This window comes from Struthio camelus, chromosome 3, assembly GCF_040807025.1.
Source record: "Struthio camelus isolate bStrCam1 chromosome 3, bStrCam1.hap1, whole genome shotgun sequence".
Taxonomy (NCBI): domain Eukaryota; kingdom Metazoa; phylum Chordata; class Aves; order Struthioniformes; family Struthionidae; genus Struthio; species Struthio camelus.
Window position 1 is genome coordinate 145,827,358 of NC_090944.1, and position 285,961 is coordinate 146,113,318.

The 285,961-nt window shown below is 44.0% G+C and overlaps 5 protein-coding genes across 13 annotated transcripts in view; 3 read left to right on the top strand and 2 right to left on the bottom strand.

Annotated features, from left to right (window-relative positions):
- The first annotated feature begins 269 nt into the window (after positions 1-269).
- On the top strand, positions 270-72,347 carry KIZ (kizuna centrosomal protein). Of its 8 annotated transcripts, none has more exons than XM_068940783.1 (14): positions 272-440; positions 6,648-6,710; positions 8,851-9,007; positions 14,549-14,638; positions 22,618-23,245; positions 27,839-28,106; positions 36,089-36,223; positions 37,845-38,009; positions 39,713-39,863; positions 46,698-46,863; positions 47,870-47,935; positions 61,205-61,304; positions 69,678-69,721; positions 72,035-72,204. In XM_068940783.1, exons 1-14 carry the CDS (start codon positions 340-342, stop codon positions 72,136-72,138), a joined length of 2,238 nt encoding a protein of 745 aa, XP_068796884.1. In that variant the 5' UTR covers positions 272-339; the 3' UTR covers positions 72,139-72,204. The 8 variants fall into 8 exon arrangements, 7 of the variants coding, with proteins under 7 accessions (XP_068796886.1, XP_068796884.1, XP_068796885.1 ...); XM_068940784.1 differs by having other exon boundaries at positions 8,851-9,003; positions 14,548-14,638; XM_068940788.1 differs by having other exon boundaries at positions 439-653.
- A 10,264-nt stretch (positions 72,348-82,611) lies between these two features.
- On the top strand, positions 82,612-144,069 carry XRN2 (5'-3' exoribonuclease 2). The gene is made up of 30 exons (XM_068940782.1): positions 82,612-83,148; positions 90,599-90,726; positions 90,807-90,918; positions 92,253-92,364; positions 93,503-93,561; positions 93,641-93,730; positions 94,879-94,951; positions 95,042-95,092; positions 95,479-95,636; positions 96,041-96,115; positions 96,220-96,353; positions 96,445-96,502; positions 96,601-96,708; positions 98,469-98,513; positions 99,749-99,880; positions 102,083-102,198; positions 105,673-105,808; positions 109,326-109,433; positions 109,513-109,602; positions 110,150-110,222; positions 114,616-114,699; positions 116,660-116,757; positions 116,848-116,927; positions 118,889-118,945; positions 121,817-121,885; positions 121,984-122,118; positions 123,519-123,646; positions 132,394-132,454; positions 138,114-138,255; positions 143,239-144,069. The coding sequence occupies exons 1-30, from the start codon at positions 83,074-83,076 to the stop codon at positions 143,299-143,301; spliced, it is 2,850 nt and encodes a 949-aa protein (XP_068796883.1). The 5' UTR covers positions 82,612-83,073; the 3' UTR covers positions 143,302-144,069.
- A 3,407-nt stretch (positions 144,070-147,476) lies between these two features.
- NKX2-4 (NK2 homeobox 4) lies at positions 147,477-148,639 on the bottom strand. Its single transcript, XM_068936534.1, has 2 exons — positions 148,267-148,639; positions 147,477-148,144 (listed from the first exon to the last, which is right to left on the bottom strand). Exons 1-2 carry the CDS (start codon positions 148,637-148,639, stop codon positions 147,477-147,479), a joined length of 1,041 nt encoding a protein of 346 aa, XP_068792635.1.
- Positions 148,640-196,350: 47,711 nt separating this feature from the next.
- NKX2-2 (NK2 homeobox 2) lies at positions 196,351-207,355 on the bottom strand. The gene is made up of 3 exons (XM_068936535.1): positions 207,149-207,355; positions 197,544-198,331; positions 196,351-197,023 (listed from the first exon to the last, which is right to left on the bottom strand). The coding sequence occupies exons 2-3, from the start codon at positions 197,800-197,802 to the stop codon at positions 196,464-196,466; spliced, it is 819 nt and encodes a 272-aa protein (XP_068792636.1). The 5' UTR covers positions 197,803-198,331; positions 207,149-207,355; the 3' UTR covers positions 196,351-196,463.
- Positions 207,356-280,958: 73,603 nt separating this feature from the next.
- The window catches only part of PAX1 (paired box 1), a 9,100-nt gene continuing 4,097 nt past the window's right edge, over positions 280,959-285,961 (top strand). Inside the window, exons 1-4 of one of the 2 annotated variants that reach the window (XM_068936537.1) lie at positions 280,959-281,081; positions 282,149-282,778; positions 284,193-284,335; positions 284,813-285,032. In XM_068936537.1, coding sequence (XP_068792638.1) covers positions 281,078-281,081; positions 282,149-282,778; positions 284,193-284,335; positions 284,813-285,032 — 997 coding nt within the window. In that variant the 5' untranslated portion in view covers positions 280,959-281,077. The remainder of the gene's footprint in view (positions 281,082-282,148; positions 282,779-284,192; positions 284,336-284,812; positions 285,033-285,961) is intronic. The other variant, XM_068936536.1, reaches the window with a different exon arrangement.

Sequence of the window (285,961 nt, forward strand, 5' to 3'; positions counted from 1 at the left end):
GAACAGGGCCCAGCCCTCTGGAGGACCAGCCTGGAGACTGGACGGCGAACGGCAGCCATTTTAACAGCTGCAATAATAATCAAATTAACACATTTGACGAAATTATATCCAACGAACCGATTAAGACCTAATCTAAACGCTTATAGGCCGCCCGCAGGCCCCTGCTGTCCCCGCCCTGCGCGGCCCGGGCGGCGCCCCCCCCCCCCCCCGCGGGAGCCCCGCCCCCCCGCGTCTCCACGGCAACGCCCGCTCGCGGCCGGCGGGCGGGAGGCGCGCGGCGGCGGCGGCGCGGGGCATGGCGGGAGGCGTCGCTTAGGCCACCGGGGTAAACAGGGCGGCATGAGCGGGGCCCGCCCGCCGCGGGCGGCTTTGGCGGTGGCCTCGGCCCCCAGCCTCGGCCCCCCCGGGCTGGACGGGCTTCTGCGGCGCCTGCGCGACAGGTGAGGAGGCGGCGGCGGGTCGGCAGGCCGCGCTGCCCGGGAGGTGCCCTCGGTGGCGGCGGGCGGCGAGGGGCCGGGCCCGTGAGCGGCCTCGTCCCGTGACGGGTGTCCTGGTGTCGCGGCTCGTCCGCTGCCCCCTCACGGGGCCCACGCCCGCCCGCGGAGGCGAGTCGCCGTGTCTGAGCTCTGCCCGCCCGGGGGGCCGCAGCAGCGGTACGCGCTGTGAAGGGGCGGGAGGCGCGCTGCTGCCGGCCTGTGCCGGCAGTTCAGCACCCCTGAAGTTTTCACCTCAGGGGAGAGTTAAATCGGATTCACGACCCGCTTGTAGTGCGTGACAATCTGTGCGTTTTGTTTTGTCTCTCTTTTAAAGAGAACGATTTTCTCCCAGCTCCCCAACGCTGTCTCAAGCAGCGGGCTTCTTCCCCTTTCTTCTGCCTTCTGATAATCTTTCAGCCAGTTGCATGTTTTGGGAGGGGGATGAGGCGATGCTTCTGCCTAGCTTATCAGTAGCACTGCACTGTTATGTTTTTCACCGTTTCAGTCTTACCGTGCCTGTATTAGCATATTGTGTGAATCCGAAAAGTTAACGCGCTGTCGCCGATCGTCGGAGATGTTGTCTTGAAGCAGTTTTGGTACTGTTTACAAAACTATTTTGCTCTTTTAAACAAGCAAATAGCGGCGCCACTGATGTTTTGGAGATGGCTGTATGATGAATGCGCATGTACAAATGGTTTCTCCTACAGATGTAAAAAAAAAAAAAAAAGTGATTTCTAGGTGGTTTCAGTTTGTGTGTGCTTCAATGGGATCTGATTTTCAGGAAGAAAGCAAGTATACTTGATGATGCAAGGCTTTCTTAAGGTGCTTTGGACTGAAATATTTCAAAGAATTTGTTGTTTTCTTTGAAGTTGTATACGCTTAATGATGATCTCAATTTGTTACTTGCTAGAACAACCACAGTAATTGGTGTCAATTAGCACTTTTTTTTCCTGCCCAGAGGAAGTCTCTTGAGATCATTCATGGTATAATGTTATGAGGTTGCTTTTTAAGCTGTGCCTGTTTTCTGGCTAATACAGTAGTGCTTTTTTTTTTTTTTTTTTGCCCACTGAATGCACAAAATTCCTACTCTAGTAATGCCATGCCCCTCAGAACCTAAACCTTGCATCTAGATAGGGTTTTGGACAAAGTGCTGCATGTATCCTAGATCCTGGATGGGAAAGGCACTTTATCTAAATTGTCGTATTAGGAAATTAAGGGGGAGAGCAGACTGAAGTCTTGAAGTGGTCTAGACTGCAGGTTGCTTTGAACTATTTGTGTGCAGGTATTGCTCCTGTTAGGAGTAGACATGCACGCTTTCCTCTAAAGGAAAGGGTTTATGAGTTTTAGCCCACGCTTCATCTGTAACATTATAATGGATCAGTGTGTCCTAAATTCTAAACCATTTATTAATTAAAACACTTTGACTTACTTTACAGAGTAATCTTATTAAAGTCAGAGAGTCTTCTGGCAGCACTAAAACTTAAGGATAGATTTACAAACTATGCGGTTCCAGTACAACTGTAAGTGTACAAGCTCATGTACAAAACAAACTACTGACTCCTATGAGAAGCATCTCTGAAAGTGGAGTTGGACCCTATATTATGAAATCTCTGGAAAAAGAGCAATGGAAGGAAAGTTTTGTTTTTTCACCATTTCTTTTTCAGTCATTTGATGATTAAAAATCTAATGTAATTTAATCTCTTATTTTTGCCCTGAACAGTAGAAAAGCTATTACTTCAAATATAAATGTAAAAAGTTCTAATATTGGCTGGCAAAAACACTATAGTACTTTAAAAAACAACAAACAAAAAACCAAAGAAACCCAGGCATTACAAGTAACTTTCTAATAGATAATGCCTTTTATCTGTTTCATGTGGAATTAACCTACTTACCTTTTTTCTCTCCCGTATGTTGTTTTTGATTGATTGCTATTATCTAACAAGTAGCTACAATGTAAAACTTTCAGAAGAGCCAAAGTGAGTTAGGCTCCTAAAGCACCTTTCAGAAATCATATGTATTTAGAAGCTATTTTTGTTTGTTTTTAAGTAGAACATAGTTTATTTGAAGTAACTTAGTGTTTGGCTAGTTCCCACTTACAGGTGATTGTATATATCATTTTTCAGTGAGTTACCTTGGCTGCCCTGTGGTTGATTCAGTTGATGGCATTTTATAAATAAAAATACTGGTTTGACCGTGTTCTAAGCTCTAGGTCTAAACTGATCTGGAAAGTGGGACTCTGGCACCTAAATGCTGTAAAAAACCAAACCTTTTCAATTTGTTAACTCTTATTAGTTGAAGTATTTCATCATTCATAAACAGGATGTTAACATTCTTAATTTCATTCTGATTAAGAAGAACAAATAGCATTGCACTTTCATTTAAGGCAATTAGAGGAGTTTTTTGAGCATTTAAAGATGCAAATGCGCGTTCTAGAAGTTGTTTTGAAATCTGTCCTAAATTCCCCAGGGACTAAATGCGTGCACTGTATTGCAAACATCTCGCTGGATTGTGAAGTACGTACTTAGATGCCAAAATACTTTTGAGGAACTCCCTGCTAGTGTGGAACTTATGGATAATGTTTTTAAGAGTCTTTTAGTCTTACTTTCTGATTTCACGAATACAATGTTTTGTTTCAATTAGCAAATATTTATGCCTGAAAACTTTAGCGGCAACCGATAATTTATGATCTATGCTCTTAACTAGCAAATAAGGATCTTGCAGGATAAAATGTTTTTAGGATTCTATGCACTCATTATCCCAGAATTTTGGTGTAAAGATGAAGGGGGAATAACCATGAACCAGCTATTTAGTCTGTTTTCTTGGCATTGCTCTGGAAGGGAAAAGTGGGAAGGATCATTCCTTTCACATAACAACATATCTTGGTGGTATTATTGGCTCTGTGCCGCTTGCTCTGGATATTTCTCCACTCCCTGCTATCCAGACAGTGGATTGTCTACTTTTAGAGGATTGTCACCACCTGGTGTAACTTAAATCGGCTTTTAGAGATTGCTGGAGGACAGAGGATATAGAGTACAAGGGTGTTGTGTCACTTTTGCTTCCTCCACAGCTTGTATCTGCCCTTTTTTAAATTTGGCCCAAGAGCATGTGCAATTACTTCTTAAAGTTGTGATAATAAATTGAATTTCTCTACCTGGCACACTTGTGCTGTCCGTGCTTTAAAAAAATGAAAGAAAGCATGTATTTGTACTTGATGGTGTTGACGAAGAGTAGTACTCGCACCAGACTGGAAGTTGCATGCTGCTTTTGCAAGAGTGTGAAAGCCTGCCTTTGGGAATGGTGCTGCAGAGGCAGTTGCCTCTTCAGAGTTTCTCAGACAAAGCGATGCCTTTTATCTAAACAATTTTTATGTGAAATAAAAAACCTTTTGTTAAATCACTGGAGCATTTCGGTTTTTGCAAGTCCCACTTTAGAAATTCTACGTTGATCTAATTCCACGTTGCCTGTTTTAAGACGTGAAGTACCCGACAGCTGTTTCATTCCTGATTGCAGTCCTGCTTTCAGCTCTCAATTTTGCCTGAGCAAACAATGAGACACTACTACAGAAGCTATCTATGCAAGAGCTCGAATGTGATGGAGGAAGCTGCTGCTTGGTTATGTCCCTCAGCTGACTCTTGGGGAACAAGAAGAGAGCTCTTGTGAATTTTTCTTTTGCACTTGTTCTCATAAATCTTTTCTTTAAATATGTACGTTCTGAAATGCTTGAGGAATTAGCCACCAGATACTAAGCTTATGATCAACAAACATGGAGTGCCTTAAGACTTGTGCCAAGACATAACTGTATCTTAAATGTAGCATATTACATGCTAGACTTTATTGACTATGTTCTATCTCTTACATTTTATCTCTTACTCCTTGTACTTTATCTAATCTAGATATAAAAATTATTGCATATATAGGTCTCCATACACAGGTCAGCAGTATCTGTTTTGTGCAAAATTATGGAGAATAAGGTTTTGGATGTCTAATAAGTTAAATGGGGCAGAGAGTTTACCTTCCATGTTTTATACAGAATTTATCATGTTGTGATTACTCAGCACTTAATCTTCAATGATTGCTGGTGAGGACAGCAATGTTTTTGAGAGGTGTGGGTGGTAAAGTCAATAATTTATGTAGCTAAGTGCTGTACTCAACACTGTGACTAGCTTTGCGATTAGCTTTGCTTTTCAAACAGTGAGGCCAGATGCTTCGTGCTAAGGGTGATTTGCAGTAAACATGTAGGAATATTGAGAAGTGCTGAATAGAAAATGTAAATCACATAGGAGTATCACTTTTAGACATATTTGCTGGTATCAGTTGTATGTTTCTAGAAGAGTCGTGGACAGGTCTATTCTCATTCATGCAGAGCAGCAGAGCAGCTGGCTAAGAAAGTTTTTGAGAATAGCGCTTCTTTAGGAGTTAAGTGGTGAAATAGTGATGTGGCCTCGTTGCTTTTTTTGGGGTCCGTACTACCTCTTTTCCTCTCTGAGAAAGTTACCGTGTGTTGTTCTGAAGAAAACTTCCTACTCACCTGGTTGGGAAACCGGTTGTTTGTTTTATCTTTGCATGTCTGTGTGCGTTTTTGTGCTGTGTCCACTTATGTTAGTGGACTCAGTGCTGTAATTGGTTAGTAATTTTTGTCTTTTCAGCCAAAGTCTTATATAATGCATACTAGCATGCTTTGAGTGGCCTCTGTCGGTGTTCTAGACCAGTAAGTTAGATGCAGCTTAGTGTTCAACAGTGGATTTAATATTTGGTGTCGAAAAATGACCATAAAAATAACATTTCTTGCTGTTATGGAAAAATTGCATTGTGTCCAAGTGTTCCATTGTTCTGTATGTACTTATCTCAACAGGGTATGATGACAGTAGTACTGTTGTTCTTACGTTATGTTCTTACATATCCTTGAAGCACAAAGGAACTAAGGCCTGGTATCAGAAGTATTCAGGCATCTTAGTCCTGCTGGTTTAAATGGGAGGTGAGGGATCAAATATCACTACAGATCAATGCCAGAGATTAGAGAGAGCTTGTAGCTGAACAGGGAATTTAATTCTGCCCTCAAATCCCAAACTAACGTTCTCTTTCTCTATAGACTGAAGATTCAGAGTTGCTTGAAAATGAGCCATTTGGATCCTTAAAAAGTTAACTATACTATCTTTGCCTCTTAAAAGTTTATAACTGTCTATTTGCCTCATTTTAACATGCTGCAAAACTGCATGAACAGAGAAAAGTTGCAGGCTGAGACACCTTTATTTTTTAGTTAAAAAAGGAAGTGTCCATATAATGGAGTGGCCAAAAAAAATTCCTCTGCTGCAGCAAGCATAACTTCTGCCATACATACTAAGAAACTCTGCCAGAAGTTTGCAAGTAAACAAGACGATATCTTGCTTGCCTTCAAGTCATTGCTTGGACAGAGCTGCATTGCGAAACACCATAGGCTTTGTGTTAACTATTTTAGGTATCTGTAATGATGGTACTCAAATGTTGAGTGGCCCTTATCTGATGGTTTTTGTACTATTTTATCTTCAGCCTCAAGAACACTTAACTTTTGTATTCAGGTGCTATCTAAGTATCTGCCAGAACTTACTAAAGGCTACCTAACACTAGCGTACCTCTAGGTGTTCTTAAGTTTAAAGCATGAGAATGAGATATGTACTCCAAATTATGACATGAATAACTTGTAAAAAAAAAAAAAAAAAAAAATTTCCTGGATTGAAAGTGGTCTGGTCTGTGACTTGGGGGCAGGGGGGAAGAAACTCGTAAACTGCCAGTGTCTCGGTGTTTAGAGCACTTCCTGGGGCTGCTGGAGAAGGGACTTGAAACGGGAACTTAAGTTGAGCAGAAATACAGACTTCTTGGCTATGCTGGTGAGTCTTTGTGTGGGTTTATACATGTTCATGTATCTTTCCCTTTGTTCCTCTTCATTTAGAATAACCTAGCTCTTGTTCCAATGAGGAACAAAAGAAGATGTAAAAACCTAGAGGGTTTTTTGTGAAACTGTTTTTCTGATAAGCTCAGCTGATGGATCAGTTTGTAAGAGTGCCAGTTTGTAGCAAAAATGTGCTGTGTGTTCTAAAAAGATTTTTTTTGCTGTGTAAAATGTTTTATTTCTTGCACTTTGAAATAAATTATTCCATAATTTTATCTTACTGTGTGTTATTTGTTTTTCTCCAGTGAAACCAAAAGGCTGGAATTAGAAAGAGAACTGATTGACTACAGAAAATCTGATGCATACGCGTAAGACTACTTAAACTTCATATGGATTATTTTATTTTAGTTGCAAAGATTTAGGTATCATGCGATGATTTTAGAATGGTATCTTGACAATTTTTGTAACAGTAATTTTATATTCACATCTAAAGTATAGTGTGAGGTTCTTGCCTCTAAGCTATTGGTGAAGTAACTTCAGTAGTAATCTAACTCCCTTACTCGATAATAATACTGAAATGTTGTCTTAGTAACGACTAATATGTTATTTGTAACATATAGTTATGTATGCATAGTGTTGCACATAGTTTTGTGCAACGTTTACAAAATTGTTGTAGAATAGTTCGTGCTAGGAAGTCCTAGAGTCTTAGGAAGTTTAAAAGTCTTAAAATCCTAGAGGATGTTCTAGGTTCTGGTTCTGCTCCCTGGATTGTTTCTGCATTATTTGTTTAATGTAAAGTGCAAATACAGTCTACCCTAAAATAGAGGACTGAAATCAAGATTCCCACCCCAGCTTTGTAGTTTAGCTGGTTGTTCAGAGAGATTCCTGTGTTTGCATTCTTGGGTCCTCTGGATATTATTGTGTGTATAACATGCACCAGGTTATAAGCACTGCTGCTGTTAGCTTTATTGCGATAGAGCAAACCAGTTGAAACTGCAGCCAATTTAACGTGTCCCAAATTACACGTTAAATGTAACTCAGTATGGCTGCCTTCTTTGAGACAAGCACGAAAAAGTTTCTCCTTTCTTCCTCCTTTTTTGTACTTGAACTTGGAAATTTATGCCCCTAAATGGTTAAGGAAGAAGGGGAGCAGATTCCAGACCTGTTTTTCCAGCAGGCCTGCTAGCATCAAAACATTCTAACTTTCCTACATCCTGTGGTAGATCTGAGCTCTTCAGGCTGTAGAAGACCTGAACCATAAAGCTGTAGTTTTTAAAAGAAAATGATAATAATGTGAGCCTTTCATAGTGTGTGGGTTTTTTTTGTTTTTTTTTTGTTTTTTTTTTTTTGAAACAATGGTTGCAGAAGCCTGTATTCAGGAGGAGGATCTGGACTGTAATTTCTACATGGATGAAAGTTTCTTAGACCAGGAAAGGCATCTTGGTTCTAGAGAAGAAGAGAATTTTTAGCCTATTTTAGACATTCTTGTTTAGTGTTCCTTTCCTCAAATGTAGCTTGTAAAGTTCATCGAAGTGACTCTTGTTTACTTCAAGAGACTGAGGAGCTAGGTCCTATGATGATCAAATCCCCTAGAAACTCCTTTTCTTAATCAGGGCTGTTATATTAGAAAATGAACACGTATATTTAAGGAAAAAATGTCTGAACAGGTGGGTAAATGTACACACGTACTGTTTTTTCTATTTGATCTATTTTAATCTAACATGTTTTGAGCTGGAATTTTTCTGAAAAAATTGGCAGCTTGAGGGATTTAGTTTGCAATTTGGCAGCTGATTTAAGCTGACCTGCAGACAGATTGAGAACAAAAGAGATGATCCTGTGTGCCACTGGTTCACATCTTTCCTGTGTTGGCACTGATACTTGTGTGGCTGCCCCATAACAAGATAAGAGAATTGATTTGGCTGGAAACAAATCAATTTTTTTGCATGGGTGAGAATTAGTTTAGGTGTACTTTCAGCTGGATCACTCTTGGCCTGACTTGCCACGTGGCCACATAACAGATAGTTTTGGCATAAAAAAAGAAAGATAGGCTTTGAGTGAGATGCCCCTTTTGGTGGCAGCATAGATTTAGGTTGGCTTAAAGCAGCTGTGAAATCATAGCTTTAGTGTCACAGCTTGTGTGTCTTACAGAATACTGTTTTTCCTAAATACAGTTTTCATTTTGAATTAATGCAATATATATGTCTAAAGCACAACTCATTTTAAAAACACGATTTCAGGAATTTGTTAGTATACTTATCCTTTTGAACACCAAAAATCATGTTTAAACCTTAAGCTGTATGGCAGTAGCGTCCTGTGAGTTGTATGATGTAGCCTTTGGCAGTTGTGCGAGAGATAGGCGTCTACTCGTTTTCAGTGTGTGTGTGTTGAGAGAGGGGGGGAGAATCCTACATAAGGGTTAGGATATATATGTCTGAAAAAAAATGATTGCAATATACATACATTTGTTTTAATTTTATGCTCTTTAAATACAATTTTTTTCCCCTGTAGGGTGAAACTAAAGTACACGAAGCTGAAAAAATACTTGAAAGAAATAGATGAACGGCAAAAAAAGGCTCTTCTGCGAAACCAGACATTTTTAAGGGAATTCAACCAATTTGAAGCTCATATGAAAACTTCAAGTTCAGAGATAATTCAGAAGATGGAAGTAATTTTTTTTTAAAGACTTAATACAATAGTGCTTATTGCTATTACAGTGGTTGCTAAATTGGTTTTGCCCATGTGTTATGCACATCATGTCTTGATCGTATGTTTTGGAGTGCTTAAAGGCTTAGTGCTTAGGAGTTTGAAACAAACCCCAGCTCTGTTAGGAAGTGACCTAATAGATCCAGCTGTAACTGCAAAGGTAGTAACATTTCACAGAGCTCTACATTTGGTCTACAGTAGAATGCAATGTGCCTTTGTCTCCCTTGGAAGAAAGGGAGAACTGAGATACAATCCAGTTCCATAGATTTTTTTTATCATGTGTTTGCAGTTATTGTGGTAAGATGATAAAACAGCAGTAGCTAAGTTAGGACAATAAGAAGATTCAAGTTGTAATATCTTCATAAATGCTTCTCACTAAAATATAATTTTATGAATCTCTTATTTAAGAAATCCTAATATGTTTCACAGAAGTAGTTTCAGGATGTTTTTTTTAATTTTGCTGGCACGAGTACCGTAAGTGATCATAGTTCGTGTTGCCTCGGCCTTATTGTCACTGTCTCCATCAACAAAGAAGGAAGTGTAAGAGTTGGGTAACTCCAGTTCAAACACAATAATTTGTGTTAACAATCTGGACTGAAGCAGAACTAAAATGAAGTCACAGTCAGTTCTGTCACTAAACTGTTATCTGGCAATGCTTCAACAAAGGTAGCAGAGAAAACTACTCTTCCTCCAGTGTATATCACTCAGGTCTTTGCTCTTGGTAATATTTTTTGTGCAGGTACATATACCTCCAGAGTTGATCCAAGTTTTAAACTTTCCTGCTGGGCTGGTAGAGTAAAGCCCAAGCAATGTTTCATCACCTTGTGTGCTTTAAACCTGATGCGGTAGAAATGTGTTAATATCAAATGGCCGTTTTGAATGGAACCAATCCCTAGTGGAATGCATACTTCTGCTTTCTTCTTTGTAATGCCTTTGGTATCAGAGAAGATAGCAAACATATTTCTTTTGCTTTCTTCACTCAGCCTTGACTGCTGTTGTCTCAAAGGCCTACATTTGCCAAAGGGAACTTATTAGTGATTTTGCTGAATGTTATCAATTTGAGAACGTCTACTGGGATGAAATATTATTATTAAAGAGTCTATTAAACTATACATGGTTTTACATCTATTAAACTAATACATGTCTATTTTTAACTTCAAATGACTAATTTGTTAAAAATTACTGTAACAGGTAGAAAACACAAATGGTCATTTCTTTTTAAAAGAAAGATTAAAACTATATTCTTGAGGACAGTGACCTTTCAACAGTTACATTAACCACCTCTGCTATTAATGTTGTGCCTGTTAGTTTCAGTTGTTCTGGTCAACAGTTCTGATTGTAGAAACAGTTATCAAGAAGTCAACTAAGTTCTGAAGTGTTTTCCTTTCAGAGGGCTGTATTTGTCTCCCAATAAGTCCCTGCTGTAATCTGTCTCCACATGATGGCTAGAAATGAAGTAAGGGGGAAACCTTTGCATCTCCCTTATGCAGTGAATCTACCTGGAGCTTTTAGAATAGTGTAGTAACAAAAAAGTTTGCAGAAGTAAAGCCAGCATTTATAGTAATTTTTTTTTTTTACGCATTGAGATAAAAAGGTCAGCTACTGCTAGGCCTGAATTGCCATGATTTTTTTCATGCTTAAGTAAAATTTGATTATTTCTCTTTGCTTGCTTATCTTTCAGCTTCTCTCATTTGCAAATGTGAATAGATTTTTTTTTGCTTCTCTTGTTTAAGTCTGTTAGGGTGACTGGCTTCAGGCCTTTCTTTATGGTTTTGTATCAGTAATACTACTTATAGGTTGAATGCTTACATTTGTGTTGTTTTTTTAATAATTTGCACAGAAATAAGAAGAAATTCTTCTACAATAGTAAAGAGCTTTCTGCATATCTTTTGTCTTAAATGTTTGACTCAAACTTGATCAGGATCCATATTTAAGGTTTTATGATTAGAAAATATTCTTTCTAGTATAACTCATGACTGAAGTACTTTCAATTCAATAGGCTACTGCAAGAAGTAGTCCTGCTTTGAGGATTTTGAACCATATTATTAATAGCGTGTTGTCTCCCTAGTCGCTGAAGAACAACGTGGGGTGCTGCAAAGTGATACAGGCTGGTACTGAACTCAGATTTTAAAAAATTAATTTTGTGATATCTGTTCATGCCATAAATATATGAAGTCAGAATTTGGGGAGGCAAAAAGTCAGTTTTTTACTGGGAGGGAGAAGTGTTTATCTGCTTTCTAAGAGAAGTAGCATTCTTCCCTCATTTCCTCCAGCCAAGTGTTTTGAGAGAAGGAAACAAATTAGTCGAGGCATCTTAAGCCCCTACTATGTAATTCTGATGCAATACTTATATTTTTTATATGGTTGTCTAGAGTTCAGCTGTGGTTCTTAATTCTCTGAAATGCAGTTTGAATTAAAACAACATTATCTGAGTATACCATTTTCTCCCTTTCCTATTCTGTTAAGGGATATGTACAGCTTGATTTGAGATAGAAACACTTTGATCGTTTTAAAAGGAGGTGTCTAAAATGCCTATGTTCAGGTTCCAGAAAAGTGTAAACATGTAGCAGCATCCTTGGGTGATAATAATACAGGACTGAAAGAAAGGTGCGAGGGACTGAGGCTGTAGATTGGGGGCAGGAGGTGCTCAGATACAGCAGGTCTGTGAAGGGAAATATATAAGCCTTTCTGAAGAAAGGCAAGAGGAGGAAAGAATCAGACTGCAGCATGGACAGAGGGAAGGGGAAAAGTGCAACATGGTGTAGAAGTTTTCCCCCCCAAAAAAAAAAAAAGCCTTTCTTTAAAATATTTTTGGAAACTTTTCTCAAAACATGCTGTGGAAACACTGTACTAGGAGGCATTATTAGCTAAATCCAAAGTAGGGATGTAGAAGTTGCAATATGCTTTTCTTTTTCCTTTTTTTCTCTCTAGTGTCAGTTTTGGCTTTCACTAGCTGCATCAGAGTAAAGGGCAAGAAAGCCTTTGTATGCCGTTCTTAAGTTAGGAAAGTTTACTCCCTGTCAGTAGATAAGTGTATGACCTGAAATGTGAACGTTTGCATCCCTTCTAAAAATCTTTTAAATTCTTATAAGTCTATTCATATTAATGTTAACTGTGTGTCTAGTCTTTTTTCAGTCCTCAGAAAGCTTGCAACAATATAATTTGGCAACAAGTCCTATGGAGTAATATTGTTTTTAAAATTAGTTCTTTGATTTCATTGAAAGTCCCCTTCTTTTTGTGTTAGTAAGAGGAATGACTAGCTGGTTCCAAACTACTCTCCCCATGCTAGTCATAACTTAAAATATATTAACCCTGACTTCCTTTATTCATCTTAAAGTAAATAGCCCCAATCTTTTCTTTTCTCCGGTCATACGGGAGTTTTTATGCCTGTAATAATTCTTAACGCCTCTTCTGGAATGCCTCTGTGTCATTTTTGAGATGGAGAGATGAGAACTGCTCACGTTGATTAACACTCCCCTTGAAACACCAATATGTTTGCACTTAAATTTCCTGTTTGGAAGATTGCGTTTGTGTTGTCATTGACTTCAGTTTATAGAGTGGCTTATTGGGGGGGGGGGGGGGGGGAGAAGGAGGGGGGAGAGTGTGCCCTAATAGCTGATCTACCTGTGTACTGAATCTTTCAGAAGTAAGAAAACTCTTTAAAAAAAAAAATCGTAATTCGTTTCCACTCTAATAGCTCAATCAGCTGGCTAGCATCCCATGGCTACGTACCCATCTTGAATTCCTTTCCCAGCTAGTGACTGGTAATTTAAGCCTGTCGGGTCTGATGACTTTTGTAGAATATCTTTTCCTTGCTTTTTTTGCATGGTGCTACCAGCTATTTTTATGGGAGCTTGCTGGATTTGAATGCTTTGTGTGAGCACCTGTGGCTTGCCTGCTTTGCACGATGGGAAGTGTGACAAGGCAACCCAGGAGCTAGAAGAGGGCCAGGCAAGACTTGAGCCTAAGATTCTAGGTGTTCTCCAGTCTGGTTTTTAATTCAGCTTAGTAATGGGTAGTGTAGAGTCCTTTCTGGGGTGGGGTGAATTCTCTTTGTGTGTGCGTGTATGTGTTTTTTTCCTCCCTTTTTAAAAGGGAAGGGGTATGTTGTGATATTAGATTTTTTTTCCCTTGGTGTTTTTAGGGATTTGCTGGAGCAACCTTAATGCATACCAGTTCGACCTTCCCTCTAAGCTAGATTGTCATAGTGTATTTGTATGAGACACGACTGTGCCATGGTTGATCTGCATGTAGTATTTTCCTTCATTACTTCCATTTTGATGTTTCTTTGCCATCCATTTTATTTTTAGTGGGTTAGACTAATTTTTTCTGAGCTGTTGAACAAAGCACAGATTACAAACCCTTCGTGTGACACTTATGAAAAGCCCACTTGTCATGGATTACACGAGAATTATAAACCATGTAATCATTTCCTTTATCACGAAAGTAGACAAATCATTACTATTTTCTCCATTTTTGTTAGAGAGAATACCTTTCAGGAGTGTTTATTATAACTGTGTGCAGAATTTATTCCATAGCTGTAGGTGACAAAACTTTTCTGTTGTTTCTGAACCATTCACTTTTTTCATGTGTTTGTATCTGCAGTTTGTTCAGTAATTGTTGGGAACGTAAGTAAAATCACATAACTATGTAATATTCCCAAAAGCTTAAATCTGAACTTGTTTTGAGGGCCTGTAAAATTCTTGTGTGGCTGGTTTTTGTTTCTGTTACCTGGAAAATAGCAGACTTTCTTGAGTGCGCTATTGGATTGAAGTGCAGAGCTCATCAAGTTAATTGTTTTAAAGGCTCCTTTTGATGCCTATTACAGAATAGGTATTGAAGTGCATTCATTCAGGACCAGTATAACTTGTTATTGGGGTTTGCAATTACTAACAAACAGGATTAATTATAGGTACTATATGTGCTTGGCTTTTAAGCAGTAGTCCTACTATGAATGCATTACGTTCAGTCAATTAAACAATGTAGTGGAGGTGAAGACGTTTTATGCAGTTGTTTGTTAGTAACACTAGAGCAAGTTGCCTTTCATGCTGTGTTGCTCTTTATAACATCTGCCATATATTTTTCTGTAGAATAGCTCACTGGGTTTTAAGATGATGAGTGTAAAATAAAAACAAATTCTAAAGCTCACTTCATCATAAGCAGTTGAGTCGTTGGGAACAGCAAAAATAATTTGGCATTGCAAAAAGGAATTGTGTTTAAATAAATCTGAGTCAACAAGTTCTTACTACTCTGCAGGCTTCCAAATTAGGTGAATGAATGAATATATATTTTAAAAGCTGCAGAAAGTTGCACGCAAGCCATGTAGTTTGTTCAGGGAAACAGAAAAATAAGGAGAAATGGGGTCTCTGGCTTTTTAAGTGTAGACAAAGTGAAAACTGGTGCTTGGCGTGACATTTGGAAGTGCACAACTTGCACAGTAATATTTGCTGATTTGTGTTTGTTCTGGCCTTCGATTTTATATAATGGATTTGTTCATATTTAGGTACAGTATGGAAGAGAAATTAAAAGTGTATTATCGCTTCAAGGGAGTAGCTTGCCAGCACGAGGTGACGAAGACGACTGCAGTAAGCAGGTAATGCAAAATAAGTGAGGGAAAAATACATGGTTTCTTACACTGAGGTGCTTCCCTCTGAGGTACTCTGTTAAGAGCAAAATGTTAAGTAAAGTCTTTAGATGGGGAGTTTTTATTGTGGCAGTTGTACTGTATTGTTTAGATACCTGAGGGAAGTAGAATAACCTGGATTAAACAGTGCAATTCTTTCAAAGAACTAGAATTAAAAAGAGGTGAGAACTCTATAAATGTTTATAGTCATCTTTATTGGGTTTTTTATTTTTGTGCTGAATAATGTAAAAATGGTATTGGCCTAGGAGAAAATAGTCTTGATGAATGATATCTTAAAAAAATGCAGCAGTTGATTCATATGTTGTATTTATAATTTTGTGTGTTTTGACCTTTTCCTCAGAAGAAGCAAAAGAGATCGCATATCTAAGTAACAGACAAAGACTGACAAGGAATACTTAAATATATTCTGCTATATATCTGCAGTAATGCAGGCTTCTAATCCCTCCTCCTATCTCCATATAAATGATACAGTTCAAGACCATAGCTGTTTTCTTCACTAAAAGCAGTAAAGCTCTTTTAGATGAAACGTCTGAAAACATCTTGTAATAACTTGGAGCATGCTGGCAAGAGTAGTCACTTGTGACTATGTGTGAAACCCCCTCAGCTAGTCGATATTGTAATAAGCAAAAATGGTAGCATCACTCCATTATTCAGAAAAGCCAACAGCATGCTTGTCCCTTAGGCTACAGCATTCATTAAGAAAAGCTTACTGGGCTGAAAGCTGGAAACAGATGATAACGGGATATGATTTTCATATTTAATGCATTCCTTGGAAGAGTATGTGTGCTGCAGATTGATAGAAGAATCAACTGCTACTTTACTAAAAGACTTTCTAGTTTGCCCTATAGCTACCGATGGAAATCATTCAGCCAAGAAATTAACTTTTTCTCCTTTTACCTGCTTTATATATCTGCTAAGCAGGCTGCCTGGCTGCCAGTAAATGTTATTATGCAGTTAAATGTTTGGTATTTAAGACTCTTATCAGAAAAGAAACAGAGGCCACACTATTTTGTTTTTATAGTAGGAGGAAGGTTTTCGTTTTTCTTTCTTCAGTGCATTAGCAGTAGTTAATCTGAGTTTATAGGAAGTTTTTTCCCCCATAGATTAAAAAGTTAAAAACCATGAATTTAGAGCATTCTTTAAACTGTAATATACAAAGCAATGAACCTTAGCAACCTTGACCTGTATAACCAGGCCTTCAGCAATTTGTGTGAATTTAAAACATAATTCACCTATGCGAAAAGGTGAATTTAGTTTTGAGTACTGGATTCTTTAATTAAAAGCAGTTTGTGCGGGAGATACAGTTTTTAGCCTACAGAAAAGTTGGTTTCTACATAAATGCTTGACATTAAAGGCTCACAGTGTGACTTAGATTTAAAAAAAGGTTAAAACATTTTGGACAATACAAGAACTTGTTATGCAACTAAATGTGTCACTTTATATTAAATTATAATTACTATTTGATTGGGAAGTGTTTCCTCTTCTGTCCCCTTCCTCCTCGTTATCTTCCTTAAAGACAAAGGTACTATACTAAATTGTGTATCCTCTTGCCTTATGCTAGGGAGTATAAGCTGGGTATGTTAATGCAGCTTAAAAACAAATTCTGCTTGGGATACGTGATATCATTTTGACTGAAATAAGTCCATTCTGAAAAAGTAACTGGAGAATTTAAACTGCTATCCTGGTGAATAGCCTATCAGTGTTTATATCCTGTATCTTGGATCTTGTTTTGTAACTGAAGTTCTTTTAGTTTCATCTTGTGAATTTCCCAGCCAACTTCATCTCACTTGAAAGCTGCTTAAGTTAAAAATAGAAGATTTTGTTCTTTAATGTGATAGTGAACAAGCAGTAGTGAGCATAGGCTATTAGCAGAACAGAATATATATATATATATATAAGCAGAAAGAAGGACCCATGGACTGAGCCTGGTTGCCCATCAGTGTGATCCTACTTGACTGGTCAATCCGTGGAGCTGTAGAAATCTTACACAGGAGATCTACATGAGAGTCAACAATCTTCAGTGGGTGGCTTGGAGCAGTAACAGCAAGGGAGCTACGCTGTGGCATCGTAGAGTGGCACTAAATCTGTGTTGGGATTTCCCTTTTACCAGTTGTTTCTTCATTCCTTGTACAAAGTCCAGTTGCTACTCTTTAGAAGAGAAAAAGAAATGAAATAGTGTATCCAGGGTACAAATTATCATAGCTTGTAACTATTTTAATTTAACAGTACTGTTATGATGGTTGCTTCTAGGCTAGTTAGGATGCCAGTGATCATGTGATAATGTTGTCAGTGATGCTTGATCCTACATTCATCTCTAGTTTCCGTAAGACTTTTTCCTGGCTTATTTTAAGACACAGGTCAGGTCAGTGTTTTTCAAAACCTTATTTTTGAGAAGGATTGTGAAAGATTTTGTTACAATTAAATTAGTGTATAGATTTGTCTCAATTTTGTAATTTTAAGCAAATGAATTTTGCTGTTGGGGGAAGAAGGTAAACGTCCGCTGTGGAAGCAGCTGCATAGGAGTTTCATACTGTAATATATACAGTCAACCTGGTACAGTCTCTTAAAATGGTGTTTGAGAACCCTTAAAGCATAAAGGGAAAGAGGATAAACAGTGGGTAGTAGATTCATTTAGATACAGATAATTCAGAATATATAATCTAGTTTGTATGCCTTTGGAGATGAGGAAAAGCATTCCAGACCTTATATTTGGTGATTTGTCTCCCTTTTAATGAAGAAGTTTACCTCGTTTCTCTGTATATCCATTAGATCGATATGCAATTGCCTGAGTTGTGTTAAGTTATCGACAACTTAACGGTTGTATTAAACATACTCAGACTTCTCCCACGGTATCTGGAAGGTGTTATTCTTTGGAAATCTATGCTGATCTCTTCATGCTGTGTTTTCTGGGGTTTTTTTGTTTTGTTTTTTAATAATTTTGCTATTAATAAAATAAATGAGATAAAGCTCTTCACTAGACATCAGAGGATTTATTTGTTGTGAAGTCTGATACCAGGATGATAAGAGAGTTCCTGTATCTAAGTCAAGCTGCGAATTTCTAAGTGGGCAGGCTTCCCCAGTGCGTCTTACCTTCAGGTTGGACAGAAGCTCTAGAGCAGAGCTTAGTTACGTTTTGACAAGTCCATGTCTGCTCAAAAGGCCATTAGACAAAGAATTGTCCGTCACCTAGGGTAAACCACTTACTCTGGTTGGTTTGTTTTTCCTGCAGTTCAGACTGAAATAACAAATATCAGATGGGAATGAGGAAGAATGAAAGGAATTTGGTTTTCTACTAAGTGTCCCCTGACAGCAGTTACTGAAGGTTTTAAGAGAGAACTTCTGTCATTTAAGAGTGGGTGGTCATTGACTATAGAGATCTCCTCTTCTGGAAAGAGAGGAATCCTCCATCTTTGGTGGAGTGTGGAAGGAAGCTGTTAAAGGACTTTGATCCTTTCTACAAGCTTTGAGGAAACTGAAGGAGAGGAAAAATGTAAACATAGTTTTCTCTTTCCTTTGCTTGTGTTCTTTATGCTAGCTAAAGTAAAATAATTTGGAAACCATGATGGAATCTCTTGTAGTTTGCATCAAACGTTGTTCCTAGCAAAGCGGGCTATTCACCAAGGATGCCAACAGAGAAAGTCCCTTTGCAAGGAACTTACTGGTGATATTGGTGTCTCTAACTGTCAGCAGTGGGTTTAGAGGGATAGGAGTAGATGGGCAGTGGAGCTCACTGTTATGAAAAGGCAATGAATGGAATGTGTTCCAAAGAAATATTCAGCTTGCAAAAGCCCAGAAATGTTTAAAAATCATATGCGTCCATGCCTTCTGAAACCCAGTAGCAAGCTAATAAGTATTCAGAAGGGGAGAAGTTTGAGGGCTGTGGGCAAATTAAAATATAAGACCCAATTCTTTGTTTAGATGGTCTTCAATTTTCAGTCTTTGAGAATGAAGTATAAATTGATTGTCTTCCATACTATAATTTAGTTTTTCCTTTTAAACAGTGGCTTGAAAGATTGTGGAGTGGAAGGTTGGAGAGAAGCATTTGTTCCTTTAAAGTCGTCATTGTAGGATTCATTATCAAGCCCGAGTACTCCGTTAGAAAATGTATTTCTCTAAGGATAGTTGTAAGTCAATCTGAAGTATGCTTCCTTGTACTGCTGAAAATATTCTAGCCATAATATCTGGGTGGTCTAGAAACGATGTTGAAAATTCCTTTTTGATAGCACTTACAGAATGAGCTCATTGTTTGCATTGCCCAGCAGCCTCTGTTACATTTTATTGCTGTCAGACTCTAGTTAGATGCTTGGTATCAATTACCATGTAATATCTGGAAGTCAGAGAAGTAAGTTGTTCGTACTTAGTCTGAAGTGTCAGGATGGAGGAGGTACTCTGAAAGAGCCTTTCTATATCTGTCTCTTCATGGAGAGCGAAGTATAAACTTACAGACATAGATCTGGCCCACGTACTTCTTCAAACTTTCAGGAGTTATTATATTAATGATTTTTTTCTTCTCCTCTACATCAACGCTATCACATAGAAACTAGCCACATTCAGCTTGCTAACTGTCTCTCTGACCACTGAAGCTTTTTTATAAACTACTCTTGCGGGCCCTGGCACTTTTTCACCTGATAAATGTGCCAGGCAGTGCTCCCAGTGGAAAAAGCACTAGCATAATGAGCGTTTTAAAGAGTACTCTGGAGTTCCAGAGGAGTGCCGGTTAGAGGCTATATATAGAACTTCATTTGCTTATTGCTGCAGTGACAGTGACTCCAAGGCTCTGGAGTCTCACTGGAGCTCCAATGCTCCTTTGTAGTTCTTTGCAAAGATTTGGTCTCCTAGAGGTGCTCTGTGGTGCTCAGTGTTTGGTAAGTGCTGTCACAAGAATGTCCTGTGGTTGGGACACCAAGCTTCTTACTGTAAATGTCCAGCTATGCTGGAGCTTTGATTCTGCGTGCCACAGGCTAGTTCAAAAAGCTGCTGGATTGAGCCCTCAAGACTCCTCACTAGCAAGCCCCTAAGGGATCCAGTGAGCAGGTGCTTTGAGAATTTAAATCTTTGGCGTTTTTTGCCTCATATGAATTGGCTATAAAATATCAGGGAAGAGGACTTCATATGTGTTCAAATTATTCCAGTACTAACTGACTCTGCAGTAAGGCAGATGTTTCTCTACAATGCCAAACTTCAGAGTGTGCATGCGGAGTTCTGCTCTGATTGTCAGCTTAGTGCTGAGTTAATTGATCCTGAGCCTCTGTACAGGTGTCTGTTCCCATCAACATTGACAAGTAAGTGCATAAAATCTCTGAACAGTGAACAATCTCTTGTACTGGAGACAAAGGTGCAAAATAAAGGTTAGAACCATTTTTATAGAGATACTCACCATCCCTATGCTTGTAAAATGCTGTTGTGAATGTCTACTGCTTCTAGAAGATCATGGTTCTCCTTGGAAAGGACTTGAGCGTCAAGCTTTTGAAGCCCAGTGTGATGATAGCTGTATTCTATAAGTTAGAACAGAGGTCCCATATTGAAGAGATCTTTCTTGACTGAAATACCTGTATACTTTGGGATTCTGAAACCTTTGTGCAATAAAGTCTGGTTCTTCAAAGCATTTTCTTAAAATCCTTTGATTTTGGACTTGTGCCATGTCTATTAGGGACATTGGGAATAGGGTACCTCTCGAGAACGCTTGTGAGTGGTAAAGCCCCTTTCTCTGAGAAAAGAGGGTGTCATCAGGTAAGAATAAAGCCTTACAAATTTGTCTGTAAGAGACAAATTTTTAGCTCAGCTTCACTTTCAGCTGTCATACATTCTGTTCACCTTTTTTGGTAAGGATGAAACCTCATGATTTCAAAGCCTGTGGACATGCAGAGAATATGAATCAAGGTGTCAGCAAAGACTACAGAGTGAATGTGGGAGTCATCTGTTCTCTAGATAATCAGAAAAACTAAATGTTGTTCATCTACCTCCTTACTGTAATACTGCATATTAATACCTACCCAGGGTTCATATCCCGCACAGCTGGACTTCTTGTTGCCGTCTTTCCAGGAAACGTTCATTGGAAATTAATGCTCTTCAGCCATCTGTAACAGAAATTTTGGCGGGGGCCTGTTTTCAGGTGGTTGATCTGGCACGATGTTAGTCTACTGCCAGGGAGACTAGACCCTTTATATAAGTTCTGATGGAAGGGATTTTTTTCTTGTCTTTGTTCTCGTTAAAGTAGTTCACAATATCTTTTGAATTATTATTATTTGTTAGTGGAGGAGCAAGTGGGGATCTCCCACATGTTCTTCCCATTCCACAACCAAAAAGAGGATTTTATATGCCTAAGGATATCTTGTGCAGAGATTTCACTCCCAGGTGGAATGACATGAAATCCAGTAATCAGTAACTTTGTTCACTGTTTTAGGTCGATCGTGTACATCTATCTGTGTTTTTACTGGCTTTCTTGGTAGTTAAAAACTGTACGTAGACCAAACTTATCTGTTGTATACTTACTCCTAGAATGCGAAAGTGAAGAAGAGAACTTTTTTGCAGTCAAAAAGGGGCTTGTTAGAGGTGTATCTTCTGCTATAACCCTGCAGAGCGGCTTGTTGTACCTGACTGAATTGCGTTTGTTCTGGAATACTAAACCCAAGAGTTGCTAAATACATGTAAAAGCAGCAAATCTGAGACCCAAAAAGTAATAAGGAGGAACCAAAGAGTAATGATGATGGAATAAACTGTGAACTTAATTTGAGTAACAAACTTTGACTTTTCCTTAAAGTAACTTAATGGCTTTTTTTGCTCTGCTCCTTGTTATAAGGAGTTTGAGCTTTTTGATTTAAAAAATGGTCAGAGACTAGACGCGATGCCTTTGTTTCTTTAAGGTTAGACTTGGCAGCTGACTTCATATGGTAGAAAGAGGTCAATCAACGGCAAAAGAGATGTTCAGGTGAAATTAAACCGTTATGCTGGAGCTAAAAAGTTACTGTAAGTCACGCTTAGTGTAATAATGGTGTTATGAGAACTAATTTTGGCTTTGCATTAACTGACAGTGATTTTCTTATTAGTAGTCGCCTCTCCTCAATTGTTCTTAAGTGTACAAGCAGAAGAAAGCAAATATTAAAGCCTGGATTTTGGAGGTTGACTGGTTATGTTGTTGGAACTATTTTTAATGCAAGTTCAATAAATACAGTTTTTGAAGGAAAGTGTCATTTAAAACGTTTCTACTTGGTGCCCAAAGTAGTCTTTTGAAAAATATAATTTCATCTACTGATAGGTTTTTAGCTCAGGAGTTGTTCTGGCTGTGTAGTGTGATTTAACAGACACTAGAGAAAAGAACAGAAGGAAGACAATGAATAAAGTGGTTTTGCCTCATTCCTACTTGCTTTGTTGACATGCTGGGAGCAAAGCTTGATATGTAGAGAAGTCATGACAGATAAATGTTTCAACCTCTGGAAGGATCCTTATCATCTTGTTACCTTCCAAAGAAGACCTGTCTCTGCCGTGTTGCATGCCAAGGAACTTCTCTTGCTAGTGCTGATTGGAGAAGGCCGCCTCTTCCATGCGGACGCTAGTACTGACAATGGCTGTGGGTGCCTTTAAGTAGCGGAGAATATGCCGATACCCTGGGCAAGTCAAGTATCTTGTGGTATTGGTTGTTGCTGTGGTAGTGGTGTCCTGTTTTTAGAGGAGAAATAGGATGTCTTGTTTGTTATGTCTCACTGTTGGTGTTATCACTGGATCAGACGCAGGTGAGAAATTTACTTGAAAGCATGAGTTTGTACAAGAAAGATAATGGACAAAAGATCTTTTGTAAGAAGCAAAAAAATACTGAAGAAAATATTTGAATTATATAACAATTTGTCTTCAGACACCAACATGTAATCTAGAAATTCCATTTGCGACACCTTTATTTATTGAAAACCATCTTCAACCTGTATTTTTTTCAGGTGCCGCTGGTTGCAAGACAGGCAGGAATTAACACTGGGACAGCCATGTCAAGAGGATTGTATCATCCAGCAACAATCTTCATGGGCCGCCAAATGTCAGCCATCTCAAGCACTGAAGATTTCAGTACACAGCAGAAATCTTTCCAGCCCATAAAGAGCTTTTCAATTTCTGACCCACATTCATGCAGACAGGCAGCACAGAGCAGTAATATGACAGACAGCTATGTAGTACAAACTAATAGTGATATGCAGTGCTTAAATAAGCCTGACAAAATAGATGTGGAGACAGATCTCCAGATGGGTGAGAAAATGCCACTCACATCCAGCATGTCATCTGAGAATGGAAGGACTCACTGCTTAGCAATAGAAAGCAATGCAAATAATGGCCGGATTAATTTAGCAGAGAGCAAAAAATCTGCTAAACTCAGCTCTCCGTTGCATGAAAGATTAAATCCAGAGAACAGAACCACTGATTTCAAAAGTACCAGTTCTAGCAGACCAGTAAAGGAAGTAGTGACATCTGAGCACTTTGTAGCAAATGAAGAAAGATCTGAACAGCCAGTCTCCTTGGTATCTACTTCTGAACTAATTATTTCTGAGAAAGAACATCTACAAGAAAGTTTACCAGGTATGACAGAGTGTGTGTCTGCAATGGCTTTGTTGTCTCTAATCATTCATCGGGTTTAGAATGCGTGTGTACCATCTGCAGAGTTATTTGCTCTGTCGTGATGCTTGAGAAAAGGGTGTCTGTCTGCCAGAGTGGTTTTTGGAGGAGTGATATAGAAAGACTTTATAGATGTGTTGAGCTGTGCAGGAGGTGTTGTGTTTCTGTGGACAGGGCACTGAGTCAAGAGAGACAGATTCTGTTCTTACCTGGCAGTATTAGCAAATCGCTGTCCCTCTGTTCCCTTTTTCTTCCTTTGTGTTGTTACTGTTTAGCATGCAAGCTCTTTTGGTTTTGGGGCACTGATCTTGCTCGACATTTCAATAACATGAAGTAAATTGCATGAGTTTGCATTGCAGTGAATAGCTGGGAATGCTGAGGTGAGGTCAGTGCAACTCCAAAGCTTGGAGCTGTTACTACTGGTTGTGGCAATGCTGCAGTTCTCTATCTGTTTCACATCAGGCCGCTTAGCAGTGGACGACGTAGAAACGCTCCTTTATTCCTTTTCTTTAAATCCTTGCATAAAACCTTTTCCCCCTGACTTTGCATGATTTGTGCGTGTGGCTGTAAAGGATCTGTTTCCTGTGTTATGCTGGTGGATCCCAGAACAGTTGAAGTTAGATGGTCTCCAGAGGTCCCTTCCAGTCCAACCCCCTTACTCAAGCAGGGTCACCTGGAGCAGGCTGCCCAGGTCACTGTCCAGATAGCTTTTGAATCTCTCCAGGGATGGAGCCTCCACAAGCTCTGTGGGCAACCTGTTCCAGTGCTCAGTCACCCTCACAGTAAAGAAGTTTTTCCTGTTTTGGATTATAGTCTGTTGCAGATGTTTTGGATTATAGTCTGTTAGCTGTACACCCTCAACAGGGTGAAAAATGTGCTGGTTTAACTAGTTGAAGTGCAAGCCGTAGAAGTATGCGTCATGTACCTGGGGATGAAATTGGTACTTGGATGTGATCTAGCCTAAATAGGAATCTCTTTGCTTGCCAGTGTTGGTACCACAAAGCAAAATTTTTCATAAAAATAGATGGGGAATCACATGGGCAACTTCAGCTGCTCAGTGTAGCTGTGAGCTGGTGTAGTGTTGGTGGGAAGGCCTCACCCTTCCCTTCTGCTGTCCAAGGTCCTGGGGAACATCTGGGACAGTGAACACGAGCCACTGCAATGTGCCTGCTGCTGCATCTTTGGAGGGAATCACATTTGGTAGATACCACCAGAGAACTGTTGATCTTTCTTCAAACTAGATACCTTTCTTGTGTAAGGGACAAGAATTGGAATAGGAGGAGGCATGGTAATACTCCTCCTGAACAGACAAGACACAAACCCATGGCTGCCAGGTTTTTATTTTCCTATTCCTGTGGTATTGTGGTTGCAGCACAGTGGTGCTCCTGTTTTCTTTCTCCTCGCTTTATGACTTGGCTTCCTCCCAGGTCATTCATCTAGATACGCAAAGGCTTGTTGGGGGACAAATCTGCTCAGATTTATTTAGCTCCTCACCTGGGGTATTCAGAGGATATACAGTTCTGTGTTTCTGCTCTGCTGAGGGCACTTTTCTCGTCTTTGGCAGGCAAAATGGTGGTTGAGTCTCTTCAGCTCCGTTTCTCAGGATCTTGTATTCTTTTTATTCTTTACCATGAGTAGACAAAATGAAGGAAGAAGAGAAAGCGAACAGGGGACGTGCAAAGAAATAATTTAAAGTGAGTAGCTGTAGCTGGGCTATCTATTCCACTTTGTTCAGAAGCGCTAGGCCTTCTGCAGTCTCTCACAGTGCCTCCTACTAGGCTACTTGAAGCAATAGTTCATAGCCTGGCTGCCTGCTCAAGATAGATCTCAATGTATATAGGAAAGGGATTCTCTCCGAGATCACTCTCCTGCTGGGGTGCTCTTACTGAGCTGGCTGTTTCTTCTTTCAAATGTATCTTGCTAGGTCTGATGTGCTTGCTTATCTGTTGAAGGCAAACTGCTCAGATCTACAGTTGCTCTCTTTTTGTCCGATGTAAGGTTTAGCCAAGCCTAATGGAAGACCTGAATTGGAGTCTAATTCAAGCTCCTCTGTTAGAAAGTGAAGGTGATTTGACTGCTGTGCCCACAGTTGTCTTAAAATGAGGCTCAAACTAATTCAAGAGGCTTAATTTTCACTTACCTCTCTGGGAAAATGTTTGTGTTTTCTATTTTGCATTAATTTCCTTCTCTTTCAAAAGCTTGGGCCAAATAGCTCAACCATTTCTGAAAAATGAGATTTGGAAAAATAGATTAAGAATCATTTTTTTCACATACTTAGCCAAATTAACTACTGGTTTGATTATTGTTCTCCAATTTGTTCCTTGCCTTGCTAAGAAGTCAGATGCAGTTACTCCTAGCCAAGGTGTTCTACTACTAGGACAAAATATGGTACTTCCTCTTGAAGGCTAGATCCCCAATTTTTTTTTCCCCTCCTTACCATTTTGGCAAAACATATTCTGTCCTGTTTTAGTAGCTTGGTTACTAATTTTCACAGTAAGCTAAGACTTGTTTTTAAAGTCCTGGTGACAAAGACCTGTCACTAAGTAACAGTTTATTCCTTTTTAAACATCTTTCAGAAATATTATCCCCTGCCTCTTTCAGTAAATATAGCAATTTTCAGGTTAAACTAGTTTTCCAAGCCATGTAACGGTTGCTAAAATTGAGCTTTTTTGTAATGGAAACTGGTGGCGACCCTAATGATGTAGGCTGTCCTGTAATGATCGTGGTTTTCTTCATAGGCAGAAGCTGGCATCCCTATCAGATGATCTTCTGTACTACTTTTTTTTTCCTGGCATCCTTTTTTGAGACTTTTTCCATTCCTTTTTCTTTCTCCAGGGATTTTATTTGCCTCTCATTTTCTTTCATCTGATGTATTTGCCACATCTCCTTTGTAATGAAAGACTGTCCTTATTTGAGCTGGAACAAGACCAGGCCAGCCTGGCTTGGCTTTTGGGCTTTGCAGTGCAGCTTTAGCAGACTGCTGGTTCTTTTGCTCCCAAAAGGAAAGTCTTAGGTGGTCAGTATCATGTTTGGAAAAGGAATACTCATTTAATGCTTGAAATGTAATGTCTCTGCCTTTAGAGAAACCACGCATTTAGGCTCAAACTTAAAATAAGCTTTTTGTCAAACAGCACAGTAATCACCTCAGATTGCCTGGGGGACTTTTTATATCATTCTGCTGCCAAACCCATGTTACAAAGTTAAAAGGCTAATGTAATACAGGTTTGAATTTGTGGATGGGATTGTCTTGTTCCAACTTTCATAAGTTTGACCTTTCATGCTGCAAATTATGGGGAGACGATTAAGAAGTTTGGCTCTGCTTTATGTACCACAATTGAGCATACACTATGCTTTAAGCTGCAACTGGCTATGCAGTGCGTAGAGGTTTTCAGCAGACTTTCATATTGTTTTTTTGCCACTGTTTGGAGAAGGTAACACAAAACATAGGAAGGAAGGAATCTTATTTCTCTCAGAAAAACCCAGCAAGCAAACAGCATCTTCTCCCCACCCCCTCCAAACTGGAGTACAAAACTATATTCCTCCCCTTTTTCGTGTCCTGGAAAAGAATGACATTTGTTGCATGGATTAAATTCATGAGTCTGGAGTCGAGGCTAAAATGTAAGATCCTGGCATCATCTACTGTTTATCATAAGTCTTAAGTAATTCAGTTTCAAATAAAACTCTGACTGGAGACAGTCAGAAATGATGGGTACTGTAGCATTAGCTCGTGTGTGAATGCTGATTATTTTAAACCTGTAGTGAATTTTGGGGAAAACTGGGAATTTTTGTGACAATACGAATATATTACAGCAATGTGTGGTTGGCTGGTTTTTGTTTTGTTTTTGCATTCTGGAAACAGATAAGGAAATAGTATTTATTTGGTCTTTTAGAAGTGTAATTCAACCTTATGTCCTCTGTCTTTAGAGAAGGTAATTAACATATGGAGTTTAAAGAACTACAGATGTGTATTGCTTCTGTAAAGTTTAAAGAAATTGTATGACAGCGCGTTCAGATGCATTTTCCCCGCATCCCCCAGCATGCTTTTTCAAGTTTTTCTGGTTCCTTGTTTTCTCAGAGACAGTGTAGTGAAGAGGTGGTCTTCACGCTAATGCTTGTTTTTTGAATAGTACAGGGTCTCCTCTCTCCTGCCCCTTGAATTGCGGACCGAAGAGCTAAGAGCATAAAATCAGACCTATAGGTTCGTTGAACTCCCCCTTGTGAGAAAAGCGTAGAAGAACACGTGGACGTGGGGAGGGAAAGCTGGTGAAGTGGTAGAGGAACACGCTAGCAATGAAAAGATGAGGCAGAATGCCCTTCTTGTAGACTTGTGCCCTGTGGCATCTATCCTTGCTGTGTTGGAGTATTGTTGGAAGGAGATTTGGGCTGCATAGAAAACTTAAAGTGAATGAAGAGTAGATGAATGTTCATTCATTAAATTATAAGTGAAATAGGTGAATATACAAAATCGATCTTTGTTTAATTCTGTACAGTACAATGCATTTCTTGTCATGAGCCTGTTAATGTTTTGAAATACTTTTTTTTTTTTTTTTTTTTTAGAACCAGAACATCACGTGAATAACTGTACTTCTAAACAAACGAGTTCAGATAGCAGCAGTGACCTCACAGTTTCTGTGACCGAAGAGGATGACGTGATAAATGCCACTGAACCACAGCAGAGTCTAGAAGACATATATAGCAAGATGGCATTAAAAGCAGTAAGCTCAGAACAAGAAAGAGACACCCGTTCTGTAGAACGTTTTTCTTTGCAATCATCAAATCTTTGTACGGCAGAGGAAGAGCCCTCAGTTAGCTCTGCACCAGAAGGGTATGTCATTACACCTTTTCCTACTGCTGTTATTCATTTGTTAATATATACCCTGAAGGCTGATATATGATGCTAGAACTCACATACAGATGGGCAAATTTCTTAGGCTTTACAGAAATCCTTTAGTGTGGGCCTGGTTTTTGGCTTAGTCTAAGACGTGTGCAATAATGTTATTCATCTGTCTGGTCTTTTCTTTGTGCCCCCCTCCTCCCTCTTAAATAATATGTTCATTAATTTCAATAAAGAACTAGAGATAACATTCCTACCCTCTTTTGAGGATGAGGAAAGACAAATGTGTGCTCCCACTAAGGGGAAAAGCTGTAGAATGAACTCGGGTTATTTCTTCCAGTTGAGCTCCTGTTAGTCGTTAGCATGCACACGTTGGCCAGAGAGTGCAAGTCAGACTTGGAACTTGCCCCTGTATTGACTGCATCTTGCCCTGTTGGCTAGTGGAAAAATTGGTGGGTGCAGCTAATACCACAGCGAAGGTACGGGAACGTATAGCCCAAATCAATGGGAAAGTTTTTAGTATCTTGCTATGTATGTGTTAGTGATTAAATGACTTCAAATAACTCATTCAATTCAGACATGGACAAGTTAAATGTGTTTGTTAAAATGTAATAAATATATTCTTTATATATAAGCAAATTTTATTTTAACATATGTGTTTAACAGTACCTATAATTTACTAAACAGCATACTTTGGTTAAAATTTCCAGCTGGTTAAAGTTTCTAAACATTTCGTTTAGAATAGCTGAGAGAGAGAATGAGAAAAGCATAACCCAGAGATGTGTGGTTTGTTATCTGGAACTGTATTAAGCTGTTTTTTCTATACAACATCAACTGCAGTATCAGAATCCTATTGTAATATTAATCATAGCTAGATTTTTGTCCTTGCAGTGTCTTTATAAAGTAGGGAAGCATGTTCCACATCCCAGTGAGGCGATATCCATTATTAGGATTATCCAAGAGTAAGGTGTTTGGCTCAAGTCATACAGGAAGGTTGTTTTACTTCCTAGCTCTGATAAAACAGATCAATTCAAACTGGTATCGCTTGTTCCTGTGTCTGTTGTTTAAATGCTTCCATTGTCTTGTGCCACATAAAAATGCTCAATTAGGAAGAAGAATTTCTTTGTGCAGTGGACTTAAGACTGCAGGATTGCTATCCTGCAAGTACGTCACTGATCGAGTCTCCGCTTATGCTTCTTGCTGCTTTTGTTGTAGGAGTATCTCTTCATCATTTTTCTCCCGCTGCTTCTCTATCTCCTAGTTCTTCTGAAAGTCTGTTTGCTGCCACTGGTTCCTGTTGCAGTGTTTCATGTCCATGTTCCCTTTTATCCTTGCTGTCCCACCACTACCTTACTTTCCTCCCCATCCCAATTTTAATTTTAACCTACAGTGATTTTGTTGCTGCTGTCCTTTTTCTGCCCGTTCTCCCTCAGCGGCACATTATGTTTTCCTACCTCTATTTTTTCTTCTCTTACTTTCCTCCATACCTTTTCCCCCGTTGGCCACCCTTTCTCCTGTCCACAATCACAACAATATTATTGAGGAAAAGCCTTTTTTGCATATGTGTGCGCGCTCTCTCTCATGTGCGCATTTGCACCCCCTCTCTTTTGCTTTTGCTCTCTGCTTGTATTCCAGCTGGTGCTACTGTCAGTTGGGCTTTTTCTTTCCTTCATTTTGGAACTCTTCATACGCAAAATATTCCTAGCTGAAGTCGTAAGATATATACAGGAGTTGTTAACAGGCATATGAGCTAAACAAGGAATGGTGGCTGTAAGTTGGGGAGAGATCATGCATGAAAGAAAATAGGTTTTTTATCTAGGGAGAGAATGATGAAAGTTCTCTTGCCAGTCTTTTCTGTTTTGGTTGTTTGCAGCCTTTTTGTTTAACACATCTGTACTTCTTATTCATGTTCAGGTCTTATTAGATACTGATTTCAATATTAGCTTGCATTATAATGGATGACAATTGAGGGAGGAAAAAACTAACGGCCATCAAAATACACTTCTGAAACTTTGCAATTTCACATTTGCAAACCTATGTATCAGACTGCTTAATGGAAACATCATCTAATTTGCATCTAAATAGCTTTTACGGAGTTTTTCTTTTGTGTAACACCTGTTAATCATAACGCTTTGTAGGAAAGTTGCATAGAGTGCTTGCCTTTGCTAGAGAAGTCATAGCTGAGTGATGGTAACTTAACCTTTTGTTCTGTCCCTATAGATGTTAGTGATGTCCAGTTGTTCATAAACTGATGAAAATATTGTGCTATGTTCTTGAAGCCCAGCTAAATTATAAGAAAGGCTTTGCTGTTTGCATTATCTCTGGAATATGACTAAAACAGAATGTGAATGTTTGCTCTCATATTATGTCAAGCTGAATACCTTAGTTTCTCAAGGCCATAAAAGTGTGTTCTCTGCTGTTACGTGTGTCTGCAGAAAAGAGATGAAATTTAATTTGTTTTACCTGAAAATTAAAATCCAGATAACTTTCAAAAATTGCAGGTATGAAAGATCTTGTGAAGTGGTAAGTGGTCTTTCTGTGGTTAAATTTATAACCAAGCTTTTTAAGTGCATCTTCCCAAAAAGTGCTTGAAATTCAAATCTATGTGTTTGGATTTTGTAAAATAATTCATAAGTTGAAAATGTTAGGGGAAATTTTCAAGTGATATATGCACTCAGTTACATAAATTACACAACCCTTAAAAATGCTTTTTTTTGATCTGAATGTATAATATCACAGTTCTTCTATTGAAATCCTTCCAGACAGTCCATGTGTTTTGCTATTAAGAAACTTCTTTGCCAGAGAAAGTGAGGAAATTATGCACAACCATTAGTATTTGTTTTCTTAAATTGAAATATCTGCAGCGTGGACTCTTTCAATGTAGCTGTTCATTCTTAAGCAGTGCATTGCTATGGCATCAGTACTAAGTCCCCTTCGTTGCCTTTCTTCTTTGGTCCATTTGTGTACTTTTGGTCCAGTATTTGAAATTAGGAAGAGTGACGGAGTAGAAAGGAGCTCCCATGTGCAGACAATTTTGAGATCATAACTCACTCGACAAAAAGCAAAAACAAAATCCTTGTTGCATGTCAGGAAGCCACAAGTTTGGTTTGTGGAGAAAGATTTATCTTTCCTACCTACCTTCAGAGACATAATTGTAACAAGTGCCCCCCGCCCCCAATAAGCTTATGTCATATTTTTACATCTAAGTGATTATCTCTCTTCAGCCTAGTTTCAAACTGATATTTCCAGCTAGCAACATGATTGGTACTAACGTGATGATACTACTAGGCTATTAACCAAAGAAAAGTGATGTTGCTGTGAAGGCTTGTTCAGTATCAGGCTTGAAACTTGCTTACAGTTAATAGTGGAACTGGGTAATTTTGGTATCTTAGTAACTAAAAATGATAACTTTGACCAAATGATTTGCATGTTTCTGAGCACTGCTGGGTGGATCTGTTGAATAGTGGTTGTACATATGTCTCTTAAAACTTGTACCATAAACTGAACATGTAGGGGAGCCCTGGCTAGAGGTGCTGTGGTTTTGCTGCATCTGTTCAGTTCCTAAACTCTGCGGAAAGGCATCAGCAGGTGTATTGGTTAACTGTTGGGTGTTTTTTTTTTTTTGGGGGGGGGGGGGTTTGCCTTGTTCCTTAGGAATGGTGCTATAACGACACCTGATTTCAATTCACCTCAGGTGAACAGCTTGCTGATAACTTCTGGTCTTCAATTACTTGTTACAGATTTGAACTGGCAAACTAGGGGTGAAAGGCTCCATGTCCTTTTACCATTCTTTAGAGTATCCAGCCCTTTATTTAAGGGCTTAAGAAGGGGAGGGGGAAAGGGTCTCTGCGAATTAGTGCACAGAAAGATGATGACTATTTTAAGGCCTGTGTTGAAGGGGTGGAAAAAGGCAGAGCTTATGCCTGTGCTGCTTCAGCTGCATTGAAGAGGACTTAGCACAGATGGATTGTGCATTACAAAATGTAACACATAATTCAAGCTGTCAGCTTAATCAGACTGTTTCCAGGAAGCAACCTGTAAAAGAGAAGGACCTCTTGTTTGCTGACCTCTGATCCGTAGCCTGCTGCAGATTGTCATACATTTTGTTTTTCTTTATGTTGGTGTCCCTTCCTTCCCCTTCTTTTTTTATTATTGTATCCCCCTCAAGTGGCACCCTGGAAGGACCACCCAGAGGGAGTAAAACAATAGGAAATGAGTTAGCCACTAAAATACAGGTTTTGTAAGACTTCAGCAAAAGAAAAAGCACTGTTTAACTGCATATGTGATCTCCCTGGTATCGTCTTGTTTACTGAATGTCGAAGAACCTCGACTAAATGCACAACAGTTCAGACTTAATTGTTCACAGTTGTCAAACAATCTAATAGAAAGCAAAGCTTTGGATGTATTTTAGCATAATTACGAAACTAACGTGTGAACAGCCTCCTGAGGGCATATAATCAATGTTTAAAGATTGACTGTATAAATATGTCAGCTTCGACAACAAAAATCTTCATATGTCTGTTGGACTCCTTGAGAGCCTGTAGCCCAGCTGTGACACTGCTTCATGGAGTCCTTCTGTGGAAAGTCCTCAACAAAGCAGGCAGTCTGAAATCAAAATCTGAATAGCTACTTACACCTCTGTAAAAGGATTAGCCATACTTTATTGTTTCAAAGTTTAAGTCCTAATTTGCATCATTATAGTGGTGCAGCTTCATCAGAATCCGTCTTAGGTCCCAGTTATGTCTCTGTACCTGTAGGTGGTCACTAGATTTATTCTGATCCTGGAGGTAAAGGAATTAAACTACTCAGTGCAGGAGCAATGTGAATGCATTATTTCAAGTCCTAATTGATTTTGGACAGTTTAAATGCTATTAGAAATTATTACTGTATATACTACCCATAGTTGCATGATATTCCGTAACGGGAAGAGAATGTCTCTTGAGCCGTGTGATTTGAACGTCTATTACTTCATGAATTTGCGGTTTACGTACAGGCAAGGAAATTGCGGGGCGCTGGTCTGGATTTTGATCTCACTTCTGTGAAGGTCAGTTATACTCCTGCCTGGCGTTTCAGTTCAAGCCTGTTCAAATTAATCTATTGTCTGAGCATGTGAAACTTTCTAAATATCCTCATTCTAGTCTGTTTTTATAAACAGTTCTTTTTATGATTGCTTTATCTGAATAGCAATAGCAATTTTTGTAACTCTTAAACTTTATATACAAGATTGTAGACTCGTACCTGCAGTATTCCATTAGGACAGGGTGACTAGGTGAGGATTTAAACAACCAAGGACACTTTGTCCAGCACACGTGTTTTATGGGCAATTACAGTATCAAAGGGACAGCTAGAACTCCATACAGCTAAAAGTAGATACTGAATGAGAAGGAAAAAAAAATCTCTTTTTAGAGGCTCAAGTTCTGACTATTTGTGGCAGACCAGCTGAAGAACAAATGAGAAGTTACCGTCACAGAAGTCAAGAATGAAAGAAGAAGAGATCTTTTAATCAGATAGTTGACTTTGTGGGAGGTGGGGGGGAGAGAGGCAGGAGAAGGTGAACTTGGAGAAAGAGTGGTTTAATTGATCGTTCAGGAACTCTACTTTTTTGCCAAAGTTCAGAAACTCATAACGTGATGTGCTCTGAAAATGTGAGATTCCTGCAGGAAATGCAAGGAAGAAATGACTTATATTCTTTAGAAGTCTGAGAAAAATAACACTTAATGGAGTTTTAAGAAAACTAAGAAAATATTCCCCAACATGAAATAATAGATTTCCAGCCTTGTTTGCTCGTGTGCTTTTTATGATGCATTCAAAACAAATTGTTGCAAAAATAAAACTAAATCTTGGTCTTTCTTCCACTGCTTGCAACGTTTTAAAACGATTTCTTGATTTTTGTGGTGTCATTTCTGTATTAAACGTTTTCCTGAGGCATTTATTATATTTAGAGGTATTCTGTTTGACATTGAAATATAAGCATTTTCCTGTAGTTATAGAGAAAAGGCTGGGTATGTAAGGACTGACTGACTTGTTGTCTTTTTTCAAACAGTTTTGAATGAGGAGAAAGTGCAGAAAAGACTTCAGTCTAATGGGGGGAAAAAAATCTGTTTTTTAAATCAGGATTTGAGACTGTCCTTAGCAAAGCTGAAGCTTGACATGGCTATTTAATAAGCTGTAGAGCACAGTTTTGATTTGAACTGAGGAACCAATTTGATTTGTCAACTGACGCTTGAAAATTTTTACCGAGTAAAACGTATACCTGCCTTTCCATGCTCCTCATTGAGTAGTTTTGCCATTTTTAACTCATGGTCATTCTCTCCTCTACTTTAAATAGAGCAAGCCTCTGCTCAACGAAGACAGAGCCCGTGGGGCAAAACCACCTGATGAGCTTAGAACATCAAGAAAGTGTTCATAAAACCAAAAAGGAGTAAATGCAGCAGTGGGATTTTTGGTAGTGCTTAGCTTCATCTTAGCCCTGATGCACCAAAGCCAGAGGCAACTGGAAAATCTACTCCATGCCTGCAAGATTCAGTGTGTGTGTTGGGAGCAGTCCTCGTGCTAAGCGTGAGACTTGTGTCATTGGCTCGCATCTTGAGCTCCCTCCTCTTCTTCCTGCTTGCAGTGTGGAGCGCGGTCTCTTCCTTCCGCAAAACTTGGGTGCGGAGGGCTGGCCTGATCTTTGCTGTGCTGACCAGCTGCATGTGGCAGAGGACGTGCAGTGGCAAGCTTCAGCTGGGGGTCACGCATTCCTAGGCTGCAGTCAAGGTCCCTTGTAGCCTGCCTTCTCCCCTGTCCTATTAAGAGGATAAATGAGCATCTTAATTAGCACTCGAGAGAAGGAACTGAATTCTGAAAAATTCCTTTTCTAGCATGTTTTCCCAGACTTCTCGCAGTCTGTGCTAGACATGTGAATGTTTCTTCAGCCAAACAGTCTCCTCTTCCTTTGTCAGATTCTCTTTTCACACCAGAAACAGAAACACTACGTCGGATGGTAAAAAAAAAGATTATTTAACTGTTATCCTCTTTACTACAATTTTCTTGTGCTATCTCCTTTCCTTATTTTCCCCCGTACACCTAGTGTATTTCCTTACTTTGTAGGCTCCTAGACGCTTTGCTGCTGCTCCTTATCAGTCTGTCTGTCTGTATGGAGGTTTATTTGGCTCAGGGTTTCCTGTGTGAAGATCCCTCTGGGGGACTTCAGAGAACATTATAAAAAGATGAATCGGGTCTAATGAGATTTGCCCTTGAAATGTGAGTGTGCTCACATACCTTGTGCCCATAGCACATGGATCCTTTGTAGACCTCTCTGTGGTCAACAATGACGATTACTCATTGATATTATGTTATTAGGCTTTATAGATTTTTGAGTGGTGACTTTGCATACTGAGGTGTTAGTATTGACTCTCGCTATATATCACCAAGTTGTCAAAATCGGGACCAATAGTGTATTTAGCATTGACGGGAGCATGAAAGAACTCGTACAGTAAGAAAGAACACCATTTTTCTTCGAAGATGGTCATCCTAGCACATGCTGTTTCTTTTGAAACAAGTAAGCTCGAGTATACAAAGAGGGACTGTGAACAGAAATGTGAAAGGAATTGTTAGAGGTCTGGAACTTTTTCTTATTTATACAGAGCTCCAGCAACGTGTGTGTGTGTGTGTAGGTGTTTTGGTGTGGTTTTTCTTCTTCTCCCTTCTCGACACTGTCTGTATACGTGGTATACAGAAATGGTTGTATTGTCTTTTAAAGTTACTTACGGAGTTCTCCATATCTCTCTCCTTCTCTTCCTCTGTGGTCACACGTTTTCATTCCAGAATTTGCTGCCTTTGTCAGGTGTTTTAGCTCTTTTGTAAAACACTTCTGTGGGAATGTAAGAGCAAAAATGAGGCTATGTATTTTTGTAGCTTGTGTGTTGGAAATGTGTTTAAAATACCTGTAATAACTTAATCTTTAAATACTGCTTATGATCTATCTGCAGGGATTGTTTGACGTTTGAAGGATTCTCTCATTTACTGCAGTTTGTGGAAGACTTGATTGAGATAGCAAGCCCCAAAGGCATGGCGTTATACCAGAGCGGAAGCACAAGTGCCGCAAAGATGAAACAGCTGATAAGGTTAATGTCCCTTTCCTCTGAGCGGGGTCTGAGTTGCTGTTCCGAGTTAGATGGTAGAAATTAGAGAAGACTATAGTGTTTCCTATTCCTTAGTCCCACCTCATTTATTTTTGTTTGCTTGCTGTCGTACATCTAGCTGTAATGTTTATAATAATTTCATTGTTGATTACTTACAAGGCTTTAATTTAATTCAGGTGAGTAATGACTTAGCTGTTGTTACCTGGCAGCTGTTCAGTAGCCTTTTGAGATGTGAACTAGTCGTTGTCACTCTTTTGGTGACAAATGGCTTGTGCAGAGAGCATGTGAGCTCCTGCAAATAAACATTTGCAGTTGCTAAGAAGCCTCCCTCCCCTTCCACTCTTTTAATGTCATCAGAGAGCTGAAATATAGCACTTAAAACTGCGTACTCAAATTATTTCACCAAATACCCTTTCTTAACTTTATCACCTTTTGCAGCCTTGCTCCACAGACCTCTTAGGTGAAGTAAATACTTACTTCCAAGTGTGAGTTTGTCTCCTTAAAGAGGCTAATAATGCTGGTACCGAGGTAAAGAATAATAACCAGAAAAATAATTTCCTCTTTGAGTTAAGAGTAAAAAGGATCACCAAAACCCATATATTAACAAAAATGAAGTCACATAACCCTAGCAGACGTTCCACGCCACTGTGCTTTTACTTATAAGAACTGAATGGCTTTCTAATTTTATTTAAAATTATCAGCCTCTGTAAACTAGCATTCTCAGAAAGATATGTAATTGTTAAAGGTTTTCTAGGAGATGATGGAAAGAGGGTTTCCAATAGACTTGGCCTGTATAGCCTGCCATTAGATATGGTTTCCTGCAACATAATTGCTTTGACTCTAGCTTATTCAGGGCTGCCCAAACAAGAAATAGTTTCATCACAACGGCTCCCTTAATGGATGTATGCAGGTTCCTCTTGCTTTTACACCTAAGTTTAATATTATGCATGTGAACAAGCTCCCGGATGGTAATCAGATTACTTTTCTGTCCTGTTGAACACATTTTCATGGTTCTCTGTGCAAAGTTGGTCTTTTGCTTCTTGTCATGGTATATGGCTATCAAGTCTCATCTCCTAAATGAAATGCATGTGAATGTTTCCCCTCTAGAAATAGGTGATCCATGCTTTCAATGTAACATTTACTGCAGCTAGACCTTGCAGAGCTGTTCACTGACAAGAATAATTAGTGACTGCTTTTAAGGGGTGGGGGGAAGCTGTTGCTTTTTCCTTGAGATAGATCCAAACTGTCTTTTCAGGCAATTAATATGCTCTTGTTAGGTTTCTTTCACTAGGAGGGAGACCTTTTTCAGGTCTATGATTCACTGGTTTTCTGATTCACTGTCAAAAAGCAAAAGTTTAAAATTAAATTCATTATTTTCTAAGCAATGTGTTTTTAACATCACTGTTTTGTATTATGCCTTTTCAAAAGACTTAGCTATGGATGTTTTTCTGTCTAGGTTGTTCTGCTGGTTATTCTGTAAGCCAAAAGAAGTATTACAGTCTGTATCCAAACCTATTCTAGCTATCTCTCTGGGCTTTAAATAAACATTTCATGTAGCACCTGCTTTATTTTTTAGCTTTTGTAATCATGCTTTATTTTTTAGCTTTTGTAATCGTGCTGGCAATTTGAAAGAAGACGACCTTGAAACATGTGAAGCAGTTGTCCTTCATCAGCTTCAGAGTTTATTACAGAGCATACTGAATGGATGCCTCTTACCTGAGAAAACACTCAACGTTGAAGGTAGAGCTATGGGAGAAAAGCAAATCAGGTATTGTAAATGCAGAACTTAATATATTGTATGATTAGCATTCTTTACCGTCCAAATTTGACTCTCTCACGAGGAGAAAGCATAACCTAGATCGTGTTTCTGACTGATATCAAAAGCAAAGATTTCTGAGGAGTGATCTTCTCATGTCTCAGTATCAGCTATGTGGTTCTAAATGAAAAGAGTAAGCAAATTTTTAGTGGTCAGTTGTCTAAATCATGTTGAGTAAGCTCTTCTCTTTAAAAACTGGTATATCAATTTATTTTTTAGGTGTTAATTATAAAACTTTTTCACTTTATCATATGCATCATTTAGTGAAAGGTGATGACTGAAAGCTATCTGTGTGAGAGACATGGGGTAAAATCTTGTCTCAAACAGTATCAGAAGTGTGCGTTAAATGTCTGGTTTGCTAAGCATTTAGTACATTACAAACATTTAATGTACTTCATGTATGTCTGCTTATGCAGGAAAGCAAATAGGATGACTTTACAGGAAAGAAGTAGCTTTTGAGTTGCCTAATTGGTATTAGATTTTTATTCTACCAGGCAGAACTCAGCCTTGGTTTCCAGTGTCTCGCTCTGAGTTTGTTGCATACCTCATCCTAGCCTCCTTTGATAAGGAGGGAAAAATAGACCTCTTAGCCAGTAATGTTTATTTTCAGTGTGAGTGCTGGAAACATGAGGATGTGTAATGTAGTTTTGAGAGATGAATTTTTTTTTCTGTGAAGCAGAAGATGCATATATCCTTCAAAAACAATAAACCACAGTTATTCAAATACTTTTTCTTTCCTGTATGTATGCTACAAGGACAAAGGAGAATTGGTTTTTAGGTCTTTTAATGAAGTAATTAAAACAATTTCTGTTCTCTCTCTCTCTCTCTCTCTCTCTCTCTCTCTCTCTCTCTCTCTCTCTCTCTCTCTCTCTCTCTCTTTTTTTTTTTTTTTTAATTTAGGTTCTGTCTAAAGCTTCATCCATGCTACAGGCTCAGAAGTGCTCAAGTGTTAGCAGGATCAGGACACTTGTTAGCACTGAAGAATCATCTATTTAACTATGTCTGGTTTTCCTTTAGAGGCAGATTATTTCTCTGAGCACTAATATGTTATTGTAGAATTTCCTAAATGGTTTTTTAGGGAAGGACACTTGCAGAGTTAATTGAAACTCATTCTTCTGCAGCTTGTGAAATTTCATTGGAGCAAGCAGAAAAGCAAACATCTTTGACAAATGCAACTGGAGTATCACACTTTTGTTCAAAATTCATGAACTAATTTTTGAGAAAAATGACTGTGGAAATGGGTCTCTAGCAGAGTGCTTAATAAAATAAGTGAGGCTTTCCTAAGGATAAGTCTAGGAGCTGCAGGAGAAGAAGCAGTTTAATACCACCTGACACTAAATCTCATGATTAATCCAGGAGACCTTAGGACATTTGATTACCTGTGTTGTTACTGTTGTCCCCCCTCCTTCCCAGCTTTTCAAAATTTGTGGGAGTGAAAAGTGTTTTCTTGTGGTTTTGCTTTTAAAAACGTCAAAAGTGCAAAATGGAACACTGAATTAATGGAAAAAGGTTGCATATTTTCCTACAAAACATTGAACTACTTTGTCTAGCTCTGGTCAAGTAAATGAGTAGTATGGGATGTGTATGAATAATATAGGATTTGGTAAATCTTGTTTACATGTGTTATCTCAATAGTACTTATTTTTGTTCTTCAGGTCAGACCAGCAATTGGATCTTGCCAAGTTATGGGCTTGTTTGAGCAAGCATGCCTTGTTCTTGAAAAAGCACCATGTTTTGCTCACAGAAGAAGTGGCAAAGATGTTCGACACCTTGCTGATTTCAGAAAAAAATGTGCAAGATGCTCAGGTTAGCACTTATTTGTCCATCTGTTTTGCTTATTATTTGTCAACTTCTCTATGCGAGCCTGTGCTGCGGTGACAAACTGTTCTGAGAGAGCAGAAGAACATTAAAAATCGACCTTTTTAGTATAAAGAACGACTAGACTTAATCTGCAGCTCCTGTCAGATCCCTTGTACTGATTCTTGTGATCACTGGTCCCTGTGTTCTCGCTTCCTCTTTCCTTTTTTCCGCTTCTGCAGTGATAAATCCCTTATTTCTACGTTTTTTTGTTATGAGAGAAACTTGGATGCTTACTAAATATAAAGCAGAGCAAAAACTGTGCTTAGGTAGGTCCCAAGAGATTTCCAGCTGTAACAACATTGCACAGAAAAACCCGGTAGTCTGAGTTGAATGAGTCTTTAAACCACTTGCAGGTTTATAAAGTTGAAAGGGCTCCCTGAAGTCTGTTTGGGAATATGTTGGCTACAGTAGAGGTTCTAGAGCAATGTTGCAATGTTCGCTGTCAGCAAAACTGAATAGGTGGGTAGCCACGTTGCATTTGTTTCAGTTTCTGAAGGCTCTACAGAGGAACTCGTGTGCAGAATGCACTATATGAGAAAGGTCCAACTACAGAGTTGTAAAATCTTGGGGTTTTATTTGTTTAGTTGAAGATCAAGACCTAACTTTTCAGATACAACCAAAGACTAATCTTTGCTTTATTTGAAAATGTTGTTTGCTTATTTGTACTTTAAGATTTGAGTTACATAAACGCCACCTTCTGTGAAGATGTCCCCTGACTACAGGGGCGATGGTCGTTTTAATTTGCTGTGGCTAGCTGAAGGTGGAGCAGTTTGGCTTTTCATGGTGTCTGAAGTTCTTTCAGAATCCAAGAAGACAAAGATGGTACTTCAAAGAGACAAAGCAAGTTTGTCTTGGTTTGCTCTTCCACTAGCACAGTACTGGAGGAATACATGGGGGTTGTAGAGCACAGAAGAACAGATGTTTTTCTCTTGAAGTCAGGGTTGTAAGTCATCAGCCACAACAGTAACTTCCATCTCATCCGCTTGCTTTAGCGTGGCAGTTGGATGTGTTATGTTTATGTCAGTACCGTTGGGATAAGAAAGCCAAGTAAGCTACAGTGTCTGCCAGAAAGACAGTGACCCATTGACAGGCGTTTCTGCCTAGCTCTGTTGCATCTAGATCTGAGGCAAGAAGGTGTTCAAATATAGGTGAGGGAAGCGAACGTCTGCAAAGCTAGGCATTAGCTGCTGTGGGGAAGCTCTTTGGAAAAAGTCATTTTAGTACCTATTTGTGGGCCTGTTTTTGTTTTTTTTTATTATTATTAAAGGTCTATCTGGGGCTTACAAAGACTTCAGTGAAATAAACTAGCTTTGCTTCTTTTAGATACAGAACCGAGGGTCAGGAAAATAGAAATAGTCATACTGCTCGAGTCACAGTTTGTATTTTGTTTTTTATATACATGTGTGTAAGTATTTATAGCCTTTGGCTCCATTTCTAGCTTATGAACATCTCTCTTAAGGAATGTTATTTTTAATCAGAAATAAAATAGTTCTTCAGAATCATTCTGATTAAATGACAATTTAAATGAGCTTGGTAAACATTAAATGTCCTAGCCTACTGTTCATACTTAAACTTAATTAAGCGCAAGTGAAACACTCGGGAAGCTTACAATGGAGAACCTGAAAGGCTCCATTTTTGCAAAGAAAATTCCTATAATTTAGTAATGTCTCATTACAAAGGCATGTAACGCGTTTAGATCTTAGCAGTAATACAGGTTGGATTTCTTTCAGCACGCTCAGCGAATCTAGTCAGTAAATGCAAACTTCTTTCCCTGTCTGGGGTATAGCTTTATCAACAAAGGAATTGTAAAGTGATATAATGATCGGTCAAACTTCCCCAGGCTTAACTGCTTTTACGTTTTCACAAAAAGAACTCATCAATTTACAACCAAGGGCCCTTTTTTTTTTTTTCCCCTCCCCTCCAGAATGCTTCTTGCAGTGATTATTGTATCAAAAGCGTAATGGAATCAACAGAACCTACTTAACTCTTGTCACAGAGAATAAATACCCTCTGACAATATGGAGTGTTCTGGCAAACATTACTGTACTGGCTTATTACAGGCAGAGGAAAATGAAGAGATCACTAAAACAAGTGTTTCTCAGGGTAGAACATTCTCCTGCTATTAATTAAATAGTTCACATGCTTTTTCTTTCGTTGTCTTGCTCTTTTTATTTTGGAAGAGAAATCCTAATTCCTCAGAAAAATAAGGTACTTAAGGACCGAGTGTGGCACTGAAGAATCAAGTAACACTGAAGTGCATGACTAGAAATTGTTATTTTTTCAGGATCTCTATCTCGCTTAGTGTGCTGTCTGATCAGAGAGGCATCAGTCAACACGGATGTGTGTATTTATAATTCTACTGTAAGAAAAATATAATATGTAAATCGATGATACCTAGAGACTAAATTGCACTGTTCAAATTGGCCCTGTGCTAGTAATAGTATCTGAAACTTGTATTTGATACTTTTATCTGAAGGACCTAATGACAAGCAGTTATCATTCATTAATCAGTCCTCAAGGCAATTAGAAAATGGGTAGGAAGAGAATATAAATTTTTCATGCGTCTCGAAATACATACACACATGCACATCCGCCCCACTTTATCCCATGAAGAAAAAACCCTCCTGAAGGCCTTAAAGAGCTTATCTGTTTTCCACCCTTCAAACCATTTATATATTTAAATAAGTGCACACATTTGCTATGGTGCAAATTTATCACAAGGCTGATATCATCTGTCTTTCTCTATGACTTAATAGCTTTTTATAGTGAATGATCTATTTTTTTCTTTTGAAAAATAGAATAATGTTTAATGTACTAAATATGTAGAGAATTTTACAAATAGCATGCTTATTCTTTTTAAACTTTAATTTATAAGGTCATAAACTAACTTCAAAAAAAGAAAAGAAAAAAAGAGTTGGCAGTTTGATAGACCAACTAGTGCCCTGACCTCTTTTGCTACAAATCCAGAGTAAATAGCTTTGTACAGTGGCTAAACTGAATGCAAGATGAATTGCATCTTTCCGGGTTCCCAGCAAGGCTGTCTGGTCCGGAACAGTTACTCTATCACTCTGTCGGAAATCTCAGGTTGGGGCTCCCACATTCATTTTGCATGTTAGATGTACAGTTGATCCTCTAGCTTTAGGTTTTAGCACTATGCAACAGATCGTCGGTGCTTGCACTTGTTGTTAAGGCTGCTTCTTGCTTGTTGGCAAGTACAGGGCATGTGTATGACTCTGAACAATGCAGAGGCTGTAATTAAAGGTTTCCTTTTAGTCGCTAGTACTAGTGCTTAAGTTTTATGTACACTTCTTGTCTGCTGATCACAAAGCACTTTGCAAAAGAAGGTGTGATCCCCATTATCTTCATTGTACAGGCTCAAACAAGAGTTCAAATGGCTGGTCTCCTCTGGGATAGAATTTGAGTTGCAGACTCCTAAGTAGAATTTAGGTCTTCTGCCACCAGTTTGGTGGACTTGGCTGCTTCCTAGGTAATGTATGGGATAGATCCTGGCAAAGAAGAAATTTGTAATTTCTTCACTGGCTCTGCAATGAGACTTACTAAGTCTTTGAATCAATCCACAGATAAAAAGATGGCCTGCCCTTCTCTTTGTGAAATCTCTTCTAGAGGCTATTACAGAGGTTAAATAGACTAAACTCTTTGCTGAGATTTTTTTTTTCTTCTCACTGTCTGTAGTTTGAAAAAAGTTGTATGCGTGCATATGCGTGTGTGTGTGTGTGTGTGTGTATATATATATATATATATAAAAGCATACCACCAGACCAAATATATTTGCAGAACTTACTTTTCCTCTAATTTTTAATAAGAAATTAAAAACAGTAGTTTGCACTGCTTTAATATATTTTTAGTTTTAATAACGTTTGAAAGAAATAATGAAAATGTAATACTTTAGTAAACTGTATACTTTCAATTATAGCCAAGGTAACTTCTTTTTCTGCATGTGGATAAATAATTTGTATTCAGAGCTTAAAACAGTAGGTCAAATAAAAGATCCAAACAAGGAATGTATCTCTGTGCAAGTGATGGATAAATACTGTGCATAAAATTATAATTGTATATGAAACCTTTTACAAAGTTAATGAAAGCTCAATAACAAGTGCTTTATGGGTCAATATGTGCAGTAATAATCTGTTTATTACTGTATGCTATTGTGGCTCATATACATGCATTTAATACTTATATTATCTATTAAACAGAATTTGTTCGCTTAAATCTTCCCCCAGGTGCATTCCATACTCTGCAACGTCTTATTTCCAAGCAGGCTGCACAGCACAGTAGCAGTATAAAATATATAATGTGCATGTGCAGAAACAGTTGCTTTAACGTAAGGATTTATATAATATGATTGTGAATATATGAACAACCTGTACCTAAGGATCTTAAATATTTAAGATCCTAAAGTTTGAATTTCAAGTCCATGTTGGTGACTTGTTTCTCTGAGGGCTTAAAAATCTGCTAAGTACTGCATTGCACAATGATGTTTCACAGCCTTGCGACACAGCTAAAATGGACAAGATCGTACAGACCCTGACTGCCCTGGTGGAGTTTGACCTAACGGGAAAACTTGCCCTGACTACACAAACAGACCTAACAAGCTAATGGAGGCTCTCCCTCGCGTAACCAGCTAGGTCCCATCAATGCTTGCGATCTTAGGAGTGTTTGGTGCTGACCAGCAAGGGCTGACTTCTCATTCAGCATCTTCAGGAGCATCTTCAGCTTCTTATTCTGGGTTGTTGTGCTACTTTTCCCTAGGTAACCTGGGTTGTGTTGCCGTAGTCTCCCTTTCTCTGCTACTGGTGCAGTCTGTTTATCTACCTGCCTCTCCTGTCCTGTTCTCATACCACTTCGTTATGTCTGTCTTGTCCTATTCTCTTCTGTCTTACAGTCAACTTTTTCTTCTCTCATGGATCTCGCCCTTTTCATTATCCATCTTAAGAAAACAGGGCATTATTCTTGTGGATGGGGAACAGTAATAGGGAGCTGACTACACGGAGGGTCTTAATACGCTGCCAAAACGGAAGTGTAGTATAATCTTTTAGCTGTGAGAGCTATGGACTTGAGTGTCTTACTCAGCTGACTTGTCCTTCTGTAAGAATAAGACCAATGTGGCTTATACAGCATGTTAGCAGTCTTCTCGCCCTGATGTAGATGTTGAAATGCTCTGGAACTGGTTTGGTCCCTGTTACTCTGAATGTCAAACCTTGGTTCTCTTAGTAAGAACCTGTTTTGCTGAAGGTACGTCAAGAAGCCTTTTTATGGTATTAAAGTTTACACTTACTGCTTGTATGTATTGAGGGTGGTTCATGTCTGTTTAGATGTTAAATGATACTGCAAATAGGCGAATGAATTAATTTTGATATGGGAAAATTTGCACTAAGGTAAAGTGCTAAATGGAAATGAATTTGCACTGAGTTAAACTGCTGAATGGGAATTAATTTCTTAAATGAGAAAGATTTCCCAACCCAATCTGCAATTTAAGCCTTTTTTCATTAAAAAGGGAAACTCAGAATAGCCATTTTCAGATGAAATAGCTGATTGCTCTTGTTTTTGTATGACGACTCCCCATACGTAAGGTTAATTTAAAAAAATAGTCCATGACACTTATTTGCTTAAGACTCAGAAGTTGCTATTCTGGGCTCCTGGATAAATGTGCGATTAGTGAAGAGGGGAGAGAAGTGAAAGAATATTTTTTTCCTGTAGATCTGAAATGTTTTTACTTGAAGACATTCCATTCTCTTGGGTAAATAGAAATAATGTCACGAAAACTGGGATTATTTCTGAGGTGTTAAGTCAGCCTTCAGGGGCAGGGACTATTTGATGAACAATTAGATAATTATAACATAAATCTAGTAGATTTTAAAGAATCAAGTCCACATTTTTATTACAAAATAAAGATAAGAACATTATACAAATTAGATAGGAAAGATGCCAAAAAAGCCTTTCCTGCTGTTGATGGAATAATAAATACCAGAAAATGCTTTCTACTGTTCTCAAAAATGAAGCTTTATGAAGCAGCACACGGCATTTGCAACACGCATAGATGATAACCTTAAAGTGCTTACTTTATCTTAAGCCTGCTTTTAACTCAGCCATATTTATGCTATGTTCAACTCCCTATAAAAACATTGGCTTTCATCTTTTTTTGGAGTTTAAAAATATGCTTAATTATGGAGGTCTGAATAGTGCTGCTGCAGACATCAGCGTGCATAGACAGGAGAGGATAAACTTTATGAATGTGCAATAATAATACAGATTAAAATCTGAATTGAGTCTGACAGAAGCGAGCTTTGGATCGTACTCCTTGACTTCAGATATATTGACGTAGGTGTTGTTTTAAATCCTAACTATTGCAAACAGTGTGGATTAACTTGCCTTATGCTAGTGTGCCTGAAATGGAGAAGAAAAGATATGTGTGTGTGTGTGTGTATTTTTTTTTGTCTGTTGCTGTTGCAGCCTAGATAATACACCCTTATATTTTGTAGATTGTGAATATCTGATGAGCAGAATACTGAGAATTTCTGGAAAACGTGGTGATTAAAACAATTAAAGCTTGTATTACTTCAAGGCAAAATGTAATTCCTAAGCTAACACTGGTTTAACTCAGAGGTAATTTAATTTCTAACAAAAACACCCTGGAAACAGATTACACTGTAAAGTGTAGATTAGCTTAAATGTATGTTGGAAAACATTGCTGCTCGAGAATAAGAATAATGGGGCTGCAGTGGTGTGTGTGTGTGTGTTTTTTTTTTTTTAATGCTGTAGGCTCTACCGTTGTTGAGAGAGGTCCTTCCAGAAGAGTGTGAAGATAGGTCATCTATTCAAAGTAATGAATCATCTTACAGCTTGCCATCAATTCTAAATGACAGAGGTGAAATAAAGCAGTCAAAACACGCTCACTGGCTTGACAGCGTTGGTACAAGGGAACAAGGTAACAAATGTTAAAAGGTCTGTCTATGCGCTCAAAGTTATTGTCATTCCATGTTGCACGATATAAACGTGTCCCTATCAAAACCTACAGGAAGCTGTATTATAGCTACTGGTAAAATAATATGTATTTTTCATGAACTTTGGGTGATACTCTTAAATATCTCGGCAGTAATCATTCTTGTTACTTCATTAAAATGAATGGTACCTATTGTGACTCTCTTTCTGTAGTAGGAAAGCGAGCACTGGGGCAATTTGTAGGTCCATCTTTAGTATATATATTTTAAAAAGTCTACTATTTAGAAGTCATATGATGTATTAGTTAAATTTTATTTTAAACCCAGACTGCAGAATAAATATTTAAAAATAGTAGGATTTATGCTAAGGAAGGTAGGCATTTCAGTTTCCAAGCTTAAAAGGTGAATATTTGTGGAAAATCTACTTCATTTCTTTCGAGGAGGAAGTAATATATGAGCCCACTGCAATAACTAGGAGATGGTAACTTGCGCTGTGTGCTCTCAGAACATTCCTTACATCAAAGTCTAAAAGGGGCAGGCAGTTAGGTTTCAAGGCTCTTTACCCAGAAAATGTAAACAAATTGATTTAGGCCTCCTAAATTCCTGCTACTTTTATCCATGGAGGAGATGGAGACTTTGATTTAAACTAATTTTCTGTGGTTGGTATGAGATATACTATTGCTGTCGGGCTGCTGGACAAGATTGCAGAGTTACTGTTGGTTGTTTGTTTCTTAAATCCCATCGGGTCTTAAATTATTTAAGACTTTTGGGTAGCTTGTCCTTTTCTCTGGAAGCTACAGAGAGACACAGTAGCATCATAGACGAGAAAGTTCACAGTAGGCTCCTCTTTTAAGAACCATAATGGATAGCTTAGATCAATAAACAAGAGATAACAAAAGTGAAAAATTAAAGGGAGTAGGGCTTAAAAGAAAACAAACCAGTCTGATCGTTGCGACTTTGAAATGGGTTTCATTATTGTGTGTTCACACACAGAAGTCACAAGCTGGTGTGAAGATGAGAGCAAGGAAGAAAGCGTGGTAGAAAAGATTCCTATTGCAGGTAAAAGTAATGGCTGCATATTAACCCCAAATACAGTATTCAACTTTATAATATAATCAAAACATTGCATTTTAGTCGTTTGGAAGCACTAATAGTGAGTAAACTCAGCTACTACATACTGAGCACAAAGATTAAACATTAAATCATAAAGTACACGCTTATGTTAACATAAACCAAGATGGAAAATAACTGCCTGTTTAATTCCTTGTAATCATGTTATACGTTTAAACCATGTGAATATCCTGTCATTTAGCCTTTCAGGTCTTAGTATCAGTGTTACAAAGGTCAGTCTCCATGGGGAAGATCCAGTAATTATATGGCAAACTACAGATGTTTCTGATTTGATTCTTTTCTTTTCAGTAGTAATTGAATGTGTATCATTAGAATAAGCGCAGAAAAAATTGTGCTAGACAGGAAGCTGTGCTTTTGCCTCTGTTACAAAAGCAGTCTGATAGTATAAAATTTCTAGCAATAAGGTTTTATCAGGACTTGTTAAGGTCTTCCTGTAGCAGATGTATTATACTTGTTTAGAATCCTGAATTATCACTGCTTTTTAGTTCTAAAGTATCAGTAACACATTAGTATTCAGGACAGAACTCTTTGCGAGAAGTCTCAATTTGCTATCGCTTTATTTTGTAAAGTGGTGGGCTGCTTCATTATAAATTTTCATCTTTGGCTAAATATTTATACAGGTGTATACTCTGACAAAGAAAAGGTGCTAGGGCATCTGTTTGTATAACACATGTTTGTTTTCTGCTTTTTTTATGGCTTAAAAATCATGTGTCTTTCTGAGAGCAAGCCATGTTTCTATAGAGGTTTTCCTCTGCTGCCTTTTGAGCCTGATTTGCAGCTGAAATATAACAATGTGCTGCTGCTTAACAAATAAAACTTGAGATTTTTGAGAGTAGAATGCTTTTTTATTTTTGTATTTCTTAAAATGCCCGTCAGTCAAGCATGATGATTTTTTTTAAAGATGGATTGCATTGATTTTTTTTTCAGATGAATTAAAAAAGCACACACGCTACAAGCCATTTAAATCTTTTAAATGAAATGAAACACACTTCTCGTAGAATATTAATCAAAAAGTGTATGGAACTTGATTGTTTTGATAGTTTGTAATTTAAGATGGGACTGCAGTTTGAGTTCCATAAACGGATGGCGCTAACAGCTAGAACAATGTAAGAAATGCTGGCTTTCTCCAAGTAATGGCATCGTTACTTCTGCAGGGGGAAGGGAGGGATTTCAACCCCTTGGGTTTCAGAGACTCAGTAGCTGGCACTGTTGGCTTGTGCCCCTCCTGCCCCCCCATAATTTGATGACGTGCCTGTACTGTTTTTAGTTATGAAGCCTAGCATTTTGTACAAATTTGTCAGGGAGTTGTCTATTGCTATCTTTCCTGCTGGGGACCTAGGTCACGTGTGTAACTGGTTCCTGTGTAAAGGAACAGTTAGAGCTTTAGCGGTAGCCACGGCTAGGACAGAGACCAAGCCGTGGTGGACGTATCCCGTCCTTATTGCCACAATTCCTCTCTTACGGAATGGCAACACAAAGAGTAATACTTCCTATTTTGTAAAAATGCTGAGGAACTCCTCTAGTCTAAATACTGGAAGATTACTTAATTTTAAAATCAGTTCTTTCTGAGCTCTGCTGTATTTATTACTTTTGTTGCAGCATGTTTTCAGTAGCTAGCATTCTCATTGTCTCTAAGAGTGAGACTTTTCATATCTCACTTGAAAGCAAAGTTACTTCTTTCAGATGCTATTCATCTTCAAACCACGATCTTCTCCAGGCTGGTTGTTCTCTTTTGGCTTCTCAGTCTTCTAGCCTGTCACTTTTTTCTTTTTGCTCATCATTATGTGCTATAGATTGTAGCCGTGGAGCACTGAAATTGTTCAGTGCCTAAAATAGAGGCAGTATTTCTGTGTGTTGCCTTTGGGGCTCAAATGCCTTCTTTGAGGGTTTTGGGGGGGGGGGAGAGGGGAAGAGGTTGTTTTTGATGAATTGATTTTTGATGTTAGTTCTATACATGACTATTTGGCTGTACAATTTTTGCTAAGCTTAATGGATATAAATTTTTTCAGTACTCACTGAATTCTTTAAGGGCCTCTTTGCAATAAAGCTTTGATTTGAAACATTGGAAGCCTTGAGGCTTTGTGGGGTTTTATGGGCTTTATTTTGGGATTTGGGTGGACTTTCCTTTTAGGTCTGTGATGAAACTTTAGGAATGCTTCTGTAGTGTTCTGGTTTATTTTTCTTATATTTCTATTAAAGAAAAAAATAACAAATATTTCTATATCTCTAATATTCTGTAAATATTCTGAAGGTCTTTGTGTATTGCCTGTAGGAGGAAGAGGAAGCTTTTTGGCTTTCGGAATGTCGATATGGTTTAAAAAAAAAGTGAGTGGGTTCATGGCGTTAAGAGTTGTAGCTAGCATGGTGTTGGATGTCACTTAGAAATGTTTTTGTTGGGTAACTTAAATGACTTATTCAGGAATCTGCTTGGAATTATTCTAGATAGAGGCTTAGATTGAACTATCTGCTGAGCTGTTGAATCCCAACTTCATGATAGCACCTACTGACCTGTTACCATGATTGCTCAAACATCCACATCAAAATTGCAGTCTCTGCAGTGTCTTAATGCTTCTTTACCTCTTGCATGACAGCTGACGCTGGCAATAATGTTGACCTCTGATTTATCTCATGACTCATCCCGGTGGAAGTGGCAAAAGCAGAAGTCGCCAAAGAGACGCAGCTTCATCCTGTTCGTCCCAAAAGCTCTTCTCTTCAGATGTTTCAGAGCTGTAGGCCTCGGATGCATCCCTTCAGAACATTAAATTTAAAGAAGAATTTAGGAAACGTACAGGAATTCTCTCAGTAATATGAGTGCCATTAGAGATCTTAGTCTCAACAGTCAGATTTATCAATGCAGGCGGCACGTGTTTCAGGGCTTGATTGTGTTGGACAATGACACTGACTCATTCCACAGCTGTAGTTAATCCAAACAATGCTGAGTCATCAAATAGGGAAAGAGTGTTCCTGAAGATGAGTGCCCTTGTTCTTAACTGTCAAATTGACTGCTAACTAGGATTGGGAATCCTCCTTAAACAAGATTGCTGTGACCTTCTGTCTTTGAGCTTGGTATATTGATTTTGAAGATCTTGTGTCTCTTTATTTTGTTACTACTTATCTGAAAAGTAGGTGGTTTTTTGTTGTGTTTTTCTTTTTTTTTTTTTTCCCTGAGAACATATTCAGCTTTGTGTCTCACTTTTTTTCCATTCCAGAATGTAGCCAGAGCAACAGTAATAACAGATAGACTACTTGATGCTGGGATTTGTGGCGTAAGTGTTACTCTTCAGTAGTTACTGTTAGTCTTACTTGACTGAAGGGCAGCTGCAGTTAAGGAAGAGGCCCTTGACCTGTCCTGGTGTTTGATACAAGTATCTCTTGATATGCATATTAGTCATGAGCTACTTCCCTTATCTTCAAGTCATCTTGGAAGTAGCAAAAAATCTGGAGAAAGCTTGAGGAACTTCCATTCTCTTTAGGGAAACTAGAAGTTGTTTGTAAAAAGTTCTGTTTTTTTCTCTGATTCTTGATGCAGGAGCACCTTCCCTTCCTAAAAGGATAGGCAATACCCATGCCACAAAGGTTACAGGGTGTGGCAGGTGAGTTGGAGGTAATGGGTGCTTGTTTATCAGCAGCAAAAACCAAAGGATGTTAACCCTTGCTTCTGAAAGCTCTGAAAAAATGTTTTGCTATCTCCAAAGCAATCAGGTCACGTTACACTTCTGTTAATATTCCAAAGCTTCCATTACAGAAGAAAGCTTCGAGCTTTCTGTCTTGATGACCCTAGCTGTGCTAAGCGTTGTCTCCTTAACTTTCTTCCTTTCCTGCCCGGGATGGGGGAGGGAATCTCTTGACAGCTACTTATCAAACTGCAATACGACCTTGAAGCCTAACCGGTTTTGGGGTTTTGGTGTTTAGAAAGGTGGGTATACCTGGCATTAGTTAGAAGGTGAGCAATTCCCCTTCTTATCTGTGGCAGTGGAATTGAGCTTTTCAAGTCTATTGTCAAATGGGGGAGGGAGAATGTAGCTTAGAGACTAAAGATGAGTCCTAGGTCCTAAGAGCCGTGCCCTAAGATTGTAGAAGGCCACGTTGTGTTAATTGACTTCAAAAGGGTTATACTTTGTATACAGTACTACTTTTAGGCTAAGTAAGAATATCAGAGAAGAGATTTTATTAACAGATCAGATTGTCTTGATAGCAATCTTGGTTTATACCAGGGGTTATGTAAGGTTAGAAGAGACTATGTGGACTCATTCTGGTTTTCTTCCTGGATGCCTTCTGATTTTTTTTTTTTTTTAATCTTGGAAAGACAGGCAGAATAAACTGTTTGACTCTTTTGCTGTTCATGAGGTAGGTGAATAATTGGAGTTATAAACAGATGTTATCATTTTATAATTGGTTTTGCTGGATAACTGCTTGGTTTTGCTGGGTTTTGCTGTCTCTTAAGTAGGAACGGCTGATTATTGAAGGGGCAGGTTTGTTAAAACTTTAACAAAATAGAATCTCTCTTTACCCTTTGCTTGTGTCTTTGACTTGAACAGATGCTAAAGCTATAAAGCATTTGAATAGAAGTGGCATCCTGAGTAGAGGCTCATCAGGCTTCACTTTCACAGCTTCCAGAATATCACATTCCATCTACTTTCCAGATCTCTAATGTAGAGATAAGCAGGAAAAAAAAAAACTCTTAAGAAGAAAGAAAATTAGTCCTTCTTTATATATCATAAAGAAACATGAAAGGGTACAAATCCAATTCTATTTTCCTTTTTAGATCCCCTTTAATGAGCCAATAACCCTGCCAACGTTTTTCCCACACCCACACATACTTCCTGGTGAGGTCCTCCTTTGCACTTGAAGTTAAAAGGTTCTTGAGGTTCCACTTGGAGTGGACTAATAAAGGCATTAATAGATCTACCCAACTTTTTGCTTCATTTGATATCAATCCATTAGAAAGTGCTGTTATGGAAAAGTTCACCTGTAAATGGCTGATAGCTGTTGTGATCTGACAGAACTACAATGGGAAAGTTTAATATTGCATATTTTATTTAAATTTGAATAATTTAGATTACATACTCCTGCAGGTGATACTCTGTTGCTCAACTTTAAGTTTGAGAAAGAGCTCTAAGTGTTTCATAGTTATGACTTATGGCTGAGAATTCTTGTTCGGTCTTCTAACTGAGGCAGCAGCTTTTGAAAGTATTCTCACTAGATTACTTTCAAATACTACTGCTTCGGTATTTCCCAGTTTGACCGGTCATCGGAAGTTTCTCCTCCTGAGAGAACAGCATTACGTGTTGGTCTCTTGTAAGTATTTTATCTTTTTTTCTTATCTCTCCTTTAAAAAAAAAAAAAAAGGGTATTTGTTGGGTATTGACCAACTTCTGAATATTGCTTATGGTGGTATTCTGTTCAGGTTTTAATTTTGAGACTTTTTTCATCTCTTTGCTCTCCAAAGAGCACATCCTTCCATCAGATTTGCAGCTAGCATCTCTCCTTTCTCTGTATGTGAGTTTTATTTTATAGTAAGAGAAATCAGTGCTTATAAAAGGCTGTCTAAGTGCTATCACTTAAAGCTCTGGTCACATGATAGAGGTGTGCATAGTTGCTGTTTGTGTTCCGGCAGTGCCATGGTAGCTAATTCCCCGTACTGTTTTAATCCTTGATAGCTCTTTGAAGATTATCAGCAAGTGCGGTAATTAGTATTATTGTGGTAGGGGAGGTTATTCAGATTTAAAGTTCTGCTGGGCAGGGGCTATTGTTGGTTTTTATTTTGGTTCAATACCTAGAAGTATGGGAACCCACACCTAACAGGACTCTTGAATGCTATACAATGTAAATATTGCCAAGGTAACAGTAAAAACACAGGGCTTGCAGGTTCAGTTGAGCCTGATAATATTCCATTCAGAGTGTTATTAACTTTGAAGAATAGCAACAGTTGAACAATCCAAGCTGCTAACTATCTTATTGTTGATAAAAGTACACAGAAAAAGCAAAGTTGCTTTGTGGGTAGATTCTTATTTGGATACCAGAGAAGGATGCAGATAAATATTTCAGTTGAGTTTGCAGAGACACTGGTATCTTTTTCCCTCCAACCTGACCTTTTGTTTGCATATGAATTATTTACTGTTATCAGAAATAATGAACGATAGCAATTTATAGCTCCTAGGTGTCATTTTATCATCAAGAGGTAAGGGCTGGTGGATGCTGCTTTCTTCCTAAAATCCAAGATGTGTTACCAAAGACAGACATAGTCTACGTTTCTCTTTTCAGGCTTACAAATTGCATCTTTAAAAATCTCCCTTATTAGTTAGAAGTTTGGCCTTACTGCTTCAGGAGGCTACTCAGAATCCACGTCTCCAGTGGTGGAAAATGTCTTCTAATTTTCAATCTTTCTTGTTTTGTCTGTATCTCTTCTTGTGTTAGTGTTGTTTTTATCAACATTGTCCTTCTGTATAGTTCTTTCTCTTTCAGATACTTATGTATATACAGTGCTAAGTTTATCCAGACCATTTCTGTTACTTTGAAAATGGAGTTCAGGAAAAAATATTTTGTGTTGATGTTTTAAATATACTACAGGTGTCTCTTTTTTTTTTTTTGAGATGCTGTAATATCCTGCAGCAGAAGCTTGAACTTTAGAGAATGTCCCTTGTGCAAGGCATGAGATTTTTGGAAAGAAGAGTGTTATAGACTGATGATGACAGAGCAACAAAGGTCAAATTTGAGGAGGCAGACTGAAAGGAAAAAGAAGAGACTGTAGCTGCTGGAGCACAAACTGCTCTGCTCTCTGGAGCAGAACCCTGCGTTCTCCTGTTTCACCGCTTCTCTGCCTTATGCTACAAAATACTCTCGTTTCTCTCTCGGTAGAGCAGGACCTACTACTTCTATTTCTTAAGAGATCTTTGACCTATGAAATGTTTGGGCTGTACGTGAGCTCTGTGATTAATGCAGAGCTATTTCTGTTTACCCAGTCTGTATTTTAAAAAAGAGCAGCCTTCTAAAATATTCACACCTTTTCCATTTACAGACATGCTGAGTCAAACACTTAGAGAATGTTTGTAGAAACACAATTTGGTGTCTGGCTATTTATTCCCTGGGACTCTAATTGCAGTCAAGGTTTTTATGTGCAATAGATATATAAATGTTTTTGATGTTTAGAAAGTGTGGAATTTTTCTATCTCTGAGAAAGATAATTAATGATTTAAATGTTGCAAGTATGAGGCCAAGAGCTTTCTTATAATTTTCTGCAAATGAAGAGATATCACATCACTTTTATAGTCAAACAACTCAGTGATAAAATTAATAGACAATGGAACCTAAGCCATAGAGAACACATGGAGAATAAATCTTTCCAGTTTGTTACTGGTACAGTATGTTCTGGGGCAAAGATCATTTTAACTGCTCAACAGAACAAAATAATTATGATTCATTTTGTCAGTGGGATTTTTCTTTTTTTCCTGGAATTGGTGGTTAATGAAGAAAACTAAACCTATTTTGTTCAGAACATTGTTAAAGCTGATGTTAAGTCTGCATGGGTCAAAGCAGCTTTCACAATTATTTCAAAGTTGAAAATGTGGAGGGTTTTTAATTAATTTTTGGTATCTCAGATCCTTTGCTAATTCTAAATGGAGGGAACAATACATAGGAAGAAAGATGAGAGGAGGGCTATGTCATCTGTGACAGAAGTTTCCATCCTGCTGTAATATTGTTTGAACAACCAGATTAAGAACTTTACTTTTCATTATTAGCAACCTAATTTGAATTTAAAGATCGAGTTTTATCAAGCTTTTTTAGCTGTGTCTCAGCAGTGTGTGTAGGCCATTCAGACTAAGTTAGTACTCTTGTAAAATACCATATTTTTAAGTGTGGAGCTGTGAAGTTCCAAAATATGTCTTTGAAACTAACTGAAAGAAATCTTTTAAGCTATGCTTTTTCCGAAGAACTTGAGCCTCTCTGTTTTTGGGCATGCTACGAACTAAATATTTGAGATACCATGTTAACAGACATCCAAGTTTACATGAAAATGTATTAGAATTTGTGGGCAAATGCCACCTAGTAGTATGAAATACGTTTTTGAACGTTCAGATGAAGGCTGGGTAATTGACTTAGGCTAAAATGTGGTCACCTAGGCCTTCCAGTATAGAGCAGAGCAGCATCAGAACGGCAAGTTATGAACCTAAATAGCTTCTAAGGTGGCTAACGAAAATAAGGCGTGAGGTTGTCGAGAGGACAAGGGATGGCTGGTTTCAGGTTGCTGGAATGTGAGATCAGGGTTTTCAGAAGACACTTTTGCATTTTGCTCACCTTTCTCTCTTCCCAGAATTAATGATCGATATATCACTAGGGTACTGCCTTTTTAAAAAAAAAAAAAAAAAAAAAAAAAAACAGCTTAGAAAAGAGAATATCAAAATAAACTTCATTTCTCATTGCTAGTTTGTTACAGCTGCTAAGTAGTGCCAAAAAGCAAACCTCTCATCACTGAGCTTAGCTAAATCCAGGGGATTTAGCTGATATTCCTGACTTTGGTGTTAGGCTGTATATAGAGGCAACTGTTGCAATGCCTTAGAAGATAAATTGTACTATCAACACAAACTCACAGCAGCAGCTTTCTGAGCTCAAACTGGAAGAGAGAGGTGTTTATAGCGAGCTTATGCATGGCTAAGGAGGTACAAGACAGCAGTCAAACTACTGCTTTCAAGCAGAGCTGTCACAGACAGAATTCTGTGTCCCTTAGCTTCTGCTTTTGCATGTGATTGTTTTATGCTGGAGTTATATCTGTGGGGTGGACAATAGTTTTAACCTAGTGTTTCAGCTGGCATGTTGTTGTGCTCTAAACCAATCTTCTTTTCACCTTTTCTCCACTTGCTATCTCTTTTGCTAAGCTATCATTTTCTGTTCTGTACTCGGGAGAAAACGTTTGTTTAAACACAGTATGTATCTTACCTTCCCAAGCTTAGGGGAGTAAATATGCACTTGGTCTTTATACTATAGTGAGCTAGATGTTTCTAGCAAAAAAAAAAAAAAAAAAAAAAAAAAAAAGAGGGGGGAATCCCCACCCCCCCCAGACAAAAAGGTGCCTTTTTGAACTTAGTAGTTTATCTGTGGACTTGAATGTGATCTGTTTTATGAAGGAACGTATTTTAATTTACCTAACGGTTCTGTGGGACAACGTTCTAGCAGAAATGGAGAACAGTACTTGAGGATTTTCTCCCCTAATACTGTAGCATATCTTCTATTTTCTGCCCTGTATGTTGCACAGATTGCTTGTGTTTTGTCACAATGGTGAAGTATTGCAGTACAAGAAATTTGGGTTATTTTTGTTGTAAGTACTGTATGGATGTAATTAAGACTGTTCTTTTCCACTAACTGATAGTATGGACGTATTGTTAAAGGCATGTGGGTTCAACAAGTGAGTGGGGTAAAATGAGGTAAGAGCAAGATGATTGTTCAGCGTACGAAGAAGCAAGTCACGGCACATCAACTACTTACTCATTGTCAAATGTTTCATAGGCATCACAGTCCAAATTAATTGTCAAGGAAGACTTTAAAGCAAGGTAAGCTGGTGGATTTAAGAGTTCTTAGAAGGAGCTCTCATTTATGTAGGGAATGTAGTAAGTAAGTACAAAGATGCTTGAAGGAAATGATTGGACTAATTGGCACGGAAGTCTGGTATAACTAAGGCAGAAGCGTGGATTGATAGCCTAGTATTGGATTATAATTGACAGGTAGGGCAAAGCTGGGCTGTGAAGGGTCTTAAAGGTGAAGAACAAGTAGTTTCTGTTACTGTTTGATGGAAGGATGGGGACCCAGTAAAAGCACAAAAAGCATGAGTGAATGGTCTTTTGAGGCTGCTCTGTGTGCAGAAGCAGTAAGAAAAGCTGCAAGACGATAATGGCCTGGCTTGAGTTACAGTAGGCATGGCGGAGAATTGCATTTCTGAAGTGCCAGCTGGAAAGGAGTGGCTGGTATGTTTGGACCAACAATAGGCTCCATGTTACTGCCCTGAATGACAGGAAGAGTAACGGAGAAAATTTGGGAAGAGGACTAACAGAGAAGGCTTGAACAAGAAAAGAACAGGGCTTCGTTTTTGACCCTCTGGAGTTCTCATCAAGGAGATCAGTGAGGAAGAAGGACAGCTAGGAGGAAAGCACATCCAAGTGAAGAAGCATGTCTGAATTGCTTGTGCACACATGGCATTTGCATGAGTTTGTAGATGCACTTCAGTTGCAGAAGTCATAATAAAATGAGCTGCAAAAGTCATAATAAAATGAGCTACAGGTGGACATTCTGTGGGAACATCCCATGTCAAAGGAGGAAACAAGCAAAGGGCTCGCCAAGTGAGATTTGGAGGGACCAAGACAGCTAGCAGAGGATGTCTCTTCCTCCTTCCTTTAGGAGGAGGAAAAAGTCGGGGGAAGGATAAAGGATAGGGAGAGATCTTATCTCCCCTAGAGAGATACAAACACTGCAGATTTGTTACACATCTGTCTTCTTTATGGCTTTAAAATGCTTTCAAACATACCTAGATGTTCATCTTCCTTTTGGAGATTACTAAGGCAGTCTTAGCTAAAGGATCTTATCCTCAGCAAGCTAAATGTAGGCTCCCTATTCAGGGTGCTGTTCCCAGGCTTTGCCTGAAATGGAAGCGTTTGAAAAGCACATGTTGGATTCAATTACTTAACAGGGTTCTAACACCCTCTGAAATTATTAATTTTTCTGGAAATTTTTCTACTTGTTGTAGCTGGAAAGGAGGAAAAAAAACCCTTTTCAGTTCATTAACAGAATGTAACTAAGTGGGCATGTCCCTGTGCATTTGCAGGGCCTGAAATGGGAAAGGTGATTAGACTGGCATGTCTTGTTTGGCTGCCGTTTGCTTCACATTCTTCTTGACGTGAGACGGATGCCGTTAGCGTGTCAGAGCCCTGCATGTGGAATGGGGAGCCAAGTCTGAGGAGCACGCGTAACTGCGTTTTGAATTTTTGCATGGTCTACTGCCAGTGGTGTTTTGTTAGCTAGGCAGAACTCTCTCTGCACAAGACCTTCTTGAGCTGAAGAGGCATGCTCTCTTGAAATAAAACTCTGCTCTTTACCAAGACAAGAAGTAAGCATATAATCTCCACTGCATTGTGCAATGTTCTTTGAAATGGCACCTTAGGAGCCCTGGAAAATATACTTATGTTAAGTGTTTTAAAGTTGAAGTGGAGATTTCTTAATATGCCTTATACAAAAGTAGTACTTTGGAGTTCTGACTTGATTAGATTGAATTAACTTTTTTTTTTATTTACTTTCTCATTCAATGTAATGTACGAGTAAGCATGAACATAATTCTTTTTTTACGGTCACTGGTTTCCCCATATCCCATATCCTTCAGTCTGCGATTCTGAGCTACTTTCAGTCTTGCCTCCAGGAAGTCCTCCTTTGATCTGCAGGTCTCTGCTTCTCTGCATGTGTACATCACAGGCAAGTTTTCTGTTGCTTGTCTTGGGTTTTGCCATTCTTTTGAAAGTGGACAGACTGTTCCACAAAGCGGCATGCTGCCGCCACTGGAAATCCTGTGCTTTAGCTCTTATCTGTGTAAGTTTGTTGTTGTTGTTGTTGTTGTTTTTGTTTGACCTTTTTGTTGGAAGTGCCTGACACGCCAAGCAGAATTTGTGCATCTGAAACGTAAGAAGAGAATGGTGTGTATCTGCTGAAATTGATTGGTAAAGTGCATGTTGAGATATAAAGTAGAAGTGTCCAAGATGTATAAAAACACTGAATTGTTTTGGGTTAGAATGAAGTTGGTAGAAATTAGGGCTTGTTTATAATTTCAGTCATATCTAAAGCTTTTTTTTAATGTCCTGATTCTAATCTGCAGTGCAAACTAGCCTTTTAAAGTGGATGCATTTGTACTTTAAAAACATGTTCTGTTTGGAAATTAGTACAAATACGAGCAATTGTGCAATTCCAGGGAATGAATTTAATTTTTTTCAATCAATCTGTACAGAAGTGAGATATATAGGGGGGGAGGGGGAAGAAACAAAGCCGAGATAAAAGATTTTGAAATATTTGGGTGTTTCCATAGGTGTTTCAAAAGCAACTCAGTCTGAAAGGAAGTGGTTGAAAATGATATTGATGTATCAAATTATATCGAGAAGTATAACACTCCAAGAATAAGCTAAATTTAAGGGGAAGAACAAAAATTTTCTAATTAACAAAAGTAAATGAACTTGGGAATTTAAAAAAAAAAAAAACCTCAATCAAGTTTTGCTTGAAGCTGACTGAAGTTGACACGTGATGCAATACAACTCTTAACAGAACCTCAATGTTTGCTCTTTTTGCTAAAATGAGGTAAAACCAAAACTTTACTCTTCAGAAGACATGATCAGATTACTCTAAATGATTTCGAGGGCATCTTGTTTTCTGTGTGTTTAACTCATTTTCACCAAATCGTGCACAAAAAAAATCTTGACATGTATACTGTAATTGCTTGAGGTTTGTTCCTCCCTGGACTCCATCATCAAAGTCCCCACCAAGAGCATGGCCATTACGTGCATCTCCTGGAGAATCACAGTACTGTGTTGCTTGCTAGTGACTGGAGACTGGTTTGGGCAGCCGTTGTTTAGAAATAGCATAAAAATAAAGCTGACTGGAAAAGAGCTAAAATCCAAACATGTAGGTACTTCCCCCCCTAGCTTGGCAAAGGTTAAATCTGATGGGGAGCCCCTTTTGCTTAAAGGTGAAGTGGGGCAAATGGGTTTTAAGAGTTCCCTACAGCCACGGGGTTGTGGCTTCTGGGCCAAAACCGAGGACTTCTCTTGTTTGTCTGGTCCAACCAGCTTCTGCCTCCTCCTAGGAGGAGCGCCTGGGCCAAGCAGTATATGCCAAGCCTCCTAGTTTGTTTAAAAAATGCCGGTAGGTACCTCCAAGAGGAAAACACAGTTAAACACACAAACAAAAAACCTGTGTGCTTTCTAAAATACTCTCTTAGATTGCACTGAGTGTTTGTGACAGAGGATGTATTTTATTGTTCAGTCTGCCAGAATACTGTCAAAATAACCCCTCACTGAACAGTTGCTCTGTAATGTGTTTCACTATGCGTTTGCAGGGATAGGAAATGCTTTTTTTTTATTTGTTTGTTTTCACTTAAAGAAATCAGTGGAAATAAGTATTTAAGGCTAAAGCTGTATTGTTTGAATATTTATATTTCATATTTTTACTTAACAGAGCGGAATATTGGTGATAATAGTTCTAAACCAAAGAAAAGGCAAGAAATGAGTTCAGAAGCTAGTACTTCATCTAATGAAGGAAGTCGTCCCAGCTCAAGGTAAATTTGTTAAAACACTGCATTGCTTTAATAGAATGAGAAATGCCAATAGAAAGTGACTGAAACTCTGAATACTTTTTTTACTTCATCTACGGTTAAGGTTCATATTTATGTTTATCTAATATAGCAACTTAAACTTTTGTACACCTTAGAAAATATTTGCACCAAAGCCAAGTATTGTTTTGCAGCTGTTGTTTTCTCATTTTAAGACTCAATTGACATCTCAGTGAACCACAAATTAGCGTGTACAGCTGCTCTCAGTAGGGCTACTTAGAGACCAGACAATAGAAGTTGTCAGGAAAAGGGCAGACATAAAATGTAAAGTCTTGAAGAAATAAAGTGGTGGGTTTCTTCTCAATACATCTGAGCTATAAACTAGCCATAACTGTATGCATGTTTTTCATGTTCTAGTTTTTGTAAAACATTAGATACTGGGGTATTTATAGCATGTTGTCTATCCTTCTGTCAAATCGAGTATGTTTAATTAATGGCTTTACATTTACCTAAAGGGTGTCGCTTATCCTTTAAAACTTTTTTTTTTTTTTTAAAACAACTGCAGCACTTCCTTTTGGGTCTTTGAGAAATGTTATGTTACGTGTTCCTTGTATTTTTCATTGGCGTGTAGCAGTAATCAAACGGTAGTGGTCAAGAAGCAGTGGAAAATAGGATATAATACAGCCATCGCATGAAATATTAGCTTGGCTTTAGATTCTTATCTGCACGCCTATTAAAACATCACAGTAAGTGGGTTCTGCTGTTATGTGCTGCCCTGTCTGACAACTGCCATTAATGGCATTCAGGAAAATACTTTAAAGTATTTCTGACAAAAATTTACTTCTCTCTGCTTACAGGACATGAATATTTGTCTGTAATTTGTATTGCTATTGACAAAGTTAGTTTTGATATGGTAGACGATTCCAATTTTATAAGAGATCCGAACGGTTTCATTCTATATTTTGTCTTAAAATTGGGTATCTTTTTCTTTCATCAAGGACAGTGAATAAAGACAAGCCTTAATAAAATATTGATGAATGGCATGCATGCTTTTGTTTAGGACCAATTCTTACAGTCTCTAGGATTTACACTTTTTAAAATTTTTCTAGAACTTTGTTTTCAGAGAATGATGTTCTAATAATACCTAATGTTATCAAATGCAAGAGTGCTCTTATAGTTGAATTTTTAAATGTTAATACATTTTAGTCAGTTCCTGTTGTCCTGGACTTGGGTGAGAGAGGGATTGGGCCCTTGGCAGTGATTCTATAAGCAAATTTAAGTGTCTGAGTAAAATATGTATAATTACACATGAGCTATTTGGGGAAAAAAAAAATCTCTAAGCTTGGATTTTATTGATTAGATGCTGCCCTGCTTGCTAATAATGTTTGGCAGCTTACGTGTTTTTTTAGACGCAGTTCTTACGACATGCAATTTTTGGTCTTCATTGGTCTTTTCAAATTCATATTCTCACTAGATTTTAAAATCATTCCTTCTGCCTTGTAATTTCACGCCTCTCAGCTCTTGGAAGCAAGCACGCTTCCTGCTTTGATACATGGTGATGCTACTTAAAAACAACAACAAAAAAAACTTTTAACGTGGCTTAAAGCTATTTTCCTAAATGACTCAGAAATAATGCAATCTTTTAAGCATGAAGTTCATTAATAACACTTGCATTTGGACACTTGACATCAGCTTTACAAAGAGACAAAGTAGCAAAAGCAGTATAGAAGGATGAGAAATAGAAAACGCAGGTGGCTGCTTATTTGTGGTCAGGACGCAATGAAATTTCTTAGACGCTTACATTTAAGGATTCCACTTACTGCAGTCACTTCTTGTGCTTTATTGCTTTTACAAGTGGTCTCGAAACCCACTACTTGAGAATAAACATAACTGTGTAGTACTGCTGTGGTACTTTTTATAAATTCTTCTTTGCTCCGTTTTGTCACTGAGCTGATGAGTGACCTCGAAAAAGACCCTGCTGGACCTAAATAAAAAAAATGGCTTCCTCTGATGTCCTAGAGACAATAATTATGATGTGCCAGTTAAATCCCTCAGCTGTAGTTTGGGCTTTACTTTAAAGCAGAGGCTTGGGCGCAAAAATGCATTTATAGCTCTTTGTCCGGCACCTCATTATGTGTGGGCCTGATTCATTAAGTAATTGGTTTGCAGTTGTTTACATGAGTATTAAGGCTTTCTATTCAGCAGCCTTTGAGAGATACATTGTGCAAATGTTGCATGTTATGAATGCAGAATGAGGGGCAGAGGACCAGTCCTATTGGCTAAACACTGCACTCTGTTGAAAAGCAAGAGAAAGAGATTGGGTGCTGCTTTGCATAGCAATGACTTTCTTAATAAGCTTTACAGATTAATACACACAAGCTATAAAAGATGCAAAGAGATACTCTTAGCACATTTATACATGCTCATTTCACTATTATGGTACTGGAGATGGGAAGAATTGAGTTCTTTCATATTCAGTTTTTCAGTGCATGTCTTCAGTGCATGAGACTTAATAGAATCTGATGTTTATTGTATTATAAATCATGGGGAAGTAGGCAGATCTGCAACAGTTTATTATTAAAGATTCTTTCAATGTAAATCTTTTTCTGCTATTGTATTTCCTACAGCAAAATCATTTTGTGGTTGAGTGGGGATGAAAGGCATAATGTACGAAGGAGTGAGTCTTAATAGGAAGCTGCTCTCTGAGTAAAGACCACTTGTTCCCTTTTGTTCAGAGGTGCATGCCAGAGCTTCCTCTTCTCCAGCTAATATTGTCCTGGTCTACCTTAGGTATAAAACTATTTTTATTTTCCTAGACTAGTTTACTTTACCAAGGGAATACTTAAACTCCTGGAGATGTAATTTTAGTTTGAAGCGGTTAACATTTTGCAAAAGACAAGAGCATGTTAAATTATATGATTGGTTGGGGGAAAAGGTATCATAAGTCAGGGCTGAATCTCTCTAAAAGAGTAGGCAGAACACGATGTGTGTGGCATTTTGTAGTCCTGTAGCAATAGACTCAGCCAGTGGAGGTCACTAGCTTTCTAGATAATTCTGTATTTTTGAGGCAAGCAATTTATTTTTCTTTGACTTGTTTGCTCTGTCTCACTTCAGAATAATCTGAAGATTAGAGATGTATTATAGGCTGAGAACCAAATAAAAATTTTAATTTGTCAGGACATAAACATTGCATAAAGTATTTCAAACTTTGATTAATCTGTGTTCTGGAAGTAATCCGTTCCGGTCTCTGAAGACTGTTTTTTACTCAAAAGCTGCCTTTAACAAATACAGATTTAATGATATGTAAATAAAAGCTTGCGGATTATAATTCATCCTCTTAATTATTCTCAGAGGAACTATTTAATAGTAAACTGGCTATACCTAACAGGGTGCTTTCCTTGCTATGTCATGATGTAAATAAGCAGGTTGGCCATCAGGGGGCACTCAGACTTTGCTAAACTAAAAGTGCTCAAATGTATTCTTGCATCTTCCACCTTGTAACATTGATACCTCTTAAACATAGACAAGTGTTGTTTTTTTTTTTTTTTTTAATTGTGAGAAAAGTGCCTATTTTGTTTGGAGCTTTAACAAGAGATGCTAAATGTTAGGGTGCGCAAATACTCAGGGTATGAATTTACTGGGCACTTGAAGTTAAATAATGATTTAGAGCAATGAAAGTGAAGGGAATTCAGAGTATTCGTTCTAGATCATGTATTTCCAGAATCCCTAGAGATGCATGCATAAATGAGTCCATATCTGCTTGTTTTATAATTCTGCAGTACTTTTGTCAAACCACTTCTTTAAGAACGTAGGGGTGCTTTTCTGACCTTACAAACACGATGCATCTGTTTTGATGTCTTTTATTTACTCTATCAAATGATAGTTGAAAATTACTGACAAGCTGCAGGGCATGCAGCTATAAGCAGCAATACTCTTTGTTCTGCTGCCTGTTAACTACGGTCATCCTGGAGAGGTGAAGTTTTGTTTCGTCTTGTTTTTTTTTAAAAAAACAATTATAATAATAAAAACAGGCTTATGCCAGCTCTGTGGCACGGCTGAGAGTTGTTTTCATACTGTTTCAATGGGCAGTGATCATGGAGCTACCCCTAAGCGCGAAGGCTAAAATTCGTGGCCTTGTAGCCCGTCAGGAGCAATGATGAAGTCTGTGATACAGAAAGTCTCCTCTATCTTTTGGTTTTGTCTCTGGAATAGAAATATGTGCAGGTTTGGCTTTTTAGAGGAAGCGATACTTTCAGGCGATGTCCTCTTCAAAATTTTGAAATGCATACTTTGCCTTTATGGTAAAGATGAAGTAGAGGTGGTATTATTTTATTTTTGCAGCTCTACCCTGTGCTCTTCCTACCTACTTTTATCTTGGGATCTGTGGTACGGCAGGAATTTCAGTCTTTGTATATCAGCTTCTCTAGTCAAGAATATTTTTATTTCCAGGTGGTACCTAAAAAATTGCTTTTAAGTAGTTTTCTTTTTATTACAGATCTTTGCATGCTAAAATAAGTGATCATATTTGCAGTATAAGTACTTAGCAGTAAAGTAATAATATTAAATTTAACTAAAATCGATGAGAAGTGAGACTCGTGTTATAAATGGAGCAATCCCCAAGTTTTGACCTCTCTTGAGTTCATTTTTCTTACTTTTTGAGAAATGATGCCATGATGAAGAGGTTTTTTTTTTTTTTTTTTTTTTTTACTGAATTTACAGGGTGGGGAATACTTACAGGATGCTGCTTTGTAACAAACTATCAGCAGAAAATAATAGCCCAGGTGCCGTCAGGCTTCCACAATAATTTGCGGGAAAGCACATTATCACCTAGGGGTATGTCAAACCGAGCTGTTGTCACTACAGAGGCATTGGCATGAAGTGGCATGGCTTGCTTATTACCGAAAGGCTTTCAGATATTTTTGAAAACTTTTTTTTTTTTTTTTTAAAGAAGCTGCAGTTTTGCCTTTGCGCCTACAGTTAGGGAGCAACTTCCTCACTGCTTTGACTGGGGGTTACTAGGAACTGCCTGGTGAAAATGAAATCTTCTGTTTTTCTGCGTTGTGCTGCCTCAACGACGCTTTTGCAAGATAGAGGCGCACAGACTTCAAGCTCTTTGACAAGATTAGCCAGTACACTTCGCGGTGCACTTCAGTATTAGAGTATCAGCGTTCTTGACGCTTCCATGCTTTTTTGTTAGTTTGCTTGCTTTTCTGATAAAATATGTTTTTTGGTTTTGTTTTCACTTGACAATAAAGACAGAAGTTCAACAAGTTCTTTAGCAAAAAGATATCCATGGTGAAGTAAACATTTTCTGTTTTTCTGTGAGCCACCTCTTTTAACTTGGCTTTTTTTTGCCTAGTATTTACCTCTTAATATGAATTTTCTTTATAGAGGAAAATATTTTCTGGGAGCTTATTCATTTCTTATTGTTGCAGTGTCTCGAACAGAAAAAGCCTGTTTCATCAGAGTAAAGGAGAGATTAAAAGGCCCTTTGAAGTTAAACTGGTTTGGGTTTTTTCTTTGTTAGAGCCTGGGTTCAGTTTGTAATTATTTTAGGGAAGAAGCCAGTGTATAAATGGATATCGAAGGGTCAGTAAGGGGGATTAGTCAAGGCAGTGAAACTTGTGTTACTTCATCTGTACTCCTAAAATACCTCCCCGGAGGTTTGTGTGGTTATTGTGTACTCGGACGATAGCCTGCATGATTGAATTTGTTGATTTCGGAATATGAACCTTCTGCAGTGTAGAGGGCTCTTTTGCATCTCATCAGCCTTGACTAACACTTCAGATGTAACTTAATTTTATCCAGTGTTACAAAGCTGTCTGGCAGTATTTTCCAGACGTGGTTTGGCAGAGTTGCTATTTCTGTTCTGGCCTGTCTCTGATTTCCTAGTTCCATTTTGCCAGCTCTCCCCAGGCCTTTCTCTCCATGCCAAAGCTTTCATACCAAGCCTTTTCTGATACCCGTTTCAGTGTGTCTTATTCTTTGGTGGCTGTGCTGTCGCATTAATGCTCATCTCTGGATTTGCAGTACTGCAGCTCTGTGCTATTTTGCTTGTGAATTCTGCTCTTCGCTATGGCAGAGTAGCCCTGGGAGAATGACCCCAACAAATGGATGTTATTTGGGAGCGTATAAACCTTCACTTTCCCCTCTCCTCTCACCATTGACTGTTTTTTTCCTCATGGGAGGTTAGAGGGGAAGCTGGGAAGGTTTTTAGGCCTCCTTGTGGTCCTTGTCTCCCACCACCTCTCCGCAAGGCCCTTGGCTTTCATCCGGATCCGACAGTGCTTTGCATTGTGCGAGGGGGCCAAGCGCCCGCGTGGCCACCTGAGCTCCGGGGCAGTCTACCGCTGTCCTCCTTGTGCTCCGAGTTGTGCATGGTACCTCTCGGGCACAACAGAGACTCTGGGTCCAAATGATCAACACTCTTGCATTTTATTTGGGTTTGAAGCAAGGAGAAAAGTGGAGCAAAAAGCCACTTTGAGGGACCCTCTACCATGGTTGAATAAAGAAACTCTGTGCACCTTTCTTCTTGATAATGGAAGATGAAGCAGCAGGCAGTGTAAACAGTAGCTATCAGCTGACTGATCTTGCTTTCCTGAAATACTTCAAGATAAAATGGTTGTTGTGCAGTCTGTCACAGAAGTCACCTCTCGATATGCAGCTCAGAAACAAGTGGTTTCTCACTTCACACCACAGGGGAAAAAATGATGCTGCAGCCAGAGTTGCATCCTCTTAAGCCCATTTTATGGGCTAAGTCTAGGCTATGTGGGGAATGCTGAGGGTCGTGAAATCTGACCAAGGCGAGCAAGGTGTTCAGCATTTTGCAGGGCTCAACCTGGAGGCTCTGACTTAACAGGATTTTCAGCAAGTATTTTGAGTAAATGGGATTTGAGCGTGTGCTAGAAGGTGAAGCGCAATGCGGTGTAGGATTTCTCTCTTTGAATAAAACTGAAGGGGATTTGGATGGCTTGATAAGAAAATGCCAGATAACTTTTACACGTGTTAGTCTTCAAATGTTTATGTTAAGAATACATAATTATTTATCTGTATCACATTGTTAATAGTTAACTAGTACTGTTAATTGTTACTAGTGCTTAACTCTCAGTTTAGTATCTTGGCTGAACTTTGGCTGTGATGTTTAATATTTTATTTCTGGGAATTTTTGTCCATCTGTGAAGATGGAGATTGTGTGGCGGTGGCATTCCCAGCTTGAAGAAAAGGAAATGATAGAAACAGTATGATACCTTTGTCTTGAGAGGAAAAGTTCCTGCAGCAGGGGTAGCTGTAACGTACTGACACTTTCTCCAGCTTTAAGTTTAGCTTTCCGGCTGTAAATGACGAGTTCTTACGAACACAGTGGTGTAAGACAAGCTGTGAATCATCTCCGTATTTTCTCCTCTCCTTCGTAAATGCCTCTGTGATATAGTTAGAAAATTTGTGATTCCCTGCTTTGCACCATCATGTATTAGCTGCCGTGTCTCTAAATGAAATGCAGCCCTTAATCATATGAAATTTTGGACAGCCCATTGAGTTCTATTTTGACTGTGGCAAAGATTTCAAATTGCAAGTTGACATTTGCCTGTATTTTGCTAGTTCGCACAGTAGTATCACAAATATCTCCTATTTGATCTTCCTTATTAAAATCAGCTGAAGCTTTATTTCTAGAGCTTATTGCAGGATTGTTAATATAACAGTTAATTCTCCTACATCGTTGCCCCTATGTGATTATTTCACAGCGCCAACACAATACACATGCTACACACAAAAGATCAAAATGATTCCAGCTTGTTTGAGAGATTCAAAAGGGTCTGTGATGCTCTAGACACAAGAGCAGTCATTTAACAGAACAGAATTGCAACTGCATATACATCAAGGTAGATCAAAGGCAGCTGGGAGGCTGCACATTTACATAGGGACATGGATGATGCTGTGGGAACCCAGGAGCTAAGTTGTAGGAGTGCACTGGCAGGAATGGAAATAAGGAAGTTCAGTGAGCACCGGTGGTGGAGGGGAATGTTATTTTTATTTGTTCAGGGGGTTTTTCTTTACTTTCTTGGCAGATTTCAAAGGGTGCAAAAGATGCATGAAGCTCCAATCCTTTGTAACCTTACTTCACTACCCGTGTAAATTGGCACTGTTCGTGAAGTCATTCTAGCTGACACTGCCTGAACCTCTGGACTAATGTCCCTGTTGCTTAGAAAACACAAAAGTGAAAAAGACCCTCAAGGAGAGTAGTTATTAAAAAAACCCAAAAATGCCATTACTAAACTTTAGTGCTTTTTTAAAACCATGAGATGACTTTAAAAAAAAAAAAAAGTGAATTCTTTTAATGTTGTGACATTCCGCTGAACATTTTTCACTTCTCCTATTTTGCAGAACTGAAAGCAGGAGGGGAACGGTAGCTGCTATACAATCCAAAGGTGAGACATAAAGGTTTCGCTATGTAAAGCTGATGTCTAAGTGTAACTTATGTTGTAGATCATCTCTGAGAAGAATGTTATAAAACTGAATAAAATAGGAGTGTAAAGAGATGGGAAAGCCTGGACCTCCTATGTCTCGACACAGGAGCAGCCCAAAAGGTGATGATTCGGAACCAGAGATGACTTGATTTATAGCACATGTTTTGGGAGGAGTAGTGAGCTTTGTGCTTCAGAGTTTAAATCAAATAGTAGTGAATGAGTAGTAGGAGAAAACCTAGTGAAGGATGAATCTGAAGGTTTTTTTTTTTTTTTAATCTTACCTCTGAAATATGGGAAGCAGAAGTAGGTGTGGGCAGGAGCAAAGTGTTTGCATGGTTACACTAGGTAGGCACATAAAGGGATCTGCATATATACGTATGCATGTGTCTGGAACACATTTTTTTAAATGAGCACGCAGGGCCTTCTATTTAGTTAATGCTTGGGCCGTGCATGCTTTAATTCTCCTCTGCACTTACTTTCATTAAGCACCATAATGTCCAGTGGTGTCTGAAGTTACCTCTTATCGAGCCTCCTGTAAGTGAAGTGAGCACTGGGACCAAGGAATTTTCTGCCGGGAGCTCAGCTTTAGCAACTCTCTAGACCTGAATGGTACTGAACATACTTTAGAAGTTTGAAATCTGAGCTGACTTAAGGATGATGACTTAATGATGGCTGCTTTGATGCCATTTGAAAGGCCTCTGTCACATCACTAGCCCCTTGATTTCTTCAGCAGGGAGTTTGCTCTTTTGGAGCCTTTCGGCATGTTCGTTCCCTTTCAGCGTGTTCAGGCTGGGAACTAGCCAAGGGTGCAGTTTGCCGCTCTGGCCGGCAGAGCGGGGCAGAGCTCAGACCTGCGTCCCAGGGATGCCTGACAAAGGATGCAACTGCTGCTTTTGTAGATAAGATATTTATATAGCTTTTGTCATCAAAAGCACTAAATACATGAATGGTGTTTCAGTCGAATGTGAGCTGAAATTTCTATGTGAGGTAAGATAGCTTTCCTTTCTCCTGCTGTCTGAATCCCTGTTTCCAGTCTTATGCCTCATTCAGGCATCGTGGCTGTTAGTGCTAACTTTGGACAAACGACAACCCTCTGAAAATGGTTAGAAACAGGCAGAAAGTACAGCTGTGGAAGTAACTATATAGGCTTGACTTTCTCTAGCTTGTACCATTTTCCACAGTGGGTCAAGAGGGAGGAGGATGCGTTCGTGGATCTGCAGAGGGGCTTCTTCGTGGCAGGGAGAGGGAGAAGCGTGCGTTAAGGCAGCGTCCCGCTGCCCTTCCCCATTACTCCTGCTGGGGAGCTGCCAGTCCAGGCTCTGCCTTCCAAAGCGGAAAGGAGCATTTAAGCGTGTGAATGCCTCTCCTGCTTGTGCTGCCGCTTTCCTGAGCTCTCAAATGTTTCTGTTGCTGTCGCAGGCGTTGTTTTCAATCCAAACATAGTCTTAATAATGCTGAGCCTAGCTCTGCCACTTCTCAGCAGCACTCCCAGGCAGTCCTCCTGGGGTGAAGCCACATCTTTTGTGGGACGGAAAAGGAACGTCCTGTTAAATCAAAGGAAAAGGGAAAACCAGCAGTTACTGGATAGTTGAGCAGGCAACCTTTACACCTGAACGATTTCACCGGGCCTTCATCTCGAAGAGCGCTGCATATCGTCACGTTCCTCATTTTTCCTCGCAGGTCAAATTAGTTTGCATTTGGAGGGATCTCTCGGGCGTTCAAAATTAAAAGGCAGTTCTGTTCATTTCAGTGAAATTGCTCATTAATTACCCGAGTTGTTTGTTACAACCACGCAATTCTCTTAAATCAGTTCTGCCTGTATTTGATCCTGTCACAAAGTGGTCATTTGTCAATTGTGACGTCACTGCCACTTTTTTGCCAACTCTGTGATGTCATAGTCTGACTGTGACTTCACCTCAGGGTCAAGTAGAGGGAGAAAGTGGAACATAATAGACAAAGCTGTAATTCAGGCAGCAGATGGTCAAGTAAATTGTTTGGAGTGGAAATGTTCTGTCAAACTACCTTGAGAAACAATGAAGTGAGACTTTTAAATGAATGCGCCGTTTCTCCACAAACAATTCAATTAAGAGGCCAAGAGCTGTTGACAACACATATTGGAAATGTACACCTATGTCTTGCACATTTTTAAATACTCATGTTCTCTAGCTTGAAGCCAGGTTGTCCAGGTACCACGAAAGAGCTGTAAAATGATAATGTCTGTGCAGTGATATAAACATAAAGAAGATTTTGATAAATTTTTTTCTTCACCTTCAGCTTTCTGGGGCGAATCTGATGACAGCAACTCTGAGATTGAGGCTGCTCTGCGTCCACAGACTCACAATACAGAAGCAGATGAATTCGATGACTTCTATGATTAAGATGTCACTGCTTGCTTTTGGGGGAAAAATAAACAATATTGTTTTGCACAAGTTGAGAGTGCTTTTGTTTCTATAGTACAGCTCATTTTATTTTGTGTTTAGATTTTTCTTGGACTATAAATATTAGTCAATACTACACAGAGCCTCCTTGTACATCTGCTTTCTCTTAACTGCCGAGTTCTCCTTATCTGAAGGAAATCCTGCCCAGTAAGACTAATTTGTGTGGTTGGTTTTGTTTTGTTTTTTTTCCCCCTTGTGGAATAAATGAAGGTGCATCCTTAGATGTCCACCTGCTCCGAGATGCTTATTTAGTGCTAGTCTCCGAGCATTATCATCGCAGAGGGCGTCTTTGGAACAACCTCTTTTGCAGAGTGGAAGCTGGGTCGGTCCATGTTGTATCCCGTTTCTGTCTCTTACTGGGGCTCAGAGCCGATGAGCATCTTTGGCACAGTGCCAGCAGCAAAGGCCACATCTGTGTAACAGGTAGGAGAGACGAACAGGGTGTTGCAACTGAGGTGTCAGTCAATAATGATCTGGAAGTGATACCCTGGGCTCAAAGTCCAAAAAGGCTTGTCAGTTTGGCAGCTTGAGACTTGCACTGAAAGTGCTCCCAGCCACTGGAAGCCCTAGGTGGTGCTGCTGCACTGTGATGGTCGTCTTTTGGGCAGCGACAGCATTATGTTGGATGTGTTTATTTCTCTCTGAATGTTTCTTGTGAACCATAAGCTCCGATCAAATTCAAACGAAGAGCCACGAGAGATGTTGACAACCACCACTGAGAAATGATAATTGAAACATCATGGTCACAGAAAAATAATAGTTTTAAGGCTAATGGACACCCAGTTTACAAAGGCTTTGCGTTTCGTGATTGCGTATTGCAGTATGTAAGGTGCGGCCTTTCACTGAAGCTGCGTCTACAAGTGGAGATGTTCCTAGCTGCTTCCTGGGACTGCTCTAAGAGAATTTCAGGCTCTTGGGCTTTTCAGCAGTTGGGCCACCAGCAGGCTCACTCTTTACCTTATTTCCTTATTTGCTTATTTCCTTATTACCTTATTTGCTTATTTCTGCAAAACTAGTAAGAATTTCATTTGCTTGTGATTTTTCTCTTATTAACTTCAGTTATAATAGCCAATGATTTAAAAGTTCATGGAGATGCTGTGTTAATCACATTAAGCCTTGCTTTCCCCAAGGAAGCATCATGACACTGACAAACTATAATATACAAGGGATTTTGTACTCGTACTAAATTTACAAAGTTATTTCCAGGAATGCCTTCTAAAGACCACTAAATTATAAGTGAAGTTGAAGGAAGAAGAGTGTAAAGCGTGTGCAGCAAATGCAAAGAACGGAACGGACGATAGCCTGGAGGAGCAAGGAGAAAAGAGGGGAGTGTTGAAGCAAGGGAAAGCCAGCAGCTGATGTGGCAGCCTGCTCAGTAAGTCATCCGTGGGACCTGGGCTAAGCACTTGGTGCCCTGCTGGGTTCTGATATCTGCCTGCAGGCAAGTGAGGGGAGAAGACGGGATGCACTTGTATCTCCTTCACTGAAATCCTACCCAAAAGTCAGTCTAGCTCGTGTGTTCGTCTGGAAACCATGCAAGACTTGCTGCTTGTTTCAAGTGGTAGACTGTTTCTTAAGTCAGGAGCTGGAAATAAAGCCTCAGACTTAAGCTTACTCAGCTTGCTCACAGCTTATTTTCTAGAGCTGCTCTTTTCTAGGGCTATGCCAGCCCAGACATAAAGGGCGTTCACACTATCTGCTTTAGGCTACTAACTACTCTGCTTCAGGTGCTCCCATACCATTGCTGGAGGCTTCCTCACTGCAGCAGCTGTACAGGGAGTTAGGGCCCAATTTGGGGAATGACCTTGTGTGCCTGTGCTACCAAATAACTCGGGGTGCTGGGCTGGTCCCTCAGTGCTATGCTGTGAGAGCACCGCTCTGGCAGGTGATGCTGGGACTTTACAACGCAGTGTATTGTAATGCAGCCCTCCCGTGATTGCAGGCACTTGGAACCGCAAAAAACGTGCGCTCATGAATAACCAGCACAAGGAAACAGCAGGAATCGCAGAGGTGACCTGGACTGCTCTGCATCGCTTGGCCAAGGAGTCTTGTAAATGTTTTTCTGTAGAGGGGTTAAGCATGGCAGTAGATCCCCATGCTGAGCACAAATCACACTGAGTAAATACAGTGTATGGGCCCAGATTCGAGGTCAGAAATAACTGGGATGTCAGGTTGCTGCAGTTTCTCCCAATGGCATGTTGAGAAGCTCTACACTCAGCAAGCAAGCTGCTCTCTCTTCTCCAAGCAGTTCATCCAGTGGCTGCATCTCAGTGGTAGATGTTTTAGGTGAGACGTTCAGAGCTGCTTTGTATTGTCCTCATGCTGCACAGTGAAGCAGAACTCACTACAAGTCTAGCAGAAATGAATGGTAATACGCCTTGCAGAACGGCTGAGCTACCTGGTTGGGAGAGTCTCAGGAGCAAGGACTGCCTGTTGCATACTCTTCCATCTTTTATCTGTCATCTCCAGGGACTGATCTTGGGTAAAACTTCCACCTACAGTAAAAATGAATAGGCTTCAGTTTGTAGGAGTTCATGAAAAAGCACCTTGGTTTTTTTTTTTTTTTGGAGGGGGGGGAACAAAAGCCATTTTGCCACCTGCCCAGACTAAATTGTTATAAAAGTGTAAATAGTTCTCTTTTTGCATTCATTTGCTTAATCCCATCTTTGAACCTATCAGTAGCTGTTTAACAGCGTGATCTAGGTGAATATTCCTTCTCTGGGGTGTAAACTGCTGAGGAGAAGATGCTGAGAGGCTCTAGCCAGGCAAGGGTGACTGTCTCCTATACCCTTCCTGAAACAGCTGCTAGCAGTGGCTAATGGGAACGAGGTGTTAGGCTAGATGGATCTTTGATCTTCTGTAGTGCGTTTTCTTTAAATAGTTTAATAATTGACTTGACTTCACAAAATGGATATCTCTCAACTGCTTCTATAAATTGTTCTAGTGGTTATTACTACCCTGTTAAAACTGTACTTCATTTCTTCTATGAATTTGTTGAGCTTTAGTTTTAACCAATGGATCTTGTTATACCTTCCCTCCTGCCCCCCAAATATAGCCAGAGATGGTCTCGAGGCAGCTGGATCTTGAAGCCCCGAGCTGACTCTTACCCTCCTCTCGGGCAATCCACTTCAGGGGAGTTTTGTCAGCCTGCTGCTCCAAGGCTCATGCTCTGCAGCTTGACTCAGGCTTGCTTGAACTTTTGTAGCTTGGCAGTCTCCTCTGAGCAGCAGGGAGGAAGAGAGTCCCCATCACTCACAAGGGCCTTCTTCCTCTTCAGGTCTGACCGAGCCCTCAAATCTCTTGAGGTTTTAGCTACAACTCCCCTCTCCAGCAAAGCAAGAAGGTGGGGGGGAGGATGAAGACAATTGTGATTCCTTGCTGCTGGCAATCAAAATCTTTCTTTGACTCTCTCTGTGCTTTCCAAGAAAACCGTATTTGGGTGGTAATCCTTAGTGGCCGAATCAGCCATGTGTCTCTGTTTTGCTGGAAACTTCCTAGACCACAGCTGTGATACCACCTCTGACCAGCTTGGCTGCTGCTTTCGTTGCAGAATGAATGCAAAGACCATCTTCTTCTGCCACTTATACGTATTCTAATATCTTGACTACAGAGCAAAATGTGGTTTTGAAAAAAGAAAGCGAGCAGTCTGGGTATGCATACATATGCTGCTCGGGGCAAGCTGGCATGTTTGATCTGTATCTTATTCTGCAACAGATCAATAAAAAGAAATGCATAAAATGTACATTTCTAATTCAGCACGTTTTGGAATAGAACAGCATTTACATGTGGCGATCCTCCGTGATTTTCTGCTTTTGCTTGCTTTGTAATATCCATGCTGGCACTGCTGTATGGACATCACAGTAATTGGATGAATCTAGGAGCTTCATGCATTTTTAATTTTCTTCTTTTAATTCCTTTTATCTAAAATTAAGTTCATTAAACATGAGATTTTCTTTCGAAGGGAGAAACCGGGGGACATATTAAAAAAAAATCTATTCATAATTACAATAATTTCAAAAGCAAAAACGGCACCCCAATTAAACTCTGCTGCAGAGCAGTACTGCATCTTTGAATATAGGCACCAATCTTTGGGTCTAGTCCATCAAAACCAATTGTAAAATGGGAACAAATATTCTATTTAACAAAATGAGTTTGTAGTCCAAGACAAGCTTGAGAATATGAAATAAAGGCTCCCAGAAGGCTTGAAAATGAGAAGGGAAGGAACTCTTACTATAGTTGTCTGTTGGCTTGCTTAATGCCATAGCTTTGGAGTTTGGCATGGGCAAGGGTGAAGTGGTGCCCTTGTGCTGCAGATCAGCACTTGGAAAATCAGCTGCTAATAAAGAGGAAGTTTATGACCAGGGCTGATGTAATGCAAGACAGCTGGACTCAACAACTGCATGGATCCCAGCCAGGGGCAGGAGTCCGGCAGAGCCGGCTGCGCTGTTTCTCCAGCAGGCTGGGCAGGGACACAGTCCTTGCTGCGGGGACACCCGGCTGAGTGCCTCGATGCTTCATCGCAGGTGTGAACATCCTCCTCCCCTGTGCCAGCAGTTTCTGTGCCCGTTAGACCACAGGCTAGTTTGGAATAAGGCTCCTGCCATCCCTCCTGTCATGGAGGGACATGGGCTTTCTAGCTGATGCAACCTCTGCCCCAAAACAGCAAAGATCACCCTGCCCCTCTCAATTTTTTACCTTAAAAAACCATACCTTTACACATATACTAAAAAAAAAAAAAAAAAAAAGGCTGGTCATCTATTCCTTGTTCCAGCTAGGAAATGTGTTTACATGCTCTAGTTGTTCCTGGGTCTTGCTACTGTTGAAGTAAATCTGGGCTGAGTAAGAGTGTGGTTAAAAGTCTGAGGATGAAAGAGGAGGGCAAGCAGTGAAAGCCCAGCCATCGCTGTAGTGAAGCGGTTGGGGCTGCACAGACTGACAGGGAGAAATGCATGATCAGCTCTTGCTGGGACATGAAAAGATGCTGCTAGGGGTTTTTAAATGCGGTTCTAATGCTGCAGCGACCCCATTATGGACAAAAGTGAGCAGTGGAGATCACCTGCTTTGCGACAAAAATACCTTTCCTTCCTCTCCAAAGAGAATTAGCCTTAAGGCTGCTGGAGAGGGATTGCAAAGCAGGGCAGGGACAGAGTAGGAACAATCGAGCAGCTTGCAGTCCAGGCCTGGATGGGGGAGATGGGAGGCTAGGGCCAGTTTAGTCAGCCTTATGCCTGAGCGGTGGCAGAGAGGAGGAAAACAGCAGTCCTCGCTGTGTGGCTACTGCTGGTTAAAGCAGCCCTGCTCTAAAGCTTTGCCTGGCGGGGCTCTTCCCTCCCGCAAGCAGCCAGAACGGAGCAGGTCTGGCCAGGATGTGCAGCCTTCATTGGGACTCCCTCTTGCCCCACCACCAAGAAAGAGGTGCCAGGTTGCATTTCTGTGCTGAGAGAAGCAGGCTTGGAAAGGGGATGCAGGTCCCTCGGGTACCTCTGTTGATACCTAATTATAATTCGCTTCTGCCAGAAGAAAAATGGATTCCCTCTGCTGTTGGTGTGGATGGATTGGTACTGCAGTTCCTTTCTCCAGACATGTCATATTTTTCTATAGAAGAAAATGTCATATGCTACAAAGACAGCAAGGAAAGCTTTTGACTATAACATTTGCATGTGCTAATATGCTCCCAGGAGCATCCTGTGCCATTTCAACGCTTTCTAGCCCAATGTATTGTTTCTGCCTGGTTCCTCCCAGAGTCTCCTGGCCTGGATTGAATTAAGGTCCACCTTTGACTTTGTGCTGAGATGTGAGGAGCTTATGAACTTGCCCAATCAGGTATGTAACCACAAAGACGGATTCTCTCATCATCTCATCTCAAGAGTGATGTGTCTCATCAGTCTCTCCTGCTACAGTCGGCATGAAAGTCTTCAGTTTTCACTTGCCCTCGTTTCTCCGCTTTGAGCGTGTCTAGGCCATCAGCTAAGCACAGACCCAGCTGGCTCAGTCTGCATCCCATGCTGTAAACATCCAACCTTGCACTCAATCACACCCAGCACTGCTGGTCCTACTGATCCTGTGGGGGTTGCATCCGAATCTGCACTCATCGCCTTGTGATGCAGACACAACTATGCTGGCCACCAAGGGAACTGAGGCACAACAGAGCCTGGAGTGGAAATACTCCTTGAATGGGGATGAGGTGTGGAAAACCCGGGCATAACCTTCCCTTTGGCCATGGAAAGCTGCCCACCACCACCTTGAGGTTGATACAGAGGACGGTGAGGCTGAGATTCTTCCACGGGGGAGTTTCCACCCACAGGGTCAGGAAAAGAAAGCAGAAGGATGCCTAGGCCAGGACAGGAGAGAGTGTCAGAGGGTAGTGACGCTGGCGGTTCCTTAAGGGACAGGGAGTCAAGTGTATTAACACAGCTGGCAAGGCAGAAGCCTCGCTGGCCAGAGCCCAGCCCCACCGCCCCTAAGCAAGGAGAGCAGAGCAGGCCCAGAGACGGCAGCCAGGTTCAACCAAGAGTCCAGCGTAGCAGGCAAGTTCATGGTCATGAGGTAGGTTTGCGGTCAAGCTGAGAAACCAATCTGCAGGTAAGGGTCAGATCTCGTCATGGTAACCTGGGTAAGACGTAGTCCAGTGATTGCTGGGCACAATTCACAGGACACAAATTCAAGCATTTGCTCTGAATCAGGGTCTGAGACAAACCTATCTCGGAAACGTCTGATGTGCCAGGTGAGTACCATCAGGATTTCGAGAAAGGGGTGTTACCTCTTCTGCTGCATGTTTCCCTTTTTCTAGCTATTAATCCCACTTAGGGATGCTGATCAGATCAGGCCTCACAGCTGAGATGGTTAGGACAGAGGCCAATAGCCCGCGAACCACATCATGGCTTGGGCATCCTTTGGAGATCCTCAGAACTGTTTCAGTCTCCTCAGCCCTGGGTTAGGTGACCTCAGAAGTCCACCAGTGCCTATAGAAATCCACTCGCCCTAAGAGTATTTAGACATCTTCAGGATCTATGATTCAGCCCTCTTAGCAGCATGCTGGAAGCTTTAGCTTCCTTTGTGAACTGTAGGCTTAGTGCCACCCAGGGGAACTAGCAGTATGAATGTCTGAACCCATCATACTAGGGTTGGTGCCTGGTTCATTCTGCCTTGCTGTCTTTTTCTGGTCACCCTTAAGCTGTGGTAATTCTGTCTTAAGCTGTGGTAATGTGAAGGCCCTAGCCAACCGCTAAACGTAAGCTCACCAAATCGTTGTGCCACAGACAGACTGGCTAAATGATTTTCAGTGAATGTCAGACACAAGTTCACGCGGAAGAAGTCTCTCTGGCATCCTGCACTGCTAAGTCACATTGTATCAAATCCACAGTGCCTCTGTAGTTTTAAGCTCCTTCTGAGTGATTCTGGATTCTTGATGTCAGTCCACTCTAAATCTCTTTGCACGATTCAAGGCGCCCATCGCTAGTCTGTGGCGCTTTCCATTCCCTCAGTCCAGCTCAGCCATAGACACAGAACTCATGACAGATGGCTTTGGGAGTTTCAGCTGAGGCAATATCTCTCTTTTGGTATTTAAGTGATAGCTGAGTTCCTCCAGAGTATTATTTATTGTACTCTTCTTGTGCACAGACTCATTAGATGCGAAACATTCTGCCAGTCAACTCTGTTTTGCTCCTTCACGGCTGTCATACCAGCAGCCCAAAGATGATGACAGATGACGCTGATGGACAGTAGGATTGTAATCAATAAGCCTTAACAGATTTAAAGCAGTATATTTCTGTTGTGAATATGCAATGGCTTGGCGCTTCATTCTTTGTTGCGTGTCATATACACACACCACCTCTGGCAGAGCTGTACAGAGTGAAGGCCAAACTTCAGTTCACACCCCTGTAAGTATGCTCACAAAAACAAGTTAGCACGTGGGTGCTGACAAAAAGCCTAGGTCAGCACAGTTATACAGAGAGCTGAAATAGACCCTCTGCATGGGCACTTCACAGACTTTCAGAGGTAAAACGAGTCTACAATGATTTTTATAGGGTAGTGTCTGCCTGAATTGAAGAAATTTGGGAAAAGTATCCATTTAGGAATGCAAAGAGCATGTGTGGGCACATAAATATACAGCACGCTGGTTGAACTAGAAACTTTGCAGGTCCTGTACAGATGTGTTTCTCTAAGAGTTGATGTTTTGAGAAGGGCCAGTATGGCATTTCCTTGTAAACTGGCTCATTTTGACCCATGTGTGTACATGCGTCAGGGTTTTATTACCTGTTTCATGCAGTATTTGACAGGTCAAACTGAAAATAGTTGGCGAAGGCCACGAAACGTGAAAGGAAAATATTGCTGCTGGGCAGTAGCTCACTTCTCAGCCAGGGAGAGCACTCTGCTCTTCCCAAGTCCATGCTAGCGGGGAGCTGTTGTCTTGCTCTGGCAGAAGTCTTTTTGTGTGAGACGAAGCTCCTGTTCCTGCTGTGCTGAGCAGGCAGCTGGAGCTGGGGAGCCAGGACCTGCAGCTTAGCAGAGCTGGGCAGCGGGTCCTGTGCAGGCACTGACTCTGAGATCCTGCAGAGATGAGCACGATACACAATGGCTATAGTTGTATTCAGGAGTCCTCAGGGCAGCGGAGAATTGCTGCTTCCTACGGCCACTTAACAGAAAGCCGAAATGCAGCAGGCAGTTCACTATCTGCAGTAGCATCTGAATTCAGAACAGCAGGAGCCTGTGTCATCCTGCTGAGACGGGCTCTTACTCCTGGGAGAGGCAAAGCTCTGCTAAGGCATAGGTAAAGGCACGTGCTGGGCCTTTCATTGACATCCTCTGGTCTTGAAGCACAGAGTACTGGTATTTTCCTAGCTCTTTAACTACCAGCTAACGAGATGAGAATTCTGAAGTGGCAAACTGTAACATGCAGGTTGTCAGCAACAGAAACGTGCTTTTTAGCCTCATTCTACTGGGGGTGAATTCGTTCTTTGTTGCCAGGAAATGTACTCTGTACCCAGTCCAGCACACCTGCAGTTCACTGCACAGGCATTGATGACAAACATGGTCCTCTCTGTTTTTTTAAGAAAGCACTAAGACAATGTTTGGACATCCCATCTCCTCTCTAAATGGGATGCTAGGCAGAAACTGTTACAGTTGTTTGTCAAAGGGTTATTTTTCTCTAGTCGTCGTCTTCCACTGCTGGTTTTTTTGCAAAAGAAAAGCCTCCATGTTTTATCGTTCACTGGTGCACAAATGCACATCTGGCACAACAGCAGTCCTCTCACTCAGCTGCCTCTGGGTTGCATCTCTCATTCTTTGAAAGTTATGCTTCAATCTAGCAAGCACCAAGTACATTCCTTCACTGAGGATTCCAGGTCACAAATTTCTGTAGCATGAGCTTTGCTTAAGGATATTTGCAAGGGCTATCTGTTTTTTGCAGTAAAGTATAGATTGACTTTTCAAGAAAAGGCTTGTATTAAATATTTCTAGAGCTTGTTTACGCAAGTAATTATAAGATAAGATGATCACATTTCATTTGCATTTGCTAGTGCTGCTGTCTTCTGTTTTTTTTAGTATTATCAGAAAGACAAGTGATCGCCCATCAATACAAACAAAATGTTAATACTAAGCTGTCTCACTAAATACTAAATTCCAGAAGGAAAAGCACTACAATAGCCAACTTCAATCAGGGAACGTTTTGTAAGGAACAGATAAAGGACAATCTTTACCCGATACAACAGATGTAACGCCGATATAAATTTCCCCAGCAACTTTGTTCGAGTCACAGATTTTATAAGAGGAGCGACAATAGAGAACGGCTTAACAGCCAAGAGAGACTAAAAATAATGAGAAATAAAATACTCGGTTAATTTGTTCAATGATGAATTAGCAAGGTGGTCCTTGCCTCCCCAAATCAGTGGGGTTGACCCAATAAGCACTGCGGAGATTTTGTTATTTTTGTTAATGATTCCCCCTCCTCCTTTTTCATATCCTCGCCAATGTCACTGCCCTAATGAAGTTGGCATATAGTCACAGGACACAGCAGAGCACAGAATCTTACTCACGTTAATCCCATTTAATAGCTGAAGATTTAATTCCATTTCAGCATCATCAGATGGCTAACCTAATGGGATTTGCTTATGCTAGGGGCCGAGTGATGTGACAGGATTTCTTTCTGCTGCTTCTTGTGACTGTCACAAATTGCAGCAAGCAATTTTACAGTGTGTGCTTCTGTTAACATCGCCTCAGCTCCTCTCTGCTCTCCCACCCTTCCGTGAACACGGTCACGCTTCTGAACTGCTGCTGCCGCTTCCTCAGCCACCGCAAGAGGCAACATTTCTCCGCCTCAGTTCTGAAAGAAGAAGAAGAAAAAAAAAAACCTTACAAAACCTTACGTTTTGATCTTACGCCCTTACTGTGGAGGCACTGCGTCCGCTGAACCGCGCAGCAGCGCGACGCAAAGGGCTCTGAGAAGCCAGCCTAGCGCCTGAACCGCCCCACGGCGGCCCTCGCCCGCCTCAGGCCTCCCCTCTCCCGCCCGCCCGAGGCAGCCGGCCTGCGCGGGGCCTCGAGGGCTCCCAGCCGCCCGCCTAGAGGCCCCGACCCGCGCCCAGCCCAACGGCAGGCAGCGAGTTAGGCCCCGAGCGCCCTCTGCAGCGCTGCCGCCATGACGGCCACCCGCCTGCGCGCTGCGTCCGCCCGGCTTCAACATGGCGGCCCGGCCCGCGCCTCACGTGACCGCTCTGTCCCAGCGTGCCCCGCGCTGCCCCCTGCTCCCGGAAGTGCTCCCCCCCCGCGGCGCCCGGGCTCGTCGCTTTCTGCGGCCGCTGCCGCCCTCGCTCCTTCTCCCCTTCCCCCCTTCCCCGGTGCTGCCGCTTCCCTCGCCCCCTCCCCTTTCCCGGAGCTATGGGAGTCCCGGCTTTCTTCCGCTGGCTCAGCCGCAAGTACCCGTCCATCATCGTCAACTGCGTGGAGGAGAAGGTGAGGCTCGGGCTGCCTCGGGCCTGCTCCTCCCGGGACGGGGACGGGAGGGGGGCGCGAACCCCTTAACGGCCGCCGGGGGCGGAGGGGGGGGGCACGAACCCCCTAACGGCCGCAGTGGTGGGGGGGCGTTGCCTGGGGCAAAAGTTTAGGTTTTATAAAAGCCTTTGGTAAAACTGAGGGCGGGCAGGGGAACTTGCTGCGTGGAGCCGCGTGCCTTGCAAGTCCCTGTCTGTCACTGCCGTTTCTTGCAAGTTAAAAGGCGAAGCCAGCTCTGGGATTTTTTCAAAATAAAAGTGAAGCTGTCCGTCTTGAAGAGTAAGACAATGCATGTAAATAGTGAAAAACAACCTGTGCGCGTATAACGTGAGGCTACAAAATGAAGAATAGCTGTATCCCTTCCAAGGATTGCTCTCCTTTTAACCAAACCTTTCTAAACTTCAGCTTGAAATGATCTACTGAGAAAAATTATGTGTATATACACATATATGTGTGTGTGTGTATGTATATGTGTGTAGAATATAAAGTATGAAGTCATGTTTGGTTCACTTCTAGAAGACTTCTAATCTTACTGTTTATCTAGAGAAGCAAAAAGTGATATTGGGAAGATTAAAATAGAGTGCTTGAGGGGGGAGTGGGGGTTTTTTGTTCCTATTTGTTGAAATGGTGTTTTTTTGTTGGTGTTTTTATTTTTCAGGAAAAAAACCTGTTTTATTTCAAATGGGACTGTAGAAGGATCTTACCCCACCAAAGAGTGGGAAGATGAGATCTTGCTCAAAATTTAGAATCAAGTTCTTCCAGCTTTTGTTTTTCAGGTGGGGAAGGAGAGAAGGGGAAACACTTGTTCTGTGTGATTTGTTTAAAAACCAAAATGCTAGAGAGTTCTTGATTTGTAATCTTTCCCTCTTCTCAAATGACATTCATTCTGCAGAGCCCGTACGCTTTCGCTTTCTGCTGAAGGCAGATGCTGTAGGTTCTGCTCCGCTATTGGAAGTGCGATTCCAGCGTCGCTTAAAGCTGACCAAAGTGAGAGCTGCGGCTGAGAGGGCTCACTCCCTTTCATCCTCTACAGCAGTTGATGCAGCCATGGCATCAGCTGGATTTGAGAACTAAAAAAACATGCTGTTTACAAGCAGATCGATTTCATGCTTGTGGCGTGGTCATATGAAAGCTAGCGCCAACTCACGAGAGAGGGCAGGAGCAGGGCATTCAAGAGGATGGGACTGCCCTTAATAGCTGTGCAGATTTTATATAGGAGCAAAGTGATAGCTTCGTGTATCTATGGTCTGAGAAATTTTGTCAGGCTCTTTTTCTCATAGCATTTGAATACTTCACAACTGTATCATTTTCAGGTATTAGTAATTCTTTTTGTCAGTCTTTTCTCTCACATATTCGTCTTTTTGCAGCTTCCTGTCCTTTTCTTTGATTTTTTTTCCTTGTGTGTGTACAAGTCACAACAGCACCCAAGAATCGCTCTGTTAAAACAAGCCAATAATTATATTCCTTAACCTTCAGCAGCTTCAGGTTTATTCTCTCATTTCTGGTATTTTTTAGTGTAGGAGAAATATATCTTCCCCAAACTGGAAGTTGGTTTTCCAAGGGCGTCCTTTAAAATCCAGCTCTTTGTAGGAAAAGAAACTGCTTTTTGATGAAGAATTAGTCCCAGCCTAGCTGCTAGACTCTGGAGATGGCCCCCCACTAATCCATAACTTGTAGTATGTAAGGTTTATTGATCGCTATAAGCTGGCCTGTGTGTAGTAGGACACTGAAAGCGTTGGCTTTTTTGTTCACCCGATGGTTCGTCTTTGTCTTCTCCCTTGCACCTGCATGGAGGTGTGTATGGTTTTTTTGGAGCCCTTTCTGGGAAATAACAGAGTTGAGAATTAATCTTTTTTTGATAAGCTAGTTTTCAGGTAGACTGGTTCTTTTCTTTGCTTCACTTTGCAGTCACTCCAGTGCTTATGCCATCATAAGAGGTGTGGTAGGAGTTGGAAGCTGGTGGGGAAGATGCAAGGGGATCTCGCCTTTCAGGGAGAGCACAAACTTGCATTTGATTTGAATAGCCACGTCATGTCAGCTTTACAGCACAGCAAATATATGGCAAGTTATTCTTTTCAGAGCTAACTTTGCCATAATTTTTCTGGGTAGGCAAACTCTTGGGTCAGTGTTTCCCAAACTGTTTTTCCTGTATACTTTTCCAAGTGATTTCTATCATTCATCTTTTGTCAGGCTGTATTAGCTAGGTGCTGCTCTTGTTTGTAATGCTTTTTTTGAAACTTCATGTCCTTACTGAGCATCTGCTGTGACCTGTGCCTTTTCCATATGTGCTGTCCCTCCCTGGGAGAGTTTTGCTCCACATCTGGGAAATAGTGCACTGTGAAGAAGATAGAAACGTGGAGAAAAGGTAGAGAAGATACAAGAAAGAAGAATAAAATGATTGAACTGTGTATTGACAGTTTTTGACTTGTCTTTTTGTCTAAGCAAGTTTTTAATGTGTGTGGATGGTAGAGCTTTAGATCAGTGTTAGCATTCAGTTGTTTTTACAGGCCACACAATTTTCAGGATATTTTCCTGTTTCAGATTCAGGTAGTAAAATGCAGTGATACACTTGGATCAGTCAGATGTTGTAGCTCTTTCACAATTAAAACTACGATGTTATTCTTTTGTTTATTAACTTTATAGTTTGTGAGAAGAGCAGTTAACCTTGCTCAGCATAATGTATGAAGCTCACTTTACCTGTAGCTGCAAGAAGTGAATTTGTGACTCCAGTGGATGGATGAGGTTTGAGGATTTCTCTGCATGGGATGGTTAGACCAACAAAAAGTGGTTTGTGGGTTTGCAGGTCTGGTTCCCTTCGTAGCTGCTCGCATAAATACTTGCTCTGGAATAAGCTGCTGACAGCTAGCAACGATTGTTCTGATCACTTTGCTGAACTGTTGTTTCTTGTGCCATCTGTTCTGAGAATCTGGGTAACCCTCAGTCCCTAAGTCTCTTAGGGACAGTGTTTTGTGTTCGTTTGCGCTGAGGAAAAGTGGGAGGCAAGGATATTATGTGGAATGGGAGAATGATGCATCTCTACCCGCTCCAATTATTGAGTGTATGACTGTTGGCATGGCATTCGTTCTCTCCGAGCTGGGGCTGTGGATTTTCAGAATACTAACGTGTGAAGGTGTGTGTGCATATCCTACATAGTATCTTCAAGTAGCTGCTTGTTCTCAGATTTCCTAGGGCTTTAAACCAGAGTAGTGCCTCCTCGAGCAGGAACGTTGTTAATTGACTTTTATCCCTTTCCAAAAATGATTTTGCATCTTGTATGTGGGCAACTGATGCCAGGCAATTTACTTTATCCCCTTTTTACCAAAGTAGGGAGCTCACAAAGGTGAGTGGTTTGTTCTTTCACTTACAGTCTGTATCGTAACTAGCTGTGTGGTCAAAGTCTTTCGTTCATCAAATCCCCCTTTTCCTTCATTACATCATTATTCACGTGTGTGCATAAACATCCATTCCAGCAATGAAATTAGACTGTGGAAACAGCCGTTCTGTCTGATATATTTGTGACCGTACTGGCATGGTACCTCATGACTCGGTTCCAGCTAACATCCCATGAGACAAAGTTTAGTTGTGATGTTTTGAAGTGGTGTTCTGCTGATCAAATAGATGCAAATATAGTTTTTGACAAAATAAAATAAATGTGTTGTCACTATATTGTAAACGGTTATTTTGATTTTTTGTCTAACAAGCTTGTCTAGCTGTTTTTGGATAATGCTTTAAAGGTCTGCGTATATAAAAGGAATCACAGCTTCAATAGCAAATATGTTTGCAATCTGTAGCAATTAAGTGGAGTTTTGTCTACGAGCACAGTGCTTACCTTTTCCGTCACGTTTGTAAGCATTTAAGTTTAACTGTATTTAATCAAAGCTACTCTCGTATTTGGGTAAAATAAAGGTATGTACAGTTTTTGTTTTAGTTTGTGACTGTGTGTGTACGTGTGTGTGTGTGTATATGTGTATATATATATATGACCAATTAAGATTGTCATAGTTTTCCTTTTCTATTAATAGAGAACCCTTGTCACTACAAATTCCATTAAACCGAATTAGATTTACCATAACTGAAGTGTCAGATCCTGATATTTTTATCCGTGTAGCTTTGTTCCGACTTTGAGCACACTGTATGGATAAATTGTATTTATTATGATATTTGATATTAAAATCTGTTCACGAATTTGAGAGCTAACAAGGATAGGGAGAAGCTGTGGGTTGCCTTGCTGTGGAGGGACTGAAGCTTCACTTACAACGCAATCAGTTCTGTGTGTATTTTAGGATTGCTTATAAATCTTTCTAATCAGAAATTTTGTATCTCTTGGTAGGTTGCCTCTTTGAAATATTAACAAGTTGATCCTTGTTCTCTTACCTTGCTAGATTATTTCTTTTTCTTAAATCTGATTAATCTTCTTCTTAAGCTGAGTAGGAAGAATAAGAGGAAGATCTTGAAGATAACATGAAATCCAGGAGAGTATTCTTAATCAAATTCATATGAATTGATAAAGCTGCAAGTAAAAAAGTATCAGTTTGAAGATCTCCTTTCAATGGTTTCAAAAGAGGCTGTAGATTAAGAGTGAACAGTTTAGTTATCACGAGAGATATCACTCCAAGATATACTTAAACCTTTTACAAGGCTGTTGCATTGAAAATTTGGTAGGTTTATGAGCATGTAATGGTAAAGTTGCTGACATAGCAGTATGCAGATGAAAACTGAATGGCTTTTGAGTCATCTGAAAGAGATCATACTTATTTTGCTTTACCTTCAAGCCTGAAAATAAGATCTATTAAGAGGGCAATTTTATTTTCCATATCACATAGTTGTAAGCCTCTGATATCTTCTGAGTCCCAGTTAGCTTTGGCAAGAGGTTTGATGAGAGATCAAGCAGAACTCAAGACAACTTTCTTGTCCCATTATCTGATACAAGCCAGAATGAATACTCCTCCTCTTTTTATAATTGAAGGTCTTGGTTGTCCAGAGTAATTTTATAACAGTAAGCTATAGTCCAGCGTTTGCATCTGACAATTGGTTTCTGCTAAAAACAAATGATTTTTGTGTTGTACAAATTCTGAATCAACCTAAATCTTGTGAGTGATCAAGATTTCTTCTCTCAGTATTTGACTAATTTGGATGAATAGTAGAAGGAAGAACGGTGTGTGCATTAGCAGAAATTTTTCATGCATTAAAGAAATGAAGTAGAAGGACTTTTAAAAATAATTTCACAAAATTATGCTAAAAGAATTCCATAACCCTATACCTGTGAAAAATGTGAACAACAACTAGAGATTTGTTTTGGGTTTAGTGGCTTTTCTTTTTCTTTTTTTTTTTTTAAACCCTCTAAGACTGGAATAAGTTCATCTAGTTCTACTACTCTAAGCAGGAAGTTTGTAAGGCAGTTTGTGATCCTGTGCATTTTCCCCCCTCGAGTAAGACAGTTTGAGATGCGTATTAGAGATCTAGGAAATTATCTGGGATTATTTTTATTAGAAGAGTACCTAGTTAGCGAGTCTGCAAATGTAACTTAAGAGATGGTGCTTGATGTGTGCTCATCATCTACTGATAAAATTCTGTTAAATGAGAGAACCAGTGCTATGACATCTTTCCCTACTGTCTCATTTACTTCTGTGTTCGTAGTCTTAGCATAATGTCAATTTTTTTATTTTCACTTTATGCCAAGTTGTTTGAGTATTCTTGAGTCCAAATAGTATGTTATACCCATTTCCGGTCATAATTTCTTTGCAAATGTATTTGACTTTTTCTTGATCAGCTCTTGCTCTCTCACTGATTTTATGGATGCTTAATGCACTGGCTTAATATGATGACTGGTTGTATTCCCTTGCAAAGGAAAGTGGATCGCTCATAATCACTGCGGAAGCGTTGCTAATTGACTTTTGAGGAATCTCAAAAAGGGACAGTGTAGTAAGGAAACAAAATTAAACGTGGTTGCTAAACCACTTTTGTAGAGTGGAGCTGGATCTCGCCAGTGTTTCATAACTGATTGTTTTCCATACTTGAAAGAAGGGGATGAAGGGGATGAATCCGATATTCTGCCATGGGTCCAGTTAGAGAAACTGTTCTCTTCAGCCTGATAGCTACTTTGTGTTGACATAGTAGCACATGTAAAATAATGTGGTATGACATTGTTTTCACAATTAGTAGAGTAATTAAATTCCTTATTACTTCCAGGACGTTCCTCTGGGATTTGTTTTCCCCGTGCTTTTGGGTTCACCTTGTTCAGTTTGTTGTAAGCTTTCAAGAATGTCAGAAAGCTACAAGAACATAGATGACTGCAGGTGGTTTAGGGTGATTATAATTTGTCATCGAGTTTACCGTCTCCACTCTGGCCCAAGCTTCAGGTTTGTTAGGTAACAGCCTGTCAACAGAAAATGTGCTGACATATAGAAAGTGAAGTGTTAAGAGCTGGAAGTCTGCTTATATTGCAGAAGCAGAATGTAAGGGCTAGAATTGATTCAGCCTGTCAAATATATCCACAAACAAACCCAAAATTTGGAGCTAGAGCATTCAGGGGTCTGAGTGTCTCAGTGCATTTGGTAGTCACCAGAAAAAGTGAGACACACACACGTACACACACGTACACACACACCCAAAAAGAAGATTTGCCTGGTGGCATCTGAAGGAATCTCCTTCCTCTGTATAGAGGAAGCTGTATAAAGGAAGCATCCTTTTAGTTCAATCTTATCTTCCTTTGCTCATCATGATCTGCTGATTTATTTTGACTTTTGGAAGTTTGTCAGGTCATCTGCTCTACTCCAGTATCTAATCAGCTATAGATGAATCAATTTTTCTTCCCAGCCCCCAAATTGTTTATGTGACTTGGAGTTAAATATTAAGTATCAGTGAGAAGAGACAGTGGTGCAAGTTTATTTACATCTGTTAATCTGGAGAATTGTTTAAAGTAGATTTTTGAAGCCTCTTGTTTATCATGCTAATGTTCTGTTCTAAACTTGTTCTAAATCTAATCATTTTAGATCATGTTCCAAACTTTAAAGTCCCTTGTTGAGTGTTAAGGGGTCTGTGTGGTCCTGGCAGTAAAAATAGTTCTTTTTTTTTTTTTTTTTTTTTTGGATGCTATGAGGTATGGAAACTCCTTGAAATAGTATTCCTAATACATACCAGTCGACAGAAACTAACTAGCTCTGCTGTAACTCGTTGTAATACCTTCTAGTAATGCTAGTTTATGGACGCATCTTAAAATGAAGCTTAAAATGACTCTTAGTAGTGTAACCATGAATCTGTAGCTAATTATGTTGTGGGTAGATCGTTGCTATCTTCCTACTGCCCTTGGAAAAATCTACTCTTTTGAGTCTATGCGTTAATGCCTCTGTTGGTTATTTATAATGCTTCTATAATCATGTAATAAGACTCTTGTTTTGAACTGTTTTCACAGGCTAAAGAGTGCAATGGTGTCAAGGCCTCAATTGATACCAGCAAACCTAATCCCAATGAGGTGGAGTTTGATAATCTGTATTTGGATATGAATGGTATAATCCACCCTTGTACACATCCAGAAGACAAGTAAGGCAGTTTTTTGTCTTTTTACAAATAGGATTTATTCTGAACACTTCAGATGCTAAATTGAATGCTCTATGTTTTAGGCCAGCACCCAAAAATGAAGATGAAATGATGGTTGCGATTTTTGAGTATATTGACAGGATCTTCAACATTGTAAGACCAAGGCGACTTCTCTACATGGCTATTGATGGAGTAGTAAGTACTGATACGTTTAGTTCCTGGTAATGGCTGTTCATGAAATTAGGTTTTTGATGCCCTCTGCTCTCATGAGGTCCTTTGGGAAATGGTTTTCTCAAATGAAAAACTACAGGTAAAATATACTGTTAATTAAATTTTGATGGCAGTAATTAAAATCATCCATGGGTTTTATTGGTTATATAAGCCAGCTAGTGTACTCTATTGCAGTTTGAATTTCAGTACTGGAAAGCAGAAAACTCATGTAGGACAGTAACTCTCTGAAACTATTTCTTTCATTCTGTGGCTTTAGTAATAATTTATGCAGCAGACTAGGAAAGACCAGAAAACTGGTGCACTTAAAAAACCAAAAAACCTCACAAGCCAAAAAACTCAAAAACCACGCGCGCTTAAAATGGGCAGTGACTTAACTGTGCTGTGAAGTGCTTCAGAGTAGTCTTAAGAAGATATCTGAGCCTGAAAGCGTGTCTTTCTCCTTATCCTATTCCCATCTGCCCCAGGTACATCAGTTGGCCTAACAAAAAAAGGTGAAAAGAGATCATCTTTTCTTAAAAAACGTTGCTTTAATGACATTTTTTTCTCTCCTGATTGCGTAGTCTCCCTGAGAAACATTAAAATGGCCTAACAGACTCTTGGTAGGACTGTTAAGGTTTGGCTGTTTTTCAAGGCTTCTTAGTTTCTCAAAGTTAAGATGAGGATCTATTAAGTAGAATGATTTTTATCTTACTGCAAGTGCAAGAATTTCTAAAATACTTGGGTGTATAGAAGTAATCCAAAGGTATGTTGATATATCCTTTTGAAAACCTCAAGATACATGCCCTAAGTAATAGCTACCTACTGTCTGCTCTACAGCCTTTTTATTTTTAAAAGGGCATGCGTATGTATACAGTATGGATGCAATTGTAGGAGCTTTTTGTTGTAGAAAATACACTGCACTTGCAAGTTTCATTTACGACATATATCTGAGAGGCATTATTTATTTTGCAAGGGAAACTTTGAATCCTTGAGCTTTGTGCATTTTTGAGATATGGATACAGGTGAGCGTTCTGCTGGGTTACCTCACTGAGAAGCCTGAGACGCCTGTTTAGCAATTTGTCCAGAGACTCCCTGCGCAAACATGAAAGCTAGCGAGGACGCAAGGGAGGTACGGCCAGGAAGTGGGAACAGAAATCCCCGTTTCAGTTACGGTATAGACTTATGTCTTGTTAAATGGTTGTATGATCACAGCCTGACCAGTTTTGAAAGACTTGTCTTGGTAACCAAAACTAATTTGCATCTAGACAATTATTCTTAATCTGCTATAGCTGAACCAAGCATTGTGATACCTGTTTTAGGCTCCACGTGCAAAAATGAATCAGCAACGATCAAGAAGATTTCGAGCGTCAAAGGAGGGAATGGAAGCTGCGGAAGAGAAGCAAAAAATAAGACAAGAAATTCTGGCAAAAGGTAGAGTTGTGACCATATTTGACGTTGTTTTCTCAAGTGAGAGAATTACCTTGTTTGTTTTGAACCTTTCAGTAAAGTTTAGAAAAGGATGTCTTGCTCAGTGGATATTTATGCAATACCAGAGGAAAGGAGGATATAGTAAGCCTACAGAAGGATGGATCTGTTTTTTTCCAAAGTTAAGATCTAAGATAAAACAAAATGATCCTTTTTTTTTTTTCCCCCTTATATCTCCTTTCCTGAAATGGGTTTGTGTTGGGTACTCTTAATTACTTCAGAAAAAAATTGAATAGAAGAACAGGGATAAATGTAGCAGTGGGAAGCTAACCAAAACTCTGTGGAAGAAAATACAAATGTGTAGGGCTGCTTGTTTTTTTTTTTTTTTTTTTTTAAGTTGAGGCTCAGAAGTGAGCTTCAGATGAAAATACTGCTAGACAGGTGTAGTGAACTGCAAGTAAGAGTAGCTACTTGATAGTGGAAACTCTTTAAACACAGTGAGGAAACAAAGCCAGTGCAACTTTCTAAGGGTGACAGTGACAAGACTTGAGTGAAAGGAGAATGTATAGCTGAAACATGCTCGTTGGGCTGGAGAAATTAATTCAGGTGACTGTAGGAGGAGTAGTGTTGCAGTCCGAGTGAGAGGGCCATTGTGTAACCTAGTTAGGGATTAAAAAGGCAGGACAGTGTTTTTTGTTTTTGTTTTTAAGCATTTCTTCCTGTAGCATTTCTAGACTACAAAGACCCTTTATGAAGCTTAAAGATGAGAGAAGTTGGTATAGCCCTGTTTGTGAGGCCAGGTGAATAGGTAGTGGAAACATAGGGGAGAATACATAGGAGAATAGTTACTTCCTAATGTATGATCTGATTTAGCAAGCTTAGTTTCTTCCTGAGATCTCTTTTGTGATCTTTTAGCAGAGCAAATGGTGAAATCTCTTCTCTGAAGCAACAGACAACTTTTATACAAATACTGGTTGTCTTATTTTAAGATGTAGATAATATATTAAGATCTCTTTTTTGAAACAAAGTAATTCTCAAAGAAAGGGTTGGTTGTTACCAGGGGAGCCATCTGTGGTTTTGTCATGCAAAAGCCTTTTTAATGTTCAGTATTGGTTTACTGTGTTAAATGTCTTCATTGCTCTAGGTGGCATTCTTCCTCCAGAAGAAGTGAAAGAGAGATTTGACAGCAACTGCATTACTCCAGTAAGTAATCTTGAACTTTAACCAGCAATTGCTAACACCTGAATGATGGTTTAATTTATTTTCTTCTGTCACTTTTTAGGGAACTGAGTTTATGGATAATCTTGCTAAATGTCTCCGCTATTACATTGCTGACCGTTTAAACAGTGATCCAGGTTGGAAAAATTTGACAGTAAGTTTCACCGTTTCATACTGCAGGAAAATTAAGGTGATGTGTTAGGCTGGATTGGGATGTGATTGAAGAGGACAAATTTAACAGATTTGCCGTATCTTCTGGCACTGTGTTGTTATTAGTAATGGACCAACTTGCACATTCTGCTAGGACTTTGAGATATGTTTCATCCTAATAACACCATCTAGCTAGCAGAGCCATTTGTTTGGATTTCATATGAAAAGATTTCTTTTTAAGAGCAATAGCGAGATTTGATATTAGAAGCTATGGTTTGCTATAATGGGAGACAGGGTTTTAAGAACACTTTTCCTCCCTTGAGGGAAAAAGGTCAAGATACATTGTGTATGCATTCTCTTTTCTACTTCTTAACTTTTTGCCAGCTCATGTAGGCTGTATTTTCTCCTTTATTTCTAGTGATGGAGTATGCTAAATGACAGGCAACAAAAGTGATTCATACCAGCTTTCCTGCCTTTCTGCACTTGGAGATTATTTCCTACTGTTCCTTAGCCACTCTGCCACCATCCAGTTTTGTTTGCGATAACCCTGTTGTTTGCGCTGTACAAGAGAGCAAAACTATTCAGCCTTTCCAGATGCAGCTGTCTGTTTATTTTCCATAGGTTGATGTTAAAGTGCTCTAATTAGAGGGCAGTTGGCTCCGCTTAATTCCTTCCATCTGACGTGAGCTTTGTAAACCCTAATGCTCGTCTGGACATCACTGTGGGGAAGTGTATAAAGTTATAATGTGTCACGGTGTCTATGAGTTTAGCGTATGTAGCAGGAAGAGTATGTATCTGCTTTATCTGTTAGGTCTCTGGTTGTATTATGATTGTCTTGACAATTGGTTAGGAAATTTAAAACTCATTAATGATGTCTTGATTATTTTTGTGATGCTTGAGTCAATGTGTCAGCTTGGTCCTAGAATTCTGTCACATAGCTCTTCTACTAATTGATTCACTGCATGAAAAATGAAGGTCTACTCATCGGATCCAAACTCTTGACTGATTTCATTTTGAATCATAATATTTAGCTGAAATTACAAATTAAGAATTCAAGTGTTCATAAGGCAGAATGAATATTCAATATATGAAGTACATATTTTCTACTGTTGTCAGCCTAAATCGCTTATGTAATCTTTAAATGCTTCACAGGTTATTTTGTCTGATGCTAGTGCTCCTGGCGAAGGTGAACATAAAATCATGGATTATATTAGAAGACAAAGAGGTAACATTCAAATACATGTGAACGTTTTATTTTATATTTAAATTATTTTCATGACTTTAAATTGAACAAATGTAATTTTCTTTTGTATAGCTCAACCAAACCATGACCCAAACACTCATCATTGTCTGTGTGGGGCTGATGGTGAGTTCTCCTCTGCTAGCAATATATCTCATGTTCAGTTTTCTTGTGCCGAAAATGTCATGATTCAATTCGACCTTCATGTTTATGATGTCATTTGCATTTGTGGAAATATCCAGTGTATTTGTTAGTTTTTGAAAGCTCTGTCTAATATTTGGGGAAAGATCCAGCGTTGTCCATAGCTGATTTTCCCTTAGTTGTATCTTGGTACCTATCCAGGTACTGGTGGTTTGTTAGAAAAATGATTCGGAATGAGCCTGTGGGTAAGCACATCTTTGTGTTCATACTCGCTTAAGATAGAATGTACTTGTCTTTTTAACTTCTTTTAAAAAAAGAAAGCTTAATAATGTTCATCCTTCATTATTTTTATTTTTTCTTTTGATTGATAGCTGATCTAATTATGCTTGGATTAGCTACACATGAGCCAAATTTCACTATAATTAGGGAAGAGTTTAAACCAAATAAACCCAAGCCATGTAGTCTTTGTAACCAGATGGGTCATGAAGTTAAAGATTGCCAAGGCTTACCCAGAGAAAAACAAGGCAAGGTAAGAATTATCACCATTTGGAGAAATTATTTTGGTTTATGAAATAATTTGTGTCTTTGAGACCCACAAATTATTCTTTCTGTAGTCTTTGGCCAAAGCACAATATGGATTATATTGTTGCAATCACCTGGCCTTTCTATTTTATTAATAAATAAAAACTGTACTTCTGTAGCACAATAATATTATGCCAAACCTGAGATCCTCACTCCTTTTTTCGCTGGTGAGATAAAACTGTCAGTAACTTCACAGATATGCCAAATAGCAAAATACATGCTTGACATAAGTCCTTGAGAAACTATATTTGTATATCTTTTAATTCCTTTCAAAGTAAGCCTTTAAAATTAAGCTGGAGAAACTTTAAGGTCAACCTGGATGTAATGCAACTCTTCTGTTTTATGTTACAGCACGATCAGTTTGCAGACAGTCTTCCTACCTCTGAACAAGAATTTATCTTCATTCGATTGTGTGTTTTGCGAGAGGTATGCAAAAGCAGTTATTACATCTGCTTTGTAAAAGGAATGTTTTTAAACGGTATGCCCAAGGCTTTCCAATGCCCTTTTTCTTTTGTTTGTGTGTGCTGCAGTATTTGGAAAGAGAACTCACTATGGCCAGTTTGCCTTTCACTTTTGATTTTGAGAGAAGCATCGATGACTGGGTCTTTATGTGCTTCTTTGTGGGAAATGACTTTCTTCCTCATCTGCCATCTTTGGAGATCAGGTATATGAGAGAATATGTTTTATTTTCTTGCGAGTGTACGTACGATGTTTTTAAATGAAAAGAATCTAATGCTTTTTTTGTTTGTTTGTAGGGAAGGAGCAATTGATCGCTTGGTTAACATATATAAAAATGTGGTGCACAAAACGGGGGTAAACTTAAAATTTTTTTTGAGTTTTTCTTAAAAATACCTAGGTGTTTACTACAGAAGAGTTTTGTTTTTTCAACTATATTACTTTGCAATTTACAGGGGTACCTCACAGAAAGTGGTTTTGTCAACCTACAGCGAGTCCAGATGATCATGTTAGCTGTCGGAGAAGTCGAAGATAGTATTTTCAAAAAGAGAAAAGATGACGATGTAATTTTCTTTGTTACTTTCTTGGAATTTACTTTTGATCACTTGCATTACCGTTAGACTGTCACACTACCTTAATAGAATAACAACTTTGTATTTTGTTGTTATAGTCTCCAGTGAATTCCTCTATGTTTGAAAATGAATTGAGTGCTCCCAGTTGATTTACTTTCCCTGAGCTGCAGAGCCTGTTTTTCTTGTTATCCCAAGTAACAGCAGGGTGAAAGCTGTATGTGAGTTTTGTTACTGCCTGCAGCTTTTTGAATAGCTGCTATGAAAACTAAACAGGAATTGGTTTGTACCCTGCTGCAATCTGTGGAAGCACTGGCAGCGAGCGGTGGCAGAGTACTAAACATGAATGCGAAATGCGTTCTTGCCTTGCCAGTGCCTCCTGTCTGGAAAGAGTTGTCCACAAACTGTTGTTCTTTTGGTCTGTCTCTGCAATGTGTCTGTGCAGTCTTTTGCAGACACGTGCAAGCTCTGCAGCCTGGGAGACATGCTGGGATTAGAGCGGTACTAAGCCTGTGCTGGTTCTTTCTCTGGAAAGACAGAGGATGCTGACTCTGGCTACACTGATGTAACTGTATGGAGTGTAGCTCATTTTGGAGGGTGGGCAGGACTTGCTTGCATCAGTTCGGAAGAGATGGTCAGACCGTTGTGTATGTTCTGTAGAATTCAAGGTTTGGCATATCTCATCTCTTCTTCCTCTTCCTCTACTCCCCCCACACTCTCCCTCATTCTAAGCATTAAATATTGCATTGTTTAAAATAGTTCTTTGGAGTCTGTTTGAATTGTGGGAGGTATTTTTGTTTGTTTGTTTGTTTTTAAGTAAACGCACTAAAGACAAGTTAGGATAGAGTTTTAAATGTGGTAGTGTTCACTTTGTAAGTAAACTTTAAATTAAATTCTAGTGGGCCTGTCTTTAAAACTATTTGTTTAAAAAAAAAAAAAACCTAGTACTTATTTTGTGAGTTGCTTTATATCTTCTCAGCATCTGAAAAAGATATTGAAAATAACTCTTTACACATTATAGCATTTCTTCTGGTTGAGAAGTTTTTTTTGTTTATCCTAAGTCTTTGTATATGCAGCTTATTCAGTACAGGGGATAAAAACACCTTATGAGCAAAGGAAGAGACTGTATCTAAAAATCCAATCAAAAAATCCTGTACCAGTGCTGCCAAAATATTTTATTTATAACAACTCCAGCCTACATGTCTCTTGAAGTGGAAATGCCAATTTGATGTTCAAGTTTTCAGTGTCCTGGGCCAAGAGTGATAAATATCTTTCTTAGATCCTCATCTTTGCCCGTTTCTGGGACTTTAGTGTTTCTCCTGTTTTTTATTTGTTTATGTTTGTTTGTTTTTGAGCAGTTCCAGTCCAAACAAGGAGCTTGTCTGTGTTATCACTTGCAGCCCTTTGATACTGATACTGGCTAAAATTGCCAGTGGGCTACTACTACTAAAACTCAGATTTTCCATCCATAAGTTCGAAGGCCTGGTTGTTGTGGCAAAACTTAGTAGGGAATATAAGCCGTAACCGGAACTGTGGGGCTTTGAATACACATCTGCCTTTTTTCTGTGATTTGTCCATGTAGAGTTGAAATTTGTATCCCATTTCTGTTGGATTTACAGATACAAGAAGTGGCCTGTGTTTTATTCAGAACAGTACTTAAAAACCTTATTGGTCTTTTTAGCTGGTAGAGGATTGTAATGAAATATTTTTCCAAGAGGCCTGTATCCTTGACTGACTTTTCATTCTGTACTTAGGACAACTTCAAAAGACGGCAAAAAGAAAAAAGAAAAAGAATGAAGGTAAATTCATTGCTTTCACAACGCAAAAAATGCTGTCAGTAATTAAAATATGTAATGTAGCTTTCAGTAAATGTGAGTCAAAGCTGCAGCTGTAGTTGCAGATTTTTGGGGCTGTGCTTAAACAGGTTTTTTCATGGCTTTTTGTAAGCTGGAGCTTTGAATGAAGAAATTGCCTGTTTAAAGGCTTTCTAAACTGGGGAAGGAGGGAGAGAACTGAAGGTGCCTGATGATAACTGTATGTTGTGTCCTTGAAATGTAGACGTATCTGCACTTTCATGATTATTTTGTGGTGCTTTGCCATGCTAACTGTACAGGAGTTGCTCTTCCATGGATTGACCTAAATATTGTCAGCAACTGTATTGTGTTCGGGTTGATGTGCTTAAATGGAGTATTAGCTGAAGGTTTTAAATGTAAATGTGTATACCAGTTTGCATTGTATTGATGTGCTTGTTTAAAGGCATGCCTTTAGAAAAAGCAAATGAGGCTTACCCCACACTATAGTAAGCAAGTCAGTGTTGCCAAATTTCTTGTAAATATAAAAGGGAAATGTTAATTGTTCTGGGAGCACGTTTGTCCTTTCTGACCCATGTTATTTGAATTTTTTAAAATCACATTATTGTAAAGTTGTTGAGGTATAATTTCCTGTGCATGAAACGTTCGGATATTTTAAAAATGGACTCTTGCATGTTCATTTCAGCGTAGCTTTGTTCTTGGCTAGGACGTTTGGGTAAGTGTAGCATCCAAAGTTTTCAAGTTATATGATGTCCCTACTTTTTCAGTGCTATCCGTAGCCTGTGTTTATTTTTTAAATTAGTTATTTCCTGACTATCCCTGTTAGACTGAAAGGGGTTATTCACTTTGGTTATTCACTTTGCTTACAGAGAGTCCTTTTTTCCCCAAAGTTAGTCAAATGGAGTCTCATATCCCCCAAAAACTGCCTTTCAACCCATGAAGAACTTCAGCACGTAATACAATTGTTCTTGTTTTATTTGTTTTTTTTTGGAAAAACTTAATAAATTGTAGGAATATAAGAGTCTCACTTGAAAGTGCTGTCTGATGTCTGGGTAAGATCTTGATCATCATAACTGATTTAGGCTGAGCTGAGTGAGTAATTGATTAAATTATGCTTGTTTTATATTGGGTATATTAAGCTGAAAATTGTGATAGAGCATCGTCACCTACGCTGTGGAGATTACACACCTCTTTCAGTATACTTGTGTGTATTTTTTTTTTAGCGAGATCATCCTTCTTTTATTCCTGGAGGACAGTTTTCCCCTCAAGCTCTAGGAAATCGATCTAGTCCTCAGGCAATCAGCAACCCTAGGCAGACTGCTTTTGAAATGAGAATGCATGACCGGCAGAATTCTGTAAGTAGATGTTTAAAGGTATTTATAAATACAAGGAGAAATAATCATATCCTATGTAACTCTGGGTGCCTTATTGTCTGCCCTGTAAAAGTCTTTTTTTTAACAACAGATATTTAAAAAAAAAAAACTATATTTTTCAAGGAAATAGCTTTAATGACCAATTTTTGTGAGACTACTTGAATAAAATTATGTTCTTTATTTTAGTGTTTGAAATGACATTTCTTGTTAAATAGTTCTGGAGAGGCAAATATATCCAAATCAAAGAAGAAGAATTATATCTAAACTGCCAGTTTTATGAAGGTACAAAATAGGTCCCAATCGCTAGGCCAAAGCTGACACTTCAGTAGTAACAGAGAGATTCCTATTACTAAATGAAAAATACTTGTGGTGAATTTTTGATTCATTCATATAATTCTGGGTAATGCCAGAGCTACCACCCTCTGAATCTGACTTATATTTCCATATCTCTGAATTACTTTTTTTGGAATTACTCTTTGTATTTTGTTTCAATTTTAGCTTGATCAGTGTTAGTCCCAGCTTGTAGTTCAATACAAGCTAGAAAGAAAAGGAAAACTTACTCTCCTGCCCCATGAGGAGATGTGAAGCTGAACGTGCTGCTTTTTTTTCCCCTCTTTGCAACACTTGCAGCAGCAGTGAGGCTGGTAAATAGATATTTGACGCCACACTTGCAGTAACCCAGACTTTGAATCTTTCAAGAAAATCAAGGAGTTAGTCTCTATCTACTGTGTTTTGGAAGGATTATTTGCCCTAGAATGTCACATTTCTCAGCAGGAAGAATATTTTAGTTTTTTCTCCTGTACTTTTGTGTTGAGATCTGTAGAAAACTACCCACAAGTCAGCATTTTTCGTTCTTTAGTGGAGTAGAGCAGATGAGCAGGAATCTGTTTTATCCTGGTGTTGTTTGTGGTTTAGATTGAATGACCACGTGCACATACTCGGGACTTGTTCAGTGCCATAGAACTTATCTAGAAGGTTAAGAAGGTGGCTGTGAACAGTACAGAATAATTTAATTTAGCTACCGTTAACCAGTGCGTCAAAGGAAGCACATGTGCAAAATATGGCACCATTCCCACCTCCATATGCTTTTCCCCGAGCCTTATTTCTCTACTGTATTCCAGCTGGTTCTCGCAATTTCTAGTTTCCTGTTTAATTTCCAATACTTTATTTTAACAGTATTTTTAGACAAAAGTCATACTCTTTAATGATAGTAATCTCTGTTCCAGGTGACTTAAGTGTGTGTGTTTTATATATATCTGTCTGTCTATCTATATATGCATTTATATTTTGGAAAATTGTGATTTGAATATCTGTGTGTTTGGGGAATGCTTTTACTTCCCAAAAGTTTGCCTGTTGACAGGGAGAGGGAAACTTGGAAGAAATTTTTGAAAGGGTATCCAAAAAAAAGACAGAAAATTAGAAATAAATTGAGCGCTCTGTTAGCTTGACTGTTAACTTTCGATAAGAATTATGACAAATGTTTTCTTTTTGTTCGTAAATTTTCATCCAAACAGTGAACAGACTTGAGTAAGGGTTCTTTTCATCATAAAGATGTTATTTTCAGTCTTTTTAAGCCTGAGTAAATACTGAGCAGATTTATCTTAAATCTGCTTTGTAGAAGTGAAAGTGGAAGAAGGGTGGTTTTGATTTTTAGTCTCTGTATGGTCCATACAAAAATACATAATCTTAAAAACAGTTTAAAAGATCAGCTGTGACAAAACCTAGAGTATTTCTCCTGGTTCTGAATTTCAAGCAGCTTTTGTGCAGTGGTCTGCATGGGCAGCACACTTCTGCTGTCGCTGTAAAAAGAAGTCGTAACGTAAGCTCTGGAACTTGAGACAACAGTTGTACTCCAAAGGCTTATTCTGGGATATGTAAATATTTCCGTGTTTTGTCAATTTGTACTATCTTGTCCGTTGTATCTTTTTCTTTCAAAAATGTAATGAATTCTGTCTGTACATCTGAGTGCCTGCCTCTTAATACAAAGACAGGTTTTTCTTTTCCTTTTCTTCTTGACTTGATGTTTCTAGAATTTTGTACTATTTACCTGGAGCTTTGGGGGAACTAGAACTAATGTACATAATTTTTCTTTATCACAAAGTTGTTAATTTTAACTTGAATTTAAAATGCCTAATAAACCCTCTTTTCCCTCCCTCTATTTATGTGCAATAATCATGACCCTAGACAACTTCATCTCCAAATACCAGTCTCACTTCTGATGGCACCCCATCCCCAGCAGGAGGAATTAAGCGAAAAGCTGAAGATAGTGACAGTGAACCTGAGCCAGAGGATAATATCAGGTGAAGCCATTTTTTGTAGCACTTTGTTAGCAAATTGCTGAGATAGATGCAGTCTAATTAATGCCATTTAGCTTAGAGCAGCAGTGCCTTCAGATGCTTTTCTATGATCTTTTTATCCACCAGTAATTAATGTGGAGGGTTAGAATATTCAGTAAATTCCAGTGAGATGTGTAAGCTATAGCTGTTAAATCTAAGTATCTAGATTAGTATGCGTGCGGGTTTACATCCTCCAAGCCACTACTCCCTTTGAGACCAGGCACTAGATTGGCTAGACATTCCCTGTTCAGCTTTGATTATGTGAGCTGAATGCGGCTGTTTCACAGTTGAATTTTTAAGCTATTTAACCCACAGAATTCAGTTATGTTAGCGCGCACAGCGTTACTTATCTTGACTATCATGGTCTTATTTCCTCGATCTTTGCCTTGTAGCAGACCTGGTTTTGGTGGCAAGGAGTTCTTCTTTAAGTTTCTTAGGACAGCTGTTCCGCCGATGATTAAGGGATAGGAATTTGATGGAAATTAATTGAATTGACGTGAATTAACCGCGGGTGTGAGTTTACTGAAAGTTTTAATCAAGATGTAAGAGTTAAGGCCTTAGGAATCTTTATGTCTAGTAACCTGTTTACATTTCTGTCATGATAAAGGCAGCCAGTGGTTTTTTGTTTTCTGTCGAGTGAAGGGACGTAGGCATGGAAAAACAAAAAGGTTATTTATTGTGAAGTATTGATCTCTATTGTCCCGCAGTGTTGTCACAACATGTTTGTTATATTTAGCCCATTAGATCTTCTGGTGTTAAACGTTGTACCTATGATATTTATCTTTTCTAGTGCATGTAGATCCAAATGGAGTGCGTGGAGTGGGTTTTGTTTTATTTTATTTTTTCTTAATCCAGCAAGCAAGAAATTTCTGTCTTAAGGTCAGGATAAATTTTTATGTCGGTTACCATTTGAATTTTAGCTGAGACTCTAAAAGAAGCCTTTAGCAGTTATAGCAACTAGTATGAATGAACCGTGGTGATTTACAAGTTGCTATAGTTCTGACAAGTTTGGTACTGTCAACCAAAAGGGTGGGCTACATTCATCATTTAAGCTCTTCTGTAGATCAGAATACTTGCTTGGCTCTGTTTTTGAGTGAAAAACACTTCATTGTGTTGGGAAGTGGTGAACAGACTTATTTTCTAGGACTTTTTTTTTTTTTTTAAATGTATGACTTGTATCAAGCTATATTTGGATCAGAGTGGAATTTAAAACAAACAGTAATCTGAAAATGATTCTCCTTGAATAAAAACAGCTGCTTAAACGGGCTGGATGCAGAGAAGTTGTTTACCGAAATAAATTTTGCGTTTAGCATGACTTTAAAACTAAGACAAATAGTTCTAGTAAGCGAGCAGACTGTTTTTGTTACCTTTTGGCAAGGTTTTTGAAACTGGTATAAGTGTGCAGCTGCCAGGGAGCTCCTAGAGTCAGATGCTCATAGGCTGTAGATGTTCTTGACACTGTCCCTCAAGACTTTGGAGCAAGTAGCTCTCATCTGTGCTCACCTGGCTGTTTTACTTAAACTCTGAAACCAAGTTTGAGTTGACCTCACAGGTAGGTTGTGTTCTGATTCTGCACATAATTTTAAAAGGTTGTGTCCTTGCTGGCCTGGGACCTTGCATTATGGTTTTTGAATGCGAGAATCCACGCCAAGATACGAACATTTAGAATAAAATTATTTAAAAAACATTACTAAAGGGTTACCTGGTTTGACCAGTTTCTAAATCAGATTTGTAATTTGCTCTGCTCTTTATCCATCTGAATACCAGAATTCACGTGATCTTTGAGATACGTGTGTGTAAAATACATGCAATGTAGTGAATAATAGGTTTAAAAAACAGAGTTTTTTGAGGGAGGCCAGTTTTGAAGAATGACGCCATGGTTGAAGTAAGCTCTAAGCAGAGCTTAATCTTTCTGTTATTTAAAATACCTTTTTAGATAGCAGTTTCTGAGTTGAACTGGAATTTTCCCCAATATGTCCGAGTATGGCTAACAACTTCAAGTTTTAGGCGCGTGTTGGTAACTTCATGCTTGTGGCACACTTGCTCTCTTAGAATTGACATGTCACTTACTGAATGATCAGGAACACGGGGTGCAGAGAGCTGATAAAATATCTGAGAAAGGAAAGTTTTGTAGTCCGTAGGAAACGAATCCTGTTGCTGCCTGTGGCAAGACAACTGTATTCCCCTTGTATATCTATCTCCTCTTTTGGAGGAGCCTGTGGCAAGTGTTTGTTTTACACCTTTATTAGTTGTTGCTTGGCATTTTCAACTGGAGTTTTTTGTCTGTAACTGTTTTCCAGACTTAAGGAATTGACCAAATTTTGTTAAGAACCTGAGCAGTGTTTTTCATGACAGGTTGTTTCATATCTTAAACATTTCAGTCCAGACTGCTAAAGTATTTTTACTGTTAATCTTCACAGCATGTTCTTTCTTGAAATGTGGCATAATATAGCACGTCCTCCACTTTTTGTTTCACCTTTGTGTTGCATTAGAACCACGATATTCATGCGCTTGTCTGCCGGAGATGAGCAGGTAGTTGTTTTTCCCCTGCCCCATCTCTGGACAGACATCGGGGGGAGCTGGGTGAAGTAAGGCATAGATGGTGCCTGAGGTGGTTCTGTTAGACTCTAACGTCCATCTCTGGCACGAAAGGTTGAGGATCCCTTTTTGAAAGGAAACTGCTCTAACGTGAATCAACATGCACTGGATTCCTGAGCTTTCGGATAATTCCGGTGGTAATCATAGCATGCTTGAGCAGCAGTAGACTATAGAAAATGAGCTTCCCCCCCCCCCCCCAATAATTATTTATTTGCTTACTTCTCACTTCAGATAGCACAGAAGCTATCACTGTTCTGCTTGAGAAGAGTGTGAAGAACGGAAGATAGAACGTACTGGGAGAAGAGACTCCCATAAAATGAAGGCTTTGCCAAGGGTAAATTCAATGAAATTCGTCAGGCAAGAAGTGGAGAGCTTATTTTCTTTCTAGTGGTTGGAAGAGTTAGAGAACAAAGTTCAACCATCAGTTTTGGTAGTAGATTTCTGATGAGAAGGATGAAATCGTGGACTTAGGGACAGTACGTTGCTTTGAAAAATCCTGGCACCGGCAGGCACGGATCTGAAAATCTACCTTGTTTCTAAAAAGTATTTGGAAGACGTATTTGGCAGGCTGGCAGCTTTGGAATTTCATTTGGATTTTCTCTTCTGCTGGCCATCAGGTTTTATTCTCTTGCCGCTGAGCGTCAGTTTTCATGCTGTCGTTTAGATCAGTAGAAAGCGATGTAGAAATTGGAATTTAAGTAGCAAGTGACTGATTGCTAGGAGCGTGTTCTTTATGCTGCTTTTATTGTGTTGGGTCCACTTTTTCATTATGTTTTAGTTCAGGAATGTAAATGTGCATATAATTAAACGTATTGACATCTAATTGTATTTTTTATGCAGGTTATGGGAAGCTGGTTGGAAACAACGCTATTATAAAAATAAATTTGATGTTGATGCATCCGATGAGAAATTCCGACGAAAAGTTGTACAGTCCTATGTTGAAGGGCTTTGCTGGGTTCTCAGATACTATTATCAGGTACTTAAAAGTTCTTCTCTGAAACTTCACTTTTCTTTTGTCTGCATCCTGTCTCTTTTCTGTAAATAATCATATTTCATTACTCATTTTTGAAAAGCAGTGGGTTTTTTTTTTTTTGAGGCTGTAAAGTAATATGAGTGGGTGCCCATTCCGTCTGACGCTCGAGATTTGAATGCAGTTTTTATTGCTCACACACAGTAGCAGTGCTTGTTAGTTTATTAAGAACCAGCGCGTATTTTTTCCTTTGCATTACATAGCCATACAAGGGCTGGTGCAATTAATTGCACATGGCTAAATGAGCAAACAAAGGGCAAAGCCTGTGAAATGCTAGTAAGAATTGGAAGGGAACAGAGTTGTCAGTCTCCTCCACAGATTATAATGATGCTCTATGAAGTGCATTGTAATTTAAGTAATCCGTATCTGATGTAAATCTTTTGATAATTGAGATGTCAGACTGGCAAGAGATTAGTTAGACATATTGGGGTTTGTTGCAGTGACAGTTAATAACTATTTTCGTGCTCTGGGAGCAAAGCAAGTTATATTTTGTGTGACCTGGGAATGGACTCTACTCGAGCCGATGAAGTTTAACTGCCTCAGGAGGGCTTTGTAGCTTGAACACAGTGCCATGTTGATAAAACTGCACCCTTTGCAGGTCATAGGTGGCTTACATCTCTCTAACCTGGAGCACAGGCCGTGCATACATCTCACATGCCTGCAAAAAACTACACAGCGTTAGAATTAGCGAGTTTATTTCAACTTTTACTCTTTTTTTTCCCCCCTTGAACCAAAAAGGGGCGTATTCTATTCCCTGCCGCTGCATTAATTCGGCTGAGTTAGGGCTCTGACCTGTGCGTTACGGTGGATGAAAACGTTCGAGCTCAAGGCTCGCGCCAGTCTGTTGCAGAAGCAGGGGACAAGCTGCCCTGGCTGGCTGATCCGCAGGAGAGCTGCGCTAAGCTGAGCTCTGCGCGGCCCTGGGTAGCTCCTCTTACAGAGGAGCGATGTCTCCTGGAGTTAAAATGCAGCCAGCAGACGGCCACCTTTACACATGCAAATTCCTATGATCCTGCATGCAGGCCCACTGAAAGCAAAGCGCTTTCCTGTTGATCATGGCGATGAGTTTTCTAGAGCTCTGTACACCCCCAGATGTCTCTGAAGTACAGAAATGAGCAGAGGCGTCTGCTTGCTGGAAACCTGTCGGAGCAGCCGCCAGCGCGGCCGGCGGTGCAAACGCACTGCAAAAGGCAGTCTGGCTTACAACAGGAGCTGCAGGGTTTAGAGGAGGGAGTATATGGCAAAACTGAGGTTAGATGTTCTGGAGAGAATATTTACAAGGTGACTGAAATATATACTCCTTTGAAGATTGTAAAATTAAGATTTTGTTCAAGGAAGTTTGTGGGTCGAGGGGGTGCGTGCTCATCGCTTTGTGATCAGCGTGCCATGGTCTTGCGCGGATGTCATGGTGCTGTTTTTATAACTGTTTAAGCTGGTTTTGCCTTTGCATATGTGCTGTTGGGAGACTTGAGCCTTTAAGCGCACAGGAGTGGGCAGACCAGCCTCTACCCAGTTTTAAAACAGCATAGGCAAGTCCTTTTGCAACGTTTGCTAGTGTAGCTTGGTGTAAAACCGGTTTAGTTAGAGATGTATGTAGATGACTCCTTGTCCTATTGAGTTGGTGGACGTTTCAGCTGAAGTGACTGCTGCACGCGTGAGTGATAGATGATTACAGTTGCACAGAAAATAAATCAGGGAGGTTGAGAGTAGCTTGAGACTTCAGGCAGCACCGTAGTAGTGCTCTCAAGAAAATTAAGAAGCAGAAAGACCTCAAGGAGCAGTGACTGCGCGAAAGGTATTTCTGGCTTAGTAACGTTTCGAAAGAAAACTTTATAAAAAGTACAGGCAGTCTGTTGTGCCGGTATGGTGCAGCCCTCAAATGACTTTCTGCCTATATGAAAATTGGATTAGGAAGTTGTTGGGCTAAAGGAAGCTTCAAAATAAGGTGGGTTCTGTTTTGGAGTTTTTTCTTTTTTTTTTTTTCCTCTTTATTGTAACAGGAATTGATTTCAGTAACTGCTGCTCATGGTCCGTAGAACTTGCAAAAGAATTAGTTGCATGCTTTTCTACTCGTTTAAAAAGCTTAGGTAGAACATGTTCCATTAAGGGGAACATCTGTTTAAAAAAAAATCCACCTGTTTTTAAAAAAAAATAATAATAATAATAATAACAACCTGAAACCATCTGAAGAACTGCAGCTGATAATTATAGCCTCTATAATTTTATACCGGAAATATCGCTGGAGGACCCTCATTGACATTTACTCAGTCAGAATTGGAAGTCAAAATAGTAGACTTCTGTTTCAAGTGGTACTGCTAAGAAAAATAGCTGGGGCTGCGGAGGGGAAAACTTAACTTAGACCTTTTAGAGCCGCGTTTCCTTTATAACGTGCATTGTGTTCCAATGTGTTTGAGCTGACTTTCGCTTCTTCTTTTTGAGGATTATTTTGCCTCTTTCGAGGGAATGCACTTTATATTTCCCAGGATTAAATGTAGAAGAATAAGAGGGGAAAAGTGAAAGCTTACTCGAAGTGCGTGTAGTGCTTTTTATTGAATAGAAAAATAATTATGAAAGGAATACTTTTCAACCTGCAGAAAATACTGTTCACATTTGTACACCTTGTACAGTGTATCATTTCAGGTTCTCTGGTCCCTCCAATTCACAAATTAGTAGTGGGGTTTGGATTTGCAAAACAAAAGTGCAAATTGTGAGCTGCCAGAAAAGGAGTTCTTCTGTTCCTAGTGAGACCTCTCTAATGGCTTTCTGATTTGCACGTTTCTGCTCTGTTTATACAATCACGGAGAACTTAGAAACTCCTCCTCTGTGTTGCCTGTGTGTATTTCCATGGTCTGAGATGTGCCGGCAGCTCTCCAGAAGCTGAAAATGTATCCAGTTGCTATAAGCTCCTCAACTTAGCCCCAGGGATTGGTTACCCTTATGGAAAGACTGTGATTTCCTGCTGCTTGGCAGGTGCGTGCGCATGTGTGCGTGGGTTTTTTTTTTCCAAGGGGGAGGAAAAAAGCATAAGGTATGTTACAGTGCCCTGAAGTTAAGGTTAAGATGCTGCTCTAAGGTCTTTTGTGTTGTTACGGTGCTAGGTCCTGTCTTTTTGGCTGTCTCCCTTAGTGACTCAAACCTAGCCCATAGCAAGAGTACTTTGGCATAGAAGTCTATCTGCTGTGTTCTGTGCTGCCGAGGAAATGCCCGAGGTCTCCATTCACTGTCCAGTGAACTCACTCGCTCTAATCTGGCTATGAAAAGTTAAGTCCCAACCTGAAGTCCAGAGTACCTTTAGAGGCAAGAGCTCTTTCTTTTCTAATCACGGGGACTTCTCATTCTCCTGGCTGATGCTGGGCAAAGTTTTGTCATCTTTAGTTACTGGGCTACTTGGATTTGGGCTTTTTTTTTTTTTCTTTCGTTCTTCCAATTTGTCTGATTTGTTTCTCTTGTTTTGCTGTCCTAGGGCTGTGCATCCTGGAACTGGTATTACCCTTTTCACTATGCTCCGTTTGCTTCTGACTTTGATGGCATTGCAGATATGCCCTCAGATTTTGAGAAGGGCTCAAAACCGGTATGGTGCCTTTATTTATTTATTTATGCTCTAACAACTTACTAGCGGTGTCCTACATCTGCTTGTTTACTTTCAACAGTTCAAGCCTCTTGAACAACTTATGGGAGTATTTCCAGCTGCAAGTGGAAATTTTCTGCCCCCAACTTGGAGGAAGCTCATGACAGATCCGGTAAGAATCCATGTTTTATTCCTCTATCAGGTTTTGTCATCTTGCAATTGTGTGTACATGACTAGATACTTCTTACTTTAGATGGAAAAATAATGGAGAAGGAGGAGGAAGTTTTTGGTAAATTGCAGAGATTCTTTAAAGTTCTTTAGAAGTGAATTTTTCACTTCAGATGTTTGGATGAGGGAAATTCTTTCCTGACTCTTTTATTAAGTGTAAAAAAAAAAAAAAAAAAAAAAAAGTTTCTACTCTCTTCTAGAAACCCTACAACACTTGTTTGGGGCGCAGAGACTCTAACTCGGTCATCCTGAATTCTTCTGTCCCCCTTAACTTCTTGTTTTGATACTGAGTGATAGGAGTGCCCTAGCATATTACCTGTGTAAATGGTATTTATTAAAAGATAGTTTTTTTTTTTAATCTCTCTCTCTCTCTCTATTAATAAGGATGCAAAGAAGTTTGACTAATAAAACCATGTACAGTACTACATAGCATTCTGAATCAATTTCATAATTGACTTAAATATATTTTTTTATTATTTTGTCAAATGCAGGAATCAAGCATAATTGACTTCTACCCTGAAGACTTTGCTATTGATTTAAACGGGAAGAAATACGCTTGGCAAGGTGAAATTTCAACTTTCTTCTTTTGAATTATAGTATCTGTCCTAAGTCATATCTGTGTGAAAATGGGAGGAAAATGGAAAATGATCGTAGTGAGATAATGTCAAACAAGGTTTATGATTGTATTTGCTTCTGTTACTTTGGGTACAGGGAAAGTACTTTGCCACAGCTATATTTTTCAAAATAAATTTATATGAAGAACAAATTATGATTTGGTAACTGACTTAAGATCAGCCAATGATTAGTAGTAATTTCAGCAGTCACTCTAGATTTGTTAATTTGTCCTGAACTAGATTAATCATTTTTCTATTTTTGTCAGCCTTACTATGTCATTGTCTTTTGTCTTCTTGGAATGTAATTAATGGATCTTATTCAATCAGTGGCTCGTTATTACCTTGTGAAAAATGTTATTGGAGATATCTCTCTATTTGGATGCAGACAAAGAATGAAAAAATAGAGTATTCAGTGCAGTCTTTTCTTTCTTAAGAGAATATTTATTTTAATGACCTGTCAAATTTGAAATCTGGTATTCAGCCAGTAGGGAACTGTAACATCTCTCATATATATTTAAAAACTATTTATTCTTCCCCCTCTTCTTAGCCTGTGTAACTATTTTAGAATGACTAGTTTGTTCTACCTTTATTATTGACTCTTAAAGCTTCTGGCAGTGTTTTTTCTGTAAGACATGGTAATTCCTAATAAAATTAGAGAGAACTTTTGTGCTACTGCCAAAGAATGAGAAGAGAAAACTAGCAAAGTGAAAATACCAGCCTCCAACCTACACATAAAGGGAGAGAGATAGGGCCCCAGATCTGTGCCAGGAGATCCATTCTTCCTCCGTACTTCACTCTAGGGATTAGCGGGCTCCTGCGTAACTTGAGAGAGTTGCATGTTTGAGTACCTGGAGGTACAGACATACAAACTGACTGTTTATACAGAGAAGGACAAGTCTAATGTGGAAGACTGAAGTTCAGCTCCAAATGACCTGTACTTAAGTAGTTAGCATATGTAGATAGAAGAGTTCATCAGTTGGAACTTGCACTCAGTAAGGAAATTTCCTACTATAACAATTGCCTACTGTATAGTAGGCATTGACTGTCAGCTGTGTAATGATGGTTGTTATGACCTATGATGGCACTATGTAAGAGTAATAGTGTGGAAGACCCAGATAGGATGCTGAAGGACAAAAATACCAGAGTTCAACCTGACAAAAAGGTGAAAGCTTGAACAGAGGCAATCCAAAAAGAAGTGGACACCTGGATGGGGGGAAGAAACAAGATAGGATTTTTTTTCAAATTGTCAGCATAATAAATCTTGGGAGCAGGTCAATTGTCTGCTGCTACGAGAGGGAAAAACAAGATGTGGAGAGAGTCACTTAACACAGGTGAATATTGGATATGTGCAGAGACAAACGCTAGAACAGAACAGTTGCCCCAAAAAACACTGATTTTTGGGAAGGCAGTGTATAGGTCAGGACAGCTAATAGGTCAGAGAAGATGCTGTGGAGTTGTCAGAAATACTTCAAGATGGTTGCGTCCGATTATCCTGTGTATTGTGCTCATTTATTTCCCCATCGTAATTTTTTAGGTCTGGTGCAGCACGTTAACAGAAGGTTAGGGACAGTTGGCAAAATAGTATCTTATACTGCTGTAAAATGAAGTGTGTGTTCTGGACTTTTGCCAGACAGGTAGCAGTCCTAAAGGCTACATATATTCTCTTTTTTTAATATTGATTTTTGTCTAAAGAACATTTCAAAACTGCCTGCCAATTTACATTTTAGTGGGATAGGATGGTAACATTGCTGCAGTAGAAAGGTGTTGGGTTTGATTTAGGCTTACACTTTTTAATGCTGTTCAGAAAGATATATTTTAATAGTCAGTTTGCCTATGTTTTGAAAAAGCCACAATTAAACACACTAATATCTTATTCCTAATAGTATTCCAAAAATCAAAGAGAATAGGTTTAAATGTTATGGGGCGTGTTATCTTAGTCCTTTTGCCTTGCCTGAATATCAAGTTTACAATTTAAAGCAGTAATGTTTGAAGTGGCTTCCAAATGACTTTGGTATTCCGTGATTTTACTTTTGTAGTCTTTACTTTGCAATTTAGCGTTAAATGAATCATTGTAAGCTACTTGTTCTGGATTAACATCTGGAATTCTCATGCTGAAGAGGCAGTTGTGAGACATATTTTTCAAGCTGGAAGTACTGGCTGTCTTGATTTAGAAGGATCTGATATACCTGTGCTTTCAAGGAAGTGTTTGAAGATCTTCCTTTTAAAGACACGCTTATGTTTCTGAAAGCTTATTACTGATCCTCTCTGCGTTTGCCTGGGTTTTGAACACTTTCCCAGACTTGTCACCGTTCCAGCTGTGTGTTGTGAAGGTGAACATAAGTCGTTTGTCTTCCAGGGTAGGCTTAGCACTGCTCCCCTCGCAGGTAGTTATGTTCCAGCTGGAGTTTGAACACATCTGAGGTTTGCTGCTGCCTCTGATTAAGCAGGCGTCAGCCTGCGTGGTGATCGCTCTCCCATACTTTGTAAGGAAGAACAGTGCGGCTTTTCCCGCTTGGTGTGCTTGGGGATAGCAGAAGCTCTGCTGCTCCTGGTTCTTTTACATAGGCTGAATGATATTTTGATTCAGCTAAGCTTCTGATGTATTTAACACTTTATCTGTGGCTTGTTCCTAACTGTCTTGGTTAGGAGAGACTACAAGCTTCTGCTTTAATTACATTGAAATAAAAAGTTTAGGGCTGTTCCCCTCACCCTCCACCCCAGCTCCAAGACGGTAGGGGTTTGTTTTAATAAAGTCAAGTAAAGCTTTAATTCAGGAAACAAAAGTATTTCATGAAGACCGAGTTGTAGATAGGGAATATGTTTGTAGAAGGCCAAAGTCTCTGTGACTGTTGTACCTTAGAATTTAATGACAAAAGTGTCCGAGATCTGCCTGCTGATAAAACTGGTACAGACACAAATACACAACTCTGCAAATGCCAGTTAGTAGAAACCCTTTTTTGTCACCTTGGTCAGGAAATGCTCCAGTGGTCACGGTAAGGGAAATCAAATAAAGCTAAAATAGTGACTCCAGATTTTAACATATAATAAACGAGATATTTTATCTTAGGAGTATTTTCATAGCAAATTTATTGGTGCTTTTGGGGAGCTGATAATAAAAGGAAACAAATATTAGAGCACACCAGGGAAGGTGATGTTTTTCGTTTTTATCCAATACGATGAGGAGTGAGCACACACAAATGTCATCAAGTGAGATGTGGTTGCTTAGCAAAGAATTGTGATATTGAGAGGAGCCTCCATGTTGGAGTAAAATTAATAGCTAATATGAATAATCCCTAATGGATAATGCTCAAATCTCCTTGTCACCGAAGCTAGGCAGAGTGGTTTCTTCCATTGTTGTCTCTTAATCAATTAATTTGAATAAAGTAGAACTGAGTTCTAGCAGGAGAGTATCTTTAGCAAATGAGGCAAATGGTGAGTATCTTACTGAGCTCACCTTGTTCCTAAAAGCAGCTATGGTAGTGGTTACTGCTCCTGAGCGTCTACCCAGAGATGTGGGGACGGAAAAAGTAGGTTTAGGAGGAGGAAAAGGGATGAGAGCTCCAAGATGCATGTCTCCTCTCCACCTGTGCTGCTGTGGAACTGCCCCCCACCCAGTCTGCAAGCTGACAACCTTTGAAAACATTATATTTTTTGTGACTTGTTCACAGGTTGTTTCTTGGGTAAAAGAATTTATCGGAGCTTTTCATGCTGGTGTCTTTTCAGGGCTGCCCTATCGTGGGCTTAGGACTAGGTCCCTGTCCCGTGCAGTGGGTTGGGGCTGCCATTTAGGTTTCAGCACTCGAATGCAAGTCGCTTGGCTTGCGGGACCCAGGCTGACTTGGTAGTGTACCACAGTATCTGTATTAAATTGAGGTGTTTGGGCTATTTCAAGGGTGTAACCTTTGCAGGTCCAGCTTGGTTTCAAGAACTTTGTCATGGAATTTAGCTTTGGATACCAATATTTGAGGACACCGTGGGTACTTATATGATGTAATGCTCTGTTTGCACCCACCGTTTTGCAAACTATTGCTGGTTTAAATCATCCAGAAAACAATCTTTTTTTTTTTCCTCCCCCCCCTAAACCCTCACACCATTCTTCCTTTCCCCTTCTCCTCTCTTCTCCCAAACAGAGCAAGAATGCTCAAGCTCATTTACCCGCCTCAACCCACAAAAAAAAAAAAGGCTTTAATTGTTTTGGAGGACCGCATACAAAGTTTAGCTTTGAATTTTGTGTGTAGCAAAGATTATTTATGGTAATTCCATGAGTTAAGTGATTTTTTTGCTATCTTTTGAATCTTTTCACTAGAAGGAGAGCGTGAAAAGTAATGGTTTGTTTTTGCTAGGTGTTGCTTTGTTGCCGTTTGTTGATGAGCGACGTCTTAGAGCTGCCCTGGAAGAAGTCTATCCTGACCTCACTCCTGAAGAAAGTAAGAATTGTGATGCATCATAGTGATTGTGTATTCACTAAGACTTGTTATTACTACTGTGTTTCACGTAGCATTAAACCCTAGATGAACAAGATACAATAGATGTTTGCTTGATTTGATTATGCTAAGCTGCATCCTCTTCTCAATGGATGGTGCTGGTAATTGGAACGATCCTTCATGGGTTTGTTTTTGTAACTTTAACATATTTATTTTAATGAAGTAGGCCTGCATAAGACTTAACCTGAAAACTAGAGCGCAGCTTAATCATATGAAATATTTCCACCGGTCTATACTGCCAAAGTATTTTTTTAGCTGCATATCTTGCAATCGGAAGAGTAAACTCAGTTTCTGAGGTAAGAGTTGACGGCAAAACTTGATAGGCATATAGCCTAGTCTCTGACCAACAGGCAGAGAATACCAGCTTATGGTACAGAAAGTTTTCTGTTAAGCTTGTATAGGCAATTTTACAAGTAACTTTCTACTTGATACCAGTCTAATAGATTGGTTCTTGTAGGTGAAGCTATTTTGGGAGATTTTTTTTCAGCCTGGCTGGGTCTTCAGCATTTAAAAGAGATTAGGGAGGAAAAGAGGAGCCAGTCAAAAACTGCAGATAGTGGTCCGGCTTTGCTGCAACTCGAGCTTCCATCTGGGACCATCTAATTGAACAGAACACAGTGGCTGTGACCAGTGAGGCTGTAGGCCTAGTGAGAGGAAGAGGAGCGAGGTGAAAGCAGGTTTAAGGTATGTAGGACAAGGTACAATGCCACAAGACAGGAGGAAACATAGAGTAATTTTAAAAAGTTGTCAGGGTCAGAATGAGGAATTGTCTTCTGATATCCTTTTTCTTCCCAAAGAATCATTTTTTGCTTGGTCTTGCCGAGATTTTTAAATGTAGGGATTTTATCCTGACTTGGCCAAGTTTTAAGCAGTTTTTCCTTTAAGAAGGAATGGGTTGCATCTCTCTGTCCTTGTGTGAGCCCATATTTATCTTGTTCACCTTGTTTATCTTCTTGGCCAGTCTTCCCGTCTTATGTACCCTGTCTACCACTATAGCATTCGAATGCATCTTGAGTCTCGCCCCTTTTTGAAGGGGAGCAGAGAATTAGAAAAAATTGCAGGAAAGGTATCTGGTTTCTGCTTTATATCACGTCAGCTGTGTTTTCACTACGAGTCCTGACTTGCACAGAAGACCAAAGGTGGTTGTTTGGAATTTGTCAGGTTTGGTTTTCTGTGATTCCTGAACTAGATACTTCTGGTTGAATCTTTTAGGCAAATTTGGAGGAAAAATTACCATGTTTACCCATGTGTTCTGGATTTCTGAGCAGGTGAAATGAAGAAGCATAATCCCATGGTTATACTTGGTATTGTAGAATGAAAGATGTTGCTGCTCTTGGGGGGGAAAAAATCCTGAAGTTAGTCAGCCACCAAAGCTGGCAGCTTGCAAACGTTCGCTTGGCTTTTTGATCCCCTAGATGTTAAGGGGAAGAGCCTAGACTTCACATTCCAGGTCCTAGTGGCTTGTGAAAAAGCACCCTGGGAAGCTGGTTTGTTCTTTCCCTCCACATCTCTGCTACTTCATACTCGGTGCATCCCAACTGCTAGGTAGACAGGCTAATCTTATTTTGAAGCTTTACAAAACCTCTTCTGTAAGCATATAGAACAGAATGAAAATATCTTTTTTTCATTTTCTTCATGTTCATAGGGTACAAAAAATAAATGTATTTGAATAAACAATGGTAATATCTCCCCAAAGAGACTCTCCTTCTGCCAGAAACACGCCACTTCATAGCAAGAGCAAGTCAGCCCCCAAGAGGCGCGCACTGCAGTTTCTCCTAAATCAAACCAAAACTTTCCTCTGGAGGGGAATTGGGGGAGTACTCAACAAAATAGTGCTGATCCGCTGTATTCCTTCATTCTTCTTTGTTCAGAACTCTCATCCTATTCTCTTCATCTCTTCTAGATAGAAGAAATAGCCTTGGCGGTGATGTTCTCTTTGTTGGGAAGCATCATCCACTTTGTGATTTTATTGTGGAGCAATACAAGTCCAAAAATGACGAGGTAGGTTATGTTTGTTCTTAAGAGATTGTGTAGCTGGTGAGAGCGGTGGTCTGGTAATGCACTTAAGCTGAGACGTTATTTTTTCCGTAGCCAGTGGATATTCCACCAGAACTGTGCCATGGAATCCAGGGAAAACTTACGCTGAATGATAATGCAGTTCTTCCAGATCAGTGAGTATGGCTTTCAGTATGGGTTCTTTGATGTTGAAGGATACTTCCTTTGGTTATGTCCACATCTGGACAAAGATCTCTTTGTGCCCACAATGAGGAACCTAGAACTCCTGACAAGGCAGTGCATTTAGTTCTGAGACTAAGCAAGTTTTCCACTAGGATTCAAAGTAGGTGGTGTGTGTGCTATTATCACTATAAGTTTAAAGGAAGAAAAGAAAAGAAAAAAAAAAAAGACTTTGTTCCTATTGTCTGCCTATTTCAGAGCTAGATTTTTAATAAAATAGCGTCAGAAATCTTTAAATTGCTAATAATTGCATTTGATTGCTGATGAATCAGTTTCTTGGAATTGATCGTTTTTGTCTATGAAAGGCTGTTTATGTATTTGGTAATGTTTGATAAGCTTCAGTAAGTAAACAGGGACTATGTACAAAAAGTAGTAGTAATCAGTGTTTTTTTTTAGTGATATCATATTGTTTTGATCTCTGCTTTTGTATGAATGTTAATTTAATCCATTCTGATGTAACTTCCAATAGTGTATGCTGTTAAAATTTAGTATCTGCTTTGTATAAGGCAATTCTAGTTGCATTAAAGAAAAGTGCAGATTAGAGAGATACTTTGCTGTTTTCCATTTAGGCTATAACACTAAATTCAGGAATGTACCTTCCCAGATGTACAAAAAAGTTAATGTTTTTTGCTTTCTGGATAATTCATTTAGTTTGAGAAATTACTGTAGTCTTCACAGTGTTGGTTATGTATTCATTTATTTAACTTTGCTTAGAGACATAAACAGGTGTTCAGTAGCTCGTTTGCGTTAAATGCACAAACGCTCTGATTTTGTTAGGCAATATATCCTAAGTCACACTTACTAAGATAAGTTTCTGTAGTCTTGTCATGGCTTGTGAAGAATATGAGCAAGTCAGAGCTGCTCTTGGGGGTAGCAGTACAGGAAGAAGAAGGCTCTGAAAGTTTGAATAGAAAGCTTTGGGGACTGAGAGGATAGACAAGACTCTTGTTGAATTTTTGTTTTCCTTGTGCTTCTGTGAGTGAGCCTGTTGCTGCAGCTATGAGCTGTTGGCAAATTATTGATGGAATTACCTATCCTAAAGAGAGCGTGAGAAATGGGATATGTTTTTTGCCTAGAGAAGAATCGTTTGCTAGGAATTCCCCGAAGATGAGCAAGCATTTATGTTGCCACTTCAAAGTATGTCTTACTTGGCTGAATTTGATCCAAATCGTTCTGGCAAGCAAGTGTGCAGTTAATGATCTCTGTGCATGGGTACACGTCAGCTGTGTGCAGTAGCATGAACCAAGGAACGTCGTTTCTGACTGATAAGGGCAACCTTCTCTAGCATGTTGTTTGTCTGCTTGAAACGAAGGGGGTATAGTTTCTTGGAGAGGAGAGAGGAAAAAGGGACAAGAAGCAACTGCACATCAGCCTGTTAAGCCTCATTCAGAAAGGAAGCTCTTAAGCACCATATAAATTCCTCTGCTAAATGTTTTTTCCTTTAAAGCCTCTTTTTGTTCCCCCTAACGAAGCAGGTCTGTACATGTCCAAGCTGTCTGTGTGTCTGTCTCTGGTCATCTTCTGCCCTCTTGGAACCTGCTTACTGTTTTAATCACATCTTAGCAATACGGAGAGGTTTCTGAGATAGAAAATAGCTGTGGGTTTTGTAAACAGGTCGCTAGGTAATGGGAAGTGTGTTATATCCTCTGTTAGATACTGCAGAATCCACATGGAAAATCACATGCAGGAGTAAAATCAGTAAGGAATAAGGATTCAGTAATTCCACTGCTTCTAGAGCTATTTGATTTAGGGAGAAGACAAGTTAATTTTCAAACCCCTTTAATTTATCTTTGTCATAGGCTTAGTTGACAGAGAAATATGAGTGATAACAACAGAGAAAATGGAGCCAATGATGAGAAATATATTACATTTTGACAGAATTTTTCCTCTTTACTAGGACAGTGGAGTCTCCCGTGCCGATGTTACGTGATCTTACACAAAATTCTGCAATCAGGTAAGCAGACTCTGGCTTGGAAATGCAATGGCAAAATATACCAATCAAAATCCCATTTAATCTGGTGTTTTGAGGTACTGAATTAGCTGCAGAATCCAGCTATTATGAAAATTCAAGCTTTTGTCTTATAAGTTGCTGCTTCTCTGTGAAGATTAAAGCCAAAACATTGTGTTGTGTGTCAGGTGGTTAAGCAGAGTATGTAGTTGTGTGTCCTATAGGAGGGATGTCTGAAATGGTTGTTTCTCAGTGCGTCAAACCCAATATGTTTTATGCCTTCAGCAAAAATGCATCTTTCCCACTGTTTCTTTTCCACTCGTTCGCTGTTGTTACTGCTGGGCCTTTGGCAAGCCAAGAGCAATACCTATAGAATTTAGTATTCTGCATCAAGCCCTTTAAATTAAAAATACAACTAAACTTCTATGAGACCAAGCCCCTGAGACAGATTTGGCTATTGATTAAAAGCTCTCTGGGCCTTGATTTTTACTCCTTGGATCTTTATCCATCCCTCTTCCTTGCATTTCCCAGAGGATATCTGGGAACATGAGCTTCATGTGTTTAACAAGACCCAGCGATGAGGAATTGTTTCCTTGTTCTCTACCTGATGGGGCAGATTCCCTGCCCTGGAAGTGTTACCTGGCAAAGACGCTGCAACCAAAGAGCTTCCTCGTGAGCCAGAAAAGGTTCCTCATACTAGAGGACAAGATACTTTGTGGACCTACTTCTCTGCGTTCTGCAAGTCAACTCTCTCTCTGTAGGTTTAGTAATAAAAGGGGATCTCTCCTTGGCCACTACTCTTTTTATTTTAATCATTGCTCTGTTCCCTGTCTTAAAACTGTTGCTTAACAGAGGATTTCTCCTAATCAAGTGAGACTATTTTCCATCTGCACGTTGGTGGTCTCATGATGAATCCACCTACTAATATATTTCAGGCCTTTGAATGTCAGGTGTTTTCGCTTGTTCTAGCGCAGGGGACTGGTGGTACCTGGTGGTCCCTTTAAGAATCTGATTTAATCTATTAGGCTATGTGACTTTTATGTGGGAAAGGTGACTTCAAAGAGGAAGAAGTACCTAATCAAAGCTTCAGCAGTAGCAATGACATTTCTTTTTCTGTTGTCTTCCTTTTTATTGCAGCATGTATAGGAGTAATACTGACTTAGCCTAAATGTGGTATTTGGGAGAGTAATAGGAAATTTCATAATGAATAAAGAACAATGAAGAGTTTCCAAGGATAAATCTTACAGTAACAGAAGAATTGAATTAGTCATGCACTTGACCGCAAATTTCTGTAGGTCTTGTGTGTTGTGTATCGTTCTCAATTTGGCACGGTATAATGGACATCTAATGCTTATCCCTATTACTTTTCATTTCTTGAGCTGCATAAGATACTTGAGGCACTGAATATCACTTGTGATGTATCTGCATACTCTTTTTCTCCAAGGAGGCATAACTTGATTCAGCTAGTACAACTGTTTATAGACAGTAAGAAATGCTAAGTTGTGGCTTGTCTGGATATTGTTGAAAGGAGGTTCTGAAATGGAGATTTAATTACTTTGAGCGGCAAGTTAAAGGTAGCTGTGTTTTTTCCATCCACTGTTGTCAGGAGGTTTGGATTGTTTTCATCCATTTCTCTACTGCAAAGACTTTTCTTCCTGTCTCCTGAGATAGTAGGAGCAATCACGGTTCTGCTCTTCAGTTTTTGATTTCCTGGAAAATTTAGCCAAAATCACATTATTCTCTTCCTTCCAGTCTAATTCATTTTCTGTGCTGAAAAGTGGATGTATTTCAGCTAGAAGAGCATTCTGATGAGTAGTTTGCTTTTATCTTTCTTGGCATCCCAAGTATTCTTCTGTATCAAATGGTAGATAGTGCGAGAACAGAAGAAGGTTGGTACTGATGCTTCAAAGATGTCTGTGGTGGGACCTATCTGAGACATGGATACTTAAACCAGGAGGTTGGAGTTCCTAGGTGTGTGGATGAATTTGCCTAAAGCGAAGCCATATGATGAGCTGTACCAGCAAAAATGAAGCTTTCAGCCACTTGTTGCTCTAATAGTAGTTCTGGTGACTGTTGTACTGGGCTAGGACAGCTCCCTTGGACAGCTCAGAATGCAGAGTCTGTGTGACGTCCCTGAAAATAGGTGCATGTCCCTCCACTGGAACTACATGCAGCTGCAAAGCTTCCTTTCAGCTAATGACTTGTTCTCCTTAACCCTTTCATTTTTCCCTCAAGGAAGTTTAGCCTTTCTATACTCTCCCCTCTTTATCTAGAGGGGAGAATATGCAGGCGTAGGAATAAATAATGGTCCTTACTGAACTTTTCCCTTTGTTTCGTGAGCAGAGTCAAAGGAAGAGGATGCCACCTTTTCCGGCTGCTTTTTCTTTTTTTTTTTTTCTTTGTTTTTTTTTTTAATGTATTAAATTATAAGAGTATAACTTCGTGCTTAACCTTCTCCCAGGAAATTTCCACTCTTAAGTTTTATACGTGTTTCTCTAGACTGCATAGCAAACTGATATCCTTCCTGTCTATGCTGTGGTATCCTTTGAACTTAATTTGAACAGCAAGTCAATCAGTGCTTTGACTTGGGGATTTGTCACCACACAAAGGAAACTTTTTCTAGACATTAAACTTGTTTTTGAACTGGCCCTTGATACAAGGGAAAACGGTCCCCCTGTGGAAAATGATGGAGACTATCCAAGAGTGTCTAGTCAATATAGCTATGTGTAAGAAAAGCACTTTGCAGTTTAAATCATGGATTCTTGTGTCTTGTCTTTTCTGTTGTGTGCCTCACTTCCTTCATAGAGCAGCTACTACTTATTGGTTGTGCTTGTCTTAATTATCAAGTAAACCTAATCCTCGGATGTTTTCTTCTAGTATCTCTTTCAAAGATCCACAATTTGATGAAGACTTTGTTTTCAAGGCTACAGTGTTACCTGGTGCAAAGTAAGTATGAGTTGTCAGTTTTCAGATAATTCATTTGTCTTTCATTAGGCTGTTTATTTTCTCTGATAGGTATTTATGGAGCTTTTTTTCATACTCAGGAAACCTCCTCCAGTCCTTAAGCCAGGAGACTGGGAAAAAACCAACAATGATGGTAGGCCTTGGAGACCACAGCTTGGTTTTAATCGAGACAGAAAGCCAGTTCATTTGGACCAGTCAGCATTTAGAACTTTAGGGTGAGTAAAACTGACAGCAGTACTATTATTTGCCGTGCTGAGATGTCCCTACGTTCCTTTATTGCTTAAGAAAAAGGGGAGGCAGAGGGAGAAAAGCTGCTAGAGATTAGATGCTTGTGTAACATGTTGGAAACTTTGGCATGCAATATTTAAATTCAGTATTGATGAAAATTATATATGATAGTATCCTTAAATAAGTGGGTTTTTATAGTGATGCCTTGCTTCCTTCCTTTTTTTTCTTTTTTTAAACAATATTTCTAATTGACTTTCCTGTTGTTTTTTCAACTTGTCTGGTGGGTACTTGCTTGAAGTACAGAAGATACAATGAGGATGTTGGACACAAGTGATACTTAAAGCAGTTACAAGGACAGGAAAGTCTTCCATGCCTTTAAGAAGGCTATATCTTAATACCTTTGTTCAAAGCTCATGTACTGCACCATAACAATCCATTTGATTGTCTTTGTTCAAGGCATTGTTGAAGTCTGTTTCTTACTAGTTCTCCAAATACAAATCCAAATAGCTTTCTCAAGCACTCTAGCGCGGTACAAGAATGCTTCAAAGTACAAGGTTAGAGAATGAGTTTGGGTTATGTATTAGGAAAATTATGGATGAATTCTTTTTTTTTTTTCTTCTTACTGGGAATGGCAGGGAGCCATACGTCTATCAGGGCCAAACTAGAGACTGTTTCAAAGGATGCTATTGAATTAAAGCAAATTGTATAAGCAACTGAACATGATTCTCTTTAGGAAGAGAAAATATTTTTTTCTTCATCGTATGGCTCTACTGGAGTTGGAAAAAGAGAAAGCAACACCGTTCATTCCATTCATATGTTAGAAAGCATCATTATTGCACTGCAACACCTGAGAATCACCTTCTGTTCTTCCATCTCATAGTTGCAAAGAAGCATAGCTGTGTTATTGATTACATGATGTCTTATTAAATCATTACTTCAGAATAAGAAAGTCTGTGGTGGCAGACACTGTGAGCTTTGAAGTCTTCAGATGAATATAGTTCTATGCGGGAAAAACAATGGAGGCCTAGCAAACATTAAGGCGCAAATATTATGAAATTAGGGCACAAATTCACCTTCTTGGGAAATGTGACAGCAGTTCAGTTTACGTGAACTCTTACACTGTTTGCAGGAAATACGTTTTTCTACATACTCTGTATGTAGAAATTTCAGAATTTTCCCTGGGACCAGCTCACAGAGCATATGCTTTGTTCGTGATGCGCCTGGGACCCTCATCTGTAAATGAGTCACTGCATTGTGTTTGTGCACATCTCCACTGATGCACGGGAGAGAGCTGTGATATTTGATGAACTGGGTAGCAGCTGTTTTATAAGATGGCATTTATGAAAACATCCTATTCTTTCTTCTTTCCGTTTCTTACACGTAATAGCCATTCGATACCAAGGGAAAGAGGGATGCCAGCCATGTATGCCAATGCAGTACCACTTGGAGCTTATGGGAACCCATACAGCAGACCGCTTCTAAGTGGGCAGCAGCAGATTCCTAAATTGTTGTCAAGTAAGTGGGTTCCACTTTCTGTGTTTCCAAGTTGAAAAGTTCTACAATTTGATGTTAATCTGTTGCATTATACCTATGGGAATATGCTAAAAAGTTAAAGAATTTTGTGGTGTAAATATATCCTTGGTCCAACGATGGGTTTTCAATTGCTTCTCTGGCACAGGTTAACGTTTATGATGAGGCTTAGAGTAAACGCTGCATCTGCCTTCCCTAAGTTCTGGCCCAAATCCTGCCACTGCAGGAATGCAGCATGGATTTTAAAAAGAAGAGTGACTGTTGTTTGAAAGTGTGAAGCTCAGGTTTTTGTGCTGTGACACAGCCTTGATAGGAGCAATTAGCTAGTGAAGACTGACAGAAATTGTTTCCAGTTTACTGTCATCACTCCTCTCTGTGTCTTGACTCCTAAAATTCAGATTCTATTTTAGGTATTGCGTAGCGCTCTTGCATTTAGGGTTCACCTTATTCTGTGGGAATGGACACCATGTTTTTAATCTCATAGATGTATTTTCCATTCATATTGAAGAAATTCAAATCTGTAGCTTGTTTTCCAACTGGTCTGAGAGGTGAAGGGAGGGAGAAAGAAGAAACACTATTTTTGGTGTTGAATGCCAGCTACTCCAGTTTGGAGTGAGATTTGATGTGTTGTAGTACGGATGGGACAGAGGACACCACGCTGTCCCTGCTGAGGCATTTGCCTATATGAACAGGGAGTGGGCAGACGGGCATCTATGAGTTCATGCTGTACAGTAGGGTCTAGTAGCTGTATTTAAGCATGGCAAATACCATGAACCCAGGCATTTTCAACCTGCAGATCTATCTGCCAAGATCCTCCAAAAAAGAGAGAGAAGCAAAGCTGGTATTATTACCAATTTAGCATATGATAAACTACCCCTCCAATGGAAAAATCTGACAATTTGAAGAAGTTGACAACTAGTGTTCTGGTCCCAAACAGTTTTAAAGCTTGCTTGTTGCGTGTTGTGGTGTTTCTTGGCCAATAACAAGTGGATTCAGTAGTCCGTTGTCGTTCCGCAGGAGATGCGTTTTGACTGCTTTGATGTTCTCCTGCCGATGCTGGAAGTTCAGGCAGTACACTTTTTGTATGCTTTTTACATTTCGAATGATTGTATTCAGATATCCTAAGTCTTTTGGAACTCTCATGCCTTAAGGTCCTGAATTTTAAATTCATTTTTCACTTCATCAGATGCGAGAAGGGTGGCTTGTATTACTTTATTTGATATTTGTTACTGGGGCTGATCCTGTCAAAAAGTAATCTCCATCTCCTACCTTCACCCTGACCATGTATGCACACACGTGATTCTTTTTGAAGAGGTAAAACTCTTTTTTTTTTTTTTTTTTCCCTGTGAGAAGACAATGCTCTAGCACCAGTACGAGCACTGACTTTTTTGGAAGGATTACTGGAATGAAACAGCAAAGTACATGCTGTTCACTTGAGAGCTCTAATGACCAACCTCTCTTTTAAAGGCATTAATGCCAAATTAACTTTGTTATTTAGATGTTTGACTGGCCACGCTGTTCAGAACCCTACCGGTTAATGTTCTGACAAAGGAAAAAGTAACACGAACCTGGAAAATAATGAAAACACACCAGGAAAACTATCTTTGAAAACGTTTTTTTTTTTCCTTCAGGCATTGGCTAATTGTCGTACATCAGAGGGAAAAGCGTTACTTGAGTTAATTCACAGAATTATTTTACTTAGATGAAATTAAACATCGAGTCACAATTTGACATGGATGTGATGGTCTTCTCCAAACATCTCGCTCGCATGAGGTGCTCTGGTGTTCAAAGAGTTGAGAACTGCTTACGAACTGTAGAGCTCTTCCGTCTGTTTGGAAACTGGGAAGCAAAGTGATTGATTTTTGTGTTGCTTTTCTATTTTGGAATTGCTGTAGTGAGAGGTACTAAAAGTATTGCCGCTCCAAAATGCGATGGTGTGCCTGTGGGTAGGATGCCATTTTGAATACTTAGCCTAGCGTTTAAACGTGATAAGAGAAATAGCGTTGCGTCCGTTAAGGGTTCCTAGGGTACATAATCCTGCGTATCTGCATAATTTGGCTGAATTTCGACATCACCAAAAGCGGCAAACTTACTAGAAGTTTAATGTTTTGTGTCTGAGGAGAACAGCCAGAAGAAGAGGCTGGCCACAGAAAGTAGTTAATGCACAAGGCAAAGTAACGACTCGGGAAAGGCAGTAGGGCTGACAGAAGGGCTGTGGTGATTTGCAGAGAGTTGCTACTGCCTTGCACTGGCTGCTCAGTGCCTTTTGGAGGTTCGTATCCCTGTGTCTTATCCCAGCCGCCACTCCAGTTTTGGACGAGTAGCTTCAGTTATCCAGGAAGAAGGGTTTTGCTCTTGGCTGCCAGACTGAACTGGAAGCGCTGGTTCACAGTCGTGCTTTCCCTTCCCCTGACCGCGGTGGTTGTTGCAGCTTCTGGCAAAGGGGTGGTAGCAGACGGTCGGGAGGTTGGCGATGTCCTAATCCGCTTTGCTGTCCGCTTGGTAAGCAGGCGGAACAGTGGAAGAGGTGAGAGAAGATCCTGTCTGTTCGAAACTGCGCTTTTTCACCCTGGGAAGGAGTGGTCTGTGAGAAGGGCTCCCAAAAAGGACAGCGGTTAATGAGTCCTGTCTTTTTGCCTGTGCTACATTTCTGTATGGTGGGTGGGACTGAGACAGGAGGGAACTTGGCTAAGCTGCCTTAAAGGTGCAGCCTAAAAGATGCTTTAAGGGAAGTGGTTTTCATTTTTCAGCTGAATTCATGCAGTATTGTATTATGCAAATATCTGAGGTTTAAACAGCTGAGAGGGGTGAAGTTTTATAAACTCCAACAGTTCATCAAATGTAGGAGACCAGATTACTGCATAGTGATGCTGTCAGACTTCTTATACTTGACTTGCATTTCTTGACTGCTTATGGAACAGCAACTAAATAATTAAGACCAATGGCCGTTCTAAATTAAACTTATTGTCCAGTTCCAAAGTAGATGAAGTGTACTTGAGCAGGGGGTGAAGGAGCTTGCTGGGTAAGGAATCAGGTTGGTTTAAGTGGAGCAAGAGATTGCAGGTAAGAGTCTGGAGCTGTTAACTCTCATTTAAAAAATAATAATTTTTTTTTTAAGCAAACAGAAATATGATCTCAAAAGAGGAGTGTGGGGAATGGGAAGGCAGAACTGCTAGACAGGCATCATGGTTTTGTATTCATCTCCGAGGAGAAAAACTGCGTGTATGGTGGTGGTGGGATTACAGGGAAAGTATTTGTGAGCCCAGTAGTCCCTGTACTGTTGTTTATGACCTCTAAAGCTTGAGTCTTGATACTTTGTGGGAAAAACAGCTGTTTTCTGAGCCTTACCTATGCAGAGCTGATCTTGCCAATTAAGTACTTAAAAAAAAAAAAAAAAAAACCTCTCATCCTCATGGCATCTGAGCACCTTGTTTTGTATAGGAAACACTCCAAATGCAAACATACCCCAATGTCGTCGTACTTTCAAATGGAGGAGACTTGAATTCACTGATCGATATGAAATCCCAGTCCATCTGTTGGCCTCAGAAATCATCTTGGGGCTTTCTTTAGCACATCCCTTTCTCCCCTTGTCGCTTGCCTCCTCCTCACCCCCAGGTTGCCTCGGGCATCCCCAGCTGCTGTTCTGCAAGGTGTGCCTGACGAATCTAAAAGCAAGGCTGTTCAGGAGAGCAGGATGTTTTGATTTTTTTTTTTTTTTTGGTCCTTCTCCATTGTGCATCTTTCCTTAGTGCTGCTTGTTTTCCTGTAAGCGAAGGTTGATTTTTTTGCTTTTCCATTCTTGCAGTAAAAGAGATGCCAGGTCAACTTTCGGGTGCTTCCAGCTCCCTTTCTGGTGCATAGCCACGCAAGCATTGTGCAAAGGCTTTTTTCACAAAGCCGGGCTTGCAGGGGTGCCGTTGCTCTCCAGGGCCCTTCATTCAGAACAGAGTTGAGAAGCTGGTTCCTAGTTCTCTGTTTTAATGGGAAAACTGAGAATTGGGGATGGGAGGACAGCACACTGAAAACGTATGCTTTGTCACATAATTTTGTTGTGTTTTCTTTCTCTTCTGCTAATGATACCAAGCTGCCCTGGGAGATGAGTTTCAAACTGTAATTAACTCCTGATTTAAACCGACTGCAACATGAAGTCTTACAACTGACTAATTGCAGTAGTGGTTGACTTAATATTTGGTTATCGTCTTTCTTTCAATGCCTCATTGTTTAACCGAGATGTGAGGCCTATCGCTGGTTCAGTCAGGGGGATGAACGGGGATTAAATAGCATCAGAGACATGCTTGCTTTCTAGAAGGAGTTCCAGAAATGCATCGTGCTGTCTGGTTGGTAGGTCAGTACCCAGCTCAGGCCTCCTGGGACTGTCAATGCCAATTGGCATTGATCTGGATCTTAAATCCGGTTTCACCACGTAAACCGTAAGACCTGTTTAAACTGCGTATGGCTTAAACCATGTAGAGGCCTAGTGAAACTACCTCCAAGTGCCATAGCCCAAAATTTCTGCCAAGATCAGTCTTCCTTGTGTTCACGCTGAAGGATGTCTTTGTGTTAGGGTGTCCGGACGAGGTCCCGTTCACATTACAGATTCTGGGTTGTGTGGAAATGGTGTCAAGCAAAGCTGTTGAGATGAGAGCGCTTGAGCTGCTCTCTGAACCTTCCTTCAGGAGGTGGTAGTCATCTTGTTGATCGGGACAGTCCGTATGGACGGCTGGTTTGCTCTGATGGAAACGTCAGAGTTAAGCATGCGGCCCTTTTGTCGCCTTAGCACCAATTTCACCCGGACAGCGTTCTCTTGGTATTCCTAGCTCTGACAGCACGGCTCTCTTTCTGCCCTTTGCAGCCTTCTCTCTGAATACAAGCACAAATGTGTCTCAAAGCTCAGTTATCTTCAGCTAGAAAATCAAATTAGAAGGAACGGGAAGGCACAAGCAGATTTTTTTTTTTTTTAATGGGACAGGTTCTCTCTTGTATCAACATCACATTCAAGCAGCTATATAATTATGTGAGAGTGAAAGGTAGAACATGTGAGAGAACAGTTGTTTATTGTGGAATAAATGGATTGGGAAGCTTCCTGAAAACCACACATTCGCTCAATTTTTGTGCAGTTCAGAAGATCCGGAAGAACTAGAGATGATACGGTTAAAACTTACACGTTTTATCGGATTGATATAAAGCAACTTCTTATGCATTATGTTTTTATATATATGATGAAGTAAAATTGGCCTCTAAAAGGGCAATGCGGTCAACCAAAGTGCTATCTTTTCTTTGAGAGCCTGCTGTGGGCGTTCCTTACTGTTCTCTGATTTGACTTTGATGCGCCAATTTTCAGTTGATGAATAATTGTCTGTGCTGATAACTTGGGGAGTCAAGTGCAGTGTGGTAGTACTCTGTGAATGGCGTATTTGGTTTCTGCAGTCCAGGGCATCTGATTTATGACTTTCATTTCAGTCAGTAAACTTGTCAATTAGCTGCATTTGAAAAGTGATTTTGATTAGTGCAATCAGTAAACACAAAATCTCATCTTTGATTGCCACACTGATTAGATAAATTGTTATTTGAGGAGCTGCTAGAGAAGGCAGTTTATTTAGCCTTATAGCTCTAGGAAATGCCTAAGTTTTAAAGACTAACAAAAATAGTAATTGCCATTTCTCCAATTTTGTACCTTTTTGAAGTGCAATTCACTGTTGCAAGCTTTTTCCCCCTCCAAGATTGTTGTCTATCAGCCATACAAATATATAGCAATAAGGTGGCTTTTAAATGTTTTTTGTAATTTTTTTCATTAGATTCTTTCTTAAGCTGCTCCCTCGAGCTGCAAAAGGACATGACTGCAGCAGGGTAGTCGGACTGTTATGTTTTCAGGTGGAAAGCAAGTGATGAAATATGGTTTTTGACTAGTCCTTATTCAGGCATCTATGTGAACAGAAACACTGTGGTAGGCAGAGACTGACGTCTTCTCCCTGGATTTCTCACTAGAGCACTGATTTGACCCTAGCTCTGGAATGGGGGGGGAAAAAAAAAGATGATAAACTTCAGTTAAAATTTGGAGTTCTGACTGAAAGAAAAGAGGGAGAGGAAGTATTAATCTGTGTAGTTGTCTGGATACTTGGAAGTCTTGCATAGTTCACCCTTCAAAGGGGAAAAGAAACTTCATGTTATTCCTGCTGGAATATAGGTGTCTTCTTGAAGCTTGGTGTTCTCTGCAAAGCGAAAGGAAAATCGAGCTCCCTCTCCTGTTTTCAGGTCTGTTGGCGCTTTCCGTAGAGGTGTGACACAGGAATGGGTGCACAAGAAGCTCTAGTTTTGAAACAGTCCAATTCATATCTAGGTGTAGAGAGTGAAAATAGCAGACTTGCAGGTCTTTTAGGTCTGTATTGTGATGACCGAGCTAGAGCCTAGCAGTCATCTGGGCAGCTGCAGCTAAGCTAAAGAGCTACAGGTGTTAGTAGCTGTAGATGGTTTTTGTGTGTGTACCTACAGAATGTTTTTACGCCAGCTCGGTTCTGTAGCGTTGCATATGTTTCTATGATGCTGGTATCTGTGAAGCTTTGACAGTTTTAGGAATACAAAACCGTGTTAGGATACCGTTGGGTTGAAAGGAATGACACTGTCTTTATCAAATCTATAGCTGTGTTGCAAAACTAAAAAAAAAAAAAATTTTTTTCATCTACTCAGCAGCTTTGTCTTCCTGGTACTTTTTAAGGCATGAGTTTAAGGTTATGTCTTAATTTGTTTGTTCCCTCAAAGCAGATGAAGGCGATGTTATGTGCCTGGATTTCCCTGTATTGCATTAATTGTATATTCAAACCCAGCATCACTAGAGAGTCATTTTAGTACAACCTGTTCATGAGTTTAAGAGTCCTTGTCCTTCTGACAGGCTGATCAGTATAAAAGTGCGGCATACCTAAATCATCAAAGTATGTTTGAAACAAATTTCTGCTCCTCGGTCTTTTTAGCCCTTGTGATGCTTTCGGCTGGTTTGATTACAATGTATACGAAATAACCCATTGTATTTGATGGTGAGCATTGGTTAGCAGCAGTAAGCTAGAGGGATCCTGCTGTAAGCCTCAGTGGAGGTGCCTATCTATCTATAAAGTATAAATATATAATACTTATATGTAATAATGTATTATATAGCCTATTATGTATGTAACTGTATTTATGTATGTGTCTGTTTATACATGTTATGTTTGTGTGTGTGGATATTATATAAATATGATTTTCACACTTTGCAGATCACTTTGTACTTTGGCCTGGGCGAGATGGGTTAGTCCTGATGAAAGGAGGTCCGGGCAGTAATGGCAAAACTCTTGTGGGTCGGAGTTTATTTCCGCCGAGGGACGTGTGTTACCTTCCCTAGGGCCGGCCTGCGCTGTACGCCGGGCGCTCGAGTGCTGCCGCAAAGGGTTTCTGTTTGGGTCAGGCCATCCGAGCGTGCAGGCAGAGTTAGGAGAGAGGGGCAGGTCTTCTGCTATCCTTCCCCCACCCCGCCACTTCTTCCAAATTGTTGGAGAGCTTTAGCGTACTGGAATATTGGCAATTTAACCGGGTGTTACTGTCCCCATCACGGTGTGCCCATTAGACAACTTTTGGAGCCAGCTGTTGAAATGAGGTCACACTTGAACACCATTGAAGATAATCAAAGGTGTCGCTGAAGCTGAAGCTTTGGATTGATACGCCGGTTTGAGTGTTGTGAACTGGCCAGGGAGCTATTGAGGAGCTTTTTCATTCATCCTGTTTGCTGACCGGTTTATTTGGAAGAACAACAAGCATTTAATTGCAGGTCCCGTTAAAGCAGTGTTGTTACTGCTACGCCTTTGTCCGGAGTTAGTTTGGGTAGGAGAAACAATTGAGAAGTGGGTGGTCCTTTGCACTGCGCTTCCCTGTAGCTGCAGGGCTGTGGCTCTGGCCAAGTTTCTACCGAAAAAAAAAAATTAATTTGATCTGACTATATCACCTGAGAGACTATTAATAGATTATTATATATAATTATTCAGATTAGCTTTAAATATATCGTTCCTAAAACTTTGCTTACTTTATTATGTGCATTCGTTATGTGCTCTTGGCCGCTCTTTTAGTTTGCTTTGTAGAGTAACTTAGCCTGATCGGAGGGAAAGTGGAGCATGTCATAAGCGAAAAATAATTGTTGCTCACAAACATGGAAAAGTATGTCCTGATGATGGTACAGCTGTGTGTGTGTGTGTATATATATATATGTTTATATACTGTAGTGATTAATATGTTTGTAAGAAATGCAAGTTCTGGATGAAGTCTTCAGTTGTTGCAGTAGCAGTCATCCTTTTGCATTTTTAAAAATTCCAGAAAACACCGATGCGTGTAAAGCGTTGAAACGTTACCTGGCGGGTAGTTCCAGCAATTAAAATTCTTTCTTCTTCTAGCTTGAAGTTTAGTGGACGTATTAGAAAATGCTGAAAAAATGCTGCAAGGCGAATGTTGCCTTTTATCGATATTGCGCTTGTCACCATCTGATGTAAAAGCACCGTCAAAATGTCGGCTCACACCAATAATAACCAGATAAGATTTGGTGAAATGTGTTTGGTGGTGTTTCCAATGTGGGCTTCTCTGTTCTGTTTGACTGTTTAAAGCAAGTTTTATGGCACGTTAAAAATAAATGATGGAGTGTAGAAAGTGGAATGCGATTCTTTAATTATATTCTTTCTTTTAATTTTTGTCTTTTTTTTTTCTTTTTTTAAACCCTGTAGATCTTAGGCCCCAAGACTCTTGGCGAGGTCCGACACCTTTGTTTCAGCAGTCACCGCAAAGGTAAGACGGGTATGATTGAAGCTTTATAAAAGGCAGGCAAGAGGATGCGCATGGTTCTGGCAGGTTTTGCAACATTGTTTGTTTGTTTTGAATTTTGTTGTTTGTATTTGTCTAAGTTACGTTGTACAGCAATTTATGAAGTTAATTAATGTCCATGATTTATTTATATTTTGTGAGTGCCCTATGCAGGGTTCATCTTTTAAAAGGTTTGAGTACTTTGTATTTAAAAAAAAAAAAAAGGGGGGGGGGAGAGGGGAGGCAAAACCACTTTCCATTAAAACTCAGACTTCAAAATTAACTTTACTGTTGGTGCTTTGGTACTGTTCTTGGTTCTTTGGCCTTTATCTTATTGAAGCTTTTGAGATGCTATGAAATTGAACACGGAGAGCTTAAAACTGCATTAGATTTTGGACAGGCTAAACAAATTTCTTTTTAGGAGGGTTGTGGAGCTTAATGAGGCATAACTAATGGTGTTCCACTTTTATCGTTTCTGTGCTGCAACCACGGCATTAGTACAGACTAGCCATTGATTCTTGCTACAAACCTCTTGAAGTCCTAATCAGCTTCTTTGGTACAACTTTTTCAGGCCTGACAAGCCTATTGTAGGGCAGTGTCACTGTAGGTCAGTAGTTATTAGTTGCCACTGAAAACAGTTTCTTTAACTACTTAAGACTGAACTGAATTAAATGCAGAAGGGACTCAGAGAAGGATTATGGAATCTGCAGTCCAATAAGTGCCATCGAATAGAAAGAATGTGACATGGTTTGATAATAAGGGATGTTTTACGTGCGTTCCTTCATTGATAAGTTGTGCGTCCTTAAGTCAGATGGACTTTATAAACTCCGGTATACCTGAGAGAGCTATGAATAATTACATTTATTTATGTTTGTGGAGACATAGGAGTGTATATAAGATCTTTGAAGTTTTGTTAAGCAAAACTTTTTTTTCCCTTTTTTCTCTCCTTTTTTCCATGCTTTTATGTGCGAATGGAAAATATCAGCTTTGGGAGAATTTATTGGGCTCGCTATAATCACACTTTCCATGGCAACCGTTTTGATCCCTATTGAAGCGACTCCAGCACCCTCATCCTGTGCCATGTCGGTGTTGAGTCTTGCTTTATAAACTTTGAGTTTGTCCACGTGAGTTGCTCTTCTCAAACGTCAATTTAAGTGCAGCTTGCGTAGTTTTGTTTTGTGAAATACTGCTACGGTTTTTGTGATTGTTTTTATAACGCTACGCTTTTTTGATTTTTACCAGCCTGTTTGTTTTTGCAAAGTGGAAGAGTTTCTCAGTTCACATATAAATCATTTTTTCTACCAAAACTTCTGTTTGTTTCACACTCAAAATGCACTTTTCTACATAATTGTAATACTAGACTGTGTGTCTAATCAGAATCCAATCCCCAGATTACTGCACTTGGTTTGTGTTAATATTTTTAGAAGAGATCACATAACATCCAGCTATTTTAGAACATTTCCGCAGATATATGCTCTTGTAGGATTCAGTCTTTAACGTGGCCAGTGTGCTTCTAGAGTTGTGATAATGGCTTCAGTATTCAATGCCTAAACTAGAGGGAATGTGTGTCCCCTAAGGTAACTTTAAATTGAAAAATGTGCCGTGTCAACAGGGAAAATAAGCTTTAGAGAAGTTTGGGGATTGTCCTTCTAGCTTTTGCATGGAAGTAGTGTTTACAATGCTTCCTCTCCCCCCAGCTTATTTCTTGTTATACCCCTGGTAGTTCATAAAAATCACTAGCTTGCCAGTCTTAGTGCTGAGGATAAATAAGCCTGCTGTGTTTTTGGAAGGTGTTTGATTCGGGAAAGGAAGGGGTGTATTCAAACAGATGCTTATTTAGGGCTGGCGTTGAATTCCTTGGCGTATCGAGATGAGCATGGAGATTTAAACAAGTTGTAAACATACACGTAGGGTAGATAGACTTGGGGCTGTTTTAGGAACAAATAGTTGAACCCTGTTGAACCGAAACCCTCCAGAGAGGTTTTTGGTTCCCTGAGAGCTGCTGGGCCGACAGCAAGCTCTGCGGCAAGGCTGCCGCTTTGCGCACCGCTGGCCCCAGCTCCGCTCCCGCTCTGCGCCGCGGGCGCTCGGCAGGCAGCTGGGTGCCAACAGGCAGAGCGGTGAGGAATTTCGGTCCTGTGTCACCTCGGCTCCCAGGAAAAAAGCAATTGAGCGAGAGGCCAACCCCTGCTCCAGCCTTTTCAGATGAAGTGGGTAGACGGGAGGCTACAATATCCTTGATTTGCAACATCAAGGAAGGGATAACCATGGAGCCCCGTCCCTGCCAGTAAAACTTTGAGCCACTGTCTTTGGCCCTTTTGTGATATTTCGGGGATAGTGTATTGCGGCGGGGGCTAAACTACTTCTTGCTTTCTAGGCCTGGGGGAAAAAATCAATAGTGCAAAGCTTTTTCTTCATAATCCAGACGAGCTTTTCTCCTGCATAGGATTACTTGTTTGTGGTTTTTTTTGTTGTTGTTGTTTTAAAAAGCGGTTGCTGTTGGAAGAGGACACCTTTTGCATACTTGCAGGCACTGGTCTGCCTGGGCTGTGTTACTTGGAGGCACGGCAGACGTGGAAAAGAGGTTTTATGCCCCTAGCTTTCCGCAGGGCTGGGGATCCGATACGTTTCAGAGGTTCTGTACGTCTGCCCCCAGTTTTCCTGGCTGATGGCACTCCCTGCTCTGGTGGGTGGTCTGTGCGTCATCGCTTCCTACGTAGAGTTTTAGGGGGAACACGACAACTATTACGCTGTTGATGTTACTGTGATTTGTAGAATTACCTTAAGATTTGCTTAACCTGTTCATGGGCAAAATAGGCGTTAGTTTAATTGTAAGTTGACCTAACACTGAATAGTGCGTTTGGGCAACTTTGTCAATAGGGACACGTGATATTGCAAAGGGCATGATTTTTTGTTTCATTTATTTTGATTTTTTTTTTTTTTTTTTTGTTACAAGGCATGATTTTGCTTTGTACAAATCTTCACCCTCAGGTAACTCCAGTCTCCAATTAATGCATGTGCTAGATGGACATGAAGTCAGTTGTTGCGAAGGCTGCAGTTGCCTGATTTTTGCCAGGTGAAAATTAAAATTTTGGCTTATAAAAATGGAGCATAACTGAGGGAATTGAGAGGAGCAGAAAGCTCTATGCTGCTTTTCTGACTCTAAGATTAGATATGTAATGTCAGCTTTTTTTTTTTTCCCCCCTATTAGGTTTCTCCCTTGGAGTGTATAATGGTTCTAACTGAAAATCACCAGTTCCACTATTTAGGATTGCCTTGAAACTAAAATGACCCAAAATAATAGCGATTCTAATATTAATGTGTTTCATTGGCAAAGGTCCCAACTTTTCACTAAAGTGCTTTGATGTAAAAAAACTAAAATAAAATGTTTAAAATTTATACAAAACACTTATTAACCTCAAATGAAATTTGTTTTGAACTTCCACGTTCCAGGCACGTGACAAGTGCTTGCCTGTGATCTTCAGTTGCTGAGGCTATTTATCACAAGCCCAACTTTGTTGTAGACACTGAATGGCTGTTGATGGAAGTATAGACCTGGGGTTACGTAGGTAATTCACAGCCCTTTTCCTTAGGGCTGAACAGTATGTTCGCCTTGAAGAGTCTGCTGTTTTCTAGGAATAATGAAATAAAGTGGTTTGTACTCAAAGCGCTTAATCAAGAGGAATATCATACTTACAATACTGCTTTTGAGTGTTTAGTCCCAGGAAATGTAATGTGCTATTAACTTTAAATACTGTATTGCTCCACCTAATGAATGACTCCGGTAAGATTATGCATTTCTAGACATCTCTGATACAAAGAACAAAACTGCACAGTTCAGTAAGACCATTTAGCTTTTGTGCAGAAAAGGAACATGCACAAATAGTACACGTAATTACCAAGCGTGTATTTATTGGGTTAAGACCCACACTTTTATAAAACGGGGATCAAGGTATTCCATTTCTGGAGATGGCTAGAGTTTCTTTTGCCTTTGAAGTTCAGACAGTTGTTAATCTGTCCAGGCACAGTGGTTGTCATACGGGCACAACAACCTGTAAAACAAAAAGTAGTTTGTATTGAAAAGCAGAAAGTTTTCACATCCGAGACATGTGTCTTCATTCATTCTAGTCTTATGTTTACCTGTCTTAATACAAACTTTGTCTCCTTTGCTGTTGGAGAAATTCCTATTTAGAAGTCCTTTCCTCTCCCAGCATCGCTTCCTCAGTTGCGCGAAGGCTCGTTTGCCGGCCCTGGTGCCCTTGACTCTGAAAACTCTCTTGGTCGGTCCCCTTCCCGAAATTCATGCCTCTTCCTTGCACTGCATGAGCAGTTAAAAGAATGCAACCCATTCAACCTCAAGGAAAGGTTATTCCTCCAAGACTGAAGTCCCCTGGATTGTAATCAAACCGCTGTAGCCAAAGACTCTTCAAAGACAAACCAAGTAACGTTTAATTCAGTGTCTTTGAAATGGCGCGGCAGCCAAGCATGAAATGCGCAGTGCTCACGTTCACTACGTTACTGTTCTTGCCCTCTCGCTCAGCAGTCTGTCCGCACAGTGTTCAGCTGGCTCTCTCTTAAGCAGAAGTCAAGAGATCAACTGTCTTGACTACCCAATGTTTTTCCGTTACAACAACATACTCTTCTGCAAAACGTAACTATTTTGAATACTCTAATGAATTGTGTCCTTAAAAGCGCTTAGCATTAAAGACTATATCATGGCTATGTCGTTTTTCTAAATATTTTTAATCAAACAATGATTTGATGCATTATACCTGTTGCTTCATAATTGTACCGCTAGATGGGCACTTGAAGGCAATTAAAACATTTCTTGCTCTTAGTAATCTAGGATGGCAAACGAGGTTGTAATAGACGTTGAATTTGCGTTCCCATATAAACTGTACACCAAATGTCAGTCGGTCCGTGCCAATTAGTGCTTATGTTGCTAGGTCACCGTGGTCAATTGAAAACGGCATCAATAGAACTTGAAAAGGTTTCTTCCCGATCGGACCTTCTGACATATTGAGGAGAATAATGGATGGGAAAAAACAGGCAAGGCCCCTACCCTAGATTCAGCATACTCGTCGTAAGAATTCATTTGCAACCTGCAATTAACTCGAAAGAATGGACTCCCAGAAAGGGTCTGGACATTTAGAAAATAAAGCCTCATTCTCCTGTACTGCACATGTTTACCCTTTGGATGGTGCGGTACGTTTAGCGAACTTGGCGATAGCTGCGTTTAAATCTACATTCCGGATCACGTTGCACATGAATTGGCAGATTTGCCCCTCAAATACAAGGTGGGGAAGGATCCTTCCAAGCGATTTTAAAAAAACTCCGGTTTGTCAAACTGAATTTGCTGCTTGTGGTAGGGAATGGTTCTCTAACTTTCAAGCTGTGGTGAAGAAAGCAAGTAAGCAAACATGGCCTTTAGTAAGAGAATTTTGAAAGATGGCTTTCCTCCTCTTTTCTGTGATGATTTGGCAGTCTACAGTACCACTACGCGTGTGGTCAGATGTGAAGGTGTTTAACTCTGAGACAAATCGTTCATCCAACTAGACTGTAGAAGTTTGGGGTTTGACATATGAAACTCTCTAGGAGTTAAATTCATGGTATAGTATTTGTTGTTGTTGTTTCCTTTGTACAGAAGCGCTGGGGCTGCTCCCCTTCTCGCTTGGAACCGCATGCTACCAGCCCAAAGTCAGTACCAGCCAAGTCAGTACCAAGGACTAGGCGGACCAATGAGTTACCCACAGAGACCTGAAGATCGTATGGACAGGGGAAGACAGGTATGAAAGCACTGCCTCCACTTTTTTTTTTTTTGCACTTTTATTCTCGTTTGCAACACCATTTCCTTCACACGTGGTTGCAAGGTGCGAGTGCAGCATAGGTAGGCCTTCCTGAGCTGGTTTTAGTCTAGTTAGCGTCGTCGTCGGTGAAAAATACTGACAAATAAGCTTCTGAGTCTGTGTACGTCGGTGGTGAAAGGCTTATGTCGTGACTACGCTACAAGGGCTTTTCGTTAGAGCTAGATCAAGTGTGCTGGTGAGTTACACACTTCTTGCAGCTTGAGGAAAATATAATCTAAAGGCAAGCATTTCAACCGGTCTTCCCCTTCTGTGAGGAAGTGTATAAGCTACATGTTTTGGAGATTAAAGAGTTCCTTTCCCGTATGCCTTTAAAATGCAGATTTGTATAACTTAATTATATTTTTTGCTCAACTGTTTATTGGATTTATCTTAGCTGAAACACTACTTAAATGTTAGGTTCTGGTAACCAAGGAAATGAACATGACTGTGAATTGCATGTGAAAATGAGTGCTTAAATGAGAACAAGTGAACAAGGTAGCAGAACCTCTTCCCAAACTGTAGGTGAATTTGCCATCAGTTTATGAAAATGCCACATTATAAAATGCTACATTATGAAAATGCTTGTTGAAAACAGCAGGTTGTTTTGCTGCTGTGATTTTTTTTTTTAATGTTACCATTAAAACAATCTGCATAAACTCTTGAGTGTTTACCATGTGTTATATTAACTTAAATTACATCACAGTTTTTCCTGTTAGGCTTTGTGCATTTATGTACTGTTACTGTTTTTGTAAATCAGAACTATTACTCAGCTGTGGGAAGGTTACTGACCACTAATGGGGAAATAAAAGGAAGAGCTCTCAGCTGCTTGGAGTTGGCACTATTTCCCAGTCCTTTATATGGAAACTCAGGCACGAACTGTTTGTAATTTGCCTTCTGTGGGATCTGGTTCAGCTACCTTTCCTAAACATGCGCAAGACAAGCTGTGCTTTTAGTGCACGCTCTTAACTTTTCTTTTTTCCTTCCCAAACAGCCCATCTTTCCAGTCTGCAAGTGCTTGTATTATGCAGTACAACAGGAACACAGTCAAATTTGGTGCTTGATTTGTAGGACTGTTTCTCCTATTTCTTCCTACTAGCAGAAGAATATAGCAATTTCCATGTAGATAAATTCGGTCCTGCAGTACGTGTACTGGATAGTGTCCTAGTCCCCTTTGCTTATACATTGGGGACTGCAAATATGATCAGTTTAATTGGGAATCTGAAATTTCATGGATCTGTCTTGCTTGTGCCTGGAAGTTTTCCTGTGGACTTTGCTGTTATTACCAGTGTAAAACCAAAGTAGTTGAGCAGGGTTAGATAATGACCCCTTTTGGGGTATTAATATGGGTTTGAACTTGAGTTTCCATTCTTATAGCAAAAAGTGGCAAATTCAGAATTGTTGTGCCAGACAGTATAGTTGAAAGCCTGCTTAAAACATTTTCGCTTCTTCTCTGGTTCTTTGTCCGCTTCATGTTTTTCTTTTTTCATCCTGATCAGAAACTTAGCATAACCTATCACAACCGCTTTTGCACCATGGTGGTGTTATAGTGTGTGCTTCTTTTTCCTTTTTTTTTTAATTTTAAAGGCAGCTAACACAATAAAAATATGTACTGTCAAACCTAGTTCGTAACAGCAGAGAGCCTTAGGCCTTTCTTGGGGACGCTTTTTGCAAAGTTTCATATGCTTCTGTGGCTGGTTCAGCTTATCAGGGCTGAAGCCCAGCAGAAACAGCCTGCAAGCCGCTAATACCATTCTCAGCATTGTCTGTTGACTGCAGGATTACATGTTGCTGCTGAAAAGATCTATAGGCAGCAAGCAATCTGTGCCAGCGCCCTGCGCTCTTCAACAGAACAAGGGTTCAGCTGAGCCCTTGTTAGCAGCAGCAAGATTCCCCTCTCCCCCTCCGCCCCAGCCCGCAGCATTTTCAGTGCCGTTGAGGCTTTTAAGAATGGGCTAAGAATTGCCTTTAGCTCATTCAGTTGTGATAGTGGGTGTTGTAGGAAGAAACGTGGAAAAAGAGGGGCGAGTATACCGTGCTCCCAAGTATGCTTGGGAGGCGTTGCCGGTATAAATCCTCCTAGAACCTGTTTTGGCTGTAAGCAAAATTAGCCAGCACGGGATATGATTACCTTAGGATTAGTGGGGAAACAGTGTTCTAGCTGGGGGGCTACAGTGCTGGCTATGCTGCCCAACTTATCCCCCACGTTTTTTCCCCGTATAATTGAAACTGGGATGAAGCAGGTGTTGACGGGTTGGAGGGACAGGATCAGTGTTTGAAAGTCTCTCATTTTGCATTATACAGGTTTACCTAAAACATTAGAGGCAAAAGAATAGGTGCATAATAGTGCTAATCCATAACATAGGCCGTCACATTACTGTAGAAAAATTAGCGGAGGATTTTCATGCTGGTGGAGCCTGGGTGGTATTTAATTCAGACTGGAAAATAAATACTCGAAAAAAAAGTATGCCTGCTATCCCGTATTCTGTTCCTTTATCTCAGTGTAAGTGGAAGTTTTGGGTGGGGGGGAGTGCTTAAGCTAGTTCAGTGCTGATATTAAACCTTCGTGCCTAACGGCTGGGCATGCCAGAGGTGAATAGGAACCGGTGTCTTAGGGGTGGCTCAGGGAGGGCTTCCTCTCTTGACTCGCATCGGGAAGGCCGTCTCGTTCCTGCGAGACCCCAGGCCGTGGCACCGACATTCGCAGCCAGTAACGGTGCCGTTGCAGCCTGTACAGCAGTGACACCAAACCTCCACCCTCACAGCTCGCCGCTCGTTTGCCTCCCGAGCGGTTAAAAAGAAGATGCAAAGCTAAGCTTGGTAATACCACGCTCTTGCCCGAGACGCAGTCCGCGTGTCTTTACTACAGGGCTCGTCCGCTGGATCGCGTAGTGAAGTTAAATCTAGGTGGAGGCGGAGGTTTTATTTGTATTCAAATATGTGGTGGTTATTAGAGGGGGGGAGATATTTCTGGCCAAGTAAATTTGATTTAAAAAAAAAAAAAAAATCTTATCAATTGTCTTGCTTTCTGACTGTTTTCAGTCGCCTTTTGAATCGTTGTGGCTGTTCTGTCTTTTTTAGGTTATTTTTTAAAGTGAACTTTCAGTTGTCGTTACTTCTTTGAGACTGGCAAACACTAAAGTAAAATCACAAACTACCTTTCAAGTGTTTAGGGAGCCAAAACAAGAATCGAATCTGGCGTTGCTGTCTATAAATTTCAAAGCTTTAAAGCCTTGAAAAGGGATTCAAGTGGAAGTGGTGACACACAGTAGCATAAATAATTATCTTTGGTCCCTTTCACCTCTGAATTCTTCTTTTACCGCGTACAGAGCATGGCCTGAAGAGGTTAATAAACCTACCGCTACAAAGCGCTCGCAAAATTCACACAACTGCCATGGATATGGATTGCTCTGTGGCCGTGGGTATTTATTGGAGCGTTTTCCAGGTGTTCCAGAAAACTAAAGATCGTGTTGCAGCGGTGTTCAACTTTTTGGTTTTATTTCATAATAGCATCTAAGTGAATGTCCGGAGAATGTCTTAACGCAACTGTTAAACGATCTATAAACGGTACCTTTATGTGCGTGCTGGCAGGAGACTGTGCTATTTATAAAATTGGAAGGATTTTTCGAGGGATATAGTCAACTTGTTTCTCTTTCTTTAATTGGTTATTATAAATATATCTATATATTCCATACTATATTCCTCTTCCTGATAGTGGAAACAATGTATTCTGCATGTCTCTTTCAGGTCCTTTTAAAAAATAGAATGTAAGAAAGTGGTTTCTATTTAGAAAGCCTTTTTTGATTGCTCACCACAGACACGCTGAAGCTAAACACTCCTTCCTTTTCGGTTTTAGTTCTCTATGTGCCCTTGTGGGGTAGGCTGAAGACTGGTTGCTCTCTTAAAGAACAACACAAAAAAGCAACCCACCCCAAAACTGTAGCTGTGGTTGAGGGATCGCACTACAGCCGAGTTAACTTTTTGGTGTCTAAAATGTATCGGGTTTTGAGATCGCTTAAAATGTTTCAGATGGACTTTCCCTTTTATGAAACCTTCTGTTAATGTATGGGAGACTTCATCTAAATTCAAAGGCAAAAATATAGTTAACTTGCAGTTATTTCTGAGACATGATATAGGGATATTTCTCCTGGTATTTAAAACTGAATCAGTGGTGAAAAATGCCGCTTCTGTTACAGAAATGCAAACTTTTTTTTCCTTGAAAAATCTGTCTGTGAACATCTGTCTTATTGTAAGTACATATACATAAAAATGCCTTATCTTATACGTTAGCATAAGATTGCTTGCAACTAAAATAGAAAATGTATGGTCAAGAAAAATGATTTTTTTTTTCCTTCTACAAAATAATGAAAATAAAGCTGACTAATCATTACTGACGGTGTACAAGCATCGCACATCTCCAAGTGGAGTAGCGGTGGCCTAACCGAAGCATCATTTACAGTGTTATTCTGTGCAAAATACAAGCATGCATACTGCAAACGCCACATCTCCTTAGGGATTAAAAAGTACTGGTTTTCAAATCTGCCCTTCAGCTTGTGCTTCGTGGGTGCGTGTGCTTTGTTTCCCCCCCCCCCCCTTGCTTTATGCCCTTTGCTGCCAGGATTGCTGAAGACAAAGAATATGCAGCGGTTTCCTTCGGTGTATTTATTTCTTATTTAGAAAGGTTGCTTCTCCTGCAGCACAGATGGGAAGTGCGAGGCCGGTGCTGGACAGAGCTTTCCCAGACGTTAAAGCTTGTGTTTCTAGGGGGGCATCTGTAAACGCTATCAAGAGATGTTTAGCTTTTCGGCACTACCTTTCTGTGTAAAGAATGTATTGTTTCATTTCTGTATGGAGCCTGAAGCTAGGCTAACTTGTTTACTATGATGTTAATCCAAAAAATAAATGCTTGCTTTTGTTTGTTTGTAGGCATATGGCCCCGGGAGGCCCTACCCGTTACCACCTCCCTCAGGAAGATACAGCTGGAATTAGCTCTTGACTTTTTTTTTTTTTTTGGATAGAAAATGTTGGGGGGGGGTGTTTTGTTTTTATTAATTGAGGGGGGGGGAAAAATGAAATCCTTAAACATCCCTGTAGTTTTTAAACTATGATACTTGTTTTAAATGTGTACATTTCTTACTGAATGGATTTTTTTTTTTTGGTGGGGCTTACGTTGCTTTGAAATAGTATAATGCAAAATGCAAGTAAGCTAGATTTGCTAATCTGTTTGTGAGACGTTTGATGAAGTAGGAGTGCTGTTTTGTCTTTATTACATATAGAAGCTGTGCTTAGCTCTGCCTGTCAATTTGAACTCCAAACATCCTTTACTTCGCACATAAGAGCCTGAAAACAGATACGGAGTTGTAAAGAATGCATAGAAATCGGATTTTATTAACTCTTAGGGAGGACACAGCAGGCAGTCTGCAGAGCACGATGTTTAAAGACAGTTCTGTCGGTATTCCTTGTAAGATGCTTCTTTGAATTTCTCACAAAAAAAAAAAAGAGGGAAAAAAAAAAGATTTTTGGACTTCGAAGTAAAACATTTCAACTTTTACAACTTGTGCCTGTTCTTGACTTTGTCATTGTAACATAATCAAGCACGGAATATGTATTTGTCTGTTTTGATATATAATTTAAAATAGCTACCAAGTACATAATTTCCATTCATTTTTAGGATACTTTCTAGGGATTTTTCGTGTGAGTGTACCGAATCAGTAAATATTTTTTATTTGCCTTATAAAGTGGCTTTTGAAATTCTGAGTAGTTCTGAGTGGTTTATTTCTAACCCCCTCAAGAATACTTTTGTATCTCTTTATCTACATGTGTGCACACACCACTATTTGATACTAATTGCTTGAAAAATAATTCCACACAACTCTCCTAAGTGTTCAAAATCTTTCTCTGTTTAATCAAAAAGAAAAAACCCACAGCTTTTTACTAACACAAGAACATGCAGTTAAGCGAACAACGGTAGGGGTAGTATAACGTCCTTCATTTGTGTCACATTTTGACGTTTTCCATTAAACACGTGTATAATATGTATCGGTAAACCTTAAACGATTTGCTTTAGCCTCGACACAAGGCAGCAAGAAATAGCGTTGCCTTGGCTGTCTCTTATAAGCTGTTTCTCAGCTCCTTCCTTCAAGAGCCCAGATGTTAATCAGCAGCAATGAGGAAAAAGACCAGACCAATGTAACCTTGGGAGGAAGAAATCATGAAACTAGATTCATTATTTTCAAGTGATTGAGGGTGGAGCAGACTCCCTCATTGTAATGCAAAGAGTTGCCATCCTGCCTGGAGCTGGGAAACACTATCGGCGCCCACCAATAGCGTTCTCAGCCCTTCGGGAAAATATTTGGGTCTCAAAAAGTAATTTTGCTTTTTGAGCGGAACAAAACCAGCCGTGAACGTGAATTTTCATGCAAATACCCTGGCTGAGTGCGAGGCTGAAGGAAGGAGCTGGATGGGTTGCCCATACGGCGCCAGCGATGCCCCCCCCCTTCCCAAGGGGTGAACCCAACATCCTCGCGTGCTTTTGTCCTTTGTGCTGCAGGCCGGCGGGGGGAAAGGGGGGCTCGATAAACATCCTTTGGGGACCAGCCTGCGGAGGGCTTGTCGCTACAGGTGCCGAAACCAAGATTTCCCCCCCCCCAAGCTCTTCACCCGCTTGGCTGATAGGAGCAGGTCTCTAAAGGCTGATGCTTCCTGTAGGAGCCTACCGCCCTCCTAGAAGGGGCGGTAGAAGGGCAGAGAAGAAGGGCTTGATGCGCCCCTGGGCTCTCGGTGGTGGATGGAGCAAAACGGCTCCTTCGCTGGCTGGTTGCTACATAGGGCTGCCTTGGCCAAGGCCAAGCGTGGGGTGTGCAGGGCAGGCCCCGGGGGCAGAGGGCTCCCCTGGGTGCTGTCAGCGCCTTCCTGGCGCTGCCCGGGTATCCTTTTCGGTTTCGTTTTGTTTTCAGCAGGGGCTGTGCTCGATGCCTTCGCTTCCCCAACCCCGCCGGTTAGCAGGGCTGGAGAGAGCGGGGGGGTCGCTCCCCTCGCCGGGCTCAACCCCTTTGCCTCGGGGCGGCCGGGCCCGGGTGCTGCCAGCGGGGCCGCGGGGGTTGCGCCGTCGGGGGAGGTGCGGCGGCCCCGAGCGGGCGCTGTGCAGCTCGGCCCCGGCTGCGGGCAGAGGAAGGAGGGAGGTTTCGGCTCGGCGGCCCCGTTTCCCGTTTCGTGCGGTCGCCGGGAGCGGAGCGCTGCCAGGGGCTCCCGGGCGGCGCGGAGCAGCGCAGCCGCCGCGCAAACCCGCCCCGCCACCGCGCCGCTACCGAAAGGTCCCGCCGGTGCCAGGTTCTCGCTTTCGCCGTCCGGTGCTCCGGGTGCTCCCCGCTCCCGGCCCCGAGCCGGCATCGCCTCTGCCGCCTCGGCGCCGCCGCCGCTGTCCCTGCGCGGGGCCGGCCGCGGGCTCGCAGCGGAGCCCCAGCGAAGCGCGGACGGCGCGTAACGAAATCACCTGCACGTCTAAAAGGGAGGCCGAAAACAGAGCCGGGGGGTGATGGCGGGGTGAATAGGTGTTTGAGATCCTCGCAGGTGAGCGTTAGAGATCGCCGCGGAGCACAGACCGCATAAAACACTGTCACGCACCGAGAACGAAGCAACGAAAACTTGAGAACAATGTTTCTTTTTATTATTAAAAAAAAAAAAAAAAGAGAGAGAGAGAGATGCTGGAAACTTCCGAGATGCGTTTCTTGATTTGCTCGATTTTCTCCGGGAAGAGGTGGGAGCCAAACCCCGCGGGCTCCGCTCCGTCTCTCCGCGTAACTCCCATTTGCCATCGTCTCTTCCTCGGCCCGGCGGCCCCGCGGCCCGGCCGGCGGGGACCGTGCGGCTTTCAGGCCGGATTCCTTCCCCCCGATTTCCCTTTCTAGGCTGGCAGCTGGGAATTTGGTGTCCAGCCTCGCGCGGGATCCGAGGCCGGGCTGGGAACTGCTCTCATCTGAGTCTCACCAGCTCAAAGGAAGCTAGTGAAGTGCCGGGATTTGCGATGCCATCTTCGTGGCGGTTACATTGGACACGCATCAGAGGGTTTGTCTGTCCACGCACGTACATTTATTTACTAAGCAATAATTAATAACAACAATAAAAACTCCCCCCCCTTTAAATCTGAGCATCGAAGTTCAAAAGCTCTTCTGTAAAAATACCCTCCCTTGCTACAAGTCTTTGATTTTTTTCCCCCCTTGATCTAACAGTGGCTGCTCCTTCTCGCGTCCCGTCCTCCAAATGGCAGCGGCTGTTCGCAGCTCACACCGCTCTCTGCCTCCTCGACCTTGAGTTACAATTCAATTTACCTTCAATCAAATAATAATGAAATTGCACTTCAGGGGCACCCTTATAAAATTAATTCTGCTGAGATAAGTTGCACTTCAGAAGATTTATTGTTAGCGTTCAATGGGTCTGTAAGATATATACACACCGGCTCGGGCTCTCGGGCGTGTTTTGGTTTCGCTGGGGCTGCTCGGCCGCCGGCGAGCGCCGAGGCGCGGCGACGGGCGCAGGGGCCGCGGCTCCGCGCCCGGAGCCGCCGCGCCGCCTCCTCCCCGCGGGCCGGGCGCCCCGTCGGGGCGCTCCCCGGGCGAGCTCCGGCGCGGCCGCGCACACCTCCACGCCAGCACAGCCGCACAAATGCGCACAGAGCCGCGGACACCCGCGCGGGGCCGCCCGCCCTCGGGCGTACCTAGACGCGCACAGACGCGGAGGGGCCCACGCGGGGACGCGCAGAAACGCGCACGCCTCCCTGCGCCCACGAGTGCTCGCCGCAGCGCCGGAGGTGCGCACGGGCGCACCCCGAAACGGTGCACGCACCCACGCACACCCGTGTGCGCGCTCACACACGCGCCCGCCGCTGCAGCTTCGGGTGAGGTCGGTCGCGTTTCAAGTTTTTAAAACCCCCAACAGTCTTAAAAAAAAAAAAAAAACACAAAACCCCCCCAAAAAAACAAAAAAGCGGGGAGGGGGGGCTGGGGACGACGACACAGGGAGGCCGAACGGAGGTGGAGACCCGCGGGAGCGGCCGTCGGGGCTCCCCGCAGGCGCCGCCGGGCCGGGGCGGGGGGAGCGGTCCTGGAGGGCAGCGGCCCCGGCGGGGCGGCGGCGGGGAGGGTTTGGGAGGAGGAGGGGGGGGGGGATTACCACGTCCTGCCGTAGAGCAGGTTGGGGCTGACCATGCCGCCGCTGTAGTCGACGCTGGCCGTGTCCATGGGGGCCAGGGGGGCCACCTGGCCGTGCAGGGCGGGCGGGCTGGGCGAGAGCTCCTCCAGGTCGGCCGCCTGCCCCAGCGAGCCGGGGTGCGGGTGGGCGGCGGGGGCGGCGGCGGGCAGCGGCCCGCTGGAGGCGCCCTGGGGCGGGGGCGCCGGCTGGCCGGGCGCCGGGGTGCCGCTGCCGGGCGGCGGGCAGGGCTTGCCGTCCTTCACCAGCACGGGCACGGCGACGCGGCGCGGCGAGTGCTGCTGGCAGAGGCCGCCGCCGCCGCCGTCGGGGTGCAGCTGCTGCGTGGCGGCCTTGTCCTTGGCCTGGCGCTTCATCTTGTAGCGGTGGTTTTGGAACCAGATCTTCACCTGCGTGGGCGTGAGGTGGATCATGCTGGCCAGGTGCTCCCGCTCGGGCGCCGAGAGGTACTTCTGCTGCTTGAAGCGCCGCTCCAGCTCGTAGACCTGCGCCTGGGAGAAGAGCACCCGCCTCTTCCTCCGCGGGGCCGCGTGGAGCGGCACGACGGCCTTGGCGCCCTCGGCGATGCCGCTGAGGCTGCCCATCCCGGCCACGTTCATCCCCGCCGACGGGCCCATGAACCTGGAGACTGAGCGGGCCGGGGGGGCAGGCGGCTCAGAGCCGGCGGCCGCCCCGTCGGAGGCGCCCCCTCCCCGCCCGCCCTGCCCGGCGCCGCCGCCCCCTCCCCGCCGCCAGCGCGCCCGCACTTACTCGTGGGGTACCGGGGGTCGGCGTTGGCCCCGTACCAGCCGCCGGCCGCCGCCGCGCCGTTCCTCATGCCCTCCGGGTAGGCGGGCAGCTCGCCCATGTTGCCGAGACCCCCGTTGCAGTAGCCCCCGACGGCGCCGTGCGCGAACTGCGAGACGCCGTGGGGCATGTGGTAGGCGGCCGCCGCGTTGGGGCCGGCCACGACGTGCTGGGGCACGGCGGCGGCCGCGGGCCCTTGCGGCTGCCGGTAGGGACCGAGCGGCGCGCCCAGGCCGGGGGCGCCGTCCATGGCACCGAACTTCTTGTAGGTCTCCTCCATGGGGCTGAGGATGTCGGTGACGGAGAAGGGCGTCGTGTGCTTGGGGCTCAGCGACATGGCGCGGGCGGCGGGCCGGGCCGGGCCGGGCCGAGCCGGGCCGGGCCGCCCCGGCGGGGCCGGGCCGAGCGCTGCCGCCGCCCGCGGGCACCGGGGCGCGGCGAGCCGGCGCGGCGAGGCGAGGCGGCGCCCACCCCGCGGCTCTCGTAGCTCGCCGTTTCTTTTAGCCCGGCGCCAGGTTTACGCCAGACGCGGAGGGGGCGGAGCGAGCGCACCCGAAGGGGACGCCCGAGGCAGGCCGCCCCGTCCGCCCTCCCGCCGCCGCCGGCCCCCCCGTCTCCCCCGCCGCCCCCTCCTCCCGGCCATTGTCCGGCCCGGCTCCGCCGCCGGCTCTTAAGCCCGGCCGCCGAGGGGCACCGCCAAAGCGCCTCCGCGTAGCCCCCGGCCCGGCGGAGCCTTCCCCTCGCACCCTCTCCCGTAAGTACCTTCCCGCTCCTCCGCCCTCGCCCGCGTGGGGCGGCCCGGGGGGACGCGCCGGGCCCCGCTCCCACGGGAGGGCCGGCGGCGATGCCGCGGGCCCCACGGCAGTTGACCCCCGTCCCGTCCCGTCCCGCTCTGCGCCCTCTCCCTCCGGGTCCCCGCCGGCTCGCTCCCCCAAAATGTGTGCGTGTCTCCCCCGCGGGGAGAGAGCGGCTCTCCAAGCGGCCGGTGCTGCCCGATGCCGAAAAAGCGCTTCGCCCCGCTCCTCGCAGCCCTCACGGCGCCGGCTGCGGCTCTGCCGGCCGGCCCGGCCCGACGGCGCGGCCCCGACGGGCGCGCTCGCCCCGCCGCGCTGGGGCTGCCTGGGGTCAGCAGCCGCGGAAACGCCTCCCCGACGTCGCGGGGGACCCGCTCCCGGCCGGCAGGTGCTTTAGGCGGGGGCGGGTGGGAGGGGAAGAGTCCGCGCTGGGGGGACCCCGGCCCGGCCTGGCTCCGCGGGGGCATCGGCGCGGCAGCCGGCTGGGCCCGACCCCCGGGGGTTGGCAGGGAAGGAGCCCCGGGGGCTCCTGGCCTAAAGGAGGGGGGGCGCTGAGCGCCGTTTGCGCTTTGAAAGGGTGGCGGTCCCTTTGGGGGATTTTTTTCGTTTGGTTGTTCCTTCATTTGGCGACAACGAAATGCTCCCTCGGGGCTCCCCGTGCCCCCCAGCTTGGGGCCGAGGGGGCGGCCGAGACGCGCCCCCTCCGCTCCCGGCCGCCGCAGCTGCCCGGGCCCCTCGGGGCTGTGGCTGCTGAGACACTTCTGCACCGGGGCTGAACACCCCCTCGGGGGTGAGTTTCCAGAGGGCGAATCCTCCCCCAGAGCCCTTGGAAAGGAGCGAACTGGGGAGAGTGGGAAGGAGCTGAGAGGGCCGCGGCAGCGCAGCACAGGGCCCTCCCGGGGCTCCCGCGCCGTCGGGGCACCGGTGCGGGCAGCGGCCCGGCCGGGGCTCCGGCGGGCGAGCCCGGCGCTTGCTCACTCCGGCCGGGTTTTGCGGGTTTTGCGGGTTTTCGGGGGTGGGGGGGAGGTCTGCCCTCTCCCTCCGTGTGGTGCGACGGGGCGGCTGGGCGGCGCGGACCCACGCACTGCCCGGACCTCTGCGCGTCTCTGTGGAAATACACGCAGCTCTGCGTATGCAAGGAGATATATATATTTATATGTCTATATGTATAGAAAGGTATAAACGCATTTGCACGCGGCCGGTGAGGTGTTCAACGTCCGCGCATTCCCGCGCAAATGCACGCAGAAACTCCAAGCTCCGTGCCAATATAGCTAACAGCCGTACCCGCACACTCGTGCACACAAGATACGCGCAACCCCCCCGGACGTGTTCACACTTAGGCGGGCCGCAGCCGCCTGCTCTGTGCACGGGGTGGGGGCGCGGGGGGGAAGCACACCCTCGGTGGGGCGGGGAGGTGTTAAATGGGGGGCGGGGGGCACACGTCTGGCCGCCGGCCCCCGGGGGACCACCCGCCCTCTCCCCCGCCGCCGCAGCCGGGCGAAGACAGCCGAGCTGGGCGCCCTGCCGCCGTCGGGGGTCCCGCAGCCCCCAGCCGTCGCTGCGGCTGATCCCACCGGTCCGGTCCGGTCCCGCCGCGGTCGGTGTCGGCCCTGCCCCGGCGGGGAGGCCGGGGATGTCCCGCTCCTTCCCCGGGCGCCTTCGGGACGCGGGCGCTGGGGCGAGCCCGGGGGGTGCGCGGAGGGTCTTCGCTTGCTGGCCACAGAAGGGACCATCATTTAGTCTGTTCTCAGCTGACGCCACATGCAATACCCCTTCCTTCCCCTTCCCCTTCCCTTTCCCCTTCCCTTTCCCCTTCCCTTTCCCCTTCCCCTTCCCTTTCCCCTTCCCCTTCCCTTTCCCCTTCCCCTTCCCCTTCCCCTTCCCCTTCCCTTTCCCCTTCCCCTTCCCTCTCTCCAAAATCTGCCGTTTTACTGTCACTTCCCTTGGGTGAGAACTGCTGGGACATTTATCCGAGAAAGATGAGAGGGTAATCAGAGAAGAGAGTTCTTCTTCTTAAAGTGTGTGCCCCCCCCCCCCCCGCCTGCTCCTGCCCCGGTCCCGCCGGCTTAAAATCTGAAGAGCCCCAAAGCAGTAAAGTCGTTCATAAGGGTATAGCCCTTCACAGGCACCGAGGGTCGCGCTGCCTTGTGCCCCGAAACCCTCTCCCCACCGGTGACCAAGTGCTCCTGCAGCACTTCATTCGAGTCGCTTTTTTCAAAAGTTTGAGCAGAATTCCTGCTGCTCGCACCTTTTTTTTGTTTTTTCCTCCCGTATTTTTTCCCCCCTCTTCACCAAAAAGTCATTTAAAAAAAAAAAAAAAAAGCTAAAAAGCAACCAAAAAAGGCCTGCCCCGTGGACAACTGGTCTGTAAGCCGCTGGGGCAGGGAGCAGGTTCTGCTTCTTCCGGGGGAGCCTTTCCCGATAAAGCCGCAGTGTTGCCTCAGTGACAGCGGACGGCAAGAAATCGGGGTAAGGAGCGCGCAGGACTCATTCCCGCACCCGCGAGCCTTGCAGGTGGGACCCTTCCCCTCGGTGGTGCTCTGCCAGGCACGGGGGCTGGGCAAGCCTCATGCCCCAGCCGCCTCCGGCCCCTGCCGAGGTACCGCTCTGCTTAACCGCCGATTTTACGCACAGGGAACAGGACAACTGGCTCTGTCCAGCACAAAGCAGCCTAGAAGAAGGAGCTAGTGTAAAAACGAGCCTGAGCAGAGCAGCAAGAGCCAAAACTAACGTTAGACAAATTCGGATGAGAAGTGAAGCAACGTGTTGTAGCGGTAAAAGGCCTGGATGGAGTTATTAAGGCTTGTGGCAGAGCCTCCACCTCCGTGAATTTTACCCCTGGGACAGCGCCTGTCTCACAGACATCCCTCGGGTCCTGCAGGGACCGATGCCGGGAGGGAGGCCTTTTCCCCAGGGCTGCAGCGGAGAGGAAACTAAAATCGTGATTCTTCCTGCCTTGTGATGGTCGCTGGTTTTTCAAGACGTTCAGGGGAGTTCAGCATCCAAAGCTCCCCCAGTTTCACTGGCGGAGGACGTCACGTTGTCGTATATCTGATTATAAATCGAAAGGGTAAATACAGCGTGCGGGGGAGTTGAGAGAAACGTAGCCAACAACATTCTGCAATGTTTCTTTTACACTAACCAGCCCCCCCCCCCCCGGCATTTTTCACATACAAGAATCACGGTGCTTTTTTATAAAAATGATAACACTGTAATGAAGACTTTCATCCCTCTTAAGCCAGGCATTTTAACTTTACTGAAACAAAGCATTTTTGCAAGGTCGGTGTCAAATATTTGGTCCTTATTCAAATGAAATATTTAGATGAGTTTTCACTTCACTATTTTATTTTAGCAGAAAACCAATAAATTCCTTTGTTTCACTTCAACCTCTGTGTCTCTGGGTTTTCTGGGGGAAGAAAATGTTTCATTTCATTAGAATATGCTTGACCAGCGCTGATGAAAATCCTCCAATTAATATGGCAAATATTTCACAGAAAACCTGAAAAGCATCTTCATTTATAGAATATGTATTTTTCTACCGTAATCATTCATTACCTAGAAGGGATACACAAAAATGGGCCATGTCCTTCCAAAGCCCGGAAAGATCAAGTCTACAGAATTCAAGCAAAGTAGTTTCCAAAAATTATAAATATATATATATATATATCTCCAAAAACATAATAAATGAAATAAGGCTAATAGTGATTTAAAAAAAAGATACCAAGAAGTCAAACTATTTCCGGTTTTAATTTTTCTGAATTATTTTCGTAGCTTTCTGAATACACACATTCCACAGTAGGTCACCTTTATTTAAAACTGAGGGGGGGGGTGCAACTGTTACTTCATAGATCAGTTTGTCTTTCTGATAATAATGACATATTTTGGCCATACGGTGCTCATTTTCACGGATGAGTTGTTCTTGCTATTTTTGACTGTGTCTATTACAGTAAAGATATCGACCTTGGCAAGATACAATTGACATATAGATAGAGGCTGATTTTTTTTTTAGTATTTTTCAATAATCCAGTATAAATGCTAATTCATTTCTGTGGCAGCTCGCCTAAAAGCAATAGTTTCTTCTAAATAATCAGTGAGAATCGCTTATTGCTGCGTTACAGTGTTGTGATCACAATTGATGGCAGTTTGCCTTGATTCAGCTCTTACCAATAATTTACAGAGATTAAAAGGGTCTTGGAAATGGAGGCTTAAAGAATTGCTTTCTAAAGACATTGTTAGATTGAAAAAGGAACCTGGGGTTTTCAGTGCACTCTAAAATCATTTCCACATAAACCCCAGATTTAGCACTTTTAAGTGTCGCTAAATGGCTTGTTCATAAGGAAGGAAAGATATTTATGAGGCATAAAGAGACCTCTGTTCTTGTTGCAGATGCTGTTCTTAATATCTGAGTCTGGGTGCATGTGATTCTCCCTTTCCAGAAGAAATCAAGTACTTAAAAAGTAATTGTGGGCAGAAATTAATTGATTGGATGTTTGCTTAAGGGAATGATGCGCTTGCCAAAAGGACCTGCTTGTGGTGCCCACAGGAGGAGTTGCACGGCCATCGCAGAAGAATTTTTTTGCAAATTTGACGTTTTTGCTTATGCTTAATAAAGACAATGGCAGACTCGCAGACCAGAGGGGATCGTTGTTCTCACCGAACCTGCCTGATTATTAGATCAAATCATCTAACGCAGTGAGTCCCGCCTGCAGCCCATCAGCTGTAGCGGATGTCTGCCGTGGGGTTTACCTCCCTTTCGGTCGCCCGAAAGTGCGCGCTGGTTTTGTGAGGGAGGGATCTGGGCTCTCGTTACCATTAGTGCAGGGAGACAGTGGCTTGAGGGCAATGCATCCCGTTTGCCTCCGATGAGCTGGATGGAGATATGCATCTGAGCAAGGGGAAACGGGGGGGGGGGGGGCCCTTAAGGAGGCACTCTTGAGGGACCTGGAGGCTAGCTGCACGAAAGACTACGAGGAACGGAGGGTCGGCCCCATCTGTAGGCAAGGCTATGGCTAGATCCTGCCTGACTGGGAAACAGTCTCATCCTCATTCACCTGCCTTTAGGGTTCCCTTCATGCTGTCCCTGGCCTCTTGACCAGACTAAAAAGATAATTACCATTTATAATTCTTCCTCGGGACTGTAGGTTTTGTTTCTCCTTGGAAAAAAACCTGAACACGTAGGACATCTAAAAGCCTTCCCTGGAGGTCACGCTTGCTAGAGGGAATTGCGGGGGTGGGGGTTGGGGGCCTTTTTTGTTCTGAACAACCTTTCTAGATCTTTTCCCCAGGGACTCATGACCCTCGATGGACTATTTCTGTAGGGCGCTCGCAGATAGCGTGCATTGGGCTCCCTAACCCTCGCACTGTCTGTCCCACCACCTGCAGAGGTGCAGCCTTGCAAAAGAAAGGCTAATAATAATAATAATAATAATGATAATAACAATCCGTGCTTATCATGTCTGTATCAAATGCTTGGGATGGTGCTTAGCCCATCGTTAGCTCTATGACCAGTGCTGCCTGTGCTCCCCTCAGGGCCCTTGCTTGGTCCTCTTCTGTGGTGTCTGCTCTTTGTGCCCAGACATATAAGTGCAGCATTTGGCTGAATTAAAATACACGTTGCTCAATCACATCCGGGTTACTACATGGTTTTGATCATTCTTTAGAAGTAAAGTATTCTTGTAGCTGTTTACCATTCGATTAATTTGAAGGGTAGCACTGAAAATGCTAGCAGTCCTTTCAGATTTTCTTCCAAATCACTGGAAAAGATGTTAAATAGCACAAGGTTTATGACCTCCCCTCCCCCAGAATTACTCTGTGGGTTGGCGGCAGGTACAACTCTTGTCTGAGCTCTGCTGCTGATCCTTTTAACAAGGATTACATTGACTTCATCTAGTGCTGGTTCTATATTCTGTCAAATCCCGTGAGTTTAGGTTAGATGCTGTTGACAGTTACCTTTACCAAGCGTGCTTTAGTCCCAGTGAAATAATGACAAGATTTGATTTGCTTGCTGCTTGGCACTAATGAGGCTGCCATCTCCTACTTCTTGTGTTTCTTGCCCTTACCTTGGACTGCTGTTAAGTTAGCCAGCCTGGAGAGGGATGGAGTTGAGTCATCGAGGGCTGGCTGCTCATGGCTTGTGCAGATGTTGGCTGTTATTAGGAGCTGGTCTGGATTGGCTTCTGCATAGAGACGTGCAAGCTTAGAAAGCCCCCATGGGCAGACAGTGTGGCACCCCAAAACAGGCAGTGGGCTCTGACCGTGCTTCTGCTTTGCCTCCTGCAACATGCGGGGTGGGAGGTCTTGTGGCTGTGGAAGTAGGCGCCAACTCTGCCACCTGTGGATGTGTCGGGCCACAGAAATCCCAGGGAAATGTCCATGCTCCTCAGATTTGGTGGGGTAAAGTTTCTGTCAAGAGAAAGATCATGGTCTGTGTGGTGATGCGACTAAAGCTGTCTCCTTCTGGGAGGGGGTCTCAGGTGGAAAGAACATTGATCTTCCTGATAAAAAGAAGTATCCGAGAGCGGTTTTTAATATTTGCCCAGTTACCGATGCAGTAGAAAACATTTGAATGCAGTGCTACAGTGGCATCTCTTCCAGCTCTCTCTCAAATAACAGAACATAAATATTTATTCAGCACTTCAGTCTTTTCTGCAAGTTTTATTGAAACCTGTACCGCTTCTAGCTAACAACAGACTTGTACCATTGTTGGGCTGCCTTTATACTGTTCAACAGCCTTCTAGCTAACCTTCTCTTCCTCTGTTGTTTGATGTAGTGTTGTTTTGTTCTGTATTGTTGCTTTCCTTTCCTTTTTAATCAGTAGCGTTGAATATAGAAGGAGGATTTCCTCAATACTGAAGTATGTGAGTCTCGATCTGTCTGCAAGGGAATACCAGTAAAATGTCCTCGTAAAATCTGAGCCCCAAAGTTACCGCTCAGGGCTTTTTGCTACTGTTTAAAATTTCCTCCCAAGAGATATTGCTCATAATTTCTTCTACCTCTGGGGGCAGAGTCCTTTTATAACGGACATAGCTATTTGTCTGTCTACACATGTGCACGCGTGGCAGTTACAGGGTATATGGCTCTCTATATAGCTGTGCGGGGGCATGAAAGAGTTGTGCGGGAGTGAAGAGCCAAGCAGATGTAAATGCAGAAGCAGCTGCTCTCCAGGACGCTCCAGTTAGGAGGAGGCAGCTGCTGCATCTACAGGGATCCCAAGGAAGAGCTGGAAACGTCAGAGGGAAAAAGCAGGACACCAAGATGTTTCCCTGTGGCTCAGCGTGCGTCCACGCGCACAACTTGGTGTACTGCGGTTGGAACTGAAATGAAGAAGTCTGTGACAGCCTGTTTGCTGTGCGGGTAACAGTGTGAAATGAGCTATGTAGCCTTCTGCCAGCTGGATTTTGCCACCTGCCTCTAGTCCATTTCCACCCTTGACTGTACCTCAACGCATAGACCCATATGCACACATGCATATTGAGTCCAGTGTGATTTATGGTTACATATTGACTGTGCTTAAGACATGATGGTGTCTATCCTGAGAGCTGATTTCAGCAGTTGGTTTGCACTTGCACCAACGGCACGGATGTAGGACTAGATTTGAGATGACCACTGCTGTTTTGTTTGTGTGGTTCGGAAAATGCCTTCTAGCGTTTCTATATATGCTCAGGAAGTGTTTTTAGTAAGATGCCGATAGGTGTGAAGCCATGAAGTCCTTCCACAGAAGTTAAATCTGTCAGTCCAACATACCCTTATCTGAATTTTGGGTCTTCTCCATCTCCAGCTACTGCAGAAGGAGCCTTGCTTTTGAATGTACACACCTCCACCAAAGGGGATTAAATCTTATTGGAGAAACACAACAGCTTCACTGCTCCTTCCTTCCTAAGGATTGCTTCTCCTTCAGCCGCTTCCAATTATCCTCCTGTGAGAAATGCCTGGCCTGGGTTGTACTTAGCACTGGCACAGGGATTATTGAACATCTTCATGCTCCTTGGCAATTTGATTAGATGCATGCACAAGATGCTGAGTCTCCATTATATTTTTGTGGTGCTGGGGTGTATTTTAACAATGTCCCTCCTGTCACGAGCTGTCATCCAGGAGAGATCATCTTTCTACTGATGTGAATGCAACTCAGATCCATGTGGTATCTTCCCTCTGTTGAAGAAGGCTTAGTGCTTCCCCTAAACCTGCTTACTTAATGATTTATGATAAGAAAACATTAATTTTTTTGTCCCCTCTCATCTGTCCTTTCTTGTGCTCAGGTCAGGAGAGATCTGAGACCAGCTCCTTTGTGAGGTCTGAAATCTTCGCTAGGTTGTGAAACACTGACCCACAGTTTGTATCAATCTTTGCTATATCCAGTGGATCATCGGATGAAGGACATTTTTCACGGTTCTGTGAGTTGCTTTCCCTTCAGGAGGCCAAAGTCCTCCCCTGGAGTCCAGGGTTTCCTCACCGCTGTGAGGAGCTCAGATGTGGGCTCAGATGTACATCAATGACTTGATATCTCCTGGCAATGGGAGGGATGCCCTGTGCAGATGTCTTTCCTCTCAATGCATGCTCTTAGCTCCTTACCATGGCTGTTAGAGAGGACAACAGATAATGGGGTCTGGATTTCTGGATGTATCAAGTTCCTTCTGACTGTTTTAATCCTTGAAACTGTTATTGCGCCTGAATTATTTGCTTTGCACTGCAAAAGCACATGGAAAAAAGCATGGCATTTCTGTGCAAGTCATGCAAATAAATGCTCCATTTCCAGGACCTGGAAACGCTGAACTCTAGCTAGAAAGAAAGGACCTAGATGTCCTTCTGTGAAGAACCTAAAAAACTGCCTGTATGCATGTTCAGAAGTCCATGTTGCAAATAGTTTATACAGGAAACTATGTAAACTATTTTATAGTAACATGAAGGATTAAAGAGTTAAAGGCTACCAATATACAGGCTGAATAATAGATTCAGAAATTAGACAAAGACAGAATCTTCAGATGCAGAGTTGGCTGTAGGCAGAACTGTGGATAGGCATTTAGCATCACATGGGCTTTCTTTGGAAAGAGAAAAAAAATGAAAAAACTTCCATACTCGTTTGAAGACATCTCCTGATTTCTTTTGTTGGCATCCTTATGTCAGTGTATGGTCAAGGTGACTCTTCGGGTGATGTTTAGATATAGCGTCTGTGAGGAAATCACAAAGTAAAGAGTCTTCCTGAAGGATCCTTTCCATTACCTTCGGAATCAGAATAATATTCTGTATACAATTATAAGTAACCATAGTTACTTGGAACCTTAACTCTGAAAGGCTAAGTAGAACAACGTGGCAACCAAAGGGGGAAGAAAATGAATCTTAATAAAAGGGGATTAGTGTGGGTGGGAGCGTTTCTGAGCAATGTTTTCATGCAAGTCCTGTGACTTGGAGACTGGGTAGAGTAAAAGCATATCTGATGGGAAACATATGCGCAAGTCATTGAGCATGGGTTGGGGGCTCTAGAAGATGGGCCCTCTCCTTGGCTTTGGCAGAGGGAAAGGAAGGTAATTCAGTGGGCTAAGCCTTATTTGTATGTTAACCGTGCAAAAATCTTGGGTGTTTCTGTTGAAATGTCACTCAGCCGTGAAGCTGGGGTTTAAAGACATCCTGTTATCTCCTCTGCTGAGCAGGAATAGGCCAGCCAATTAACCCAAATAGCCTGAAGAGAGGGCTCACCTGGCCTGATGCTATAAGGTAAAGGGGAGCTGAGGGGAAGCTCCTGCTTGGCCCTTCTGGGAGATGAGGACTCTGCTAACTACTCTGTCGGGAGAAGCAGTGCTGTGTCGGCTGCTGCTGAGGACTGACAGGAGGTGAGATGTTGTGCCTCTGGATGGCAACTGGAATTAGGCAGGCTGGAGGAAGGCTGAAGGGGAAAGACTTTCTGGAGCCAAGGTGGTGAAGAGCAGTGCTTCCCTTAAAAGAGCCCCCTGTGGCAGGATAGAGCAGTGACTGTCTCAGCAGTGACTGTCACATCCAGACCTGCAGGACCCAGACTGGGGTTTTGGGTTGGATCTTATCTGGTGAACAGCTATAGCAAAGGGAAGGTACCAAAGGCAAGTTATGTTCTTCAACACCTCCAGCTATAAGAGGAAGATGGGGCTCATAGCTATTTTTTAGAAATAGGAATTTATAGGACCCTCCCTGAATGTCTAAAAAGAATTGGTTTATCTAGGTGTATTTGTGTCCCTCTTCTCCCTGTGAATTTCTGTGGTTTTGTTTTTTATTTTTAATGAAAGTCCTCTGATTCATTGTGTGGCAGCAAGGAAATGTTGCTTGTTAGGAGCTTATGGAGGGTGTAGTTTTGTTTTCTTAGATCTCTAGTGAGAGGCTGTTTGTACTCGGTGTACGTGACAGTGCCATGACTTGGACCAGGGGTGTCCTGCTCCTGTGATTTACCAGCCTGTGGTGCCCTGGAGAGAGATACAGTTAACATGAGGCCTTGGAGCTGCATGCTCAAAGAAACCCAGCCTGTTGGTGGACCTAATTCTTATCAGAGTCTAGTGGTTAGATCCCTTGGGTCATGCCCTTTGGGAGAGAAGATATAGGGAGTCTCCTGAGGCCAGTTCCTGATCTTATTCTAATAAGGGGAGAAATGCAAGTTCGGATCTTCTTTCTAACCCTTTTTGGAGGTGATGTGTATGCCAATTTATATATGCTCAGTATGGTTTCTTGCTGAAGCCATGATATCTATTTACCTTGGTATTGAGACTTGCTGGTTGAGACACACTGTTGATCAGTGCTTATTCCAGTATGCAAGAAGAAATTGGTGGGGGAAGCCTCCTAGTAAGTGCATAAAAGGATAGAACGATTGACCTTTGTCTTCCCTCCCTCAATGTCTGTTTACCTTGGAGAGGAGAAATAATAGGAGTTTTTATATAGTAGAGTAGCACCCCTTTCAACAGCTTGTGAGCGTCCTAGGGCTACTCTGTGTGTCTCCTGTCCTGGAAGGAGCCAGAGAGCAAATGCAGAGGTAGAATGATGTGGCTGAGCTTTCTCCCAAATACTGGTGGTGGCTACAAAGCCTCGATGGGATAGATCTTCAGCTTCTGTGACAGTGACAACTAGCATTGCTGGCTTCTCACAGATGAGGACCTTGCAAAAGGCATTCCAACTGACACACACGTGCATATGGCATGCTGGATCCTGAGTTAGCTTTTCTGACTCTGTGTTTTTTTGAAGCCCTGATCTGTGTGTAAATCCCTGTGGGGCTGCTTTAACAATAGGTCACTGATGTTAGGCAATTACTAGCTGGTGATGCTCCCTGCAACTGGAAAACTGAAATATGCAGAATAAAAGAACAAATATTCATAGGAAGGGAAAAATCCTCGAGGAATCAAAAAGGGATAATGAAACCATGAGCAAAAGAGACACTATTTTCTAAAGAAGAAATTATGTCGGACAAGTCTGAGCTTTTTCTTTTAATTAAACTACAAAATGGATACACTGAGGGAAGCTGATGCATGTAAGATGTTATTTAAAGTATTAGATATCAGGGCTCAAGAAGCCATACTTGAAATTAATTAACTGAAATGAGTTTGGGTCTGAATGCTATCATGTTGATTGAAAACTGCCTGGAAGGCTGTCAACAAAAGACAGGCTGATGTGGGAGGAAGTGGTAGGATTGATGGTGGGATGAAAGATGATCTTCAGCTGGGAAAGGAAGGTCTCTGGGCCGCTGGTCACAACACTCATGACATGCTTGCATGGTGTGTGTGGATCACTGTGACTGAGGACAGGTATCTGGAGTGCTGGAGCCTAAGGGCTATCCACCCCTTTAGGGAGTCAGTGCTATGAGTTGTTTCAGACCTCGGCTCTGTTGTGAAGGTTTGTGCACTGGGATGACCAGGGTTTGTTTTTTCTGTCCCTCTTGTCTAGGTAGATGCTGGAAGGTCAGGTTTCCTAAAAGGTGGAAATTGGTGCAGCCCTACTACCTGATGCCAGCTGAGATCCCCAATGGAGGAGTAGTCATGCTGTCTGACTTCAGGTATCTAACCCAACTGCGAAGTCAAGCTCTTCCACCGGGTGGCACAGATTGCCAGCCTCTACCCATTGACTAGGGATGGAATTAAGCAGCTCACTAGATCAGATCATACTAATGTTCCCCAGAATAAATTTCTCTGTGTTTATATACAGTGGTTTATAGGTCCAGTCAAGGGAATGAAGAAAGAGCGTGTGACTTGCAACCATCTAATATCCATCACGAGATAATTTACTAACCTAGAGCAATTCCTCTCAAAAAATGCTGAGACAGTGGTGGGGGTTTTTTGTTTTGTTTTTAATGAATGCTTCTATGCAATGAGTGGAGTCTTTCAGGCCTCCTTAAGGACCATAAGCCCTGGTTAAAAATCAGTGAGCTACATTTCTGTGAGAGTATCAGGCACTGCAGATGTCTGTCTCATACTACTGAACCGCTCCAAAGCACCTAGAGCCTTAATGCGTTGTACAGTTAGGTGCCAAGTTATTTTTGAATGTCTCTGTCTGCATCTTTAGGCACTGAAATAATAATAAAAAGGATGACCTCAGGCATTTTTGAAAACCCCTAGTTTCCTCTTAGTAGTGCTAAACTTATTAACGGTGGCTGAACTCCCTGAGGGATGGTAAAACAGCTGCTCCAAGCACAAGCCTTTAACATCTGAATCTGCAGGTATGTCCCATAGTTGTTAGCAAGCAGCTGCGTGCTCTCTTTCCAAGCAGTCTGTGATGAAGCCAGCTCTAGCCTGAGGACTGAGTAACCATGTTAATGTGTCACCGTCCCTTGCTAATGTACTCGCCACTTCTGAGCCAGGTTTATTAGCTTGATGACAATGTTCCCTGTTCCTATAAGCCTCTTGCTTAGGTCTGGCTGTGTAAGGCCATGTAGACTCCCTTTAGATCTGACCCGCACATCCAGCGTGTTTGTTCTTGTGGTTTAGCCTTTTGAGGATTTTGATGTACATGGGAATTAGGTACAATGTGGCGTAGAGGCAATCTGAATTCAGAAGAGTAGAGGGGTGTAGCAAGCGGCATGAGTTGGAAATAACAGGCCAGGTTGCAGGCTTGCAAGCATCAGTATGGATCAAGACTAAGTCAAGAGAAGTCAGTTAAACTAGTTTGGGAATGAAATGAGCCTGGAGGAGACTAATTCTACTTTCAAATGGAGTAAGTGAGGGTAAAAGCCACTTTGGGAAGGCATCCTCCAGATTCTCTTCGTAGGAGTCTCCATAGCTGTGGCCACTTTTGTCCTTTGCTTGGATCCAAAGCTGCTTCATAGGAAAATTGCCTCTGATGAATTCTGAAAGGCTGCAGGTGGTAAATTACCTGCTCATGCCTTCCCAGATTTAGGAATAGGCTGCCCCCTCCTGAGGGGTCACATCCACAGGCTGATCCAAGCAGAGCACTGTACCCTAATGATGAATGACTGAATGCAGATGAGCCGTTATTTCATTGCTCTCCCCTGCAGGAGGCAGCACTTAAATAAAAAAGCGTAAGTGTCACATTTTTGAAGTGCTGCAATAGGCCATTAAGATGGGCCAGGCATATTAAAACAGAGGAGGGGAAGGAGACAAGAAAAGTTTGATATTTGAAGAAAGCATCCAGCTGGATGTGGACTCTTTCAGACCGCGCTAATAAAAGACTTCATTAGGTTTAAAACAAACAAAAACTTTCTCTTTTCTGGTGTGTGTTTTCTCATCCTCAAGGCTTTCCTCTTTTTTTCATCGACTGGGTTACGGCTCTGGTTCATTGTTTTCTTCCCTTGCTGCTGTATGTGCTGTATAGACTATGACCCTTGAGTGTCACAGGTTTCCCGATGGTGCTTGTCACCATGGAGTTGCATTCTACAAAATGATAGTGGTATTAAAAAAAGACTTAAAGAGAAACATTGCCTTCCACTAACCAGCAAAGCAGAACAAACTACAACAGTGGCACTGCTGGCCAAGATGCTTTGGAGATTGGTGCCTTGCAACGTTTATTCATTTGTTTGTTTACCTGTTACTTCTGGAAAAATTCCTGTAAGTTCGCATGGAAGAAGGGGAAGCTGAAAGGACACCAGCATAGATACACGTAAGTTCCCCTCCTGTTTTTCTGCTCTGCTCCAGAACCCTAGGATCGCCTAGGGTGGGAACTGCGCCTGGGCTGCTCCGTTGTGCCTGGTGGGTGTACTAGGGCTGCCCCAGAACCTGCAGCAGGTCTATGTGGTTTCTGATCCAGATCTATCCTGTGCTGGGATGACTCAGAATATGGGTAGAAAATGCTCTCAAGTGCCTTGCTGGGCAGGCAAATACTAGGGCTGTTTCCTCAAGGAATAAGCATGTGGCATGCGGTATTCAGTTAGCTAAGACCAGCCTTCTTTCCCTGGAGCTGAGGCTGGTGTGAACAAATAGCTGCTTTTTTTTTTTTCTTTCTTTAAACAACCCAACCCAGTCAGCCAGGCTAAATCTACACGCACCAACCCATCCCCGCCCCAGATCAAGTTTTCCACCAATCTGACTTAAGTGGCAAATTGGTGGGACTGTCACTGAGCTATCCCTCTCTGAGGTGTAACTTGCTTCTTGCTAAGAGCCAACTTTGATTTTACTTTGGTTGCTTCGAGGGGTTGCATGCCTGCTGTAAGGTGCTGGGGTTGGATCCTGGTCTACAGCTCCCATGGCTGCATCGGTCCCTGGGGCAAGCTGGTCATTCTAAACACTGTTGTGGACCTTGTGGAGATGGGAATGGGGGATTATTATTTGCAGGCTTATGCTGTGATGGCTTCAGGTCTACCTGCAAAGAATGGGGGCATCTCAGCAGCTGCCTCATGGAAAGCATGAATTGAGTTGTGAGACGCCCTATGAAGATGACTTATGTCTGCTGTGTGGATTGTTTTTGCATTTGTAATGAGCACAAAATGTCCCAGCAGGGTCGGGGTGAGAAGGCAGAACAGGCTTCAGCTCTCTAGGAAGCAGCAGGGTTTGAGGCTGTAGAAACCAGCACAAACCCTGGGAACCCAACTGGATAGGATTTATGTCGATGTAAACTGGTCCAAGCAGTGGTGTAAGCTTTTGCTGCTTTTTTCTTGGGGGGTGGGGGGGGTGGGGGGAGTGGGAAATGGTCAACAGCATGAAAGTGGGAAATTACAGAGAATTTCTCAGCCAGAATCACAGAGGACTGAGCTTATTGCTAACAGACAGTGATCTGGGAGCCCATTTTGCGGTCCTGGGTGTGCAAAATCCCTAGTAACATTCATGCTGGGACAGATTTGTACAGCAAGCACACACTGGTGTGTAGGTCCTGTTGCTTGAATATTTATAGCACCTTTGCTATGTTCATTCTAGCATTAAACTGCTAATTAATTATGACATTTGTACTACTTCATTTTTTCACTGTGAATCTGCAAAACCTGGCAGGTAGTTAATTAGCTCTCTCTATGCAAAGGATACTAAGAAAAAATAATTGCTTGAGGAATCATCATTGTGTTCTTTCAGAAAGGTCTTACCTATGAGCTGGCTTAAGGCTTGCTAGATTTGCACTTTGAAAGATGCCTTTGTCAAAGGCCAATCCTTTGGAAGAGAGATTTGAAGAAAAAGGTTATCTTAGAGATGTGGCTCAGTGGGTGTTATTTAGTGCTTGTAAGTCCAAGGGAAATCAATTATCTAAACAACTTCCATTCTGGAATGGATTTCTTTATTCTTTTCTAAATATGTACTCATCTTTGACTGTACACATCAGAATGAAGACAACAAATCTTAGATTGCAGGAGGCAACTGCTTCTCATGGTTATGGAGTAGGAAAGTGTGAGAATGCTTTTTTTCTCCTCAATAATGTTTTGATTTTTAAAATAGATGTTTAAAAAAATCTATTGTTGGGAACGGTGCTTATAAGCAGCTCCTGGTTTCATATGTCTCTTTTCCTCTTCCCAAATATTTGAGATCAGAGTACAAGTACATAAACCTGCCTAAGCCCATCAAGGGTTTCACTGCCACTGATGAAACTGCCCCTAAGGTTAGACCCCTATGCTATGGTGCGTTCTGCGTGCTTGTAGGATTGTCAAAGCGTTCAGATCTTGCCACTTTTTGGAGGGCGTTTGTCCAGGGTAGGTCCCTCGGAGGGCTTGGCAGTGCCTCAGGAATGTCCTATCTGCTGCGTTCCTGGGAGCAGGCGTCCAGCGCAGCCAGTTTTCCGATTTCTTCTGTCTTTCCTGCTCTTTCCAGCTTTATTATGGCCCAGTCAGCATGAGCAGTATTGCTGTTTATTCATGTTTTCAGGGACCACTGCAGGCTTTTGGGGTAAGGAGTAGGTCTTTATTTGCTGGTGCCAAAGATCGCTTGGAAAACAGAATAATGAAAATGGCATTCATGTCTAGAGGGCATTTATGAAAGAAATATTTAAGAAAGCAGACACTTTCTTAATCAGATTGAAACCTGTAGTGGATATGTTTGCCCTCAGCACCTCCTTTGAGAAACTTGCTTTATTAGCAGATAGTTGCATGTTGAGGTTATAGAACGAGCATTACAGTAATGGAGTTGACATCTATGTAATGGAGTTGACACTTTTTTTGAAAAGGGAAAAGAGAGCCTTAACAAAAAGAGTTCCTCTCCCTCCCCCTTCCTTTATTTCCTTATTTTGCTGTCATCAATTGCAATAAGGCACACAAACTTTGAACAGCCGTTGATGCTGGCAATTTAATAAAATTTCATACAACAGCAGGTGCTTCAGGAATGTTAGTGGGACTAATCAGCCTGCTGTAAACTTGAACCTTGCTGAGAAATCAAGGCAATAGCTTGTTCAACAGCAAGTCATAACAATTTGAATCAATTCTTGGCAGCATACTCCTGTTATTAACTATTACATGTAGTCTTGGCTTCTAGTTTGTTAGATGCTTTTATCAATAAGTTCAGAATAGGGAATATCTTTCTAGAGGACAATGCTCCATTTCTAAATGAGTTAATAGATGTACTTTGCTCTATTATGGCCATTGAACTGGGCCAAGGTGTAAAGAAAAGTCTCTGCATGACAGATTCATTAGTTCGAAGGTTTAGAATGAGAGGGAAAAACAGTTCAATGTGGACTTACAAAAATGAAATAAGATGCTAGAAAGATGCAAGATATTTTTCTGATTTGGGCCATCAAGAAATGGAGATCTTCACTACTTTATTTCTTGGTGTGCTCTGGTTTCCTCTTGCTCTCTGCTGAGATCCCCATTTTCATTCCTTTTCAGGGAACTTGCTTTCATCTTGCACACGAGAACATTGGCTTGCTACTATTGCTAGAGAAGTTGCACTATTTAAATAAGGAGAATCTTCTGTTTCTCTTCTGCATGCTGAAGTAACAGAAATAAAATTGAAAAGAGAGACCCAAGCGTTGCTATTCAGAACCTCTTGTGCAATACTGCCAACTTGAATTCATTAAATGAATTCAATTTTCTGAAGTCCCCAGGTGTTGGATTCCTGGGATTACAGATAAATATTAGTGTGTGTTTTTGTTTAAGTTTGGAGAAGCTGCAGAACTCTAACCATCCAGCACTGTAGTCCTACGGATTCAGGCACGGACAGACAAACCAGTCTCCTATTCTTCTCTATTAGCGTCTCAAAAATGTTCCTGTAAGGATGTGTTGGATCTCCTACCTGTTTGCATTTCCAAATAAAAGCACCCAGCCTCTCTTGCTCCAGAGGACTCTAACAATTGGAGAGAATTGGGATTTTAAAATTAGCTCACACTTTTTGGGCACGCCTCATGATTTCTGGAAGGGAAGAGTACATAATACAGCATGTTGGCATTCTTCTACCAGTCCTTATGTTATTCTTGAGGGTTGGTTTTAAATACTAGTCTGAAGCTAAGCTCTTAACAAAGACTGGGCACCCTGTGAAGGGTGAAGGAGAGACAGAAAGAACATAAATGTCTAGTGGAAATAAAGATAAGAACTTTGCCAAACAGGTCTGTCTCCATCCCTGCGTCCTTCTCCTAGGAGCCTCGCTGAGATATTTTCTCTGCGTTTTTGTTCTTTTTTTCAGCAATAAGTGTTGGGGTTTTATTAGTGAATGAGGGAACCAACGCCCTCCACAGCAACGTCTTTCCACAAGAGAATTAGGCCCAAAACTGCCTAGGAAGGAGATGGTGTCCCGAATTCATTGGGTGCCCTGGGAATCTGCTTGGTGTTGGCTAATGATAGTATTACCTGTCCTGCCCCAGACTTGGGAGGTGGGGGGCGATAAAATAGTCATAATAGTAGAAATATGACTTCTAAACTAATACGTTAAGAAGGTTACGATTACACTCTCCCTATCTTTGCTAGTTCTGGGAATAACAAAAGGATCATTTAAGAAAAAAACAAAAGCTCTCAGCTCCTGAAATGCTTTTCAGAAATAACTTAAAAAAAAAAAATAAGAAAGTGAAGTCCCCTGTTGGCTTCTCCTTTCTGTCATATAATTTAAATAATACATCTCTTTCTTCTGATAGCTTAGGTTACTACGACCCATTGACATTTGTATTTCTAATGTAATAATCAAATGCTAAAATACAGAGATTACATTTGGATCAACACATTCAGTTCTTAAACCCTGAAAGTAATTATCTTTTCTCATGTACAATGAAATGAAAATATTATCATATTAACTGTTAGTGACTCCATTATCTGAATATTGGCCTGTGGCACCGCTTCCAATGTTATCTGCTGCTTCAGAAGACTTATACCTCTAAAATTTTCCCGATCTTGGGAACTTGGTGGGGGAATTGTAGGCAATCCTCATTTGGTGTGTAGGGAGCACTGGTGAAAGCAGCTACCTGTGTTATGTGCTGGCTTGCAGCCTTGAGTAGAGGCAGCCTTGATGTGTCAAGTGGAGGGATGGATCTTGCCCAAGAGGAGGGTGACTCGACGGCCAGGCTCTCTGCTGAGCCCAGAGTCCTGCTGTTCAAAATGTTTTGTGATATTTGTGTACAGCAGATAGAGGCAGGGCAGGGCACTCTTTCTCCAGCTGTTTGGCAGGCTGAATGTCCTGTGTCAGCTGTGGCCAAAGTATGCAGCAGTCAGCTGGAGGACTTGAACTTGCTTCGCTGGCCCTTGGATCAGGGCTTTTGTTCACTCCGCTCCTGCAAAATGACACTTTCCTCTTGTGCATACTTTAACTGCAGCAGGAGTAATCAACAACTCTTGAGATCAAGATTTTCTCCAACTTTGTTAGCCAGCTGTATCTAAGTCTAAAAGGGTACAGGATTTTTTTGTGGTTACTGACAATTGGCACTTTGTCATTGCCCCTGAAAATGATCCATGCTTTGACGGCGGGGTTCCCAAAACAGGGTACTGAAGCAGGGCAATTCTGCTTGGACTCCATGTGTATTCAGCGTGAGGAGAGACTCCCAGGTTTGATGCTTTAGATAGCCCTCTGGAGTGGATATAATGGCTCTGTGATCTGAGCATGCTGCAAGGTTTCTGTGTTCCCACCAAAACCTGGCTTGCTCCTGTGACAGCAGATTGCATGGTGAGAGTGTCGCAGAGTAATTTTACTTTGTGCGTCTCACTGGAGTGTTGCAAGATACCTTTTCTCTTTTCCTGAGCAGGGCTCTCCAAGAGCAGGAGACATCCTTTCTGCCCAGACCTAGAGTGGACCAGCCTGTTTCATGCTGACAGACCCTGCTATGAGTTTGGTTGTAAATTGTGACATGGGAGGCACAAAACTCTCACTAGCAGGTGATAATTGGCTCAAGTATAATGAAGTGCTCATGAAGTGATGAGGCTCTTCAAGACTTCATGGTCGAATGTGTAACTGAGGTCTAGTTAACTGAATTCCTGACGTTTAATTTACAAAAAACTTTTCAGAACTCTGCAGTTGAACTGAGCTCATTGGAAACGCTGAGCTGTCTCAAAGTGAGACTTGATCTTAGCCATGGCTTTCTTTTAACCCACTAAATGCAAAACCACAGTGCTGAGAAACCATTAAACCTTTTTTTTCCCCTCTTCTTTCAAAAGCTTTTTGCAAATTCACATAAAATAGGGAGAGAAGGCAATTAATTATGTGGAGAGGAGCTGGAACTGTTCCCAGCAGCTGTGTACCTGTCTGCTTTTAGTTTCCCTTAAGCAGTGATGTGAGGAGCAGTCTTGCTCCGAGTTGAGGTGGAGCTCAAATTCACGTGACCATTGCTACAGCTTGAACTTTGCACTATGGTGATCCAAAGTCTTGCCCTGGGCCTTTGAGTAGCCATCATATTTGCATGTATTAGTGGTGTTTCGGTTCCTGAGTCAAAGCCATCAAAAGCAATAAAAATCTCTCATTGGTCATTTGCATGGATAAATGTTCAGTTCATCTTAGCAATCTTAAAAGGTGCTTGTGCAAACCAGAGACGTATGACTGTGGGCATAAAAAGGGATGTTAAGTTCTGGCAGTGCTAGGTTTGACCCTGTGGGATCTAAAGCATTATTAAGCATTGACAACTTTTACTTTGCTTGAAACCAAAGCTGTAAGATTTTATACTGTTTTTGAAATGGATGAAAGTACTAGGTTTTCATGATGGGTAAATAATTTGAACAATTTTCTTGCCAAAAAGGTCTAGTTTCATGTGAATTACTGGGGGAGATGAGGAGCCATTTTCATTTGTCTTGGTTGCAAGGTGATTGCTCAAATGCCTGCAGGTAAGGATCAGGATCTGGAATGATGATTTACAATAGATTTGCCCGAACTGAAGTATTTCTAATCTGTACTGGGATTATTCTCTCTGGCTGAAGCACACTGGACCTTAAAAACAACACAGTTTTTATCCCATAGCTGTGACATCTACAACACTAGAAACTTTGTAACATATCTCTTGATAGTAATTTACACTTAATAGTTTACAACTGTGTAACATGCAATGGAAGATTTAAAATGTAACAGTGATCGGTGGGGGGACTTAATACAAGCTTTTTAGGAGCGCTTCAGGCATCACGTTTGGTTTCCTGGTGGCATGCAGCTAGAAACTCAAACCCTCCATCAACATGTTCTCCCTGCCTTGTAAGAGGCAGGGATAAAATTCAGAGTCCTTGTTGACACCTACTGAGGTAAACCAGTGATAACATCTGCTTTCTGCCGGATTGGTCCTGCTTTAGTGCTTGACTATAAGGCCTGGCACACTTCATGTGCTGTTCTCAGGTATTGCTTAGTAAACAGCTGTGATTTGTATTTGCTATGAAGAAAGATTACTGCAGAGTCAAAATGTAGGAGCAATGTTATAGCTCAGTGGTGGCTAGTCCACCACTGCCCTGCCAACGTTTTTGATATTATTCTGAAAGGCTGATACTAACCTGACTTTGCTACTTGGGCAACTTTCCTGCGGGTCTGATCTAGATTGTCCTCGGCTATAGCTGTCCCAAAAAATGAAGGTGATGACAGAAGGCTTGCATGTATTACAAGAGGATAAACAGCACAATGACCAGTATCCTGATGAAAGTAGATACCATTTTATACAGAAGCAGATGCTACTTTTGTTGTTTTCTTCCTGCTCTGGGGTCATTAGTCTGAAACTGAAATCCCTGAAAAACCATGGTCATTTATTTCTGATCTTGGGAGGGAATCTCAGGTGAATAGTTACTCTCACCTGTCCTGCCAGTAAGGTCTTGTCCAAAGGGCATTCTTTCAATATGAGTAGGCCTTGCAGAGCAGACAGCTAGAGATTTGACTTCTGGGCATTTGACAAAGCTCACATGCAGCAAGAAACTGAATCAATTCGTTGATTACCCTCTTTGGAGTTGAGAAACATTGACTTTAGCCATTGCACTACCTAATTTAGACTAATTTTTGAAACCAGGAGAGTGCTTTCACTACTACATTCATAGACTTCTTATCTGCTGTCAAGAAGATCCTGTATTAGGATCTACTTATTGGTCTAAAATCATAGTTAAATTCCTTCAGAAGTTTCCTAGAAAATACAGTTTCTGAAGACTGGATAGATGGGAAAGGAATGTTCTGATTTAGCTTATGTTGCTCGGCATGCAGAAAACAGAAGGCCAGTTACTGAAATGGTATTGATCACATGGGGGATGCCTGGGAACGTGGTATTTCAGTCTGGTCGGTGAGCTGCCTCTCAATTATACTTTTGCTTTACAAGGTGAAGTGCAACTCTGCCACTTCAAATAAAAAGGGCCTTGAAGGAATTGCTTGGTCTCCTGGTAGAAAAATGTATTGCTGGAATCCAAGCTATCAAGCGCTGTCCAGCACTCCGGTCATGTGGCTCTTCACTTGAGTCACTATGAAACAGTGATGTGATCAAGGCCCACCAAGTATACTTCAGAAAGCATTTGATGCAGGGAAATTGTGTGAGTTGATAAAGAAGTCGATAACTGCGCGTGTCTGAAGTGGAACTTAAACTAACTGCTGAAAATACTTTGAAAAGCACTGACCACAATTAAGCACTTAATCAGGGAAGAGCTGCAATTTTCTGAGGCTCAAAGTACAAAAATCATGAAGTACAGATCCAGAGATATGAAGGAAAATGTCTCTTTGGCAATTAAGATCCATTCTACTCAAAGACTGGAAATGGTATCATTGAATAACTTCTGTTGCGCAGTTGATACTCTGAATTATCTAAAATGTAAACCACTGTGCCTACAATGCCACTCAATAAGTAAAATAGCTTCTCCTGTTCACCTATTACTCAGCTCTGTGAATTGGTTTCTGATATCTCCTTTTCTTTCTTTAAAATAATGTTTTTAACTTTATTTTCAGTCTTTCCCCAGGAAATAAGGTGCCGGTTAGAAGAACCAATGCAAGAATACGAGGGATAAGAGCCTTTTCAGGAACTTATGCATCTCCATATAGATTCAATGCCTACTCCAGTGTCTTTCCTTTAAACAATGGCACTACCCTATGCTCAGAGTCTGAGGAAGGTGTCAGAAATCCCACAGAAGTAAGTACTGGGTTATCTGCCCCAGTGTTTCTTTATGCTTATTTAAAAGCTGTTTTGTGCCCTGTACTTGACCCCAAAAGAGGCTGTGGGTTAATTTTCCTCTTTTTGTCAGGTGTACATCAATGTAATGGCCCAGGTAGGTGGCTAAAATTGCCTAAGCTGGGCACATGGGCAAGTGAAGAAGTTAAGTACCAGCTCACCTCCATGAGTTGCTGAGAAGTTAGAGGACAAATTTGCTTAGGTGCACCCTCCTCACCCATGATATCATGCCAGGAGCAGAAGTAAAGGAGGATGGTCATTATTGCCCTTTGCTCAAGCCCAGCAGCTGTTGAACATCACTGTGATTCACCCCAGATCACACAGTAGAGGAAGGGGATTCTGCGCATTTTCTGTGGAAATACACACAATGTCACACAGTCTATAGCTTTGAACTCTGGCCTACATTGGATAGTTCAAAATCCTACATGAAAAGCTAATGTGTTCATATTGCAGGAGTCTGTCAGCAATCTCCTGGAAGGAGAGGTCTGTGCATTTCATGGGTGGGTGCAATCAAAGCTCCAGATTTGACTTAATCTTTTGAAGCACCTTTCAGGTGGAACATGAAGCCAGTGAAAAGAGGAAGATGCTAACCAAAGTATCCCGTAACTGCATTGCCAGTGGGTGTCACCAGGGTGAGCTAGCCTACAAACCCACCTTGGTAGATGTTGGAGGGAAGATAAATTCATGGTGCTCCTGAGTCTGATAAGCAGTTCTGTGGTTCTTCTGCCCAGCAACAGCTGAGGATAATGTGATTCAACTGGCCTTCAAGTGGTACTAGAGAGCTGTTGAAAATAGGTAAGTAATGGTCACGTATTTATTTGGGTGGTTGGAGAGCTACCTTGGAAGTACGCCACAGAGATGTGGTAAGTGCTTCCACCAGACAGAAGAGAGTCGGCTGGAAAAGACAGCATGCTTAAATGGCTTCTGCGTGTCTCCCTTCCCTTGTATAGTAACCATGGCTGAAATCTGCTTAAGACAGCTGCATGGGAAAAATGACTCTGCTAAAAGATGACTGTACTGTGTATGCTTCTAGAGTGCTAAGACTTTCCTCCCCCCATACTCTAGAGAGGACAGGGATAGGGGACACACAATTTCTCTATATGGCTTAGGTTATCTCTGCTGTGTGACTTCTATATGTCACAACCTGGGGACCCTGTTTAACTGTAAATGTGTGCCATAAGAGGCTTGCTTCTCTAGTGTACCTGTCATGTCCTGGCCATATTGGGTTTGAAGGGACATGAGGATGCTTTTGGAAGTCTCTTGGTGTTATGTCATGAATATCAGCTGGCCCTTTGGAAGCTGGTAGCAAAACATTTACGTGGGGGACCAAGCGATCTGGCTGCAAGGCATTGATCAGGAAGGGCACGTAAGACTAACAGGAGGGCATGTTTTCTTTGCTTTGTTTTTCCCCTCCTGGTGGAGCTGTTGCAATGGCTGAATCATTGCAAATCCAGCTCTATTCTTTGTGGAATACTTGGCTCTTATTCTTTGTAACGCTAACTTGTTGACAGCAGATCTGCAATAAGTACTACTGGAAGTACTTTGTGCTACTACTGCTGCTATTTCCACTTATTTTACACCTGATTATAGGTGATATTGTAGAGTTTTATTGTTGATTTTTACATCTGTGACTTGACAGGAGTCCTTGTTACCTCTCAAAGTGCCAGTAAATGTGAAGTCTATATCCATCAGTCACTTGTATCTTGTCTTCTCTTTGACTTCAGCGGACACTGAATCAGGTTTTAATGCGAGTCTCTCCCTCGATTCCAGTGGATGTTAAGTCAAGCTCTTTTTTTTTTTTTTTTTTAAACTGAGATGGCAGGCACTGTCCTTGAATTGGCTTTGAGTGTGGTATGCCTTGCACAATGGGACTCTTATTCATCTTGGAGCTGCTAACAGCCATTTTAATAATGACAGTGAAGTCATGCTAAACAAATTCAGACGAAACCTTTTTTATCATATCATAGCTTATTTTGTTTTTGTTTAGGCACAGAATAAAGGATGACTGCTATAAGTTACCTGTGTGACAGCCAGGCAAATAAAGTGTGCGTGTGTGTCCTCATGGGAATTTTTTTGTGTGTATGGAATTAAGGAGGTGGGAGAAGAAAGAGGGGGCATGGAGAGAATGCTGAAGTGGAATATGTTAGTTAGGAAAGACAGATAAGGTCATTAAGGGTTGTGGTAGACTAGCTAGTTGTATGCATTTCTAGTCACTCCACTCTGTGTGGTGTTCATTTCCAAGGCTTCATAATGCAGCGCAGTAATACATTACTAAAGGCTATCGAGGAGTTAAGGGTAGCTTTTATCCTGTGATGACTAATGTGCTGCAGCCAGATGGAATGGTATAAATCTCTTCTTGCATGCAATGAAGCCAAAACAAATACTACACAATGACCAAGTAGCAACCCAAACAGAAGCAGGACTCCTGCTGAAACAGGAGATCATGGCTTCCATTATGTATTTATGGCTGTCTTAAGCAGCCCGTGCACAACTGATGAAAACTTAAAAAGCTGTCATTTGGTTTTTCTGATTGTTTTTTAATCTTGTGCTATAAGGTAGAAAGTGAATATTTAGGAACATGTAACTGTTCAAATGAATCACATGAAAGGTCCCTCTAGTCTACTACGCTGTCCCTGGCAATGACCAGCAGCAGGTGCCTATGGAAAAGTAGATGTGGAATTTCTCCTAGTTTGGCTCCATTAATGCCCTAGCATAAGGATGATCACTCATTAATCTAGCAAAACAGTGTAAATAAAATTTATACTGACTAAACAATATAACACTATTCTGACTTGTATTCTCTGAAACATTTGCACATAAAAAAAAAATCTTTCAGGTAATTTACAGGATTTTATTTTTTACCTCAGATTTTCAAGAGAAAAGCATACAGTTAAATATAGCTTTCTACCAAACTGAAAATCCAGAAGATAAGCAAGGAATGAACTTTTTTATGCACAGAAATGAAATCCTGTAGCAATTTCTTGTACTCCTTTAAGCTGAAATTGTACTGAGAAACATTAGTGGTGGAACTTGAAGCTTCTACCTATGATACTGTATGAACTTTGGGATAAGTTACTCACCATTTGATTCTAACAGCTGCAATAAAAAGCCACTGCATGCTCCCAAATTCAGAGTTGGTCCCAGCTGATTCACCCTTCTACAAATAGGTTATGAGACAGTTTTACCAATCTCAGTTGATATATTTTAATTTATTTTTATCCAGCCTGAATGAATCTCTTCATTGGAAGATAATTCTGCAAGCAGACTTATGGAAGAAGGCCAGTCAAACCTGTTGATTTGTTGTCAGATCAACAGTTTGTTGATTTGCAAGAAGTTATTGGATAGAGATGGCAGGACAATGTAGCCTTGCCTTTTCCCCAGCACAGGAAAAATACATGTGCTCTTTAAGCAATGCTTTTATGGGCGCGATACCTCTGGAAAATACCTTTATGCAACATACCTTTGACGACTATAGTAAGCAGCTTTCTTCTAAAAGCAGATGTATAGATCAGTTCTATACAATTTTTTGTAGTGGAAGAATTTGCATTAAAACAAAACATTCTTACTGAACATGAAATATTTATTGGATTTTAAATAGAGCACCATAACATTTTTGTTTGATGCTATTGAAAAAAACTTCACATTTTGTCATGATGAAATGTCTCATTTCAAGAGGCTAAATAAAAAAAGTCTTTCTGCTGACTATGTATCATTTTGACCCATTCCGTCATTCCTTGTGAGTAAAATATATATAACATTAATTTCAGCTTGCACTGGCATAGCGTAGCACACAGTTGAAACAGTGAATCAAAATGGTAATGGCAAATTGACTTTTCAACAGATCAAAATAAAAGAGTTTTAACATTAGTGAAAATTGAAGGGTGATTTAAATTACCTAGCTTGGATCTGACTGGTATTTGTAGGCTGTTTCCCTGTGGTCAGTGGAGAGAGAGAGATTTCTCTAGGAAATGATGAGGGAACTGGATTTAGCTGCTTTCTTTTGCTTGCATCCTAGAGGGGCTTGAAGAGAGATGCTATTCACCAATTTAATACCAGATGCATTGTTAAATAAAGACTTCTAGTGGTCATGAATTTAAACACATGGAAAACTTCACTTTATTGGAGGTATCCCTGTGTATTTTTTTTGGTTTATTTTGATGCTGGATGATTGTTTTTTACCCGCTCAGAATTTCAGGCTTTCCCATGGAACAAAAATCATGGGTTCTCAACTGCTCTGTCCCATATCACATGTCACGTTTAGAACATGCAATTTATAAGAAGATTTAAAAAAAAAAAAAAAAGGCTGAATAGGCTATATATGATCTAATCTTATGCAAGACAAACGGCTACTTAGCAAAAAACTGTGACTGGATGGATCCTTCTGAGTTAAATCACGGCATTTTCTCTGAACAAGTGCTGTCCTGTGATGTGAAGAAAGATATTGTTACTTCAGGTTTGCCAGGAGATTGTCTGAAACCGATTCTTTCACACTTATGGAAATGTCTTCATCTGGGATAACTTGGTGAAGTCAGTACCTCAGCTTTGGCAAGTAACACAAGTCGCTGATCCTATCCTACATCCCCTTCTATATACACTAAACATTAAGTAGACTAAGGTGATACAGTGGTTTTAAGTCTGTACTGTTACCTATCTGGAAACCATACAGGGCTATATTCTGCAAAAATACTGGTGAGTGCTTGCAGCTTATCCAGCAAACTCAGCTACCTGGAGTAGCTATTTAATGCAAACAAAAAGCATTTGACAAGAATTGGTTAGCCCTCTGCATTGCCAGTTTTTAGAATAAAAACTAGTTTGCTCATATTCTGGGCAAAGAATTACAGTATGGAACCATTCTGCTCTGCAGGGGCATTGACTAAGAGGTTTCTTGTCAAGAAAAGGGGTCTATTTTTCCCTATTGATTTTTAACATGTTCTACAGCTGTTGAGGAAAAATAATGTTTTGAAGATGGATGCAGGTGGAAGGGGGAAAAAAATGAAAAAGATATCCTGATAAAGATTATCTGTATAAGGTTCTTTATTTCCTTCTTGCGTTCCCGAGAGATTCTTCTTGGGGAAATGCCAGAGCTTCCATTCCTTAAAGGATTGATGGAAACAAGCCATATGGGTGCATTGGACAGAAGTGCAGTGAGACATGGTGAAGGGCACAGTTATCTCGGCACAGCAGTAGCTAAGAAACCCCCCTTTGAGGGAGAATCCAAGTGCCTCCTCTGCCCTACAGTTGCTTTGAAGGAGGAATAAAATTCTTCAGCTCTTTTGTGGCCAAGTTGGTACCAGGGCCACAGAAATTCAAAGTAAACTCAAGTAGTTTCTGCTTTCTGATTTTACCTGATGTAGTCAGAGTCTGAGCAGAGGAGGAAACTGGGACCAAGCTTCTTCTCTTACTTTGCATGACCAAGTATCTCTTCAAGAGATGTAGCAATCTAAACTTTATAGGCGGTTCCACCGAAAACCAGGCCCTTCACATTTCCAAAACCTTTGTCTCAAATATACGCAAAGACTTATTTGCTACTCAATTATATTAAAACTTATTGGCTTCTTTGGGATAACATTTAGTGCGCTGTTTGAGCAGCTGAAACTGGTCTCTTCCACAAGCAGCTATCTAAGGACTAAAGGAGGATGTTTCTTTTTTCTCCCCTGATTCTGCAAAAGATACAATTGCTTCAGTAAAAGTTGTTCCAGATATCATATGACATGTTTCAGCTGTGCTTCCCTTAGGCTTTAAAATTTTATGTACTATATGAAACAGCAAGGGCTGTTGCAAAAGATTCTGAAAAGACTTAGATCTGGGGAGTTCGATCACATGTAAAATTTTTGTGGACTCTGTTTTGGCAGAATGTCCACATGGTTTAGCTGCGCATCTACCTGCACAGCTCAGCCTCTGGACTGCATCACCTTTGGTTCATTATTCACTTCTTAGAGTCCATGGTTTGCTCCTCCATTAGTAAGGAATCCTGTTTCTCCAACCAAAGGATTAATCTTCAGTAAAAAGTGTTCAGAATCTCATTTATCTTCTTCCTTGTCACACTAGGAAATAAATCTTGCATTGCTGTGAAAGCTAAACCTTGCCTAAGGATTTTTGGGGGTGGGAAAAGGGATCAGAAGCCAAACATGCACTAAATGGACAGAAAATAGTGCAGCTGATATAAGCTTAAGAAGATGTAGGACAACCATATAATGTTGCTTACCCTTTTAAAGAAGATGTATTTGTAGGTAAGTCGTCTCACAGACCATGCCACTTGTATACCATGTAGAAGACAATAAAGAAAATACATAAAGGAAAAGAAATATGTTAAGAAAAACAAAGAAAATCCCCTTCTCCAGGGAATAGTTATAAAAGGAAAAAGTAACAATGTTATCTAGGTCAAGCCTGTTGCTTTATCAGAGGCACGGATTTTAGTCTGGAATGCTAATGGCATTCCTCCATTACCTGCAAGTTGACCCATCTGTCAAGATGTTGACCACCTCAAGGACCAGATGTTACTGCCCTGTGGGCAGGCCCTGCATCCCATTAGCCACATCCAGGCAATTTATTGGTGTCCAATAAAAGATGTCCGGCAAATAATCAGTCCTAACTGGTGTATACAGTGAAGATGATTTAATGGTAAGAAGGTAAATCAAACCTGATGGAAAACTGGAGACGTGCCAGGGGTCATATGTCACCATTTTACTTGAAGAACTTAAGAAAGTAGGATGTATTTTTCTCTTGGTGAAACTGCATAGCTCAGCTGTAGAGCAAACAACAAGACCAAAGGTGACACATCTTTACTTACCAAGGAGTATTCTAAAATGAAAGAGATTACCTGGCAGGGACTTCTTGCTATTGTAAAAGCTAGTAAACAAGATAAAGATAGAATACAGAAGATGGGCAAATAGACATTCTTAAAAAGATAAAATAAACAGCAAACTTTTCTTTGACTAGGTGTTTGAAGACACACAATAACTGAAGGCACATGGTAAGGGCAGAATGCATTGTTTACTCCAGGAAGCAATTATGAATTATACAGAAAGTTGTCCAGGAGCTCCTCTGGAGCTGCGACCTGTGATGATTTGTTAAGAACAGAGAGCACATGCATAACAGTTTGCTCTCAGCTGAAGTAAACGTGTTGCACCCCACAGACTCTAATGGAGAGACGCCAGTTTCCACCAGCTCAAGATCTGACCTTAGTAGTAATTGAGAGGTAAAAGCAATTAGATAGAGAACAAAAGCTTATCTTTAGCATACTTTAAAGTCCTTAACCTAGATGCAAAGCATGGTTATAAATGAAAAGGCAGCACTAGCATTTTAGTTTAAGCTAGACAAAATTGGCTGGTTATGGAAAAATAGTTTTATAATCTGTTTATTGCCAGGCTTCAGTTTTACATTTGAGAGGAAGGGAGCATAAAGTGTAACGGCAATTATTTGTAGCTTCCTGTTTAAATACTTGCATAATAGTTTTAGCCAAATAGAAAGTCTAGACAAATTTAGGTTTTATTATTACAGTAAGATTATTATTACAGGTAAAAACCTGGTGATATAATGTTAGGCCAGATGGTTTAGAATATGCAATTGAGTTGATTTATTCCTTCACAGATGCTGGATTGTCTAGAAAAAAATCCCAGTTCCTTCTGCATATGCTGCATGTTTTGGCTTTATTTAATGAAGGTAATAGGTGTCTTCAGGTAGATTTCAGTGGGCTTTGGATCATCAGGAGATGGGCTTGTAGCAGTATAGACGGAGCGCGATGTTCACATGCTTTTTGTTCAAGCATTTTCCCAGAGCTGATATGCCAGTGCCAAAGCTAAATCCCTTCTGAAAATTTATGCTCACACTACAGAGACAATAAGGTCGTGATTTCGTGCTCATGTGTACCAGCTGGTAATCCCTAATTTGCTACTAATTCATTGCAGAGTGAGTTTAAATAGACGAAATTTTGACCAGGGTTGCAGCAATTTAGACCATACAGCACTGAGGCTACCGTTTCTTAATCAGGTTGTGCGTTGATACAGGTTGCAAACATGAAAGTGCTTGATTCAAGAAGAATGAAAAAGAAAAAAAGTCCAAATCCTAAATTTTACAATCCTAGATTGGGAAAGGCAAAATTACTTTGAATATTACAGGTCCGCTGTTATTTTAGATTAATGTTATGATCTATTTAGTAGCCTTTCCTCATTGTTTCATTATTTTCCCCATTTTTTAAAATGTTTTTAGAGTAATTTCATTTTTTATATTGTATGGGTTTTAACATTTTTTCCCCATGTTTTTATGATTTTCTTCTGCTTTCCAATATAGTTACTTTACATTGGAATTACCCAGCACAAAAGGTACAACAGTGGTCAAATGCCTATTTTTACAGAATGGGTAACAATACCTTCTTCGTTTCTTTTTCCCTCCTCATCTTAAGCTGCTGACTGTTCTTTGTCAAGTCTGGGTGGAGAGTGTTTTATTTTTTTGTCTCATTATGAAACCCTTTACTTTAAAAGAGAGCCAAAATACAAAAAGCCTGGGATGTTTCGGTTGCTGTTTTGTCCGTATTACAGTTTTAAGTGGCCTCACTTTAGAGAAAGACAAATTAAATAGTTTTCTGTAAAATGCAGCAAACAGCTGCTATCCAAAGTCACCACTAATGATAACATTGAATTCTCTTTTGTAGAAGCTTTTCATCCAGCTGTTACCTAACTCTGAAAGGGACCAGAAAGGCAAGTTACACATTTATCCCTTACTTTAAAAAGCATCTGCTAAGCCATGAATGAGTTTTCTTTTGACTTTTAAAGCCTTTGTCTTTGGAAATTGTTGTTAAGAATTGCATGAAACTAACTCATATTCTTCCTAGCTGAAACACTCCTATGCCGGGAAAAAGTTAACGGGATGATCCAATACTGCCAGAATCAATTTCCTTGTCTTTCTTAAGCACATGTATGTAAATTCATACATGCTACACTCATAAGCACATACAGATTTAGATTAGCTTGGTGGTCATGATGGATGAATATGTGATGATAACTTCGGTGGGGCAAAGGATTTGTGAAAGTGCAGTAGATTACAGAGAATATACAAACACAATTCTTCCATATCTTTTCCAAAGCTTGGTCTAATGCCCCATCTCTTTCAGTCCACCTAGTGCGTCTGAGGATGCCCTTTCCCAGCTCCCACCTCAGAGTGTGTACTTCGCTCTCAAAAGGTTTTGGGTCACTGCTGGTGATGAGGGAATTGTCTTGAAGAGTTAGGTGAAAGTGTTATTCAGTGTCCACATTCCCCTAGCTGTTACACAGTGCGCACATCCTAGCTGCAGTGCAAATGGGATACCTAAGCCCCTCTGTCCATCCCCAGCCCTATGCGGGAGGAAGCGCTGCTGGGTGAGTTTTTACCTTGGATGTTGCCTCCCTTATGCCTGAGGAGTGCAGCTTTGGGTGATCAGTGGGGACACTGGGCCCGTGAGATGAGTTTGAAGGAAAGATGAGATCTTGGCCCTGCAAAACGTGGGCTGGTTTCTGGTAGAGCCAGGGTTTCCCCCAAAAGACCTCAGTGTGCATATGAAGGAGGAGAGGTTTGGCAGTTTGTGGTAACCTGAGGTGCTGAGGAAATCTGTTACAATGGTCTCTGCTAACAGAGGTTTTTCTGTGGCTTTGTGGCAGTGCGCGCAGGTGCAGCTCCGATGGGAGGAGGCAGAAGAGAGTCTTCAAGCTGGCAGCAACGGTGAGAAACAGCTCCGGGACCCAGCGAGCCAAGAACTTTGCTACGCCCTTCCTCCTCCCTCCAACCTGGTCCCGAAGATCTCAGTTGGGAAGAAGTGCTGGGGTGGGGAAAAGTTTAAAAGCAATGGGAGAAGTGGAGCAGGACTCGCCCACATGTGAGCATGGAGCCACAGTATCCAGGGGTGCTTCTCTGGAGTCCTGATTGGTCTCTGTTGTTAGTCTCTCCGGACATCCTGCACCTGGATACAGGCACAGAACATGCTTGCAACAGAAGTAGAGCTGTTAAGCTGAACATTGCTTCCTATGGCTTTGTATTTAACAACGCTGTGGGAGGATAGCATGGCTTAGTGGAGGGGACACTGGCTTGGGCCTCAGGATACCTGCATGCTATCCCTATGGGTAAGCTTGGCCAAGTTGGGATTGATTCATTTCTGTTTTGCTGTTGGTGAAATAGGGTTGTTGGCCTCTTTCTGTGAAGGACTTCAGGCACAACATGGAAGACGCCCCTCAGGGAATGCCTTTTTATGGAAAGCCTGAGAATTAAAATCGTCCTGTTCACTGTGTTTGCTCTGCAGATGGGCACAGAAGTAATTTTACTTTGCACAGGCTGGTAGCTTTGCATAGCAGCAACTAGCTTTCAAATAATCCATCAAACAGTTCATTAGCTGGTAAGAAACAGTCTTGCTCATAGTCACTTTGGATTAGGGATTCAGTGAGGGAAGGGAGCAGCATCCATTTCCGCTCACACAAGATGTTTGTTGTGTGGCCTTTTCTGCCGGAAGCAGCCCAGCAGACAAGAGAAACAGGCTCTTCTGGAGTGCGGTTCTTCTTTTCTAGCTCAAAGTGAATCGTGACCTTCAAATGCCTTTTTACCCCCTTAGCTTTTTGGAAGAACAGATGCCTAGTGCAGAGGTAAATGGCCACACTCAGCTAGCTGACTCCCACCCCCTCAATTAGAGCAGCCCAGGTGATGGGGCATTGCATTTCAAATGGACTTAGACAGCCTTCCTGCCACCTTCACCCTGGCCGGCAAAATACATCACAACCCAGAAAACCTTGGCCTCTTGAGTAGGGCTGTATTCCCTTCAGCCCAGGTACCCTCAAGCCCTTCCCAGGTCCTTCTGTAACACTCCAGTTTAGAGAAACTAAGACCTCTCTCTCCAGACTGCTGCTTTTACTGTGATTAAGGCAGAAATCACTTCAGTCAGTAGCTCCTTATTCTTCCTCAGATGTCCTCCCTTCTAGCCCTCACTGTTGGCACCATTACCAAAAATACACTAGGGAGCATTTCCAGCAGCAGAAAGATTAAATATAGCCTTATTCTTTCAATGTGTTAATCTGGCTTGCTAGCAGTATGTAGTAATAGTGACCTTTTTGCCTTGTGCTGAAGTACCAATGCAGTGCGCGGGTACTCATTCAGAATGTGAATGCCAATGCACAGCAGGCTAAGAGACACAGGAGAATAATGCATGTGCAAATACTATGTGCAAAAACTGAAGCGTCACCTCTCCCAGTTGCTGGATGATCTCAGGCTTGCTTGGGATGATAAAACCTTTTCTCTTGGATCTAACAGTTTACTAGAGGGTGCTGAAGCTGTGGTTGCTTTGCACACTTAAGTGATCTGCAACAAAGGAAGGAGGGGTGAAATTTTCCTCTACTTTGGGCATTGCTACAGCCTCTAAAAACACCACTAATTCCCTTCCCTTTCCCACTTATCATCACAGAATTGAGTGCAAAAGTGAAGGGTCTAATGCACAGCCACATATTCCCCCCCGGGAGGAAGCTGTGCGGGAATTTCAAAAAATCTGTGGATATATGTGATGCATGCTGAGCTCTGCCACGTGCCTCAGCAAAAGTAAGGTTTCATCACACATTTAGGGCAAAATGAGGACAGATTAGAGATCATTTATATAATATAAATGGGTCTCTTCTATCATCACTCCATGGTCTGATTTATACCCAGTACAGGTGACAGGACTACTATATACTTTCAGTGGGATTTTTACAGGTGTCACTGGCTTGTGTGAAAGCACGTATTTCAAGATAATTGCTCCATATTTTCCAAACTGAGCATACTTCTACTCGTGCACAGGTGGCACCTAGGTTGTAGAAGCAAAGCGATGTGAATGAACTGGGCTTTCCGAACCACTGAGCAATTAGGAAGGTAGAAACATCGAGGAGAGGAAGAGGAATAAACGAGTGGTCCTATGTAGGACTCAAGGTTTATTATCTGGTAAGGTGTGGGGAGGGCATTGCAGTTGCGCTGGAGAGCCACAGGCCCCAAAGTCACTGTGACGCTGGAAGTGGGTCTAGGCTGTGCCCAGGCAGCAGTGAGCCATTTAAAGACCACACGGCTCTTCCATCATCACACGCATTGCAGTCGTCTTCTCTGTTCTACACCATTGCTGTCATAGCTCCTCTTTTGCACTACTGTCCAGCTCTGTGTGCTCCCCAGAGAGTAGTACCCCAGAGAGCTTCAATGTACCCCATTGCTTGCTAAAAGCAGAGAAGGGCAGGTCATAATTTTGCCCAGGAAGGATCAGAAACCTGTTTTAAGCTGCAAGATCTGGTGCCAAATCCTTGCATAGTTCATAGTGATTTTTTGGTATGTTAAGATGCTTGAATTTGTTATATTTTGATGGTTTCTCAGAGTTATTACTTGGTATACGTTTGTATTGTGTGCACTAAGAAAAATATATGTCAGAGAATACACACACACCTTTTTTTTAAACTTGCATTCTTTAAATAGTTGAACTAGCTCAGTCTGATCAGACTGAGCTGTGGTGATGGTAATACAATTTAACACAATTTATTCTGAACAGCTTTGCATGCAGTTTTTATCTGAGAGCTAACTTTCTCCCAGAAATGGTGCTAAATCCCATGAAATATAGCAGATTTCTATGCAGAATCAAGGGATTTTGATGTTCGTTTAAGTCGGTCTGCAACAATTCAAAGCTTTTTTTTTTGAGTTTTTAGATTTTCACATCACATTTGGAATATTTTCTATTGATAGCATTGACATGATTGTTAGCACTTAAATCTCAAATATTTAAGTGGAATTAGGGCTCATTATATGCACTCCAGTTATCTCAAACTGCTCAAACTTTGTTTGTGTAAAACACTAAAACATATGTTAAGTATTAAAATAAAGATGTGACAACTCATTGTATTTTAGATTATTTTTGCCTGCCGTGGAAAACTTCAAAAAATATATTTATAGTCAAAACACTGGATGCTCCAATTATAAAAGATTTGCATGTCAATATATATCTGAGGCACCTCAAGGGAATTGCACCTTGATGCTTTTAGACCCTTATTTTTATCTATGGCCAGATTTTTTTTTTTTTTTGTGCTTGGCCAAACTTCTAGAGCTTCGTGGAGTATGTAGTTAGCCTGGAGAGCCTGTAGAAGGGAAGGATTATGTGCCTGAACTACAACCCAAATTTTAGACTCAAATCCTTTTCCAACTGAACGCTCGTCCTCTGCATCTGCTCGTCCTCTGAACTTGCTGATCACTGAAACATTTTTAGCAGGGAGGGCATCTCCTAAATACCCAGTAGTCCTGTCAGGCTTCAAGAAGGCAAGAGCGTAGTGCTTCCTGCCCAGGGAATTGGGGGAGCAGCGTGAACACCTCCGTAAATGTGATCCTCACTGCTTCCATCAGTGAGTGCGGGGGGACAGAGCTTGCAGTGGGTCACAGGCCAAGAACTTCCTTCAGCAGCAAGCTCAGCTGAAGCAGACAGGAGTATTTGAGGGCCAGTGAGGACCTGCCCTTTCGCAGCTTAAGCCAGTAGATCCAGACAAAGGCTTGATTCACCCGTGAGCAATGTTCTCCCTAGGAGCTGCAGACAGATGCCTGAACTGTGAGTGGGGATGGCACAGTTTGGGGGAGAGGGGATAGAGGCTTTGGAGAAAAAGAGCTATTTGTTCTGCAGCTGTGAATTCCTGGTCGATGGCAACATAAAATGAAAAATAAGAAGTGAGCTCTCCTAATGTTGCATATCTGGGCTCACAGCATTGAGCAGGGAAGAAAGGCTGGAGTCTTTTGTCCTAGATATGTTGCAGGTTGGGTTTTATAAGCACACCTTTGCTTTGCTGTACTGTGCTTTCCTGAGTTGGTCTTTTTCCTTCCTCTAGCACTTTGGGACGTTGACAGGCTTGACACTGGGCAAACGCTTATATCTGCTTGCTGAGATTACCCAAGCAAAATGCTCCTGTTGGTGGGATTTGAACCTATTATGTTTCTCACTTTCATAAAAACCTCTGTCCTTCAAATCCAGCTCTGAACATTGCTGCTCCCCCTGCCACCCCCCTGATTCTTGTGCTGCATATTTACTGATGAAGTTTGAGTGATGTCTTATGGCTAACCTTACAGACCCCAGAAGTGATAGGGGTGTTGTGTACTCTGGAGTTTTGCCTAGTTCCCTAGCTCTTACTGCAGGCTGTCTTTCTGGTGTACTGTGATTTATACACAGGTATAATCTCAAAGAGCCCATGCTGTTGGTACAAAACATGAGAAATAACCAAGGCAAGAGTTTGGTTCTGTTGCTGTGATGGAAAACTCTCCAGGTTTAATTTGCCCGGAATGATGTGAGCTTATTGCAGGATTTGGGCTGAATGGATTCAACCTTGATGAGGATTCAATTCTCCCTCCTATTACTTCTGCTGCTTTCTCAACTCTGGGCTTAGATAGGTCGAAAAACTAAATTGAAACTTCCCATGACTTACGTGTTGGCAGATCCTGAGCCCATGGCCTACTCTGCTGCCTGAGAGCAAACAAAACTGCCCTTACAGAGAAGTAGCTCTGCTTGCAGGAGTACCCTATATTGAATTGCTTTCTTTTGGTTAGGTGACCAACTTTTCTCAGTTGCCCCAGGAGGAGGGACTTCTACTATGTCATGTACAGTCAAAGGAGGGAAGAGGAGGGTTGCTGTCTGAAAAGCCCAAAAGTTATCAGAGGGTGCGTAAGACGGCATCCAGTCTTAGGTCCCTCTGATTCAAATCTCCAAAACCAATCTGCATGTGCAGATCCCCAGGCAGCATAAGAAACCCTGAAGTAAAGACGGGAGGTTGCCTCTGAAGCATTTCTCATTGAAACCTGGCATGTCAGAAGAGCTTCCCGTGCCTGTTGCCCCTCCAGTGAGTGACAGGAAAGCTACTGAGCATGCAAAAGTGATGGAAACAGCAAAGGCGTGAGTGTCACTCCAGATGAGTGACAGCTGGCAGACGAGCTTGCCTGGGAAGCCACAGCATGGACTTAAACGGAGACTGAATTGTACGAGGTAAGAGAAGTGCCATACAGGGAGGGATTGCAGCTAGGTATGTCTTTGATGGACACAGCTAGACAGTGAGGTCTTTATTCTGACATCTCCAGCCATTAGGCAGCATTGGACTTGTTTCTAAGTGTTTTTAAAGAAAATAGACTGTTGTTTCCTTTCACTGAGACAGAGAATATGTGTGTGTGTGTGTGTGTGTGTGTGTGTGACAGACATATCTATGTAAACAATATGTATCTGTGTATATATATATATATATATATATACACACTCATATATACACACCAACAAAGAGACAGAATTATTGACTTTTTATTTATTATATTAAATATCATTAGTTAGAGTTTTTATTTTGCGAGAAGCAACAAATGCCTATGGGATGGGGCAGAGTGTGGGGCATTTGTGTGTGAAAATTTAATTTTTGAAGAAGACCTACCTTTAAAATGGAATGTCAGATCTAGCTGGTTGGTTGAGTTGCTGGATGGTGAACCCCTGAACAACAGCCCTGCTGTTTACTAAATCAAGTACAAAACTTAGCTATGCACCACCTGAAGAAAAATAAGCATAGAGTGGGTGAGTCTACATAGAAAAACGCACACTTCTGGGGCAAGAAAGGGATTATCTTCCATGGAAAAATGGAGATCTCTTCTTTTTGAAGAGTGCCCTGTTGTGCCCCATTCCAGAGAAAATGGCTGACAAACTCTGGCTGTCAACACCAATGGGACTGTAGCCACGGAGGAGAACGGTGCCAGGCCTTCAGTGTGAGAGTTTAAGTGCAGGCTGCATTTCTTTCTTCTTAAGCACTTCCTAATAGGGTCAACCTGAGGAGGTTATTGTAAGAAGAAATAGTGAGCACACAACTCTACTCTCAGGAAGAAGAGCTGACAATTTCCCAGAATTTAATTTTCTCTCAAAAGGAAGTTTTGAAGGTGTTCCAGCTTGCTTGTCATGAATTTTAACCTACTGCTCAGATACTTTCAAGTGTCAGACGTGGGGACAAAGACATGGACTGGCCTATTTTGTGTTTGACACAAAACACAAATGCATAACGAGTATCGCAACATTTGTTTTAAACTTTGTTTTGGCCAACACCACAAACCACATAGGATGGAGGAAAAAAGAACCACAGTGTAACATCATGAGCTCAGAGCTCATCAGCAACTGTCAGTAGCACAGGCAGGTTGACTAAGATGGGAGGGGTGGGGAGGGCTTGCACAGCAAGGGCACAGCAAGGGACCCCAGTGGCTATCGTTTATGTGACCTTTCAAGAAGCACTTTAGAATTGGATCCTTCAAAAAAAAGGAAATAAATTGCCTTCGAAGCAGGGAGAACCATATGCTCAGATATCCTTAGGCATCTAACTCCCATTAGTAGATGCCTACATACCTTTGAGTGTGTGAGCCCTAAGTGTCTACAGCGCATTCAGAAGTAGTAGGTTAGCAGTAGCTGTCGAAGTAGCTAACAACCCTTTCACTTAAGGTAGTGGTAAAAAGAGACTGAGCCCTGGGAGGAAATTATGCATGCGATATTGGATGCTTTTCAAAAGTCTGAAACGCCGTAACCATGAGGTTCCCGCTGTCACTTGTTCATTCTTCTGGCATGGTCAATACTGGTAACTGTCTGAAACAGAGGCGAATGCTTTGCACCAGATTCCACCTAGGACACGGAGACACGGCATTTGCTCAAAAGCGGGCTCCCACGCCTGGGGCTAGCAGTGAGGAGGTGGCAGCAGCACTGTCTGAGCGTGTCCCATGGTGCTTTACCCACACGCCAGTGGGCAGGAGTCTACCCTGGGCTCTTTCGCTTTGCATGCGGGTTATGGGACACACAGTTGCACACTGTGACTCAACACCAAGGCTCTGCACAGTATTTCCAAGCGCTGGCTTGAGCCCCAAATTGCCAAACATTGGGGTAGGCCCAAAGATGCTCCTTTCTATTGTGGGGGTCTGCCCTAGACAAGGTCCTAGCAGCACCATTTCCATGCATGTTCCACATGGAACAGGTTGCCCAGAGAGGTTGTGGAGTCTCCTTCGCTGGAGATATTCAAAACTCGCCTGGGACGCGATCCTGGGCAATATGCTCTAGAGGTCCCTGCTTGAGCAGGGAGGTTGGACTAGATGATCTCTAGAGGTCCCTTCCAACCTAAACCATTCTGTGATTCTGTGTGATTCTGTGAATGCCTGGAGTGTTGCCATCCACCCTGCTCATGCATCTTACCCACATATCCCAGGGTGTCCTCCTGCACCGGGCAGGTGTGAGGGGTCTTTTGTGAGTAAAAACGAAACTGGGTGCACTGTGGGGCAGGAGGACAGCTGCGCAGAGGGGTGCTTGGCCTGCTCCCCAGCCGGTGCCTCAGCCTGGGTGCTTCGGTCCTCGGCAGGTGCCGGCTCTCCCGCAGGGAGGCCTCGGCTCCCAGCAGGGCTTTTCCCTGCTGCCCCTGGTCCTTGTTTCCTCTCTGAACCTGGACTCCCTTATGGGGTGGGTGGGTGGGTGTGTGCATCTAGATACAAATCTCTACATAGCTATAGGAAAAGGGCATCCGGCCCAGGGTGCAGCCTGTGGTCTCCCTGGAGGTGCCCCTGCCTGGGCAAAGCAGTGAGGGTGCCGGCTGCCTTTGCCAATCCCTGTTAGATTTGGGGGGCAGGTCCCCCATCCCTCCACTAGCCCAGGAAGGCTGCCTTCTGCCTGGGGGGAAGGGGTGTTGGGGGCCACCTTGCGGCATAAACCAAGCTCGAGCCCGGCACGGGGTGCTGGGCCAACTGGTTCAGACCCCTTGCTGCATGGGGGGAGCCTGGCAGCCCTGAGGGAGCCGTGAGAGGGCTGTGAGGGAGCTGTGAGGGAGCCCTGAGGGGCTGTGAGGGGGCCGCGAGGGAGCCATGAGGGACTGTGAGGGAGCCCTGAGGGGGCCGTGAGGGAGCCATGAGAGAGCCATGAGGGAGACCATGAGAAAGCCATGAGGGGGCCATGAGGGAGCCCTGAGGGGGCCATGAGGGAGCCGTGAGGGAGACCATGAGGGGGCCGTGAGGGGACGATGAGGGGGCCCTAAGGGAGCCATGAGGGAGCCCTGGGAGGGCCATGAGGGAGCCATGAGGGGGCTGTGAGGGAGCCCTGAGGGGACCATGAGGGGGCCGTGAGGGAGCCATGAGGGGGCCATGAGGGAGCCGTGAGGGAGCCATGAGGGGGGCCGTGAGGGAGCCATGAGGGAGCCATGAAGGGGCCATGAGGGAGCCCTAAGGGGGCCATGAGGGAGCCCTGAGGGGCCGTGAGGGGGCCGTGAGGGAGCCATGAGAGAGCCGTGAAGGGGCCATGAGGGAGCCCTGGGAGGGCCATGAGGGAGCCCTAAGGGGGCCATGAGGGAGCCCTGAAGGGAGCATGAGGGAGCCATGAGGGGGCCATGAGGGAGACCACGAGGGGGCCGTGAGGGAGCCCTGAGGGGGCCGTGAGGGAGCCATGAGAGAGCCCTGAGGGGGCCCTGAGGGAGCCCTGAAGGGAGCATGAGGGGGCCATGAGGGAGCCCTGGGATGGCCATGAGGGAGCCCTGAGGGGCCATGAGGGGGGCCGTGAGGGAACCCTGAGGGACTATGAGGGGGCCGTGAGGGGGCCGTGAGGGACTGTGAGGGAGCCCTGAGGGGGCCCTGCCGGAGCCCTGCGGGGAGCCCGGCAGCCCCGGCGCGGCGCGTCCCTTATCCGGCAGCGCCACCCTGCGCCCTTCCGCGGCGCCACCTCTGCGGCGGGGAGCGCCGGGGCCGCCGCAGCCGCGGCGGGGGGGGACCAGACAGCGCCGGGCTGAGGGGACGGGACGGGGCGGCGGTGGGGGGGGGGGGGTTGTCCAGCGCCTCCGTTCCTGCTGGGGCTCGGCTGCAGCCACCCCCCCCCTCCGCCCCCGCCGCCCCAGCGGGCCCGGCAGAAGCAGCGTGTGTGGGGGGGGGGGAGCAGTGGGGAAGCGGGTGGCACCTCGCAGCGGGCAGTGGCCCGGAGGCAGTTAGGAGCCTGGCAGAGGTGGTGCCCCGGCACCTGGGCTGGGCGGGGGGGCCAGCGGCTCGCCCGCCTACAAGCCCCGTCCTGCCGCTTCCTCTACTGGGCGTTATATTGCCGGGGCGGGGGGGGGGAAGATGGTTTGCACGGGGGGCACGGGTGGGCCGTGCAGCGCCTCTGGCGGCTGCGGGAAGGAGGAGAAAGAAGAAAATGTTTTTTAAAAAAAAAAAAAAAAGAAATTACCCGAAGCACCATGCCCCCCCCCCCAAAAAAAAAAAAGCTGGGGTGGCGGGGCCGCCAGCGGGAAGGGCTTTGCTGCCGCCCGGCGGCCGTGGCCGGGAGCGCGCCGCCCGCGCCCGCCAGACCGCCCTCGGCGAAGGAAAGGGAAGAGGGGAGGGAAAAAGAAAAAAAACAAACCCAAACAATAACAACAAAAAACACAACTTCCTCAAGGTCCAGAAAGCAATAAAACCCTTAAATTGTTTCCTTTGCGAAAAGATAGCGCCGGGTAGCCTCGCTCGGGGGCGGAGGGGAAAGGACTGTAGGAGTTTATTTGCAGATGTGGGGGATAAAAGGAGCTGAGGCACCGACGCGGCGCGAGTGTCACTCTTGCGAAGCCACAAGTGCATATTTCCTGAAATAGCGCACGCTACGCTATCGCGCACGCACCGCCACTTAAGGCGTACCGAGCCCATGGCGGGGGAGCGGCGGGGCCGGCGGGACCTGGGCAAGGGCCCTTCTGCAGCGCGGACTGCCCCTGTGTGTGTGTGTGTTTTCCTCTGCCTGCTCCCTCTCGGCGATCGCTGTCCGTATCGGCCCCCTTAATAAATACAACCGAGAATTGTTCTTATACTTTGTAAATATTGGATTAGCTTTTCATTGACCAGCTCTCTTGAAAAGACCCGAAAAATCCACACCGGTTCTAAACTAAGCCAAACAGTCAATAGGTGATGAAAGTAAGTTATTTCCAGGGCTTAAAGGGGTTTCCAACTCATTATCAGGTTATCTGATTCGCCTAAATAGTTTCTTCCCTAGAAGTGGGTGGAGGAAGGAAAAAAAAAAAAGAAAGAAAAAGAAAAGTCTCCAGCGCTACAGAACCAGAGGAGGAAATCGGGTGAAAACGAAGCCTAAAGCAAGGCTTAGCTCTCATTTCCGCTCTTTGGACGGCGAATAGCAAAGACTGTGAGGCACTGGATTTCCCCTGGCAAATAATTAGGGGGAACTGCATCGAGATCTCCCCGAAACCAGCTGCCCGATCTCGCCTGAGATGGTGCGACGGGGGCCGTGCAGTGGCGGGGAGCTGGCGACCCTGGACATTTCCCCGTGTTCACGCAGACCACGATATTTGGAGTTATCTCAGCCTTGTTTTCACACGCTCCCCATCCCGAACAAGCGCCCTATTGTATCCGAAATCCACTCCGTTATCCTTGGAGCGTGTCACGAACAAAAACCCCATGGGTAAATATTTCTGGGCGTGCAGCTCTGCGGTACTGCTCAGGGGCTTAGGGAAGGGGCGATTCGCGGATTAGCGGTACCGGGGCAAATCCGGGGTGGCGGCAGCAGCGCAGGCAGGGAGCGCGGCGCTCCGCGGCAGCATCGCGCACGGCCCGGGGTGGCCCGGGCCTCCAGGTGAAGCCTCTAGCTCTCTCTGCCGTGCCAATCCCGAAACCAAGTCAACTCCGGGAGACACTCGTGCTTCCATGCAGAGAGGTTTCGTGTGTGTGTGTGGGTCTGCGCATGGGGCGGGGTGTTAAAATGTCAAGGATGATTGCTTTTTTTGCCTCTTTCTTTCTCTCTTTTCTTTCTTTTTTCCTTTCCTTTTCTTTCTTTCTTTCTTTTTCTTTCTTTCCTTCTTTCTTTCTTTCTTTCTTTCTTTTTTTTAATCGCCTGCCTTGCACAACGAGGAACTACGACAAGAAAGAGACAGTTCTCTGGAAAAGAACAAAAATTTATCAGTCCGCTGCGTTATACAGTTGTGTACTGAAAAAGCCTGCATAACATTACATGCTGTGTGAATGCATCCTTGTTCTCTCTGCCCGGAGCAGAGCAAACAGCTCAGGGCATCGAAAGCAGCGGAACTCCATTGACGATCTGGAGGTGCAGGAACGGACATTTTATTTTATTTTTACGGTGGAGATGTGTTTGGGCTTTTCTGCGGGGCGGGGAGGGGGGCGAGAGGGAGAGTCGAATTTCCTGTGAAATGAGAGACAAACTTGTCAGTGGGAACTTGGAGAAAAGGAGGGCCTCTGTTATTCTTCAAAGAGAGAGGGAGAGAGAGGGAGAGAGGGAGAGAAAGAGAGAGGGTGTTTTTTTTTTTTTTTTCCAGAATAGATATAGCACGAATTTTTAATTCGTCTTCCTTTCACAGACAACAATACTGGTTTTGAAAGCTGGGCACAATTTGGGTTTTGTGAGGGGTCTCCCAGCCCAGCTGGCCATATGGGATACAACATGTAGAACATGCCTAACAATGAGCACAAGTGACAGCCGTAACAAAACGCAAAGGACACTGCTCCCTGACTCCGAGATGTACTGCCTCTGATAAATGAATTGAATAGCCCTAAAAAGAAGGGAGGGGGGGAAGAGAGAGAAGGGAGGGAAGGCGAAGGGAGAGGGGCCCACCCCCCCCAAACTGTCTCTCCTTTTTTTCTCCCCCCCCAGCCCTGCGCTGCCTTTCCCTTCAGCCTCTTTAATATGCACGCCTCTAACATGCTCACCTCCCAGCCTCCCCTATTGTGCTGTTTTGTGGAGTCTACTGTATATTGTGCAAAGATAGACTGCCCAGAACTGGCCCAGCAGCATGGGAGATATAAGGCCATGGAGGTTAGGGCCACACAACTGGTTTTATAGACTTAACACAGCCTGGGGGTGGGGGGTGGGGGGGAAGTGACTATTCTCCCTCTTTCCCCCTTCTGACTTGCACGCCAGGGATTTGGGAGGGAAAGGGGGGGGCTGCATACGTTCGTGTACATATAATATTTGGAGAGTTAATTCTGTGCACACTATATAGTGATACACATTGACAGTCGCCCGGTGTATTCCTGTGTGTATAGAGTCATCCGCATGCACATGGCAATCCCGTGGTCCCCCTAACTTCAGCGAGAGTGCAGAAATTGCCTCTGCGAGGCTGGCTGCTGCTAAAAACCCGGCTCATTTGCCGGCTTATTTATTTGTTTTGCTCTCTCTCCCGGTTAAGAAGCTGAGTCTCTTCAGCTTTTGCTCCTAACCATAAACAACGAGAAAGACTCTCTCAAGGAGCTGGTGCCCGTTCCCCGCAGCAAAGAGGAACCATTTAGCAAACCCGAGCAATTTCTTGGCTTCAGGAGAGGGCTTTCTTTTGGATGAGGTTTCATTTGGAGAGGGCGCGGGGGGGGGAGGAAAAAAACGGATAAAAAAAAAAAGGAAAAAAAGAACATCCACAGGCAGGATGGCTGTGCGAGGGGCTTTGCGCCCCGCGGAAGGCTGCGCCGAGGCGGAGGGGGTTGCGGAGGGCGCGGGGGCTGCACCGCGGAGGGGCCCGGGGCGGCGGCGCGGCAGGTCCCCGCAGGACTCAAATCCAAAATTAACGGCGGAGAGAGAGCAGGTCTCCCTCTTAGCAAGATGCTTCATCCAATAAAAAGTCTTTCTTTCTTTCTTTCTTTCTTTTTTTTTTTGGCCAGTTCCATCACATTAGCACCTCCGCCAGCCTCGAATTGTACAGGAAGGAAAAGCAGAGAGAAAGAGAGCTAGGAGCACATATCTATCCAGATCTCTGCCCAAATTCCGTCCAAGCTGCCGCTTCGCTTCACCTGCCTTAAACCCATTATAACAACTTTGTCCAGCCGCATTTGGCCAGGACTCGATCCCCTTTTTCCTCCTGGCCGTGCTGCTGTCCCGCCTTTCTCACCTTCCTCTCTGCCAAGTCCATCTTTTCTCCCTCTTCCCCCTTTTTTTTTTGGGGGGGGAGGGGAGGGTCCCTCCGCTACCAAGGTGTTAAGCTGCTCTCCCACTTCCTCGTCCTGCCTGGAGCCGCCTTCGCCTCCCCAAGGGGCTGAATGCGGAGTTTCCTCGCTCCCCCGCTCAAACAGACCCCCCCTCCCACCCCCGGTCCAGGCGAGCGCACCGAGATGATACTAGGACCAAAAACTCCCCAAGTGAAGCACCTCCACTGCGTGGGGAAGGCATTGCTGTATATAAAATCTTAATTATATGTACACAATAATTCTGTCCTTGTCTTCATTTTCCCGCGACTCACTCTCCTCCCTGGGTGTTCCAGGCAAGCCGGGCAGAAGGACCAGCCAATATAGCTATTTTCCCCCTAAAAAAAAAGTTCCGGCCTGGAGATAGGAGGGAGAGAGGGAAGTCGATCAGCGTTGGGTCCCAGCCGCGCCCGAAGCGCTCTCACAACTCCGCAAACACTTGTGGGCTTTCCCCGCTTTCTTAGTTTTTGTGCCTCTTAGTAAAGCTGCCAGCCGTGCACAAGGTAACTCAGAGAAGTGCCGCCGGGCCATATAAGTGGCCGCCGCCGCTTTCCCTTCCTCTCCCCTTGAAATAAAACTAAACCTAACCAAAAAGCGACCACCAAAACCAAGAACCGCAACGTTTCCCCCCATCTCCACCGGGGGATTTTGCAGGGAGGCTGGCAGGAGGGCCGTTTTCACCGCAAAGTCAAACAAAAACGTTTGGTCGTTGTTGTTGGTTGCCTCTTTTTTTTTGTTTTTGGAAATATAGCGTTTTTATTAAAATTCGTATTAAAATATCGAAAACCTTGCAGTGGTGTGTGTCACCCGGGTTTACACACAGTGATTGTGCTAGATATTTCTAAGGAGATGACCAGATCAGGGATTTTTTTAATCTACGTTTCTTTTTCTTGCCCTCGTGATCATTAGGAGAATAGTAGCACGCAAACCCCATATAAAATAAAAGAAAATAAACTCCCTAAATATTACTCATAGCAACAATAACAAGAACTATATGCAAAAATGCCCCTGCTAATAGTTGTCAGGATCTACAGACGGGCAAAATTTTTCACAGAAAAGGAGAAATCAAGATCTCCATTTTAAAGTGTTCTCCGCTGGCGTTACAGACGACTGACAACAGCGCTACAAGTACACGAACAAACCTTACAAAATCACAAGAGCATCGGGTTTTTTATGCTTTATTTTTTTTTATTCTGATGATTTTTCCCCCCTTTTATTTTAGTTGTAGGTAGACAGGACCACTCTGAATGGCGCAAAAATTTCTGTAAACAATGACGCACAAAAACACCTCCCCTCCCTTCCCCCCACCTCCCCCCTAAATGAAACCGAGCCCCCCAAAAATGGAGGGGAAAAGAAACAGGAGAGGAAAAAAATCCATAATAATAATAATAATAATAATAGCAATAATAATAATAATAATAGCGTTTCCCTCTCCATCCCTTCCCCTGTAGTTTTGATTTTTTTTTTTTTTGGAGCATCAGTCTGTCTCTCTCTCGCTTTTTCCTCTTTTTTTTTTTTTCGCCTTTTTGTGTGGGTGTGTGTGGGTGCGCTGTGCGGGCGAGTGTGTGTTTTCTCCTGCAGCGTTCACCAAGTCCATTGCTGCGCTTGTACCAAATGGTGTGCTGTGGGGTACTGGGGGTTGCTGGCAGAGCTGTACTGGGCGTTATATTGCATATGCTGTAGAGACTGGGCGCTGTAGGCGGAGAAGGGGATTCCCGTTTGGAAAGTAGCGGCTGCCAAGTCCTGAGCTTTGAGCGTGTGGCAGGGCTTGCCGTCCCGGACGAGGACGGGCACGGCCACCCGCCGCGGGGACGGCAGCGGGGTCACCTCCATACCTTTCTCGGCCCGCGCCCGCTTCATCTTGTAGCGGTGATTTTGGAACCAGATCTTCACCTGCGTGGGCGTGAGGCGGATGAGGCTGGCCAGGTGCTCCCGCTCGGGCGCCGAGAGGTACCGCTGCTGCCGGAACCGCCGCTCCAGCTCGTAGGTCTGCGCCTTGGAGAAGAGCACCCGCCTCTTCCTCTTCTTCCCCGCGTCCCCGCCGCCCGCCGGCTCCTTCTCGTTGTCCGGCGACTCGTCGGCCGACGGCTCGGGCGATTTGGCCGAGGAGTCCTGGCTGGCGTTGCCGGAGGCCAGCCCGTGCACTGCGGAGAGTCCGCAAAGACAGCGCCGTCAGCGGCGCGCACGGCTCCGCGCCGCTCCGCCGCCCTCCGCGCCGCCCCCCGCTCGCCGCGCTCCGCGCCCGGCGGCTCCCAGCTGCCGAGCCGCGGAGCCCGCTCGCAGCCCCCGCACGCGTTTTCTGCGAGCAGGCAGCGCCGCGGCCGCTGCCCTCCTCGCCTCGGAAAAAAACAGCGCGCAAAAAAAAAAAAAAGAAAAGAAAAGAAGAAAAAAAAAAAGGAAAGGAAAAATAGCGCCCTGAACGCCCCCGAGCCACCCCACTGTCGGGGGAAATCCGAGCTGCCTGTAATCCCTCCATCCCGGCTGCGAAATAGCTCCGCATGCCAGCGGAGCTCCCCCCTCGCCCCGCCGCATCCCGGCGGAGCCCCCTCCGCATGCCCCGACCCCGGTGACCCGCCGCCGCGGGGCTCGGGGCCAGCCGCGCCCCGGGCTGGGCTCTGCGCACCCGCGGAGCGGCGCGCGGAGGCGCGGCTCGCCGGTACTCACAGGAGTATTGGATGCCCTCGGCGCTAGCGAGCCAACGCGTGTAGGGATTATCGCTATTATCATAGAAAGGGTTCTTCAAAGGCAGCGTTTGAACAGTGTCCAATGGGTTTTGTCCCAAAACTCCCGATTTCTTGGGAGGCTCCGACGCTTCGCTCTCCTCTTCGCCTCCTTCCGCCACAGATCCGTCCTCATCGTTGGTGTCAGGAAGGTCCAAAATGTCCTTTACAGAAAACCCCGTCTTTGTGTTGGTCAGAGACATGTTCTGGCCAAATTTAGGCAGGAAAGTTGAAGGAGCAGCTTGTCGATCGGCTGTGTCACACACACACACACACACACACACACACACACACACACACGAAACGACAACAACAACAAGGCGCGCACACACACACGCACACACACCAGCGAGGGGGAGGAGGGTACGGGGTGGCGGTGGTGGCGAACTTGGAGCAGGAAAAAATATGTCGAAAAATAATCGAGGGTTTCTGCGCGAAAGAAGAAGAGGCGCCCCAGCCGCAGCGGTGGATCTCTGGGTTTCTATGGGCTTCTTCTGCTACGGAGGAGATTCAGAGAGCAGAAGTAGCAGCTGGCTTCGGAAATAGTTTGTAACTCCAGGGGAAAGGGGGATAGACACATCAAAAAAAAAAAAAAAAGGAAAGGAAAAAAAAAAGAAAAAAAAATCACTTCTGGTTCTTGCTTAAACACACCGAACCCGTGCCTGCCGCTTGAAAAAAATAAGCCATTGCTGGAGTGAACAGTCCATATAAGGCTGGTCCCCACACATGAACCTGCCGAGAGGAGGGAGAAAAAAAATACATTAAACCCGGGAAAGGTTGGCCACGTGTGGGCGGGTCTTAGAAGTCAAGTGGATGAAGACAGTGTTTGCAGATGTGAAATTGCGGGTTTTGGGCGAGCTCCGAGCTTCCACCATTGGTGATGAGTGGTATAACGTGTCAGTTAATTACCAGCGTGGGGAGGGCCTTTTCCGTGTGTGTGTGTGTGTGTGTGTGCGCGAGTGTGTGTGTGCGTGTGTGATTTTTTTTTTTTAACACAATATTTACATACAAAGAGCTTCGGACCAGCCCGATATTCTACACACTCCAAAGTGTGTTTTCCACCGAGTGCCTTGAAAAGCCAAAGGAAAAAAAAAAAAAAGGGTGTGGGGGGGGAGGTAAGGAGGGAGAGAAAGGTTGCCTTGCCGGTTTTGCCACCCCCTCCCCAGCAGCCCGCGCCTGCCTTCGTTTCCCCTCGCAGCCGACGTCAACCTGGGCAGGAGCGCTTCGGTGCGGGAGATGCGCTCCAGTTGTTGCTCGGTACCTAAACAAGATGCTGCTCAGATGGCAAGAGACCAACTTATCTAAACCTCCTAGGTCAATATTTTGGTTGAGGCTTAAGGATGAACACTGGAAATTAAACAGCAAGTAATTGATTCTAGTTTGCTCCGAAATTAACCAAACTGGCAAAATACAATCGTCAGTCACTACCCGGAGAGATTCGGGACGTGATAGTTTGGGCGGGGGGGGGGGGGAGGGCAGGCTTTATTTCAAGAGGTCTCATTGATTTTGCCTCTTTCTTCTAGGGGAATAAAACACAGTCCGTTTAGCTAACTTAATGGGCTGGAGCCCAATGGACTTTCAAATATGACTGCCGTCAATTTGTGCTTTATTTATTTATTTAGCTACTTATTTGTTTATTTATTTTTTCCCAGGACAAGGGCTGAGGAGGGGGCGGGTAAGGAAGGGGCTGCTTTTCAATAAGACATTTCAGAAGGCAGCATCTGCGAGCATCAAGTGTGCCCCCCCCCCCCCCGGCCCCCGCCCCGGGCTAGTGGGTGCCAAGCCCTTGGCCGCGCTGCCTGAGCCGGCAGGCGGGGGCCGACGGCCGCGGAGGGGGCGCCGCGGGGCCCTCACTTCGCCCTGCGCCCTCTGGCCGCGCCCGCGGTGCGCTGGCTCCCCCACCGCGCGGGGCACACCGCCTCCGCAAGCCAGGCCCGCTAGAAACCGTCCCCCCTCCCCAATTTCTACCGCCTCTCTCTGTCTGCCTTCAACTTATTATTATTATTATTACTATTATTATTATTATTATTATTATTATTATTTTCCCCTCCTACCCTCTCCTTTTCTGCACCCGCGAAGGACGCAGTTCAGCTCAGGCGCTAAAGGGCTGCGTGCGTGGGTCGCCCGGCGCTGAGTTTCCCATTCGCTTTTTGACCTATTAACTGCACTACCCCATCCCAAGCCCTCTGCCCCCATGCCACCCCATGCCTGCCTCGGTGGAGGACGGACACAGCACCTCGCTGCTCCGTGTGTGTGCGTGTGTGCGTGTGCGTGTGCGGAAAAGGGAACGGCTTGGCTCTAGTTAGGACAGCCTGCAGGTTCCTCTTCCCTTCGAAGGGATCGCCGTGATTTGGAGAAGGCGACCCGCTTTGGCGGAGGCGGTTTGCAGAGGAGGACCGTCCACTTCGGGCGTGGTGATGGGACCGTGTGGGGGGAGTCAAAATCTGGGAAAGAGCTTCTCGCCACCACTCGCCACCACCTTTTTTTTTTTTTTTGTTCCCCCTGGAAAAGAAAAGTTGTCTGACTTTCTCTCCCAGGCGGAGGGGGTGGGAATAGGGCTGGTGGCGGTAGAAAAAGGAGGAAGATGGTTCCTTAGAGATCGTCCTATTTGTTGATGAGTTTGTTTGCACCTTCCCCTCCTTTTTCTAGCGACTCCCCCCATCTTTGCTCCCCCCAGCCCCCACCCTGCCTCCCATAAAGTATGTGATGTGGCTGACAATGCCCAGGGATTTTTTTTTTTTAAAGCAAGCCCCTGAGCACATCCTGGGTGGTCGGACCCGCGCAAACACAAATACAACCCTATGGCTAAGCTGGAAACAATGTCCGCAATGTAGACAAATGTCCGGCTTCTGTTGGAACCTTTTGTCTCGGCTCAGTTTTTGCATTTATTTCAGTGGCGAAATAATACGTGATTGACGCCCTCTTTCAATGTGTTCTAACTGTTGGGAATAAATCTGAGGTTGTTCCTAGTTGTCATGGTATTCAACTGCACTCAATGGCTATCTCTTCATCCATTTCTGAGTCCTTCCTCAATATTAAGGGAACCCCTTCATGTGGGCGCTCCCTTACTCTTCTTTACTCTTCTCCTGGGGGAGGGGGCGCTTGGGCAGTGTGTTTAAATATATATGTTTAATTTCCAGCAAATCTCGAGTCAGGCACGTACTGGCTGATTTATTCGTCCATTTCGACCTGCCCGGAGAGGAGGGGGGGTCGGTGATGGTGTTCGCTCAGGGCAGATAGGATGGGACAGGATGGGATTTTAATTCCTTCCCACCGTGGCAGTCAACAGGGAAAAAAAAAAGTAGTGATAACAGTAATAATCACAACAGCAGCAGAACGATAAAACATCCCATACCAAAGAGGCTGAGAAATAAATTAAATACCCCCAGCAGAAATTAAGCCAACGAGCCCCAGGAAAGGAGCCTCGGTGGAGACGGGCTGGAGGGTGAAGTCGGAGCAGAGCATCCCTGGGGGCGGCAGGACTGCAAAGCTTTTCTGCTCGGGGGCATGTGTGTGCGAGAAGTGGCGGCGACGGTGGTGAATTTAATTTGAGAAGATCTCCTTTTCAGGCCGATCTAAGAGCCAGACTTCAAAACAACAACAGCAAACAAACAGCAACAACAAAAACCAAACGCGCAAATGCCACAACATGGACACACCGTCCTGCAGAAAACTCGACATCTGAGGGATTTAACCAGCGAAAGGAGGGAGGCGCTGGGAAAACTGCGCTGACAGGCCTTTTGCAACCTCTTTCGACAACCCCCGAGCCTGGGAACTGACGGGTCAGGACAGGTAGCTTGAAGAATGAAAGCGTACACGCTGAACAAATAGCCCTAATAAGAAACTCGGGAGCAAATACGACTTGTGGGATTTTATCAGTATGGCACCGGCTGCACCACACCGTCCCAGCACACAAACACACAGCCCCCAACCTGGGATGGCTTTTGGCCATAGTCTCGCAGACCACCTGATAGGTAAATATTTTCCTCAGGGAAAACCAGAGTTGCCGGCTCATTAATCAGAAGGGGTGCGGGTAGGGTAACAATGGCCTGTTGTCGGCATACAGCGCCTTAACAACACGGCCGGCCTGTGCCCGGCTACCCCACTCGGCACATAAAGTCCCGGGAAAAGTCACAAGCCCCCTTCCCCAACCCTCCTGTACCCCCTGCCCCTCGCCTTGCCAGCCCCAGCCACCCTGCGCACAAGTGGCCGCAGCCGCAGGCCTGGGTCAGCTCCTGCCTGCCCCGCTGAGGGGTCGGAGTGACCCCAGCGCTGATTTTGGGCGAGCTCTTCTTGCCCCCGGACCCCTGCGGCCTCCGCGGTGAGGGCTGCGCCTGGGCCGTGGGAAAGAGCGCGAGGTTTTTCCCACGCGTGGGCACCGCCTGCGCGGCTGCCCCCGCTGCTTCTTAGGATTGGGCTGGCGAGGGCCGAGCAGGGGCAAGGGCTGTGCCCGCTCTGCCGCGGTGCTGGCCCCCAAACACGGCCAGCTCCGGCTGCCCCGACGCAGTCCAGCGCTGCCGCGGCCGAGGTGGCAGCTGCGGGCGTGACGTCACTTGCGAGTCGTGACGTCAGAGCCACCCGGTCCTTTTTACGTCAAGGTGGGCTGTTGGGCCAGGACACTGCCCCGCGCTCCTCAAGCAACGAGCCGCTGCCTCCCCTAAGCCCGCTTTTGATAATGTCCGAGGGGAAAAAAACGACGCCAGCCTGCCAGCTATCGAAACCGAAGTTGAGGCACCCACTGTCACGATGCCAGCTGTGGGGATGCTCTCGGCTCTCCTTTGTGCCTTTCGCCGGGAGTCTTTCTTTGTTCCCTTCCCAGCACCCTGCTCGGATGGCTCTGCCCGCCGTCCCGGAGGCCGGGGCCGGCGCTGGGGAGGACAGCAGCGGCCGGCTGGGGGCCTGGCCCGCGTTTGCCCTGGCTCGGGGCTCTCCCCCAACTCCCACAGCGACGTGCTCCCTCCTCAGCCGCTGTGTACCCCTGGGACCAGCTGGGCCATTTGGAGCCGGGAAGGAGGGGGGAGATGCTCCAGCGCTGCAGAGAGGAGGTGGCATCTCAGGGGGAGCCCCACCAAAGCCTTCCCAACAGCTGCTGGCGACCCGAAACGGGGGCTACCCCCAAACTGGAGTTGAGATCTGGGCAGTGGGGCAGATCGGGCTGTCCTTGCAGACAGCGAAGGCCCTTTCCAGCTGCGGGAGGTAAGGGGAGAGCGAGAGAGCTCCTCCCGACCTCGCGGCTTGAAGCTGCCGGAATGCCATTGCGGCCAGATCCGCCTGAATTTAAGCCCCGGACTTATAGGATGGAGGGGTTATTTGAACAAGTGAACAAGAGGCTGAAAAGGAGAGGTGCGTGTACACAGGCTAAGTGCTTGTACTTCAGGACAAGTGCCCTCTAGTAGCGTGGAAGTGTTTACCTGTTTACTTTTACAGGTAGCTCAAACACAAGCCATTCGCCTTTTCTCTCATTTCCGATGTGTTTGTCAGCTTCTGCTCGCCGCCCAGAGCTGCGCGGAGAGCAGCCCCCTCCCGCGGACGAGCCGCAGCTCTTTATTTTAGCAGCATTAAAGCTCTCTAAGAGCGGGGGGGAAGAGACACTTGGTGGGGGATAAGAGAGGAAAAGAGCCGCCCTTAGCGACCCTCCAGTGCACGCTCGTACCCCGGGCAGCAGGACAGGCGGCATGTGCAAGGCGAGGGGCTCCCCGGCTTGGGCCGCAGCCCCGGGGGCGCGGGCGGCCGCCGCGGCTCCCCCCGCTCCGGGCGGCAGCGCCGGGACCCCCTGCCCGCCCCAGCCCCACCGAGGGCTCCGCACCGGCCGAGGTGCCGCAAAGCAAACAAACAAGCAGGGGAATTAAAAGCTGCGCCTTGGATTAAAGTCCTCTGCCAGGCTCCGCGGGCTGCAAGCAGCTATCCGGCTAGTTAAAAGCGTTATTTCGGCCTTGTGACAGGCAGACAAATAGGTTATTATTTTTAAGCTGCGAGGTGCCTTCTTTTCTTTAATTGCTTTTTTAGTCTCACCGGCGGACGAGAACTCCCGATCGTTCAAAAGCACGAGGTCTTTCCAATTATTTAAAGCCATCGATTCCCCTGACTGCATTCCCTTCTCTGTCGAGTAATATCATCTATATGATATCATCCATATACGTACGGGTGTGAATGAGAAGGTGTTTAACTGGAGTCTTCCACTGTTTCTCCCCTCCCTGCACAGTTCACTTGTCCTGACCTCTAACCCATCACACATCACATCTTCGATAACAGCCGTCAAGTGGATTAGTTTATTGTTTGATTAGACCAAAGGTGCAAGCTATTGTTTTCATTCACTCCAGACCACAAATAAATAAATAAAAAGAATTGCACCTTACCGCTCCGTACGGATTAGCGATCCCACACAAAGCCTTTGTTAGAGGGGCAGGTTTATGTTATCTCTTAGGATAAGCTACACTTGAAATCAATGGGGAAAGGAAAGCGCAGCCCATTCTACTCCTGATAATTGTTATTAAGCGATGCACCTTAGGAACATCCCCTGTAAACAATATCTTCTTCTTTTATTTTTATTTTTTTTAAGTGGGGGGGGGAGGGGGAGAAGACCTGCGTCATTAAGAGAGGACATCCTTTTTTTTTTTTTCTGATAACAAACAACAACAACAACAAAACCATCACCCCTAACATACCGTAAGGGATCCCTTCCCCTGCACAGACTATTTAAAATTTCATTTGTCTACGGCGCGCCCTGCATTGCAACCGTTTTACAGATACAAGCGGCAGCACTAAAATGAGTGGACTACTTCACTCCGCAGTACTTCTGGGTCTCTTTGGAGAGGGACTCTGCGACATCTCTGCCAAGGAAGAAACATAACAATACCGTGCACTCCCCCCCACCCCGAAACTCAGCAACAGGAAAGGTGGCAGGGAAGGAAAAACCCGCATAACTAAATTACCTTGCACATACGCCATGCTGGCCAGGGGATGGAAGGGTGTTAAAAATATCGTATTCCCTAAAATCATGAAGAAACAGAGCCCTCTAAATCCTCCTTTGGTTACAAGAACTTAATTGTAACGTGTGGGGCTCGGAGTTTCTGATGGGTGAAATTCCCTTCTCTTTTCATGGCTGGAAAAATGTCATTAACAAAGGCATTAACGATGTTTTGAGGAAACAGATAAAAAAAGGAGAAGAAGAAAGGAAGATTCCTCCCGCATATAGAAACGGCATCAGCATCCGCCTTCCCTGTTGAGGAACAAGAGAAACCCACTATCAACCCCCCAAAATCCCAGCGCCGCCCTGCCTTTCTCCCAGAGACAATTAAATCTTCTCCAGGACATAGGAATCTAAATGAGCTTTCCTCCTCTCACAATCATTCTATCTTCTTCCCCCTGAAGCTTCAAAGACGGGGAAATCCTTCCAATTCACCGATATTACATATATAAATTTGTAGATATAGATATATTCCCCAACCAAACCTCCCGAGGTGGTAAATTGTAATAGAAATTAGGATTTTTTCCCCTTCCTCCCTCGGGGCTAATGGGGTTATGTCAGAGCTTGAGGGCACATGTTAGGGCTTTGATAAATGCAGTTTAATGAGATCTTTGAAAATATTGCCAATAGAGTCAGAGGCAACACCAGTGCGAGGCAGTTTGTTAACGCAAGGTATGTTAACACAAAGCCAGAAGATTGAAGTCTCCTGCACCTCATAGCGATCCGATCCAGCTATTTGTTTGTCTTATTCATTTTTTTTTTCCCGAGCAGAAGCTGTAAGTAGAGCCCGGGGGCCTTCCTTCCCGTTCCAGTCTATTATAACTGTTTTATTTGCCAGCCAAATGCTTCTTCCCCCCCAGCAAACCCTTCAGCTTTATTCGTTCACATCTCTCTAATGATTAAACGTGTCCCAATGAGATTAAGCTTTGTCAGAAATGTTCTTCCTTGCAAAGAAAAATCCAACTCGTTTCGATAAGGGCAATTTGAATGCAAGAGATTTATAGTTCTTTATGAAGCATGGCCCTGAAAGCACTTTCTTATCTGAATTTATTTCTTGCACACGCACACACGCACAATATGGAGGACTTAAAAAGCCCAACCGTCTACTATGTGATGGGTATATACATATGTACACACAGGTAGTTGGGATATATATATCGGTAAGTGGTGTGCTTTACATTTAGGGTGTTTAGTAGGCTGACAAGTCACGGACTGAATTTGAAACCTCTTCTCCCCTGCCAAAAGCTAGGAAGGCTCATTTCCGATTTTGAAACAGTCGGAGAAAGCAGGATCATTTTCTTTTTGCACAAATGATGAGGAGGGAGGGAGGGACCCTACCTAAGTGCCCAGGGGAAAGGTCTGAGGTGGAAACCAAAAACCGGGGAGTGGGAAACACCAAGGAAAGGAAGAAAACCCCTCGGGGCCGCCAGCAGCGCGCACTGCCGGGGGCAGGAAGCCTGGCCGAGTCCCCAAGGTGGAGAGGAGAGAAATGCAAAACTGCCCTGGGTGCAGACCCGAGAGACCAGGGACTGGGACTTTTGAGCCATTCTCGATCCTCTGGCGTACTCTGCTGACTCAAACGAGAAGTGTCCTCTACCAGCTGCTTCCCGGGAAGGGGGGAAGGAGGAAGAAATGAGGCCAGTTACCTTCCTCCCTAGGTAACGCAAATCAAGCGATCAAGAGCTTCCAAAAGGAGCCACGTTTCTCCCAGGCCCTCCCGAGCCCGGAGCCATCGTGGAGGCTGGAGCGCGCTCCCGCGTGGGCGGTCGGCCGGGCTGGGGGGGCTCGGCGGGGCACAGGGCAGCCCCTGGGCCAAGCCTGGAGGGCGGCGGGGCCACCCGGGCACCCAGGTGCACAGCGAGGTGAGGGGGTGAAGGCCAGCTTTGGTAGTCCCCCCCCCCCGGCCGGCAGGGGAGGGCTCCGGAGGGAAAGACCCTTCCCCTCGGTGCCCTGAAGCAGGACGCGAGTTTCGCGGCGGCTCCGAGAGGCGGGGAGAGGTGCGGGCTGGCTGCTCACGCCGGGCTGGATGTGCCCCCTCCCCGCCTGCAGCCGGCTTTGCGCCCACCTCGCAGCGCTCCCGGCGGCTGCGCGACCGCCCAAACTTGTCCCGGGGCTAGGGGGATGCGTGAGCGAAAGCACAAGGGCGGCTTTTGCCGCTTTCCCATCCGCCTTCGCCCCGTCCGCCTCCTCAGCGGCAGGGCGAGAAAAAGCAGCCGAGGAAGCAGAAAAATCCCGGCACAAAACCCCCTTTCCCACCTGCTGCTTCCGAGCGACGATAAGTCTTTTTTTTTTTTTTTTTCCCCTGCTGTCACTTGAGCGTATTTCTGCAATTCGCCGGCTCCCGCAGGGAGAGGAGGGGGAGACCCCGAGCAGCCGCGGGGCACCCTCAGGTGCTTCTTTCCAGCGGGGACCGGGGTGTGCATGGGCGACGCGCCCGGTGACACCTCCCTCGGCCTGCGTGACTCTCCGGCCGCCACCCCGCTGCGCCGGCGCTCCGCGCCCCCCTGCGCACCCCGCCGCCCCCAACCCCGGCGGCTCCTGGCCGGCCCAGCCCAGCTCGGGCCCCCTCCCCTGGCGCTCACCTGGTAGCGCCGGAGCGGGGCTGCCCCGCACCCGGCGGGGCGCGGGCGGCGGCAGCAGCGCAGCTTTACGCGGGCAGCGGCGGAGCGCGGGGGCGGCGGCGGCGGCGGCTCCGCGCCTCTCGCATTGTCTCCGCCGCTTTGCAGGGCGGCCGCTCCTTCCCGCCGGCTTTACATCGCCGGGTCTGTTTGCTTTCCTCCCCGGCGTGTGACGCGAGGCGAAATGCTGGCCATATGTTCGGCGGTAATAAATTGGTTATAAGCGCAAACACGCCGGTTCCTGGATGGCTCTTTTAAGCCTGCCCTGGCCCTGCTGCTGAGCCGTCCCTCTTCCCCGGGGGGCAGAGCCCTCCCTCCCGCCGGCCCCCCTTCCCCAAAGATGCGGAGAGCTCGCTTTCTGCTAGCGGAGCGCGTCCTGCCCCCAGCGCTGCCCAAATCCCCCTCGTCTATTTCCCTCCCCACCTCGTCTATTTCCCTCCCCACCTCGTCTATTTCCCTCCCCACCTCGCCGCTTATTTCCCTCCCCACCTCGCCTTCTTCACACCTCCCACCCCGCTCCGCCTTGGGGAAGCGAGCAACTTCCCCCGTCCTAGCCCGGGCTGCTCTTTAACAGGCTTGCCCTCTATAAATCGCTCGGTAGCTAAGACGCTATAAAAACCAAATAGCCAGATGTGGCACGTTATTTATGTGTGAAAGCTCGTTTACATTAGATATGCTGATCCAAGCTTTGATAGCAGGGGTTTGCGAGAGATTAGAGCTGGGTTTCCATAGATAGCTCCAGCTGCAGCCCCTCTCCCCTTTCTTTTTTCTTTTTTTTTGGTTTTCTTTTTTTGATGGTAATTTTAGTTATTCGTGTGCTTTTTTGTGGGGGTGCGGGTGGGCGAAGAAAAGGTGATGGGGATGGGGGAGGGTAGGAATGATGCTCAGTTTCCCCGAAGAGGGTAATGAAAAGTGTTACCTGTTTGCAGGAAGCTTCTGCAAAAGGTACAAACCCGTGCAAATAAAGAAAGAAATATGAAAATGTTGCAGCTGGCCAGAAGGATTTTCTTGGCATCTGATCCTTATATCCTGCTTCTCTTCCAGACTGGTTCTGCTCTTTCCTTTCGCAAGCTATGGCTTAGATAAACACTACCACTACCACATACACACAGCCCCATATACACAAGGCAACTAATGCAGCTATTACACACCTCGTGTAACTGTTTACTCTGCCAGTTCCCCACGCTGAAGTTAAGGCTGTTACTCGAGGAGTAAAGCCCTATGCAGTGAACGTTTTGCTCTGATTCATTTTAAATCTATGGATCTGCAAATTAAATAACTCTTGAGGCATGCTTTAAACATTTTCAGGAAAACTTCTCCCTGCCTTCTCTCCCTAGGAGGAAGCCCAAGGTCCTCTTGAATAGATGTCACTGGTCACTTCTGAGGTTAGAAGGAAGGTCAGAGGAATATTTTCCCTTGATCTCGCTTCCTTCCTTTAAATTCTCGCCATCACCTGCCATATTTTTGAAAACTCTACAAATATCCTGGACTTCTCTGTGAAAGTCTCCAGGGCCCAAGACAGGTATCTCTTAGGTAAATACCCCTGGTCACAGGCAACTCTAACAGTGCAGACCTCTGATAAGGTGATTGATCTTCATAATAATCAATAAAGAGCTTGTTCTAAACCATTAATGACCTTTCCAAACTTGTACTGTTTGGATAGAAAATTCCCCTCATGGCTGATTTGGAGAGAGAAATTAGGGGAAAAGGTATCCAGTTACCCATGCAAAAATAATGGTGTAAATAGTTAGGTATTTATTTATATATCGGAGAAACCTTCAGCCTCCATAACAACAAATTCAGAAGAGATATTGTCTGGACATCTGAGATGTTTCTTACAACATCCCCAGGAAAAATTGCACAGATTTGGGTAGAAATTTATATAAATTTTGGGTTATAAACCTCAGTAAGAGGTGAAGTCACGCAGGCTCATGAGAGCTTACAAATGCAATTCGCTTGCAGATTTCCTCTACAGCTGAGCCTGCCATGACCCTGGGTGGCAAGGGCGAATCCTAATATCTTCCACAGCTGGCTGGTGCTGTGGCTCCTTCCTTTGCCTGCCTTGGTGGTGTTCAAACAACACTGAAGGAGGAGCATAGGAGAAATGTAAGAGTTCAACAGCTGGATTCGGGGCAGGCGAGAGAGGGTTAAAGGGGAAAAAAATGGGACCTTAGGGACAGAGGGTAAATGAGTCTGGGAACAGATAGACGAAGGGATGGGCCTGGAGGTGGGAAAAGGACAAGGATCGTCCATAGTTACAGAAGTAGCAAGCTCTTCTTTAGAGCCTGGCATGGGCTCCAGGATCCTGCCCTTTTCCCTTCACTGACTGATAGCAAACTTCTGGGCAAAATACAGGTGTTAACCCTCTCCCCAGAGCCTGGTCATACAGAGCATGCCATATCACCGCTGCTTGCTGTAGAGGCAAAGCTTTGTATTATGGATTGCAGAGGTCCAAGCCCTGCTGGTGTTCCCTGTGGCTGACAGTGTGACCAAGCAGCATCCCTGCCTTCAAACTCTACTGGAAAACATGTACACCTAAGGGAAGTGGGGAGAATTAATGTTGCCCAGGCAACATTAATTTAGTTATCATTTTATTAATAAAGACATTTTCAACTCATTAATAAAGAAACCTTGTTGGAAGGCTTTTTGGCAGGTGATGCATATATTCAGTCATCCCATTAGAACTGTGGAAGGCAAAACTACTAAGTCCAGGGAAGGAGAGCAAAGGGGATGTTGCAGATTTCCACACCAAACCTGTATGTCCTCATTTTGTGAGTGGGCAAGAGTCTGACTGGAATTAGGGAAAGTCATCATTCAACAAGTCAGATAAAGTGAATGCTAAATGGTTACTTCTGTTCTTTACACTTAATCTTGGAAATTAAGTCTTTTTTGGTAAGTAAAAATAGGCCAAGGATTTTGTCAGAGGCTATATTTCACAGGTGGAGAGGCTTTTTAAATATTTATTTGTTTGCAGGATTGTCAGGAAATGCTGCTTCAGGAAAAAGTTGGGAGAGAGGAGGTCAGGATACTTTTTTTTTTTTTTTAGTGTGGGCTTATTCTCTCTTCCTTAAAAGGCCCTGATAATTGTAATAGTTTCACTGGAGAAGGCTGGAGTGTCAAACCCTGAGGATGCATTGGTAGGAGTTACCAGATCCCTTCCCCAGGTCCCTTGTAACTCCAGGGAGGGAATAAATAACACTGAACCCATAATAACCTGTTGCTCAGGCAGGGGACAGCAGCTCTGTGGCAGATGCCTGCTTTCCCCACTCTTCTCCCTTTGTCCTCTCTTCCAGCATGCAATATGTCAGCCATCTCAGAAGAAGCAAGCGTGGAAAACTCTGTGCCTTAATATATATCCTAAATATATATATCCTATATATGTGCCTAAATATCCTATTCAGAGTGTCTCAAAGAGGTGAGGGTGCAAGGTGGACAGTCTGGGTCCTGGTTTGGAGAGATTAGGAAGAGCTCCATGTTGTTACAGGGGGATATTTCCTAGTATCTGCAGCCACAGTCTCAACTTTCCTTGTCCAAAGTCCTGACTCCTCTTTGTAACCCTGGCTCTGAACAAGACCATGAAATAATGTGTCTCTGTGTGCCTCAAAGGAGGGGAATGGACATTTTTCCATGTCAAGGCTTAACTACTTCAAAGCTGACTCTTGCATTTCAGCTCCAAGGGGTTTGCTGAGACCCTTCCCTCCTGTAGCTGGTTGCTCAAAGGCTTCACAACAGTGTAACCTGTCCTTTGGTGGACAAGCTCTGGTTGCTGCCCTTGTGGTGGTTTAAGATGCTGAATTCGAGCCAAGACAGGCTACCTGCCCATCCTTGTCCTTATTAATACCTTCCCTCCCCGGCCCTTCCAGCGTTTCATGTGCATAACCTCCCAGTGCCCCTGGGAAGCAAGGAAGCAACATTGTCTGGAGGATGAATTGAACTAGTTAGGACATGGCAACACTGCAACATGCAGGGTAGGTTTACGGTTCTGCTCGTGCCTATTTTCTAATGTTTCTGAGCCAGCCTGTGTTGCTGGCTTCAGCCTATGTAGAGCTTGCTCTGGCTGTGTTCAAAAAAGGTTTACAAAGAGCTAAGCCCAGGTGGGGGAGGAATCACACAGTCCTTTGCTGCATGGAGGAGAAGCCTCAGGGATGACCAAGCAGTCCTAAGCATGGCTGGGTTGTTCTCAGAGGAGCCCTCAGGTTGGCTCTGTGAGCAGGTTGGGGAACCAAGAGCTCCTGCCTGCCCTACTCCAGAGAGCACCAGAGAGACCCCTTCTTAGCATCTGAGATTCATGACTGAGATCCCTTCTTAGCATGAGCTTTTGTGTTAGCAGCGTGGAGTCTGTCTGATATTCAGAGCCCACAGGGGCTGTGCTTATCTGAGAGGACCAGAGCCTCCAGAAAGGCTTATGATGTGCTATTACAGGTATTTCAGTGCTGGCAGGTGCAGAGAGATGGTTCAAGCATTTCCAGAGGCAGGATCTTCGGGAAATGTCTCGAAGGACCGGCTGCATCTTTAGGTACCCTTTGATAAGACCTGACCTAGATCCTGCATCAGCTGCACAAGCTGGAGCAGAGCAGAGATGTGAATCCAAGCATTTCTAAGAGGTGTCTAAGTCCTGTGATGAATATTCTCTTGCATTTCAAAGAGAAATCTTAAGGGATGGCCCCCGGACTTGTGACACTCAGGGCCTGTTAATCGGGTAGGATGAAATAAACATGAAACTTCCCTAACTGAAGGAATATATTTCTACACTGCATACACACAGACCCATTCCTTTTCATAAATGTGAAGGAATTTAAAAAGATCAGAAGTGCCTCCTCTCCGGGAGAGGATGAGAACAAAATCAAGGTGTTTATTTGGCATTCAGTGTTGCGAGACATCATGTTTCAGTGAAGAATGGGAACAGTTTCTATGAACTCTGGAGGACAGCAGGTGTGAGCAAACAACGGCCCAGAAATTGCCTGGGTGAAATCTGAGAGGGGTTGCAGGATTTTGTAGCAGATGGAGCTGTGGAAGTAGGGACTTGAGCACATATGAGGTGCTCTGGGACAGGAGAGTGCACCTTACGGTTTAGGAGCTAGGGGAAAATGAAGGCTCTGGATGGGTACTTAGCCCTCAGCACATGAGCATGAAGTTTCACAGCAGCAATTCACAGAGTAGGGTTATGCAAGTAGTTCTCATCTTGCAGGAGGGGTGCCTAGAAGAGCTAGTTTGCCTTCAGCTGGAACTACATTGACTTTTGCCACTGCAGAGCCCCGCTGAAGAGCACATTGTAGAGTTATGGCACGGGGAGCTGCACTTTAATGCTATGTGCAACCAAGAGCTGTATTTTGGCCACCCTGACCATCATGAAGCGGTGTTTGGGTGCATTGTCCCAGGTTCTTTGTGGACCCTCCCCAGGTGGTGGCTTTCAGGGGGATGCTCCTGTCCCAGAGGTCTCTGCGTCCCCTGAAGCGTTGATCAGAGTGGCTGACCCCCTGTCACCTGGTTGGCTTCTCATGGTAACTGTGTTCCCAGAAGGCAGGCAAGATATAAGCCTTACGCGGATGAGGTGTTAAGAAGTGGTCAAGGCTTTTCACTCTTCAAACCTGAGACCATAAGGTAAAGAAAAATGACCCTCCTATCCTAGATGCTCTGATGAGGTCTCCCTCCTCTGGGAGGCCACAAGCTACCAGTACCATGGCCCATCAAGTTTTGCTTGTTCTTTTTTCTTACTTTTGTTAAAAAATTGGAAAATTTCTCTCTTTGTGGCCTGAACTGAGTTCCTGCTCATTTATAGCCTATTTTTTTTTCAGTGCAGCTTCTGAATGAAAAAAATTCATTCGTCACATAGGACTTCTACCATAGTCCCCAGAAAGCCTGAAATGGCAGGAGGTAGTGACTGAGGAAATGAAAGAGGGGATGATATAAACCAGCAAAGTGCTATCTTTCCCAATACCTGGGGGTGTGAAATACTGAGGAATGGACTCCTGTTTCACTTTGGGGGTGAAGGAAAGTAGCCCTGAGCTTCAGGGAGGAGTTCATCTCACTTCTCTCTGTGTTGAAGGATTAGAAAACCGTGTGTGGAGTGTGGACTCAGCGTGGCTCTTGCTGACTCAAGGAAGCACATTCACGTGCCACTTTAAAAACAACCCCCAAGCACTTTGAGTCAGGCGACCAGTATATTTGAGGAGTCAGGGGAAGACTATCTCTTCTGGCATATCCATAGAGTGTACACACCTGTGATTAACAGATGGCCACAGGTTGTCACTGCTGATTTAAACACACACAGCAATCTGGCAGCATAAAACCTGACTCTCAAAGACTGGATTTTCACTCCAGCTCTTGGCTGATTGTTTGTAATGTCTCTTCTAGCTAGAAGGGGGAGGAGAAAGATGAAGCCAATGGTGAGGTAGATGAGAACTGCCCCTTTTGGCCAGATTCAGTTTGGAAGTGGGTATTGATCCTCCATTTCTTTTTTTTTTTTCTTTATTTTGAGGGGCAACGGGAGGGGGATTGACATGTTGGAGAGCCACAGCTGGACCTTGAGCAGGCCTAAATAGGAGCTGGAAGGTGAAGCTGATCAGACTTTGAGCTGGAGGGTGCTGGCGGGGAGGGAGCAGCTCTGATTTCTGGTGGGCTGTGTTCAGACTACCTTGCCAGCTCATGAGGTGTGTGGGCTGCATGCTGCAGGATTGGGGGAGAGCAGGAGAGGTCATGCTCTGTCAATGCTGCCGTGTAGGCAATCATGCATGAGCTCTGGGGACTTTGCAAATCACTCTGTAATTCTGTGACTCACTGGAGAGACGCCAAGGGCTCATCCTGGTACTGAGATTTGGGTCCATGCTAGTTATTCCTGTACGGGGCCCAGCTCTGTAGATTTGTCCTCTGTAGAGGACATTTCCCATGTCCTCTAGCAGCTGATGCTAAGCAGTCCAGAGCTCTTGTAGCAATGGGACAAGTTTAGCTACTCCCCTGATTGCAGTGCTAAAATGCTAAGTCTGGAGAAGCACTATTATATCCCTCAAGGGATTCCTCTTCCGTACCTGGGGGCAGGTGAGGGTTCCTGTGCTTCTTTTCTGCCATTTCGCTCTTGCAGGTCTGTCTCAAGGCAAATGGGACTTTTCTAAAGAAAGGAGGAGACTTGGATAAATTGTTATCCCTGGGGTCACCTTTATTTACACTGGGTCCTATTTACAGCTGTCTGACGGGGCTATTGGTCTGTTTGAAGTCCTACAGAGAGCTGAAGGATATATTAGGGGGATATACATCTGAGATGGACAGATTAGGTAATACTGAAAAGAAGGCAATTTGGGCAAAAGAGGAGTTAAAATGTTGTGGAAAAGATAGTCTGGGCTAAAAAGTATTTTCATAGCTCTGAGAGGAAGAGAGACAAATGCGTTGTTGTAAGTGTGCTGTATCTTGTGCTTGATGTTGAGAGATCACAAAACCCAACTCACCTGAGAGCTTGTGTCAGGCAGGGTTTTATGCCAGGAGGCAACACGCTTCTTCAGCCTAGTGGTGATGTGAACTCTTGCATGCTTTCTGATTCTGGTCCATAAAGCAGGAAAACCTCCTGCAGCCTCAGTCATAGGCTTAGCTGGTGACTCAGGCTCTAACAGACCGTGCTTTCAGCTCTGGAGTAGCACAGATCACTGCTGCTCAAGTCAGGATTCTCAAGAACAAGATGTTAGAACCCGCTTAGTCCTCCTTTTCCAGTGCAAACTTTTATCTCCTGGAGATAGTGACGGAGAAGCTGGACCTGCAGTGGGTTTAAAGGCTATGCAAGGCAGTGGCTTCAGGAAAGTAGAAGGTATTATGAAGTGTGAATTTGAAGTCAGCACTGAAGTTCATTAAAGAGGTTAATGAAGTTTATCTCCAGAGTAACTGAGAAACAAAGATGAGGAGAGGTAGAAAAGGTGTAAGTACAAGGCTAGAACCTGTATTAAAGCAGATAAAAAACAGAGCAGGTGAAGGGAACACATATATCCCAAAGAAAGTCTCCACCAGACGGAAAAAGCTTGGAGATATGGTAACACAAAGCAATAACGTCCAAACTTTCCAAGTGAAGGTCCATGGTCCAGTTACAACCCTTTTCATGAATCTAGATGAGTTATTATCTATCCCTGTTCAAATGTGGGGCTGTCCCACACCATCTGGGACCATGACATACGCTCTGTGTCATTTGTGTCTGGCTGCTGCAGATACCAAAGGCATGCCAAGGGAATTTCAGGCTAGGCAGTACTGGTGGAGCTTTTCTTCTGTCCCTGCTGATGTTTGATGGTGCAAGCTTTCGAAGCCTGTGAGTGGGGCAGTTCTTTGAGGAAATGAACAGATGTAGCAGCTATTCAACAGGAAGGAAGTGGGTGCTGTTAGCCTGAAAAGGGGGAGTGGGAGCGATCTCATAGTGAAATTGATAATGCTCCCACTGGCACTGATTTTATTCTCTCTTCCTAATACAGCCTATCTGTCTGCTTCTCTTTCTCTATAGCTAATCTTGGTCTTTCTACACATACCCAGTTTTTTTTTTTACGATACTTGTCATCATGATATTTGACTAAGAAAACCTCTGGAAGATGCTTTAAAAGGATTTAGCTTTCAGTGGACCTGCCATGAAAATAGGGATCAGTCTGCTAATCCTCACCACATTTTTCCCTGGACAGTTGGGATAGATGGGTCTTGCCTCGAATAGTTTGATCAATTTTGCTAATCATCAAAACATGACAGATTTGCTAGGGAGCATGAATTGGTGTAAAAGGAACAAAGCAGTTTTAAAAAGCAAAAAGCAGGAGAAAGAAGGTGATACTGATGCCCTAAACCTTGCAAGCGACATGTGAGGCAACTAGGAAACCCCAGATAAGAAGTATAACACAGCGTATCGCAGGCGTCATATCAATCACTCATCCATCTTCAGACACCAAGACACCAGTGCAGTACATCGGCAGGAAAGGATCAAAGGAATGGCTGCAGCATGCATGTCAGTAAAGATCAGTAAGTATGTTTGGTAAGGATGTGCTGCTGTCAAACTTCAGCAGAGATACCAGGAAGCATTGCTGAGAACTTGGAATGCTGTATTTGGGCCTGTATTTGTAGCTGGACAGCATTTCTGCCAATGGTCCTGTTGAATGTATGAGTGATGAGGCATTTTTAGTCACCTAAACTGACAGCTCAGCTGGGTCAACCTCAACTGACAGCTGGCTGCTCTAGCTAGTTAAACTGGCATGGCCTCATCCATTTCAGTGGCTCGCTAATGGTGTGCCCCAGGAGAGGATTTGACCCATTATTTTCCCCAATAAGTTGGATGGAGATATGACTAAGTGGCAAGGAGATGCAGCTACTCTGGGGCCCCAAGTTGTTCTGAAAGTTCAAATAAAGTTCTGCTTAGTACATTCTTTATCTGTTTTCTCATATGCTTTTCAGATGAACCTGCCCACCACCAATGACGATGTTATCCAGGCTGGTAAAGAATTATTCTCCCTTCTAAACAAAACCATAGTAACAGTGGAAGTAGTAATTACTAACCCTTACAGGCATTTTTACCACTCGGTACCTTTGCACGTAGTGGAGAAACAATAACCAAAGCAGCAGGATACAAGACCAATATACTTCAAGGACTTTCCTGGTAGAAATGTGACCCATCTAAAATCACAATATGAAAGATAATACTGAAAGTGTTGTTTGAAGTTATTTTTCTAGGGGGGTTCCTGCCTGTTTTCTTTAGCTTCCTTGGAAATTGGATATAAATCTAATAATGAAAAGAGTCTAGATCTATTCCCAGCAAAACAGTGGAAAACATATGGGACGGAAGCTGCTCCCTAAGTGGTGAGTGACTGAAGCTTGGTCCTCTACAGATTTGCACCCTGAAACTGAACACCAACACCAGTTCTCCGATGTCTGTAGTGATAAATTCCTGCCACAACCTTTCTATCAAAAAAAAGGATACTTCTACCAGATGCTGATTTTGCTATCTCAGCCCTAGTTGGCCCACTAATGGAGACAAAGAAGTTGCACAGAGATGAGAATAGCAGGTTGTACCTCACACCCTGTGGGTACTCAATGGAAGGTGTTTATGTAGAAAATTCTGCTTGGTATAAATCATGGAAGAGAAGTTTCAGAGTCTGGCAATGCAGAAGAAGGCAACAAGGATGTCCAGAGAGAGAGAAGAAGGAATGGAGGGAAAATATAGAAGCAGAAAAGTTAGGATTTGCAAATACCAAGTAGCCTCAGGGGCAAAGCATGAGACTTCTGCATGTCCTTCTGCTCTGGACCTGTCTGGTGGCTGGTTGGGTGATTCACCTTAGCAGCTGGTCCTTTTTCATGTAGCTCTGCCTTCTCCTCGGGTGCAGGCAAGGACCTACAAGTGGAAGGAGAAATAGCTTTTAATTGGCAGATTTGCTTTGCTGGAGTCAGAGCGGCAGACAGAAGCAAAAGTGCAGTGAGGAGGAAGAGAAGTGCAGCTGTCCCTGCTGCACAGGGACAAAACTATGCATCAGCCTGTGAGGAAGAAGGATTATTTGTGGAGGGTGTGGGATCTTATGGAGAGCAAGAAGATTTGCAAACAGGAGGATGGACGGAAACAGGAGGACCTGAATTTTGTAACACCATCAACAGGAGTTTGCAAAGACGAGGACCTCCCTGTGAAGAGGATCTGAGGGACTTGTCATGAGAGCAAATCTCAGCAGGTTTCCTCCCACCAAGGGCCCTCTTGAGAATGAGGAAAGGGCTGTAGGTTGTTCTTTGAGTGCAAAGAACATGGTGCTGGTTTAGCAAGTTTCTGCTCCCAGCCCATTCTTGTCAGCTCTGATCTTCTTGATTAATCCTCCATTGCCACCTGCCCTGGCTTTTTAACGAACCCTATTCAACCACATGTGCCCTGAGAAGTATTTAAGCCCTACCTGGCTGATCAGTTGGTTTTAGTTACCTGTGCTGCTCTCTTCCTTGGATATCTGAGAAACAGCGAAAGATAGGCAAGTGGAAAGCAAGGTAAAGGTGGCATTAATGTGATGCACTAATGGTATGACTGACTGTTTTTCCTTCTGTCTCGTAACCTTTCCTATTACTACTGACCTTGGTGTAGCAGATCTGGCTAATAGGTAGATGGTAATAGGTGGTATTCACCTGGGACTTATTTTGTCAATAAGGATGTTCCAGGAGGTACGATGGTTAACTTAGGTGTTGGTTGTGTGTGTGCAGGGAGATGGTGCGTGCATGGGGAGAATATTTGATGCTGTTGATTTTTATGGATAAATCTTTTTAGTTTTTAGAGTCTTTAAATCTTTCCTTGTGGGTGTGAAGCACCCATGGGGAGCTCGTGAGCTAAGTCAGTTTATGATTATACTGTTTTCCTGCTAAAACATGAATGGCAAGGCACTAGAGTTTCCAATGCATGTTTGGCTGGATTATTGGAGACATCATGACTGTTGCTGCCTGGTTCACAGGGTGAAATCTAGGATGGAATTGCAAACTGGAAACATTGAGCTGCTGGGATTGCAAGTTGTTTGATGAACTTATGATGCTTCTTCTAGATATCTAAACTTGAGCCATTGTGTATTTATTGTCTATATATGCATTGAAACTACTTGCATTACTGTGGCTGTTGCTGATCATAGGTGTTGCTGCGATAATAATAGAGAAGATTTTGGTATTCCTCCTTGGTGCAACTTTGACTTCTCTTGCTGTAGAGATACCTTTATTGATTTGCATTTTTCCTAAGACTTAAGTATTTTTTTAAGTTATGAAGCAAATGAGATGATAAGCTGGCTGACTGGTTTTGGACAGATTTTAGATGGTGATGTGAGCCTCCTTTTCTTCAAAGCAAGATGGGAAGGAGAAAGTTCCCCTTTCATTCCCATCCCTCCTGCGTCCCCCCCTCCCTCCCCCAAACTAAGTGGGTATGTTAGATAATGATACTCAAGTTTTTTTTCTCTTAGCATAATTAAGTCAAAACTCTTCTGCTTATGAGATAGTGTTACATACCCCATTTATTCTGATAGTAGGTCACATTATATACTAATCGGAATGCTAAATGCTGTCTGTAAACCAAAGTTTTTCATCAAAGGAAAAGACCTGAGTGAACAGCTGAGTCAAGTAATGAATATCAGGAGGGTTCTGCTCTTCAAAGGCAGGGAAATCTTGATTCTCTTCAAGATAAAAGCCTGATATTTAAAAAAATAATTGGAAGTAAACCCAAAAGATTTACTTATCACAAAATACTATTCAAGCAAATAGCATGAGTCTGATTTCTTTCCCCACTGCAGATTAGAGGGTATTCTTCAGTCTCAAAAAACTGATTCAAGTCAGATGTAGAGCAGAACCAGAGAGGAGCAAAACTGCTGTTTGCTAGAAATCAGCCAGTTTGCAACTTTGATTTAGAGTTCCTCAGAAAGCTGAGTATCTTTAAAATGTTTCATGCTGGGTGTCTGGAGATGCTAATCACTCTTACAAATCTTGTCCAGCTCACTACCTTGGCTTTGCTTGAAGAAGAGCAGCAGGGGTTCATGGAGACAGCAGCTTCTCTGAGATAGTATATTGGGTGGAAGATGTTGCCAGGACCAGGCTCTGTGTGCTTTTGTAGAGGAAATGGCTGTCTCAGCTGGGCCAAAACCACCTCCAGTGATGCAGGACTAATCTGACTGTCACAGATGTTACCTGGCCTGTGATGGCTGTTGCTGCAGCAGGATGCCCTTCCTTTGTGGGCTAATGATCTGAACATGGCAGATGAGCTAATTGGAGAAATGATTATCCTTCCTTCGGTTGCTTTTGTAGTTGTTCTGGAGACAACTTGCTCTGCCTGTTCAAGCTCCAGGCTTCCTGGATTTCCAGTCTTTGCCGCTGCCCTTGCTTCTGGAGCATTTACCTCTCTTCACTGCCTCTGCTTGTAACTGGGCTTTGGAGTTGCATATAATATAGATTTCTACAGTAAATGGTGGAAGGGTAACACCTTCCCTTCCACTCTGACTTAATCATAGCATTACAACAGTAGTAATCTCACCGGTTATTGCAGACAAGAAATACCCTGCTTTGCTTTCCAGCTAGCTGAGAACCAGATTTGCTCATCAGTCCCAGCCCTGGCTGCTGTTGCTGTCTGTATTTCCACAGCGGATGCTATGCATGTACCTAGACAGTATGTGTTCCTACTGGAAAAGAGCTCCTGTGTTTCAGCCTTCCTACGGTAGACACACAGACATATGGATTGGCAGTGTAAAAGGTACCACCACCTCTCCTGTTAACTCCCATAACTCCTATCAGCTATGCTGATGTCCTGCTCAGCCCATGCAATAACACAATGCTCAGGGATGGGTGGCCCCTTCTTCAGTAGGTGCAGGCAAAACTTGTTGTGGGTGCCCTAAGCATGTTTCTGGTGCAAGATAAGGAGGACCAAAAGGCAGGAGTACTTGCTCTGCCAGGAGAGCTGAGTGGTGGGATAATGGGCATATTTTGGGTCTTCCATATGCACTATTCCTTCCCATAAGGAAGGTAGCAGCACGTGGCCTGGTAAAGAGGCCATGAAAAGAGCTGTTGCTCCTGGTTGTCCTCTGCTGCCCTAAATGGCTTCTGGTCTGTGATCCTGCTAGGAGTCAAAAGTGTATAGGGCATCCTTGTAAAGCATCAGCAAAACTGGCCTGGTCTTCAGGGCTTACCAAATCACATTGGCCCTGAAGCCTTTAGAGCGCTTGGATCAAATCCATTTATTGGTGCTATTGGGGGCTGTGGGGAGACGAAGGCTTATGGCCTGTTTCTACTGCTAAGCATGTGAAGAAAATCAGCAGGTGGGCCTTACAAATGAGGAGATTATCTTAAAAGAAAAAACTCCTGAAATATACAGGGGAAATTCTGCTCTTGCCCTCTGCAAAGGTTAGGCCGTTCCATGCAGCAGAGATGCAGGCAAATTGATAAAGCTTTTGACTAGTGATTTAGTTGAATGCTGAATGCCTGACCCATATTATAATCTAACGGTAATTAATAGGCTGTGAACTGGATAGAGAATTTTTTTTCTTGTAGTACCTAACCAATTCAGGATTTCTTTTTTCCTGTTCTCAGATAACACTCAAATGTAGTGGAATGAAACCAAATGAGCTTCTTCGAGTCATTTCTGTATTTTCCCTCTGTAATCTCTGGGTTTATTTAAATGTTCTTGATGCAGTTATTTTCTGAGGCTTTTTTGATGTCAAACATCTCCTGTTGAATAACACCTCAGACACTATAATTTCAGGATCAACAATGATGCTGACAATAGAAGAAAAAAATTGCATTGTGAGACACAAACATATCCATATCCCCATTTTTATTCTCCTGTTCAGAGAGAGTCTGTGTATACATATTCCAAATTAATACAGTGATCAACTTTCACCTGGGCTGTTTTAGCTCGAGATAGAAGTACACAATCATATTAAGTTCATAAATAGTTAGAAGTACCATGAGACTTGTGACTTGACATGGGAAAGCACATAACTTCAAGTATGATGTGGAGGCCCTCCGTGAAGAGGGATGCTTTAAACAGTAGCAAAAAATGGCCAGTATTTCTGAAGCACAGGACTGAAAATTAGGCTCTTTAGTTCCTATTTCTTCTCTTGCTGTTCTTTCTCTGACTTTCAAAAGGCCAGAGCTGACTTAGGATTCAACTGGAGCTGAAAATGGTGGGAATTCTTTCGACATCCTTTTAAATGTACTTAGAAGCTTCATTTTTCTTGATTAAAGAGTTGATCCAGGTCTAAAGATATTTAGGCACTATTTCATCCAGTGTGCCCTTATAGGAGGGGGAACACCCTTGGGGGACTTGGGTGCTTGTTCTACAGCTTTTTCAGGTAGGATCCAGACCCTCACTTAAAAGTAAAGAGACCTAACACTTTTCTTGCCATCTACAGAGAGACATGAGTTATACACTTGCTTAATTCACATATTTTCCTATTTGTAGGGCCTGGAACTTCTGACTGAAATACAACTATCCAAAAATTAGCTTTCTCTCATCTTCCAGTACCTGCCTTTAGGGTTATTGGGTTTGCAGCTTGGGGACCTTGGGTTTGGGCACTGCGAGATGGCTCTGCCACCATTGCTGCTGCTGGCTGTGGGAGATCATGGCCATGCTGTGATCTCCATGGTGTGAGGAAGGAGCACCTTCATCACCTCATCTCAGATGGGTCGAATGTCCTTCTAGGGGAGCCCATGTCTTTTGACTTCCTCCTATGGAAGCCAGTCCTTCCCAATTAGATACTTCATTAGGTAGAGTGATTTCTCTTAGTCCTGAGAAACAGGCTTATGCTAGTCCATAATAAATTGCTTGCCTAGTGTGCATTGACCTGACAAACTTAACTGTAATTAGTGTCATGCACTGAGCTGGCAGTCTTTCCTTATTTAGCTGACTTCCACTTCATCCTCTCTTCCCAGCAGAGTCCTTGGAATTTTTTTTTTCCAGTCTCAGAAAGGTTTCCCTTTCATTATTTTCTAGTGAGTTTAACTTTCTGGTAGCCTTAAAATCAAATCGAAACTGCAGGTAAGAAGTATACCTGGTGAAGCCATAGTAGGGCTGACTTGCACCTCTGTCCAGAAATTTCAGGAAAAACCAGGAAATCTGAAAAGCTTTGCCAGCCTTTTGAAACCACTTAAAAGAAACAAACCAACCCAAAGCATTGTTAGAATGTAAAAATTCAGCCATTGTTTACAGCAGGGTAACAGGCTGAGCCACTTTCTTCACTATTATAGTTCTGTGTAGTTTCCCTGACTTCACAGGGCAATGTAGTTTGGTGGTACCAGGAGAAAATGTGGGCCATAAACTTTTTTGATAGGATAGGGCAGCTCAAATTGCTTACTTGCATGGTACTGACATTCACCAGACTAAAGGCTTCAGTGTTGTTAATCATTATTCATTAAAGTAAAAGATGCCTGTCTGGAACAGTGAGCATAGCATGCAAGCAGGAGAAACAGATGACAGCTCAATGAAAGAGGTTCAATAACTAGTTCTTCATGTCCTGGACACCTGGAATATTTTCCTTGAACTTCCTGCATTCAGTCAAAAGCCCTACATTATTTTCTGAAGGACATCAGAGATAATTTTATTCATGACAGAATAAATTCTGTGACTGTCTGTAAAAGAATAAATGAAGAGACTTAACACAGCAGAGAATATGGAACATGTCACTACTGTGGCATTTCATTGAATATGCAGCATCTCTTTCTTGACTTAAGTGAATTGAAGGGCTTTAAATATATTCACCAACTCTTGTAACTACAAAAAAGTAAAGCAAGTGCATAACCGAGGTTGCAAATGTCAAGTGACTTAGCATTTTAACATTTTCATTATGCTTGGGTGCAGTAAACAGAAAAGCAAGTCAAGGTTTTCCTATAAATTCCATTTGGTTTCTAAACAGTATGTGGTGAACTTACAAAGCCAACATGAAACTGTAGTGAATTCAATGAAAAAGTAATATGAAATCATTTGTTTTGTTCTCTGGATGGGTAAGTGCACAGACAGGAGTGAATGGTTTTGTCGCAGACATTAGCCGGAGTTTAATCCCCTGTTCAGCCTCTGAGAATGCAAGGGTTGATTTTGGTGACCACAGCAGCTGAATTCACCCCACACCCTTTGGAAGGCATTTGTGGAGAGTTTCTCATAGAAAGATGGTTTTATTTTTCTTGGGGGGGGGGGTGTCTTCATGTCTCTATGTCCATAGGAGATGTAGTGGCAAACAACAGAATCACAGAATTGTTTAGGTTGGAAGGGACCTCTGGAGATCATCTAGTCCAACCTCCCTGCTCAAGCAGGGTCACCTAGAGCAGATTGCCCAGGATCACATCCAGATGGCTTTTGAATATCTCCAGCGAAGGAGACTCCACTACCTCTCTGGGCAACCTGTTCCAATGCTCTGTCACCCTCACAGGAAAGAATTTTTTTCTCAGGTTCAGATGGAACTTCCTGTGGTTCAGTTTATGCCCGTTGCCTCTTGTCCTGTTGCTGGGCACCACGGAGAAGAGGTTGGCCTCATCCTCTTGACACTCCCCCTTCAGATACTTGTACACATTTATGAGATCCCCTCTCAATCTTCTCTTCTCCAGCCTGGACAGGCCCAGCTCTTGCAGTCTTTCTTCAGAGGAGAGGTGCTCCCGTCCTCTCATCATCTTTGTAGCCCTCCACTGGACTCTCTCCAGGAGTGCCATGTCTCTCTTGGACTGGGGAGCGCAGAAGTGGACACAGTACTCCAGGTGAGGCCTCACCAGGGCTGAGTAGAGGGGCAGGATCACCTCCCTCGACCTGCTGGCAACACTCTGCCTAATGCACCCCAGGAGACCATTGGCCTTCTGGGCCACAAGGGCACACTGCTGACTCATCCTTAACTTGTCCACCAGCACTCCCAGGTCCTTTTCTGCAGAGCTGCTTTCCAGCAGGTCAACCCCCAGCCTGTACTGGGGCATGGGATTGTTCCTGCCTAGGTGCAGGACCCTGCACTTGCCTTTGTTGACCTTCAGGAGGTTCCTCTCCGCCCACCTCTCCAGCCTGTCCAGATCCCTCTGAATGGCAGCACAGTCTTCTGGTGTGTTAGCCACTCCCCCCAGTTTAGTATCGGCAGCCAACTTGCTGAGGGTGCACTCTGTCCCTTCCTCCAGGTCATTGATGAATATATTGAACAAGACTGGACCCAGGACCGACCCCTGGGGGACACCACTAGCTACAGGCCTCTAACTAGACTCTGCGCCATTCACCACAACCCTCTGAGCTCAGCCATCCAGCCAGTTCTCAATCCACCTCACTGTCCACTCATCCAACCCACACTTCCTGAGCTTACCTAGGAGGATGTGGTGGGAGGCAGTGTCCAAAGCCTTGCAGAAGTCCATGTAGACAACATCCACTGCTCTGCCCTCGTCTACCCAGCCAGTCCTTCCCATCAGGGAAGGCTATCAGATTGGTCAAGCATGATTTCCCTTTGGTGAATCCATGCTGACTACTCCTGATCACCTTCTTGTCCTCCAGATGCTTAGTGATGACCTCCAGGAGGAGCTGTTCCATCACCTTTCCAGGGATGGAGGTGAGGCTGACAGGCCTGGAGTTCCCTGGCTCCTCCTGCTTGCCCTTTTGGAAGACTGGGAGACTGGGGTGACACTGGCTTTCTTCCAGTCCTCAGGCACCTCTCCTGATCTCCAGGACCTTTCAAAGATGATGGAGAGTGGCCAGCTCCCTCAGCACTCGTGGCTGCATCCCATCGGGGCCCATGGATTTATGGATGTCAAGTTTGGACAAAAGATCTCTAACCCGATCCTCCTCCACCAAGGGAGAGTCCTCCTTTCTCCAGCCTTCCTCTCTTGTCCCCAGGGTCTGGAATTCCTGAGGACTGGCCTTAGCAGTGAAGACTGAAGCAAAGGCAGCATTCAATAACTCTGCCCTCTCTGTATCCTCTGTTACCAGGGCACCTGCCCCATTCAGCAGCGGGCCCACGTTTTCCCTAGTCTTCCTTTTGCTGTTGATGTATTTGAAGAAGCCCTTCTTGTTGTCCTCGACATCCCTTGCCAGATTTCATTCCAACTGGGCCTTAGCCTTCCTTGTCGCATCCCTGCACACTCTGACAACGTCCCTGTATTCCTCCCAAGTGGTCTGTCCCCTTTTCCACATTCTGTGTGCTTCCTTCTTCTGTTGGAGTTTTGCCAGGAGTTCCTTGCTCATCCATGCAGGTCTCCTGCTGAATCAGCTTTGCTGGACTTCTTCCTCAGAGGGATGCACTGCTCTTGAGCCTGGAGGAGGTGACGCTTGAATATTAACCAGCTTTCTTGGACCCCTCTTCCTTCTAGGGCCCTACCTCATGAGATTCCCCTAAGTAGGTCCCTCAAGATGCCAAAGTTAGCTCTCCTGAAGTCCAGCGTTGCAATCCTACTCATTGCCCTACTCCCTCCTCGTAGGATCTTGAACTCCACCATCTCATGGTCACTGCAGCCAAGGCTGCCCCCAACCTTCACATCTCCAACTAGACCTTCTTTGTTTGTTAGTACAAGGTCTAGCATTGCACCTCTCCTCGTTGGCGTCTCCACCACCTGAGTCAAGAAATTATCATCAATCCTCTGCAGGAACCTCTTTGACTGTTTGTGCCTAGCTGTGCTGTCTTCCCAGCAGGTGTCAGGGTGTTTGAAGTCTCCCATGAGAACTAGGGCCTGTGAATGTGAGGCTACTTCCAGCTGTCTGTAGAAGGCCTCATCGATGACTTCCTCCTGGTCAGGTGGCCTGTAGTAAACCCCCACAACAGTGTCACCCATACTAGCCTGCCCTTTAATCCTTACCCATAGGCTCTCAACTTGCTCTTCATCCACCCCGAGGCAGAGCTCCACACATTCTAGTTGCTCCCTCACATAAAGAGCAACTCCAGCACCTCGCCTTCCTGGCCTGTCTTTCCTAAAAAGCACATAGCCATCCATGACAGCATCCCAGTCATGTGAACTATCCCACCATGTCTCTGTAACTGCAATGAGATCATGGCCCTGCGACCGCACACAGATCTCTAACTCTTCCTGCTTATTCCCCATGCTGCGTGCATTGGTATACAGGCATTTCAGAGAGCCAGTCAAGCATGCAGGCCTCTCAGGAGAGGTGCAAGAGGAGCCTCCATAGCCATGTTCCAGGCTGTCTGTCCTGGCTGTATGCACCTGCTGGAGGCATCCTGACTTGAGCGGTGTTTTACTGACTACTGTGTCGCTATACCACTCTCCTTCCCCCATCTTTCCTAGTTTAAAGCCCTCCTTACCAGGCTGGCCAACCTGTTGGCAAAGATGCGTGTGCCCCGCTTGGTAAGGTGGATCCCATCGCTCCCCATCAGCTGCTGATCTTCAAACAGGGTCCCTGTTTGAAGCCCTGCTGCCAACACCAGCGGCGCAGCCAGTTGTTAACTTGGAAACCTCGCCTACTCCTCCTCCCATCCTTTCCCCTCACAGGCAAGATTGAGGAGAAAATGACCTGGGCTCCCAGACCCTTGACCACCATTCCCAGGGCTCTCAAGTCCTGTTTGATGGTTTCCAGTTTGCCTTTCGTGTCGTTAGCACCCACATGGAAGAGCAGCAGAGGGTAGTAGTCTGATGTATGGACAAGCCTTGGCAGTCTTTCCATGACATCTCTTATTCGAGCCCCTGGCAGGCAGCAAACCTCTCTGGACAAGAGGTCAGGTCGGCAGATAGGTGCCTCTGTCCCCTGCAGCAGGGAGTCACCCACAACAATCGCTCGCTACTTCTTCTGGGTGTTCCTGCACGGCACAGGGTCTGCCAGGCCAGTTGCCTCCCTCAGAGCCATGCCCAGCTCCTCCTCAGCCTGGAGGGTGCTAAACTTCTTCTTCACAGGCAACTCTTGAGGAGGAGCAAGAGCCTTTCTCCTTCTAGGAGAGGTCACCAGCTTCCAGCCCTCTTCAACAGCGTTATGATGCATCTTTACACACGGTGCTGAGCCCTCTGACAACTCTGTTGCAGTGGGGGCAGGGGACTCCTGGAGCTGCACAGTCTCCGAGAACGCCCTGTCAATCTCCTGCTCATCCTCTCAGATGCTACACAGACCATTCTCACTAGATGAACACAAGGATGTGACAATGGACGGAAATGCTTGAACAAACAGTGATCTTGCCTTCTGCCAGGGAGGGAGGCAGTGATGTTGCAGCTCCTTTCCATAAAAGCTGCCTGTGGTTTGGTGTCTGTACAACAGAGGCAGCAGTTGCTACCAGTTGCCTATGCGTGCTCTTTAGTAAGACCAGAGCTGTAACAGCAAAGGATGGGTTAATGTCCTGAAACACAAAGGGTCAGTTGTTCAAGGCTGCAGGGAACAAAGCCCCAAATCTTATGAAGCCATCAGCTGCAGAAGTCATATGCGCAGCCAACCCTTTGTTGTTCACAAAACCAAGGAAGGGAGAAATATTGTTGAAAAATAAACTCAGTTCAGTTCTCTAGTGCTACCTATCCCTGCTCTTCATTTTTCTGCCCAGCTCCTGCTGTAACTTGGAATGTACATAGAGCTTCTTGAGCTTTACAGGCTCTTCACAGGCCTGCATGTGCTGTGCTTTGCTGGTGTGCTTGTGCACGTGCAACCGGACACTCTGGGATGGGAAGCAATGCTGTTACCAGCCTTGAAACACCAGTTCTCTTCTTGAGCTCTGAGTAAAGCTGTGCAGATCATAACCTTTGCTGGGGTGTTTTTGATGATGCCTGAATGATGAATAATAAACGTGTTCCGTGTGTCTTGGTATTCGAAGTACAATACACTGGATTCTTTTGTGACTCTCTGACTCGGGAGCTCTCTGCATCTGTTCGATGCTGAAGTGGCTCTTGGGCTGTTTAAAGGTTGAGTGCTACTGCTCCAAACGACGGAAGACAGATTCGGTTAAATAAACACAGGGGCTTAGAAATAAATTGAAGGTTATGTGAAGAGCTGGATCAGAATATAATGTTGTTAGACACATTACAACACGCAGATCTGAATGCAACTCTCCAGCCATATTACTATGAAATGTGTTTTGACCCATTTCTGTAACTCTCTATTGCTGCTAAGTCAGTGGGGAAAGGGGAGGGGGGAAGGTGTGGAGTGTCAAACATGGGCCAAGAGTGGAAAAAGAGGAATAATATGTTACTCAGAAGCTGTCCTTCCCCACTTAATTAGACAGAAGAAAATTGATAGTAGAACTGCTGTCTCTTAATTGCTGCAGTTATATGTCTAACTGCTTTTAAAGCAGCTATATATGTTCCAGGAAGTTGGTATGACTTCTACTGAAGCCAAGTCTGACAGTCTGCTGTCCCTAACGCTCTGTAGTACATGATATGCTTATAAAGCTATGTTCTTCCTTAATAACTCAAGATGCTGTTTTACTGTCTAGGAGATTGTTTGGTTTTAATTCCAGGATCTCAGCAGCTTTCTGCATGGCAAAGGCAGCAGACTTTGATTTCATTCCTGCCCTCTATAAACAGGTATATGTTCTCAACATTGCTTTTGTAGTGCTATAACAATTTTGATTTGGAATTGACCGAAATGGCTTTTTTGACCGAAATGGCTGTAATAATGTAACTCTTATCACACTGCTACCAGGCTACCTTGTACAGGTGCAGCTTGTTTTAACACATACTGGTGCAAGTGCTTTCCTCCTAATTGGCTCAATAATTATAAAACAGAGTTAAAGTGGTATAACTTTTGTATAGAAACAGTGCCTCTGACAGTGGAAGCACACTGAAAACCTGCATTCCAGAAATATTCAGTACATTGTGCCAATGGGAGGTTAGGGTTCAATGTGTTATTTGTTCAAGGTGTCTCACTCTAGCTTTAGAAAAGACCTCCTCTTTATGCTTGTATGAGTTCACAGATAATCTTCCTAACTGACAATAGCATTATGTGAAGTGTATTTATGCCTGTGTTGAGGAGAACAGAGTCCCAGTGGATAAACCAAAAGATTATTCTGTGATGGCTTATCCCGATTTTTCACTTGTCTCAGTTTCTTTTAACCTTTGTGGTTTGCAATCTCTCACACCATCCCAACTACTCAAGAAGGCACCCCAACTTGAAAATTCCCATTTAAAGCCTATGGAAATCCTCTGTGGGGAGAGTGCTTCCCAACAAAAACGTAATTTTTGTTGAAACAGAACTCTTTCTTGGAAAAAATGTAGTCTTTGTTCTGGAAAGATATACAGGCATTTTTGTTTCTAGCAAATGTCTCAAAGCAAACTGATAATCTTTCCTTCCACATAAAGGTCTTGTTTCACTGTCCAGCCAAAATAGCTCTTGCATTTGTTTCTTCCAACATGTTCTTAATGCTAACTATTTTCTTAAAACTTTTGAGAAAGAAATACTGGAAAACAGACACAAATGAATTCCCCACAAATGAAACTAAAATTTCAATGTGATTTCACCATCAGCTCTATTGTGTGACAGGAGTTTAACTGACACTGCAAGTCTATTCTAACATATACCTCCAAATGTCATTCACAGCACTATGATGCAGTTTGTCCAGGCATTAAATATACATTACTTAAAAAAAGCTTTCTCCACTGATTTCCCTTCCCAGCCTTTCAAGAGCAGACAACTCTGTCCTCCCTGGCATCCTTCTATATCAAGATTTTTCTGCAAGTCAACAGCGATTTTCAGTGCTTTGACTTTCAAGTGGCCAAATGCAGATGTTGTGAAGAGACACAATATTTGGAGGGGGTTCCAGTGTGTTTTTGATGGTTAAAATCTCTCTGCAAAGTCTTGGCCTGTGTCTGGGGTGCACAGCTTATCACTGCCTCCTGTTGTGATGCATGATACTGAGTGTTGCCCTGCACCCAAGCTCTTCTTGCATGAGTTTCCTCTGGCTTTCACCAAAGCCCTTGAGCCACCTTTAGGTGAGGACCCGTCAGCAGTACAGAGCTTCTGCACTATGTAATTTCCTCCTGGGATTATGTAGCCCCTGGGAGGACTTCTTTTGTTTAGTTCTCCTATATGTGTGGTAATAGGTGACCAATAACCTTCATTTGGGTCCTATGTCTCCTTGTTTTCCTATACCTGCTGGCAAAGACCAGTTGCATCTGATGCTCTAAGAGAAGAGTGCCATCTAATGGACTTTTGACTTGGATGTATCTACCTAAGACGCTGCTTAGATCAGGCGTAGAACAGCCTGTAACAATATAGCCAAAGGGAAAATATTGGCACAGATTATCTCTTTGTTCAGTGTTTGTACAATGGGTTTCGGTCCATGACAGAGTTCCCGAGAGAATTGTTATGCCAACAGTAACACGGGGGAGTAGCTGATCCAGCCTAATACAAGAGGGCATGTTCTGTGCCCAAAGCTCCTTAAATGCCTCTAGTGTGCTGGCTTCTTTCTAGGGTGCTGGATCAAAAGGTGGGCTTGGATTTCAGAATTTTGCTCCACCACAGAACTGTTCAGGTCGTTTAGGGAAAACCAGAGTTTTGATCAATACCAGACTTTGAAAACAAGTGGAGCACTGGGGGAAGGCTGTTGACAATGAAAAGGAAAGCAGAGGAAAGACTGAATGAAATGAAAATACCAAATATTCAGGAAAAGTTCATAAAATGTCTCCCACTGTGAAAACTCAGCTAATTTTACAGCCTTTTCATCAAAAGCATTGATAAACATGGTTGGAGCACTCGGACTACTGAAACTGTCATAAGTTATAATTACAGTTGGGTTTTTGAGATTGAGTTGAGGATATAGAAAATGTAGAAAGATTTCTCCTTATTGTGGGGGAAAATGTCACCAAGCATATTTTTCTTGAACAGTAAGGCCCGGAATGCTAAAGGTTTAGTAGGTGGGATGTCTATGATCTTTTGAACCCCTATCGAGTATAAATCTATGCTACTTCATTAAACAAAATATAAGATTGGGTTGATTAACACCATTTATTCCCATGTTTACTGTGATTTACCAATACCTGGGAATCACAAATATAAATTGTGACCTTGTTGTGCAGTTCTGGCCAAAAAGAGCAATTGTAATTGAATTAATCTATGAAATTGTTCTTAGTGATCGTATGTCCATGATTGCTGAATGTCTGTTCAGACACAGTAACTGGATTTAGACCAGTTTCATATTCCAGAGGGTTAAAAATCATACTTGGGGCTTATTGATCCCTTTTATGAGAAAGTCCAGAAAACACACCTAGTTTGAGAGCCTCAGTTGCTGGATTCCTGTTACTACGTTCTCATGTGACCTCTGCTTTGGCTTAAAAGGGAAGAGAAGTTTCTAGCTCTGTTGGTGGTAATAGAAGAAATTTAAGCAGGTGCCCTCAAAAGACATGAACACCAGAAGATGAGTGTAGAAAAGCCTACATCTTAAAAAATGTTATGTTTGAAGTCAATCTTATTTTTTCAGGGCTTTCTTGACTGGACAAGAGTGGGAAACAAAAGATAGCCATTGTCTGGTCCATCACAAGCTCTTGATGTGCAAAGCCAAATAAGGTGGTAAACATAATCCTTCCTTGACTGGTTTGGGGATCCCTTTGAATGTTTCTCCTTCACAGCAGAGGTGTGTGGAAGGATTTTAATTGTTTGTTATATGCAAGTATGATGAGAGAATCTGAGAAGTGGAATGGTCTGAAAGTATTGTCACTTCAGGCACTCTGCTGTCACGGGTTGGAGCTCAGCCTCAGTGCTCTCTCTGCATAGGGAACAGCTCTTCCTTTCATTTAAGCAGTTCAGGGCCACTCCAGAGAAATATGCATCCTTGATCTAGTATGTGGTTTCAACTGTGCTGCAGTGCTGCAAACGTAAGTCTGGTGGGGAGCCCTTGCTGCCATTCAAATACATGGAAAATCCCTTACTGGTCTGAGCAAGACCACTCTAGCTGGCTGAGGTGGAAGTTTCTAGTGCAGCTGCTCAGCAGTGAGCTTGATTTACCTTAGTGAAGGTGCTGGACTTCAGGAATGAAAACATGCTGACAGCCTGACTTCAAAATCAGGCTCATACTGGTTGTACGTTTTCAAAGGTGCTTGGCATTTCCCTATCTGAGCGCTCATAGGCATCCAGTAGAGTTTTCTTGACCCAGTGCTTGTGTTGGTCAAGGCTCAGCCCTAATAAAAATCCTGTTTAAAGTAAACATCCTCTGAAACCCATGCAGTTTCTTCTGTCTAGAAATAGGTATTATTTCACCATTTAATCTTTTCTCTTTATGATGACTTGGTTGTGCCAAAAATAAAGCTAGTGCATAACAGCAGCACTTTGAAAAGTTCTGTCCATTCAGTAGTCTCTTTTATGGTTTACAAATATGGGGTTGGCAAGACTTAATGCTGAGAAATTAGTTGTTGCAGCTGGCTATTAACCAGACATGAATACACTTAGATGGGGAAAGGGAAGAGACTCTGCTCTGATGTTCTGAACAGCCCTCTAGTGCAAGGAGGGATGGAAAAGGATCCCAGTTCTGCTTCAAAAATCCTGTTCAGAAAGGGTGCTTGTGACAGTAGGAGGCTGTAGGTGTTGGCCCAAGCTGTCTGTCTAATCCCATGCGTCAGTTATGCAGCTAATATTTGTTCAACTCTGTGCTGCAACAAGCATGGGCAAAGACCAGCATGGTTCCAAGCACTGTGCTGAGCTGTTTTCTCCTAATCTTCTATCCAAGCTTTGCTTTGTTTTTTTCCATTGCCTGGGGTTTCTCTCTGGGATAGGGTTGGGAGAAAGGAGGGAAAGAAGAAACTTGAGCAAATTATGGGGCTCTCATGAAACTTAAGAGGACTGCCCAAGGATAAGGGGAAGGAAACTTCCTGGAGTGATTTCTCATGGACCTGCTCTCCCTAGAAGCTGTGGAAGAGAGGATGAGCATCTTTTCAGCCTGAATTTGCTGCCAGAAGAGTCAACTTGCAGACAAAGGCAGCATGTTTTCTGGGAAGTCTACCTTCAGCTTTGCATTGCTGTCATGTCCTCCTATCACCCTTAACCATATGGATGAGTCATGCGTGCTAGAGCTGTAATGTGCCTCAGGCCTGGGGCATGAGCCCTGTTACATCAGGTAGACTGGGTTTCTAGGTAGATAGTCCCCGTTTTGGCCCAGATTGGGACCTGCAGTGCTCTGGGTGCCTCAGGCAACCTTGCTGGTCACTTACACTTTCCCTTTTGGATCTGCTTGGGAAGGGCTCCCAACCTCGGGCAGGATCAGCCTCCAAGAGGTTGCCTGAAGTATTCACATCCAGGTGCTAGCAGAGGACAGCAGCAGGTCACCTTAATTTTTCAGCCCCAGTAGAGCAAAGCAGTGAACCACTGAGAAAAGGTGCGTGAGGTGGGACCAGAAGTTTCCTCATGAGTGAGGAAGCAAACCAAAAATCTCTTGCACCTAGTGATAATCTCACTTGGCTCTTGGCTGAGAGCTGGGTAAGGCACCCCGCTGTGGTGTCTGGAAGTCAAGTTGAGACTGAGGCCAAGGGAAGATTTAATGCCTGCCTTTTAGCAAGGCTGCCGAGTGGAAATCCCACAATCTCCACTGACATCTTGTGGCAGATTGGTGCATTTTCAGCTCCAAGAACTGCAGCAGCTGCAACTTGTCAACAATGGAGATTTAAAAAAAAGAAAGACCTGAATCTTCTCCAAATACCTTCTCTACGTAGATAAATGCCATTCATTTGAGGGACCAAATATGAAATACAAGGTTTAGATTACAGATTTCATCCCCTTTTCTGCAACTGTGCTGAAAACAATTCTACCAGATCCCCAAGTTTATTGAAATAAATCAGATTTGGGGATTTCACGGAAGGGCCGGTCTGAATCACCTCCTCCGATGCAGAATGTGATTACTGCAAGAAGCAATAAATAAAAACAAGTGCCACATACTTGAAAGTGAGCTGATTTCTGAAAGACAAGGAGCTTTTATGCCTGATGACTTCAGCAGACAGGAGGCTCTAGAGAGGGACCATGCCTGCAGCTGAAGTCAGCTAAGTGGATTCTTGGGAAGCGCTCTTTCTCCCTAGTGCCTTCCTTCCACCAGGCACAAGGACGCAGCGCCATAAAGCTGGTCTCTGCCTCTGTTCTTGTGTCAGGCAGTAAACCCAGAGTAAACCTCTCAGGTCCCTGGAGTCACTTCCAACTCCTGGCTGAGCAGCAGGGAAAAGAGTCATTGCGTCTCTATTAGGTGAGAAAAGAAGCAAATAAAAATTTCGGGGCTTGATGTGAATACACTGTGTGCCTGCAAAGGGAATGCTATCGGAGGATGTGATTCCCCAGCCAGTCCATTTTATTTTGTAGGTAAACATCAAGGTTGGAAGGCAGCAGTGCAGGTAGGAAGTCACTGATCTTCCAATCCCTATCCTTCCTGGGGGGAAAACTGAAGTTAGACGTTATTGTTACAATGCAAAACCATCTGAAAGAGAGAGAGAACTTTATATGGCTGTTGCAGGCAGAGCAGAAAATGTATTTAGAGAGATAAATATCCTCCTGCTCAAAGCAATGCCAGGAGCCTGTGAAGACTTTTGCTGTGTTTAGACGGTGTCTCTCCTTTTAGAGCCCTCTCTGACAGGCTGAGAGCAATGCTAAAGGAAGATTTAGAGCTCAGGAAAGAGCCTTAACAATAGACAATGGGACCATTTAAGGGATAACAAACAACTTTATGCCCTGTGAGTTTGTCCCATTGAAGTCACGGGGTGAGAGCCGCGGCAGAGGGGAATGAATGGGTGTTTTACTATCCGTTTCGAGGGAGCCAGGATTTTATCCACTGTGCAGCCACTTCAGATGTTGTGGACATTTTTTTTTTTTTCACAGGATCAGGGCCAGAGAAAGAAAGGAAACAAAAGCATCACATTTGTTGTCAAAAAGGGAGGAGGGGACAGAAAGGGCTTTAAAATAAAGCACAGATGGGAAAATATGAATATTCCAGCTAGGAAAACAAAGCAAAAAGGGACTAAAGCTCTCTGAGAAACAGCTCCGGTGAGATGACTCAGAACTATGAAACCAGAGAGCCCAGCCAGCCCCTCACCCAAAGCCCCCTGGGACCTGAAGGTGGTGGAGCTGGCACAGGCTGGAAAGCTGAAATCTGTGCCCACCACTGTGTTTGCACAGTCCCTTTCCCCTTCAGCTGAAGGGTGCATGCAGGGAGGGTTGTCGCTGTCTTAAAGGGACCCCTGGATTAGGAGGGGTTGTGTGAAAGGACTGTTTGGCTGGAGCAAATCTTGTGGCTGTGTGTTGTTAGCTGAATTAAGGCCAGTGGCATGAGAAGAGGCAGAAGGTTCGGGGTGAGTACGTAAGAGGCAGTCTTGTTCCCTTTCCATTTGCTCCATGTTTTACTGTGGCCCATCTGCTTGGCTTGTTGGTTTTCAGTAGTGCTTTGGTGTGGAAGCAGTGAAGAGGTGACTTAACAGTAACAAATTCTTCTGGAGACAGGGAGGAAAAATTAGAAAATGCTTCCTTCTTGTCTAATTCAGATCTTCATTGCCTAATAAAGCAGGCTTGTACTTTCACGCGAAACACAATGACCGCTTTATTGATAGAGATGCTCCGGGTTTTAGTCTCCCAGATTTTCATTTGCTATTCTTTGTATTGGTTTGTACGCTCTGGGGATGAGCGGTGAGAGGTAGAGCACCTAAAGAAGGGTTAGAAGATTTTCCTCGAGTTTGTTAAGCTAAAAATAGTAATAACCTGAGAAACTAAAAACAGTAACTGAACAAGAACAAAGCTTGGAAGTGAGAGATGAAGGTATAGATGAAACATCTGGAGGTGAAATTTGTTGCTTTGCTAAAGCTGATCTCTTTGGTACTGTGTTCAGGGTCCCAGGTATGACCAGATCAACATGTGTGGGTGCATATGAGTCCAGCCCACTTCTGGGAAGCTGATAGTCCAACTAGACAACTGGCAGAAAAGTGAAACAGTGATTTATACTCCATGCTGGACAAGCAGGGCATAAGAAAGAGGCTGAAAACCAGACACTGAGGGAGCATCACTCCATAAAGGACCTGCTGGTGTGCTCTTTTCCCTGCGCTCCTTGGCTGTATTTGGTGATGGTTAGACGGATGTTTAATATGAGCTGATATAGCAGTTCTTGTCTTTGAAATGAGACACCAAAGATACAAGCTATCTGAATAGCTCCATGCAAGCATCTCTGCCTACAGGCTGTAGAGAAAGCAGAGATGAGAAGATACCAAAAATGACTAAAGGTAGCAATGGGTGATGTGCTAAAGCCCACAGCACAGTGAAGATTTGGTTTCGCCTGTACAACTGGCTGTCCTCAGTGCGCACTCGTCCCTGAGCTGTGCTGAGGCATCATCAGCATTACGGAGAAAGTTTTGGCAGCCTGTTGAACCAGCCAGCTCTGATAATTTCTGTGCCTTTTTAAGTGGGTACATGTGCTGGAAAAAAAATATACTGGCCTGATTCTCTTCCCTTGGGACTTGATTCCTGCAAGGACTCCAGTCCATTTTCCAATTGCAGGCCAGAGTTTGTCTCCATAAATAATTGCTCTTAATCAAATAGTCATGGATAAGTGCTTTTTTCCCCCATACTGATTTCCAGGCACAGCGCTACAGGCTATCTCTAGCCAGCAAGTCTAGACACGTTCTGCCCTTGATGTGAGTGCGTCACCAGCTGTAGCAGTGACAGAGTAGGAAAGATTTAAAAAAAAAAAAAAAGAATTAAAACAGTAGTGACAGCCAACATTCTTATTTAAAAAGTGGGGAGCAACAGAGAAGGACAAAAAAGTAAATACTTAAAGCAGCAGTTGCATTTGCCTTGCTTTGTCATTGACTTTGTGAGATGTCTGGAGAGCTAGGGTCATGTTCAGGCAGAAAGGCAGATGTATCAGGATCTGGCTGCAGACATCCTGGCTGTGAGCAGGCACATAGGGCCTGATGACCAGCAAGGGAGGAGAACAGGCCTTGAGCTGACTCTGCCTGTGGAGAAAACTGGTGTCGGTTGATCAGTGCACTTCTCCATTGTACTGTCAGGTATGGGAGTCCACCAACCCAATGGGAACTCCAACAGCATCTTTTCTGTCCAGCCCTACAGCTCCTGTCCAGCTGGGGATTTGTGGAGCTGCTCTTGCACCAGGACTAAGTTGCTCCTCTGTGAATCTCTCCCTACCCCCTTGTAATCTAGATATTTTAACTAGCCAGACAAATAAAAATCCTGGCGTTTTATCCTGTGTCTGTATCTGCTGAGGAGGCAGTTCATTGTGAGATAAAGGGGTCTCTGAGTCACTTACGCTTTGGAGTGTGACGTTGTCAAAAGGTGATCTGGAGGCTGGTGCCTGTTCTTAGTAAAGATCTAGATAGCGCCCCCCCCCAAGTTTTTTTTAAGTTCCAGGATATTTATTTTCACTTTTCTGGACTGAGATCATCCCACTGGACAAGGAGTCTTATGCTATAGGCTCACAGCTCATGCCAAATGTGTTTGTGCGGTTCTGCCCTGGTGTGAACCTTAACTTGCAGACTCTTCTGAGGATGAGGAAAAATGAAAAGCCAAGAAACACGGCAGAGGGAAGAGCTATTTTTAGTGGGATGTGTTGAACATATTTATTGTCAAGAACATTAATTAGGAATGTTAGGTCAAACTACAGCCAGGAGATTTGGCATGGAGGTCCGTGGAAATATGCAATACCTCTTTTGTTGCAAACTTCCCTTCTGATGTTGAAATTAAGATGTTTTCCTGCTTGTGGGGCAGTAAAAAAGGACATCATGAGAATATTGGCACTGACGCAGGAGAACTGCCACTGAACCTACTTACTAAACCAGCTCTCCGGAGGAAAAGATCTGGAGGGGAGACCAGATAGCAGCCTGTTGCCATTATGTCCACTGAACCCCTTAGCAATGGGGAGGAAAAAGCTTAGAAAATGACTGGTTTGTGGGTTCTAGAAATCCAGCTGCTTCTCTGAATTAGTCATGAGGCCCAAACCACCACGGGAGCCAAACAAGTCAAGCAGCTTCTGTCAGTGGACAGAGATCTAGATATGCCTGTTGATATACATGTGTGTACACACACACACACTTTCCTGCCTTCAGACTACCTCAGAGTGGTCAAGGACAGACACAGCTGGCACCATGTGATTGACCAGGAACACTACCAGTGTCTCAGCTCTCTAGTGTGATGACTTCTTATTGCTAAGCCTTGTTTTCCCATTCATTATCCCGGGATTGGTGCTTTCTAGCCTCACCAAAATCCTTGTCCCAGGAGTCTTCACAGCATCCTTTGCTGCAGCCCGCAGCTGCCGAGTTGTACGATTTGACAGCCAAATCATCCAGCCATAAGTAATCTACCTTACTCACCTATCTCCCTCAGCCTTTATTATCTAATTGTGTCTTTGGGGAAAGATGATGCCATCACTCTCTATCACCTGGGATGATCTTGCTGAAGCTGGTCTGTGGGACTAAAATCCTTTAGGGAACATCATTCCATGTTACCTCCCACCCCAGCCTGAGGCTAGGTACAGGGAAGACCCTAGCGATTTGTCAAGCAATTCCACCTCTGGTGAGCTGTGCTCAGGTCGGCCTAGTTAAATACTGAAGAGTGCAGCTTTTCACTGTCTGCTTTACCAGCTGGTCTGTGTACAAGGTTAATTAGCACAATTAATAGTGAATGCTCTAATTGCAGATGTTTAGTGGGAGACTTTACGATTATTGTTTTCTAGTGCAATTGTACCAAACACTTGGGTGTCTCTTTATTAAAGGAAATAAAGCCATAATTAGTCACAGCTTAATCCCAAGGCTGACAGGAGACCTACGGGGACATAACAATTCAGTCTAGAGTGAGGGAGTCCTTGATAAATCCTGTCATTCCCTCAGTCACCATTTAAATGACATGGAATTTAGGACTCTGCAGTTAATTAGGAATTGGTGAGCTTGTTTTGCCTAATGCTGTCTTGGTGCTAAACATGATGGGGCTGGAGCCTTGCCTGAGATGAATCAGCGTTGCTCCTCCAATGGCAATGGAGAGCTACCAACAGGCCCCTTGCCTGCTTATGGGCTCAGGTTCCCAGGGGCAGCTCGGAGCCTCATTCCTCTTCCAGGGGGCATGAGGAACCCAACAGCAGCACGTTGGCCAGCTTTGGAGGTGGCAGTTTGCAGTGACATGGCCCCTGTGCTTACCTTGGCTGCCTGTGGAAGAAAAAGCAGGTTTTGAATCCCAGCTAGTGGTGTAGCAAGGCAACCCTAACTCACCTTCACTTATGACCAGTGTGATTTTGATCCTAAAATGGTCGGCTTGAAAGTGGCAGGGAAGTTTATAAATAGGCAAGAGTCCCAGAATATGCAAACACGCGTAGGCTGCAGTGTGTGTCTAAAGCAAAGAAAAGCTCAATAACATGCCTGAAAAGCCCAGGGCTGGGTTAGCTCTCATTGTATAGAGATATGGTAATTAATTTTTTTTAAAGTGAAATTAATGCACAGCTTGTGTAAGTATAGTAGTCCTACGGTACATCATGTGATATGAAGATGTGTCTGAGAGTTTCATCTATACTCTTGGTGACACTATTCATACAAATTTATCTCTTTTATGGATTTGAAGCTTTTTCAGATACATATCAAAGACCTTTCCTTGCCTCCAACATGAATAATATATACTGGCATAGCTTATAATAAATCATCTCAGTTCTCTGTGCAGCAGTGAGCAAACATGGCTATTTTAAGTACAGCCATCTGCATTTCAGACTAGTTCTAACATTTTAAAACCATTTTTTACTTTCCTTATGGCAGTCCCACTGGCTCCAAGACTGGCGCAGTGGCTAGAGCAAAAAGCTGAATATGGGAAACAAACCTGGTAGTAGCTCTGTCCCTACAGGCTCGCTGTGCCTGGGTAGTCTGCGAGCCTCCTGACGGGATCATACTAGGCTGGCAGGAAATGCTGAAGGAAAGGTAAATTTTAAATCCCAGTCTTGAATTTTCTTTGCTTGCATGACCAGCTCTGGGCAGCAGGGAGCTGCATCCAGCAAGCCAGGACTCTCAGCTCTGCCTTGTCTCCCGGAGTTGTGCTTTCCTTGTCTACTGCAGCCAAGAGCGGGTCCACCACCAGTCTAGTGATGCTGTGGTGGGAGCAGATTGGCTTTTTGGGCATTTGACTTTTACCTGTATGGTGGGAAGTGCAGTGACCTGAGAGCTCCCATGGCACTACAGAAGGAGACATGCCTTGCAGACCTGGCCAGGGCCACAGCCTGAAATATTCCTGGGAAAGTTTAGGGAGCTGGAAAGCTCTTTAATGTTAAAAGCCCAGGAAGCCTTCCAGGTGTAGGTAATTCTAGGATAGGTGGTAGCTGTGTTGGGGCTTTGAGGACCACAGGTTTAGAATGAGCTATTAGATGTCTAAACTCCTCTTGTGCCTCTTTGCCTGAAGATCTGACTTTTAATTTCTGGATCCCCCAAAGGTCACTGCTGTAAAGTGAGGACAGGCAGCCTTTAAACTCATACCTCCCATGGCCAGCAAGAGATCTCTCGTAGGGTTATGCTGATATTGTCCTGGCATACCAGAAGTGAGTTTCTGTATGTTATCAGGAGACTTTTCAGTAAAAAAAAAACCCCAACCCCTCTCCCCAAAACCCTCAGGGCCTGATTCATTCAAGGGTATCCTTTGCAGTGGTCCAGGGCTGGGAAGATCAGCTGGGGCTGGAGTAACCACACTGGAAGCAGTGGATTTCACTAGAGTTGGCAAAATAAAGATGCCTTTTCTGAAGTTCAGGCTTGCTAGGTTTCACCCAGGCACTGTAGAAACCCCAAAAAGGGTAGCAGTAGCATGAACATCACAGGGAGGCACCCATGCAAACGCTTGTCTAAGTGCAACTTTAGTGTTGAAACCCCGGCTGGTCCAAGGAGGAGGACGGCAGTCAGCAGCTGAGCAGCTGCTCTACGGATGTGGATGGCAGGGGATGCGTGCAGGAATGAGCTCGCTGAAGGCTCTTTCTAGGGCTCCCTATTCACTGTAAGCCCCAGAAGAAATTGTTCCTGTGGGTGAAAATATTTATGCCTTCCCCTCTCCCACAGGTGTTTTTGGACAGGTATTCAACTGTGTTTCAGTCTCAGCCATATTTGTCTATCAAGCCCCAGGTCACTCCTGGTGGGTTGATATTACTCCTTGCCGATGCCGCTCCTCCTTTTCTCCTCAGGAAAGAAAGGAGAAGCCCCTTCACTGCAACGGGAACACATAGCCTTTGCCTCCTGCCCCTACATGCTGTGTGTTTTTTAACTCCCGAATGACCTGCAGAGCTCAGAGTCCTCTGTCAGCACGAGTCCTGGGGGCTTCAGAGCAGAATAACCCGCACACGGAAGTGCGTTTACTCCTACTCCCTGTGAAAGGTCAAATCTTTCCAAGTATTCAGTGCACGTATGTCGATACTGTAATTTGACTTACATAAAAGATTTTCCAAGCAAAAGCTTTCAGTGTATGGGATGTGATAGTATTCTTTTTAAAATCAATTATTTTGAGTTTATAGAGCGTATTTTCTATTACCTAATGTGCTGTAACCAGTATATCTGTTGATTTCAAGGATTTTTTTTTTACTTCACCTTGGCATGTCTTTTATCAGAAATCATTCTGAAACTTTTTAATTTATGGGCTTTTATTGCAATACTCAATTCATCCTGAGTAGTCTATTATTAAGTGTTCTAGAGGCTCTTATTGTTCTTTATCAGAGGATTGTATCTCTGTGCAATTCATCTGTAGTCATTCTTCATAGAGAAAATCTTTCATATTAGGTTTCTTTCATCATTCGATGACAACTCTTGAATACATCATTATTCAGCAATGGGTTTAGAAATTATAATCATTAGGCTATTTTTCATATAATCTGATTTTATAAACTGTTTCTTTTTATTATCTTTTGATGGAAAACAGTAAATGCATCTGTCTGTTTTGATCCTCTCTGATAACAGTAATAGAAAAACTAAGTAAGGACATCTTATTGAGGAAACAACCCGACTGCATTTCTTCTATACACAGAATCAAAGGTTATTTAATGTGAACGAAAACTCACTACTCTATTTAATGAGACACACTGAGCACAAATACCTAAACATTACTGCTGTAGTTTTTATGCATGATTGTCACTGCTCAATTGACTTTGTACTCCAGGTGTCTTATTGTGTCACGGAACAGGATTTATACAATTAAAAGACAAAAAAAAAAAAAAGTGTGATCTTCCATTTCCTATCTAACACGTTTGGGACCAGATCCTCAGGAATAATAGGACCCCCTTCCTCTTACCAGCAAGGTAAGGAAGATGTAAGTTACATTCACATTCACTTTAAGTTCCTTTTCATTGGGAGGGTAATATTCTGGCTGCAATGAAGTTGACCACAAAACCCCCCGTGGGGCCTGAACTTTATCACTACAGCGGTGGAAAATGAGGGTCAGGCAGCTACTTTCCTCTGACTTTCCTCCTTGTGTGTCCATCGGTTTAGGCTTTTTCCCCCATGGGTTTCTCTGTGAGACCCATCCGAGGTAGGTGCAAGAGGGAACCTGCCCCTGGGTTGGAGGTGGGGACCAAGAAAGGAAGGGGAGAGTCCCAGGGCTCTCGCCGAGGTGGGTGCTGTGCGGGGAAGCATCGTTTGTCTTTGTTAGTCTTGAACTGGAGCAGCGTGGCATTGAAGTGAGGAAAAAGTACACCCTGGGAGGCTTCAGGAAAATCCAGCTGGCATCAATACAAAAAAAAAAGCCTCCAGCTCTATCCCAAGTTAGAGGTATGATCAGGCATCTCTTCTTTCTTATGGTTCATTTTCCCTCTTCCACTTCTTTTTGTACTGATCCTTCCATTTTGCTTTCCCAAACGCCCTTGTTCCCTTTTTCTGCGTCAATGTGTTTTACTCCATTAGAAAAAATGGAGTGAAAAAATGAAAGTGATATTCAAAATGTAACTGGTCTTTCTCATGTGATTGTAGAGGGTGGCTATATCCATTGGAGCCATGAATCAGAGCAGATCTAGCTTCTTTCAGAGCGTTATAGTAATTAGCACTGGCTGACAGTCCAGCTGGAGGCTGCTGTCGTGGGTGAAATTTGAGGCGCCCCTATAAAGAAATTTTTTCCTTTCTAAAGCTTGTGCTTTTACTTTATAATTATGGAAAATCTATGGCAAACAGCTTATTTGCCATTTTTTTTTTCCATTAAGAGGCTTTTTGTTCATCTATATTTTTGGAAGAAAAGTCCATTCAGTTGCTAGAGGCGAAAACGGTTAAATCAAATCTCCATGTTTCTTTTCTTCTTAGAAACTTGGGAGGGCAGGCAGCCGGGACGGAGGACGCAGCCAAACCTCCCTGCTGTTCAAACAAGGACGAATAAAGCAAACACGCTGTTTTATCACTTCCTCTGCTCCCAGATTGTGAGGTCCACTTGGCTTTCGCACAGGTGAGGCCCTGTGCTGAGCAGGGCTTCTTTCAGAAAATCTCCGTCTCGCTGCTCGAAATATTACCATTGGGAGAGTGCCATGGGAAGGTGCTGCTCAAGAAAGGTGGAAAAAGGCAAGGATGTGGGTTATTTTCCAGGATCGCTAATTCCTGAGCTGCTTCAGATCCCCCGTGCAAAGTCTGTCGCATTGCTGCCTGCGCTGTGAGCGCCAGCGCCACAAAGGGAAGAGTGGGCTCGAGCCCCACCGGCCTCGTGACCTGGGCATTCACCATATGCTACAGGCTGTAGTGGGATCTTGAAGCATCCGCATTATGCTTAAAGAGAGCAAAGCTCAGCATACCTCCTGGGGGACTGGTTGTGGCCTGGTCTCAGACATAGCTGCCATTTTGGAGCCACTTTCTCCTTTTTGAGCATTTCAAATCAGTCATTTAAAATACAGCAAGACTTGGTTACCTGATGAAAAAGATTATGTCTGCAAGTTAGTCTCGCTAATGGTACCTTGGGGCTGGTACCTCCACAAAGACAGCCAGCTGACTACCTTTTAAGAAACGGTAGAGGTTTGTCACATTCAGAATTGAGCAGGAAGGGACGACTGGCTTGCCACGTTGCCCTAGGGTTTAGCAGAGCCACTCTGATTAGTCACGATGTTTGCAAAAAGATCAGATCTCCAGAGGTTATAAAATCCACCCTCCTGTTTTGATGTGGTTTGGGCATTTACTTGTGAAGTTTCTGTTTCAACAGCACCCTGTCACATGCTCCATAGGGTGCTTAGGTGGGTGTTGGGGTAAGAGCACATCCCAGCTCTCCTCCTGGCTTGCAGGCTCTTGCACAGAAATGCAAACCAGCTTCCTGGGGTTGATGGAAACAAGAGAGACTTGTTGTGATGGGGGATCTCTTTGCAAGATGCAGATTCCTAGGCGTTTATGCATTTTGTATCAGGTAGCTATTTGATTTGCTGTTCCTAGGATTTTCTGTGGATTCACTATACCTTAGATTCACTATTGCTTTGCCTTGCAGATTCTGGTCTAAGAATGGCTTTTCAGAGACTTTGCTTTGGAAGTGGTTTAAACTTAAGCCCCAGAAGCCAAAATTCATCAACAATAAGCATGCCCATAGAGGGTATTTTGTGTGTATCCACATACATACATAGTGTATACCCTGAGATACATTTACAAACGCATACACACGCACATGCACCCACAAATATGTATGTATGTGTATACACATACCCCCTTGTGTGTGTATACATATATTTATGTATGCACCCCCACACATACCCATGTATGTATACACATGTAAGCATGTATCTATGTCTGTTTCTAGAAATATGGCAGTAAATCAGTGATTAAATGAAAGTTTGCTACCCTGACCGTTGTATTTGCAAAAGAATTGTGGTTATTTTCCTTTCCTTTTCTAGGAGGGGAAGAGCCATCCATTCTTTTGGCCCTCATAGCACAGAGGAAAACCTGGAAATTGCAGTGCAATTTCATTGCTCCTCTCCCTCCCCCAAAAGATACTGTGGCATTTTGTGCAACCATTTGAAGTACTTCAGCCAGCAGTGCTTTCCAACGGAGAGTTAGCACACGCTGCATTTAGACAAGAGGATGGCTTGATGTCTTATTTAGCTCGTTCGTAACCAGCCTTCGGTGACATGAACCAATAAAACATTGTTGATTCAAAGCTTAGTTCATGACGCCTCTAATCCTACCTCAGATAGCAAACAGATAACAGAGACACTCTAATTTTCTGTAGTTTATTTGAGAATATAGAGGGAGATAATGCGCTGCACGGCAAATACACGTTATTGCTTTAAATGAAAACCCCCCAGCCATTTAAAAATGTTTAAGAGGTGTTTCCCTGTGTAGGACTTATCTGTGGATCTGTTCAGTTTAATAGCTTTATTCCATACGCGTTTCAATAACAGCTCTGCAACTCATTTCCCAAAGCAGAGTAGCAGAGGGCTGAGGGAAAGGAAAGATTGCCATCTCCTGGCATGCTGAGAAGCTGCACAGCATTTCTTGCTGAGTTTCACCACTTCAGGGACACTTGCCCTTGGAAATCTCTTGGACTGCTTTGGGACAAACTCTTTTCTGAGGTCAGTCAGTACTGGCATCTATTTGCCCTGGGGTAGGAATCAGACCTGAAATGCCTGAGAAGATAGCAAAGAGGAACAGTTTTGACTTTTCTCCGAGATTCCCAGTCCTTGGACAGTTTTTTTTTTTTTTTTTTTTTCTCTGAGCTGCATCTGTTGAGTCCCAAAGAGTCCTGGGCTGCTCAGTCTTTTCTGTTAGCCTCCTTGGTGTGTTCCTGGCTTCCATTTCATCATCCTGATCCTCAGGTGTTGCACTGCCAAATATGCTTGGAAGAAAATTAAGGAGGGCCTGCAAGGCCCTGCCTTCGCACACCGAGTGACAGCATCCTTGCCCAACTCACTTCCCACTGCTGTGTCTTTCCTCCTAGGTGCAAGACACAGGAGGCCTCAGCCTTGCCCATGATCATTGAAGACTTTGAACTTCAGAGGCATGGTCTTATTCTGCTTTTTCCGCTCATCGTGCACAGCTGTGTTTTCGCTTCAAATTCCCTCTGCCAACCTCAGTGAAATAAGGACCTCTCTTGATGTCCATCTTCATTGCTTGGTTTCTCCATTCGGCTTCATCTTCCACTCATGAATTTTTCTGTTCCTTTCTACTGGGATACCACACCACAGGGGGTGCTGAGAAGCCAAAGACTCAGCATGACAGGTCATTCTCGAACCATGTCAGGTTCAGATGCTGATCTTTTAGAGTGGAGACAGATGCTGACTCTAGACCCTGACAGTAATTTTTTTGTTTCACTATGGCATCCCTCGCTTAAGCCTGCAACCAGCTTCCTTCCTGTAAAGTTATAGATTGTATGAATGCGTGTGGAGGAAAGAGAGTTAGAGAAAGTCATTAAAAATTAGGGAAAATTGTTTTTTTCAGGGGGGGAAAAAAAGAAAGGTGGATAGAATTTCAAAGCCTGGGAAAACTTGAATGTCATCTAGGCATGAAACAACAACAAAAAATCACTACCTTTTAAAAAAAAAAAATCATTACCTTTAGCCCATGGTTGTCACAGATTAACTGCCTTGCATCAGTCCATTCTCCTCTTTCGCTTGCGATTCAGCTACTTGTGCCTACTTTTTGATTCCTTCCAGAAAGCGAGGGCAGTGTCTGCAACTCCCAACCTGCATGCAGGAAATGGTTAGTCTGTGGAAGGATAGAAGTCCTGCCCAAGTCCCCGCAGGCCTACTGAGCAAATAAAAATATTGAGCAAAGGATCTGTGCACGTGGCAGTAAGCTCTGAGTGTGGTTGGGAAATGAGGAAGTCAGGTGAAAACACCTCTGCAGACATCTAGAAAGTGGGGAGTGTTTTTCCCTTGCACTGGTGGTCAGCAGCTGGGAAGGCTGAGACCTGAGAGAGAAAATGAGGCTGTACAAAAACAAAAGGGGACAGAGAAAGTCCTGCTGCTAAATCTCTCTCTTTTTTTTTCCCGCTTTGTCCTGTTACCTGGCAGTATGCTGAGATCTTAGCAGGACTTGCTGAAGCAAAAAGGAGGAGGCAGTGGTCTGCCTCATTTTCCTTCACTCACTCTCCTTCCTGCCTGCTCGTCCACCCTTCCTGCACCTGCTAGACAATTTATAAGGACACAAGACAAGTTGCTTCACCAGTGCCCTCTCTAGATCATTACGAAGTCTGGAGAACCGAGCTGCAGGGATTTGACTTACTGGAAATCTGATCAATACCATAAAAAGACTTGAGCTATTATTTCAACCTTCCAAAAAGTAGAAAGCTAGTGTCTACTTGGTTGTTCCCTACACACTGTCGTTGCAATACTTTCCAAAATGCAAGAAATTCATCACGCTATTTCAAGATTTTTCAGGAGAAGACTTCTGCCTTCTCCTGTCCCTTGAAGTAATTATTTTTCTTGCCTTCCAGCATCCTCACTCGCTCCTTGCTTTTATTTGCCTTGTGCCATGCTTCCTGAAAAGGTACAGTCAGCCCCATTGTGTCTTGTCAGGGAAGGTTAAAACAGCAGTCACCTCCGCATCATGTCGTTGTAACGCTGTTAGTGTAACCGTAGGCAAGCACAAGATTTCCAGATTGGAAAGCTCACCTGCTTTCATCAAGTTTCTCTTTCTTTGCCTTGACAATAAGATATATTTTCCTTGGCTCCCTCCTGCATGCGTGTGAGAGTGTGCGTGTGCACGCGCGTACCCCGTCTCCGTTCCCCATGCTCGTATGCAGAGCTGGGTGGCTACGCATTTAGGGGAGCTTGAGTAAAAGAGACTGAACATGGTTAGGAGAAACTTAGCTTGTATTTTGATTTCAGAGAGGTAATGGGTTCAGCTTTGTTGCCATCCTGGCCACACTTGCAGGGCAATCAGCTCTCTTTTTTTCCTCTTCCTTGGAAGAGCATCTATAAAGCCACAGAAGGGAAGTAGAGAAAGGATGAATTGCTTTGCATTTAAGAAGTATCAGATTTTTCACAAGGTAATTCAGAGCATCTGAGTTAAACTCCAGCCTTGAATCACCCTGAGAAGACACCTACTGAGAAAACTAACATGATAGTAAAGGCAGCTCTGCACAGTCCTTGGGTTCAGGCTCTTTGGGCAGCCTTTGACATGTGTGCATCTGCAAGGCCATGGTGGACTGAGGCATCACTTCACTTGGAAGGAGATTTTCAAGTGTCCGGCATCTGAGCCTGTCTCTGATGTACTGAAAGGAGCCTTGAGCTCCCATGTGCTCTAGCAATGACTTGGAGGACTCATGCTTTACTATCTTTCTCCATTGACTTGCGAAATTACGGTTTCTGTGGTGTCCTTGCTAGATAATGTGGGCCCCAGCTGCAAAGAAACGGATATGTAAGCACTCAGGGCTGTGTTGGTGACTGTCAAACTCAATGGGGACAGAGTTGAGCTTGTGCTGAGTCTATCTGAAATCCCCAGTAAAGCCACAGGACAAAAATCCCAGGAATACCTGGAAAACACTGCTGACTATCACAGTTGCAATCTAGATGCAGCCATGGATTATTTAGTAGATGTTATACAGTAAAGTCAGTATTTCCAGCTGAAATCAGAGTGCATCACTGAGAAAAGTGCTGTGCGTACTTCCCGAGGCTGATCCCTGCCCTCTCTGCAAACTGCATAGCCAGCTCATACCATCACCTCTTCTGGATTGGCCTCCACTGGGGAATCTGGTTCCTCTCCTCGATCCACTGGGCCAGCTAGATTCAGCATCAGTCAGCCCACAATTGTGTTAGTTTTGCTAGATGTGGGAATTACTTCTGTATGAAGTCCAGGATAAATTCTAATCTGGCAGCTTCTGGGCCATATTGGGGTTTGGTGGCTTGGGAACAATCAGGCGGTATTACAGGATATTTTCTAGCAGGAGTTAGGTGCTCCAGCATGCACAACAAACCTTCCTGGTTTCTGGTTTCTTTTTAAGGTCACTGCAGCGCCAGGGAATGAATTGTCTGATTTTTTTTCTTTCACTCACATGAAACTGAATATGTATAATCCTGAATCCCCTGGCTTCTAGGTACTGTCTGCTGGCAGTGACCGGAGTGCTAAATTCATAGGCTAGAGTCACCTACTCGTGAACTTCTCTTTTGTCAAGCTGTGTCACACAACCTTTTCTCTAACTGCTTTGCTCTTCCTCACACCTCTCCCTTTCTATTACCTCTTTCTCCTCCCCCCTTGTCCCATGGGAAAGAGGATTGGGATCTTAGGAGTAGGTGCAGTGCAAGTCTGCTCTTTTCTTCTCTTTCTAGTGTTGCACTTGTTTGCAATATTTTTTATTTAATGGGAATGGATTGGTTTTGAAAGGGCTGTGTGTCTTTTTCAATGAGTTTGCCACTCTGCAATAGCCACTGGGTGAGACTTAAAAGACTTAAAGGATTTAGGAGCCCAGGTTTCTGTTTATGGGCTTAGCAGCCAATTTCATTCATTAACAGGGGGCTCTGCCCAAACCTGCAGAGTTTACCTAAACTCCTAATGCCCATCACTTTTGGAAGGACTCAGAAATATCGGCCCAGCATATCTACAACACTTCAGGTGCCTCTGAAACTTTTAAAGCAGGCTACACGGAGATTTGATTTGTGAGCAACCTGATAGGTCTTTTTCCTCCCAGTAAATCCAAGCCTAAATGAAGCTGTGCAAGTGTTGAGGAGCCAATCTGCAGCCCTCTCCAGTTCAGCCTGCTCTGACCTGCAAACACTTAACATTGGACCCGACACCCGATACATATGCGATCTGCTCCTGTCAACATTTTTGCATCCGCCAAAATAAATAGCCTCTTGTTTCCACCCAGTGTGAGGCAGTGAAACCTGCGAAAAATGACTGTTCTTTGGAAAAGGACACCTGCTTGACACTCTCTTATGCATCTCAGGAAGGCTTCCCAAGGTCCCTAGCCTGTCACTGGACTGGAGAGGGCAGGACCCTGCCTCTCTTTGGTGGAGATAAGAAATCACTGGAACATGAATCTGTGTGCTCCAATCTGACTGCACATTTGGGCCTCTTGGGTGGGGGACTGGTTGGCCTGTTGATATTGGAGAGGAATGGAGGACTCACTCAGGGGAATTATCCCAGGGTAGGATCCTCCTCTTCTCTTTCCATTGGGTTCCTCCGGAGTAGATCGTCTGGCACAAGGACTCCTCTTGGGCTGGATGCAACCCGGCCATGCCAACTCTGCAGAACACTATGTGCTGCCAGCTGTAGGCAAGAGGATGTCACAGGGGCCATGGGACATTGGTGGATCTGCTATATCCCCCTCATACGCCATGAGCAGAACACATCTACGTGTCTCTGGACTGAACATGTGTGCACACTCAGGTACTCATAGTTACTGTGCTATAACCAGCCCCTGCGAGTTGCCAAGAGCAAGCCTTTTCAACAGAGGAGGAATTGCTGCAGGACAAGTAAAGGGCTTAGAGAGGAGCAGCACCCCACCCGGCTCCTCTCCCAGCCCAAGACACCCTGTGGCAACGGGCACTCTGTGAGGAGATGGAAGGGGCTACCAGGCTTTATGAGGCCTTGCAGTTGCATTCTGCACTGCTGCCTTTAAATCACGTGAAACTTCTGCATAGTGAGGACTTGGTATATTTTCTATCCCTTTTGTTATATTCTAGTTATTCTCCCAGAATTAGAGAAAATAAGGCTGGAGAAGATCCCTAAAGGTCCCTTAGACATGGTCTACAACCAGGGCAGGGCCAGCCATATATAAACTGTGCCTGACATCTTGTCTGGGCTCTCTGTACTTGAGACGCTGCTAGAAGAAATCAATCCGTCCCCACATTTCACAATCCTTTCTGTAGGAGTAGGAGAGCTTCATCAATTATTTTGAGAGAAAGAGTGAACTGTGGGGTGCAAAACTAAACGGTAAAACTCTTCCTTGGAGAGGACATTCATAAGGAGGAAGAGGCAGTGTGTGGAACAGAGCTAAGCATCTTGATTTTCTTTTGCTCTGTATTGAGTTTGAATCTCATCAGACGCAAATTAACAGAATTATCCTCATTTTAGTGCACATATTGATTTTGGTTCATATTGATTGCACATGTGAACCTCTCTCATTTACTTCAGTTCCTCTTTGCAGATGAAATGAATCAGGTTTCCTGGGCAAATATTTAATATGTAGCACTTCTGTGTGTGTTGGCAAGTACACAGATACATAACAAGGTACGTAAATCAGGGCTTTGACTTGTCATTTCCTATATTTTTGAACACTTTATTTTTAACACTTTCTGGAATATATGCCAGACAAGGGAAATGCAGTCAATTGCTTCTCAGGGTCTCCAGAAGAACAGGAGAATGAGTTTTTCCCGGTGTGCTACTCTAGCGAGAAGTCCTTTTTATCTCTGGAAGGCAGGACCCTTCCTCTGCTTATTGCTGCTTCTCTGCTCTGGAAATTGGGTGGCAAATCACCAAAGATTAGCCTGTCTTGTGCAATTTATTTACTTTTTACCTGGGCTAGAACCACCTTGGCAGTGAAACTGCTGCTGGGCTTTTGGCTGTTTGTAGTAAATGCAGTGATATAATTATGCTGACCTCGTGGGCACCTTTCTGGGCTGGCTGTATAAACTGGATTGTGTATGTATGTGTCCATAGTGCTGCAATGGCTTCAGAGTCAGTCTGGATTTGGCTCTGGGCTGCATGGGGCCGTTGTGATGACAAGGAAGTAAAGCAACCGTAAGATGAAATGGAGCAGTTAGGTCCACATGGCATTTATCAGTAGCAGTTCCGCATGGAAGAGTCTCTCTGTCAGCCTGATCTAACAGTGACAGCTGATGGCACAAGGTAGTGGGAGAGAAAGAGGTTGATCAGCAGCAATAGCGTAACTTCAGAGGTAGCCAGGATCACCTTCCTATGTACCTGCAAAGAGATCAACCCTCAGGCATGAAAAACCAGTGGAAAAGCCCTTTCTCCATCCCATGCCCAGAGGACTGTTATCAGGCAACCCAATACCTCTCAGTTTTCACCAGTTGCTACTTAGACTGGCTCTCTGCAGACAGAACTGCTGCTGGAGCTGTTTCTGTGAGGTCTGGGATATTTGTAGCTAAGGTCTTAAGGCCATGTCTTAAAGACTGACAATGCACACGATGGATTTGGGAGGCTGCAGGGCCATGAAAGGTATGGGATCTACGGGCCTATTTTTTGCTCCTAAGCATCAGGCTTTTCTCACCTGGGTGAAAGCTGTTTCCTCAAAGGAAAAATGTGTCCATCACAGTGGCTGCTTTTCTGGTGTTGATAGGAGGTGGAAGGGAAGTCCCCTGCCTTTGGCAGACAGCTGTTCACCATGGTGGTGAAGCCTTCATCTGCAAAGATACCAACTGATGCCCATCTCTGGGGCAGAAAAGGGAAAATGTCTTTCCACGAAAGGTACTCTACCCCTGGCTGCAGTGTAGGGGCTCCTGCCACAACAGCCTTTGCTGTGAGATGGAACAAGCAAATGCCTTACTGAAGCTGAGAAGTGGGGGTGCAACTGCCAGGATGGGTGTAAGCACAAGGCAAAGGGATGGCCCTAGCTGTCCTGCAGAGTCTGGGTTGCACATGCATCAGTAAAATAGTGCTTTGAGGGGGGAAGCCAGGGAACTACCAACAAGGAATAGGAATGTGTCCACATGAACCTTGGGGTGAACTCTACTTATCCTTCCTTGGAGGACAGTGGGTTTTTCTGACCAAAGATACCAAGTAATTTCATCTGATTTTCCAGTGCAGGCAAGTCATGGTAAAACAAACTATCTGGAGCGATACATTCACTACAACTAGTCGGAGATCAGTTTAAACAGATTTTTAAAATTACTTTTACCAGTGTGTCATGAACTTCCGGAATCCACTGCCATGGGAGTTTTGGAGGTAGAGAGTAGCCCAGGTTCAAAAAGACAAATTCTTGGACAGCTGATATGTAAATAGATACTGGGCAAAGATCTCCTCTCTAATATCCTGACTCCAACTGTGGATACCAGTGGAGCAGGAGGGGGAAAGCCTGTAGGTAGCGTTCAGGATCACATGCTCTCCATAGACAGCATCTCCTACTGCCACTTATGGGGATAGTATATCGGGTGTCTGACGCAGGAGGATATTCCTTCTGTTCTTGAATTCGCTCGAATTTACTATTCAGACAAGGACTCAACATACTGTAATACGCGATTCTTGTCCAGCACGTCTTGATGAGCAAATAAATTTTGTGTCACTAGAGGGAGCCGGAGGCAGCACAGGAAAATGAAGGTGCTGCTGAATCTGCGTCCCGGCGTATCAGTCTCAGCGTGATTGCATTAATTAAGGTACAGTAAGCAAAGTCCTTTACGGCACCTCAGTCCTTACATTTCTAAACAAACGCAGGAAATACAGAATTGCACAAGCACTGCAGGACAAAGGGTGCGCGCCAACTTTTTTTTTTTCAGAAGTTCAGAAGAACTCCGAGTTGATTTCTGACGAACCACTCAGCATGTCCTGACCTGTTCCTGAAGTGCATGTGGAGAAAAGACCTTGCTCAGAGAGGCGGTAACAATCTCAGTGACCCTCCCTCTGCCAAAAAAAAAAAAAAAACCAAACCCAAAATAAACAAAAAAACCCCACCCTAATTCTTTTTTCATCTGTGAGGAATTTTCTTCCTTTCTTTTAAGAAAGAAAGCATTTTTTTTCTTATTTAAAAAAATGAGAGCTTTGCCAAAAATATGCATGTAGGAGGTAGTGCTAACAACCTATAAGTATTTCTAATTTTTGGCAAACAAAACCTCCCAAATTTTATTTCCATTTTCAAATTCACACTGTAGCATTTTTATCTTTGCATTTCAAAAAATGATGGATGATTAGATAAATTACCTTCTTTATCCCTGCTTTTTTATTTTCCCTTAAGTCCAGTAATATTGCCAAAAAAAAAAAAAGATTTAGTGTAAGAAAAATACTATCTTCAGAAACTTTTGGGGGTGAGGGAGCATTTAAAGAAACTAATAACGTTTTTTCATGGTTGCATGGAGTTTTCTCTTTGCATTGCTCACTTCTCTTGGTGGCTTGTTCCAATGCTTAGTCACTATGAGCTGATTCTCCCATGAGTGTAGCTGCCTTTGCTCTCCGATACATGCTTCTAAGGTAACCTTTGATAAAACGCAGGCAGGGTGAGAGCAGCCTCCTCTTCACCATTCCTAGTCCCTTGGGGCCTGCTTCTTGGGCAACTCTTACTAGAAAAGCTGGGATCTGACAGTTCATGAAATTCATTCCCGGCATGTGGTGCTCCAGACATTAAGTTTTTTTTCCCTTGCCTCTTCTTCTCTAAGCTTGTCATTAGATAACCAGCAGTGATTTCCTTTGTACAGCTGGCACTGAGTAGGCTGGGATCCAGGGAAGAGGCACATTTTGCTCAGCAGAAGCACTTCTCCATGCTCATGCTGGGGACCAGGATCAGAGCAAGAGTTTAGATGTGCGGCATATACCTGTCTGTACAAGAGTAAGTCACCCAAAGTCACCCTTTAAGGTCAACATGGGGAAACACGCTCTGTAATAGGATGATTTTGACAAACACGAATGCCTGCTCTAGGATGAAATGAATCTCTGCTAGGCATCATTGCCTTCTTTGTGAATTCTTCATTAACCCCAAAGGAAGCTGGGGCAACTAACGCACCTGTAGAGCTTAATATAGGGGCTTACAGCACTTTGATCATTTCCCCCCTCTCTGGATGCAGGAGCTGCAGGGACACGCAGCCTATGCAGAAATATCAGCTGGCAGTTCAGTGAGTGCTCGCTCGGACGTCCACTGAAGATATGTGATGGCAAACACTGTCTGGGATGATCCAGCTAGTCTGCAATTTCTCTGCCACTGTCTAACAGCCTTTTTACTATCCTATTTCATGCAGGATATAGGACTAGTGTTTATCTTCTCAACAGGAGAAAAGAAGGTGGGAGCTGAGGCTGCAGTTTGGTCAAGGCCATAAGAAGCTGCTAAGGTGTCTCCATCAAGCTGGCTAATTCCCTATGCTTAGTTAATAAAGAAGATGGTAGAGCACTTTGTCAGTCCTTAACAGGAGCTTCAGCTGAGAAGGACTCTTAGGACTCTTACCCAGCTCGGCTGAAAAGGTCCTACAAGCCTGGGAAGTCTCAGATAGCATGAATCAGCTCTGTATGCAACCAGTAACTTAACTCCTATTGCACAGTTAAGTGTCTTGAGTCAGCCATAGCTTTGCCGAGCCAGCATAGATGCAGTTTGGGTTGTGGCTCCTTTGAAACTATCTAGGATTGTTCAATGAATGAAGGTGCAATGGAGGACAGGAAATTTTGTTCCAGAATGGTCTCAAACAGCACTTTAGAGTCTATTTTTTGTGTACTGCAATCTGTTTGGTGTACTGAAGGCTGATCTTCCCTTGATAAGCTTTCCAGCACCTCTTCCTTTGCAAAGATCCCCCTGTACAAAACTAAATGCTCTTGAATTTTCTTCTAGCTTTTTCTTTTTGGAATGAACATGATGGGTGCCATCAATCATGTGAGCATCAATTGCTTGGCCCTGCAAAGCACCTCTATGAGAACAGGGTATGGATATTCAAAGCCTTTGGCTTGATTATCTCACTGCTCTGCTGTATCAAAGGAATAGGATACTTTTAAGCATTTCATGGAGCAACTCAAAATCACCTGCCAATCTTGAGAGCCTTGACCACTCTGCACCCAGGCTGGCTGAGTTAGCTTACCTATGCAATGAGCAATGTCATTCCATGAAGAAAAACATAACCCAACCCCGACCCTTGCCTCAAGTATCAAGGTTATGGTGAGCAAGCAGGAGAATCTGAGTTCCATAAAGACAACTTCTACAATAGCATTTCTGGCTTAACCGGTTTCTCTTGATATGGAGATTGTATCAAGTTCAAAGTTCAGACTATATTGACAGAGATTTTGTCAACAAAAAGGTGTTGAAGGATGATGTACTTGTGGAAGAAGTCACTAAGAGGTGAAAGATATCCCAGTTCAGAAGTCTCTTTCCTAGGAAATAAACATTCACTTACTTTTATTTTTTAGCCACAAGTCAGAGGTGCAGCAGTGAAGGCATTGGTCTGCTGACGCTATGACTCAGCAGCTGAGAAGTGCCGGAATGACCCCTTCTTGTCTCTGGCCACAGTGGAAGTATGGAGGTATATGGCAGGAGTTTCTCAAATCTTCTGTGATGTGTTTTGCAAAGTGGTAAGATCTATCATCTGAGTTGCCTGCCCTTTCACAGAAATCCAGCAAAGTGGTGTTTCCAGGTCTCCTCAGTCATGCCTCTTAATGCCCCAGGCATGCCCCTTAACCACGCAGGCATCCAGCACTTGTAGTTAGCAGTGCTGCACATAGGCTAGGCCATATGAAAGACTGAGAAGAAGCGGAAAAGCACCTTAATATGCCCATTACTGCCGCTCAAGCCCAAATCCCATGCAGCTAGGCTTCACCGCCACGAAATTTCCCTCCTCTGTGCCTAAGCTGACACGGTGAAGGTAACATTGCATATCTGCACTTATTTGGCAGTCTTTCTTTGGTTTCAGTCACTCAGTCCTGCCTTATTATGATCCATCTCGCCCTGGCGAGCAGCTGGTGAGTGGGGTAGCTTCAGTGCCAAGTGCTTGCCCCCTTGGAAAGAGCATGAGGAAGAGCCTCAGCAGGAACAGCTCACACCTCTATCACACACCTTGTGGGTGCCTGAGTCTGAACTGGCCAATATCAATCCTGAAGATGACCATTGGTCACAGTGAGAAGTGACGTTGAGGTAACTGAGTTGAACTCCAGCTTAGTACATTTAATGAGGAATAGAAGATAGATGCCCCACGTAACAGGTGGCAGAAAGCAGTCAAGAAAAACGGGCATTGCAACTTCACTGTACTGTATTTGGAGACTCCTGTGACCTAAATAAGAGAGAAGAGCGCTTATAGCTGGTGAGGCGTTAGTAGACGACTGCAAAGAGATAAAATGGGCTGGTGTAGAGGGTATTTTCTCCACTGGGCGATTTGGATTCTCTCTGTGTTTTTTTTTCCCTAATAAATGATCTTGGTGAAATCATTCACACTTTCTGTGCTTCTGGTTCTCTGCTCATCTTCTCTCTTTCTTTTGATGATCATAGCAAGCTCTTTGGCATGGAGCCTCCTCTTCAGCAGGGCTGAGGATAGCCTCCACAGTCAGGACATTGTCTGAACTGTCCGCTTAAAATTACTACAAGAAGAGTAATAACAAGCAGTTCTGTAGCCAGCAGAGCATGGAAATCTCCTGATGGCCACAAATTAGAAATCTGATTTCCTGTGTCCTGCTCTGTGGATTCCTTAATGCCTAGCTCGGCTTATGTGAGACCCTTTCTCTGCATGGAGGCATAGATCTGAGTGTCTCCCTCCTCCCCAGCCATCACTTCTCACCGGTAGAAAATTAATATTTTGGAGACTGCTGTCTTTTTGTCAAATGCAATTGAAATTTGCCAGTGGATGTGAAAGTTAGTGGGTGGGTAGCGACCAATAGGTGTCAAAAAGGTAGACAGACAGACGGCCTGCCCATGCAAGTCTCCATTCCTTGAAAAGCTAAAGGAGCCACTCAGACTCCAAGATGAGATGAGAAAGAGATCTCTTGTGATTTCAACCTTCAGGCTTTCTGTAAGAATGGCTCTTATTGTAATCTTTGAGGAAAAGGAATCATTTTCAGTTTATTACAGGCTTTATTAATATGCCCTTTGCAAATTTTCATCAGAAAAGATGATTCATTGCAAGGAGCTGTGCACTTTATTATGCACAGAACTAAGATTGCACCTCCTATGTTTGCTCATTTATCTGCTAAAGAACTCAGGATAATGAAATTAATTTTAAATGTTCTTCTTCAGATAGCTGTAATAGAAAGAAAAATAGGGCATTGTGTCTCCTCTTGAGATAATGATCAAAACAGGAGTGCAAGAGGCTGAATTCGGACTATTCTTAGTTTCATCGAAGCGCTAGGATCAGGTGACCCTGCACAAATGTTGTTTTAGGGATTTTCAGTCTCTCCCTGCCCTGAGCAAGGAGAGTGGAGGATATTGCGCAGATAAGCTTAGCACCAGGGAGCAAGCGGGTGCATTTCACTGGCTCGTGCGCTCCGGCACAGCGCTCCAGGTGGAAAGAGGTCCTGAGGATGTGGTCTCCCCATCTCCTGTTAGTAAGACTGGACTTTGCATCGCAAGGGACAGTCATGCAGGCTCATTAGGACTTTGCCCTTCTCCCTCTTCCGCCTCCCTGTCCCATCACTTCAGGCTGGGGCAGCTTTGCCCTCAGCGTGTGAGTCTAGGTAAGGTGACAAGGGGAGAAGTAATGGAACAGGAGAAAAAAAGCCACCAGCCACAAATATGGTACGTGTGGAGACCAGTCCTAGTCTGTTCAACCATAATCCCCTCTCCTCTTTTTTTCTCTATGACTTAATGCAACAATGTGGTTGCATGTTATTTTCTTCCACCTAGTGTGCGTGGGAAGACGTGGCTATCTTGTCTTTGGTTACCGTTCATGGGCAAGAGTATTTGGTATATCCTAGCACGGGCAGTCTTGGGGAAAATTTACAAAAATTATCCTTGTGGCTTTGTGTGGGGCTGGAACTTGGAAACCCTGCTGGGGATGTGCTGGCCTGCAGAGAGGTATTCAGATGTCTTTGTGCTGCAGGACAGCCAGCTTGCTCAGTATCACATTCGCCTCAAGTCGGTGCATGTCCCTGAGGCTGTATCAGAGCCTCTTAGCCAGCCCTAATGCTCTACGAGTGCCTGAAAAAGTGGGAGTCGGAGAGTCACTCTGCAGGGCTCCATTCGTGGCTCAGGTCCAGCTTCATTCATTCCCTAGAATCAAGCAGCAATAATTTGGCACAGCTCTGATGCTACAGATGCTCACAAGGCTTCATCATTTCCTATGTCTCAATCCTGTCATGACAGGATCCATTTCTTCTCCTATCCTGGCCCCAACTTTCTGCTTGGAAAATTGCCCTGGGGCATGGAGAGTGGAGAAAGGATGCAGAGATGTGCACCATGTGGAAGATGCTGGATTAGAGGAAGCTGGGGAACAGAGAGCGGTGCTGTGAGCTCTTTCTAAGCACCAGGAAGGTGGAGAAAGGAGAACCTGCTATCACAACAGGGGAAAAGGGGCTGGCATAGGATAGGGGGACATTTGCATCCAGCTTCTGCTGCGATAGAGCTCTTGTGGGCCGTGGAAATAAACTGAGAGTCATGGGTTGTGGTGGATAAGCGAGGCTTACTCTGATGTTCACAGCAGTGAAAAGGATTGAGACTACTTGCTAGGCAACTGCCAGGCTCTGGCTCCCCGTACAGTCTTGGCAAACAGGTTGGGGTTACCTTTAAATGGCCTAGTAGGCTGCACTGCAGCAGCTTCTCTCTGTGGAGCCTGGTAGTCAGGATTTAGCGACGCACTTAGCCAGGCTGAGCATCAGCCTCTTGAGCTGAAGCACCCTGGTTTGCTTTCAAGACCCAAGAGCAGCCTGGATTCAGTCCCTTGTCTTTCTCTGCACCACAGAAGGGTTGTGGTAGGCATTCACAGAGCCTTCAAGTTATCTGGGACATAGACCATCTCTTATTCCCTGCAAAAGAACAGGACAGTGAGTGAACACAAAGCCATTCTTGCTCAAAGAAGAGCAATACTTAACTTTATTTTTTTTCCACCAGATTTCACTCAGGCACAGTTTTCTGCAAAGCCTCTGAACGGTCTGGGGTGACCCTGAGAAGGGAGCAGCACATGAGCACCCCCTCTTCATGCTACCCCTCGCCAGGACAAGCCATAGCCCAACCACTGTGGGCAGGACTATGTCCAACCTGAGAGCCCTACTGGTGATAGAGATGGTTTCACACCTTCCCTGAGACTCTCAGCTCCTTTGTTGCCACCTACAACAGGTAATACTTAATCTAACATGCTTTTGCTGTATCCTGGTTTGTTTCCTACAGCAGTAAAGCCAGATCCACATCTGGTCTAATCAGGAGAGGGCAAATAAACATGAAAATAATCATTAAAATAAAATCAACATAGCTTTGGCAGTTCAGAGTAGCTAAGGATCTGATCCACGATGTTTGAATTTTCACAAGGATGGACGTCAACTGGATGTAATGCCAACATGTTAAATGCAACTCGCGTCTAATTGCATTGTTTCCGTTGATCTCTGATGAAATTATTTATATGTTTAACAAGCATGTTTGGCTGAAATAGTCTTTAAACTTTATACGAGTTTTCCATATGCTTGTTTGCTAAAAAGAGACCAAATACTAGCAGGTTTGAGTTATTTTTTTCCCCCCAATTAATTTTGTTTTCTTTTACTCCCTCACATACATTTTTACTCTCTCCCTCCTCTCTGGTAGTGCCAACAGCAGAACAGGAAGGGTGTCTGGAGAGAGGCCAAATTTTGCTTCAGATCATTTCTCTTCAACACACACTGGTCTCTGAAAAAACAGATTCTGTTTGTCATTTGCTTTGCTCTCCCAGCATTGTGTCATGGCGATGGTATTGCTGATGGATTTCAAGCTTGCCTCATAGAGCAGTGCACAAGGTTTTCATAAGCACATTAATCTTAAAAGAAAAACTGTCAGAAGCAAACAATACCCCTATGAATGATGTTGTAAAGACACATACTAGCTCTAAACATCCATTACCAAAGAATATTAACTTATAGAGGAACTCCATTTCCTCTTACTCCTTTTTAATAGGTACCTGAAACCCAAAGTACTTCCACATTTAAAAATTTGCTTTAAGATTTGAAATAGCCCAAGATAAAGACCCCTAACAGGATATTTTTCAGAGAAGTAACAGCTTACGCTCAATCGTACAGGTGTGAAACACGCCTGTGATTAGATTTGATCCTGGCTCGGTGACCGCCCAGCCCTCTCCCGAGGGGCCCCATGGAGCAGGGAGATGCTCTCTCTATGGGAGAGATGCAGCACCGCCGTGGTGGGCGCCAGGCAGCAACGCAGCTGGAGTAGAGCGGGGCCCAGGCGGGGAGTGGGAAGATGCCTCCTCCGTCTCTCCTGGTGCTCGTGGCAGAGGACTCCTCTCCAGGGCCTGTGGGAATTTCTGGTGTCCTTTCTGCCACTTCACCCTCATCAGAGCCAAGTTGCACCCAACGTGTCCGACGCTGGCCACAGTTCTGGGGATGCGAATGTCAACGTAGCTTCACCAACGCTCACTCCCAATTTGCTCCGGAGGAAGAGAAATCAGCTCATGGCTACTACACTTAATCCAAATTCTCTTCTGCACGGAAGTCGTTTTTAATGCTCTCATGTTGGTGGCTTTATTTACCTCCCCACCCCGACACACATATACTTTTTGTTCATAAGCAAGCAGCTTGTGTGGCAGGAATAAAACATCTGAGATCGGTTTAAATGTCACTTGGAGCCAGGCCAGAAGTATAGGCAAGGAAAAGCTGGTAGCTTGTTTTAATTTAATGGTGTTGAAGTGTTCTACTGCAATTAAGCATCTGAAAATTAAACAGAAACAGTCATTAAGTCTGGTGATACAAACCCACTAGACCAGAGAATATAAATTATTTCAAATGGTAAATGCCAAAGCAGTGTTTATGATAGGGATGTTTTCCCTTATTAGCCATTATCTGTTGTTTTAAATCAGAGGAAATTAATCCTGAGGAAATTAATCACTGCAGATGTTTAATCTTAGAGGCTGGAGCAGGTCACTCATTCAGCTATGGTTTGCTAAAGGCAAGAATAAGGGTTTGCAATGGGGAAAATAAATACAGAGTTGGACAAGGTTATGTCCTTCTCTCTGGATGGCTTCCTCTTCCTGTATTCTTTGAGTGCATCCGTCCTCATAACTGAAGTTATCCAGGGAGTCCTCTGCCCTGCATGCTGTGCCGAACCTAAAGGAGACTCTTTTTCTAAGCGGCAAATGTTTGCTAGAGAGAAAAAACAGTTTCTCTGCAATCTAGCTGACTATAGTTTGTACCCAGCTTTGTGAGCTGCAGATTCGCTGGGTTCCCATTGGACTCACCTTGGCTCACTCAAAAACATGTTGCTTTTAAAAGGGGCAACAACCCGGTTCATGCCAATTCGGCACATCTAAGAGAGCTTCCAGACTGCTACCGGTGCCACAGGGCTCGTCTCGCTCTGTCGACTCCCAGCACAGACACCTCAGCTGAGGGTTTGGGGCTGAGTGAGGCAAATGCCAGCCTGCCTAGGAGCACCTCTGCTCTCTAGGTGCCCCCAGCACCTGCTGAGGTCCAGCACCAGGCTAGACTTGGCCCCTCCTGCCACGATGGACCTGTTCCCGTGGGGCCCCGTGAAGCCTCTTTGAAGGAAGGTTTCCCCAGCGTGGACTTGTGCTTTCATGCCAGCCAGGAGCGAAACTAGGACATCTGACTTTTTGTTGTGAGAAGACAGAGGCTTCTTTCTCTCCGAAATAACCGAGCCGTTAGGGAGCGCCAGGACAACACGAGGTCTGTGTTCGGCCTTTCAGAGCGGAGGCTCAAGCCTCGGCACTTCGTATTCCTGGTGGTTTTTGATTCTAAATTCAATCTTATGTCAACAAGCCTTTTCCCGTGAAAAAAAGTTGTCAAGGCTGAATTTTTATTTGGCGGGGAAATGTGTCTGTTTTGACAAATCACCGTTTTCTGATTAAAAAAACAAACAAGCCCCAAACAAAACAGAAGAGCAACAACATTTTGTCGAAGGCTTCCTGACTGGGCTCCACTGACTAGTCCTTTATAGTCTAACCTGGATTTACCACAAAGCTATGATGTTTAGCCCTTCAGCCAGTGTTATTGATATATTGGAGAGCAAGATAGTCTTAGAGCCTTTATCATGTTTATATTGTAAACAACCTACTGAGCTTCACTCATGCAGGGAAAATGTCTGACAGTTTATTGCTTTTCCGAACAGAAATACGACAGGGAGGGAAAAGAAAGGGTAGCTAGACTCACAGATAAACCAACTTAACTGCTCTATAGCACATACGGAATATTTACTGAAAGGCTCTGTGTTACCTATGCAAATTATGATATTTACTCGGACAATTCTAGGAAATCCGAGCAGATACGAACACATGTCTAACCTCGCGTTGGTCTGCAAAAGATACTTTCCCCCCAAGTTGGCAGGATAACTCAGACCGACAACCTGGAATCGTAAAACTTCAAATACATTCTATTTTTGTAGTATTTCTTTTATGAGTCTTAGATTTGCTCTGCTGTGAGCTCAAGCCAAACTCTGAATCAGGTAAGCACATAAATGCTTTTTTAAATTCCTCCTCTTTCAGCAAAAGCATACGCTTACGTCTAATGGACTTCAGTGAGACTTAAGCCTAGCTTTAAAGTTAAGCATGTGTTTTAAGTGCATTCCTGAATCAAGGCTCTGAGATCCATTGACATGAACAGAAAGATTCCCCATTGGCTTTAGTGGGATTTTTCTTGCCTGAAATGGAGTCCAGATCTCATGAAATAAATACCCATGTCTTTGTAGATGTGGAACCACATGCAGACTTATGAATACTCGTTCCCAGAAAAGGATCCAGCTTATTCATATGCCTACATCATGTGTATTAAATTCTCCTGACATCTACCACAATTCTAGCGTATAAATGGAAAACAGAATAGATACTGTGCCCTGAAAGCACTTAGCTATTGATGCCTTTGAATTAATAGCAGGAAGCATTGTTTGTGTGCAGCCTTTACAAATTGCACTTACATTTTCCTCTTACATTGTTTCATTCACATTTTATCCAAATTACTGGCCCAACAGTCCCAGACTAAAGGGGAAACCTATTATATAACAGTGATGTTGAATTTCCTCAGTGTGTCTCCCAGCAGATGAGAAGGCAGGATTTGGCATGCGGTGCAGGGCCCAGAAGGCTTCACGTCACTAACGGCCAGGGCTGACCGTGCAGTTACACGGCTTTACATCAAAAAGCCAGCAGCTGGCAGTCCTGATGAGGATGGGGAGCAGCTTGGCTACAGTTCTACTAGGCCTCTCCTAAATCCCTACTTGGAGAAGGAGGGAGGAATAAAGGCAGAGGGAATGTGGAGGGAAATAAGGTTTGTGCCAAAAGATGGACCATACATACTATACAAATAAATTTTAACATCCAGAACTGAGTTGTTCAGGTTAGATTCAGGAACGGCAAATGGTTATACTGCTGTTTCTTCTGGCATTGCATGTCCAGTAACACACAATAATTCATACAACCTGTATACTTTTCCTACAGCAGTAGCATTTGATTTAGAATGGGAATTTCAAAAAGGAGCTGCTATTTGTGTGTGGTTCACGGTCTCCATCCTCCTAAAGATGGTAACTAGTGATTCAGATGTTCCCCTTTCAAGACACACTATTCTTTCACAACTCCTGCTGCTCCAAAAGTCCAGAAAAACTACCAGAAAGTAGCAGCCATGTTCAAATAATGTGCAACACATCATTTTTTATTTAAAATCTTTAGGAGACAATGTCACAAGTGCAGGTTCAGTGGAAACAAGAAACAGCCAGGTTAGCAGAAGTTCTCTAGAAGATTTCCATGTTCCTGTACACTGAAATTGCTCCAGTGCCAAATCAGCTCCTGGTCAGGTTTTTCCATACTTTGGGCTTACGGTATGCCACAGTGTCAGCCTCTTGGAGCTTTCATCTCCCCAATTCACCCACCTAGTGCTCATAGGACTGACGGATCGTCTGAGAGCAGTGCCTAGGACATCTCCGGCACAAAGACAGTGCAGGCTCCTGCACCGGGCCTGTGCATGCGTAAGGACAGGTACAATTAGCTCAGACTCTTGGAATGGAAGAGGTAAGTGATTTGAGGGAGGACTGAATACAACTTGGGTGGTAACAGTAAGAAGGGGATGCTTGTCCTGTCTTTATGTTCACAGCACAAGAATGTGGGACATCCAGTTAAATCAGGAGGCAGCGTATTTCAAATGGGCTGAGAGGAAGTGCTTTGTTGCATAGACTATAATTAACTTGCAGAATTCACCAGAAAGGGTTGTGGATGGAAATCAACATTCTGGGGTTGATCAAAGAGGGGCTAGACAACTTTACAGAGGTTAACTCCATCAATATGTGTTGTACACAAGAATCAAAAAGTTCCTCCATTCTGGAGGTTGGCTGGGAAGGCATAGAGCAAGAACTGATTTTTTTATGCCCATCTCTGGGCATACGGGTGCTGTGGATCTTCTATCTGACCTAATGCAATGAGTCTCACAAAACATCTGCCTTAAAATGACATCTATATCAACTATACCCCAACATGCCCCAGGGAGACCAGATTTGGGCTTGGGTTCTGCCTAGCATGGATGAAAACTGAGAGGGAGGTGAAGGGGGCCAAAGGGAGATGGAAAGTTTCAGGACACTATTTCAAATGAGGTCCTGGTTTGAAGAAGTGGCTGTGAAAACAGTATCATGTTATTCAGCAGCTCTTCTTCTGCTCCATATGCGCTCACAGCGGCAGACTGGTGCCGTGAATGCATTTTTTTTACAAGAGCTTACTGCAAAATGTTGCGTCTGTTTTCCAGGACAAATTCAACTGAAACGAGCTATGTTTTTTCCCCCTCTTTCAAAGCAGACTAACAAAACACCCCTCCATCAAACCTAAACCAAAGAGGTCCAAAAATATTGTGGCTTTTCCTTGAAATGAAAATAAAATGTTTCCAGCCATTCTGGACTAGTTATTCTTTTACCTCAACTGTCAAAAAAATTTACCTCAACTGTCAAAAAAACACAGTTGGAAAACTGTCTTCTACATCTCAGAACATTCTGACTCAAATAATCCCCTACTCCTTGCAAAAAAAGATGTATCTTGCTCAGAAGGCTTTTTTTTTTTTTTTCTCCTGAGAAAGACTTTGATGAAAACAGTTTGTCTGGATGTAGATAACTCTTTTTTTTGGTTATTTTTTACCCTTTTTTGCCACCCTTGAAGAGTCAGGGACACAAGGGAAACCGAGAAAAACTCTTCAGTTCCAAAACTCATGCCCAGGTACAGATGCTGTACAGCTGTTTGGTGTAGATGCTGTGCAGCACCCACCACTATCTGTGGGTGCTTTTATTAAGGGAGCAGGGCACAGAGCCAGCATCAGCCAGGGGCAAACACTAGCTTCGCCAAGGATGATGAGGAAATGCCCATAGACTTCCTTGTGGTGGCAACTTTCCTGTAGGACTCTCTTCTATCCAGTCTCTTGTACATGCTCATTCTTCCAACGTGAAGCTCCATTTGTTGCCAGTCACACTTCATGCTGTTCATCTGAAGCCGCATCACTGTCATTTTACAGGCTTCTCCTCTTACAGATGCTCTACTTGGGCAATTTTCAAACAAATTGGGAGTCACAAAAATGCTGGAAGAATTTACCCAGGCTATTTCCACACTCTACTGCCCCCAGAAGGAGAGCAGCAGCCTCAAAAGCTAGTAAGGGTATGGCTCATTACTTGCTCAGCCCCTGCCTGGAGGAGATGAGCAGCCCCAGCCATGGACCATTGCATCCTTCTGGCAGGTGGGGAGAGTGTCGGTGAGCGAGACCGTATGTTTGCCCATCAGTTGAAAGTGGAGTAAGGTGGTCCAGTCTCAGCAATAAGGGGATGGGGGAGGTCCCTTCCTATGTTCTTTCACGGCTTCTTTTCCCTTGCCACAACAGGTCTGAACCACCAATTGCAGGAAAAATGGAGGCCTGACCTAAAAACAATAATTTTAGAGCTGCTGCCTTAAACTGGGTGGGGAAGCTTGATGTCAGCAGCTCAGGTCATGAGCTTGATGCCACATTTTATGGTGGGGGAAAAGGACTATAGTTGCACTACAAGCCCCCAAAGCCTTCATTTGGTCAAGGGCAACAGTGTACATAATGTCCATCAGAGCCAAAGGGATGGTAGGAGATGGTGGTGCTTCCTCACTTTGGAATATTTGGGTTATTCTTCCACCCCTCCAGTTCACCTCTCCTGCTGCCAGCGGCATGCTATTGTTTCGATGTTGGAGCTGCGCTTAATTGCTCATAAGGCACAACCTGATCAAGAATGTCTGTGTGAACAACGCCTTTATGTGAAGCAGTCATAAAGAGCAAAGCATGGGTTTGTCATGACTCACACTGCATTGCTGAGACGAAGCCTTGAAATTGTCCATCTGCCGTTGAAAGCTTTTCGGCCAAATAATATTGCATTGCTGTGGCCCAGGGATACAGGAGGCGGGGAGGGAGAATATTGGCAAATCTGGTGAGTTGGTGAATTTGTTCAGCTGTATGAGCTGACAATATTGAATTGGAGAAGTATGAAGCAAAAAATACAGGAATGTGAATGCATCAGCCCTGCTCACGTACACCCATATTCTCCAGCCACGTACACAGCTGAGTGTAACTTAGCTTAGAGGTAAGGGCAAAGATCAGTTCTCTGCCCAGCTGCTCTCCTGGGAGCTTGTGGGCTACAGTGTTTTGGTACAAAGCCTCTTACTGAAGTTCAAGGTTGTTTCTGCTGCTCTGGCTAGTATGGGAGCACTGCTGTGCTGTAAAAGGCCAGCCACTGCAGAGTTTTGCTGTTGTGAGAGGCTGTTTTGCCCATGTGAGGAGAAGAAAGGATTGTGCCTTCATGCAAGGTAGGCTGCCTGCTTACCAGTTCCAGAAATTGCTTCTATGTCTCCCTGTCCTTTTCCATAGCGAGGCTCTGACCTCTCTGATCAGATGTCAGAGAGGTCCTCTTGCCCTCTCAGCTCTAACACATGCCCTCCATCCCTGAGGTGCCTGGCAATGCTACTTAGACCCGGCAGCAGCTCTCCAAGCACTCTCCGTTGTCTCTCTCTTCTCCCCGTTCTGCTCTAGCAGCTGCTGAAGGAATCTGTCTTAAGGGTCTTGTGGGCCAAAGTATAAGACCAATGGGAAAAATAGGCAGCAGTTATTATTCGTTCAGTCTCCATGGCACTGAAAACAAGGTATTCCCCCTTGCCTTCCATTTTAATGTGATACCCCCTTGCTCCAGGGGAACTGAGTCTCATGTATTTTGTGGAAGAGTCAGACGCTTGCTGCCTCTCCTCTCCACCACCTCTTCTCCCCTCTCCCTGCCTCCCAAGAAAAGGCTGCAGTGGAATTATAAAAGGTTTGGATGTGAGTGACAAAGACTGACCCCTCCCCCTCTCCCCCAAAAAAGTCTATATGAGAAATGACTAGGCAGACCAGGACTCTTCAATCTGGCAAATAAGTGACTGGTGGAGCTCTAAAGACTTTTGAGTGACCTGAAGTTGGTGAAGAGGGAGCAGATCTTTGCTTTCTCCTCCAGTAGAAAATCCAAGGGACACTTCAGGAGAGTGTCAGGTGGCTTGCTCAAACCAAACAAGAAGAAGTAATTCTTCACTGAGTGGGGCAGTTCATGTCTTAATTCTGCAGAATGTTAAGGATTCTAAAAATTGCAAAAAATGACTCATCAGATTTGTACACACCATTGAGGATCTTTGAAGGCAGTTAAAACAACTTGGGCTTAGTAAGTCTGTGAGTGGCAAATGGCAGATGGCTAGAAGAGAATCCTAAAGAAATATCTTTACGCACACGACCCAGTCTCATGTTTTCTCTAGGAATCCACTGCTGGAGGCAGGACTTGGGGTAGACAGATCATTGGTCTCGCACAAAATGGTCATTCAATGGCCTTTGCAAAGTGGTCATGGTGGGACCTTCCCCCTACTCCTTGACTCCATGCGTCTGATCTGTGATTTAGCAGCCCATCCCAAGTCTCTCATGGTGTCTCCCAGCACAAATGAAGATGCAATGGGGCTCTGTTCTTGGAGGCATGCCACAGTGACACATTGGCACAGCAGCAAATGGAGAGATTCTGTTGGCCCCAGCAATGGGAGACTGTGAGGCTGGCATGTCCTAGAGTCTTCTCCTTCGGGAGGAGGCAGTAGTGTGGGGATAAATCCTGGAAGGATTCATTAAAGATCTGAATGCCTGAGGGTGGATGGTTCACTGGCACAGTTTGGTAATGCTCAGTTGCTTTGTGTATCAGAGCTGAACTGGCCTTAAGACTTGATGAGTGGGTTGGAGGAAGCAGGGAGAACAGGGAAAAGGTGGAAGAGTAGTTGCATGCACATGTTTATACACAGGCCTTGTGTGAAGAACAAACTGCCAATTTGTACAACCAGGAATAAAAAGCAAAGGCTGGGTAGAGGATATCATCAAAATGGTCCCTTAAGCGGGACTTCAGGCCTGAGAGAGCACACTAGAATGAACAGCAAGGCAACTCTTCGCTGTAGAGCACTTTATGTGCTGCAATTTCCATTTTATATCCCCCGTGTCACATACAGAGAGAAATAAACAGAGTTTTGCAATGATTATTCAGACTCTTTATGATGGTTATAATGTTCTCTGCCTCTCACCTCTCTGTTGCCTTAGTACCTTGGTGCATTTTCATATTGATACAAGTTTCTGCTGTGAAATGATCCCTGAAAAGAGTTTGCCTGCCACTAAATTGCTCTGAACTCTACGAAATGCTTTGGTATAACGCTACGAAACACGCCTCTTGGACTGCAAGAGTAACATGCTGAAGAGCATACCTCATATAGTGCCCCTGTTAAGAGCTATGGAGTGTGGCTCACTGCACAAAGTTGTAAAGAGCTGCAGAATATTCGTAGTACAACACTATAAAATTTAACTTGTTACATCCTTCATCACCCATAACGCCAAGTGAGACATTGAGCAAAATACATGAGGCAAACTAATCTGGATGGTGCCTTTCGCCACAGTTGCCAGTAAGCCTATCTATGCATGGACTGTGAGGTACTACTTTGCAGTCAACGGAGTGGGCCACAAGTGAGGTATAGGCCAGTATTCCTCCCCTGAAGCTGCAAGAGTTGCGTCAGCTGCTCCTTGGTTGGCCACTAACTCTGGTACCAGAGGGAGACCTTGGCCTTCAGGTGAGACCTCATCCTTGTTAGATACATGGAGTCTATTGCTCTGGGGCTGTCTGAAAGACAGGGCAAGTTATTCTTCTGTGAGATCTGAATGGACTTTGGCTTTCTTCTAAACCATCGGCTCAGGTCACCTTGACGTATGTGCCCCCCTTTTTCCCCCATAGTCCTTCTCCAGGTCTCCCTGTGGATGAGAAGATCCAAGATCTGCTGGGTGCTGTACACAATCGGGACAAAGGCCATCTCCGAAAATATGCAGCATCAGTCCCTCAAACCTGCTGCATGCCAAACCTGCTGCATGAAAGGGCGCTCACCGCCTTTGCCACACCATGTGCTGCCTTGGGAACCATGCCACAGGGAGATGGGCGCGCATTCAGCTCAGAAGCATTTTCTCCTGCATGTATACCCACGCTCCAGGGCATATCACTTCACTTGGTCAGGAGCCTCTCAGGGCCTCAGGCCAGTCATAGGAAGCAATGGACACAAGAACCAGGTGGTGATAAGCTGGGTGAATCTGTGCCATAAAGTCTGGTTGACTTAAACATGTAAGGGTATCTGAATCTCAGCTAAAATATTTTCCACAAGGAGGAGATTCCCTGCTATTCCTCCTTGGGCCTACAGAGTCATGCTATTCAACATGCAGTTACAATTCATACATAGAGTGCCAAGTGCAACAAGCTCAACTTGTGCTATTTCAGCCTACTCGATGTGTTTTTCCACAAGCACAACTTAACATCAGTTTCTTTGCCAAGTGTGCGGCCTTCCCACTTCATTATGGTCATGAGAAAACCATTTCAGTAAGAAAACAAAGGAATAGATTTACCAGCCCTTCATCCTTCTGTCTGCAAGCACGTGCAACATTTGTTTGCAAAGTTCGGCATAAGCTAATAACCTGATCTTGCTAAGATTTACACTCAGGCAAAGACTTCCATATGGGCTTAACATTAAGCAAGACCTTTATCTAAAGGAAAATATTTTGGGTCTTTTTTTGTTTCTCTTTCAGTGCACTGTAGAACCAATGAAATATTCACCAAAATGAACAGAAAGACAGTCATTGACTTCACTGTTCACTGGGGTAACTGGCTAGCCAAGAGACGAGGACTGAGCCTGAGGAGGTGCCAGTCATCTCTCCAAGGGTCCTGGGCACCTACAGTTCCCATTGAAGTCATAGGGATTGCAGGATGTCATCCTCATGCCGAGTTAGGTCTAGATGAGCACTTGCAGATTTTCATCTACAGCAGGAGATGGATGGATTTTTGTTCTACCCCTGGAGTAGAATAGAGAAGGAATCTGGACAGATTATATCTTAAATACTAATAAAGATAAGACAGAGAGAAATAACATGAATGTAGGTGTTGAAAAGATATCCTTTAGCAATGGAGTCAGCAAACTGAGGAAGTTCAAAAGCTGAGAGCCATGCTCTGCTCTCAATTCCCCAGTGAAGCCTGTATGAAACAAAAGGAAAGATATTTGTCTCCTGGCCTGCAGCCAGCGTGGCTATGGCACAAAACCTGAGCCTCACCCTATACTCGAAAGTAGAGCAGGGACGCTAACTAACATACATTGAACCCAATGCAGCAAGACATCTAAATATGTGGACAAAGTTACAGCCTGTGAACAAGTGTGTTACAGGCAGATATCCTTTGCAAGCTTCTTTTTATACGCCAGAGTGCAGCTTCCACATTGAGTTGAACTTACGTTCTAACCAAGGCAGAGAAGACATGCCAACCAACTTTGTCTTGAGTTTTTTTGCTTCTTATGTGATGATCCTGTGGCCAACAGTGATAGATACTGTGTGAACATGGAGAAAGCACAGTTGTCCTATACAGAACTGGCATTTCACACCTGTTTTTTTACAGGATATATGTACTTTTTCATCTTCCCTGCCTCTAATGCCTCCCTCTCCAAACTCCTCTACGTCCTTTCTAGGCTTCCAGCAAAAAACTGTCACCTGGCACCTTCTCTCTCTGTGGCAAGCTCTAGTCTGAGCCTGGTGCTGCAGTGCTGTGATAAAGCTGTGCTTTTTCAAGGCCCCTCCTTTTTCTTGCAGGTACCCACAGCAACAGTCTCATCAGCTCTGGAGAGAAAAGAGCCAGGTCAGCAACAGGCAGGCAGCACTTCTTCCCCAGCCATGAAGGCATTTGCCAGACCTCCCCTTGTCAGACCCCCACTTGTGACCTGGGCGTGAGGGTCTTACATGGAAACCTGGGAGCCCAGCGAGGGAAGCCCGTGCTTTTGACAAGGGCGTTTTGCAAACTTGCTTCCCCACAAGGAGCCAAGACAGTTCGGTTTGGTTCATCCTCAGGCAGCTCAACTGAATCTCACCATGAATTCTGCCAGTTAATGAAGCTATTCCTGTTAGCCAGTCCCCCTCACATACGTCTGACAGATGTCTTTCCATATTGAGTATGTGCAAGCAAGAGGCTTCAATTTACCTCCTGCTTTGAGATACGTCAAATCAGAGCAGTCAGCGGTCAGGCCGTGTCCTGCTCTAGCACTTCTGATTGACAGCCCTCCAGCCTCACTTCCAGCAAGACCTGTGCATGTTGTTAACATTGAAAGTTATTTATTACTATTTTTAAAGTGTTTTACAATTAAAAATTTTCAGTATCGACGTAAGGTAGGTTAATGGCCTACGACAATGCAGCTCCATAGCTGACCAGAGACAAGCAGACACAGACATAGATAAAAAAGCTCACACTGCCTAAATATTTATTATGACATTATATAAGATAACAAATCCATATGCAATGATTTATAAATTGTCTGAAATGATTTACAAGCAGAAAAGAAGAAGAAAATAATGATACAGTCAGTAAAAACGTAGGATACATTCACTGCTATTTATTAAAACAATAACAGTATCCTAAAATGATCTGAATTCTCCTCATATTAAAAATGCTTTACACTAGAACTGGACAAAATTTAGTAATGAAACTAGGATGCTGGTATAATTTGCATGTTAAGAATCTGATTAGCATGGTGATCAAGATTTATTCTTAAAAAAAAAAACTAAAAATCTGTTTTTTTTTTAAATTACTTATGGAATTTAGGAGCCTCCTGGCTTGTAATGAGGTATATTTTATATAGCTAAATTGCTTCTGACAAATGGAACCAAGTCATTGTTAATTGCTCAACCTGTGCCTTTACCAAACTGAAATATATGATTAAACAAAATGGCTCAGACAGCACAGTGAGCTTTGAAGAATGATTTTAGCTTCTGAGCCCTCAAAGCCTTTTCTTCACAAAACAGGAAGGATTTTTTATTTTTTTCATGACAGCAGGATTGTTTTACTCTCTCTATTTAGCCAGTGTCAAAATGCTTAAGAAAAAAAAAATATCAAAAGTAATTTTGTGATCTTTCTAGCGTAAAAAGCACACACGTAGACATTCAGATAATATTGTAAGCCACATTGCAAGAGAGAAACACGCTTTGCAGCGTATCTTTTGTGAACATGCACTCATTTCTGAACAGGCTATAATATGATTTTCAAATTTTGATTGATTGTGACAGAAAATGAGCTCTCATAACCATGACTAAACTAAACATCCCTTTTAGGAGCCATAGCATTTCTGAATCTTTAATGAGTATAGAATAAATAATGTGAAAACACATGGGAAGCTCTGCCTTTAAATACACTAATTGAGAGCTGCCACAGTAGAGCAATATTCTTTATATTTCTGCAAAAGAGCTTTCAAAGATACTTACTTCACTGCTGATACATTTTTTTCAGCAAAGCTAACACTGTTCAAATATAAAATTGTACATCTACCACAGAAAGTTTAGCTCTTTCTTGGAAGGCACCATACAAAAATATACACAAATGCCTAACAAATTTTGCAATATGGTTAAAATCGGGGAGGGGGGAGGGGGAGGGATGGGTTGGATTTTGGTGGCAGGAATCTGGCATAAAGGAAGAAATAAAAAAAGAAGGTATTTATTTGTTTCACAAGCTGTGGAGCAGACCGCCTGTTGTTATTGCTAGCGAGCTAGCTAGAGATGCCACGAAACTTGACTTTCCTATAATAGACTATTTATAAGAGTTTTCATCTCCAGTCTGGGTAAGTTTTTCTTCCCCCCCCCCCCCTTCCTTTTTATCTGACAGCCTTACAACACACGCAACAGACAGGACACTAAGACGAAATCACGCTAAGGAAGCTAGTGTCCCCTCCGCTTGCTCCGCGGGGCTCAGGGGTTTCCGCACCTCTGTCCCGAAGGATGCTCCGGGCTCAGAGTGCTCGTAGCGCCTCCTCTGCCTCGCTAAACAGGGAAAAAGGTTTGCGTGAGAGGCGAAGAAAACTTATAGTATTAATTCAGAGGTGCAGAAAATTCACTGACCTCTTGCTCCCCAGAAGAGCCCCACGGGTTACCTCCCTTGCCTTCATTTTCACTGTCATCAGAATTAATTGACTTAGTAACCGATAACGGGAATAATTAATAGGAAATGCTCACCCTCACTAGGAATGCGTGTTGCAACCTATCCTGGCTACTTGTGAGTCTTTCTTGCTTTCTCTCTTTCTCTCTCTCTTTCTTTTTCATTCTTTCTTTCTTTCTCTCTTTCTCTTTCTTTTTCTCTTTCTCTCTTTCTCTCTCTTTCTTTTTCTTTTTCTTTTTCTTTCTCTCTCTCTTTCTCTCTCTCTTTTGCTCTCTCTTTCCTTTTCTTTCTCTCTTTCTTTCTTTCTTTTTTAACTTTCTCACCTGCGTCACATCCCAAACCCAAGGTAAAAGCTCAGCTCTGAAGCTGGAGGAAGAGACGAGCCACCCTTCTTGCACCCAAGCTGCCTTTGGGACACCCCAGGCTTCGGTGGGGACGCAGGGAAACAAATAAGCAAAAAGAAGGAAGAGAAGAAACCCCTCAGACAAAATAAAACCCACAGACCACCCCCCCACTCCAAAATACCTCCCACAGTCTTTGCAGCCTTGAATGTCATGGGAAGGGGCTGTGTGTCTGGCTCCAGGTGCCGGCTCTGTGGGGGCTGACCTGGCAACCCACACCCGGGTGAGGGAGATGGGTGCTGTCCCCACGCCTACCCCTCACCCGGGGAACAAGGACTCCCCTCCCCAAGCCTAGTCCCAGCCCAATATCTTCCCTGCTGGGCCATGAGCTCACCAACGCTAAATCAAAACCGGTGGCGGGAAGGAGCGTCAAGAAACCGAGAGGGTTCGAGAGGGGTGCGGAGAAAGAGGGAGGTGGAAGGAAAAACAGAGGCAGAGCAAATTAAAATCATCTCAGATCAAAGTGTGTGTGTGGGGGAGACACGATAGCCTAGGACGCCCCTGGAAGGCAAGGAAGAGCCCTGCAGAGGGGATGCTCTTGGTGGGGGGCAGCAGATTTGGGGATACCAGCAAGACCCTCGGCGAAGCCTCTCCTACATCCACATATTCCGACAGTGCTTAGCACCACGATGGGCATTTTACTACTAATGATAATTAATAATAATCTTATTATTAGATCACTAACGGGTCTTTAAGGCGTTGCTACTGAACAGGGTTAATTTTAACGGGAAAGTGATTTTTCTCTGCGCTTCTTCTCACGACTGAGCGTGATCCTGATCGATGAAAACTAGTGCATCGCTATCAGCATCCCGGGAGCAGCGCTGGGTGTATTTGTAAACGGCAGCACCCGGTGTCTGGAAGATTTTTTTTTCAGTTTTGGTCCCTCTCTTCACCTTTGGTATCAGGTGACCTCCACGGACTGCGAGAGGGAAAGGTTAAATCTCCCTGTGCTGCGCGCCTGCCGCAGCGCCGCCAGCTCCGCTCCGTGCAGGGGTGGCGGCCCCGGCCCCGGCCCGCCGGGACTCTCCGCAAGGAGCCGCTTCCCCGGGCAGGCACCGAGCCGGGGCAGCGCTGCGCCTGGCCCAGCCCGGCCCGGCCCCGCTGCCCCGGCCAAACCCCGCCCGGCCCCGGGCTGTGCGGCCACCGCCTCACAGCGCCGGGCTTTTCCCCGCTCTTCTCTTCTCTTCTCTTCTCTTCTCTTCTCTTCTCTTCTCTTCTCTTCTCTTCTCTTCTCTTCTCTTCTCTTCTCTTCTCTTCTCTTCTCTTCTCTTCTCTTCTCTTCTCTTCTCTTCTCTCTCTCTTCTCTTCTCTTCTCTTCTCTTCTCTTCTCTTCTCTTCTCTTCTCTTCTCTTCTCTTCTCTTCTCTTCTCTTCTCTTCTCTTCTCTTCTCTTCTCTTCTCTTCTCTTCTCTTCTCTCTTCTCCTCCTCCTCTTTCTCTCTCTTTCTTTTTCTTTTCTTTTTCCTTTTCTTTTTCTCTTTCTCTTTTCCTCTTTCTCTTTTCCTCTTTCTCTTCTTCTCCGCCTTCTTCTTTCTCACTATTTCCATGCACACACGTCTGTCTGGCCCGCCTCGGGAAGCCACTTTCCCCCTCCGTCCGAAAGCAGACAAAGCAGCGCGGTCACGTTTCACGTCCCCTCTAATGAGGCCCAACTTCTCTTTTTCTTCCTGGCTAACGGCCTGCGAAGACACGGGCCACAAAGGTGACCCCGGTGCCAACAGGCTCCCACCACCCCCGAGAGCCCCCGGCCCCGGGGCAGCAGCCGGTCGCCCTCCCCGCCGGCCGCCCCCCGCGGCTCGCTCCGCGCCGGGGGCGACCTGCGCCAGCGCTCCGGGCTCGGCCCGGCGCTGCGGGGATAGCAAGAGCCGCAAGAGGGACCGGACTACGTCCCGGGGACCTGCACGTCCTCGGGGATGCTCATCCGCGGCAGGTGCCCTGCGGAGCGGCTGGCCAGATGGGCTTGCGTCTGCCGGTGTGTGTGGGGGGGGGGCATTTTTTTTTTCTTTAAACACCTAGGAAAAGACATCCTCCCCAGCATCCCTCCTCCACGGAGAGCTGGCTTTGCTGTGCGTGTGCGTGTGCATGTGTGTGTGTGTGTGTGTGTGTGCGCGCATGCAGGGCAGCAAGGCCCGGAGCGCTCTGGTGATGGATGGAGGAAGAGGGAATGTAATGTTTGTCTCTGTGCAAATATGTGGGCATTTATGCACAGCGAGATATATATATATACTTAGGTGCATGCATGATGATATATTATCCTGCCCTCACTCCTTGCCTCTGCGCCTGTGCCTTCTGCTGCCCATGTATGTAAGGGAGGTTCTCGGAAAAAAAAGGAGTGTATATACAGCACGTACACACTTGTATAGTATATATAAATAGACGTTTGCGTAGCGTATATGGATAGAAACGTGTAGCTGTGCAGAGAAGTGCGTGTACGGCTCCGCTCAGTGTAGGCACATGCATGCATTCTGTCGGTGTCTCGATGTATGGGTGCCTGTGTACACACGCAGAGGTGACGGACAATTCAGGTGCTACACAGAGCCATTTTAGGTATGAATCCCGGCGTTTTGCGCTCTCCAGCTGCAGGTAGAGAGCTGTGCTGACCGCCGCAGCGCTGCAGACGCCCGCACGGACGTGCCGCTTTCGGGGTGAGCCGGGAGAGGCCGGTGATGTCCGCCCTGTCCAGGGGCAGGTTTTCCTGGGGGACTCCCCACCCTGCCAGCCCGGCCCGGCTCCCTCTGCCGCGGGGTGCCCGCCTGGGGCCGCCCCAATCAACCTGCCTCCTCCTCCGCGGGCCCAGGTGACTCCTCAAAGGCTGGAGGAGACGGGGATGGGCTCGAGCCCCAGCAACGGAGGGTTTTCCAGCTAAACCTTCGCGACGGGGAGGCTACAATCTCCTTCTCCGGCAGCAGGGACCAAGCGGGGCTAGTCCGGAGCCCATCAGCTCTCCTAGCTGCCTTCCCCAGCGCTGGGTGCATCTCTGTGATTCAGATACCAGTTTCAAACAGCTGGGAAATTTCTATTTACCTGCTAAGTAATCGCTGAGTAATAAGAATCGCTGCAGAAAGTCGTTGTCTTGTGCTGCCTTGCGGAAGGTACTCGACTGACATCTGCTTGTTTTTTTTAAACTGACCACCCCCTACACACACGGCCCTTTGCCTTCCCCACCCGCGACAGGCACCAGCACTTCGCCGAGCCCATCGTTTCCGAAATCTCTCTGGAGATGATCCCTTCTCATCTCAGCGGGCCAGTGCCTCCCAGCAGCGAGCCGCTCAGCTAAGCTGGGCTCTGCCTTCACCTCATGCAGCGCTGCCCGCAGCAGGGAAAGGGTGAGCATGAGATAAAACAAAATAGACACGAATGAAACCCCCCAGCCCCGCTGGCAGACCGCCGGGCAGGGCTGCGCCATGCCGTGCGCGCCCCGGCGCCGTGCGCGCCCCGCCGCTCCTCGGGCCGCCGCTCGCCCCTTACCTCGGCGGCGGGTCGTCGGGCATCCCCCGGCAAAGGGCACCGCTCCCGGCGCCCGGCGACAGCCGCCCGGAGCGGGCTGATTTCTCCGCGTTTCCCAACAGAGGGAGACAAAAGATTAACTCTGCCGAGGTGGCTCGGGTGGGCTTGGGCGCTGCCGAGCCGAGCCGCCGGCTCCCCCTCCCCGGAGAAACCCGACTCCCCCAAAAGAGCTACTTTCCCCAGGAAAAAAAAATATATATAAATAAAAAAAGAGGCACCGTGAGCCCGGCCCCGCTGCGTGCCGAGGAGGCCGGTGGCCAGGCGCCTCCGGGCCGCTGCCAGCCCCGCGGCCGCCGGGGCCCACCTGAACCCGGCGTTGCAGCTCCAAGCGCGGCGAGCCGGGCGGGAGGCGCGTGTGATTTTTTTTTTTTTTTTAGGAGCAGGTATTTGCTCTGCTGGCTGCAGGCAGGCCCCCCTCGGCTCTGCCCGGCTCGGGGGGGGGGGGGTCTGCCTGGCCCCCAGCGGGCGGAGGGCGCCCGGCGAGCCCGCCGCGAACCGAGCAAAGCCCCGGGGAAAAGCCCAGGTGTGGCGAGACTTCCACAGGCTCGGAAAAAATTGTCCCGTGGCAGTTACAGAGGAGGGAGAGGGAAATCTTGTTTTCTCGGCCGTCTTTCGATTGCCTCCTTCCCTTACGTTTGCGAGGACTCGCTGCGTCTCCCGCTCGGGCGATGGCTGAGCACCGGCCAAACTCATCGCGGTCGCCGCACGGCCGAAGCGCTCCCCCGGCGCCTGGAGCCCGAGAGTGGGGTGGGGTTGGGGGGGTCATGAGGAAAGAGGATAGGGGATTCCCATCCCTTTGCCACTCCTGGCTGCTTTTTAACCGATTTGCTTTGTTTTCCCCGCTGCTAATTTCAAACGCTTAGACGGCAACTTCTCCTCTGATACGGGTGTGAGGACAGGCGGCTAATTTCTCCTATGTGGAGGCGGCGGGGGGGGGGGCGACGGGGGGTGTCACCAGGTCTATCCTTGCCAGGACTCCCGTTTTCGACCCCGCCGGCCTCAGAGCCGGGATCGCGCCCCGGTAATTTAAGACCGCAGTTGCAACTAAAACTGACATATTAATATACCTTGCTCGTTAGTGAACGATCCCTTTCGGGCCGGCGGGGCAAAAGAAGAGGTTTAGGGGAAGGCGGCTTATCCTGCCCTTCCCTGATCCGCGCCGTCCGTGGGCTGCGCAACCCCACTGAGGTCACGCGTGGCAAAGGAGAGGCTTCCCCACCCCAGGGCTGGGAATCAGGGAGTCCCCAGCCTGCAGCACCCAAGCTCTGCTTTCTTCCTGCCCCGCACCCAGTATCTTGTGTTTAAAACCCGAGGAGGAACGGGCTTTTCGATCTGGTTTCAAAGGCAATGCCCGCAGCTGGCTGCGAGGCTTTTTTCTCCTTTCTCCCCTCCACGACCTCCATCCTTTCAGGCGTTTGCAGAGGAACGCCCACGAGCTTTCCATCTATCTTTCTCAGTTCACCCCCCTCCAAAAAAAATAAAAAAAATCCAGAACAAAACGCACCCAAATCTAAGCACTCGATATTCACCCCATCCAAGTCGTAAGAGTCTGTTTTTACGAATTATTATTTGAGTAAGAAAAGGGCAGGTTCCGATGCTGGTCGGTAGTAGAAGGTTTCCAGGGCAATGCAAGCAGGGAAGATGTCCGGGGCTGACACGCACAAGCCCGTGTGCCGTGAGCCCGGGCTTCTCGCCGTCGGTGTGCTCCGGGAGCCAGGAGATTTCTACGTGAAAGCAGGAGCCTTCCCTCCTGGTTCAAGCCGGCAGCCAAATTCCCGGCTCTCCCCCCGTCCCCGCCGAGGGCGATGCCCCGCGGGGTCCGCGTGTGCCGGGCCCGGGGCCCGCTCAGACTGGGCGGCCGGAGGTGGGGGGGGGGCAGGTGCTCGGGCTGTGCCCTCGCCCTCGAGGCTCCGCGTCCCGCGTGGAAATGAGAGCGGGGAGAGGAGGCGGGGGTGTCCTCCCCTTCTCGGGGCCAGGAGTGAGGCAGCCGCCGAGGGGGCACCCTCGGGTGACCTCTCCCCCCACCTTCCCGCAGCTCCGAGCACCCCTAAAGCGGGGTAGGGGGGGATCGCAGGGCGGGAAGGGGAGGGGGCGCAGGCTGCAGGCTTTGGGCAGCCCCGAGCGGGGAGCGGCGGTGCGGCCCCGAGGGGGAGGGCGGAGGGTGCCGGGGGGGGCCACCCCCACCCCCCCCGCCGCCGCGGCGGGGAGCGGCGGCCGCGGCCATTTAGGAGCGGCCCGGGAGCCAATGGGCGGCCCGTTTCGGCGCCTCTAACGTGACCGCCGAGATTGACGTGTTTCCCACGTCAAATTGATCCCAACTAACGGCGGGGGCTCCCCGCGAGCGGCGAACCGGCCCGGCGCCGCCAGCAAAGCCCGCAGCCGCCGGCCACCGAGCCCGCCCCGGCCCCGCCGCCGACCTCCCTGCCGGCCCCCAGCGCAGCCCGGGCCGGGGGCAGGGAAGCACCGGGGGGGTTTCTCCCCCCCGCCCCCGCGACTCCCGTCCCCTCTATGCCGGGCCGGCTGCAGCCGGGCGGGCAGGCGCTGCTCCCTCCGCGGCCGGCGGCGGCGGCGGAGCGGCGCATCCCCGGTACCGGGCGATGGGTAAGGAGCGGGGGTGGCCGCGGGAAGGGGCTGCCGGCCGGGTCGGGGCGGGTCGGGCGGCACCGGCACGGAACCCGCCGCGGTTTCGCTTGGCGGACGGGTGGGCACGGGCACAAGGCCGGGCCGGATCCCCGCGGGCTCCGCCGCGGCGGGGACAGTGGCCGTGGGGCCCGGCGGAGCGGCCCGGCCCGGCTCGGACGCGGCCTCCGGTACGTCGTGGCGGGCGGCAGGGGTCCTGCAAGACGTGCCGGGCCATGGGAACGCTGTCCTTGTTGTTGTCCCTTTCGTGCTCTCTCGTTTTCTCTCTCTTTTTCTTTCTATCTTTCTGTCTTTCTGTCGCTTTATCTTTCTGTCTGTCTGTCGGTCTTTTCTCTTTCTTGGCTCATTTTTCTTGATTTCTTTCTCTCTCTCTTTCCTCTTTTTTTTTTTTTTTTGGCTCTCTCCTCCTTTCCTTTCCTTTCCTTTCCTTTCCTTTCCTTTCCTTTCCTTTCCTTTCCTTTCCTTTCCTTTCCTTTCCTTTCCTTTCCTTTCCTTTCCTTTCCTTTCCTTTCCTTTCCTTTCCTTTCCTTTCCTTTCCTTTCCTTTCCTTTCCTTTCCTTTCCTTTCCTTTCCTTTCCTTTTTCCTTTCCTTTCCTTTCCTTTCCTTTCCTTTCCTTTCCTTTCCTTTCCTTTCCTTTCCTTTCCTTTCCTTTCCTTTCCTTTTTCCTTTCCTTTTTCCTTTCCTTTTTCCTTTCCTTTTTCCTTTCCCTTTCCCTTTCTTTTCCTCATTGCAATGCTGTCTCTGCTACACGTCTACTTTGTCGCTAGATGTGAGCAGGTCGGGCTGGCCAATGCTTTCAGAAACGCATCTACCCATCCATCTAACTCTTCTTAGGAAATCCGGTGTGTACACCTACCCCCCGTACGCTTAATTAAAAAGCCCGTGGCCTGCTGTAACCTGCCTAACCCGCTGCGAAAGCCCGCGTGTCTGTGCGCGCCGGTCTGTCCGTCCGCGGGCGGCCGGTGCCCCGCGGCAGTAACGCTCCCCCCCGCTGTCGCCCGCCGCCCCCGCCCCGTCCCTCTCGCAGAGCAGAGCTACGGCGAGGTGAACCAGCTGGGCGGCGTGTTCGTCAACGGGCGGCCGCTGCCCAACGCCGTCCGGCTGCGCATCGTGGAGCTGGCGCAGCTCGGCATCCGCCCCTGCGACATCAGCCGCCAGCTCCGCGTCTCCCACGGCTGCGTGAGCAAGATCCTCGCCCGCTACAACGAGACGGGCTCCATCCTGCCCGGCGCCATCGGCGGCAGCAAGCCGCGGGTCACCACCCCCAACGTGGTGAAGCACATCAGGGACTACAAGCAAGGCGACCCCGGCATCTTCGCCTGGGAGATCCGCGACCGGCTGCTGGCGGACGGCGTCTGCGACAAATACAACGTGCCCTCGGTCAGCTCCATCAGCCGGATTTTACGGAACAAAATCGGGAACCTCTCCCAGCCCAGCCCCTACGACGGCAACAAGCAGCCGCCGCCCCAGCCCGCCCTGCCCTACAACCACATCTACCAGTACCCCTACCCCAACCCCATGGCCTCGCCGGCCGCCAAGATGGGAGGCCACCCGGGAGCGCCCGTCACCGCGGCCCATGTCAGCATCCCCCGGTCCTGGCCTTCGGCGCACTCCGTCACCAACATCCTGGGCATCCGGACCTTCGTGGAGCAGACGGGTGGGTACCGCTCGCACACGCGTCGTCTGCACCACGCTGCTCAGGCCGGTGCGATTAAGGCTTTTGCGCATTCCCAGCTAAGGACCCAGGCGCTCGGCTCCTTGCTGAAATCCAAACCCTCTCCCGCCTCCCACTCCGAAGCTAGCCGCCGTCCCTGGTGGCTTGGGCAGGAGGAATAAATAAAGGGATTGCCCCCCTTCCTTCCCAGCTAGCAGCCTGTCTCTCCCCTCCCCCCTTTTTTTTTTTTTGATCGCAGCATCCCGCGCCGGCAGGACGGAGCGGCGGGGCCAGATGCGGCGAGGCTCAGACATCTTGAACTTTTTATGAAAAATGTGGAAAATATTTTCGTAGGGATGATAGATTGCCGACCGCAAATTCGGAGCTCTGAATTTCCCTTTACAGAGAAAAAAAAATGGGGGGGGGGGGAGAAAAATAGGAGGAAAAGAAAAACAGGGGAGAAAAACTGGAGAAAAAAAAAAGGAGGAAGAAAATGAAAGAAAGCAACCTCCGAAAATTCATGTCGCCACCGCTGAGCGCAGGGCATGGCACTTCCCGGGCCCTCTCCGCCGCGAAATCGCTCCGTTTTCCTTAAAAAATAACGTGGAGAGGAGGAATCGAAAAGCGTGCGGCCCCCCCGGCGCTGGCTGCCGGGCCCGGGAGCCGAGCAGCGCCGGGGAAGCGAGGGGCAGTGCCGGGCCGCCGTCCCCGTCCCCGCCGCCGCCGCATCCCCGCGCCCGGCCGCGCTGCCCCGCGCAGGCTCCGGGGGAAGGACGTGGCGGGGCCTTGGGGGGTGGGAGGATGGAGGGGGGGGGCGACTCCTTTTATCCTTCCAAGTGCCCGAGTAAATCAACCGCATGCGTTTCCCTCCGTGCAATCATTTATCTTTAAAATTCCGATGTCACTTTTATAAATCTCCTTCGTCAGAAGAGAAATTGGGCCTCTTAAATTATAGGAGAGCATGAAAGTGGCGGAGTAACGCAAAGAAGCCGGGGCGATGGCACCCGGGTCTTGGGTGGGGGGATTGCAACCGAAAGGTGAACCAAGCTGGGCATAATTTAGGCCGTCAAGGCTGCGCCTTTACCGGTCGGTCAATCCTGGCTCCTGAGGCTGTAGGAAAAGGCTGTGTCGCCGGCGGGGCTGCCCGAGCTGCTCCGCCACCGCCTGCGGAGGCCGAGGGAGGCGGGGAGGGGAACCTCCTCCACCCGCCGTGGGCTCTACACTTGCAAACGGGGGCCTCCCCCCCCCCCCCGTTTCGGGACCGCTTGCACCCGCGGTCCCCGCTCTCCGGGGCACCAAACGGGCTGGGGCCAAGGCGGCCCCGCTGCAGCGCCGGGGCCGGGGCGCCCAGCGGAGCCGCAGCCCCGGCGGGGAGAGGGCAGCGAGCTAACGGAGCCGTCGGTCTCTTCTCCCCCAGGAGCTCTGGCTGGCAGCGAGGGCTCTGCCTACCCCCCAAAAATGGAAGACTGGCCCAGCGTGAACAGGACGGCCTTCCCGCCGGCGCAGGCAGTCAATGGCATCGACAAAGCTGCCATGGAAGGGGATATTAAATATCCGCAGGTAACCGGGCCTGGCGGGGAAGGGCTGCCCGCTACCGTGGGGGAGGCGAGAAAAGGAGGCGGGGGGGGGGGGTGCGCAATTTTCACACTGCTCCGATTTCCCTCTCTCGGCTCCGGATGCGCATCGCTGCGGTTGTTTTGGGCACCTCATATACCCTTGGAAAATCGGGTCCTTGACTCCCTTTCCCGTGTTAGGAAATGAGGCGGGGGGGGGGGGAGGGAGGGGAGCAAGCCGCGGAATCTCCGCGGGCGGCGCGGATGCACAGCCTGGAATCGCCGCCGTGTCCAGGCTCTGCATCCCCGCTGCCCGCGGGGCCGCACGCCCGGAGATGTTTCCCCGCGCATCCTATATCGTGGCACTTCCCACCCGCGAGCCGGGCCCCGGGGGAGCGGAGGGGAAAGACCCCCCTGGAGTTTGCAAACCACCCCCCCCCCCGCCCCAGCACGGAGGCCCAGCTCTGCCCCCTTCTCCCCGCAGCCTGCCCCGGGGCTCTCGGCCGTGGGCGGCTTCCTCCCGGCCTGCGCCTACCCTTCCTCCAACCAGCACGGCGTCTACGGCGGGCCCGGCGGCGGCTACCTGCCCCCGGGCCACCACTGGCAGGCCCAGGGCAACCCCTTGGCCCACCACGGGCCCGGCGTGACGGTGCACGGGGGCGACCTGGCCGCGGCGATGGCTTTCAAACACCCCGCCAGGGAAGGTGAGCCGCGGGGCCGGGGCGGCGGGGTCCCGAGCCCACGCGTGGGTGCGCGCCCCACGCGTGTTTCTGGGGCGGCGGGGAGAGCCGGAGGGAGGGCGGCAGCTCGCGGATACATGGAGACCTCCAGGCTGGCCCGTCTCGGGGCTGCGCTGCCGCTTGGCGTCTGCCGGCTCCGGGACCTCTGCCTCTCCGGGGCCGACAAATGCGGCGGCTCCTGCGAAAGCGTCTCGGGGCGGCAGAGCTTCAGCCTGGGCCCGCCGAGCCGGGACAGAGGCCCCGGGCTGGCAACCCGGCTCCGCCTGTACAGAGATGGGCAGCCGCGGGGGGCTACCGGGGCTGCCGCGGTGCTCCCGGGCCGCGGGGGCTGCGGCAGAGGGAAGGGGAGGCACAAGGAGTTTGGCGTGACCCGGACACCCCCCGGGCTATCACCGTCCCGCTTTCAGAAGCAGGTTAGATTGCCTCGTTAGATGCTCAAGTGCGTGCTTCAGCTGTATTTTAAACCCGGGGCGGGAGTAGGGGATGAGGAGGGGGGGGTCATAATATCTTCTCCCCGAGCGAAGCCTTGCGGGCGGCCTTTGCCGGGCTCTCGGCTCCTGCCTCCGCGCCAAGCGCGATTTTCGTCCTGCCACGTCCCAAACGCCGTGCGGACGCGGAGAGCCACGGCGGGGCTGCGGGGCTGGCCGTTTGCTCCCCGAAGGGCAGCGGCGCCCCCTCCCCGCCCGCCCGGCGCCCCCCGCCAGCGTATCCGAGAGCTCCCCGTTCAGCCCTTCGAGCCAGCGTTTTCCTAGCTGGTACCAGTCAAAACAGCAGGATTTTAAACTGGAAATAATTTTCCCTCTTAATTTTCAATCCCGTGTGCTGGAAATCTCAAAGGAAACAGAAAGATCGAGGGCAAACATTCTACTTTTAATGCCCGAAAACAAAGATCT

Excerpts from the sequence above, each read along its gene's own strand:
- KIZ (XM_068940783.1), top strand. The coding sequence starts at position 340 with ATGAGCGGGGCCCGCCCGCCGCGGGCGGCTTTGGCGGTGGCCTCGGCC. Across the intron at positions 36,224-37,844 it reads AAGATGAAACAGCTGATAAG|CTTTTGTAATCGTGCTGGCA; the intron begins GTTAATGTCCCT and ends TTTATTTTTTAG. Across the intron at positions 47,936-61,204 it reads AGAAAAGATTCCTATTGCAG|AGCGGAATATTGGTGATAAT; the intron begins GTAAAAGTAATG and ends TTTACTTAACAG.
- XRN2 (XM_068940782.1), top strand. The coding sequence starts at position 83,074 with ATGGGAGTCCCGGCTTTCTTCCGCTGGCTCAGCCGCAAGTACCCGTCC. Across the intron at positions 110,223-114,615 it reads GAAGAAATACGCTTGGCAAG|GTGTTGCTTTGTTGCCGTTT; the intron begins GTGAAATTTCAA and ends TGTTTTTGCTAG. Across the intron at positions 122,119-123,518 it reads TCAGCATTTAGAACTTTAGG|CCATTCGATACCAAGGGAAA; the intron begins GTGAGTAAAACT and ends TACACGTAATAG.
- NKX2-4 (XM_068936534.1), bottom strand. The coding sequence starts at position 148,639 with ATGTCGCTGAGCCCCAAGCACACGACGCCCTTCTCCGTCACCGACATC. Across the intron at positions 148,145-148,266 it reads CGACCCCCGGTACCCCACGA|TCTCCAGGTTCATGGGCCCG; the intron begins GTAAGTGCGGGC and ends CGGCCCGCTCAG.
- NKX2-2 (XM_068936535.1), bottom strand. The coding sequence starts at position 197,802 with ATGTCTCTGACCAACACAAAGACGGGGTTTTCTGTAAAGGACATTTTG. Across the intron at positions 197,024-197,543 it reads CGAGGGCATCCAATACTCCT|TGCACGGGCTGGCCTCCGGC; the intron begins GTGAGTACCGGC and ends GACTCTCCGCAG.